Source organism: Apodemus sylvaticus, chromosome 2 (genome assembly GCF_947179515.1).
Source record: "Apodemus sylvaticus chromosome 2, mApoSyl1.1, whole genome shotgun sequence".
In the NCBI taxonomy this organism is placed as follows: domain Eukaryota; kingdom Metazoa; phylum Chordata; class Mammalia; order Rodentia; family Muridae; genus Apodemus; species Apodemus sylvaticus.
Genome location: NC_067473.1, coordinates 151,920,610 through 152,201,630, shown reverse-complemented (window position 1 = coordinate 152,201,630; position 281,021 = coordinate 151,920,610). Strand labels below are relative to the sequence as shown.

The 281,021-nt window shown below is 46.7% G+C and overlaps 3 protein-coding genes, 1 long non-coding RNA gene and 1 pseudogene across 14 annotated transcripts; 2 read left to right on the top strand and 3 right to left on the bottom strand.

Annotated features, from left to right (window-relative positions):
• The first annotated feature begins 1,379 nt into the window (after nucleotides 1-1,379).
• Ccdc77 (coiled-coil domain containing 77) lies at nucleotides 1,380-26,812 on the top strand. 7 transcript variants are annotated; one of them, XM_052174737.1, is made up of 13 exons: nucleotides 1,380-1,483; nucleotides 3,335-3,447; nucleotides 4,357-4,410; nucleotides 6,054-6,291; nucleotides 7,722-7,864; nucleotides 12,075-12,171; nucleotides 13,257-13,320; nucleotides 14,151-14,242; nucleotides 17,447-17,595; nucleotides 21,314-21,533; nucleotides 24,486-24,611; nucleotides 24,702-24,854; nucleotides 26,351-26,812. In XM_052174737.1, the coding sequence occupies exons 3-13, from the start codon at nucleotides 4,373-4,375 to the stop codon at nucleotides 26,495-26,497; spliced, it is 1,467 nt and encodes a 488-aa protein (XP_052030697.1). In that variant the 5' UTR covers nucleotides 1,380-1,483; nucleotides 3,335-3,447; nucleotides 4,357-4,372; the 3' UTR covers nucleotides 26,498-26,812. The 7 variants fall into 7 exon arrangements, with proteins under 7 accessions (XP_052030697.1, XP_052030698.1, XP_052030695.1 ...); XM_052174738.1 differs by having other exon boundaries at nucleotides 3,335-3,499; nucleotides 6,108-6,291; XM_052174735.1 differs by having other exon boundaries at nucleotides 3,335-3,499.
• A 36,596-nt stretch (nucleotides 26,813-63,408) lies between these two features.
• B4galnt3 (beta-1,4-N-acetyl-galactosaminyltransferase 3) lies at nucleotides 63,409-165,650 on the top strand. Of its 2 annotated transcripts, none has more exons than XM_052174732.1 (20): nucleotides 63,409-63,799; nucleotides 130,477-130,580; nucleotides 131,713-131,790; nucleotides 140,938-141,033; nucleotides 141,476-141,566; nucleotides 141,972-142,072; nucleotides 142,477-142,544; nucleotides 143,826-143,904; nucleotides 144,064-144,130; nucleotides 147,724-147,867; nucleotides 148,963-149,072; nucleotides 149,939-150,039; nucleotides 150,259-150,320; nucleotides 151,116-151,899; nucleotides 155,553-155,869; nucleotides 156,560-156,713; nucleotides 156,929-157,001; nucleotides 158,817-158,970; nucleotides 159,483-159,609; nucleotides 162,141-165,650. In XM_052174732.1, the coding sequence occupies exons 1-20, from the start codon at nucleotides 63,631-63,633 to the stop codon at nucleotides 162,247-162,249; spliced, it is 2,988 nt and encodes a 995-aa protein (XP_052030692.1). In that variant the 5' UTR covers nucleotides 63,409-63,630; the 3' UTR covers nucleotides 162,250-165,650. The 2 variants fall into 2 exon arrangements, with proteins under 2 accessions (XP_052030692.1, XP_052030691.1); XM_052174731.1 differs by having other exon boundaries at nucleotides 151,113-151,899.
• On the bottom strand, nucleotides 100,512-101,002 carry LOC127679125 (40S ribosomal protein S10-like; annotated as a pseudogene).
• Ninj2 (ninjurin 2) lies at nucleotides 165,647-265,289 on the bottom strand. The gene is made up of 4 exons (XM_052174734.1): nucleotides 264,991-265,289; nucleotides 167,786-168,017; nucleotides 167,108-167,292; nucleotides 165,647-165,977 (listed from the first exon to the last, which is right to left on the bottom strand). Exons 1-3 carry the CDS (start codon nucleotides 265,240-265,242, stop codon nucleotides 167,126-167,128), a joined length of 651 nt encoding a protein of 216 aa, XP_052030694.1. The 5' UTR covers nucleotides 265,243-265,289; the 3' UTR covers nucleotides 165,647-165,977; nucleotides 167,108-167,125.
• A 4,006-nt stretch (nucleotides 265,290-269,295) lies between these two features.
• LOC127679122 (uncharacterized) lies at nucleotides 269,296-278,613 on the bottom strand. 4 transcript variants are annotated; one of them, XR_007976685.1, is made up of 4 exons: nucleotides 278,464-278,613; nucleotides 273,134-273,249; nucleotides 272,646-272,762; nucleotides 269,296-271,121 (listed from the first exon to the last, which is right to left on the bottom strand). It is a non-coding gene; the product is annotated as an uncharacterized LOC127679122 (long non-coding RNA). The 4 variants fall into 4 exon arrangements; XR_007976683.1 differs by lacking the exon at nucleotides 269,296-271,121 and adding an exon at nucleotides 271,130-271,411 and having other exon boundaries at nucleotides 272,620-272,762; XR_007976684.1 differs by lacking the exon at nucleotides 269,296-271,121 and adding an exon at nucleotides 271,130-271,411.
• Between the last annotated feature and the right edge of the window lie 2,408 nt (nucleotides 278,614-281,021).

The following is a 281,021-nucleotide window of genomic DNA, read 5'->3' as shown; positions in this document are numbered from 1 at the left end:
TTTCATTCAGGCTCTTATTGTACTGGATGCAAATGATCTTCCTGTCTCAGCCTTCCCAGTATCTGGAACTGCAAGTCTATACCACTCCTAAAGTAAGTTATTTGTTTGTTTGTTTGTTTGTTTGTTTGTTTTTTCAAGACAGGGTTTCTCTGTGTAGCCCTGATTGTCCTGGAACTCACTTTGTAGCCCAGGCTGGCCCTGAACCGAGAAATCCTCCTGCCTCTGCCTTCCAAGTGCTGAGATTATAGGCATGTGCCACCACTGCCCCACTCTAAATTTATTTTTAATATTATTAGAGTAACAGGAGTGGGTGCATCTAGTTGAGTGAGAAAGGTTAAAAAATACAGAATTGGGCCAGGCAGTGGTGGTGCACGCCTGTAATCCTAGCACTCTGGGAGGCAGAGGCAGGCGGATTTCTGAGTCCGAGGCTAGCCTGGTCTACAGAGTGAGTTCCAGGACAGCCAAGGCTATACAGAGAAACCCTGTCTCCAAGAAACCAAAAAAAAAAAAAAAAAGAACTCTCTCTCTCTCTCTCTCTCTCTCTCTCACACACACACACACACACACACACACACACACACACACACACACACACAAACACACACACAGGGCAGAAAGATGGTTCAAGACATAAAAGCATTTGTTGCTCTTGCAGAGAGCCCTGATTGGTTCCTGGCATCCATATGGTGGCTCACAACCATCCCTAACTCTCTAACCTCTAACTACATCTAAACTAAGTCATAGAAGTCTCTCCCCTCCCCTTCCTCACCCTCCCCTCCCTCCCCTCCCTTTCCACACCCTCCCTCCCCGTCCCCTCCCCTCCTCCTCCTCCTCCCTCCCTCCCCCCCCCCCCCTCTCGCTCTCTCTGCCTTCCTCCTGTTTTTTCTCTTTTGAGTCAGGACCTTCGGTAACCCAGGGTTCTAAATTGCTATTTGATGACCTTAAACTCCTGATCCTTTTTACTTCCCTTCCCAGGTATTGGGATCACAGGCTTGTACAACTCTATAGGATTTGTGTAACTTTTCTTAGGCTCACTTGAAACAAACTAAAGGCATCGCTTGAAACAAATGATAATGTGTACAAGACACTCTGAGGCGTTCCTGTTATCTGCTTGTGATTATGTATGTCATTTATGCGACAGATTTCATTAAAGGAAAATAGTTAAGTGAGTTTAGACTGAGTTGTCAAAACGGATGGGTTCTAACAGCCAAGGGATACTTACCCCGCCCCTCCACCTCTACCCACCCCCACCCCATTCAGTCTTTGCGCAATGTTGTGTACAGAAGAGAAACTACACTTCCCAGGAACCTCTGCCGGTAAGGCGCAAGGCAAGATGGGAAGTACTGCTGGGTGAACAACCGTCCTATTGGTGTGCAACCTAAAAGGCCTCCTGAGCTCGTGAGCGATTGGTAGGATTTTGTAGACGCTCGCTGATTTGAGTTGTTTTTTCGGTTGCGTTGTGAACTCCCGGGGTTAGTGCTTGGTGAGTGTGGATTTCAGGGGAAGGGTGAAAGGGTTTTAGGACAGAGGTTGGAAATAAATCTGGTGGGATAAAAGCCTTCTTAATCAGTGCGGAAGGGAGCTACAGGAGACTAAACCTGGCTCTTGGGTGATTTGGGGCCAGTCAAGGAAAGATTGCAAAAAGAAGTTTCCGGGACGCGGCGAGCTGTAAGAATGACTGAGCTAGCGGGGCGACGGTGGTGCACGCCTGTAATCCCAGCACTCTGGGAGGCAGAGACAGGCGGATTTCTGAGTTCGAGGCCAGTCTGGTCTACAGAGTGAGTTCCAGGACAGCCAGGGCTACACAGAGAAACCCTGTCTCAAAAAAGCCAAAAAAAAAAAAAAAAAAAGAATGACTGAGCTAAGATCTAGTCAAGAACTGATCCAGACGTCTCCGTCTTCCTCCTGCTTGCCTAAGCTTCGGTTTCCTCGTTTGTAAAATAAGGGATAACAAAAATACTTCAGGAAGTGGCTATGCTGGTAAATACGACTTTTTAGGGACGGGGTTGTAGCCAATATTTAGTGTTTGCTTAGTATGCCGGCGCCCTCAATTCGATCTCTTACATCTACAAAACAGAAACCCAGTACCTTTTATATAAACAGAGGCATTCCTGCCTTGGAAGGTAGTATTAAGATGGCTTCTGTCTGCCTGGAAGATAAGTTATCATAGTAAAACTGCAAATACAGTCACTTTCCAGTGAGAATATATATATATTTTTTAATTTTAATTATTCGTTTTTGCTTTTTAAGTCGGGAATCTTACTCTGCAGCTCAGTTGGGTTTGCAGTTCATTATATGTACCAAACTGGTCTCAAACTCTTGGCAGTATACTCCTGTCTCAGTCTTCCAAGTGCTGGGAGTACAAGTGCACAATCACTTTATGTTTTTTTTTGTTGTTGTTATTGTTGTTTATTTGAGGAAAGAGATAAGAATAAGTCAGGAGAGAGAGAGTTCTGAATTCTAGGCTTTATTTAATATTTTTGTAAGTAGTCAGTGATCAATTTATAATTTTTTTGTTTTGTTTTTTATTTGTTTTGTTTTGTTCTTTTGGAACAAGGTATCTATCACTATATAATTCTGGTTGTCCTGGAACTCAGGATGGATAGGAGACTCAAGAAAAGGAGTGGCCTAATCTTTCTCTTAAAAAATCACTAGACAGGGGTTGGAGAGATGGTTCAGTGCTTAAAAGCACTGGCAGCTCTTCCTAGGGACCTGGGTTTGATTCCCAGCACTCACATGGCAGCTCACAACAGGCATACACATAGTACACAGACACACATGCAGGGAAAACACCCAAACACATAATATAATATTTTTAAAAATTATTAGAGCCAATTGTAAAAACAGTATAAGATAGCTCAGCAGGTTAAAGTGTTGCCAGACCTGAGAACTTGAGTTAAGTTCTCCAGGGAGTAAGGAGAGAAAGGTGGTCTTTAGGTGGTCCTCCCGCCTCTACATGTGCGCGCGCGCGCGCGCGCACACACACACACACACTCTTTCTTAAAATAAAAAACCAAAATGATCTTTCCTCTGCAGTTAGATGTTGTCAGTTGAGATGGAAATTATCATATAGAATTTTTTCTTCTGCTATTTAAGTAAGGTATATATTTTTTAATTTTTGTTTTGTTTTCCTGGTGCTAGAGGATTAGAATCCAGGGCCTCACATATCCTGGTTAATCTTTGTCAAAGATAAAAAGAGTAGAAAAAGCGAGTCAAATAAAATATTTTTGGCTCTCTGTTCATTCTAAATATGGCATGGCAGTCTACCTTAATTTCATAGACTATATTGCTTATTTTTAAAAGTATTTTTAAACTTATCACTGTGTTTGTGTAGGAGTCAGAGGACAGCCTTGTGTGGGTCCCGGGGATTGCACTCGTGTTGCCAAGCTTGCTAAGCTGTCTCTGCAGCCCTGGTTTGCTGATTAGAGTCTGGCTGGACACAGTGGTGTAAGTCTGTAGTCCTGGTGCAGGCCGGCTGAGTGAGACTGGCCAGTCCCAGGTGAGCCTAGACGACATAGCAAGGCCTTGTGACAGGACCAGCTTGAGCGAGCGTGAGTGGACCAGGGGTGGGGCTAGCACACACCTCTGCACCTTTGAATTTGGAGGCAGAAAGATCAGAAGTTCAGTGCCAGTTTAAGCAACTTAGTGAGTTTGAAACCGGCCTGGACTACATGAGATCCTGTTAGGGTATGCGTAGTTGTCTGCTCGGTACACACAAAACACTGAAGTTGATCTGAAGAACTACATAAAGTATGTATGGTGACAATGCATTCTGGAGCTGGAGGCAGAAGGATCACAAGTTCAAAATCATTGTCAGATACATAGGGAGTTTAAGGCCATAAGTTACTTGTAGCCTTGTCAAAAACAAACAAACAGTTAGGATGTGGTGGTTCGAGGCCAGCCTGGTTAACAGAGTTAGTTCCAGGACAGTCAAGGCTACACAAAGAAACCCAGTCTCAGAAAAACACAAAAACAAGATAAATCCCCCCCAATTTTTTTCTGTACTACAAGTTGAATAAGCATGAAAACACCCAGTGGGGCTGGAGATATGGCTCAGCGGTAAGAGTACTGATTACTCTTCTGAAAGTCCTGAGTTCAAATCCCAGCAACTACATGGTGGCTCACAACCATCTGTAATGAGATCTTCTGGTGTGTCTGAAGACAGCATCAGTGAACTTACATATAATAATAAATAAATCTTTAAAAAAAATAAGAAAAAGAAAGAAAAAACGCCCAGTGTTGGTTGGCTTCAACAATCAAGTATGGTAATGGAGGGGGAACTATGCTGTGTGGCCTATATTTATTTACTTGTGTTAACTCTTTCTGGCCCTCATTGTTATTTTGTGTATTTGATAGGTGTGAATAAGACAGAATGAACTTTACTCCGACACATACACCCATCTGCAGAAAGTAAGATATTTGCATATTCATGAGTTACTAATTAATCAATACTTATATAGGTTTTACCCAGTTGGTATAGGAGGTAAGGGGACAGTGTACTTTCTAAATCTCAATTCTCTGTTTTTATTCAGAACCTAGTTTTTTGCGACAGTGGTGTGTGTGTGTGTATGTGTGTGTAGAACTTGTTCATTGAGCAGGTTAGCGTCTGGGCTATACCTTTGGGTTATACCTGCCACTGCCTTGGTCTCACTGTTTGTTTTCTCGCTCTTACTGTGTTAGCTTAAGTCTCTCTTGATTATTATTTTATTATTTTTTACTGGCGTACTATTGGAGTACACCTGCGTGACAGAAGAAGGCATCAGATTCTACTACAGATGATTGTGAGCCACCATGTGGTTGGTGGGAATTGAACTCGGGACCTCTGGTAGAGCAGAGGTCTTACTGCTGAGCCATCTCTCCAGCCCCCAAGTCTCTTGACTATTAAGAACAAAGAAACTAACCTTAACATTTCCAGTCATTATTTATTTATTTATTTATTTATTTATTTATTTATTTATTTTTGGTGTTTTTCAAGATAGGGTTTCTCTGTGTAGCCCTGGCTGTCCTGGAACTCTAGGTAGGCAAGGATGATCTTGATTTTTGAATCTTCTTCCTTCACCTACTGGGTACTGGGATACTTTTACCATTTATGCCATCTTGTCCTAATATTTGCAGTTCAGTTTCAGAAGCTAGAGTTTACCTAGCTTCTAGAGAGGTGTGGTTCCCGCTGCTTATATCTATCTTATACTAAATTTTCTAATGGGTACTATGTTCTTTTTTGTTTGTTTGTTTTTGTTTTTTTTTTTTTAAACAAAATCTCAATCATTTGATTTTACCAATGAAAGCTCAGGAACCAGATGCTGGGATGAAAGTCTGCTAGCTCAGAGAGGCAGAAAAAGCACCCAACTGACGTCCCAGAAGCAATGTCCTCTCTTACTACATTTCAGAAAGCTCCTTCAAACTGAATTTCCTGTGTGTCTCTCCATCCTCCTGACTCCCTTTTAGTTTCTGGATTTTTCTTAATAATCCTAAATTCCTTCCTGTCTCCTGGCTGCTTGCTGTGCCTCTTGAAGACCTATGGTTGACTTTATTTAATCCTGTTTACAATATTTAAGCAAAAAGCTCTTGGATTAAAGGTATGCTAAGGCTGAGCTATACCACAGCTAAAAACAGGTTTTCCAGTAAATAGCATAGTCTCAGGGTTCACCATGTGATCACAGATCCTGCAACAGTACTATGTAGTATCCATTTTTATTGTTTTTTAAATGTTTTTGTTAATCTCTGGTGTTTATTTTAGATATAGTTTTAAGTCATTGAAACTTGGAAAACAGTTCATAAACATTTTCACTAACCAGTTGACTCAGATTTTCAGTGCAGAGCACTGAACACCTCTAAGTGTGGTGATTGATGTCTGTAATCCCAGCACTTGGAAGATAGATGCAGGTCCATCTTTGTGAGTTCAAAGCCAGTCTGGTCTACACATGAAAGTCTAGACCAGCCAGGGCTACATAGAAAGACCCTGTATCAAAACACCCATAAAACCCCTTTTATTTAAAAAATTATGTTTTACAAATGTTCAGAGGATTTAATATATGCTGTCTAATTTCACATAGAATATCATTTGCCTCCAAACGTGGTGCTGGCTCTGGCTTTGGTGATACCAACAGGTGGAAGAAAATGGCAGACTCAGTGGAGTCAACTCCCCTGCCGTCCGTTGAGGATCGTCTGGCTGTCCTTTGCCCGTCTCAGGAGCTTCTGGATTATTATCAGAAGAAGATGGCTAACTGCGAGGCAGAGACTGAAGACCTGCTGAAGAAGCTGGAGCTCTACAGAGAAGCTTGTGAAGAACAGGTGAGGGAGGGGAAGAGGGAGAGAGGGAGAGAGAGAGGGGGGGAGAGGGAGAGGGAGAGGGAGAGAGAGAGAGATCCATGGGTCCTGGAGCTCACTGACCAAGCCTTGATGAACTGCTGATGCTGAGCTCTCAGTTTAAGGAGGGACCCTGTCTCAGACAAGAAGTCAGAGAAGCAATGGAGGAGGAGACCCAGCATCAACTTCTGAGTCATGCGAGCACGCGCGCGCGCGCACACACACACACACACACACACACACACAAAGAATAGGGGAGGCATGCGTATGGCATTCTCGATGCTGATGCTATTGAGAGGAAACTTAAGGGCTTGGTCATTAATGTTGGAAATTCCCAATCACACGAGTGCTGTGGCTTGTCCTTTCATTTTGCCCTCCTTCCCTTCCTCCTTCCCTTCCTCCTTCCTTTCTTTAGTGGTAGATACGAACCCAGGACGAAGCCTGCTCACCTGATGCCCCATCACTGGGCTACACCCCCATCGCATCCTTTTGCTTTGTAACATAAATGTTAAAAAGCACAACCTAATACTGTCACTTGAATTCTCTATTGGTGAAATTATCAATTAGGTATATTCCTACATGAACCTGTAAAAGTATCTTCTTTTCTCCTGTATTAATTGTTGTCTTGGAGGCTTACTTCTTCCTTCTGCTAACCTAGGCCTAGTCCTGGGAGCTAGCCTCTGTATGATCTTATCTAGGCCTAGAATGTTTTCAGCCTCTGAGACTTGCTGCTGAATAAGCTCACCCTTTCTAGTTCTTTCTGATCGCCAGCTGGCTAGTTCAACTCAGCTGTTCTATCTCACACTCCTCTCCAAGCTGACTGATTCAATCTGGCTTCTCTCTCTCTGCCTCTCCTTAATTGGTCTGCTTGGCCTCAAACTAACTCAGGCAATCTGTTCTAATTTTCTAGTTCCTTCTCATTCATTCCCTGGCTCTTTCTGTCTTAATCTGTGTCTACCTTGTTATCTCAGCAACCTGTCTCTGTAAAATTCTCCAGTAACACTGCTTCCTCTCCTTTTCTTCACTGCCCCTTAAATGGCTTCCCTTTCCCCTCTCCTCATGAGAGTTGAGCACACCCTATTCTGTCACATATTTCTCTGATTCGTCTCTGATCTGTCACTGTCTATTCAATCAGACATCACTTTCAAACACATGCTTCCTTCTACAGACTAACTTTACCTTCATTGTTTGAGATTAAAGGTATGTGGTAAGGGCTGAGCCACACCACAACTAGAAACAGTTGTAGTTTTATTTTTGTTTTTGTTATCAGTAAATAACAAAATCTTGGGGTTCACAGTATGATCAAATATTCTGCAGCAGGAACCGACTCCTCCATAGCCACTAAGAGGTTTCCTTTGAGACCTAATATGTTTTCAACTACTCTGTTTTTGTTTTTGTTTTTGTTTTTTTCCCAGCATAAACTTGAATGGAACTTGCAGCAGAGGGAGGAAGAGATCGCGGAATTGCAGAAAGCCCTAAGTGATATGCAGGTCTGCCTCTTCCAGGAGAGGGAACATGTTTTACGACTCTACTCAGAAAATGACCGACTAAGAATCAGGTACTGGTCCAGTGGTTAAGAGTGAGTACTACTCTTGCAAGGAAACCAAGTTCAATTCCCAGCACCCATGTTGGGCAGCTCACACCCACCTTTAACTCCAGGGGATCCAATGTCATGCTCTAGTCTCTGAGGACATTGTAAATACACAGAGTAACACATGTATACAAAGAATTGAGAAAAAAATTTTAAAAGAAGAGTCAGGTACTGAATAGATGGGAAATGTTAGAATGAAAACTCTTGAGTTACCCTTAAATGATGAAACTTACCTACAGTCATTCTCTTTAGTTGTGTCCTCAGGAAACAAACTTTGATAGAGATTTACCTGGAGGGCAGTTTCTGGGAAAGTTCTTAGGAAAAAAAAAATACCTCTGAGCAGATGTTTTTAGCAAATATTACCACCAAGACTGTTAGAACTATGATAGGCTAGTTAGAGGGCCAGCCTCACAGCAAGCTCTAGGATTAGAGTGGCCTTTCCTTTTTGTGTTTTGTTCCTTTTTTTGTTTTGTTTTGTTTTTTTTCTGGGGGGGGGTTGTTTTTTGGGGTTTTTTTTGAGACAGGGTTTCTCTGTATAGCCCTGGCTGTCCTGGAACTCACTCTGTAGACCAGGCTGGCCTCGAACTCAGAAATCCGCCTGCCTCTGCCTCCCAAGTGCTGGGATTACAGGTGTGCACCACCACTGCCCAGAATTTCCTGAAAAGAATAGATATTTGAGTGAGACATACTTCTAGAGGAGAGAGACATTTTACTATTTTAACCTTTTGGTTTATTTGGTTGGATTTATTTGGTGGGTGTTATGTGTTTTGTTTTAATGTTCAGAATTGATCCTGAGGCATCATGCATCTAGACAAGTTCTCTACTGCGAAACTATATCCATAGATTTTTTTTTTTTTTAATTTTGGGCCAAGGCCTCACCAAGTTGTACAGAATGTCTTTGAACTCTTTATAACACATGTACACACGTACACACACATAGACACACAGCAGAAGTCAGAAGAGGGCGTTGGGTCCCCTGGATCTAGAGTTACAGGTGGTTGTGAGCTTCTGGATGGGTGCTGAGAATCAAACCTGGGTGTCTGCAGGAACAGTCAATGCTCTGAACCACTGAGCCATTTCTCCAGCCCCTCTTGCTTTTGAGGCAGGGTTTCTCACTGAGCCTGAAGCACTTCCGATCTGCTAAACAAGCTGTCCAGCGTCCTTCCTGCCTCTCAGCACTGCCACGGTCACTTTTTCTTTTCCTGCTGAGGCATTTTCTGGTGTTTTTTTTTTTTTGTTGTTGTTGTTTTGTTTTTGTTTTGTTTGCTTGTTTGTTTGTTCTGTTGTTGGAGGCAGGGTTTAGCCAAGGCTGCTCAACAATTCTTTATCCTCCTTTCTCAGTTTCCCAAGTGCTGGGACTACAAGTGTGCCATTATGTCTGGTTGTCTTGTGCTTTGGAGAGAATATCCTAGCATGCCCTAAAATCGATCCTGTGTTCTGTCCATGTGAAACAATTGAATATATGGTGGATAGCAAATTTATCACGTACTGCTCAAAAGTTAAAGAATTACCACGACCTAGGGCAGGACTTGGAAGCATGCTCATGTCTACCTGGAGCGCACATGAACTGCTCTCTTCTTCAGGGGATGGAAACTGAGGCTTTTGCCTCATTAGTCCAGTACCTGAGACCAATTCATCTGCTCTAGCAAAGACTCATCTGGCATTGAAACCTCCTTTGGAGTTGTCCAGAATCCATTTGCTTTTGTATAGGTCATGGTAATGAATGAAGGAAAGAATTTGTGTGCACTTCCTCTAGGATCTCTTATCCTTTGTCTTCTTGACCAAGGAGGGAAATTTGAGAATTTTCCCATTGGTTTAACTCTGAAGAAAAACAAAACAAAAATCAAAACAAAACAAAAAATCCCCAATTCCCTAATCTCAAAGTTGCACCAACTACCAAGTGTGTATCTCCTAATTAGACACTGGAAACTGGGGAAATGAGTCAGAAAATCTAGTAGACTCACTCTGAACTAGATCTGAGCCAAAATTTGATTACTAGGATGGTCCCCATCCACCTGGTGCCATGACAGTGCTTCAAGTTACCAGGTAACTGCATCTCCGGAGGCCCTGTACCCAGCAGGCCTTGAAATACCTGTGTCTTGTATTTTCCCAAGGGTGACTACTAGAAGAAATGGCTGTAGACCCCTTAGTGAGGCACTGTGGAAACACGGTCTTGTCCTGGGAGATAAGGCTCTTCAGCTTATCATCATCTGGAGAATTGGATAGTGGGTATAGTTTGTTTGTTTGTTTGTTTGTTTGTTATGTAGACCTGACTGCTTAAAGCTTATAATGTAGACCAGGTGGACCTCCAACTACAGAGAGCCTCCCAAGTACTGGATTAAAGCCATGTGCTACCATACCCAGGGTGATTTTTTAAATTTTAATTGTTTATTATTGGTGTGTGCATGTATGTATGTACCTATGTATGTATGTACGTATGTACGTATGTGTGTATGAAAGAGTAAGAGCATGCAAGCAGGGGCATGTGTGCCATGGTGTATGTGTGAAGTCAGAAGACAACTTTTAAGGATCAATTCTTTTCTTCTACCATGGGTTTCAGGGAATGAACTGGTGCCAAGGTTGTACAGTGAGCACATTAATTCACTGAGTCCTCTTGCTGGACACAAATTGTGGGCTGTCTTTATGGTTTTTGTTTGTTTGTTTGTTTTGGAGGAGGGTGGCCACCTCTTTTCCTTCTTGGTTATTTAGCCGAAACCCATCAATTCCTCCCCCGCTCTGCTCTCAGGAACAGGATATTCTGTATGTCATCTGTGTCCTTAGAACTCCCTGTTCAGCCAGGCAGTGGTAGCGCATGCCTTTAATCCCAGTACTTGGGAGGCAGAGGCAGGCGGATTTCTGAGTTCGAGGCCAGCCTGGTCTACAAAGTGAGTTCCAGGACAGCCAGGGCTACACAGAGAAACCCTGTCTCTAAAAAAATTTTTTAAAAAACTTTTTTTAATTAAAAAAAAAAAAAAAAAAAGAACTCCTTGTTCAGAGTTGGCTTCCTTGGACAGCTCCTGATGTTAGCTGTGTTAGGTCGGGTGCCTTGGGAAACAAACTGCACTGTGGGATTTTCTTCGGGGATGTTTGCTGGGAGTACCCTAGCACGAGAGTAACAATAGAGGAGATCCGCCTCTGAGGAAACAGGGAGAGTCTGGCTGGGCAGGTGGAGAACATTGACTGGGATTTGGTTACAGCATGTCCCAGTCAGTACCACGGGGGCTCTGGAGCTGAGCTGTCTGAAGGGAGGCAAAGAGAATGGATTTTAATCCCCTCCCAGCCTCACGGAGAAGGCACCAAAGGCAGGTGGTCCCTGAAGAATAGAGGCATAAGCAGGGATGCAGTTCTGAAGGGACAGTGGACTGTGAGCCACGTGCAGGCTCTAGTCCTTACCCGTGCTGAAGAGGAAGACCAGCTACCATACTCTCCAGAAACAGCTATGAAGTCAGGCGGAGGTGGTGCATGCCTTTAATCCCAGCACTTGGGAGGCAGAGGCAGGAGGATCTCTAAGTTCGAGGCCAGCCTGGTCTACAGAGTGAGTTCCAAGTCAGCCAGGGCTATACAGAGAAACCCTGTCTCAAAAAAGCCAAAAAAAAAAAAAAAAAAAGAAAAAAAGAAAAAGAAAAAGAAAAGAGCTATGAAATCATTCCCTAACCTCTTCTTTGAATTCCTGAATTGAAATACTTAATTTTCCAATAGCTGGAACTGAGGTATAGATCTTTTTCATTTTTAACTTGTGGGTATAGTCATTTTTAAAACATCAGAAGGTGGGAATATAACTCAGTTGTAGAATGTTTGCATTGCATGCACAAAGTTCTTGGTTTGTCCCTAAACTGGGTGGCATAGGCCTGTTATCTCAAAGGCAGACACCAGGATCAAGGATTGGAGTTATCCTGGGTTCTACAGCTCAAGTGAGGCCTGGGATGTGTGAGACGATCTCAGAATATTTTAAAATCAAAAAATCTGGAATGCTATTCTGTTGTTTTGTTTTGTTTTGTTTTAGACTACTATGTAGTCTTGGCTGCTTTAGAACCCACTGTGTTGACCAGGCTGGCCTCTGCCTCCCAAGTACTGACACTAAAGGTCTGTTCTACCACAACTGGCCAGAGGGGAAATCTTTTAAATAGAAACGGTTACTTACTTGGGGTGTATAACTTTCTTTTTATGATAATTGCAGAGAATTGGAAGACAAGAAAAAGATTCAGAATCTGTTAGCTCTTGTAGGACCAGACACCGGTGAAGTGACCTATTTTTATAAGGAGCCTCTCCACAAAGTAAGTAATTTGTAGTGTGGCCTGATGAATGTGACCTTTGCAAGACACAGGAGAGGGTCCATGGTCAGGACGTCTCTACCGGCCAGAGGTGTCTCATGGAGAGCAGTGAGCCAGCCAGTGTCTGGGGGAGGTTTAAAGCTCTTCTCTGCAAAAACCTTTTGAAGATTTTTTTTCAATATTAAGAAACTGACAGGGACTGGAGAAATGCCTTAGCAGTTAAGAACGCATACTGCTCTTCAGAGGAGCTGGGTTTGAGTCTAAGCACCCACATGGCAGCTCACAACCATCTGTAACTCCAGTTCCAGGGAATCAGATACACTCTTGGACATGTACACAGGTAAAACACCTATACACATAAAATTAAAAAAAAAATCTCTGAATGATCTCTCAAGGTATAACACATTTTCAGTGTGAAGTAAATCTGTGTGGTAAATCCTGACCTTTCTGGAACTCTGTAGACTGGGCTGGCCTCAGACTCAGAGAGATCCACCTGCCTCATCCTCCTAAGTACTGAGATTAAAGATGTGGGCCTGGGGGCCTGGAGAGATGGGCCAGTGGTTAAAAGCACCGTATTGTTGCAGAGGGCCTGGGTTAAGTTCCCAGCACCCACGTGGTGGCTCACAGCCATCTCTATATAGCTCCAGTTCCAGCCAATCAGACGACGCCAGGCATGAACATGGTACGTGTACATGTATGAATGCAAAACACAGATAAAATCAAGATTTGGGTCAAATTTTTACCTTGTGTGTTAAACAAAAACAACTCACACACACGCACAAAAAAACCAAACCCCAAGGTCTAAACATAACCTGACCAGTGGTAACCCAGTCTGCCTCACGCTTGTAATATATTTTGTTAAGTTGCAATGTGAATTTACTTATTGTTAATTAGTTTGTATTAACATTGGATTTTAGCAAAAAAAACAAAAAATAGTTACTTTGCCTATGCCGTCTCTCATATGCATGCGAGTGTTCACATGATTGCATATCAGTTTTGCCCTGTTTAACTCACAAATGTTAGATCTGTAAAGCTAAGGCTAAAAGCTGCAGTCTCACACACTCTGCACCCGTTCCTTTGTTCCTTAGGTCAGCATTCTCCAGAAGACTATCCAGGCAGCAGATGTGTGTGAGTCTTCAGCTTCCAGAGCAGGTAACCACCGTACTAGAAGTTTTCTCTGATGTTGAGTTGAAAATTTCACTGCAAACAATTAGAAAAGTATCCCTACTAGACAGAGAGGGGCTGGCATTCGTAACAATATCTCTGGCAGTCTATCTCCATATACTTCTGCAACTGTGGAAGGAGTGAACTGTTGTTTAATGCAAGGGATTTTGTTGTTTTGTGTGTGTGCGCGCTCATATGGAAGCATGTGTGTATGTGTGTACATTTGTGTCAATGCCAGAGGTCTATGTCTGGTGTCTTCACCTTGTTGAGACAAGAGACATTGTGATAGTGACAGAGTAACTGGTAGATAGCCATCACCTTGTGTAAGCACTGTGTAGCCTTGTCTGCTGCTAGCTATTTTCACATAGTCAGTTGTTGTCAGCCATAGTTACGCTACTGTGCTAGAAACCATTAGACATTATTCCACTAGTTAGCTGCAGCCCTGCACCATCAGCCATCCTCCCCACTGCTCCTCTCCAGACTCTAGCGAACTCACTCCAGTTTTGTTGCTTGTTACCGTTCCTTTTGAAAATTGTGTAGCATGTCAAAACCAAAGTGTTTACATCTGAGTTTTTACTGAGGAAATATTCCCAACTCCAGAGGAACATTCGGCCAAATGATGGATATGAAATACTGCAGAATTCCCATAAGAGATGTCTGTCTGGGAATCAAGCACTGTAGGACTCTAGTGTGTTCTTTTCCTTCTCTTGTGGGTAAAGGAAACTGAACTCCTGCAGGGTCAGTACTGGTACTTGAGTAGCAGGAGCAGAAAGGAGAGCTGAGCAGAGTTTTTGATGAACTTATGTTTTCTATTTTAGATCCTGGAGTAAGCAAAAGACGAGTAAGAATAAAGGACAAGGAAGACATTTCTGAGCGTTACCAGAGGGACATAGAGACACTCCTCCTGCAGGTGACATGCTAACCTTGACAGAGCATTTGGTTTCTCTCCATGCACTGAGCGGTGTGTAATGTATTCTTGCTATTATGTGGAACCAGCTCTGCACCTGGATTACATTCAGGCATCACAGAGCCAAGAAAATTGAGATTATTCTTAATATTTAAGCACTTTTTTTCTAGTAAAGTTAGAGATGTTTTTTGTTGTTTTTGTTTTGAATTTGGCTTAGTTTTGTTTTGAGACAAAGTCTCTCTACACAGCCCTGGCTTGCTGACCCAGAGCTCACTGTGTAGACCAGGCTGGCCTCAAACTCTGAGCTCCACCTGCCTCTGGGATTAAAGACATGTGCCACCACACCTTGTTTAGAGATAGTTTTTTTGTTGTTGGGGATTTTTTGTTGTTGTTGTTGTTTTTCCAAGACAGGATCTCTCTGTGTAGCCCTGGTTGTCCTGGAACTCACTCTGTAGACCAGGCTGGCCTCCGAACTCAGAAATCCGCCTGCCTCTGCCTCCCAAGTGCTGGGATTGAAGGCATGCACCACCACAGCCCGGCTTTAGATGTAGTTTTAATACAGATTTAAATACGAACTTTAACGTAGGAGAGAAAGTCCTACATCATGGCACACTCCCGTAGTCCCAGCACTTAGGAGCCTGAGGCAGGAAGACAATTAGAGGTCTGCTGGGCTGTATGTAGGGAACAGCAGACCAAGTATGGCTACCTAGCAAAAAACGCTATCTCTATATATCTTCTCCCCTCTAAGAGATATGAGATGGGAGTGAAGGGTAGTGAAGAGAAAGACTCCCAAGATGACTGACTAAGTCATATGGAAGCCTTATTCACGGCTTCTGATTTGTTGGAGTTGTTAAAGGCAATCGTGCATGTGCACAGAGAGGCAGCGTGGGTGTGAGCATCCTGTTTACAGAAGAGAGGCAGTAGGTAGGCCGTCAGGCCACTCTCATGGCCTTCAGGTCATAGACACAGTGTACAGAAGTTATGGCTGGTCTAGAGACAGTTCACACTAGGAATTTATGGTGAGGTTATGGCTGGTCTAGAGACAGTTCACACTAGGAATTTATGATGGGGTTATGGTTGATCTGAGTGAGCAGACCAGTTTTCCCAAGATGGTTTTTTGTTTGTTTGTTTTTTGTTGTTTTTTGGGGGGGTTTTGGTTTTTTTGGTTTTTGGGGGGTTTTTTTGGTTTTTTGGATTTGTTTTTTTTCCAGACAGGGTTTCTCTGTGTAGCCCTGGCTGTCCTGGAACTCACTCAGTAGACTAGGCTGGCCTCGAACTCAGAAATCTGCCTGCCTCTGCCTCCCAGAGTGCTGGGATTACAGGCATGCGCCACCACCGCCCGGCCCCAAGATGGTTTTATTACTTATTCTTAGGAATATCTTCACAAGATGGTGTAACTATAGTTTAGTAGCCCATTAATTACACTGCTGCAGGTAGCCCATTACTATACAGATCTGGAACTATACAGGGAATGAAATTTTATTTAGTGCAGGGTTTTGTTGTTGTTGTTATTGTGTGGTGTGTGTGTGTGACCGATTGTATGGGTGCATTGTATATTTGGAAGTGGCAAGGGGAGGACAGTAATGCATGGCCTGGACTAGATGTGGGTTTCTCAAGAGAGAATAAATAACCTCATAGCACTTATACTTTAAAATCATTGTTTTCTTTCTTTCTTTCTTTCTTCCTTTCTTTCTTTCCTTCCTTCCTTCCTTCCTTCCTTCCTTCCTTCCTTCCTTCCTTTTTTTGATTTATTTAATTATATGTAAGTACATTGTAGCTGTCTTCACAATCCAGAAGAGGGCATCAGACTTCATTACGGTTGGTTGTGAGCCGCCATGTGGTTGCTGGGATTTGAACTCAGGACCTTCAGAAGAGCAGTCAGTGCTCTTAACCGATGAGCCATCTCTCCAGCCCCAAATCATTATTTTCTATTTGGACATTCTAGAATGCTTCTGGCAACCTTTTTAGTTCATATGCTAAGTCCTATCTAACAAAAGCATTCTAAAGTAAGAATTCCCATTTGTTTTGTTTTGCAACAAGATCTCATCACGTAGCCCTGGCTGGTCAGGAACTTGCTTTGTAGACCAGGCTGCTCTGAAACTCACAGAGACCCTCCCACTTCTGCCTCCTGAGTGCTGAGGCCACCGTGCCTGGCTAGAATGTACTTTGTAGTCGGCCTGTGGGCTATAGAAAGGGCAGCACAGGGACATTTGTTTGGTATCAGCACCGGGGTTATGTTCATTTGTTTAGGGCATGTGTTCTAAAATCTAGGAAAATAATAAACCATTATCTTACTACTAGGTCATGTATGTCATTAGGAAAGTTCCTATGCTTGTTGGGGGAGCAGTCCATTGACTTAAAAATTGTTTCTGCCTTTGGCCAATTTTCAAAAGTCAAAACAGCCAGACCCCAAGAAGGAATTACATCACACCCAGTTTGTCACCGTGTCTCTGTTTAACTAGGGCGTCTTGTCTTGTCTTTGAGACAGGGCTTCTCTGTGTGGCCCTGGCTGTTCTGGAACTCACTCTGTAAACCCAGGCTGACCTCAAACTCACAAAGATCCACCTGCCTCTGCCTCCCAAGTGTGCCACCACTGCCTGGCTTACTAGGGCATCTTAAAAGGAAGATGATCCTTTAAGATCAGAAGCAGACAATGAAGTAACAATAATGGAGTGGGGAGAAGAGGCTCCAGCTTTTACTGTGTGTGAGGTAGGTGAGCGGCTGGGTGTAACAAACTGTTGGTGTTTGTACCGCCCTATACCATGTGTAAGGCATTAAATAAAGGGAACTGGAGTTAGTGAGATGCCTCGGCTGCTGAAGTGCATGTCAGGAAACATGAGGGCCTGAGCCCGATCCCTGCACCCACAGCAGAAAGCTGAGGTGGGGACTGCAGCAGTTAGGAACACTGGCTGCTCTTACGCAAGACCAGCCTCAGTTCTCAGCACCCACATGACAACTGACAACCGACAACCTCCAGTAACTCTGAGGCCCTCTTCTGCTCTCTGACCTCCATGGCAAGCACCAGGTGCACACGAGGCAAATGTATGTGTAGGCGAAACACACACACACATACACACACACAGAGATCAGAACTTGAGATTAGTCTTTTTTTGGTGCCTCCCTTCCTTTGTTTCTAGGAAGGGCTCTCCTCCTGAGGCCCGATGTCCTAGAAGCAGGAGTGGTAACCCAGTCCTTTCGCCCGTGTAGGTGGAAGCCCTCCAGGCACAGCTGGGAGAGCAGACGAAGCTTTCCAGAGAGCAGGTGGAAGGGCTCATGGAGGACAGGCGGATCCGAGTGGAGGAAATCCAAGTTCAGCACCAGAGAAATCAGGAGAAAATCAAGGAGCTGACCAAGAGGTGGAGACTCAAATACTGTGCTAAGGGCAGGCTGGTGGGAGGGCGGCCTCTGTTTGTGAATAGCAGTTTAGGAGATGGCTCAACTGTTAGGAGCACTCACTCCTCCTAAAGAGGACCGGAGTTCAGTCCCCAGCATGCCCATCAGGTGCTCACACCGTCTGTAACTCCAGTCCCTGGAGGATCGGGCACCCCTGACCACCAGAGGTGTTCAGCAAGTACATTATGCAGATAAACTCACTCAGGTACACATTTTTAAAAAACCTTAGCCAGGTGATGGTGGCGCACGCCTTTAATTCCAACATTTGGGAGGCAGAGGCTGGTGGATTTCTGAGTTCAGTGCCAACCTGGCCTTCAGAGTGAGTGCAGTAGCAGTGGCCTAACCTGGTGTGTATCGAGCCCTGGGTTCACCGGGAATAGAAAATAGAGTAATGGTTATGGGGATGGAGGTGGCTCAGGGGTAGGAGCACTCACTGCTTTTGTGCAAGAACCCAGTTCAAGTCTTGACACCTACAGCCACAGCCTCAGCCTCTCCCGTGTGGCTTCAGTTCAGTTTGTGCTTCGGTGAGAGTAGTAATTTAAGAAACAGTTATTTTTAGCAAGGTCATCACTCGGCACAGCAAGCCTTGGGCTTTAGACCAAGTCCACATTTCCGTAATGTCTTTATGAAGTCGTTATGATGGCCCTCCCACCATGTGACTTTCCGTCGCCTTTGTTCCCTAGCTGTTTTCTGTTTAGCCTCAGTCCTGCCCTGTGTGTGTAGGGCAGCCACAAGACATAGTTTGGGGTTTGTTTGTTTTTTGTTTTTTTGAGATAGTTTCTCCCTGCAGCCTTGACTGTCCTGGAATTAGCTCTGTAGACCATGGTCTAGAACTCAGAGAACTGCCTGCCTCTGCCTCCCTCAAAGACAGGCATTTGCCATCATCACCTGGCTTGATGGTTCTTTTTTTTTTTTTTTTAAAGATTTATTTATTGTTATATGTGAGTACACTGTAGCTGTCTTCAGACACACCAGAAGAGGGCATCAGATCTCATTACTGATGGTTGTGAGCCACCATGTGGTTGCTGGGATTTGAACTCAGGACCTTCGGAAGAGCAATCAGGGCTCTTAACCGCTGAGCCATCTCTCCAGCCCCTGGCTTGATGGTTCTTGTAGGTTGTACCTAACCATCTTTTTCCCCATTAAACATGCTTAATTCACTTTTATTTTATTTTTACTTTTCAGACAGGTTCTCACTGTGTTCTCTGCCTGGCCTAGAATTCTCTGTCTAATTGAAGTTGGCCTTGAAAACACAGGGATCCTCCTGCTTCTGCCTTCCCAAGTACTGGGATTGAGGGCACCCATCACCATGCTCCCCTCCCGTTCAATACATGGGTGTGCGTATGAATGTGTAGGGATATATGTGCGTGCTGTATGGAGGCCAGAGGTTGCCCTGGGTGCTGTTTCTTGTTTTTCCAGACTGGGCATCTCATTGACGTGGGTCACATGATCACACTCAGCGGCTGGCAGGAACCCCCGCTGCTTGTCTTCATCTCCCGTGTTGACATTATTAGGTTTTTTACTTGGGTTCTGGAGGGAACGTCAGGTCTTCGTGCTTACACAGCAAGCACTGTATGTACGCATGTTTGTCTGTAGACCTCTTTCCGTGCCTGCTGCCTGGTGCCTGAGGAAGCCAGAAGGGAATGCCGGAGTTACAGACGGCCGTGGGCTTCCATGTGCGTGCTGGGAATTGAACCTGGCTCCTCTAGAAGAACAGCCAATGTCTTTAACCATTGAGCCATCTCTCCATCCCAGATTTATTTATTTTTGAGACAGGATCTCTAGCCAGGCTCGGCTCAGAATGCCTGTATAACCAAGGAGTCCGTTGAACAACTTAAAGACTCGTGTCTCCCTCCTAAGTGTGAGGTGTGCAGAAATATTCCTCTTATAGCCGGTTTATGAAGGGCTGAGGATTGAACTCAGGACTTTGTATATGCTGGGCAAACAGTGTATCGATAGTTAGCATTTCTAGCTCTAAGTTTATTCATTTTTATCTTTGGGGTAATTTTGAGGCAGGGCCTCACTGTTTAGCTTTGGATGTCTTTGAATTCTGCCTCCCGGGTGCTGGGATTAAAGACACACACCAGCAGGCCGGGCAGTTTGTTTAGTTTTGGGAGCGTTGGGTATTACTTGGGGCCTCACACATGCGAAGCAAGCACTGCACCACAAAGCTATGCTCTCGGCTCATAATATAGGATTTAAAAATAAACAAAAACACTATTTTAGGTTTTAATTCTATGCATATCTATGAATGCAGTTGCCTGTCGCATCCACAAGAGGCCAGAGCAGTATGCACTCTCAGTCCCTGAGCCCTCTCTCCAGCCCCAAGTTTTATATTTTATATTAGTTTTCCAGTATGTAAATAACCATCTTTTTAACCTGAATTCTCAAACTTACACTCAGGAAAGTTTCTATAAAGACGATTCTAACCCAGTAAGCATGATAGATAGTGATAGTGAGCATGATAGTTCACCTGATAAAGCCTGCCAGGCTGTCAGTGATCAGACTGTGTGTGTTTTAAAAACTGCTAATGTTTCAAAATTCATATTGTACATGCCTTTAATCCCAGCACTTGGGAGGCAGAGGCAGGCAGATCTCTGAATCTGAGCTCAGACTGGTCTACAGAGCTAGTTCCTGGATATTCAGGGCTACACAGAGAAACCCTGTCTCAAAGAAACAAAAAAAGAGTGCAATATTAAAGAACCTGTAATCCCCTTGGAATGGGCCTGCGATGAACCGTGCCGTGAGCGCCCCTGCTCACAGCAGTTCTCTCTCTGTCTCCATCACCGTGATGCCGTGCCCTGAGCACCCCTGCTCACAGCAGTTCTCTGTCTCCATCACCGTGATGCCGTGCCCTGAGCACCCCTGCTCACAGCAGTTCTCTGTCTCCATCACCGTGATGCCGTGCCCTGAGCACCCCTGCTCACAGCAGTTCTCTGTCTCCATCACCGTGATGCCGTGCCCTGAGCACCCCTGCTCACAGCAGTTCTCTGTCTCCATCACCGTGATGCCGTGCCCTGAGCACCCCTGCTCACAGCTGTTCTCTCTCTGTCTCCATCACCGTGATGCCATGCCCTGAGCACCCCTGCTCACAGCTGTTCTCTCTCAGTCTCCATCACCGTGATGCCGTGCTGTAAGCGCCCCTGCTCACAGCTGTTCTCTCTGTCTCCATCACCGTGATGCCGTGCCCTGAGCACCCCTGCTCACAGCTGTTCTCTCTGTCTCCATCACCGTGATGCCGTGCTGTGAGCGCCCCTGCTCACAGCTATTCTCTCTCTGTCTCCATCACCGTGATGCCGTGCTGTAAGCGCCCCTGCTCACAGCTGTTCTCTCTCTGTCTCCATCACCGTGATGCCGTGCCGTGAGCACCTCTGCTCACAGCTGTTCTCTCTGTCTCCATCACCGTGATGCCATGCCCTGAGCACCCCTGCTCACAGCTGTTCTCTCTGTCTCCATCACCGTGATGCCGTGCCCTGAGCACCCCTGCTCACAGCTGTTCTCTCTCTGTCTCCATCACCGTGATGCCGTGCCGTGAGCACCTCTGCTCACAGCTGTTCTCTCTGTCTCCATCACCGTGATGCCGTGCCGTGAGCACCTCTGCTCACAGCTGTTCTCTCTGTCTCCATCACCGTGATGCCGTGCTGTGAGCGCCCCTGCTCACAGCTGTTCTCTCTCTCACAGTCTCCATCATACCCAAGAACTGCTCTATGAGAGCACCAAGGACTTTCTACAACTAAAATTTGAAAACCAAAATAAAGAGAAGGTATGGATGCTTGAGAAAGATCACCTGCTGTCAAAGATTACACAGTACAGAGCTCAGTGTAAGAAGAAAGAGGATAAACTTGGAACCGTCGTTCCCATTTTACATGAGAGTCATCACACTCAAAATGAATATATTAAGGTAATGTCCTTCTTTTCCTGAAGCAGTAGAGAAACTCAGAATTGCTTGGGGTTAAGTTGAAGTTCCGTTGATAGAATGCTTGCATGGCATAGTGAGGCCCTGGATTTGATCCTCGGCACTGCGTAAAACCAGGTGTGGTGGCTCATGTCTATAATCCCAGCATTTGAGACATGTGATCAAAAATTCAAGCTCTTTCTGGGCTGCATGTTGAGTTTGAGAGCCTGTCAGAGACTTGGAGAATTTCAGAGAGCCTATAAATTGTTACATAAGCGTCATTCGTGGAGCTATAGTAATGATGTCATGAAGTACATAACCAAGAGTAGCTGATCATGATGGTAATTGAGAATTTGAAATACTAAGCTAGACAGAATTCAAGACCAGACTGGTGTAAGACTCTGTCTCAAAAAGAAGACAAAAATATCACACGTCACTCATTCATTCGTTCATTCCCTCATTCAACATATAGACTAGACTCTGGGTATAGCACTGTGTAAATTAGACAGTCTTTTTCTTTTTTCATTGTATTTATATTTTAATGAACAAGGAAAATCATGTAATTTTATGTTAATTGGAGATTTTGTAAGGATTGTATTACTTATTGGGACTTCTGCTTCAGAAAGGGACCTGGGGACATCCCCTTAAGTCTGGTGTTTCTGCTGAGGCCTGTAATATAGATTAGGGGAAGGGCATTCCTGGCAGAGGGAGAAAGAATTCCCTTGAACACATTTGAGGGAGAAGAAGGATGCTGGCATGGCTGGAAAATAACAAGGAGGAACTGGGGGCTGGCAGTGTAGCTCATTGGTAGAGATCGAGGAACACAAGGCCCTAGATTTAATCCTTGGTTCCACAAGAGAAGAAAACAAGGAGGAATTGACATGCTAGCCCTGGGGAAGCTGGCAGAAGCCAGCTATAGATGGCCTGCGGGCACTCTGAGGAATATAAACGGCTTTAAGGATTATGCCTTGGAAAGGTTGTATAAGGAAGTCGCTAATCTGATGTAAAATTAAGACTGGGTTTCAGGTATCCCAGGCTGGCTTCCAACTCACTGTGTAGCTGAGGATGGCATTGTCTTGCTTCTGCCTCCTGGTATTCTAAGCATGTGCTACACCAGCTTGTTATTTTGAAGCAAAAGTCTCAGTGTTTCCTAGGCAGGGCTTAAACCCCTGGATTCCAGTAATCCTCGGTCTGCTTCCAGAGCAGCCGAGTTACAGGAGGTACACTTGTGCATACACATTTTTTATTTTAAAAATTGCATTTGTTTATGTAAAATGGGGGCAGAGCAGGAGGAATGGCCCGTGAACATATGGTGACACAAATGTAGAGGCCAGTGAACTTAGAGGAGCCGGTTCTTTCCTTCACTGTGTGGGCGGGGTGCCAGGCTTCGGGGCAAGTGCCTAATTGCTGAGCCTTCTTGTTGCCCTCCTGGTTTATGGTTTTGTTTTGTTTTGTAGATTAATATTATTTATTTTATGTATGAGCACACTGTAGCTGTCTTCAGACACCCCAGAAGAGGCCATCAGATCCCACTACAGATGGTTGTGAGCCACCATGTAGTTGCTGGGAATTGAACTCAGGACCTCTGGAAGAACAGTCAGTGTTCTTAACTGCTGAGTCATCTCTCCAGCCACTGGTTTGAGACTTTTTGGGGGGGGGGGGGTTCAAGACAGGGTTTCTCTGCGTAGCCCTGGCTGACCTGGAACTCACTCTGTAGACCAGGCTGGCCTCGAACTCAGAAATCCATTTGCTTCTGCTTCCCAAGTGCTGGGATTAAAGGCATACGTCACCACCACCCGGCTTGGTTTAAGATTTTAAAGGATTGCTTTTTTTGTCTCTTTCATAGAACATTTGTCACACATGTTGTTGATGCCTCTTTTTTTTTTTTTTTAATCTTTAAGTTATATATCCTCTCTTTTTATATTACACTCCATATTTTATCCCCTGCCTCCGTCCATCCTTCGACTGTTCCCCATCCCATACCTCCTCCCCAACCCCCTCATCTCCATGAGGATGTACTCACCCTCCATCCCCACCCCCACCTGGCCTCAAAACTCCCTGGGGCCTCCAGTCTCTTAAGGGTTAGGTGCATCATCTCTGATTGAACCCAGACCTGACAGTCCTCTGCTGTTTATGTGTCAGGGGCCTCATATCAGCTGGTGTATGCTGCCTGTTTGGTGGTCCAGTGTTTGAGAGATCTCGGGAGTCCAGATTAAGTGAAACTTCTGGTTCTCCTACAGGGTCGCCCTCCTTCTCAGCTTCTTTCAGCCTTTCCCTAATTCAACTGCAGGGGTCAGCAGCTTCTGCCCTTTGGTTGGGTGCAAATATCTGCATCTGACTCTTTCAGCTGCTGGTTGGTCTTCTGGAATGCAGTCATGCTACGTCCCTTTTTGTGAGTGCTCCACGGCCTCGGTAATAGTGTCAGGCCTTGGGACCTCCCCTCGAGCTGGATCCCACTTTGGGCCTGTCGCTGGACCTTCTTTTCCTCAGGCTCCTCCCAATTTCATCTAGTTCTTTCAGTCAGGAACAATTATGGGTCAGAGTTCTTTTTAAAGAGCTAAAACACACACACACACACACACACACACACAAAAAAAAAAAAGCTAAAACACATGATGTCCTGTTTGACTTCCATCATTGTTAGACTTGGATGTGGACATATAAGCCAAATAAGCCCTTTCCTTCCAAGTTGCTTTGGGCATGGTGTTTCATCACAGTAATAGTAATCCTAATTAGGACACTTGGATTATTTCATCTTAAAGAATATCTACTTAGGTACACTTGAGAAAGGATAGACAGGAAAGTATAGCTGTAGCAGGATTCTGGGGCTCTCCTCACATCTGTTTATACAGATTTGCTCTGAAAATCTTTTCCTCCTTTCTTACCACAGTGCTATTTTGAATTACAAATTTGATTATAGGGCCGAACATTAAACCTTTTCATCCTTTTGGCCTACAGTCTCTTAAGGATAAGCTAATACAAGAAAAAAAGCTGTCCAACATGTACCAAGAACAGTGCATTTCCCTAGAAGAGGAACTTGCTCGAATTCGGGAGGAAGAAGGAGTGAGGAGAGAGATCTTCAAGGTGTGTGGTGTTTCACACTTGGGCTGAATAGAACACACAGGCTGCTGAGGAGAGTCTCCTCTTCATAAACTCTTGGTCATCCATTTTTAGGATCGCTCCAGCAAGATGGGCAAGCGCTTACAGATAATGACAAAACGCTATCAGGCCTTGGAACATCGACGAATCCTGGAAGTAGAAGGCTTCAAGACAGACATTAAGGCTCTCCGACAGAAGCTGAGAGACCTGGAGCAAATGCTCTATAAGGTACTGTTGCTCCTGAGGTAGGAAAGAGAACTTGGGGTGGGATTGTAGAAAGATAGTCAGGGTGGTTCCTCAGAAGGATGGCCAGGGATGTGATGTAGATTTCAGTAGGGTGTGTGTCATGTGTAAGCAGAACAGGGCACTGGCTTGATCTCCAGCATCACAAAACCTGTGCTTTGTCCTCACTTGAAGAACAACAGATTAGTAGGTGTCCTTGAGTCCTCTCTGAACATTATTCAACAGGAACACTTTGTTGGGAAAAACAAAAACAAACATAACTTACAAATCATCACCCTACCCTCACGGTTCAACTAAATTAAAAGAATTAGGTGAGTCCAGGAAATGGGGAACTGGGCAGATGCTCAGTTTGTAAAAGCTGCCAGTTGTGCAAGCATTATGACCTGAGTCTCCAGCGCCCACATGAAAGCCAAGCACAAATGTGCATCTGCAGCCCAGGGCTGAGATGGCGACAAGGTACCCCAGGGACATGCTGGTCATAGTATGACCCTCAGTCCTGTGCTTGGCCGAGTGCACACACACTCTCCACAGAATTGTATGGGTTTATTTGAAAGGATTTATCTCTCTGTGTGTAGGATGTTGTAATGATTTTATTTATTTTTATTTTATTTGTTTGCATGTATGTCTGTGTGAAGATATGAGATCCCCTGAACTGGAGTTACAGACAGCTGTGAGCTGCCATGTGGGTGTTGGGAATTAAGCCCAGGTCCTCTCTTAACCACTGAGCCATCTCTCTAGCCCTAAGAATTGTCTACTTTTAAAGTGGGAAAATGACTGAGTAAAACGAAGTGCTTTCCCAGACATCTTTTAGTATGTGGGCTGCCTTAAGAGCTCTGATAGAGATTTAACAGTCACTCACACAGTCACACAGCACTAAGTGCTGTGATCTGAACAAATAGGAAAAAAACAACACTTTCTGTCATTTTTGGCAAATTTACCAATAATGCTATTATTGGTCTTGTTTTTTAAAAATGTTTGTTAACATTTATTATTTGTGTGTGCAGACACATATGGCATGGTGAATGTGTGCACGTCAGTGTACTCCTTTCAGTCCACCACGTGGCTTCCTGAGGACCCAACTCAGATCCCCAGGCTTGGTGGCAAGCACCTTTACTAACTGCTGAGCGACCTCACCGATGCTGCATTGGTCTTTTTGCCCATTGTTAGTTATTTAATAATCTCTATCCCAAAGTTTCTCTGTCCTTTTGTTTTGAGATGTATGTATATTTGCAATGGTTTCCTGTCAGGCAGGCTGCCTCAAACTGCATAGGTAGCCAAGGATAGCCTGGAACCCTAGGTCTTCTTGCTTTCTCCCAAATGCTTTGACCAATTAAACGTTTTCATTTAAGAATGCATCACTGAAGAATTTTAGTGCCGCATCTATCATATGTAAAATGGAGCCGGCACAACTGCTCTTTGTGACTTGATTTCCCCCTTAGCTAACGCCATAATTCTTTCTCTCTTTTTTCTCAACTCTCTAGGCAACCATAAACACCCATGGGAACCAGGACCTGGCCATGCTGTGTGAAGTCCGTGACAGCAACAGAAGAGCTCATAAGATACAGGGAGAACTGAAAAACCTCAAGTCTAAAGTGTTTGGTCTGGAGAACGCGCTTAGGCTATGCTGATGGCTCCTTTCAGGGTTGGCTTCTGGAAACCTGAGACAAGGTCACCTGTTCCCAGAAAGTGGACATGGACTTGTCCAGAGTAGTGACATCAATTTTACTAAAGATGGTGTTAAGGGCATGATAGCTCACACCTATAATCCCATCCCAGCACTTGAGGATCTGAGGCAGGGGGATTGCCACAAATTCATAATACAGTCAGGTGGATCTCTGTGAGACCTGGCCAGCCTGATCTATAATAGTGACTTCTAGACCATCCAAGGCTACTTAATGAGACCCTGTCTCCAAAAAAAGAAAAAAAAAAAGACAATAATAAAACATCAAAACCAGAAAGGAAAGAAGAAAAGCAGTGGTAATGCTGTCCTGGCAGACTGCCGTCTCACCATCTGTCAGCCTTCTCTTTTATAGATTGACAGGCTTTTCTGTCTTTAAAAGTCAGTGATGGGATGTAGCTTATCTGGTGAGTGCCTGCGGAGCACACAGAAAGCCCTGGTTCTGTCGGCAGCCTTGGGGGCTCACCTGTAGTCAGCACTGGAGAGAGGTGTGTGTAGGAGAATCTGAAGTTCACATTCACCCTTGGCTATCTGGGGAGTTCCAAGGCTAGCCTGGGCTACATAAGACCTTGTCTAAAAATGTAAACAAGAAACAAGAAAACACACACAGAAAAGAGAATAAACACTTCGGAAGAGCCGTTTTGCTGAACTTGCAAGTGTCAGTGGGAGAATGTGCTTCGTGGAGGGCCACAGTCTTTCAAGAAAGTCCTTCACTCAGGAATCACATGCACATGGGCAGATTCACAGACTTAGTTGTGTTCCAGGTGACTGGCCACCAGGGGGCAGCACAGCCCTTGCTCTTGAGTAAATAGGTCATCAAGAAAAGGGGGGCTACTTTACGTACAGTGGGCAGAACCAAAATGATAATTTATGTGAAAAAGTTTGACATTTTATTCATATTTTTAAATTATTCAAATTAAGTATTTTCAATAAAATGTGTGGTTTAAAACATCTCCATGTTCTACAAGGTTTCATGCTTATGCTTTGCATAGCATTTATCTCACTTTCTTTTTGAAAATGTTTTACGTGAGTTTATAGACAAGGGTGGGGTTGGTGAGCGCTACAGCACGTGTGGGGGCCAGAGGAGAACTGGAGGGACCCAGTCCTCTTCCTACCGTGTGGGCTTGGGGACCTCTCAGGCTGTCAGGCCTGGCAGCAAGTGTCCGCTTGCTGGGCCAGGCCACCACTCTCACTTACGTTGCTTTCTTAATTCTTATTTATTTTTCTACTTATTCACTTTACATCTTGCCTACTGCCCCTGTCCTGGTACCACCCTCCCATAATCCTCCCTTGCTCCCCTTCTCTGGACTGGTGGGGACCCTCCCTGGGTATCCCTACACTCCCTGGCATATCAAGTCTCTGCTAAGCTAGGCACTTCCTGTCCCACCGAGGTCAGGCAAGGCAGCCCGGCTGCTAGGACATATCCCACATGCAGGCATCAGCTTTTGGGACAGCCCCGGCTCCAGCTGTTCAGGAATTACACGAGGGGCAAGCTGCACATGTGCTATGGATGAGAGGAGGCCTGGGTCCAGCCCGGGGGAAGGCTCTTTGGCTGGCAGTTCAGACTCTGACTCCAAGGGACCAGGTTAGTTGACTCTGTTGGTCTTCCAATGGAGTTCCTGTCCCCTTAGGGACCCACAATCCTTCCTTTTCCTTAAGAAAGAAGTCCCAAGCTCCATCCACTGTTTGGCTGTAGGCTTATATCATTCATTTTTAACATGTAATTTGTTGCCTGGACTATAGTGGCTGTTCCCATACAGTTAGCCTATGATCTGTGATCTGAGGTTTGGTTTCAGTTGGATTCCTATAACTTAATACCATTCATTCCTTCAAAAGTATATTTAAGCAAAGCATGGTGGCTCACATCTCTAATCCCAGTGCTCAAGAAGCAGAAGCAATGATCACAAGTTAGGGGCCAGTCTGGTCTGTGTAACAGGTTCCAGGCCAGCTGGGCTACGGGTGGCAAGATGGCCTCAGACCCCACATGGAAAGAGAGAAGTAACTCCACAGGTGACCACACATAGTGTGGCATCACACACCCCCAACCCCCAAATACACATGCAATAAAAAAATAATAAAGTTTAAATGAACAACAACACAAATAAGCCACCAGAATGTCATCATCTCAGGCACAGTGGGCCAGAGCTTCTCAGCACTAACCTGAGAGATGAAAACCTCACATCAGAAGTGCAGCAGACACTAAACCTTCAACCCTTCCCATGATAGCTGCGGCGATAGCCGATAGCCGCAGGAAGAGCTGGGGAACCCTCACACAAGGTGCCATTCTCAGATGTCTGTCGTGACAGCCCGAGACCCTCTGTGAACTACACTCACAGGAAACTATACATGAGGAAAACACTTCGTGCTGCACCGAGAAATAGCATACTCCAAACCCTCAAATCCAGTCAGCAGCACAGCATTCAGGAAGCGGCCAACCTGCAGAACTCTCACCCAGACTCCAAGAGCAGGCAGATCATTTGCAGAGGCCCATGGACGAGCCCTGAGGGATTAACAGAGGCTTGAACAGACCTGTGGTCCCTCTTGTGGGGCACTGTCCACAGACTGGACAGCATAGGCAATGCAACCAAAGGAAGACAGTGCTTCCCACCAGCAGCAGGGAAGGAGTGAGAGGCCAGTCAGGTTCTTTTGTTTTGTTTTTTTGCTATTGTCTTTATTTACATTTCAAATGTTATTCCCTTTCCCGGTTCCCCCATCCTGGAAACCCCGCCCCCACACACACTCCTGCCTCTCTGCCCTGGTATTCTCCTACATTGGGGCATCGAGGCTTCACAGGACTAAGAGCCTCTCCTCCCCTTGATGTCCGACAAGGCCATCCTCTGAGACATATGCCGCTGGAGCCATGGGTTCCTCTACTCTTTGGTAGGTGGCTTAGTCCCTGGGAGCTCTGGGGGGCCTGGTTGGTTGATATTGTTGTTCTTACAGAGTTGCAAATCCCCTTCGGCTCCTTCAGTCCTTTCTCTAGCTCCTCCATTGGGGTCCCCCTGCTCAGTCCAATGGTTGGCTGTGTGCATCCACCTCTGAACTTGTCAGGCTCTGGCAGAGCCTCTCAGGAGACAGCTATCTCAGGCTCCTGTCAGCAAGCACTTCTTGGCATCCGCAATAGTGTCTGGGTTTGGCAACTGTATCTGGGATGGATCCCCAGGTGGGGCAGTCTCTGGATGGCCTTCCTTTCAGTCTCTGCTCCACACTTTGTCTCCATATTTGCTCCCTTGAGTATTTTGTTCCCTGTATTCCGGCCCACCTCTCTCCCTTGTTTGATTACTACCCAACACTATTTTAGCAGTCTGGCTTGGCCTTTTGCTTTGTTTTGTTGTTGTTTTTGAGATAGTATCTTAGTCAGGGTTTCTATTCCTGGACAAAACATCATGACCAAGAAGCAAGTTGGGGAGGAAAGGGTTTTATTCAGCTTACATTTCCACATTGCTGTTCATCACTAAAGGAAGTCAGGACTGGAACTCCAGCAGGTCAGGAAGCAGGAGCTGATGCAGAGGCCATGGAGGGATGTTTCTCACTGGCTTGCTTCACCTGGCTTGCTCAACTTGCTCTCTTATAGAACTCAAGAGCACCAGCCCAGGGATGGCACCACCCACAAGGGGCCCTCCCCCCTGGATCACGAATTGAGAAAATGCCCCACAGCTGGATCTCATGGAGGCATTTCCTCAACTGAAGCTCCTTTCTCTGTGATAACTCCAGCCTGTGTCAAGTTGACACACAAAACCAGATCTCTTTGTAGCCCTGGCTGTCCTGGAACTCACTCTATAGACCAGGCTGGCCTGAACCTCACAGAGATATGCCTGTGTGATGAGAGACCCTTTACTTCAGTCTAGCAAAATCCCCTCACCCACCCCCAGCTTCTCTGTGTCCCTGAAGTTTCCCACTTCTATTTATAGTTCCCTCTTCTACTTTCTTTCTTTCTTTCTTTCTTTCTTTCTTTCTTTCTTTCTTTCTTTCTTTCTTTCTTTTTTTGGTTTTTTGGATTTTTGGATTTTTGTTTTTTTCAAGACAGGGTTTCTCTGTATAGCCCTGGCTGTCCTGGAACTCACTCTGTAGACCAGGCTGGCCTCGAACTCAGAAATCTGCCTGCCTCTTACTCCCAGAGTGCTGGGATCACAGGTGTGTGCTACCACCGCCTAGCCCCTCTTCTACTTTCAAAGATCCCAATATTGCTAGTCTTACTTTATTTCTTCTATTTCTTTTCTCTATCCATTCATACCCAATATCCTGGTTAGATTTGTTTGTTTAAGATTACTTAAGGGATTGGTGCAGGCTTTTATTCCTGCACTCCAGAAAGACAGAGGGCCCTCTGAGTTCGAGGCTAGCCTGGTTTTACATAATGAGATCTAGGCCAGCCAAAGATACATAATGAGGTCCTCTTTCTTTCTTTCTTTCTTTCTTTCTTTCTTTCTTTCTTTCTTTTTTTGATTTGGTTTTTTTTTTTTTTCATGACAGGGTTTCTCTGTGTAGCCCTGGCTGTCCTGGAACTCACTCTGTAGACCAGGCTAGCCTCGAACTCAGAAATCCGCCTGCCTCTGCCTCCCAGAGTGCTGGGATTACAGGTGTGCACCACCACCGCCCTGCTGAGGTCCTATTATTTATTTGTGTGTCTGGGGTTGTGTGAGTATATGTGCATGTGTGTATGCATGAATCTATAGTGGCCAGAAGAGGATGTCAGATCTCTTGGAGCTGAAGTTACAGGCATTTGTGAGCTGCATGGCATGACAAGCGGAGATTTGAACTCTGGTCCTCCTGGTTGATCAACAAGCGTTAACAGCTGACTTAGCTCTACAGTCCCTGCCTTGGTTTGCTTTAATTGTTGACCTACATAGCCCAGAGCAGTGGTTCTCAACCTTCCCAATGCTGCATCCCTTTAATAAATGTCGTCATGTTGTGGTGAATCCCCAATGATAAAATGATTCCATTGCTACTTCATAACTGTAAGTTTGGTACTTTTATGAATTGTAAGGTAAATATCTGATATGCAGGATATCTGATATGTAAGCCCTTGTAGGGTTACAATCCACAGGTATAGAACCATTGGCCTAGAGTCTCTTGAGAGGGAAGCCACAAGTGAGGAATTGGCTAGGTCATATTGACCTTTGGGCATGGCTGGTAGGGTGGGGATGGGGTCATCTGGACTCTTAGCTGTGATCCTGAACTATATAAAAAAGTGAGTCCACCTTTGAGCCATCAAGCAATCTCTTCTGTGGTTCTGGCCACACTTCTTTGACTGTTGAATGAATTCCTTGGTTGGAAATAATGCTATATGCAATATGGAATAGCAAGTAGGCCTGCCTTCAAGTTCCTACCTTGACTTCCCTCAGTGAAGAACTGATACCTGGAGTTGTACGTTAAAACAAATCTTTCATCTGCTAGGTTGCTTTTGTTAGTGTTTTATCACAGCAGCAGAAAGGAGCCGAGAATCCTCAGGAGCATGGATGAGTGTTCAGGGCTATCACTGTCTCCGTGCTCCCTGTGATCATCAGTGCCTAAAGGACCATTGCTGCACTAATTCTCTATTTCCACAGGAGCACCACCCTGAATGGTGAGCCATTCTATTGGCAGGGGAGGGCCAAGGATCTATAGAGCTGTTGTCATGAAACCAGTCTATCAGGGGAAAATAGCACTTTAACCCTGCTTTAACATATCCATTCCTGAACATTACAAACACTAACACTGAGAGAAGATGATCTCAAAAATCAACCAGAAAAATTAACTCTTGATGTGTAAATCCATACACAGAAACATAAGTAACATGAAAACCCAGGACGCTCCTCTCTGAAATCTACCAGCCACAGAGAAATGGCCCCCAGTGAGAATAACTGATTGGGAAATTCCAGACAAAGAATTCAGAAGAATGATTATAAATATATTCAAAGAAGCTGAACAGTGGTGGCTCATGTCTTTAGTTCCAGCACTTGGGAGGTAGAGGCAGGTGGATCTCTACAAGTTCAAGGCCAACCCGAGCCACAGAACTCTAGGTCAGAGAAACCGTGTGTGTGTGTGTGTGTGTGTGTGTGTGTGTGTGTGTATGTGTGTGTATGTGTGTGTGTGTGTGTGTGTGTGTTTGTGTGTGTGTGTGTGTGTGTGTGCGCGCGCGCACGCGCATTCTAAGAAATGAGAGTATAAATAAACTCAAATGAATTCCAGAATACATTAGAAAATACAAACCCCTAAACAAAATGAGTCAATGGAGGAATGTACAAATGTGATCAGATAGAGAGCCAGACATACTGAACAAAACCCAAACCACGCTAATGCTAGACACAGAGACTGACTGAGCTGCTGTCAAGAGGGCTCGGCAGGTGGAAGTCCTTGCCGTGGAAGGCTGACAACCCGAGGTCAGTCTCTAGAGGCCATTCCTGAGCAGTTTCATCTGACTCCATGTGTGTTCTGTGGCATGTGCCCACCCCATCATACGCACACAGCAATGATATAAGGGCAGTGAGATGGCGGGTTGGGTGCCCGCTGCCAAGCATGATGGCCTGAATTTATCTTGGGAGCTGCGTGGTAAATAAAGGACAGGACTTACTCCTGCAAGCTGCCCTTCAACTTTTACAGGTATACTTTCTTACATACCATTTTCTTTTTATTTTAATTATTTGTGTGTGTGTGTGTGTGTCTGTCTGTCTGTTTGTCTCTGTGTGTCTATCTGTGTAGGAGGAGGTCAGAGCAGTGTTACAAACCCTGGAGCCAGTTGCCAGTTGCATGATGTGGGTGCTGGGAATCAAATGTGGATGATGTGCAAGAACAGTATGTGCTCCCAACCAGAGTCCTCTCTCTAGCACCCACCCTCCCACACACACACCATGGGAGTGTGGACACATACAAATGCCAAATATGCCAAAGAAAGAAAAACCAATTGTTTTTAAATAAAGTGAACCAGCAGGTTGTTCTTCAGTGACAGGCTCCTGAGAGGAAGGACCAGGAGACCAGAAAAGAAAGAAGACAAGAAACTTTAGGACCAGGTCTTGCTCCAGCTTGCTAAGCAAGTTTGTTAAGTATAGTGGGCTGGAGAGATGGCTCAGCTGTTAAAGGCTAGGCTCGCAACCAAAGATGTAAGAGTTCAGTTCCCAGCACCCATGGCTGTCTCTTCAGCCACCGTTTTTAGCAGGGCAGTGAGTGGTGGTGCATGCCTGTAATCCCAGCACTTGGAAGGCAGAGACAGGCAGATTTCTGAGTTCGAGGCCAGCCTGGTCTATAGAGTGAGTTCCAGGACAGCCAGAGCTACACAGAGAAACCCTGTCTCAAAAAAGCAAAAAAAAAAAAAAAAAAAAAAAAAGAAAAAAAAAAGAAAGAAAGAAAGAGAGAGAGAGAGAGAGAGAGAGAGAGAGAGAAAGAAAAAGAAAGAAGATAAAGAAGTATAGCATCGTATGTATGGCTTGGCTGGAAAGAATGACGGAGTCAGCAGAAAGCTATCCTACAGCAACAATAGGATGACATCAGCAGTAAGCTAATCTAAGCAAAGACACAAAGGGGAAAGCAGCAGCCTGGGCCAGATAACTGCTGTCTCTTCAAGGGAAAGAGCCAGGTTCCTAAGACTTTAAACCTTAGCTCCTTCCGGGCCCGGGTTCCAGCCCCAGACCACCCCTGGTCAAGATGACAAAAATTAACATTAAAAATTAAATTCTCTTTGTCCTTTTATCAGGGCCTGGCTCCCAACAAGTAAAAATTCAACAAGCAAAACAAAAAAATCTCCCTAAAAGTCTCACCAATAGACGCTAGAATGGCTCACTGGAAGGACAGCATGTCAGATCCTCAAGACAAGCTTTCCACAGTGAATCGGTGCATTTAGTCAAGGATGATAATTTTTTAAAAACATAAACATGTAGGGTCTTTAGACACAATGAAAAGAGAAAAATCTATGAACTATGTGCATAGAAGAATTCCATGCTAAAGGCATAGAGAATATTTTCAATACAATTATAGCAAAGAAATTCCAAAATATAGGGGTAAAGAAGCCCATTGAAGTAAAAAGGGCATATATAATACCAAATAGACAGGGAGAAAAAGAAACTCTCCAATCAGGCAGTGGCGGTGCACTCCTTCAGTCCCAGCACTTGGGAAGCAGAAGCAGGTGGAACGCTATGAGTTCAAGGCCAGCCTGATCTACAGAGTGAGTTCCAGAATAGCCAGGGCTACACTGAAAAACCCTGTCTCAAAAAAGAAAGAAAGAAAGAAAGAAAGAAAGAAAGAAAGAAAGAAAGAAAGAAAGAAAGAAAGAAAGAAAGAAAGAAAGAAACAAAGAAAGAAACAAAGAAAGAAACAAAGAAAGAAACAAAGAAAGAAACAAAGAAAGAAACAAAGAGAAAAGAAAAAAGAAAAGAAAAGAAAAAGAAGCACTACACATTGTATTAAAATTATAATTAAAACACCAAGTATACAGAGCAAAGACAAAAACACCAAGTCACATATAAAGATAAACTCATTTCTCAGCAGGAACTTTAAATAAAAGCCAGAACACGGAAAAGATGTATTTTAGGTTAGTTTTTTATATTTTTGTTTTTCAAGACAGGGCTTCTTTGTGTGTCCCTGGCTATCTTAAAACTCACTTTGTAGATCAGGCTGGCCTTGGACTCACAGAGATCCACCTGCCTCTGCCTCCTGAGTGCTGGGATTCATTAAAGGCATGCACCACCATGGCCTGGTTGTATTTTAGGTTTTTTAAAGACAATAATTGCCCACCTATATTAGTATTGTGAGGGAAGGTTCAGTGAAACCCCTACACTGGGCCACTTGATGAGTCCATAGAAAAGCTCATTGAGGGAACAAACTGCTAATCTATCTCCAAGATCAGAGGACAGCAGCTTGACAGGAAAGCAGGCAGATTTTGTACGGTAACAGGGTGGGGGTCCCTGAGCTGACACAGGCTCTTAGGATTAATTAAGGTAGTTGGGGCTGGGTAAGGGAGGCAGTGGTTTTCCTGGTATATACAACGTTTCCTTGCAAGATTCATGAGGAATGCTAAGTTTAGGCTTCTGTTTACCCGGTCAGAGTCCTTCTGTTTAGGACGTTGTCACCAGCACTGCCAACTAGGGACCTGGTTTAAGCTTAAGAAGTCTACCCAGGAAAACTAGCTGTTGTAGTTGATGGAAAAAGGAGATCCTATAATAAAAGCAGAGAGAAGGATTGATGGCCACTAAACTGGATCTGTAGTGGATACCGGAAGGGTTGAACTGGAGTGAATGATTAACACATCTAAGAGGCTTTAGATAACACAATGATAGCTAAACAAACACGAATCTGGAAAACACCAAACACTACACAATTACAGAGAGTAATATATACTCACTCACTTTCAATACTTCTGATTACTAACAGTTTCCAATCATAAGACACCAGCTAACAAACTAGATGTAAAGCAGGATCTGTCCATTTGCTGTTTCCAAGAGACATACACACGTCTCACCAACAAACGCAGATACTGCCTCAGGACAAGACGGAGGCTGGGAAGGGTGTCTCCAGCAAATCAAACTAGGGAACAAGCAGCATCCCTAATCTGCTAGCTGACAAAACCGAACCCAAAAACTGTAAAAGCAAAACCACTTTGGGGAGATAAAAAGTCACAATCTATCAAGAGACATTACAATTGTAATGCACAAAACACACCGTCACCATAAAGACAAAACCTAACCAAGGAAATAAAAGACCTTTTGTTTTGAGTTGAGTTGTTTTTTTCTTCCAGTTCCCACTGATAAGGTGCCCACCTTATAAACAAACTCTCATCTGTGCTTCAGTAGACAACTCAGATGAACTTTACACACACACACACACACACACACACTGTGAAAGCAGAGGGGAAGTGAACTGGAAAGAGGAAGGCATGAGAAGACCCCATCACAAGGGTAACAAAGAGTGAATATGACCAAACTACATCATGTGAATGTGTACAGTGTCTAGTTAATATATGCCAAGGAAACATTTTAGGGCTTTTTTTGGTTTTTTTTAAGATATTTGTTTGTTTGTTTGTTTGTTTGTTTATTTATGTATTACTGTAGCTGTCTTCAGACACACCAGGAGAGGGCGTCAGATCCCATTACAGATGGTTGTGAGCCACCATGTGGTTGCTGGGAATTGAACTCAGGACCTCTGGAAAAGCAGTCAGTGCTCTTAACCTCTGAGCCATCTCCCCAGCCCTTTTGGTTTTTGGCTTTTGGGTTTTGGTTTTTGGTTTTTGGTTTTTGGAGACAAGGGTTTCTCTGTATAGCCCTGGCTGTCCTGGAACTCGCTCTGTAGACCAGGCTGGCCTCAAACTCAGAAATCCGCCTGCCTCTGCCTCCCAAGTGCTGGAATTAAAGGTGTGCACCACCATTGCCTGGCTTTTAGGGTCTTTTTTATTTTTTTTCAATAAAACACTTTAGAAGCCTTAGAAAACCACCAATGTTTTCTATTTATGTTATCATGGGAGGACATACCTGTAGCCTCCCAAATACTTGTGAGACTGAGGCCACATTGTTTGAACCGTGAATTCAAGGTCAGCCTTGGCAACATAGACTGTCGTGAAAAAACAGAATGACTTCTGGGTGAGATAGTGTTTTAGTCACCATTCTGTTGCTGTGGAGAGACACCATAGCCAAGGTGACTCTCACAAAAGAAAGTGCTTAACCAGGGGCTTCTTGCTTAAGGTCTCAGAGTTTAGACCATTATCATCATGGCGGGGAGCACAGCGGCAGGCAGGCATGGTGCTGGAGAAGTAACTGAGAGCTTTGCATCCTGATCTCACCTGGTGGTGAGAGGTGGGGAGGGAAAGGGAGGAAGAGAGAGAGAGTGAGAGAGGGAGGGAAAGAGTGAGAAAGGGAGGGGGAGAGAGAGAGAGGGAGAGAGAGAGAGAGGAAGGGAGGGAGGGAGACTGAGCTTCCTCCAACAAGACCATACCTACTCCAACAAGGCTATATCTGCTAATCCTTCTCAAAGAGTGCCCACTCCCCGATAATGAACCACTCAAATATAGGAACCGATGGGGGCCATTATCATCCAAACTAGCACAGATTGTGGCCTTCTACAAACTTCTTCCATGGGGCCCAGAGAAGGAGAGCTAGTATATTCGAAGAGATAAAGAGGCGTGTATCGCAAAGGTACACAATACCTGAAACGAGCAGAGAAAGGCAGCAGTGTACAGAAAGGAAGGCTCCTGGGTAGGGGAAAAGGGAAGCAAGACTTGCCAAAACATAGGCCGGGGCCCCTGTGCAAACAGACCGTGAGTCCCACCCTCAGGGCGAGCCCACACCCTCAGTAGTCTCAGAACCAACTGTGAGCTTCAGTGAGGCAGATTTCCTTGGTGGATAGGTGGCAGTGAGAAGGAATCTAGCTGTAGCACACACACACACACACACACACACACACACATAATAATAACAACAACAACAACAACAAAATAACAACAACAACAACAATAAAATGTTGATGTACTACTATCAAAGGTTGGGCAGGTCCCCCATTGCTCCCCAAACCTTACAGTATCCCAAGCAAGGTCACTCAATGTATCATAGTTTAGAGGAACTTAAGAAGCCAGAAGCAAAGATGGAGAGACCCTACCTGAAAGTGCCAGATGGCAACATCATCCATCAATTGTTTTTTTGTTGTTGTTTTGTTTTTTGGAGACAGGGTTTCTCTGTGTAGCCCTGGCTGTCCTGGAACTCACTCTGTAGACCAGGCTGGCCTCGAACTCAGAATCTGCCTGCCTCTGCCTCCCAAGTGCTGGGATTACAGGCGTGCACCACCACTGCCCGGCTGTCCATCAATTTAAAGGCTGGGGACACTGGACCACCCACATCTAGAAACATGGAATTGGAGGCAGAGTGTGGGTGGAATAGCCAAGCTATGAAGAAGCTTTTGTGACAAGGAGCCCCATTAGCAGTGACTCCAAAGCCTGCTGGCACAATCTCAACAGGGTGGAGGTTGTACTGGGAAGGTGTGGACTGTCAACAGGTGATAGGATTACAGTCAACACTTGGATATTGGATAAACAGCTAGATTTTTTTTTATTACACATATTATGTGTGTGCTTGTACATCTGGGCACATATGCCATTTTGTTTGCATAGAGGTGAGAGGACAGTTTGCTTTGGTTTGTTTGTTTGGTTTGAGGTATCCAATTTAGGTTATCATGCTCGGTGACACCTGTCTTCATCAACTCGGCCATCTCCTTGGCTGAAAACTGAGATCTTGGACATGCTTTGAATAAAACAGCTCTGTGTCCTTTATGTGACTATTTCATTAGTAGTGATTAGTGTTTCTAAAAGGGAATACTTCCTTCCGGAACACTGTTAACCCAGGCGTGTGTAAATCTGCCCTCCAGGCATTACTAATTGAACCTGCTAAAAGGAAACCAGGAAGCTTGCCCAGGCCTCTGGAAACTGGGTGGTTAGCGCTCTGTGTCTGTAGTGGATGGATGAAGAGGGAAGATATGCTGGAGTTCAGGAGTTTGAGACCAAGAAGGGTTATGTAGTGATCCCCATCTCAGGAAAAAAAGGAGGACAGGAGGGAGACCAGAGTGTGGGAGAGAGGAGTAGGAAGGGGGGAGGGGTGCCAGGAGAAGAAGAGGAGGATGAGCAGGAAGATCCGCAGGAGAAGAACGTTCTGTTGGGCAGCTCTACAAGGAACTTACAGTAGCAACGCCCTTGTGAATGGCTTCTTCGGAGCAACATGGTACTGAGAAAATAACAAAGAAATAAATTCCTGCTTGGGCACTGACTGCTTTTCTGTGAGACATTAATTAAGGCTAACCCATGACTAAAGGACAGGGAATGAACTTAAAATCTAAAATACCCACAGTGTATTATTGCCCAGTTGAGGGAGTGCTTATATAACATGTTTGAAGCCCAGGGTTGGATCTTGAGAATTACATAAATAATAATCCTGGTATTCTGATCAGAGACGAGGCAGGAAGATTAGATATTCAAGATGAGATGACCGTTGACTACATAACAAGGCAGAGATTGGTTTGGACAAAAAAATAATAGTGGCCATATATGTTCTGGTTGGGTTTTTTTTCAACTTGATATAAACTTTGAGGAAGAGAAGCCTCAATTGAGAGGCTTCTCAATACCTCCATCAGGTTGGCCTGTAGGCAAGTCTGTGGGCATTTTCTTTTTTTTTTTTTTAATTTTTTAAAAGATTCATTTATTTTTTATATGTAAGTACACTGTAACTGATTCAGACACCAGAGGAGGGCATCAGATCTCTTTACGGATGGCTGTGAGCCACCATGTGGTTGCTGGGATTTGAACTCAGGACCTTCGGAAGAGTAGTCGGTGCTCTTACCCACTGAGCTATCTCTCCAGCCCCTGTGGGCATTTTCTTGACTAATGGTTCATGTGGTAGGGCTCAGCCCACTGTGGGTGCTGCTACTCCTGGGTAGATAGCTCTGGTTTGTGTGTGTGTGTGTGTGTGTGTGTGTGTGTGTGTGTGTGTGTGTAATATAAAGCAGACTGAGCAAACCACAAGGAGCAAGGCAGTAAGCAGGATCCCTCTACATCTGCTGCCTCACTTCCTGCCTCCAGGTTCCTCTCTTGACTTCTTTTAATGCAAACTGTGATGTCGAAATGCAAACTGAAATAAACTCAAAAGCTGCTCTGGGTCATGGGGTTTTATCTCAGTGATAGAATGTTATGATGGTTTGAATAGGTATGACCCTCCTTGTGAGTTTGAATGCTTGGCCCGTGGGAGAGGTGCTATTAGGAGGTGTGGCCTTGTTGGAGGAAGTGTGTCACTGTGGGGGTGGGGCATCGAGGTCTCCCATGCTCAAGCTCCACCCAGTGTAGAACACAGTCTTCCTCTGCTGCCTGCAGATCAAGATGTAGAACTCTCAGCCCCTTCCCTACTCCATCTCCGCTTGCACGCTGCCATGGTTCCCCGCCATGAGATGATGGACTGAACCTCGGAAACTGTAGGCCAACCCCATGACCCAGAGCAGCTTTTGAGTTTATTTCAGTTTGCATTTCGACATCACAGTTTGCATTAAAAGAAGTCAAGAGAGGAACCTGGAGGCAGGAAGTGAGCCCCAAATTAAAAGTTTTCCTTTGAAAGAGTTGCCTTGGTCATGGTGTCTCTTCACAGCAATGAAACCCAACCTAGGACAAAAGCTAACTAAGACAACTTGGATGCAAGAAATGCCGTATAAGGAGTTGCTATGGCAATATAAAAATGGGCTAAATCTACACAGATCCATCTTATACCTACTCAGACACAAAACACCAGTAAGGACTAGTCAACCTGCCAGCAAAGCAGAAACTGACAGAGCTCCCAGGAGGAAGGCTCTGACCATGGCTGACAAATGGATTACAAAGAACCGATGTCAGTAGCCTTTAGCCTTTACAGGGCTATAAATGGGTTTTGAGAGGAGTAGACACATACTATGGACTGGATTCTGTATATACATCAAGCATCCAAAATACTGTTACAGAATTGCAGCAGGAAACACTGTATCAAGTTAGGTATCAAGTTCAGGTTATTTGGACATCCTAAGCATGAAGGAGTATCAAATGGACCATATTGAATTTCCTTCTCAGGGCTTAGTAAAACACACACACACACACTCACACACACACACACACGCGCGCGCGCGCGCGCGCGCGTAACAGACAAGTGAAACTATTGATATCTTATAAGAAGGAAAGAAACAAGATGAGGAGCTGGCCTTCCCACGAGAGCATCCTCACATTCAACTTCAGAGATGCAGTAAAGCAGTTCTTCCACTCTTCGGAGTTATGTACGGAAAAGGGGTGGGGCATCTCACCAGCCCCACCTCCACTTTCTTTTTTCCTACCTCACAGTTTTCCCTCAATGGCACCTCCACTTTCTTTTGCAAGCCACCATGTGATTGCTGGGATTTGAACTCAGGACCTTCGGAAGAACAGTCAGCACTCTTAACCGCTGAGCCATCTCACCAACCCCATCCTCCACTTTCTTTTTTCCTGCCTCACAAAGTGGTCCCTTGTCTTAGTTAGGGTTATTATTGCTGTGATGAAACGATAATCAAAAACCGATTAGGGAGAAAGGGTGTATCTGGCTCACACGCTCACATCCATAGTCCATCAGTGAAGGAATTCAGGACATGAACTCAAATAGGGCAAGAATCTAGAGGGAGGAGCTGGTGCAGAGGCCATGGAAGATGCTGCTACTGATTGCTCTCCATGGCTTGTTCCGCCTACTTTCTTATGAAACCTAGGAGCCAGCCCAGGGATGGCGCCACCCACAACAGGCAAGGAATCAATCACTAATTGAGAAGATGTAGTTCAGGCTTGCCTACAGCCCAATCTTATGTAGGCCTGTTCCCAGCTGGGGTTCCCTCCTCTCAGATGACTCTAGCCTGTGTCAAGCATGTGCCAGCACACGTTTGGACCAGAGGGATACAAATGCAGGTGATGTAGACAGGCAAAATTCCTAAAGATGATATGGGGCAGTAATGTGGTAGAACATTTGGCTAACATATGGTGAGGTCCTGCCTTTGCTTTTTCAATACGAGAAAAAAAAAATCCCAAAAGTCTAAACAGGTCGATTGTGACTTTATAATGTGTGCAGACGTTGGGGCTAACAGGAAACGCTATTATAGTGCCTACAGGGGTGTGTGTGTGGGGGGGGGGGTAACTTCACTTTCTATGAATGGAATAGGCCGAGGATCTGCAAGGTTGCTAGTACAGCAATGCCAGCGATCCAGACCAGACACTGAACCCAAGGTTCCTTCCAGAAGCAGAGAAGGTTAGGTGTGAATGGAAGAGAAAGGTCAGAAGATAAAAGGGAGGGATTGAGAGGCTGGAGAGATGGCTCAGCAGTGAACAGTACCACCTGCCCTCCCAGAGGACTCAAGTTTGCTCCAGCACCAGCAAGGCGACCCACAACTGCCTGCAACTCTAGCTCCAGGCAACCAGACGCCCTCCTCTGTCCTCCGAGGGTGTGAGGCATTCGCATGGTATGGTGCACATACGTTTATGCAAGCGTCCACTCACACATGCAAAATAAAAATTAATTTTTCAAATGAAGAAATGGATAAATGGATTATGAAGAAAAGGGTCCAGCTCTACAGAGACATCCTGGAAGAGGCTCAAAGCAAGACACAAGTGTGGCTCTTTGCTACACCATACTGGAAACCTCCAAGCATAAAACTGTGTGTTTGCAAGAAAATTACCTCTGCTCTCAGGCCCAGACAAGGGCGATCTGAAGCCTCGCATGGTGGGCCCGTGATACACTGTGTTAGAACTCTGAGGGGGAAAGGGATCCTGGCAATCAGGGGCCAAGGAATCCCACAAAGTCACAGGGCACAAGAACCCTCAGCGGCAGCTACATTGGGAAGGAGGGGCCCAGGAGGGTGGCTGCCTCCCCTGGGGTGGGCGAGAAGCAGCAGAACACAGGTGACAGGGTTTATTCAGGGTTCTTTGAAGAAGGGGACAGAGGCTTTCTAGTGTGGGGTGGGTGGGACTTCAAGTCCTGAGCTTGGGCTTTTTACTCTGTAGAAAGGAACTTGGCTACCTACATCTGGAGGGGCTGGGTATCCTGTGGGCAGACCCTGGGGTTCATACATGGATATATTGTATTTGAGTTATTTTCACACCCCATCCTCCTCTCTTGCTGAACACCCCCTTCTCTCTCTCTCTCTCTCTCCCTTTTCTTCCTTCCTTCCTTCCTTCCTTCCTTCCTTCCTTCTTTCCTTTCTTTCTCTCTCTCTCTTTCTCTCTCTCTCTTTCTTTCTTTCTTCCTTCTTTCCTTCCTTCCTTCCTTTCTTTCTTTCTTTCTTTCTTTCTTTCTTTCTTTCTTTCTTTCTTTCTTTCTTTCTTTCTTTCTTTCTTTCTTTCTTTCTTTCTTTCTATCTGTGTTTTGCAAGACAGGGTTTTCTGTGTAGCCTAGGCTGGCCTGGAACTCACAGAGTTCTGCCTGCCCCTGCCTCCCAAGTGCTGGTATTAAAGGCATGCATCCACCACTGCCTAGCCTTTTAAAATTATTATTATTAGAGTTATTAGTTTTATATCACGTGTGACTGTTTTGCCTGCATTTGTGTCTGAACACAGAATCTCCTGGAACTGGAGTGTTAGGATGGCGACAAACCATTTTATTGGAGCAGGGACTAGAAGCCAGGGCCTCTACAGGAGCAACCAATCTCTTAACCACTGAGCCATCTCTTCATTCCCCCTCCCTTCTTTTCTTTCCAACTAGTCCCCATCCTACTTTGATGTCTTTTTTGTTTGGCTTGGTTTTTTTTTTTTTTTGTTGTTGTTGTTGTTGTTGTTGTTGAGATAGGGTTTCATTATATAACCCAGACTGGCCTCAAGCTCAGAGATAACTGCCCACAGTCTGCCTCCCAAGTATTGGTATTAAAGGTATACACCACTACACCCAACTTTTTCTTTTGGTGACCTATTGAGTTTAATTAGGGTTGTTTGCATGAGCAAAGGTTGGGCTATTTCCTGGAACACGGGTGACTTGACAATGCCTGTAACACTAAAGGAAATGCTCTTCTACCCACAGCAAGCATTAAGCACCAAGCACTTCTCAGGGAGGGATGGGGCCTCCAGCCTCGCCTTGTGCAGGCAACCACGGCTCTTATGAGTCCATGAGTGCAATAGCCCGGTCCTGTCTAGAAGACCGCTGTTCTCGGTGCTTCTCCCCACCCTCTGGCTCTCGAATTTTTTTTCTATCCTGCCTTCTGAGATGTTCTCCAGGGCTCAGAGTGGGTGACATAGATGCCTTACATAAGCAGAGTTGTCAGCAGTCACTTATCCAGTTGTGAGTCTCTGCATTAAGTGTCGTCCTCTGCCTACAGAAGCTTCTCTCAGCCCAGCTGGAGGGCAGAATTAATTTAAGCATAAATGTGTAGGAGACAGTTTAGCTACATATCTATGTAGCAAAACACCAATAGTACAGCTTCCTTTAGAAGCCGGGCCACTGGCTTCTGACCAAGGTTTCAGTAGCAGGCACGTGTTCACTCTTGAGGCGTGGGTCTCAAGTCCGATCAGAATGCACACAGGGATGGCCGCTCTCGGGCCAGTGGGCACACCTTGCCTGGAGCATCAGGAGTTTGGTGTGAAGGACCACAGCAGGGCGAGGCTGTTGTTGGACCCCTCCCTCGGCTCCCTGCACAGCACGCTTTGGCACTGGGAACACTAGCCAGCAGGGGAAGCTTCCAGAGACATTTCAGCTTCATTTCTCTGCGTCCTACAACCACAGGGGGTGGTGTCTTCCGCAATAGGGACTTACAGTTCACTTTTGACAGGTGACCAAGATTAACGGCAGTAGCATATCTTTGACCTCACTAACCAACAACTCACGGGGAGCTATTCCACAGCTGGCACTTTAGGTTTTCCTTTCATAAACCTTTGGTTTCTGGCAAAGTCTCAGCTAAGTAACAATGACTTGAGTAGGGCTCCAGTAACAGGCAGTATCTTATGAGCTGCATACCCCCCTCCTATTTTATCTTCTTTTATATTTTCTATCTTTCATATCAATTTTATTTTTTACTATGCTTGTGTGTGTGTGTGTGTGTGTGTCTGTATACATGCATTGTATGTGTGAGGTGCTCATAGAGGCCACATATCAGATCCCCTGGAGCCGGAGTTACAGGCAATTATGAGGCTCCTGATGTGGGTGCTGAGAATAGAACTCCAGTCCTCTGACTGAGTAGTGAGCACTCTCAAGCACTGGGCTCAGTCTAGTGGTAATCATGCTTATGCAGAGGAGTTCAAAATACCAACCAAAAAGGCATGAGATTGAGATTATAGACAGCTGGACACATAGAGGCTACAGGAAAGCTAATGAAACGCACTCATATGCCAGGAGGCAGTGTGAGCACCCCAAGTCTATGAAGGTGAAGGTCCCACTTGGGACCCTCCCAGCTTTAGGCTGGGGAAGATATAGTCACATTTGTAGGTTGAAATGGAAAGGCCAGAGGAAGGAATTTCAAGATAAAAGAATAAGAACTGTTGATAAGAAAGATAGTGTAGCCCAGTGGTGGTGGCACATGCCTTTGATCCCAGCATTTGGGAGCCAGAGGCAGGCAGATCTGAGTTCGAGGCCAGTCTGGTCTTCAGAGTGAGTTCCAAAACAACCAAGTATACACAAAGATACCCTGTTTTGAGGGGGGAGGGTGGGGAAGGTGCTGGAACAAATATGTTCCAGTGTTGATTGAGAAAGTGAGAGGAGGCAAGTTAAGTGATCTAAAGGGTTCAATCCCTATGCACTGTCTGGTTCTGTGTGTCAACTTGACACAGGGTAGAGTTATCACAGAGAAAGGAATTTCAGTTTGGTGATGGACTTCCTTTGGTGATAAACAGCAGTGTAAAGTGTACGTTGAATAAACCCTTTCCTCCCCAACTTGTTTCTTGGTCATGATGTTTTGTGCAGGAATAGAAACCCTGACTAAGACAAATTAGTACCAGGAGTCGGGTATTCCTGTAACAACCTGATCATGTTTTGGGGAGGACTGTGGAAGGACTTTGGAACTTTGGGCTTAAAGTTTGGTATTAAGAGCTCTGTGGGATGTTGTGTAGGAGCTTAGAAGATAATGTTGAGAACAGTGCAGAAAATGGACGCCTGGCTTGTGAAATTTCAGAGGGAAGATTAAAGACTCTCAGGGCCATTGCTGTTTTGATTGTGAAGATTCTGTGGTTTTGGTTAGCTGGAGCTGAAGAATCAGCTGTGATTAACAAAATACCAGAACTACTAAAAAGAAACTTTTGCGCTCCTGGGACTATTGATGCTGGTTAGCTGGAGCTAAGAAATTAGCGGTGATTAAGAAGAAACCAGTATCATTGAGGTGAAATCGTCTGCGAAGTATTTTCTGAGAGCACATAGGCTGTGTTCCCAAGATAGCCAAGGTTGTACCTTGTGCTGTCGCTGTACTTGGTAATGTGTAAGAGTCACTCAGGTGGTACTAGTTTTGAAGGCATGAAGAGCAGCTGAGTCTCAGCACTGTGAGAGGCCGTGGAAGGCCATTGGTGAAGGTGCAACTTTAGTTGCAACTGATGGCCCAGGCCTGAAGGGGTCATGTGAAGCCTAGTTGCAGTGGAAAAGAGCAGTGTTTTGGAGATGCCAGTACCGTGAGATGACCACCAAGAACAGCAGCAGCAGTGGAGTACAGGCAGCTGAAGCCTAGAAGACAAGCTGTGTGCTACAAAGTGCAGGGCTAGAGAAGTGACCCAAGCTCTTGGAGGAGCCTAGAAGATCGTGAGTTGATCCCAGACATTGGACGGTTGGAGTTTGATTTTGGTTTTGATTGTGACTGTGCCCTGATATTTTTCCCTCTTGAAGGAAGAAAGTATTTTAGTTAAGAGACTTTTAATTGTAAAAAGACTTTAGATTTTTAAAAGAGATTGGATATTTTAAAGGGATTGAAAATTTAAAGAATTTTCAGACTGTGGGGCTTTTAAAGTTATTTAGATCTTGGGGTGTGAATAGGAAAGTAAGGCTTGAGGTTTAGTGGTGGTGGTGGTGGTGGTGGTGGTGGTGGTGGTGGTGGTGTGTGTGTGTGTGTGTGTCAAGTTGACAAGGGGTCAATTGTACTGGCTGATTTTGTGTGTCAACTTGACACAGGCTGGAGTGATTACAGAGAAAGAAGCTTCAGTTGAGGAAATGCCTTCATGAGATCCAGCTATAAGGCATTTTTTCAATTAGTGATCAGGGCGGGAGGGCCCATTGTGGGTGGTGCCATGTCTGGGCTGGTAGTCTTGGGTTCTATAAGAGAGCAAGTTGAACAAGCCAGGGGAAGCAAGCCAGTAATATCCCTCCATGGCCTCTGCATCAGCTCCTGCTTCCTGATCTGCCTGAATTCCAGTTCTGACCTCCTTTAGTGATGAACAGCAGTGTGGAAGTATAAGCTGAATAAACCCTTTTCTCCCTTTTGTGCAGGAATAGAAACCCGGACTAAGACACCCTATAACTAGGAAATATATCAAGGCTGTCTACAGAAAGGGCTTCACCACACCAGGAACAGGATTTACTGAGGTGGATTGGTAGTCAGTAAAGTCTGTCTGTGATTGCAGCAACTTGAAGTTGGCTTTATCTGGCCCACTGACTTCCTTCTTGAGTAGGGAGAGAACAGGGGCAAAAGGGAGTCAGAGGAGGCCAGATGTGGGAGGTGGGGGGCCAGGATAAAGGATAGAACTGGAGGGAGGAGTTGGCTGCCATTTGAAAGGAGGCCCTGCAAAGAAACTGTTTTTAAAAGAGTGTTAAATCTCCATATGAAAGCATTGTTTTATGGACAAAACAGAAATTTCCCGCTTCTTGACTGGGTTGGTGGCTTAGTTTCAAATTAGCCCCATAGACAGCAACTGTGAGTACACTCTGGACTTCAGGAGCCATTACTTAATCACACGATATCTGAGTGACATCATAGCATAGCCATGCCATTGCGGATAGGCTATTCCTCACTTTGGTACACTTGTGCCTTGGGATGATCAGTACATGCAAGAGTGGATGGGGGAGACTGGTCTGAGAAACATAAAGGCCTTGCCTCAGTGGCCTTCAGTGCCTCAGTGGCCTTCAGTGTCTCAGCAGCCTTCAGTGCCTCAGTGGCCTTCAGTGCCTCAGCGGCCTTCAGTGCTTCAGTGGCCTTCAGTGCCTCAGTAGTCTTCAGTGTCTCAGTGGCCTTCAGTGCCTCAGTGGCCTTCAGTGCCTCAGTGGTCTTCAGTGCCTCAGCGGCCTTCAGTGCCTCAGCAGCCTTCAGTGCCTCAGTGGCCTTCAGTGCCTCAGTGGTCTTCAGTGCTTCAGCAGCCTTCAGTGCCTCAGTGGCCTTCAGTGCCTCAGTGGCCTTCAGTGCCTCAGTGGTCTTCAGTGCCTCAGCGGCCTTCAGTGCCTCAGCAGCCTTCAGTGCCTCAGTGGCCTTCAGTGCCTCAGTGGCCTTCAGTGCCTCAGCAGCCTTCAGTGCCTCAGTGGTCTTCAGTGCTTCAGCAGCCTTCAGTGCCTCAGTGGTCTTCAGTGCTTCAGTGGCCTTCAGGGACCTTGATCTTCCAGTGGTATCTATGATTCTCTCCACGTGCTGACTTTCTTGGCATCTTGTCTTCTTTGTATCTGGCTGACATAGTCTCTCTGCTCTCTCTCTCTCCCTCCCTCCCTTTCTCTTAAAGTGTGCCACACACTCCTGTGCATAAGGTCCCGAATTCAATCCCCAGCACCGAAATAATAAGTGCCACTGGGGTTCTGGGGCTGAGGTCTAACTCAGGATACAGCATTTGTTTAGCATCCAAGAGGCTCCAAGCTCATCTCCGGCAACACACACACACACACACACACACACACACACAAGTTGTATTTTATTCACATATTAATAGACCTAATTAAAACTAGAGACAAGGTTATTATGGTGCAGGAATTTCGTGCTGATGACTAAATATGTATTTTTGTCTGGCTAAATATATATTCTATTGTGCTTGATAATTCAGCTCATTTGTCTCTATGTTTTAGGTAATTGTACATTCACTTTTAGTTGTAGTAAACAAGACCGTGGTCCAGTAGACATCTTGCCCAGGATCCTTGCGTCCATGACGTCCTTCTGCTGTGGTTGACTGCACTGATCATGTCCCAGTGTTGTCTTTGTGATATTCTGTTTCACTCTGGGCTCCTCATGGTCACATCCACCAATCACTCAGCATTCGGCAATAGAAGTGCTAATCTTAAATTACCTACAACTTTAATATGACTGTGCTGATTGTCTCAGAGCCTTTTAATTGCCAACCCTGCCTTGACATTTGGAGAGACAATTAAATATTAAATGTGGGACCCAGAATCTGAATGAGCCTGTATGATCACATAAGCATTTTTATAAGATTTCATTTGGCTTCAGGCTCCGTAATCAGTCTAGACTGATCTGTCTGGGGCGCTTTTACTTAGATTAGCGTGTTGGCCCCTCCAGCCCTGCATCTGTTGTCTTACTTCCCAGACCAGCTCCTGATAGTGTCTGTGGGAAAGCGCTTCATTCTCCGTGCTAACAACCACACTCTCTTTCTTAGTTTATGCCAAAGCCATAAACTCCTTCCTTCCCTTGAAAAACAACCGTGTGAAACTCTCCTTTTGCTAGACCGTCTCTTCTTGTTTCCCAAAGCACATTTCATTCTCAACTGTGAAATTCTGTGTTTCAGCCAAAGGCAGCCTGCCCAGTTATCTCTCAGACACCCTGGACATCCTCCACTGCAGGTCTGACTCACCTGGTCCCCAGTCCTCACCTCCCAAGCATCGGCTCCTTAAGACATCTACATCCCTCTAGGTATGGATGTAGATATGGTTATGCCTGCATCCTAGCATCCTAGACCACTCCCTGGCCCCAGCCCAGCATCCCTCGTACCTCCTCACTCCTTGATTCTCCCTCCTTTTCTAGTGTTGATGTCCCTGAGAATTTTTACCTGGGACATTTTTTAAAAAATGTATTCTTATGAGTGTGTTTGCCTGCGAGTGTGTATATTCCCACATACGTCTGATGTCTTCAGAGGTCAGAAGAGAGCTGGAACTAGAGTTATGGATGGTTGTGAGCCACCATGTGGGTGCTGGAAAATGAACATGGGTCCTCTGTAAGAACAGCAAATGTTGGGCTGGAGAGATGGCTCAGAGGTTAAGAGCACTGACTGCTCTTCCAGAGGTTTCTGAGTTCAATTCCCAGCAACCACATGGTGGCTCACAACCATCTGTAATGAGATCTGATGCCATCTTCTGGTGTGTCTGAGAATGGCAAAGGTCTGATGCCCTCTTCTGGTGTGTCTGAGGATGGCAAAGGTGTACTCACATACATAAAATAAATGAAACCTTAAAAAAAAAAAACAGAAAAAAAAGAAGAAAAAAACAAAAGCCGGGCAGTGGTGGCACACGCCTGTAATCCCAGCACTTGGGAGGCAGAGGCAGGTGGATTTCTGAGTTCGAGGCCAGCCTGGTCTACAGAGTGAGTTCCAGGACAGCCAGGACTACACAGAGAAACCCTGTCTTAAAAAACAAACAAACAGCCGGGCGATGGTGGCGCACGCCTGTAATCCCAGCACTCTGGGAGGCAGAGGCAGGTAGATTTCTGAGTTCGAGGCTAGCCTGGTCTACAGAGTGAGTTCCAGGACAGCCAGGGCTACACAGAGAAACCCTGTCTTGAAAAAGCCAAAAAACAAACAAACAAACAAACAAACAAAAAACCCAGTAAATACTGCTAAGCCATCATAACTTTGATTTTAAAACAAATATTCTTATTTTTCTCCTCCTCCCCTCTCTCTGTATGATATATGTGTATGAGAAAGTATAGACACACATGTGCATGTGTTCATGCAGAGAACAAATTTTGGGGTTTGGTTCAATGGACTGTGAATTCTACAGATTAAAATTAACTCCTCAGGCTTCAGAGGCAGGTGTTTCTATCTATCCACTGAACCAACACACACACACACACACACATGCACACACTCCTTGGATCCCCCCCCCCCACACACACACACAAATGAGTTAGTTATCTTTCTGTCGCTATAACAAATGTCTGAAGCAATCAACCTACAAAGAAAAAAGTTTGGTCGGTGGCCCTGTTGTGGTGATTCCAGTTATTGTCAGTCTTACTGCTTGGGATGTGTGGCATCTCTCGTCAGCTGGGCATGATGGCACCTGTAATCCCAGCACTTAGGAGGCAGAGGCAGCAGGGTCAGAGGACAAGTCCAGCCTCAGTTGCATAGTGGGTTTGAAACCATCCGGGGCGATATCCTGAGGGTGCAGAGCAAACAGGCAGGCACCCCATGTGAGAAAGTAATACGGGGCCCATGACCTGCAGTTTCTGAGATCACTTTACATCCTCTGAAGGAGTAGCCAGAAACAGGGGCACACACCTATAATCCCTGTTATGGGAAAGTAGAGGCAGGAGGATTTCTGCAAGTTTGAAGCTAGTGTGGGCTGTACAGTAAGTGTTAAGTGCTAGGCATACATAGAAAGATTCTGATTTGTTTTTTAAAGACACAGGATGATAAAGTACAAGGGCCCAGCATACATATCTTTCATTACCCTGCCCTGACAGCCCTCTGAAAGTAAGACACCAGCAAGAATGGCAGAATCCTCAACAGAATGGTCATGGCTGCTCCAGGCTCTGGAATGGTTCTCAACCTGTGGCTAGTCACCTCCTTGACAAATTCTATCTCCAAACTAGTTGCCTTACAATTTGTAACAGTGGCAAATTGACAGTTATAAAGTAGCAACAAAAATAAATTTGTGGTTGGGGGCTGGGATATCACCCCAACAGGAGGAACTGTATTAAAAGGTCAAAGCACTAGGAGGGTTGAGACATGCTGTTCTGGGGTAATAGGTGTTAGGATGAAGTCTGACCTCCATTTCCTCTGAGGGGTCTGCTTAGCCTCAACACCTACTGTGTGTGCACCCTCCCCAGCCATCAACCCCATGCCCAACACCGCACCACACACACACACACACACACACACACACTGTGTATGTGGCATATGGATGAGGGAATCAAAATGGGAGCAAAAGTCACCTCCTTTCTCCATACTTTAGCTAGATGACAACCTCCTGTTTCAATGGGGGTTTGCAAACTGACTTCACATTGGACTTCTGGGACTGGGGTGTGGCTCAGTGATAGAGCTCTTGCCTATCATGCAGGTGGTCATGAATTCTATCCCTGTACTTCAGAACGACACCACAAACCTTGTCAAACCTGATGGTTTCACTCGGCATCTTACTGTTTCCCTAGGAATGAAAATCGCAGCCTCTGCCTCTGTTGATAGGGTGGGAAATTTTGTCTCGTTATTCTCTTGTCGCTCTTGATAAAGCTTTAGTGGGATTTGCTGCCTGCAGAGGGCGTAGGGAGTCGGAGAGCAAGGTCCTCTAATTTTCCCTCTTCGGGGCCAAACTAAATTCCAGAAAACCACATACAGTGGGGATTTTTGTTTTCTTTCTTCCATCTCCAGTCCTGGACTGGCAGAGCTCAAAGAGCAGTCTGTTCTAGGGAGAAGCCGGAGTCTGTCTCTCTCCCAAAGCAGCCCTGATCAAATCCCAAGCAGCCGGTCCTTAGATAACATGGTTGAGAAACCCTAAACCAGCAACTCTGACTTGCATCAGTGGCCAGCATCGCTGTCTGTAATCGAGAGCCACCGCTGAGATGCCGCAGTGATTGGGTGTTGAGTGGCACGACTGGGCTCTGTTACTGGGTTTACAGCCTGGACCAGTGGACCTAGACAAAGACGGTTTTCAGAAAGTCTGTCCAGGGCTTGAGCGCTGGTGCTGTTTTGTGGCACTCGGCGCATGTACTGGGCTTTAGGATCATTGTTCTTCCCCCTCAAAGCAGAAGGTAGGTTAATGTGGCCTGGAGGGGCCGTTTGTTCAAGGTGCCTACAGTAACCCTGCGGAGTGGGTGCAATTGTGCAGGTCAGTAAAAGAGAAGCAGAAAGGGGGCGTGGCTGTGTTCTTTTCCTTCTTCATTTTCTTTTCGTCCTTTCTGAGGTTTGAGTTCAGAGCTTTGAGCATTAGTTAGGCAAGTGCTCAGTCACCAAGCTACAGTTTCAGTCTGGACCGTTTCTGCTTACAGGGAGAAGACATCCTTAGATGGGTGGGCCGTGGAGGAGACAGGGGCTCATATAATGCAGATTAAGTGTAGTTTCCTTTATTATAGAGTGTTTATTGATGCCAGGCAGAGTTGGCACGGGTCTTTAATCACAGCAGAAGCAGGCATTTCGAGGTGAGGCCAGTCTGATCTATGGAGTGAGTTCCAGAACAGTTAGGGCTGTCTGTCTGGAGAAAAAAAAAATGGCTGGGCAGGGTCGCTCACACCTTTAATTCCAACACTTGGGAGGCAGAGGCAGAGGATTTCTGAGTTCGAGGCCAGTCTGGTCTACAGAGTGAGATCCAGGACACCCAGGGCTATACAGGGAAACCCAAACTGTTTTTAAAATAAATAAATAAATAAATAAATAAATAAATAAATAAATAAATAAATAAAAGATTAAGGGGTTGAATGATTTCTCAGCTGGATGCTACAGAGTCATGCAGATCACAGAAAGTAGAAGACACAGTCAGAAGTCAGCATGGTGGCCTATGCCCATAGCCCCAGCATTTGGAAGGTTGAGACAGGAGGATGAGGAGCACTAAATCCCAGATAGTTTACACAGTAAGTTCCAGATTGGGGCAAAGAGAAAGATCTTGTCTCAAACTAAACCAAACCAGAATAAACAAAAGACGTGCCCAGGTCTAAAATCTTAGATCAGTGACAAACTATTTGCCTAGTATATGCAAGGACCCTTAAAGAGTATTTTTCTTCAAGATAAAAGAAGAAATAGGAGCCATCAGTGGTGGTAAATGCCTGTAATACCAGTGGCACTTGGGAAGCAGAGGCAGGCAGGTCTCTGAGTGTGAGACTGGCCTGGTCTGTAGAGCAAGTTCCAGGGAAGCCAAAGCTACACAAAGAAACCCTGTCTTGGAAAGGAAAGAAAAGGAAAGAAAGAAAGAAAGAAAGAAAGAAAGAAAGAAAGAAAGAAAGAAAGAAAGAAAGAAAGAAAGAAAGAAAGAAAGAAAGAAAGAAAGAAAGAAAGAAAGAAAGAAAGAAAGAAAGAAAGAAAGAGAGGGAGGGAGGGAGGGAGGAAGGAAGGAAGGAAGGAAGAGGAGGGAAGGGGAGAGGAGAGGAAAGGAGAAAAGAGAAGAGAGAAGAGAAGAGAGAAGAGAAGAGAAGGGAAGGGAAGGGAAGGGAAGGGAAGGGAAGAGAAGAGAAAAGAAGGGAAGAGAAGAGAAACAAAACCCTCAAAGAATAGGACAGGGAACACCAGAGGCCCAGCACCCAACAGCCTATTCTGAAAATGCTGGGAACATCCTCAGAGATGCAGAAGGTGGCGCCAGAGAGCTGAAGAGTGCAGAAGAGCTGTTGCTGAGTCCCTGGTCCTTGCAGCTCCAAAATGAACCACACCTGTGAAATACGTCCTTGCAGGACAAGAAGAAAGTGCCGAATCCTCACTGGTGGCCAGCGACTGCGGAGAGGAGTGTGGGACCACAGAGCTGGTAGACATGAACTGGGCACCGGCAAGAGTCTGCTTAGAGTAACAACTTGCCACATCTTAGTTTTTAGCTTCAGGATTCCCACCATTATCTCTAGCATCAGATCGCAGGACACAGGTAGGAGAGTGTCTTTCTGGAGGAAGGTAAGAGAGTGTCTTTCAAGTAGGGTGTAGAACTCCCCCACCTGCCAGCATGCACACATAAACCCAGGGCTTCAAGCATGCTGGGTAAGTGCTCACTTGGGCGTCACCTGCAGCTCCAGGGTGGGGTTTAATGACAGAGAAACAGAAAGAAGCAGAGCTCCAAGGGAAGGGTTTTTGTTCTTTTTTTTTTTTTTTTTTGCTGTTTGCCCTAGGTGATAAGATAAACTTTCAACTGTAGTACAAAAATAAAAATAAAGAGAAATCAAAATGACTTTTCTGGGGGGTTAGAAAGATGGTTCAGTGGTTAAGGGCACTGACTGCTGCTATTCCAGAGGTCCTGAGTTCAATTCCCAGCAACTACATGGTGGCTCACGACCATCTGTAATGGGATCTGATACGCTCTTCTGATGTGTCTGAAGATAGCAACAGTGTGTGTGTGTGTGTGTGTGTGTGTGTACACACATATATGTATATATATATATACACATACACACATATGTATATATGACATATACATGACAAATAAATAAAAATCTTAAAAAAACTTGGCAGACTGGTGATATGGCAACAGTATTATATATATGACAAATAAATAAAATCTTAAAAAAAACTTGGTTTCAATACCATAAAAATGGGGGGAGGGGGAAGGAGAGGACAGGAGGAAGAGGAAGAGTGTGCGTTTTCCTATGGGCTTCCTAGCAACAAAGCAAACTTCAGTGGAGAAAATTAATTGATATTATTCTGTTGAAAAGTCTGAGCACCCTCTGGAGAGATGGCTCAGTGGTTAAGAACACTGACTGCTCTTCTAAAGGTCCTGAGTTCAAATCCCAGCAACCACGTGGTAGCTCACAACCATCCATAAAGAGATCTGATGCCCTTTTCTGGGATGTTTGAAGACAGCTACAGTGTACATATATAAAATTAATAAATAAATCTTTTTAAAAAAGGAAAAGAAAGCTCTGAACAAATAAAACTGTATTTCTCCATCCCCCCCCCCCCCATAAATGTCTGGTGAATTCCTGGGGAATCCCTTACACTGATAGAAGGCAGAAAGAGAGGCTGTAATGATTTGGAGGCAGGAGCTAGGATATGGCTCAGTGGCTACAATGCTCTCCTAGCATGAAGCCCTAGTTTTGATTCCAAGCAGCACATAAACTGGCCATGGTGGCATAATTGAGTCAGACTTGGTCAACTGAATTGAAAATGTGGGCATGTAGCTCAATGGTAAAATACTTGTCATGTGTGAGGCTCTGGGTTTGAGCTGTGGTGCACAAGCGAGCCCTCCAGTGGAGGAGGCAGGGAGATCTTCAGCCAGCCTGTTACATAGAAAGCCCCATTTCAAAACACAAAGCAGAAACTGGGCACGGTGGCACACATCTGTAACCTTGGTACGTAGGAGGTGAAGGCAGGAGGATCAAATGGTCAGGGTCATCCTGGTGCAGAAAGGGAGTTTGGGGACAGTTTAGGCTACATGAAATCCTATCTAAAATAATTATGTGTGTGTAAGGTACAGTCTCACTTTGAACTGAAAGGGGAAGAATGTCCCAGCAATGGATTGCCCAATGAGAACTTCAAAGCACCTACTTCTGCTCTGGGGAGACACACTGACTGTTCCCTGAATACTGTGCCAAAAACTGGGGCAGGGGTTATAAAGCCATGATCTCTTAGTGTGTGAATTTCTGAGGAGTTTCCCTGGCCTATACACTTTATTTTGACCCAAACGTAACATTATCATTCTTTCTCCCTTTCTTTTTTTTTTTTTTTTTTTTTTTTTAGTATTTACTTATATACTTATCAGTTTTTGGTTTGTTGTTGTTTATTGTTTTTTTAAAAAAGATTTATTTATGTCATGTATGTGCTGTCTTCAGACATACCCAGAAGAGGGTATCAAATCCCATTACAGAGGGTTGTGAGCCACCATGTGGTTGCTGGGAATTGAACTCAGAACTTCCGGAAGAGCAGTCAGTACTCTTAACTGCTGAGCCATCTCTCTAGCACCTGTTTGTTTTTCTTTTTTTGTTTTTCTTTTTTTGGTTATTTTTCCAGATAGGGTTTCTCTGTATAGCCCTGGCTGTCCAGGCACTCACTCTGTAGAACAGGCTGGCCTCGAACTCAGAAATCCGCCTGCCTCTGCCTCCCAAGTGCTGGGATTACAGGAGTGTGCCACCACTTCCGGGCCACCTGTTTGTTTTTAAGGCACGGTCTCACTATATAGTCCTGGTTGACTTGGAACTCACTAAGTAGACTAGGTTGGTTTTGAACTCACAGAGTTCTGGCTATCTCTACCTTCAGAGAGCTAAGATTAAAAGCTATCATACTCAAACATCCTTTTGCTCTTTATGACTTAATCTTGAATTGTGGGTCATACATGCTAGGCAAATCTTCTATCTTCAGTACTTTTCTTCATTAAAAAAAAAAAGAGAGAGGGTATTGCTAAGTTTGCTGAGGGTGCTTTTGAACTCAGTCTGTAGGCCAGGCAGGCCTTGAACTCAAGATTCTTCAGTTGTAGCCTCCTTCCTATCTGGTATCACAGGCCTGCACGATTAGACTTGTTAATCTTGCACAGATTCCTCCGTGGAAATGGTAAATAGTCATCACTTTTTGTGCCCAGTATGTCTGTGTAAGGTCGCAGACACGGGGCTTCAACAGAGCTCCTGCAGTTTAGTTCTTCATCCAGGTGGAAGAGCCTGATCATACTGGAAAGGAAGAGAAGTGCAAGGAGGGTTCAGTTCCGGTGCTGTGATGTGATAGTGCCAGCTAGTGGGGAGGCTGGGGGAGGGTATGTGTGGAGGGGGGTGGGGGTGGGGATCGTTCGAGCCCAGCCTGGGTGACACACTGAGACCCTGCTGTAAACAGCAACAACAAGAGCAATCAATCAGTCCAGAAAGGGTTTCTGCCTGTTCCTGGGAACAACCCCAGAGACGCAAACGCTATAGAATTATTCATAGATAAAAGGTTCAGGGAGCCGGGCAGTGGTGGCACGCACCTGTAATCCCAGCACTCTGAGTTCGAGGCTAGCCTGGTCTACAGAGTGAGTTCCAGGACAGCCAGGGCCAGGGCTACACAGAGAAATCCTGTCTCGAAAAAGCCAAAAAAAAAAAAAAAAAAAAAAAGGTTCAGGGAAACAGGGATGGAAATAAAGATGTCCTCACTAAAGAACTGTGAGGCTGTGCTGCAAGAGAGCTCACAGTTTCCAGGGTGAGTTTGTTTCTCCAGGGGAACTTCCAGGAAAGCAGCGTGTGCCAAGGAGGGAAAAGACACTGGCTCTCAGGGGTTGGGATACGGCTCAGTGTAAAGCATTTGCAAAGTCCTGGGCTCTCCCCCCGCCCCCCAATGTGCACAGGACCTGAAGTTAGAGCCCCAGAGTTAGAGTCTCATGTATGATACACACGGAGGAGGGAATGTAGCTCAGTGCCCTGGTTTAACCTCTCTCTAGAACTGGGGAAAAACATCTTGCTTAAGACTCATTGGTTAAAAAAAAATTAAGAAAAGAAAAAAAAAGACTCATGGGTTGACTATACAACATTTAATATTTAATATCTCAGCCCATTTCTTTTATCTGCAAAATGAATCAGTGAAACCTATTGCTTCTGTATAAATGACTTGTATGAGTTGAGAGAACAAAAATAAAGCTTTGCCAAGGCGAATAGCAAAGTCCCTTACTTACTTACTTTATTTACTTATCATTTTGGGTGATGGGGACTTGAGACAGGCTCTTTTATATAGCCCAGGCTGGCTTCAGATTCACTATGTAGCCTGGGATGACTTTAAACTTCCTGTTCTCTTTCCTTGTGCTGGAGGTGCAGGTGAGGTTTGTGTGGTACTGGGGTCTGACCCTAGGGCCTTGTGAATGCTAGGCTAGCATCCTGCCAACAGAGCTACAACTCTAGCCTGCTGCTTAGTGCTTTCTCTATGTAGTAGAATAATAATTGTTCTTCAGGCTGGGGAGATGGCTCTGTGGTTAAGAGTACAGGTTGTTCTTCCAGGGGACCTCAGTTCAGTTCCCAGCATCTACATGGTGGGTAACAACTGTCTGTAATTCCAGGTTGCCCTCTTCTGACCGCTGAGGTACACACAGGGTATATATATACACATAGACAAAACTCTTATAGACATAAAGTAAAATAAGTCTAAAAGACATCTATTTTTTTAAAAGAATTGTTCTGCATAGAGCATTGTTGCTCTGTGTACCTTTTTATTCCTTTTTAAAAGAATTAATGTTTTAGGGCTGGAGAGCTGGCTCAGAGGTTAAGAGCCCTGGCTGCTCTTCCAGAGGTCCTGGGTTCAATTCCCGGCAACCACCTTGTGGCTCAACAACTGTCTGTAATGAGATCTGGTGCTCTCTTCTGGCAAGCAGGCATACTCACAGGCAGACTGCTGTCTGCATAATAAATAAATAGATCTTTAAAAAAAAAGAATTATTCTTTTTTAGAGTTTAGTATGCCAAATGATGGGTTTTCTTACGGTGATTTTACACATGTGTGCATGCGTGCACACACACTGGCACACTTCATTATGCTCTTGTTCAGTCCCCTCCCACACAGGCTTTTCATCACTTCCTGTCCCTCTGTTACTGAGCCCCTTCCTCCCTTAGTTCCTTCTGTTTTCACGTAATGTATATTCTATCACCTTCTTTTTCCTCTTCCTCTTCTCGTAAGGATTTTTTTGGGTGTGTGTGTGAGGAAGAGTCCACATGTGTGTGCACTCACCTGCACTGGGAATCAAATCCAAGTCTTCATGCATGCTAAACCCCCCCCCCCCCCCCCCGACCACTGAGATGTACCCCGGCTCACTCCTCCCTTCTGTGGTTCCTACTCCTAGATTCCTTTTGTCTCTGTGCTGACCTTGGCTGACGTTAAAAAGCTTGCCTTGACCTTTCTTTCAAAGCTTCTATAATCAGAAAGGAAGACCTTTTATGTGGCATGGCTCGCCCTGATGCTAAGATCCTGGCCACGCTAAAACCCAGAGAAAGTTCTTTCCGACTGGCATCACAGGTAACAGGATATAAATTATCGTTCCTCCCGTGCGCAGCCTCTACATTATGACTCTTGGTATGACGGGCTCAGTGTCAGGACGTAAAAGGTCACTGGAAGACATCAGAAGAATTAATGAGCATCCAGTTAAGTTGGCACAACAATGGAAAGAGATGATAAACAATATATTCAACCAGGCTATGGTGGCTCATGTCTTTAATCTCAGCAGAGAATTCTGTGAGTTCAAGTCCAGCCTGGTCTACAGAGTGAGTTTCAGGACAGCTAGGGCTACGTAGAGAAACCCTGTCTCAACAACAACAGCAACAACAACAACAACACAATATATTAGCTTGCATATATGGGTCAACATTAATATTTCAATCCATATGCTTAGCTCTGAAGTTCAGTTGATCAGGAAAGAAATTTGAATGCCAAAATTTGTGATAACACCAGAAGTTAAAAAAGCAATGTAGGGGTTAGGGTGTAAATTAGTGGTAGAGCATTTGCCCAGGCGCATAAGGCCTTGGGTTCAATCTCTAACATGGCAAAAAACAAAACAAAACAATTTTTAAAGGGCAAGCAGGGCATCATGGAGGCATATGCTGGAGGAAAGTAGCCAGAAGACAGGAGTGGGGAACCATGAGAACGTCCTGGCCTCTTCCACTTACACCTCTATCTTTAGCAAGAAATTATAAGAATGGAACATGGGGCTAAAGTGTGGCTCCGTGGTGTGTAGCATGTGTTCACAAGCACAAGACCTAAGACTTGAGCCCAAACCTTAGCAAGGCCGTGCAGAGTGAGACGGGTGGGCGTGAGGCTGGAGGATGCAAGGTGATTCCATTCTTCTGAGTTTCTTGGCAGCTTACTGCTTGACCCAGAAATTTGACCGTTCAAGTGTCTGATTTCTTTTTCTATGAAATATCTTTTCTCCTCAATGAGACGGGCACGCTCCCTGCTTCCTATCTCTCCTGGTTCCCACACACAGGCACTTCAAGCATTTGCTGAATGAAACCATTGCCAGCTTCCAGGAGCAAAGCACAGTAGAAAACTGGCGACTGCCCATTTCCATGACAAAACACGAAGAGGTCCTCAGCCTGACGCTCAACAGTGTTGCTGCCAATAAACAAGACAGACTTTATAGGGCCCCAGTCCCTTCCCTCCAGATTCAGGCCGGCTTGAACATGCAGCCCTCCCGCCTTGGACTTTTGGAAAACAAACAAATAAATATACGGAGCCAAAGCTTCCGTATGTGTGGCTTTAGAATAGCACACAGACACTTCCTGGAGACTTCTGTCAGAGAGCTACCCTCTGCATTCACCTTCTGCTGAAGAGCTAGTGAGGAAAACAGACTGAGTCCTGTTTCCGCATTAGCTCTTAGTATGTTTACAACATTCACATGATGTGTGCTTGAGTTTAATATGTCCAGGAACACACCAGGTCCTTCGACTTTACCTCTTCTTCCTCTTTCATCCTCCCTCCCTCCCTCCCTCCTTCCCTCTCTCCCTCCCTCCCTCCCTCCCTCCCTTCTTCCTTCCTTCCTACCTTCCTTCCTTCCTTCCTACCTTCCTTTCCTTCCTTCCTTCTTTCTTTCTTTCTTTCTTTCTTTCTTTCTTTCTTTCTTTCTTTCTTTCTTTCTTTCTTTCCTTTTTGTGGGAGGGAAGAGTTGCATTTTTATGTGTCTTAGGCTGGCCTCAAATTCAATTATGTAGCTCACTGAAGTTCAGGTCCTCCTTGCTTTCACCCCAGGGTGTCACCCAGTCACCATGCCCAGCTCTCTCCACATTCTTCTGAGAGTGGAAGATTGAACCTCCACCTGCTGGGTGACCTCTGGCAATTCACTCTGCCCTTCTGGGTTTTTAGCTATCTCATTTAAATCAGATAACACTGCTTTCTCTGCCTAAAGTCAGAGCTTTGGAATGTGGAGCGCCCGAAGGACACTTTCAACCCTGGGCAACTTTCTTCTCTCCGGCCTCTCTGTTTTAAAGGTATTTTTTAAACTTTATTTTTAGTGCATCGCTGTTTTGCCTGCATGTATGTATGGGGGGTTTGGATCCTCTAGAATTGGAGTTACAGACAGCTGTGAGCTGCTGTGTGGGTGCTGGGAAATAAACCCAAGTCTTCTGGAAGAGCAGCCACTGCTCTTAGCCATTTCTCCAGCACTTTTAAAAGATCCTTTAATAAAGGCATAAGCATGAGAGCTGGGGAAAAGAAGGGACTCAGAGGAAGTGGTGCCTGTCCAACGGTAGTGCGGGCGGCTTGACGGAGAGGTGCCTCGCCTTTTCATTTATTTTTTTTTATTTTTTTATTTTTTTTATTTTTTTTTTGGTTTTTTGGATTTGGTTTTTTCGAGACAGGGTTTCTCTGTGTAGCCCTGGCTGTCCTGGGACTCACTCTGTAGACCAGGCTGGCCTCGAACTCAGAAATCTGCCTGCCTCTGCCTCCCAGAGTGCTGGGATTACAGGCGTGAGCCACCACCACCAGTTTCATTTTTTTTCTATCTTTTAAAAATATTGTATTTTTCCTGTGTACCTGTGTGCCTCTTTGTGTGTGTATTCCTGGGAGTGGAGGCTATAGCAGAAGCTAGAAGAGAAAGTTGGAATTCCTGGGTTTGGGGAACCCAGCTCAGGTCCTGTACAAGAGCGTCATGCACTCTTTTTCTTTTCTTTTTTTGAGATTTATTTGATTATGAGTACACTATCTTCAGACTCACCAGAAGAGGGCATCAGATACCATCACAGATGGTTGTGAGCCACCATGTGGTTGCTGGGAATTGAACTCAGGACCTCTGAAAGAGGCTTAACTCAGACCATGCACTCTTAATGATTTATTAATTTATTTTTTTATATGTGAGTACACTGTGGCTGTCTTCAGACATCCCACAAGAGGGTGTCAGATCTCATTACAGATGGTTGTGAGCCACCATGTGGTTGCTGGGATTTGAACTCAGGACCTGTGGAAGAGCAGTCAGTGCTCTCAACCTCTGAGTCATCTCTCCAGCCCAGACCATGCACTCTTAACAGATGAGCCATCTCTACAACAGACCTCCTTTTCATTTCCTTAGTTCTTTTATAGTTCTGGGATGGAATCCAGGGTCTCCTGAATGCCAAGCATTTGGTCTACTACTGAGTTGCCCCTCCAATATATATATATTTTTAATTCTCCAACACTCTTTCACCAAAACCACCTAAAACTGGAGAAACTCCTTGTAAAGGCTCCCCAGGTGCCTTTCAGGTGTGGTTACACCAGGAAAGAACGTATTCAAATTTGACTTGGAAGACAGTTAAGACTGAATTTAGTGTCTATTGTGATTGGGGTCGTTCTAGGTAGAGAAAGGCCCTGAGGCCAAAGTCACAGAGGTCACTTCAAAAAAAGTGCCTCAGCCCCAAGGCAAGCTTCGGAAGAGCGCCTTCGAATATCCTGATGATGATTAGGTTTCCTTGGGTCACAGAGTCCATATCTTAACTCGCATCTTCTTTCAGTCCCATATCCCTCATCACACACCCCACATACTATCCCACATAACCCCAAATGGGTGAGTACGTAAGGGACCAGCTCTCTGGCCCCACCTCTCCCCTTCCCACAACCTCTAGGGGGCGGGGCTCACCTGCATCTGGGGGCGGGACCAAAGGCGTGGGCGAGACAGGTAGGGTGTAAGGTAAGGCTCGGAGCTGAGAGAAAGCGCCCGAACTGCAGCTAGCCAGCGCAGGGGCCGGCGGGCTACTAGGAGAGCCTCCTAGGTAGAGTGCAGGAGTGAGAAAGAAGAGAGGGAGGGAGGTGGCGGGCCTGCGACGAGGAGAGGCGTGGAGCGGACACTTGGGGAGGAGGAGCTCGGCTCCGCGGCCGGAGAAAGACCTGTGAGGCACCCGCGCAGCCCAGGATCACCCCAGCGCGCCGAGCATGAGCGGGCGGCTGACTGGAGAGCGACCCGGGGAGACTGGCTGTGCGCCGCGCTGAGCGGCGGAGCCGGGCCGGGGCGACCGGTGGGTAGCCGGTGTGGGGCGGCCGGCCGGGCGAAGCGCCATGGGAAGCCCCCGCGCCGCGTTGCTGATGCTGCTCCTGCGCCCGATCAAGCTGCTGAGGAGGCGCTTCCGGCTACTGCTGCTGCTCGCCGTGGTATCCGTGGGACTCTGGACTCTGTATCTGGAGCTGGTGGCGTCGGCCCAGGCCGGCGGGAACCCCCTGAACCACAGTAAGTAGCGCTGGGGGGCGAGGAGGTGGTGGAGGTGGGCGGGCGCTCCGGGCGGGGACCCGCCTCTCCGAGCCGATTCCAGGTACCGGCGCCGCCCGCGCTTTCCCGGGGACCTGGGCTTGTCGGGCCCGCCATGGGTCGCAGATCTTGGCCTGCCCACCCAGGGCAGAGTGGAGCTGGGACACTCGGGACATCCGGAGCGCTGGTGGAGGATTGGGGTGCCTTACACCGTACGGGAGCCACAGCCTCGCGCACAGAGAAACGCGCTGTTTGCGAGCGCGGGCTCCGGGGCTGCGGCGCACTCGGACTACCCTGCGGTCGGCGCCTCCCCAACTTTGCCCCCCGGCTTGCTGGTGCGGTTGGAGTTTCTTCTCAAATAGTCCCTCCGAGAGAGACGCCTGGCCTTCCCGCCTTGCGTGCACCTCAGTTTCCAAGTGTCCCACCTCCTGAATGCTTCGTTCTCTGCTCGTCCAGACCGCCTCCTCCAGTGCTTTCACACTCCCCGCAATACCCGCGGATCTAACAAACTCCCCAGACCCCGCCCAAGGCGACCCTGCCTTGAGTGAATTCCTACTTGTATTTTTATTTCATCAAAGCACTTAAGTTTTTGCTTAGGAAAAACGGGAGGAAATGGCCTTTTCCCTCTTCATCGGACATGATTATTATCCACAGTGACTTTCAATATACTTTTGATAGACCTAATAAAATTAAAAGTCATCTAGTAGCCAGAAAGGAGTGAAGTTTCCAGAAGGGTCAGGTGCCCTTCTCCAGCCTTGAAGGGGGAGGGGGGCAGTTCTCCTTCACTTTCTCACTGGGTTTCACTTTCCTGTTTTAAGAAACTCAAAGACCCCCTCCTGGTAGATTTTTTTGGTCAACAGTTTTTCTTCTAGCTGGATGTGGTGGTTTGTCTTTCGTGGCCCAGAAGAAGAACTTATTGTCCTAGTCAGTAACTAAGGAGGACCAGTTTGGAGATGTATGCTTCTAGCCCTACCCCTCTGTGGCTGTGAACATAATTCTGACTGTAAACTAGGAGACTGGCAGTCACAAGGGATCAAGCTACAGGCTGCAGCTAGACATCAAGAGGCAAGAGGAATCTGGCCTACATGATCTCCAGGGTCCCTCTCAGTTGGGATATGGAGAGTGTATGGTTTCTGCCACTTGAACATTTCCAACGTGAGAGAGAGAGCCCCTACCTGGGGAAGTCTGAAGACAGTTGCACTCAGCATGTAGTCTTAACAAAGAAGTTTTCCTTGCCCAGACCCCATTCTTTCTCCTTGGGTTTTGTTTAGGTGGCTGAACTTTCTTGGGAGTGTGTAAGGGTGGGAAGTGTGGATTCGTCTCCTCCTTGGAACACCCTTTGCCAGCAGGGTTAGTGAGATAGTCTGCATAAATTAGACAGGCGAGCAGTCACTTTGTGATCCTGCGGTCAGTGGCCTGCCTTTGCTGCTCTTCCTGTCCTCTGCCACAGGTGTGCTTTCTCTTCTGAGACCAGCAGGCAGCCATAAGAGGCTGCCCTCTGGCTCCCAGCCTCTGGGTCCTACTATCTTCTTCATACCAGACTTGTGGACTTTTAAGTTTTTATTTAAAAAATTATTTCTTTTTCCAAACTGACCCTTCTCCAGAAAATATGTTCCCAGCGTCTTATTCCAAATGACTTAGTGTTCCTTGCGGTTTCTGTCTTTCTTTCTGAGACAGCCACTTACTCCGTATCCCAGGCTGCAGCAACTCGCAGGCTGGGCTTGATTTCAAAATCTTCCTTCCTCAGTCTCCTGAGTGCAGGAGAATTATGGGGAATGGCACATAGCCTGTCTTCCTTGTGATGTCTGTCTGTCTGTCTGTCAAGATAGTGTTTTTCTGTGTACCCCTGACTGTCCTGGAACTCACCCTATAAACCATGCTGGCCTTGAACTAAGAGATCCACCTGTCTTTGCCTCTCAAGTGCTGGGATTAAAAGTGTGCACCATGTCCAGTTTTGCTTGTGATTTCTAATAAGAGCCTAAAGATCACTGAAGATCACAGTTTCCTCTTCTTACATTCCTAGGACCTGAGGTCTATCCACTGTGAAATGTGTCCTGATCTTGCCTGATTTCCTTATGGGGTGAGATCTAGAGTGTGGTTGTATTTGTTCCCATTAATTTTTTTCTTTTCTTTTTCTTTCTTTTCTTTTCTTTTTTCTTTTTTTCTTTTTCTTTTCTTTTTGGCTTTTTTTTTTTCAGAACAAGGTTTTTCTGTTTATTTCTGGCTGTCCTGGAACTCTGTAGACAGTCTGGCCATGAGCTCAGAGACCTGCCTGCTTCTGTCTCCCAAGTGCCTGTACCACCACCTCTTACCCATCACCTGGCTTTGTTCTTTTTTGTCCTTAAGAAGCCAGATGTTTTGCATCAAAATTCCCTCTTGTGCTGTGTCAGAGCTAGTCCTCAGGGGAGGGAGGACAGAAGCTGGGCTGGAGAGGTGGGAAGGGGATTGTAGTGCTCCTTGGTCCACACCCTGCATACCAACCGCTGCCAGTGTAGTAAAAGCTACTCCTCCCAGGACTGTTCCCCAGGACCTGACCACAGCAACCAGAACCCCAGGCTGGCCGTTTCCCAATGAGCCACCCTGCCACTTTCTAGCAATCTCTGCCAACTCAGTCCACCACCCGCCTTCCTGTCATCTGTGGGGCTGGCTTCCATTGCCCAGAACCTGTCATTTGCTTGTCCCCATGTGAGGGTATATTGGTTTAGCACTGCAAAAGTGTACAGAGAATGGCAGTGGCAAACTCTAGGGTGGCAAAGTAATGACAGGGCACTACACTTCCTGCTCCATCTTCACGAAATAACCTCGTAGTTTAAGATATGGATGGTGTGCAATTTGGACTCCATATGCAGAAAAAGATATAGCCACAATTGGGATCGCTTTAAAGGAAAACAACTATAATCATTAACAAATAGAAAAGGGTCCCTGGGCTGAAAGAATTACAGCCATTCACTCAGTTGTCTGTTTAATACATAGCTCAAGCAAAGCACTGTGCTAGGTCATTTTATTAATCTATTTATTTATTTATTTTATTTCCAGACAGGGTTTCTCCATGTAGCCCTGGAACTAGCTCTGTAGACCAGGCTGGCCTTGAATTCACTGAGATTCACCTGCCTTTGTCTCTTGAATGTTGGGATTAAAAGTGTGTGCCACCACTGCCTGGCTGTGCTGGGTCATTTAGATATGATGACCAAGATATGGTATCTTAATTACCATTGTTGTGATGAAACATCGTGACTATAAGTAAACTGGGGACGAAAGGGTTTATTTGGCTTAGACTTCTAAGTCAATCACTAATTAAGAAAATGCCGGGGGCTGGAGAGATGGCTCAGCAGGTAAGAGCACCGACTGCTCTTCCAAAGGTCCTAAGTTCGGATCCCAGCACCCACATGGTGGCTCACAACCATCCCTAAAGAGATTTGACGCCCTCTTCTGGGGTCTGAAAACAGCTACAGTGTACTTACATATAATAAACAAATAAATCTTAAAAAAAAAAAAGAAAAGAAAAGAAAATGCCCCTGGAGAGATGGCACACCAGAAGAGGACATCTGATCTCATTACAGATGGTTGTGAGCCACCATGTGGTTGCTGGGAATTGAACTCAGGACCTCTGGAAGAGCAGTCAGTGCTCTTAACCACTGAGCCATCTCTTCTACCCAACATTAAGTTTTCAGAAGTAGAAAGTTAGATGTTGTCAGGCAGTGGTGGCGCATACCTTTAATCCCAGCACTTGGGAGGCAGAGGCAGGCGGATTTCTGAGTTCAAGGCCAGCCTGGTCTACAGAGTGAGTTCCAGGACAGCCAGGGCTATACAGAGAAACCCTGTTTCAAAAAACAAACAAACAAACAAACAAACAAAAAGAAAGTTAGATGTTGCTGTGATATTTCTGGAAATGGGACACAGCTTTCAAGTAATTTCATAGAAGTGGAGACATTTGGGGAGAGGGTGAGGAGTTGGTAAGATTCTGATGACTTGAGGCTGGAGAGAGGGCTCAGTGGTTAAAGGCCCTTGCTGCTCTTGCAGAGGACCTAGGTCTGGTTCCCAGCACCAACATGAGGGCTCATAATGATTTTCGTTTTGGTGCTACAGGATCTAGCACCTCTTTTGGCCTCTACCAGCATGGCACGCACATGGCGTGCTTACCTTGACGCAGACAACATGCACATAGTTAAAAAATGATGGACTGAGGCTGGGGGTGTGGCTCAGTTGGTAGAGTGCTTGCCCAGTGTGCACGAAGCTCTGGGTTTGATCCTCCGGACCATATAAAGCCAGATGTGGTTCATGCCTGTCATCATAGCTATTCATCCAGTGCAGATGGAGGGAGGAGGATCAGAACTTCAAGGGCGATGCTATATACGAACCCTCTTTAAGACCAGCCTATGCTACGTGAGACTCTGCCTTCAGACAGACAAATGGAAGTGGGGGAAGAGGAGGCTCTAATGGAGGGCAGAAAAAAGGCAGCAAAGACCGAGTTGGGGAAAAGTTAGTACTTGGGAATACGGATCAGCTGAGTGGTAAGACAGAGGGTATGTAGGTAAACGAAGGATGAGGATCCTGTGAAACACTGTTGGGCCACTGAGCTACATCCCAGCTCTTGTGCAAGACTCTGAATAACAACTGGAAAAGAAAAAATAGGTATAAGTTTTAGGGTAGGATAACATTGTTGTGTTGGACAGGCAGGGGCCATTGCAAATCTGTTCAATAATACTTTGAGGATGGGAGTGGTGTTGGGACAGGCTCTTGAGAGCTCCCCATACGAATCCTTAAGTTGCTGGATGGCGAAAGCTGCTCTGGGTGGGTCATCATAGTAGTGGTGGTGCTCAGAGGACCCCTGGTGGCATTGCATTCAGACATGCGCTGAAGTATTTCAGGATTCTAATAACCACTGTGTACTGGATGACTAGCAGCCCAGGGAACCCACTGTTAAGGGTTCTCCGGTCAGTTAGGTTTTAGCAAGTTCTATTTATAGTGGAGTTGTGGTGGTACACGCCTTTAATCTCAGCACTCGAGAGGCAGTGGCAGTTGGACAGGTGGATCTCTGAGTTTGAGGCCCGCCTGGTCTACAGAGTAAATTTCAGGACAGCCAGGGCTACATAGAAAAACCCTGTCTTGAAAACAAAACAAAACAAAAACCAACCAATCAAGAAACAAAAACCAAGTTATAGCCATTTATTCATATCGAATCAGGTAAGGCTTTGCCTGAATGCAAAGTTTGTACTAAACTGGTTTCTAGGGTCCTTGTTATATAACGGACTTACAGTTGGGGTCTAGAGTTGAAGCCAAGAGGTGACATTTGGTACAAAGCCAGCACAGAGAGATAGTGTCCATAGTATATAGTGGTCATGTTGCTAACCAAGCACTGGGTTACACTGAACCAGTGTAACACTGAACACTGAACACAGAAGTACTCTCACACCTAGGAAATTGTCTTTGCTGCCTCTTTGACCTGCCCTGTATTTCTAGCTGGCCCTTGTGATTGGCTTGAGGACACTAAGGGGAGCGACACCCAGTGATGTCAAGCAGACCAGATTACCACAGCCATTCTACTTGTAACCGGGGACAGAGCGGTAACCTGAGAAGCACACACACACACACACACACACACACACACACAGCAGAGGTGTGGGCAAAGGAGCAGTGGTATGGCTTGGAGAATTTCACAGCAGAGGAGAGCTCAGTATGGCGCTGCTCCTGCTGTCTGACACCCTGTTCCTTCCCTAGGAAGCACTGCCTCTTTTTCTTGTGCCCTGGTTGCTTCTTTGTACTTTGACATTTGTATGTCGCCTGGCTACTGTGGGTCCCTTTAAATTAGTCCTCAGTTCTGGGCACATATTAGATGCTTGCTTAAACACCTTAGGTAACCAGTTCTGGAGACATGGCTCAGCGGTGAAGAGCACTGACTGCTCTTCCAGAGGACCCAGGTTCAATTCCCAGCACCCACATGGAGGTTCACATTGACTGTAACTCCAGTTCCAGGGGACTGACATCCTCACACAGACATATAGGCAGGCAAAACACCAAATGCACATAAAAAAAAGTAATAAGTTTTTTAAAATACCTCTGGTAACCATTGGGCTGTTCCAGCTTTCAAAGCACCTAGTAATTTCTATTAGCAGGTAGTAATTTATCAATGACCAACTCAAGAATAAAATCCAAGAAATTTTGTTCTGTGTACCATCATTTACATAATCTCTGATGCCTTCAAATATGAATGTCAAAGATAAGAATCTCCAATGCCTTTGAATATGAATGTCAAAGATAAGAAACCCTCTTTGTCATTGGATGTGAATGCCAAAGATAAGAATTAAGCCTTCTGGAGCTGGAGAGAGGGTTGAGTATATAGCCCTTGTTGGGTAACTCACATAATGCCTGTAACTCAGGCCTCTGAGTACATCTGGACTCACTGTGCACATACACATATACACATAATTAAAAACTCTTAAAAAGAATTGTGCTGTTTGTGAGTGTTGGTGTCTGACAGGAGGAGACCGTGCCCTCGTGTCTGCCCTCCATCTGGCCTCTGTTGTGCCTGTTCTGATGGAGCCAGTGGGTATCTTAGCAAGACATCCCTCTGTTCCCCACCCAGGGATTCTTTTGTTTTGTTTTGTTTTTTGGATTTGGTCTTTCGAGACAGGGTTTCTCTGTATAGCACTGGCTGTCCTGGAACTCACTCTGTAGACCAGGCTGGCCTCGAACTCAGAAATCTGCCTGCCTCTGCCTCCCAGAGTGCTGGGATTACAGGCGTGCACCACCACTGCCCAGCTCCACCCAGGGATTCTTAATCTAAGCTTGGTGGCACCAGAGCTGCCGGATGCTCCATCCTCGGAGTTGCTCTGGGTACGATTCTCCTGCTTTCCAGTACAAGGTCTTCAGCACTAACTGCCTCTGTGCTGGTTCGCTTGGGGGCTGGAAGGTGCACTGCAGTAATTTTCCAGGCCACAGAGTCTGGCCTGGCCCTCTAGTGCTGAGCTTTATGGAGCAGAGCAGAGCAGCCGCCGTGGAGTTTGCTTTGGAAGGGGGCCTGGAGGCTGTTCTTGGAGTTGTTGCGCAGTCTAGTGCCTACCCACTTCCACCAGTCTCATACCCCTCCCCCTTAAGAAACTTTCCACTAGTGCTTTTTCTTGTATCCCAAGATGATGAGATCTAAACCAGGCCAGCCATACATCTAAGCCGTGATGCAGTCTTTCCTTTGACCTTTTGCTCTGCCTAATTGATAGATTTATAGATTAACTAATACAAAAGAGTACTGCTGGGGCAGAGAGGCCTGGCTGGGTCTGTAAAGGGTGTCAGACGGAATGAAGAGATTGTGTACTCTGAGCAAAGCATGATGGGGCTTTAATTGATGATACTCATAGGTTTTGCTTTTCTTTCTCTCCTTTTTGACAGGGTTTCCTGTGTCCCAGGCTAGCCTCCAATTCCTGATGTAGCCAATGATAACCTTAAGCCTCTGATGCCTTTGCCTTTACTTCCTGAGTGAATCTGATACCTGGGCTCAGGGACACGCCCTGCCACACCTGGCTCTCTCATGTGGTGTGGAGGATGAGCCAGGGCTTCCCACGTTAGACAGCACTCTGGCTCAGGCTCCTCAAAGGTTGGACGGATTCATTAGATAAACAAAAATGATTATGTTAATTAATTATTTTGGCCATCCTGGAATTTGACTTTGTACCATTATACCTAAATTCATGGTATGCAGAGCAAGTTTCAGGACAGCCAAAACTATACATAGAAATCCTGTCGTAAAAAAAAACAAAGGGCAGTGGTGGCACACACCTGTAATCCCAGCACTCTGGGAGGCAGAGACAGGCTGATTTCTGAGTTCGAGGCCAGCCTGGTCTACAAAGTGAGTTCAGGACAGCCAGGGCTATACAGAGAAACCCTGTCTCGGGGAAAAAAACAAAAAACAAAAACAAAAAAACCAAAGCAAAAATATTCTGCCTGCCCGCCTACCTACCTGCCTATCTCTCTACCTATTTACCTACCTATCATCTATCTATCTATCTATCTATCTATCCATCTATCTATCCATCTATCTATGTATCATCTATTTACTGAGACAGTTTCACTTTGCAGCTTTGGCTGATCTGGAACTCTTTATGTAGACCAGGCTGGCCTTGAACTCACAGAGATTCATCTGCCTCTGCCTCCCAAGTCCTGGGTTAAAGGCACGCACATGTGCCACCATGCCCAGTTTTTCCTTATTATTTTCTCTATGTATGTTTGTGTGTATGTTCCTGGATGCCATGCCCCACTGGAACTGGAGTCACAGGTCCAGGCTAGCTGCCTGGTAGGTAGGTGCTAGGAATCCAGCCTAGATCCTTGGCAAGAGCCGTATACATGCTGTTAACTACGGAGCCATTCTCCAGCTCTTGTTTTTTTTTTTTTTTTTTTAAAAAATCCTTTTGATGTAATGTATAGATACACAGAGACAGACAGGTAGGCACACAGGCATCCACAAACATGGGGAGGTGATGTTCTGTAAGTATATAGCTTGATAAACATGTATCTGGGTAGCCAACCATGATGAAGAAACACTAATTCTATAAGACCCCTTGGGATTCTCTTTGAATCACTGGCACCAGCATGGATAAATTAATCTATGCTGGCCTAAATTAAGATGACTTTTTTATATGTCACAAATGTACTCATACAGTATGTGATTTATTATACTAGTTTTATACACACACACATACACACACACACACAGAGGTTTTCTTGAGTATATACAAACTCACTGTATACCTGAAGTTAACCTTGATTTCCTGATCTTGCCTCTACCTCCCAGGTACTAATATTACTAGAGTGTGCCATAACACTTTGACTTTAACATTCTCCTAATGACTCTAAAAATAATGAATCTTCCTTGTCCTGATGACAGCTTATAGCTGAACCATGTTAGGCTGCAGAGACATAGGCACTCTGGCATAATTGATGTAACAATAGTTTTAGGTTTTATTAGCTGTCCTGGTTTCTCCCTTTGTGTGGGTATTAGAAAGCCTTAGAATTTCATTCTTTCTTCCCATGGAGAAATGTGTAAGGGATTTTCTGATTTGTAGTCTGCCTCCTCCCCTCTCTTCCCCCTCCCTTCCTCCCTTTATTCTTTCCCCCCCTCCCTTCTTTCCTTTGTACCTTCATAGTGTTAGGGATGGAACCCAGAACCTCATGTTTGTTATGCAAGAGTTCTACTCCCGAGCTGTGCTCCCAACTGCAGATCTGCATGTCTCTATTACTTTTATGCCTATACCAATTTCTCTTTTGTGTCCTGCAGCTACTCCTGGTCTATATCATCTTAACAGCCTGTGGTTCTTATAAGCCACTTAACTTAATCAAGGCATAAAAGAAATCAATAAAGGTACTTCAGTATACATAGAAGCACTTTAAAAATTGCCTCTGGTCCGCTACTCTGATTGAGAGACTATTACAAAGAAACTGCAAAATAGGTAAATGAAGTAAAACAGGCTGGCCAGTGTATAGAGAAGATTCTGGATTTAAAAACACAAACATCTAGAAAATTATTTCTGTTTAAAAAAAAAAAAGGCCAATTGGAAATTTGAATGTCATCCAAAAATAAACTCTCACCTTTCTGTCCCAAAAGACTATTAAAAATATAGGATTTACTGGCAGACCTGGGGCCTGAGCCACTGTTGTTGCAAAGTAATATAAACAAGGCAAATTCAGTAAAGCTTGGGGACTTCCCAACACTGCTGGTCACACAGTCCAGCCAGCAAGGCTAGAAAACTCGTTTGTCACATGGGCACCAAAGACCTGAGAGAGTCAGAGCTCGTGGGTGTGGTGTCTACTGCCCAGCCCATGGACATCAGAGGTCCCTCCCCTTTATGAACTGTTGAGGAAATAGATCAGGGAAGAGACTTTGCTCTCCTCTTCCTCCAACTGACATTTTCGTTTTCTTTCTGAGCTGGTCTTTCCACACAGCTCATGCTGGCTTTGAACCTGTCTTCTGCTTCCATCTTCTGAGTGTGGCGATTTTAGGTTTGTGTCATAATATCATTATATCTAGCTTATCCCCCTCCCCCCCTTTAGGGTGCTCACTCTATAGCCCAGGCTTGCCTTGAACCCACAGAGATTGCGCGCCACGATGCTTGGCCTCCATTTCTTTTAAACGGTGTTTTTGTGTCACCTAGCAGAGGGCATGCGGTGTTCTGCTTTATAGCAGGTAAATGGCGCTTTGTAAAATAAGGCCCTTAGAAGAGGCTGTCATGGGAAAGGGGGGAGAAAAGATACCCGCTGTGGTACTGCACTTCCCTGCATGTGGGAGGCTGAGGCCAGTGGATCTCTGCGAGTTCGAGGTCAGCCTGGTCTACATAGCAAGTACCAGGCCAGCCAGGGTCACACAGTGAGACCTCGTCTCAAAAGAGGGGGTGCAGTACGGAGGGATGGCAGTTCAGAGCACTGTCACTCTTCCAGAGGACCTGTGTTCAATTCCCAGCACACACATGACAGTTCATGACGGTCTATCACTCCAGTGGCAGGGCTTCTGACACTTTCCATAGACATGCATGCAGGAAAAACACCAATGCTCATAAAATAAAAATAAAGATGAAAGGAAGGGAAGGGAGAGGGGGAGGGGGAGGGCAGGTATAGAGAAAGGACTTTCAAGAGATTTTCTATATAAGCACCCGGGAAATTGAATAATGTGTTTTTCAGTTCTCAATTTGTAAATCTTGAATAGTAACTGAGATGACTCATTCTAAAACTTAAGGGAAAATGTCTGTGGAACATTTCCTTTTATTTATTTTTTTTATTTTTTTTATTTTTTGTAGAGAGCCGAATGGAATAAAGTCTTGATAGTTCCTGGAAAATGTGGAATTTGAAGGCAAGGCAGGGTTTTTAATCCCAGTTCTGTTACTCACCAATTTAAGACCTCACTTAAGGTAATTCCTTTCCTAGCCTCTGATGCCTCATCTAGGTCAGAGGTCATTCTGTTGCTTGGTGTAGAGCTTTCCGCCTTACAGTGAGGTTAATGAGTCTGTCACATCAGGTGACTAAGCAGCTGACAAGGATTGTTGGGCTCCCCCACCTCTTCCTCTTTGAGGTTTCCAGGCTGGACCAGATGGAGAATGTTTCCAGGCTGGACCAGATGGAGAAAGCCCAGGCAGGCAAGGGGGAATAGGTGTATTCCCCGACTGGCGACTGGCGCTGTGGACAGTGCCCCTTCAGGTTAGCCTGTGCCGACCCCGTGCCTGGCTCCAAGCATTCGCCCTGCCCGCGGCGGCCGCTGCCCGCTCCTGGAAGCACGATCTCCAGCCAGTCTTTTCCTTCATGATGTCAACACCGAGGAGTCTTTCCATCCTTGCCATAGGGGCACATTTGCATCTGCATCGTGTTGGGAGGTAGTCCTGCATTCAGAGACTTGCAGAGTCGGAGGGCGAGCTGTTTGGTTGCAGTAGGACAGGGAGGAGCACTGGTTGGGACACCGCAGCCTGTTATTACACTGCTCTGGACTGCATGCTGAGGACGGAGCGCAGTGAGGGGCAGGAGCTTGCACAATAATCTTAAGTTGTAGCATGGTGACGCATGCCTTTACTGTCACTCAGGCAGAGGTGGGAGGATCCTTCTGAGTTCGAGGTCAGCTTGATCCACCCAAAATGAGATACAGGTCTGGCAAGGTACATAGAGCCTGCCTGAAACAAACAATTAAAGAAAAAAAATAAATCTTAGCTTTAGCTCGCTATGGGTAATAGATTAGATAAAACGAATTTATTTTTAATGATTAAAAAAAGGAAAATAAAAAATTAGAAGGAACAGTATTAATTCTTTTTCTTGTTGCTATGACATAAAGAAAGCTATCAAAGGTAACTTAAGGAAATAAGGTGGCTAACTTTTGGTTGCCAGTGTGACACACCTGAGAGAGGAACCTTTAATTCATGAACTGCTTCTGTTGGCTCTCAGCAGCCATGTCTGTGGGAATTATCTTGCTTGCTGGTTGAAGTGGGAGGCGGGATCATCCGGGTCAGGTGAGCCTGGGCTGTGTCTGAAACCAGAGGGCGCGAGCCGGGTAAGCGGTGCTCCTGCGTGATCTCAGCGTCTCTGCTCCACTTCCGGCCTCCACGGCTTCCTTGCATGAGGGACTGTGACCTGTTGCTTATGGCCCCAGTGTTTATCACAGCAACATGAAGGTAACTAGGCTAGGCAGGAAGGGTTTATTTTGGCTAATAGCTTGGGGTCCAGTCCCTCGTGCCGGAGAAGCCGGGGTGGCAGGGCCACGGAAGTCTGTGTTCCCACTCAGGGAGCTCAGAGAAATGAACGCTGTGCACGCGCTTCCTCGCCTCTGTTCATTTTGGACCAGCGCGTGAAAAGGGGGCCATCTGGGTCTTTTCTCCTCAGTCAGACTCCGGAAACACTTCCATACCATTCACAGGTATAACTGAGTCAATTTGACCATTAAAATGAGGTAATAGATTTTAACTAAAGTCATATAAAAATACAAAGTCATATAAAAAAAATTGAAGGCTTTAGCTTCATCCTGTTTGGAAATAGGTCTGGAACTCTTCTATGTCACTCAGAGCTGAGGACACACACACACACAGGTATAATATTCTGGTTATAGTCTTGAAGACTCAATTGCCTAAACTCTTAGTGGTGGAGTTTTCCCAGGGCCTCTGGCGGAGGTCATCTTTAACATGGTCTCAACACAAGCAGTTGCCAAAGGTCTCTCTCTCTCTCTCTCTCTCTCTCTCTCTCTCTCTCTGAGATCCTCTTACAAAGTACCTTCCTCCTCTCCCTTCTAACTTGTCTGCCAACCGGAGTTCACAGAGCTCTGTGGCCTGCTCACACACCCTCCTCATGTAGCCGCTCATCCGGTGGCTAGGCCACTGCTGGGTCCACGATTAGCAGAGGAGCTTCCTCCAGGACCAGAGACAAAGCCCAGAGCTCCATCTCGGGTCTCTGTAGGAGAAGGGAGACAGGGATGGGAGGACAGCCCAGTGACTGACTTCCAGCAGTAGCAGTGACAATTATAACAGGGAGGAAGACGAGGGAGGACCCAAGCAGGGGACTTTTTCCTCTCTCTCTTTCATTCTAGTGACTTTTTTTCCCCTTGTCTATAAGGTTTTCAGTGTATAAGTTTTATTTGATTCTTCTTCAACAATTTTAGATCCCTTTAAGATACTATATCAATAGCCGGACAGTGGTGGTGCACACCTGTAATCCCAGCACTCTGGGAGACAGAGGCAGGCGGATTTCTGAGTTTGAGGCCAGCCTGGTCTACAGAGTGAGTTCTAGGACAGCCAGGGCTACACAAAGAAACCCTGTCTCAAAACAAAACAAAACAAACAAACAAAAAAAAAAACAAAAAACAAAAAAAACCCAAAAAACCAAAAAAAAAAGATACTATATCAATTATATGCTTTTGACAATTTCAAACAGGTTATAATCTGATATTGTTGATTGCCTCCTGTGTTGGCTTGCTCTGATTGCTACACCTTTTTTTGGGGGGGGGTCCTTATTTTTTTTTATCATTATGAAGGGCTTAGTTGTGTCCATTTTTTTTTAAAAACTAGCAATATTGCAATATTATAATATTGCACGTATATAGTATTGTAAGGATTCTGGTGTATCTTTCCAAAGAAACTGGCTTAAACGTCTTTTTAAGAATTTTTTGTTTGCTTTTATTTTTCAAGAAAAACTCACATAGATAGGGATTCTTTGTATAGCTTGTCTTGGAACTTGCTTTGTAGACCAGGCTGGCCTCAAATTCCCAGATCTACCTGCCTCTGCTTTCTGAGTGCTAGGATTAAAGGTGTGCGCTGTAGCAGCACAAACTCTATTAGGTAAGAGTTGTGAGATATGAAAGTCTCCTTTTAAAAAATCTACTAATTTCTATTTCAATCCTTCAGACATTTATTGAACTTTCGTATGTTCCAGGAACTATGACTGTACATAGATAAAGCAGTTGGAGGTTTATTAGGTGGCTTGTGACAGACACTCTGATCTGGTTATGACAGCACATGTATAATGCCAGCGCTCAGGAAACAGACGGGTTGCTGCAAATCTGAGGCCAGCTTTGCACATGTGGTATGAATTCCCCCTCTTACCCAAGATATCAGTGTGTAACCCTGGCTGTCCTGGAACTCATCACATAGCTTAGGCTGGCCTCAAACTCACAGAAATCTGTCTACTCTGCCTCCACCGTGTCTAACTACAACCTTGTCTTAAAAGAGATAGCCCAGTGTGTGGCATGGGCCCTGTGTTGTAGCCCTCGGTAGGCAGAGGTGTGTGGATCTCTGTGAGTTCCAGGTCAGCTAGGGTGACAAAGTCAGACATTGTCTTAAATGAATGTATGAATGAATGAATGAATGACCTCCTCAAGCCCAGACCGCCTCAAAGGATGACTCCAAGGGTAGATACGGGGTGTCTAGCTTGGCAGGGAGGTGGACAACAGCTGAGTCATCTCAAGAAAAGATGTGAAACTTGTGTAGTAAAGGAGAAACTACGAGGTTATGGGCTTCAGACATGACTCTCTGGCTCCATTCTGTCCTGACCATTTTAATTAAGAGATGCTGTATCAGTCCAGTATCTCAAAAGTGTTCTTGTGAGAAGGAAGTGCTTCATTTCTTCTCGTATCGCTGGGATTTGTGAAGTACCAGGCAATGTCCTCCGCGTTGAGGGCACAGTATGGGTCATGAAATTTAAGAGGGGTTTTTCCCCCCTTTGTAGACCCCGGGTTTCTGGTGAGGAAAGGGCCACAAATAATCATGCCAGCAAACAGGGAAGGATTTTAGATGGTGATACATTCTGGGAGGAGGAATGTGGCAGCAGCCCAAAGTGACTTCCTGGAGGTAAGAGGCTTCCCAAGAGGTGACATTTTGAAAACAGGTGTCTTAGCGGTACAGGATGTGATTAAGCACCCGATGAATGTCAAGATTATAAGGCCTTTAGTGATCCAGAAAGAGAGCCTGGTGGAGATAAAAAGAACAGCGTGGCTGCTGCTTCCCAGCGCCCTTTCTGCCCTTCCTGCTGTCAGTCCTGGAGGTTTTCCCTTTCACCTCCTGGTGGGAGGAGCCAGCGGCTGCCTCTGAGCTCCCACTCAGGGTTATTCTGGACCTGGACAGAGACCCGCAGTAGTATAAACCTGGATCCCCAAACAAGTAAGGCTGGGCTTGGGTTCTTCCTCGCTGCTGAAAGTCTGGCTGGAATTAACCTCTGCTCCCCAGTTCCTCACAAGCAGGTTTTTTTATTCCTCCATTAGAGCACTTATCAAGGTCTGCTTGCATCAGAGTTATTTCTGTCTGGGTTTGTCTTTCCCCAAGAGATTGTGAATTTCTAGAGTGATGGACTTGGGCATTGCCCCCCACATAGCTCTCTGGTACAGAGATTTTTAACACTTTGTGGATTGTGTATACCTCTAAGAATCCCATGGTGAAACTATAGGTCCTTCCTCCAGAAGTTTGTTCACCCCTTAGATAGTTCCCATAATATTTTGGGGACTTATTTAGTCCCCTGACCCCTATCCCGGAATCCTTAAGCAATAATTCCCTGAGTGTTTTCCCCAATGCTCTGAGAAGCTTTCAGGGGCTGATTGATGAGATCTTCCCGCTTAGTTGCAGAGGATGGATGTCAGGTGGAAGCAAAGAAGCCAGAAAGCGCGCCTCTGTGACAGGGAGTGTGTAAACCAGATGCCCCACCCAGCGGCGACCGTTCAGAGAGTGGTCGCTATCAAGCCTTGGGCTAGCCTTCTCTCACAGCGTTGCCACGGCTCACGCTGTTCTGCTATCATCCCCTCTGCTTGCTTTTTAATTTCCGCCCACCCTCTGATCTCTCTCCTCTCTCCTCAGCCTTCTTCATTTCAGAATCAGCCAACCTCATCCTCTTTGGAACTTTGTTGCAGTGAAGTTGTGTGAAGCTTGTCACCTGTGTCTGTCCCCTCAGCTGCCTGAGATGCTCTGTTAGGGCAGTTCATAGCACTGTTCCAGAAACATTGGCCAACTACCTGAAGAGGCAGCCTGTCGCCTTAGATTTAAGTTCACGCTTCCTCCGAGCTTGCCACTGTACCACCCGTGCCACCTGCTACCCGTGCCACCCACCACCCATGCCACCCACCACCCATGCCACCCATTATCCATGCCACTTGCCACCCGTGCCACCCACTACCTATGCCACCCGCCACCCGTGCCACCTGCTACCCGTGCCAACCACCACCCATGCCACCTGCTACCCATGCCACCCATTACCCATGCCACCCATTACCCATGCCACCTGCCACCTGTGCCACCCACCACCCGTGCCACCCATTACCCATGCCACCCATTACCCATGCCACCCGCCACCTGTGCCACCCACCACGCATGCCACCCACCACCCATGCCACCTGCTATTGCTGTGTAAAGCACCCCCCACCTCCCAAAGTGATGTGTACCTCCGGCTGGTCTTTAGGCTCACTACGCAGTTGAGGGTAATCTTAACCTGCCTCTGCCTTCCCAAGGGCTGGGATTTCAAGCATGTTCACAGAGCCGGGCATGCTGGGCAAATCTCTACCAACCAAGCCACATCTGCAGCCTGGTGGTGGGTTCTTAAATCCCTCTGCATCTCGTTGGATTGGTTCCAAGGCACTGTCTCTAACACATCACATGGCTACCTGTCCACCAGCCCCAAATCTTAGGGATTGAAGTTTTTGAGATGACTGATGCCTGCATTTTTTTTTTTTTAATTCTAGACCCATGGCACACAGCCACAGGAGAAATCCTCTGATTGAGTCTGTGCAGTCTGAGACTCGTGCTCAACACGGTCCACCAAGGGATTGCTACAGATTCATCTGAGTTACTCTTTACACTTGAGTCTGCCCAACATCATGACTGTACCAGTGAGGAACTAAGGCCTACAGAACTTTAATTAACTTGTGCAGATGGCAGAACTGGGCTCCAAACTCCTGAGAACCATTTTGCCTGCTCATTTGTTCCCCTTTTATCTGCTAATGCTTTCTTCTCCCTTCTCTTAAGTCCTCGGTTCTCAATCTGCCACTTGCAGTCCCTTTGGCGACTGAACAACCCTTTCACGGTGTGTGTGTGTGTGTGTGTCTGTGTGTGTGTATGTGTGTGTGAGTGAGTGTGTGTCACTAAGAGCATCGGAAAACACAGATAATTGCATTACTATAATCAAAATTATAGTTATCAAATTATCAAATTGCAAACTATAATCAAAATTATAGTTTGATTCATAACTATCAAAATTACAGTTAGGAAGTAGCAATGAAAATAATTTTATGGTTGGGGTCACCACAACATAAGGAACTGTGTTAAAAGGTCGCAGCATTAGGAAGGCTGAGAACCACCGCCTTAGGTGATATTTTATTTTATTTTCTCAGTGCTGTGTATAGGACCCAGTGTATCCTGTATGCTAGGCAGGTACCCTACCATTGAGCAACACCCTCAGCCTGTGTTTATCTTTTCTTACCCATGGGGCAGCTGACGTCATTGCCGCTTAGCTGCGGGTGGATTATGTTCCCAACACAACTGCTGTTAGTGGTAGGCTGTGGCTTTGCTGAAATTTCTCTTTTGACACCTGCTCTTTATTAGTGGTAGAGAGTAGCCTCAAAGATGTTCTTATTGATGTTGAATTCTCACATTGCAAGGGGCAGGTCAAGACTTGACATTCTTCATCCAACAGATTCCTTTGTGTTAGGTTCCCGTCCTGAGAACAGAGCCTGTTTGCTATCAAGCTCCTCCTCTCAAAACTTTTTTTTTTTCTCGAGACAGGGTTTCTCTGTGTAGCCCTGGCTGTCCTGGAACTCACTCTGTAGACCAGGCTGGCCTCGAAATCCACCTGCCTCTGCCTCCCAAGTGCTGGGATTAAAGGCGTGCGCCGCCGCCGCCACCACCACCGCCCTGGCACTGTCCTCAGAGAAATAGTATTAGCCTCAGCTTTCAGTTCCTGAGTTGAATGTGGCCAGAGAGAAATTAGCAAAAAAGAGAGCAGGGAAGATGCCTGGGTTCAAGTCCAGGCTCCTTACAATCCCTCGCTGTGTCAACTTGCTGTACCCAGGTGAGATGGGAGGCTGGGCCGAGATGGCTGCTGCCTCCCTCCTCCTCCATTCCCACTGGAGAAGGAAAGGTTGACCCCGCCTGTGGGGATCTATGGGGAAGGCTTAAGGCTGGATGATTATGTGAGGCACTTCAGCTGAAGAGGTTTAGAAACTTTTAGGGGGCTTTCCCTAAGCCCTGGTCACCGTTGTCTTCCATCTTTAAAGTCCTCCCCTAAACTTCTGAGCTATAGACTGGACTGGACCCTAGGGCCTCACCCTCTTTTCCTCCCGCCTGCTGGGCAGCCACCACATAAACACTGCAGTGTGCTTAGCTCCGGAGCGGGAAGACTTCTGTTCAGGGACTGGCTGAGGAATTGCCCGCTAATTTTGGCAGTTCCTGCCACAAGTTTGACCAGACCATCAGAAGTGAGGGAATTAGAAGGTAGGAGTTAGTGAGTCATGGGCAGAGCCTTGGGGAGGAAGCCCTTGGCATCCAGGGAGCCAGCTTCCCTTGCGGCTGATGGGGAGCAGTGGTTCTGGATTCTTCCCCTCAGGCTCGCCTGCTTAGGTAGCTGCTCTGATGGGCATCCCTGTGGAGGTCTGTTAATGGTCATAATGACCCTGACTGCACACAGGCAGCTTTCAGCAAGCTTGGTTTCAGAGAACCCCGGAGTTCAGGCTAGGGCCGGCTGAGTGAGCGCATCATGGATGCAGGTGTGGGGGAGAGCCACAGGACACAGCTGTCGAAAAGTCCAGGTGTTCTCGGGTTTCTGTAGGGTGTAGCCCGAGGGTGACCAGGGTGGGAGGGTGGGATTGCTTTCTGCGCCTTTTCCTAACCTCTTGTTGTCCTGGGGCAGGGCAGACAGGCTCCCAGTCATTACCTCACCGCAGGGCCCTGTTTGCCAGTGTTGAGAGGAGGAACTGCCTGGGTGGAGAGCTCTGGGCTAATTTTAGACCTGGAGACTCCCAGGCAGCTGGCTGGGACAACTGGGGTCTGTCTCCTTGCAGGGAGCTGTGCATGTGGCTCTACAGATCTGCATGGAGGTAGGGGAGGGAGAGGGGGAGGGGGGTTGGGGGAGGTGGGAGTGAGGTACATTCCTGCCTCAGCCTTTGCTTCAGGGAAAGCCCAGGAGTGAGGTTCCTGTGCACTAAGGGTCCAGGAACTGCTACTTTTTCCAACCTTGTTTTTCCTTGTGTTAAGATATTTCCAGCCTTCATGTGTCCAGGTGGCTTTGGAGACTAGAAACTACTAATATAGCACCCCAAGGTGTGGGTCTTTGAAACTCTGAAAGCAGGCAGGAGGGGATGTGAGAGTGCGTATGCAACCTCCCCCTCAACACCTAGCTAATCATCTAATTTTATATTTTTCAATCTTTTTCCTGTTGGCACATATATAGTAAATGGGAAAAAAAAAAGATTGAGTCACACGTGGGGATAAAGGTGAAAGGTCACTGTTGGATACAGCTAGCTCCTTGCTTCTGTTCCCCCTGGTCCCAGGATTGAGACCATGGTCCTTTCATTACCCATCTGAAGCCCAGCGGTGACCTGGGCACGCGGGTGGTGGTATTTTCTGGCATTACCTCACCAGCTCCCAACCCAGGAAACACTGGAAGGGGAGCCAGAAAGCTGGAGCCTCTCCGGTTTTACAGATGAGAAAGCTGGGGAGAACTTTGTCCAAAGTCAGCTAGTTAAAAAGTCAAAAGGCAGAGGCTAGGGAGATGGTTCCGGGGTTAAAAAGCACAGACTGCTTCTCTGGAGAAGCCTGGTTCAATTCCCAGCACCCACATGACAGCTCCCAACTGTCTAACTTCGGTTTCAGGGGATTCATCCCATCGGGCATGCGTGTTGCAGGCAAAATACCCATACACATAAAAACAAATTTAAAAAGTCCAAAGTCCCGTTCTGAGCCAAGCCTGGAGGTGCTTGCCTCCTGTGATCCCAGCACTCTGGAGGCCAAGGTAAGAAGATTAGGAGTTAGGGGTCAGCGTGGCCTACAGTGGAAATATTTCAGAAGAAAAGAGGGGGAAAGCTGCATTTGGTTCTGGTTCTGCCCTAACAGCTATTCACACCCTCAGTTACCCAACTTTATTAGTTTATTTAAAGGTGTGTGTGGGTCTCAGGATTTTTGCTTGGTGGCTTAAAAGTTCTGGACTTAAGCCAAACTCACGTTTTAGTGACCCAAGTCCTTGGGACTACAGTTCTGCCACACATAGTGTGGTACATGAAGTTTATTACTCTGGATACAAAGATGAAAAATAGATGCTGTGATAGTAGCTCAGGGTCTGGGTGCTGGTCTGGGTGCTGGTCTGGGTGCTGGGTGCTGAGTTGATCTCCAGCACTGCAGACATCAAAAACCCTCCAAAGAGCGGAGTCTTGGGGTGAGGGTCAGAACCTGGGAAGAGAGTTGGGCCAGGCAGTGGTGGCACATGCCTTTAGTCCCAGCACTTGGGAAGAGAAAAAGTTACAAAGGCATTTTGTCTGGGTCATAAGCAGAAGGGTGGATACCCAGATGTCACCTTGCCAGCCATCGCTCTGTTCCTTCTGATGGCTTTACTTGCAAATGTAATTGAAAGTCTGAGGAAGTTTACCGGTTGGAGAGAGTGGTGTGGTTAGGTTAGGAGGAGAAACCTAAGAAGAAAACAGAAGCTGGAGAGGTTGCTCGGCAGTTAACGCTGGCTGCTCTTCCAGAGCGCCCGCCCGGGTTCAGTAACTAACACACACCTGGCAACTCAAAACTGTCTGTCACTCCAGTGTAGGGGATCTGACAGCCCCACCCAGACAAACATTCAGGCAAAACACCGATGCACATAAAATAAAATAAAAAAAATAGAAAATACTTTTTAGAAACAAGTAAATTAGCAGGCAGGGTGCTAAGGGCTAGGCAGAGCTGTAATAAAAGTCCACCTCGTGCTTGATACTTGACCTCAATGGCCCTGTGGGGGGCAGAAACCTTTCTAGTCCCAGTTTACAGAGGGCAAAAAAACCTGAAGTTCCCAGAGGTCCCCCACCTCATTCAAGGTGTCCTGATGAGTCACGTGTGCAGTCAGGTGTGAATGCCAGGGCGAGGAGGGAAGAGATAAGGAGATACAAAGTGGTAGATACAATGTAGCATCTTGGAGCGAGGGAGGAGAACCGGTCCACTCCCTAAGCTTGCTCCTGAACTTATAAAGGAGAGCTACGTTTTATTTGTGAATAAAATTTTAAAAGTTATTCCTGGCATCAGAAATGATACAAGAAAGAAGAGAGAAGGGTGGGGTTCTGTGTCTTGAGAAACATATAAGGCAAAGAAGAAATGTTCTGTCTCAGATAACTGCAAACCGAGGCGCCTCTGCCAGTTTGCCTGCCTTAGAAGTTCTTTAGAGAGAAGAAAGGGATGGGACACAAAGTTGAGGCTATGTAAAGGCAGAGCACTGGAGAAGAAGAGAAAAGCTTTTATTTTTCTTATTTGATTGAACAGATAAATTAGGCACAACAATGTATTTGTACCTCGCATGCACACTTGTAATTCTGCATGATCATACATAAATAAACTGGAGATATTTTGTGAGTATAAAGTATAATTATAGAGTTCAGTATTGTTCAAAAGTAGATATGTACTCACTGTAAATGTGTTTTGCAAATAGCAAAGTAGGAAGGACGTATAAGCCAGGTGTGGTGACACAGGTGTGTGATGCCAGCACTTAGGAGGCAAAGGCAAGCCAGGGCTACTGTAGGTTCAAAGCCAGTCTGGTCCACATAGCAAGATCCTGTATCCGTCACAAAAGGGGTAGAGATATGGCTCTGTCAGTAAAGTGCCCTTTGCAAAAGGACTCGAGTTCTGATCTAAAGCACCTGTGCACGAGCCGGGCAGTGGCCCTTGTGTATAACCCCAGCACCGTGCAGATGGGCATAGGAGAATCCCTGGAGCTCATTAACTAGATAGCCTCGTTGAATCATTTGGTGAGAGACCTCGTCTCAAAAAACAGGGAAGGTGACTGATTCAGCCTCTGGTCTAGAGAGAAAGAAATAATTGAAACTGCTAAGGGGCTGGCCTGGGGCAGTGCACAAGCTTTCAGTTGTAGCTTGAGATAGGAGGCTCATGGGTGTGGGCTAATATTGGTTACCTAGTGAGTTTAAGACTGAGAGGAGGGAGGGAGGGAGAGAGGAGGGGAGGGAGAGAGGGGGGAAGAGAGAGAGGAAGAAGAGAATTATAGTAACAAGAAAAGACCTACGCGGTTATATATAGAATGAAGAAAAATATAGTACACTAATGTTGGCTAAAGCCGCCAAAGTGGCATTAATTTCAGACCGAGTAGACTGCCAGGTAAAGAGACTTATCAAGGGTAAAGAGGAACATTACATAGTAACAAAGCGCCAAGTATTCCTAGAAGATAGAACAATCCTTAAGGTCTATGTGCTTACTGATAGTGTCAAAATACACGGATCAGAAACTGATAAGACTTCAAGGAGAAATGAACGGGACCATTGTTATAGTTGGAAACCTAACCCCTCTTTCAGAAATGCGTCCGTCCGTCTCTCCAGCAGGCAGAAAACCAGGGAAGACAGAGTCTAACTCAGCAGCACTGTCCATCAACTGGATCTGATTGACAGCAGCAGGCTGTATCTATCGTCCAGAGCCAACACAGCACACGTTCCTCTCAGGCTCATGTGGAACATGTATCAGGATAACTCACATTCTGGGCTGTAAAGTACACCGTAAGGATTTATGAGGCTAGACTCATACATAATACCTGCTCAGGCCACAGAGAATTAGACATCGAACGTGTAGGCATGTAAAGAGCGTGTAAAGATCTGGCATTAGTGCTCTGGGCTTCCACTGTCAGAAGCTAGACAGTATAGCACCAGTCAGGTTCCAGGAAAGCAGCGGGAACACTGAAGACTGGAGCAGAAGCCAGGGAAACCGAACACAGGGAATTAAGAGACAAACAACAGCCCCAAAGCTGGTCCTTTGAAAATGTCAATCAAGTAGGTAAGCCTTGAACTCAGGTTCACTAAGAAAAAAGAGAGATGACAGATTCCTAACGTTAGGAATAAGAAGCCGGGCGGCGGTGGTGGTGCACTCCTGTAATCCCAGCACTCTGGGAGGCAGAGGCAGGCGGATTTCTGAGTTCCAGGCCAGCCTGGTCTACAGAGTGAGTTCCAGGACAGCCAGGGCTACACAGAGAAACCCTGTCTCGAAAAAACCAAAATCCCAAAATCCAAAAAACCAAAAAAAAAAAAAAGAAAGAAAGAAAGAAAGAAAGAAAAGAGAAAGAAAGAAAGAAAGAAGAAAGAAAGAAAGAAAGAAAGAAAGAAAGAAAGAAAGAAAGAAAGAAAGAAAGAAAGAAAGAAAGAGAGAGAGGGGGTTGACTATTATAAGCCTAATGGCATGGGGTGGGGGGGCTGAGGTAGGGAGAGTCTGTGGGGCCAGCTAATGGCAAGCTTCAGGTTCAGTGAACAACCCTGTCTCAAATAATGAGATGACTCAGTCATCCGAAGTCCTTACTGCTCTTCCAGAAGACCCAAGTTCAGTTCCCAGCCCCTACATCAAGAGACCAGCAACTCCTGTAACTCCAGCTCTAGGGCATCCAATGCCTCTAATCTCCAAGTGCACTGTACACGTGCATATACCCAGATAGAGAGACACAAATATACATACCTACAGTTTTTTGAGACAAGGTCTCTCTACATAACCCTGGCTGCCCTGGAACTTACTATGCAGTCTAGGCTGGCCTCAGAGATCTATCTGCCTGGCTCCTGAGCGCTGGGACTAAAGGTGTGTACCACCATGCCCAACCACGAAGTAAATCTTTAAAAGAGAATTTGAACAGGTCTATACCCATAATATCTGAAAGACCGAATCTGCCAATACGTGACAAGAACGAGACCATCTGAATAGGCTTCTGTCTCTAGGTTATTGAACCAATAACCTAGGACAAAAAATACCAGCCCAGGGTCTCTCTCTGTGCATCCTGTATCACACTAATCTCTAAACCAAGACGTTACCCAAGAACACAAGTGAAGAGAAAAATCTAAACTTCTACAACTCTATCAAGAGTATACAAACTCTGCAGCCAACGTCACATGTAGCAGTGTGAAGTGCAAAGGTTTCCCGTTAACATCGAGAACTTTGAAGCTTGGAAACCTCCCTCCTTAGCCCTTTGTCCTAGAAGTCACACTTAATGGGATAAGACAAGAAAAGGAAATAACAGGTATAATGATTGTTGGCAAGGAAGAAATAAATGTTCATTGTTCACCAAACCCCTGACAGCTGACATAGGAAGTCCAAAGGAGTCCCGGAAACCGCCAAGGTGAGCGAGGCTCTGTCGATCACATTGTTCTTGAGACAAGGTTTCTTTATGTAGCCTTGGCTGGCCTCGAACTCACAGAACCCTACCCACATCTGCCTCTCAAGTGCTGGGATTAAAAGCATGCGCCACTGTGACAGGCTGCGATTTTCTTATTATTTTACTCAACAATGAGCAAGTGAAATTTGAGATCGGAAACATGCTAAAGTTTATATTATCACTTGTCTAGAATGAAATATCCAAGTATAAATTTGAAGAACACGTGTGAGACCTATATAAGGAAAATGACGGAAGGACGGGAAAGTAAAATGATCTTCCATCTGTAGAGACAATAAGCCAACATCACGCCTTTCCTTGTCCTGTCCAGCCCTAAAAATCTTGCCTGTTTTACCTTCACAACAACCATGTTAATTTGAAATCTCTTTGTCCCCATTCTCTGTCTGTCTGTCTGTCTGTCTGTCTGTCTCTCTTACCTAGGGCCTGGTTCATGCTAGATAAGTGCTCTGCCCCTGGGATATATGCCCACCCCTGTCTCATTTTTATTTTTAGGTAGGGCCTCACTAAATCGCCCAGGTGGTGCCTTGAACTTGTGAATCCTTTTGGCTTACCACACACATAGCTGAGATTATAGACTTATTCCAGCAGGATCTCAATACCTTCCTATCTGAGCCACCATAACTCCTTAAATGTTCTACCTTCCCTTAATGTCCTCTTTCTTTCTTTTTCATCTCTTTTTATTTTATGTTTAAGTGTTTTGCCTGCATGTATGTCTGTGTATGCCTGGTGCCTGTGGAGGTCAGAAGAGGGCGTCAGATGCCCTGGAACTAGAGATTGTTATGAACTATCATTGGGTGCTGAGAATCCAACACAGGTCCCATGGAAGAGAAAGCTGTGCTCTTAACCACGGAGCCATCCCTCAAGCTGCTGCTTGTGTTGCTGAGGTAAAGTTTGACTCTGGCTTCAGAGGCTCTGGTGCAGCAGCTGCTGCTGCTGCTGCAGGTACCCCTACTGGTACAACACCTAAGTACATTGGGTATCATATCCATACACCGGCACATGGGATCCATTGTGGCCAACTCTCTGACGTAACTGTGCCTTGAGAGAATTTTTCTGAGATAGGGTTTTCTCCATGCCAGAGGCTCTGGGTAGTGACACTGGAAAAGGAGGATAGCAGAACCACAGAGCCGCCATTTTGAGACCACCAGCTGTTCTGAGAGGCAAGCTCTAAGAATGTCAGAGTGGAATACAGGACCTCTGAGGACAGCGCCGGGGGAGTCGGTGGATGGGCAGCTGACCCTGCTGTTGGAGCGGTGACGGGTGAGTCTGCTGCACGGTGGAGGCTGTGTGGAAAACTAGGAACTAGGAAATCAGGGGATCCAAAGGGCACCTAGAGTTTTGCTTGGCTTCTGGCTCTGTCATAGCGCATATATCATAGTGAGGAATAACTAGCCTTTGTGGGGTGCCTTTTATGCCTTTATCTGGTAGGTTTTATTTTTCCTTTTATAGGTTAAGTAAACTGAGGCTGAGGAAGGGTAAGTCCCAGGATTCACAGTCACGCTGAGTGTTCTACCTGACTTGAGGTCCTAATTGCTCTGGTGGACTACCTTCCTGAGGTGGCTCGTGTTGGGACTCATCTGGGGAGGTCTTTTCTATTGTTCTTTTGAGGGTTTGTGTTTTCCTTGTGAAACTCTAGTACCTTCCCCTAGTCACCCAGTCACTTGACTTTCTTGTTTTTTTCTTTTGTTCTTTTGAGACAGGGTTTCATGTAGCCCAGGCTGGCTTCCAGTTTGCTATGTAGCTAAGGGTGACCTGATCCTCCCATCTGTATGTTCAGAGTGCCAGAATTAGAGGCGTTGTGTTTGATTCAACAGGTTGTGTTGATTCATTGTGCTGGAGATTCAACTTGAGGGCCCTGTATACCGAGCCAGGAAGCTCTCACCTCTGAGCTACGACCCCAGACTGCCTTTTTGTTGCTTTATATTGTTCTGTGTTTTGAGACAGGATCTCACTCTGTAGCCTAGACTGCTCTGGAACGCTTGCTGTGTCCTGGCCGTTCTCGTGTTTGCAGTAATCCTCCTGCCTTAGCATGCAGAGCCGTGGGATCCCTGGCTCATCCTGACCTTTTGAAGTAAATTTCAGTGTAGCTGACCAATGCCCTGCTCCCCAAATGCACCTGCAGAATTAGGACAGTTAAAGGGCTTACTGTGGGCTTCCACCAGCTAGTAGGTGAGATGTGATACCTGTGAGCTTTCTTCGATTTTCTACACAGGAGGTACCCACTGGGATTCCAGGCCCTTGCTCAGGGCCATGGGGCACAGCTGTGCAAGTTGTATACTCCGCAGGTGTCCCTCTTCCCAGGGGGTGAGTTCAGCGTGAGTTCCACCTGCCAAGCAGCATGGCTGCGCTCCTAGGGTAGGTGGCCTGAGTGTGCTGGAGCCCTCGGGGTGGGGTGGCTCTTGTATAGGATTCCTCTCCTGATTCTTGTCATCTCTGTGGAATAGCAGGGACCTGCCACTGCCTCCCCTTCAGCAAGAAGACAGTTCTCAAGAGGTGACAGGTTGCTGAGCCTGACAACCTGTTTGTTCGCACATGTTGGAAAGAGACGGCTGACTCCCACAAGCTGAGGCCTCTGACCTCCTCACGCGTTGAGAGAGTACATACTCTCTCACTGATAACAAGTGAAAATGTGAAAGGTTAGATGAGTGAGCCTGGATCAGGCACTCCTTGGCCTCGGCCCCTCTTTCATAGTTGGTTATATGCACTTCTTTCTTCTTTGCCCTCCTTCCCCAAGAGCAAGTAGTGATTGGCAGTTTTGTGTCAAGTTGTCCAGGTGTTAAATGTTGCCTCGGCTCCTCTAAAACACCACAAGTTCCAAGGAGCTTTTAGCTCCTAAATTAAGTTTCTGCTCTCTAGCAGGTATATAAACTTTGAGGAGAAACAGTTTTTAAAAAATTATTCTCTAGGGGCTAGAGAAGAGGGCTCTGGGGTAATAAGGTGCATACTGCATGTGGTGGTTTGAATGAGAACACTGGGCTCCAGCTGGTGGTTGTTTCGGAAGGTCTAGGAAGCGCAGCCTTGCTGGAGGAAGTCCCTCACTGGTGGCTGGCTTTGAGGGTGTAAAGCCCTAGCTCATTCCTCCCGCCCATTTTCTCTCTTTTTGGACCGTCATCATCCTGCTCCATCCTGCTGTGCCTGCCTGCTGGACTCTGACCCTCTGGAACTATCATCAGAAGGAAACTCTTCGATGAATTACCTTGGTCACGGTGTTTTATCTGTGTCAAACAAGGACTTAAGTTTGGATCCCTAGCACCTGTGCAAAGAGCTAGACATGGTGGTGCCTGCCTGCAGTCCCGGTGCTGGTGGGAGGTGGGGGACACAGGTGGATCTCAGTCTCAAAAAATGAGGTGGAGACCAAAAGATGAGGACACCCTATAATGGCCTGTAGCCCCCATGTTCAGCTAGGCATACCTACCTCCACAGGCGTAGACCACCCTACATGCGCTCACACTTAGCATTCTCTTGCCAGAGATGCACAAATGCTCCATAAGCAGGCTTACTTACGTGCTTTATGGAAGAAAGCGCATCTAAGATTTTGACGAGGTAAACTGTGCTTGTGCCCCGCGTGGTGCTTCCTCCCATGTCTTTTAGGTGAATCAGGGATGCCTGTAGAAGCTCCAGTGTTGGTGGGAAGGGAATGTATTAATTGGCTAGGACAGAATGACAGTGGTAGGCGTGTATGCTGTCGGTGTGGACATTCAGCGTACATCCCAAAGGGATCACATCATGTTACCCAAGCAATGGATGGTCTGTGGTTGCTTTGAATTTCCTTGCTGCCCATCCCTGCATCCTCAGGCCTTCACACCAACCCAGAGTACTGCCTGCTCATCAGTGGGCCTTGGGACAGTACTGCGCAGTGGGGTAACCTCTGTTTTCAGGGGTCGGTGTCCCTGCTATCTGTGATGCTGAGTAGGTACTTTGAACTAAGTCCTTGATGAAACTGAGCGGCAGCCCTGACTTCCTTAACAAGTCACTTAAGCTAGGAAGCTTAATTTTCTTCATTCTTTTTTTAAAAAATGATTTATCTATTTATGCAAATTTTTTTCTGAATGTAGTTCTGCACACTAGAAGATAGCATCAGATCCAAATGAACTATCATTATAGGTGGTTGTGACCAACCTGGACCCAAGCTGGGATTTGAACTCAGGACCTTTGGAAGAGCAGTCAGTGCTCTTGAGCCAACTCTCCAGCTTCTTTGTCCTTAAAATAGGCTTCAATATTACTAATATTTGAAGGGTAGTTGTGAAGAGGATGTGCAGATATTATTTCCACACTTTAATCAAGAAAGCCTCATCCGGGCTGGAGAGATGGCTTAGTGGTTAAGAGTACTGACTGCTCTTCCAGAGGTCCTGAGTTCAATTCCCAGCAACCACATGGTGGCTCATAACCATCTGTTATGGGATCTGATGGCCTCCTCTGGTGTGTCTGAAGAGAGCAATGGTGTACTCATATGCATAAAATAAATAAATCTTTAAAAAGAAAAAATGCTGGACATGGCCAGGGGGTACCTAGAGACAGAGACAGAAGGAGCACTGAATCATGCTGGCAAAAAAAAAAAAAAAAAAAAAAAAAAAGAAAGGAAGAAAGAAAGGAAGGAAGGAAGGAAGAAGGAAAGAAAGAAAGAAAGAAAGAAAGAAAGCATCATCCACTTGTATATGGGGATTGAACCCAGGGTCTTGTGCATGCCTAGGAAGTATCTCACCGTGACACTATACATCCTAGCTCCTCCTTTCTTACTCTGTCTTTTATGCAAAGGCTTAGAGATGTTTGGATCTGAGAACTATGGGATGGGGGTTGTCCAGTGACATGATTTATTGTTCCCTAAAAGCTGTTGGCTCCCAGTTACCTGCTAGTGAACCACCAAGGGATCCTGAGGACTTCTGATACAGCAGCTCTGTATGGCCCCCCCACCCCCCTGAAATCATTACGGATCACATTTTGGTGATCTTGATTGACAGGTGAACCTGGGAGCTATTCTGTTCTGTCAGAGGCAGAGATGTCCTCTGATGCTACCTCTGCCTTTTCACTTAGAATACCCTGCAGGCAGTATGGTCCTTCCAGCTGGAACTTGGTGTATAGGAGGGACTGGTGAACTAATGATTGCTTCTAAGCCAGCTGGGAAGGCCCCACCCTCTGTAGACCTGTCCCAAGCCCTGTGGGATCCAGGTTCCCTTAAGGCTAAGAGCAAAGGAAACTACCCTTGGGCATCTAGTCGGGCTTCGGTAGACTGGATGGGTGTGGATTGGGTTTTCTGATCAGGAGGGCAAGATCTGGTACAGGTGCAGGCTAGCTTGCCCAGCACATTCCTTAGGATACAGACCCAGTAGTAGCTGGCTGTCACCTGTTGACAGGGTTTTCTGTGTCCTAAGCTGAGTTTCCAGCTCCTCCTGCCCTTTTGGCTGTCAGGTGCTCTAACATGGTGTCCTTTTATCACTGGTGAGCCCTCTTCTGCCGCCTAGTCACGTTCAGCACTTTCTTATTACACACTCAGGGCTGAAGCCAAGTATTCGATTACAGTCATTGGTAATGAACACTCCCGGTATTGCATCCCAAATGACAAGGACATGGATGTTGGGGAGGTAGTGTTGAGAGACATGGGAAGAAGAGCATTGGCGCGCACCTGTATGTAATCCCAGGACTTGGAAGGCTGATGCAGAGGGATCTCCATGAGTTTAACTCCAGCTTGGGCTATAAATCTAGTTTTGGGCCAGTGAGCCCCTGTCTTGAAAGACAGAGGGATAGGAACAAACATGAAAAGAAAGGAAACAGGGAAGAGGAAAAGACTGGGGTGACTAGGCCAAGAAGGGTATGTGAGGCAAGAGGTCAGATTTGGCTGGCCGACCTGGGGCTGTGGCTTAGTAGGAAGCAGATTGTTTGTCTAGCATGGGCAGGGCCCTAGGTGACATCCTTGAGCTGGGTGACATTGAGGAAATGAGTATTCAGATGATCCCTGTCTTTGTTACACCTGCGTTGATGTCCTTGTGACACAGCATCCTTGATCACCCTGTTTGGTTAAACAAGTTCCTGGATAGGAAACCCTACCAAGATGAGATACAGTGTTTCAACAGGCGTAGCAAGGTAGAAAGTTTCCACCTTGCGTTTCCAGCCAAGGCCTCCCAGCAGCGAGATCCCAGGGATTGTAAGGCGTTGTGCACTGTGACTCACCTGACCACAAAGCTTCCCTGGTTTACAGTCCAGAATACCTGTTCCTTCTCACTTACACACCCCTCACCACTTAGCAGCCACACCCTGCAGTCTCCCTGGCCTCTGCTGTCTCCATCACCAAGCATGGGCTTCACTTACTTACACTCTTCCAGCTGGCCCTCTCCTCCCTCCTTGCCGGTGTCTCCTAGGAGCCAGAGTTTTCTGTGATCAGCTGACAGATCCTCTCTGGGCTCTTGCACAAAGCCCGTTTCCTGTCTGTGTCTCAGATTTCTGACCTATAAAGTGAACCTCAGGCTTACTGCTTGCAGCGTGGAGCTGTGAATGAGGTCTTTAGGGAAGTGTTTCTTGCCAGATGAATGATGCCACAGTGAGATCCTTGCACAGTCTCTCTCTCTCTCTCTGTCTCTCTCTCTCTCTCTCTCTCTCTCCCCATTCCTCCCTCCCCCCTGCTCCCCCATCCTCCTGCCCCAAGCCCCGCCTCTCTATCCTTACTAATTACCATACAGATGAGAAGTTGTGTTGGTTGGAACCCTCGGTGACCCCACTTTCCAGACCCACTGACCTAGTACAGGCTTCAGCTCACCCACCCATACCCCATTAGAACCTGCCGAGCACCCCTTTCACCCCTGAAGAAACACACATGTAACACACGCTCAGGGAAAAGAAAACTGAGACTGGGGCATAGTTTAGTGGTAAAGCACTGTCAAAGATGCTCAAGGCCATCTTCTGTCCTGAGCAGCACCGACAGAGAAAAGGAAAACCCAAAGTTCTCTAGACTAGAGTTTGTAAGTCATATGTCAAGTCACTCATCCCTGTATCCTCATGACTCTGTGCTTTTGTGTCTGTTACCTGTTATTTGAGACCAAGGTCTGTGTGTCTCCTCTGTCTTCATTGGCGTGTAACTGCATGACACACAGTAGACAATTCATTAATTACTTATTAAAAGAAGGAATGAGTGCAGGAGTTAACTGTGAAACTTGCAGTAGCTTTTGAGTCTCTGTTCTGCGGAATACTTGGCTGGAGTAAAGAAAAGTTGTCTCTTTTTAAGTTTCTTTACTGTTTTAAAACTGGCCTCTCTGCCTCCGGGTCTTTTCATGTCGGTGAGAAAGTGACGGTAAATGACGTCAGTCAGCAAAGCCATGTCAAGCACCGTGAGACTCCATCAGGGCTTGTTGGATCTGCTTCTAAAGGAACCTCGTCGTCCTTTGCTCTCTGTTATGATTAAATGATCCCACTGCTCACTGACTGTGTGTGTGGGTGTGTGTGTGTTGAGGGCGGGACTAGGCTGCCCTCAGAGAGCTTAGGGTTTGCCTGGGGAGAGGAGTCAAGCTCTACCCAGCTGTACTGAAGTAGAGATACTGAGTGCAGGGACAGGCCCTGGGGACAGGAAGGGAGCCCAGGGGAGGGCGGGCAGTATGAGAGAGTGAATGAATGAATCATGGGCCAGCTTCTCTGGGTTTCCATGGCATCCTTGGCTAGGTGACCTCATCTGCTTGCTCTTCCTCACTGACAGGATTGGGATGCTATTCACCTCAGTGGTTCTCCTTGGCAAGTTTTCCCCTGTTCCTTTCGGTGGTGGCTTGTTGGGCCCAGTTTTCAGCCAGGGACACCTAAGCTCAGAAAGTGGGTGTGCGCCTCCGAAGTGGCCAAGTGCAGAGTCAGAGAAGGTCCCCGTGGTGCCAGTGGCCATTCTGAGTCAGGACTCTTTCTCTGGGGCATCAGTCAACCTCATCAGGCCACTCAGAGACGATCTTAGGTGTGGCCCATTTCGTTGTGCTGCAGAATAGTTTGCCAGGGTGACAACACACACTTGAAGTTGAGCAGGCAGCTTTCAGAGGATGAGATTTTTATGTCACGCCCTACCATATGCAGTTGGTTATATAAGAAAAGTACAGTAAGCTGAGGTAGCCACACACAAGGCCACATTTTTTTTAACACAATAGGCAGAATTAATTTTATTAATATGCAAATCAACTTATTGAATGGATGGCCCTTGCAGTTACAAAAAGTCAAAGATGTCTAAATATTTGATGTTTGCTTGAAAAGATTCTTCAACTGGGGTTTCATATCCCATCTCATCATCTAGGTGGAGATGCTGGGCTAACAGGCTGCTGTCTACACCGAGATATTTTGAGTCATCTGACAAAGGGGATGACGGGAGAGATCATCTTCCATGTAGGGTGAGGCCACCAAGAGTTCCTCTGTGAGGAGGAGGTGGACAGTGTGATGGTGTCAGCAGGGCCTGAACTGATGGAGGTGGTGGTCCTGAGCCTGATACCCTGAGAACACCCAGAGTGGGAAAGGCAAAGACAAATGTAAGAAAAGGTGTGATGCTGCCATGTCATCGGGACACAGTGCAGTGCTCCCATGCCACCGAGACACAGTGCAGTGCTCCCATGCCACGGAGGGAGGGCAAGATAACAATCCTCACACCCCTCCCCTTTCTTGTACCCCTTTAGCCATAAAAGACAAACAGCCACAGGGGAGACAGTTTCCTTTACCCCCATCTCTTTTCACAAAGATCTCCCCACTGTGAAGTTATATAAAATAGGTACCAGATTGAAAGTTTGTGGGAAAGAAAGGGGGAAAAATGTCAATAAAAGTAAGGAAAGAAAGCTGGAGAAAGGATGAGTATGGGAAGGAAAAGAACTCAGGAAAGGTGAGCATGTAGGAGGAAGGGACATCCAGAGAAGGTTGCAGTGGCCTCTGGTCTGGGGCGCCCACAGTCATCCACAGCTGCCAGAAGGCCCCCGCCATGATTACAGGTGTGGAGTGGAGGAGGCAATTAAAGGGGCTGTCCAGTTCCAGTTTAGGAATCACAGGCAGTGGGAAGGGGAAGGAAGGGCTGTTGGCTGCCCTCGCGGTAGACATGCTGTGTGCTGAGATGAGGAAGAGCATGCAGACACTGGGCATTCCCCGCTCTGTGCCAAGTATGTACTGATGGAGCTGCTGCACCTGTGTGTGTGCACCTGTGTGTGTGTGCACCTGTGTGTGTGTGTGCACCTGTGTGTGTGCACCTGTGTGTGTGTGCACCTGTGTGTGTATGCACCTTTGTATGCGCACCTGTGTGTGCACCTGTGTATGTGTGCACCTGTGTGTGTGCACCTGTGTGTGTGTGCACCTGTGTGTATGCACCTTTGTATGCGCACCTGTGTGTGTGCACCTGTGTGTGTATGCACCTTTGTATGTGCACCTGTGTGTGTACACCTGTGTGTGTATGCACCTGTGTGTGCATGCACCTGTGTGTGTATGCACCTTTGTGTGTGCACCTGTGTGTGTGCTCATCTGTGTGAGGACTTGTGTGTGTTTGCACACCTCTGTGTGTGTGTGTACACAGGGTAGAATGGAGCTCAGATCATCCATGTTAAGTCAGTTTTGAGATCCCTGTTTACGGAAACTAACAGGCAGGGCAGGGTTGAAATGGAGCTCCCTCCTCCCCTAATCTCAAATCACACATTATAAAGTATATCATTTTCTTGTTGATTCCTATCATGTCCTAGGAAGGGATGACAGGGACACTAAACAGGAAGCAGATCATCCTACGCCCAGAAAAGATGGCAATAAGGGTGAGCCCAGAAGCAAACTAAGGTCAGGTGTGTAGCCCCATCTGCCTTCAATGCCAGGTCATTGAGAGAGAGGGCCCACCCGGGTGTGTCTACCATCTAGCACCTAAGCAGCTAGAACTCTATTCTCCTCTAATCTCTGCATCTCAAGTGTTTACTCACTAGTTTATACTGCATTTCTTTACATCTAGTGGGCGTAGATGGACCACAGAAGTACTAAATCTACCCAGTTAGCATAGTCATTACTTCATAGGATTGCTGTGTGTGTGTGTGTGTGGTTTAACACTAAACATCCACTCCGGTAGAAAATTTCTTAAGAATATTCTGATATTCTGGACTGGAGTGTACTTTAGTTTGCATTCATGAAACCCTGGGTTTAATTCCCAGAAAAGTGTAAAATGTATGCACGCATGTGCACACACACATAGAGACCTTGTGACTTAGGGTTTCATTGCTGAAGGGACACCATGACCAAGGCAGCTCTTATAAAGGCAAACATTTAATCGGGGCTGGATTACCGTTATCATCATGATGGGAAGCGTGGCAGTGTCCAGGCAGACATGGTGCTGGAGAAGAAGCTGAGAGTTCTATGTCTTGGTCTGAAAGCAGGCAGAAGGTGCTTGCGTACCAGGAGCCCTCAAAGTCCACCTACACAGAGACACACTTCCTCCAACAAGGCCACACCCCCTAATTGTGCCACTTCCCATCGGCCAAACATATTCAAAGCACTACACCACTTATCTTTTTTTCTTCGTTTTTTTCAAGACAGGGTTTCTCTGTGTAGCCCTGGCTGTCTTGGAACTCATCCTGTAGAGGAAGCTGGCCTCAAACTCATAGATAATCTGCCTGCCTCTGCCTCCCAAGTGCTGGCTTTTTAATTCCTTTCTAATGCTCTGCCCTCACACCCTGACTCTCCCTCCTTTCTCTGTGCATCTGCAGTCTTAGAAGGAACTCAGTATTACTGCTATGTAACGTCTGAACTATTTTGCCAGCTTTGAGGCAACTTGAGTTTTAACTTTCTTCCTTGAATGAATTAATATCCAGTGAATAAATAAAAGGGTGGATGGCCGTCAAGCTGAGCTCACCTAAGGAAAGGACTGAAAGTAGGGGATGATAGCATACGCCCTGAACCCTGGCACTCAGGGCAGAGGTCAAGGCCAGCCTGGTCCAGGAGGGAGTTCCCAAAACGAAAGGAAGGAAGGAAGGAAGGAAGGAAGGAAGGAAGGAAGAAAGAAAAAGAAGTGAGGGAGGCAGGAGGGAGGAAGAAAGAGAGAGATAAGAAAGACAGACTCCCATGACACCCCTTTTCTTTAGTCTTCACCCCTGAACTACCCTGTGCCCTGCCCCCCAGCCCTAGATTAGAGAAGTTTTTTTTTTCCTCTCTTTCTTTCTTCTTTTCTAGTTCTCATTTTTTGAGAACTGCTTTGAATAAACCCCAAATCAAGAACCAGCTCTTGTGGAGATCTGCATGGGGTAGAAGTTTGTCCCTTTGCTGGCTTGGCTTCTTCTGTGTGGGGAGCTGTGTTGAGAGCTCCCACCCATGTGAGGTGTTGTCTGCCTTCCGCCCCTCATTGTCACTGCCGGGAGTGTCCCAGAGACCCTTGTTTCTCATTACAGAGGCCTAGGATTTCTATCTTCTGGGAGATAGGGGTCTGAATAGGTCTGCCTCTCAAACTGTCCTCAACCTGGACTGATAGGAAGAACAAAGACCTACAAACAAAGCTGTGTGGGGCCTGTGTGGGGTTTCCAGCTCTCCCATGAAGGGACCCAGATGAGACAAGCGGGAGCTTTGCCACGGGCAGCCTCAGACATCTTCTCTTTTCTTTCATTTGCATAGATTTGAGCCAGTTAAGCCTCAGCCCCATGCTCTTCTTGGAAACCAGACTGTAGCCCTGCTCAGCTCTATTTTTAACCTCTAAAAACGCCACAGGTTGCAGCAGAGTAATCCTAGAGATACAGCCCCGGAAAATCCATGGTTCAGCGTTTAGAGACGGAACTATTTTGATAAATCACCAGGGGTGATTTATGACTATGTGACGTTTCATTTGTGTGTGTTAAGTGTTGGATCACAGAAAGTACTGGGCGTGCACTGCTGTAATTCCAGCTTGGGAGGGCTGAGCAGGAAGATTATGGGATGGATTTGAGGATCGCTTGGGCTATGGAAAAGTTAAAAATAAAAACAAAAACAAACAGTAAATTAAAAAATAGAGCACAGGGCTGGAGAGATGGCTCAGAGGTTAAGAGCACCGACTGCTCTTCCGAAGGTCCTGAGTTCAAATCCCAGCAACCACATGGTGGCTCACAACCATCTGTAATGAGATCAGATGCCCTCTTCTGGTGTGTCTGAAGACAGCTACAGTGTACTTACATATAACAATAAATAAGTTAAAAAAAAACAACTAAAGTTAAAAAAAAATAGAGCGCAGTATTTGCAGTAGTCCCTAAATGTCATCATTTTTCCAGGGAATACAAGAGCAGTCACAAAGCTAGAAGATAAGGAGGCTCCCGCCTCCTGTCCTAGCAGAGTGCTTTCTCAGTCTCGCAATGATGGAACACAGCAGAATTTTCCAATCTTGATTCTCCTGTATTTTTTTTCCATATTTTTTTTGTTTTTGTTTTTGTTCAAAGTTTATTCAATGCAACACAATCTCCAACTTCACTGAGGGGGCTGACCACGTCCAAGACCAAAGCCGCCTCTAAACTGGAATTCAGTTGCTGAGCCAGCCCCAGCCTCAGCGTTCTAGTCAGCCCTAGGGGACACAGCACTCCTTCTGTAGGTGTCTCTGTCTGCCTCACCTCTTGTGAATCTTGCAGGCGGCTCACCCTCTGGCCTGCCAGTCTCGGGGCTGCTGTGGCGCCAGGTGGCGGGCACGATCTCTGGAGGTAGGAGCAGGTAATCTCAGAGCTACTGGATGCCCTCATTCATAAGGTACCAGTAGAAATGCCTCCTGGCAAATTGCTCCTTCATGTAGCCTCGGGACTTGAGAGACTGCATGGCCTTCATCACATGAAGGCTGGGCACATTCTTGTCTGCCAGCTCAGGGTGTTTGAACATGTGGACATCTTTTTTGGCGACCATCACGCCGTCCTTAAAAAGGAGATCATAGATGGCAATCTGATTCTTCTTCAGTATCAACATTGCCACGGCTGCAGGGTCAGAAGCGGAGGCTGGCTATGTTCTTTTTTTTTTTCTTCTACTTAAAAACATTTTTACTGGGAGGTGGTGATGGGTCACACCTTTAATCCCAGTACTTGGGAGGCAGAGGCAGGTGGATCTCTAAGTTTGAGGGTCTATAGAGCCAGTTCTGGGACAGCCAGGGCTACAGAGAAACTGTGTCTCAAAAAAATTTTTTTGAGGCCAGGTATGGTGGCACATACCAGTAGCCTGAAGTACTCAATGGGCAGAAGCAGGAAAATTATAATAAATTCAAGGCCAACCTTAGCTATATAGTAAAACTATGTCTCAAAAAAGCCCCAGAACTAGCCAACAAAACAGCTTAGCAGGATAATGCTTCTGACCTGAGTTTGAGCTCTAAGATCCATGGCTGAAGGAAAGAGCTGACTCCCAAAAGTTGTTCTCTGACCAACACATGCATACCTGTACTCATACATACATGATGATTATAAAACAAAACCCAAACTTCTGGGCACTAAGGTGTAGGTTTGTAACCTCAGCTACTCTGGGTTGAGGCAGGAGGATGACAAGTTCAGTGCCTGCCTAGACAACTTAGTGAGAGTCCATCCCATAATAAGAAAGGACTAAAGAGGAAGCTTAGAGCACTTACCAGGCCTGTATCTCCACTACCAAAATATATTTTAAGCCAACCAAAACAAAACATGGCTCATGTTTTAGCTCAGTGATGAAGAGCATTGGCTGCTCTGCTAGAGGTCCTGAGTTCAGTTCCCAGCACCCATTTGGTAGTTCATAGTCATCTATAACCCGTGGAATCTGATGTCCTCTTCTGGTGTGCATACATGTAGATGACACCTATGTACATACAATACATAAGGAAATACATTGTTTTTAAAAGTTTTGGATGTGGGCATACAAGTTCGTACCTGTAGTACCAGCTACTCAGTAGCATGAGGCAGGGGGATTATGAGTTTGAGAACAGGCCTGGAGTATGGTAAGATATTAGGGTGTGAGCTTAGCATGGTAGTGGTTCTGGATTCCAACCAGGAATATTACATAAACACATACACATGCGCGCACACACACACATACACACACACACACACACACACAGTTTTTATTTAAAAGCATATAATGTAAGAGTAAAAACAAGAACAATTGTCTGTCATGTCAGCACCCAGGCAATTGAAGCAAAAGAATCTCAGATGAAACAAGGTGGGTTACAGAGCAAGACCCACAGACAAGCAAAAAACTCCAAACCATAGAATGCAAGATGGGCGTTTTGGAAGTTTCATATATTTTCTCCTAAATATCCCTTCCTCCCTTTCTTTTTTAAGAATGGGTCTTTCCGTGTCTCCCTGGCTAGCCTGTAGCTCACTGTGTAGACCAGGCTGGCCCTCAGCTTCTAGTGATCATCCTGTTTCTTTTCCTCAGTCCTGGCTTTTAAATTCTCTATGCTTCTATAAGATTTAAATTACAGACATAGGTATATTTTGAAATAAATATGATTTTAGAGTAATTTCATGTTTACAGGACATTACAGAGATCTTACATCCCCCCAGTTTTCATATCATTTTCCATAAGTAGAATGGTGTTTGTTGCAGTTGGTGGTCCAGTACCAGAGAATTGACATTGATATCGGATTAAGGCTATAGCTCAGTTGCTAGAGTGCTAGCTTAGCATGGACTGAGTTCTAGGGTGCATCCCTGGTGGTGTACCCCTGTCCTCTCTACAGTTCAGAGGTGGAGGCAGGAGGATCGGAAGTACATGGTCATCCTCACCTAATTAGGGAGCTGAAGCTAGCTTTGGGATATATGAGGCCCTGGTTTTAAAAAATGAAGGCCACACTTTTTGTTTGTTTTGTTTTGTTTCAGTGATGCTGGCGACTGTGTGCCTGGTTTTATGGGGATAGGTGTTTTGCTTGCATTAATGTCTTGTACCATATTATACCTGGTACCTCAGGAGCCAAAAGAAGGACTGGAGTTACAGACAGTTGTGAACGACCTACGGGTGCTGGGAATTGAACCTAGTTCTTCCACTGATCCAATGAATGCTCTTAACCACTGAGCTGTCTCTCCAGTCCTCCCCATATTTTATTTTGATTTCCTTTCTAATACCAGGGCATTGGATTGGGGATCCAATACCAGGGTCCCCATCCATTAGACCATCAGGTGTCCTTGATGTTTCTCCTGGTTGTGACAGGTTTGTTTGTTTGTTTGTTTGTTTTTCAAGACAGGCTTTTTCTTTGTAATCCTGGCTCTCTGTAGATCAGGCTGACCTTGAACCCACAGAGATCCATCTGCCCATGTTTCCCAAGTGCTGGGATTAAAGGCATGTGCCACCACTGCCCTGCCAGATGTGACAGTTTTAATATTTGCTTAGTGGCATCACTTTGGCTATAAATGGCAATTTCCCCCATATACCTATCTTGAACTCCTTCTGAGTTAATGTATAAGATATATACTTGTGTTGTGTCTCTGTGGGCTTTGTGTGTGTATTAGGAGTTGAGCTCAGCCTTGAGTCTGCTAACAAGGCAAATGCTCTACCCTGAGCCACATACCAGCTCCTTACACACTTTAAATCAACTGCCATGTCATCCCACTGCCCTGGCAATAATAATAATAATAATAATAATAATAATAATAATAATAATACTGCCCCGGCGATAATGATGATGATGATGAGATAACACCTACCTTAAGATAGATAATACCAGGCTAAGTGTTGTCTAGAGAGCGAGATCTTCCTGCCGCCTCTGAGCTCTGCAACACTGTCATAGGCAGGCATAGTTGAGATAGGCAGGGACAGCTGATGTACGTGACTCCACTCTAGCTCAGAGAGAGAGCCAAATGGCCTGAGGCGCTGCAGTTGCTACTCCTCGCCCCACAGAAGGACCTGTTTTTAAGACTGTGTCTGATTGAAACACCCACGAAAACACTGCCAAGTTCTGAAAAAGAAACGAACTTGGTCACTATGTGTCCATTTAACAATGGGACAGAACTGTGGCTTGCAGAACATGTCCTTGTGGTGGCATTGGGATGCTTAAGGACTGCTGCTGAGGGTGTAGCTCAGCACACTTAGCATGCGAGAGGCCCTGGATTCAAACCCTCATACTTTGTCCCCCTAAAAGAAAACCTTACCGGGCAGTGGTGGCGGCCTTTAATCCCAGCACTTGGGAGGCAGAGGCAGGCAGATTTCTGAGTTTGAGGCCAGCCTGGTCTACAGAGTGAGTTCCAGGACAGCCAGGGCTATACAGAGAAACCCTGTCTCGAAAAAAATCAAAAAAAAAAAAAAAGAAAAAGAAAAAAAAAAGAAAAGAAAGGAAGGAAGGAAGGAAGCAAGCAAGCAAGCAAGCAAGCAAGAAAGAAAGAAAACCTCTGGGGCTGGATGTGGTGGTTGGTACTTGACTTTAATCCCAGCAGAACCAGGCAGATAGATCTCTATTGAGTTCCAGAAAAGCCTGGTCTATATGTGAGTTTCAGACCAGCTGAGGCTATGTACTGAGATCCTGTCTAAAAAAAAAAAAGAGAGAGGGGCAGGGAGGAATCTTCGGGTGGTCATCATTTGTAATGAAGGGATCTGGGAAATGACTTGCCCAAGGTCCCATCCCAGGTAGCAGGCTGTTCCCTCTTCTCTGTATCTCTGTGGCAGCATCTGATTCCTATTAGTTAAAGAAGATAAAACTTCTAGATTGGATACATCCCATGTGACCACAGAAGGATCATAATCTATTTTGAAATAACTTCCTTTATAAATTTTATCTTGGGTTCAGGCATCTCTCTGCTCATCCTCCTAGGAAGTAAGTAGTCAGTGCCTCTGACCTAAGCCCTTGGATTAACCCCAGTTTCTCCAAGGCCCTAAGGACCCAAGGCCCAGGCTCACCCTCTCAGTCTTTCTCTTCTTCCCTTTGACCTTTGACTTACACAGGCCCAATAGCACCAGGACTCCTGTCTCCACCTCCTCAACCTCACCCCACCCCCACCCCAGGAGTCAACAGACAATGGATTCCTTTTGGGATTGACTCTCCTAGACTCTAGACTTGAGAGCTAGATAACTCTGCCAACAGAGGAAATCGATTCTCAGAGAAGAGTCAGGAAGCCAAGGTACAGTCATCAGGACTGTTAGTCAGCCGGGCAGGAGAGGCTCAGGCCCCAAGAACCTTGCTGGGCAGTTTGTGCTAAGGGGAGGTAGAGCCTGAGTCAGATAAAGTCTTACCCAACATGTTTTCTGCCATGTCTTGCAGATTTTCTCAGGAATGCTACCCCTCCAGTACTTCAAAGACGATGGTTGGTTTGTCCCGATCCCCCCCCCCCCCATTGCTGTAACTGAGCCTGCCTCCCCTTTAGAACACACACCCTATTTCCAAGGGGCTGGTTAAGTTCATTGAACAAAAGGGCTGACAGCAGAGAAATACTTTGCAAGATGCAAATGCTTAATAATAAATGAGCATTAGAAGCCGGCCTCGGGCCACCGTGTTTTAGGAAACCCATCTGCTGGAGTGGGACAGAGACTATTTTCCGAGCAGGAGAGACTTGAGGCAACACAGAATGTGAATGGAGCAGCCTCCCGGGGAATTTAGATGGTACGGAAACCCAGATACAGAATTAGAGAAGAAACAACAGCTTCGCCCAGGGACTCTTCACTTTCCCAATGTTGATTTCATTGACCTAAATCAATCTGCTCCTATGTGCTGGGGCCTATTTTAAGAGAGTCATAAATATACAAACTTAGAAATGCCTGGTGTGTGTGTGTGGGGGGGGGGGGGTGACAAGAGGATGTGGTTGCACTCCAGGACAGCATCCGGCTCAGGTCACACTCCTGCCCTGGATTCCAGGCCGGCAGGAGGGATAGCACAGAGGTGGTGTTTACAAGGAGGTGTCAGGAACAGAGAAGGGACGTTCTAAACAAAACTTAGAGATATTGCTGCCTAATGTGTGTTTCTGCTTCGTTCCCTGCAAAGCAGGGCAAAGACATGGGCCCTGGGCAGTGCGAGCCAAAAGAAAGAGGGTCTAGGACCCTCTTCTCCATCACATGCCTTCTTGCCGTTGCCATCCGTACTGCCCTGGACTTTCCCACTTGTCTGTAGACAGACCTGCCGCTGCTTCTGGGGATGGAGACCTGTTCAACACACCTGCGGAGTTCCCTGAGTCCAGTCCAGTGTTATTGATCAAAAAATACACTAGCCTTCAGCTTAGAGAAATACTGTAACCCTTTCCTTACTTTTCAGGTAAGGCAAGTGATAGGCCCTGGGTGCCTAGGCTGGCCGTCTACAGCTCCTCTAACTCAAACCAGGTCTCCTCAGGGGTGGAGCACCATGAGAGATCGCTTTGGGTGTTACTGGGTGGGGCTGGGATGTGGCAGGGTTGGGTGGACCAGAGGGCTCCAGTAGCTTCCCAGACTCAGCCGGTCTTGATCCTCAGGGATGGAGCCCTTGTTTAGCGTGTGAGACCCCCGGCTCCTTTGAAGCACCAGGAATTTGATATGACTTTGCTCAGATGCAAATGCCCCGGAAATAAGAAAGCTTTTGTGTCAATTCTTTGAGGACAGAGTGTGGTCTTCCTTGGGGTGACACAGCTCAGGGATGGAAAGGCGACTCCCCCCCCCCATCTCCATATTCCTCCAGTTTCTTCCTACTGTGATCTGAGAAATACTTGGAGAGAGGGTATCACCTGAGCTGAGAGGGACACAGGCCCTTTCAAGAACTAGTCAGTCTCTAGTGAGATGTTTACACCAGCTCATGCCCAAGGGTGCAGTGTGAGTCATTTAATCTAATTGGTTTAATAAGTAAACGATCTGTGCGTAAAGAGGAGGCGGGAGTGTGAGAGGGAGGGGCTCACTATCTACAAATCCTAAGGGGTCAGCTTTGAAGAGAGACCTCCTGCTGGCTTTCTAGGGATCGGTGACAATTCAGCTGGGGGTGGGAATGCTTTGAGAGGGAGGGAGGGAAAGAGGGAGGGAGGGAGGGAGGGAAGGAGAATAGAGACCCAGAAGTCCTACTGGCAAAGAGAGGTAGTTCAGGTTCTCAGTGCTCATCCTAAAAAAGAAAGGAACCATCCATTGAAATATATAGTTCAATAGGAGCAGGGGTGTGGCTCAGTGCTCAGGGTAGACCATACCTCCTCCCCCCCCCCCAAAGAAAAGTACAATTTAGTGCAACCAGTATTTAATTTCAAAACTTTTTTTTTGTCTCTCCAAAAAGGAACCAAGTACACAGTAGCAATCACTCCATCTTCTCTCTCTTCCCCAGTACAGGCAACTATTTCCCTTTCTTTGTTTCTTTCTTTGTTTGTTTCTTTCTTTGTTTTTTCCTTCCTTCCTTCCTTCCTTCTTTCCTTCCTTCCTTCCTTCCTTCCTTCCTTCCTTCCTTCCTTCCTTCCTTCCTTTTTTCAAGACAGGGTTTCTTTGTGTAGCCCTGGCTGTCCTGGAACTCACTGTGTAGACCAGGCTGGCCTTGAACTCAGACATCAACCTGCCTCTGCCTCTGCCTCCCAGGGCTAGGAGTGACAGTGTGAGCTAGTACCCTGGTTTGGTTTTGTTTTTTGAGACAGAGATTCCCTATACAGCTTCAGCTACCTTGGGACTCACTATGTAACCCAGGCTAACCCTGAACCCGTGTTCTGATCTTCCTGTCTCATGTGTCTCCCAAGTGTCTTCATTAATTGCTGATGGGCATTTGGGTATTTACAGTTTAGGGCAATTAGGACTGGTACTGCTATGGCTTTCTTCTTCTTCTTCTTCTTCTTCTTCTTCTTCTTCTTCTTCTTCTTCTTCTTCTTCTTCTTCTTCTTCTTCTTCCTCCTCCTCCTCCTCCTCCTCCTCCTCCTCCTCCTCCTCCTCCTCTATATAACTTCTTATACATTTATAACTCATTGATAGGGGATTGCCCACCTTATTCTGAGTAGGGGCTTCCCTAGGTTGTGGGTTCCAAGGTTCCACAAGAAAACAGGCTGAGAAAGCCACGGGCAGCAACAGTAAGCAGCTCCTCTCTATGGCCTCTGCATCAGCTCCTACTTCCAGGTTCCTACCCTGTGTTTCTGCCTTCCTTCCTTCCTTCCGTGATGAACATGATGTAGGAACATAAACATAAACCAAATTACCTTTTGTTCCCCATGCTGCTTTTGACTTTTGGTCATGGTGTTTCATAACAATAAAAGCTCTAACTAAGAGAAACACACACATACACACACACACACACACACACACACACACACACACACGTATGTTTTGATTTATTGTGAATGTGTATGTATGGGTGTGAGTCATGGCATACATACGGGAGTCAGAGGACCACTTGGGAGATTCAGTTCTCTTCTTCCGCCGTGGGGGTTGAGCTCAGGCCAACAGGTGGTAAGTGCTAGGTGATCATCTGAGAAACCAGCGTAGATGATGATGCATTGTTTCCATGTTTGGGGAAGCTAACATGCTAATGTCTATGCTTCAGTTCTAACACATGTGACCCAACAATCACAACTTGAAGCTCAGTCTCCAGATCACAGCAGTCGCATATGTGTGAAGCATTGATTGGAAACAGTTAAGTGGCCACTGGCTAAGAGGTCATTTACTCAAATGTAACTTTAAACTTTGTTTTCCAGCATTGGGGGTTGAACCTAGGACTTTGCACACACTCAGCAAGTGTACTGCCACCTGTGCTTGGTCACAGGCAATCAAGAGTCTCCCAGAAAGCTCAGCTACTTAAGGACAGAGAAACAGTAGCCCCAACATTCTTTGGGAGCTTACTAGATGTCAGTTCTTAGATCTCCCACAGATCATCAACTGCCCTCACCCCCATCAGTGCCGGACATGGAACTCCCGGCCTCATGCATACTGAGTCAGCATCCTACCTCTGGGACACACTCACAGCCCCAGAGATGCTGGACTCAACCAGTTGCCATTTACTAAGAGGCGCATATTCAGGGGACCTGGGTTTAGAGGCAAATATCAAGAGTTTGGCTTTTCTAAGTTTGAGCTGCCTCAAAGATGTGCATACTGGGTAAATTTAAAGGTACATAGAAGGAAAAGTCAGTGCAAACATATGTCAAGTCATATCTCCAGGACCAGCGAGTAAGGAGGGGAGGGCCCCGGGAAGAACAGTCCTGTACGGGGCCAGCCACACGGGTAAGTTAGTGGGGTTTGAGGCAGGAAGAAAGAGCTTTTAGGAAAGACAGAGGCAGGGTGTGTGAATGCAAAAGGAAAGACGGCAAAGGATTCTGTCTCCTGCCTGGCAGATTTCTGTGCTCTGGGATTCAAAGGAGGTGGTGTTTTCATGCTAATTTTATTTCAGAAAAATACTTTATGGTTCTGACCGGGGAACTGAGTGTAGGTAGGGGTGAGACTCAGAAATGCACCTACCTCAAAATACCTGTTTGGGTCCGCTTCACAATGAAGTCTTGCCTGACTTGCAGGGCCCTTTATGCTTCATTGTGTAACCTGTTGTTATCCAACGACTCATCCTGGGTGCTACACAAAGCACAGTTGGGAGGCAGGGCTGGCTGTGGAAATGCCTTGCCGGGACTTGAGCTGTGACTTCTTCCTGCTGCCCTATCACGGTTTCTGTAGCTCCGTCCTCCACAGATGAGGCACCGGAAGACCAGGGTATATTCTCAGGGGTATATTGAGGATTAACTGAACAGCCTGTGGACATGTTTCAGTCACAGTAGTTTGGATCTCAGTTCAGCCATTTATAGGATCTGGAGCAAAGCCTGTTAATTGTTTAAGCCTCAGTCTTATCATGAAAGTAGTACCTTCCTGCTTCCTGCTGGGAATGAATGAATGAATGAATGAATGAGCAATGCCTGGCAGAGTGTGGGGAATCAGTAAGCCACAGTCTGAGTACCAAATGGAGCTGCCCAGCCTCACATACACTGAACACATATTGGCCGAATTTGTTCAAGCCCCTGAATGATGCGGTTGGAAGAAAAAAATGATAACCGACTTGGCAAGAGGCATAGAGCCAAAAAGTAGTGGGCAGGGACTCAGTCCAGGACTCCCTGACTCTTAACTTGATGTGTTATACCATGCTTGACCATCAGACAAAGCAGCTGTGCCCCACATGGTGCTTGGCAAATCTAGCCTATTGACTGAACGTACCTTTCTTTTCAACTTCTTTTAAAAGCTTTGTCTCTACTCTGAGCTATTCTCTGCAACCATCAGAACTCTTAAGATACTGGTCCAAGAAGCCAACTCAAAATAGGTAACAGACTGTAGTCTCTGTGTGAAAGCTGTATCTGTTTTTGTACGGTGGTGAACTCTGGGGAAACGTAGCCCCGTGCTCCAACCAGCCCAAGGGGATAAATTTGCATCTTACCCAACAAATTGCCTACAACAGAGTCTTTGAAGCATAGAAAAGATATCCCCCTAAGACCTGGGAAGGCTAAACAGTTAATCGCTTCCCAAGAGCTTTATGTATTACTAGGATACAGACAGCAATCAGAGATCATTAAATATCAAAGTTTATGTTCAAGAAGGAAAAAAAAAACTCAAAAATGAAAGGTCCACACTCGCCACCTTAATTGTCTTTACAAGTACTCCAAGTAGGAGAAAGTTCCAGAGCCCGTGTAAATATCAGGTAAAATGAAGAGTGGGTGAGATCCAGCCAGCAATGTAGAAGAGCGGAGCCTGGCTCAGGAGGGAAAGGCCCCCTCTTGCCTTAAATGATCAGTTCCAGCACATTTTATTTCTCTTTCCTTTTGGGGATCGGGACCCGGGGCAGTCTGACCTGTTTCTGAGCAGTTTTTGTCAGCTTATCTGCTTAGATGCCCTTGGTTTTCTCTTTGGTTCCACTAGACCAGGCACCAGAGGTTCATTAAACCAGTCAGACGCTGCCTTCCTGATGAATGCCCGGGTCGCTCAGGGCTAGGCTGAACAGAACCGAGCCTTTCCGGCCGCTTCCTGCAGTGCCTGGGATAGGTAACCCTGAGAGGTTCACTCTGCAAGTGCCTTCTGAAGTACCTGGTCACTCCCTTCCCTGCTCCTTGCATGAGTTTATCTCGCCTCATAATAGCCCCATATTCCTGACTCTTCCCTCCCACGAGGGCCCCCCCTCCCCCCCTTCAGATAAAGGGAAGGGATGGAGAAATTAGTGAGTTGTGGGACTGCACATGGAGCAAAGAGTCTTTGAATGAGCTATTTGTGCTTTTTCAGTCAACACACTTATTGACACAGCTACAGATGGATCAGAGGTATGGAGGTCATCTGAGGGAATTTAGCCACGGTGTGAGGCTGAAGACGGCAGAGAGCTTTTGCAAGTGCTGTTTGTTTGTTATTTGTTTAGTCATTTATTTATCTGTCTACTTATTTGAGACAAGGCCAAAACTGCAAGAGTCTCCCTGGTTTACTATCCTGCATGTGTGTTGGAATTGCTGAAAGCAATAATTGATTATCAAACAATGTGACTCTTTGGTCTGGGTTCCTAACATTGTATTGGCATAGTAAGAACACATTATTATTTAGTTAGTGTACAAAGCAGATCTCGTTACAGCCTTTTCAAGTATACTCTGTACTTGGTTACTTATGCTCCCCAGGGCACTTTGTTTTCATCCCTGGTCATTAGACTCCTCCCTCCCTCCTACACAGTCACCTTCTACTATCATGTCACATGACAAGAACATACACACACACATAGACATAGACATTAAACATATGAGAGAATATACTGTGTTTATCTAACTTACATTGTTTAACATGAGATCTCCAGATCTATCCATTTTTGTGAAAATTACATAACAGTAATTTATGGTTTAATGACACTCAATTGTATGACCACATAATTATCTGTCTGTCTGTTTATCTGTCTGCTCATCTGTTAATGGGCATCTAAGCTGATTACGTATCTTAACTATTATGACTAATTACGCAATGAACGTGGATGTTCAGATACCTCTTTTGAGCAGCCTTGGATTCCTTCTGGAATAATATTACCAAGGAGTAATATGGCTGGACCATATGGTATTATCTATTTATTTAGAAACAGGATCTTTGTAGTCAAGGTTGACTTCAAACTCACTGGAATCCTTCTGCTTTGGCCTCTGAAGTGCTCAGACACCTGTGTTGGCAGTTGTAGTGTTAATTTTTGGGCATCTCTGTAAGTGGTTTTTGTAGTGGCTGCTTTAGTTCATATCCCATCATTATATTCTAGGGTTACCTGTTCCCTGCCTGAATCCTTGCCAACATTTGTCTCGATCATATATCTCGATTAGGGTTCAGAAAATATGGTTCGTAACATATCAAATGTTATATATCATATCAAATTATATATATAAAACCAGCTGACTTAGTGAAATTCTCACTTTTCTTTAAAGCCACAGAGATGAGTTTTGTGTGTGTGTTTATGTGTATGTTTGATTATTATTAGTAGTAGTATCATTTATCATCATCATTATCTGTTTGTTTGTTTGTTTTTATATCCAGAATGCTAGGATTAAAGGTGTGTGCCTTTATGTCTGGCTAGAACTAGTTATACTTTGTCTATAGAAAATATAAAACTATCAATCAGTTTAATCAGCCATCTTGAGTCAAGGTCTCATTGACTTTATAAAGGTCAGCGCAGAGAAGCAGAGGTATTTTATGGAATTACAATCAATGGCATCTGAACCAACCAAACAACCAAAAATAACTACAGCTCAAGGGGCTGATTCTTAAAGTCTTAGAAAATTATATTTACTTATTTGTTTATATTGTATGTGTGCTGAAAGAGAAAGAGAGAGAGAGAGAGAGAGTGTGTGTGTGTGTGTGTCTGTGTGTGTGTGTGTGTATATGTGCATGTAGGTCAGAAGACAATTTGTGGGGGTCAGTTTTCTTCTACTCTGGGGATCCAGCTCAGGTCATCCCCCGCCCCCAGAGGACGGATGCTTACTGTGAAGGTAGAGAACACTGCAGAACTGTCTGTTTTCCTTCTTAACTAAATCCCTTTCTCAAATATACTTGCAGTTGTTTATCTTACTGATTTAAAAAGATTCTAGGGAGAGCCATTGGAAACTCAGCGGGTAGGGATGCTTATATTAAGCCTAGTGACTTGAGTTTCATCCTCAGGACCTGTATGATGGAGGGAGAGAATTGACAGCAGAACGCTGTGTCCACACACAATACACAGGACTGGCAGTGTAGCTCAGTTCATAGAGTTCTTGCTTTGCATATATGAAGTCTTAGATTTCATTGGTAGCAGCCCACATACATACAAAATAAATACTGCCTTTTTGTGATTTACGCATCCCAGGTAAGTGTTTTGCCATGGCTATATATCAGCCTTTATTCATTTATTTTAAAAATTGCTTCTTAACCTAAAGAAAGGATCTTTTTTCCCCCTCTATGTGAAATGTTAGGAGATTAACATGTCAAAGAAGTACTTAGCGTGCTTCTGTGCATGTAAGTTATGGTTTTGAAAATCATGTAGGAGGATAATAAATGGTGTGCCAGTGAAGTCTAATGTCTCTCAGCTTTTACCTTGCAGACTGTGGCCACAGGTCATGCCCAGCCTTGCTCCTAAAGACCTCAGAGCCGTCTTCATGTGGTTAGCAGAGTCAGATTTAGGAGTGATCCAGCCCATCACCAGCAGGTTCTCAGATTCTCAGGGAAATGCGTTCTCCAAGCTGCCTCTGTTGACTGTGACCTTCTTTCCACAAGAAGGCTTGTGTTCTCAGAGCCCAAGCTAGACAGACCCAGCAATATTGGGGACTTGCCACCAGACTCACAGACTAGATGGTCTCACTTGTCCGCAGACAAGGGATGTGCTCTAAGCCAGGACAGAGACCTGGATTTTTGTCATGGGTCTTTCTCTGAACTTGTTTTGTGTCTCAGATAATGACACCTCAGGCTTCTAGCCTTTAGCTTTCTAGTGCAGATGTTATTTAACCTTGTAGCTATGGTCTCTCAGCTTCCCTAGATGCAACAAGCTGGGTTTTTTTTGTTTATTTGGAACAAAGTCTCTGTATGTAGCCCTGGCTGTCCTGGAATACATAGACCAGACTGGCCTCATACTCAGAGTTCTGCTGCCTCTGCCTACTGAGTGCATGCCACACACTTCAGACTACGTTTGAATTTGAAGTTCTGTCTCACTCCAGCTTTTCTGTGTGAGGCAAGAACCATCATGCCCATTGTTTGGAAAGTCTAACTAATGACTGTTTCTCTTGTCTTTTCAAGAAACACATTTAGTTTTTTTAATTTTTTTTTAAAGATTTGTTTATTTATTATATGTGAGTACACTGTAACTGTCTTCAGACACCAGAAGAAAGCATCAGATGTCTTTTCTCTTTTCGGATGGTTGCGAGCCACCATGTGGGTGCTAGGATTTGAACTCATGACCTTTTGGAAGAACAGTCGGTATTCTTACCTACTGAGCCATCTCTCCAGTCCCCAAGAAACACATTTAGAACACTATCTCTTTGTATAACCCAGGAAAAATAATCTAAATAATCAATTCTACCATCTTTCAGATATTTTATAAAGTCTCTAGATAGTGTAATGTTTGTGTCTTTGATACCTCTAATTATATCTACATTTGTGTACTTTAGCCTTAAAAATAGAATGGTTCTCAAAAAATAAAACCCATATTTAAAGATCAAGTCAATTCTGTACAGCTAATGGGTTTTCACAGGTCAGACCCCCATACCCCTAATCCCTTCACTGCCCCCGCCCCCCACACACTGTATTTGAATGGAGTTGCAAGGCTTCCACAGTAGGACTCGGGGTTTGAGATATTAAAGATTTTAGTAACTGCCTGGTTCTTGACCTTTCTGGGGTCTGCTGGTGTGATTCCCTATTTATTTTGTGTTCTTTCCCCCAATTTATCTTAGAGGGGGAGGGGGAGAATGGGAGAGAGAGAGAGAAAAGAAAGGAAGGAAGGAAGGAAGGAAGGAAGGAAGGAAGGAAGGAAGGAAGGAAGGAAAGGAGAGAAAAGAAAGGAAGAAAAATAGAAACAACAAAACAAAACAAAGGCAGGGTCTGTAGTCCTGGCTGGCCAGAAATTCACATATAGACCTGGTGGCCTCAAACTATGATACCCCTTCTTCAACTCCTGAACTTTACATAACCAGCTCCCAAAGTTACCTGTGACTTAAGTTGAGGCAGATAGGCCTGTGACTGTAGCCATATCAAACCACATCAGAGGACTAGTTTTCCGGTCTATGTTTAGCTGCTGAGTTTTCATTGGTTGTACCACATACTACCAGTGTGCATCCGGCATGATATATGTCTTAGCACAGGAGTACAAAGTATCCAGAACTAGGCATGTGGCACATACCTGTATTCTTAGCACTTAGGAGGCTGAGACAAAGATTACAAGTTCCAGACCAGACTGACCCCATTACACACATTCGCACACTCACACACGTAACACACACTCACATACTCATATCATATACACACTCATACATACATATATATACTCACACACAGACTCATACAGACTCATGCATACTCACACACACACTCATACACACACATACACACTCATATATATACACACATATACATACTCTCCACACACATATACAGACACACATACACACACACTCATACACATATACAGTCTCACACACATACACACACCCTCATATACATATACACACTCTCCCACATACATACACACTCATATACACACGCACACACATATATATATACATTCTTACACATACACACACCTAGTAACACACACATATACACATACACTAGTACACACACTCATACATATACACACACTCTCACACACACACACACACGCATATATATATACACTCATACACACACTCATACATATATATACATTCTTACACACACACACCTAGTGACACACACACATATGCTCACACAATACACTAATACACTGATCTACAACATGTTCATTGTGCTGTTCCACTGTCACCCCATGTAGCCACAATGTCAAATTGGACTAAAACAGTTCTAAATGGTTCCTTGGAAATACCTGCTTCATGGAGGATAGGCAACCAACAGACCCCCACTTACTTCCTAAGCTTGCAGATTGTAAGGGGCCAGAAAGTTTTAAGCACTCTTTAAAGCCAAGATGTGTTGAAATTGCTGTTTCCATACTGCCTAGTGTACTAGAACATCAGGATTCCCAGGAAACTCCTCTCAGAACTCACATGACTTCTGCTTCTTTTCTTGTTATGGACTAGGAGTAGTTCAGTCGGATCATACCAATATACCACTCTTTTTCCAAGCCAGGGTACCCCAGACTCTCTGCATCCTTGGTGAAACTCACATTTTATTACCATATTTATTCCACTGATATAGCATCCTGGTCCCTTTGGTCTTCAGTACCTGCTAGATTGATATTTATTTATTTATTTATTTGCCGTTCAGTAGTGTGCCTTTCTGGAAAATGTGAGAGCAGAGTCTCAAAGAGATTCATATACCTATATTAGCTTCTCCTCCTACCTCTCCCCTGCCCCAACATCCTAGTGGTAGAAAGAACCCAGCTTTCCATGATAAATGAATAGATAAAGAAAATCATATATATATATATATATATATATATATATATATATATATATATATATATATGATTTTATACATATTTTACATATGTGTATATATATGAAAATCATATATATGTCTGTGTGTGCATGTATATGTTATGGATATGTATATGTATGTATATGGGTTATATTATTAATATTATAAATATAATATATACCCATATATAATGGAATATTGCTCAGCTTTAAAGGAAGGAAATTTTGACATGCGGTACAATATGGTTGAACTATGAAATAATGTTATAATTATGAAATTAGCTAAATATATAAGAATAAATATTGTATGATTCCATGTATGTAAGATACTTGGTAAATTTATAGAGAGCAAAATTCATAGAGCAAGGTGCACAGTGGTCCCTAGGAGCTGGGAGCAAAAGAAATAGAAGTTGCTTCGCGTTGACAGCGTTCAGAGCAATGACAGCATTGTAGCGAGGACGGTTGGCAGCAGTGTGCCTGTGCTTACTGCCCCTGAATGTGCACTGAAAAATGACTGAAGTGTGAGAGCAGGGCAGTGGTGGCACACGCCTTTGATCTCAGCACTCTGGAGGGAGAGGTAGGTGGATCTCTGTGAGTTCAAGGCCAGCCCAGTGTACAGAGAGAGTCCCAGAACAGCAGAGCTACTCAGAAAAACACCTGCCTTAAAGAATCAGGGAAAAGAAAAGAAAAGAAAAGAAAAAAGAAAAGGGTGGCGTGTTCTGACAGTGTAGCTTATGGAAGGTTACTTGCAGACTTATATAAAAAAACAATAAATTTAGCCTGGTAGTCTGTGGTGCACGCCTTTATTCCAAACACTCAGGAGGCAGAGGGAAGATCTCTGAGTTTGAGACCAGCCTGGTCTATAGAGTTCCAGGACAGACAGGGCTATACAGAGAAACCCTGTCTCAACTCCTCCACCCCCCCCCCAAAAAAAAGAGATAAAATTTTTTACTTATTCTGTTGGCCTTTGCGTTGCTATATTAAACTGCCTGACAGAAATAACTTAGCAGGCGGGGGTGGTGGGGGTGCTGTGCTTCACTCACGGTTTCAGAGGGTTCAGTGCATCCTGACAGGGAATCATGTGGTGGTGCTCAGACCATGAAGAGAAATACAGAGAAGCCCTGAACGTGGCCCCCGGCAGGACATTCCTGCTGGATAGAGACACACCCTCTGAGAAGGCTCCACCTTCCACAGTTCTGCTATTTCCAAGAGTCTATTCAGAATTTCACTTTATCAGTTGATTGAAACAGTTCTTAGGTCAGAGACTTCATGCCAGCCATCTCAGGGAACACCTTAGAGACACAATTTTCATCCAAACTCCTAGGTGCCTCTCACACCTACCGACTTGGTAATCAAGATTAGTCTGTGTTACATGTATTTTCTACACATATACACATGTTGCTACTTTGTTTCCAACCCAATTCCCTGGTAAAAGAAATCTCAACTCAATCAGTAGCAAAAAGCTATAAACCTAGATTGGGCAGATCTCCCACTACACTACTCTATTCCCATCTATATTATCCCATAGAACTTGTGCTTTCTCCAGGCCACGAGCATCACTGTCTGCTGCCTCTCTGTAGATCCATCCCTCCTAGACCCCCTCCTGTTGATCCTCTGTGGCTCCTCCCCCACCTTCCTCCCCCCCCCCAAACTCTCAGCTCCTTCCCCGTCCTCCTGCCCAATCATTGGCTCAAGCCTTTATTTGAAAAGTTAAGGTGGGGAGAAGGTTCACAAGGCAACTCCTCATCTGCAGCCCCTCTGAGGAGTGGAATTAGCATCAAAATACAAGTCCGGGGCTATCCACAACATGCACATCTCAAAGTTATGTTTAGAAAGGAGGCAGAGGCAGGTGGATCTCTGTGAGCTGGGGGCCAGCCTGGTCTACAGGATGAGCTTCAGGCCCATCGGAGCTAGATGGTGACGTGATAGAGGTGAGGAGTGGGGGTAAGAGAGAAAAAGGGAGAAAGGAAATAGTGACCACTCAGAGACCCTTGGGTTGACATCTCTGCCACAGCAAGTGTCCACAGGATGCCATGGCAGCCTGCAGCTGGTTGTCAGGGTCAGCACCTGTCACTTCACCCAGGCCCCAGCCCGGAACTGTGAGGAGACACTGCCTGTGAAGTAACTCTTCAGCCCTTCACACCACCCACTCTCTCTCTCTCACATGCTTCAAGTGCTTGCTCAATGCAATGGGAATCTAATAATGAGAAAGAGAGAGAGAGAGGGACAGGGAGAGGGAGAGGGAGAGAGACGGTTTTCCTTGCATGGGGCTAATTTTCAGGCCTTTCCTAACTGGGCTCCCGTGCAGTTAAGCACTGTGATGGTATCCTGTACCTTGGGCCAAGAATCAAAGACTGACTTCAGATTAGATATTCAGTGAACTTACCTTTAGGTCCCTCTGTCCCTGTTAACCAAGTGGAAAAGGTTCATGGTATTTGGATAAACATAAAACGAGCCAAGAATATTCGGCGGTGACCCAGGGAAGAGGACCTGACCCTTAATCTCAGTGCATACAAACCCCTGAAGTTTCACTTAAATGACCTTTTGTGGAACGAAAGAGAACAAGTCTCAGTTGACAGTAATCTCCCCGTGGCCCTGGGTGGCCTGAACTCCGGGTGGCCTTTGTCTTCCAAGAGTGCTGGGATTAAAGGGGTGTGCCACCACACCTAAGCCCAATAGTCTCATTACTGTCTTGTGTGCCCTCCTGTCCCGTTCCTTCTCCTTCCCAGGAACAGGTTATAGCATCCTCATCGTTTTGGCAAGTCCCTTTCCTCAGACCGTGCAGGCCTAGCAGCTGGCTGGTACCCACAGCAGATTGTTTTCCAGCTAAATGCAGGAAGGAGGCTCAGACTGCTGAGAAGGGAGTACATTGGTGGTAGATTGTTTTCCTGGCTTGCTCGGGCCCTAAGTTGGATCCCCAACACTGCAAACGTGTGTGTGTGTGTGTGTGTGTGTGTGTGTGTGTGTGTACTGTAACAGCAGATATCAAGTGTAATGGGCCGGGGAGGCCAAGGCTCCTGGTTGTTGGTCCAAACCAAAGCCCCGTGGAGCCCAAGAAAATGTCCTTGGCTTTGAGGAGCCTTCTCTTTGTTTCCCTTGGATTCTGTTGCCTTTTTGTACGACAGACAGAAGGTCCTGTGTAAGATACTTCTTAGGAGATCTTTTTGAAGGGCAAGCAGTTTCTCTATGCCATTGTGTGGAGGCTGTGAAGACTTCAGTAGATGGAGAAGTTTGTTAACATCAAGTGATTGCTGTGGAGGTGAAACAAGACTGTGTTAAAAGCCTGTAGTAGAGACGAGTCTGGGCAGATGTCCATTTGTAGCTCTGACAGTTGTCTGTGTGTGAAGCACGTGCCAACCCATTAGTGGGTGGAGTGGGGTGATGCGTGGAAGAGAAGTGTCTGAATAGACCCTCCTAGGTCTGTGTCAGCATTTTACTGTAACCATCCCCAAATCCAGGCTCTTGTCATTTGATAGTTAATTGTTAAATATTTCCTGCTTGTCCTCGCTTGTCTTTTAAAAAATTACTTAAGATGCAGTCTCTCCCTCCTGTGTGTGGCTGTGGTGTGTGGTGCCACTGTGCCCAGTTTCCCTCCTCTTTCCATAGTAACTTGCTTCTCACAGACATACTCCTCCCACCTCCCATCCCCACCCCCATTTCCCTCGTCTCATCTTCCTGGACCTTCAGATGATGATGGTTTGGTTTTATTTGTTTGTTTTTATCCTGGCTCCCACTTTTTTCTGTCTCTCCAGGATCTCCAACAATGGAAACCATTTTCTCTCTCAGAGCTCAAGAGAAAGAGCCTCTGTTTCTGCTTTTTACCTGGGAAGAGGCCAAAGGGAGAGTCTAGGGCTTTAAGACTGTATTTGTTTTTAAAACATTTATTTTTACTTTATGTGCACGAGTGTTTTGCCTGCATATGTGTCTGTGTACCATGTGTGTATGCAGTGCCCACAAAGGCTAGAACAGGGCACCAGAACCCTTGGAACTGGAATTGCACATGGTCGTGAGGTCGTGTTGGGTCCTGGGAGCTGAACCCAGGTCCTCTGCAAGAGCGTCTGGTGCTCTTAGCACCCGAGCCATCTCTCCAGTCCTATTTCTGTTTTTTAAATTATGTGTATCCCTGAGTATAGATGTGGACGTGAGTATAGGTGCTCAAGTATAGGAGGCTCAAGGTATCAGATCTCCTGAAGCTGAAGTTAAAGGTGGTTGTGAGCCATCCAGTATGGGTGCCGGGAACCACGCTGGGTCCTCTGAAAGAACAGGAAGTGCTCTTAATTGATGAGCCCTCTCTCCAGCCCTGGAGCACAGGCTTTGGAGTAACCTCTAAGGCTCTGTCCTACACCCTCCGGTGCCTCTGCAGGCAACATTAACCCTTCGGCTGAGGTCTAGTGAGAGTCTTGCTGAAACTCCTCCACAGCCATTAGACAGAGCCAGTGATTTCCTGTATTGTTGCTTCTCCTAGACTCTTAAACCATAAAGACAAGTTTCCCAATCACAGAGAATTTGTTACTCTTGCCTGACATTTCTGAGTCCTTGAAAATAGAAAATCCTTGAGCAACATCATGTCATCAGCATCCAGCGAGCCCAGCTTGCTAAGACTGCCTTTTTGCATCCTGCAGAACTGGCTAGCACTCGCCCTGCATGTGGACACAAGTGTGCTTCTCGTTGATTGTATTTATTCATTCATAGCTATTTATTCTAAATGTTAGACAGATGCCCAACTACTGCAGCTCTGAACTCCCTATTTGAAAGAACCCCCCCTCCCCGGGAGATAAGAGGTGGCCCCATGTTTTCCTTGAAGATTCTCTTTGTCCCATTTCACAGTAACCCACCTAACCACATTCCACCTAATGGGTTCAGAAAAGCAAGCCCCCCAGAGGGTCTGGGAAGAACCTTGAGGATTTAAGTGCAGGCTGTGAGCCAGTCTGAAGTCCTGGGCTCTTAGCTCTAGGTTTTCCTAGAGGGTCTTAAGTTCACATTCTCCTTACATGGGACTAACTGTTATGGCAGTGACTTGTAAATGGATCCTGAGATGCTATGGTTGTTGAGTTTTTGCAATGATGATAGTGATAATGGTGATATCCTCGAGGTGACCAGGCTGGGCCCTCCCTTCTGGAGTCTATGCTGATCATCACCCAGGCTTAGGGAATGAATGGAAACTTACTGAGCTCAGCTACATACAAGCAGAACCTGTATTCCCAGGGCGGCAGCGGCAAAGAGCAAGGACGTTGGGCTTCTTTCTGTCTTTTCTCCTCATCTGCTCCCTTGGCTTTCTCTTCTATCTGGATGTTTGTGTAAGCAAGAAGCCCTACAGCTGCTGTGGGGCAGGTGCATCCCTGGCACTGGCTCAAATGCCCTCTTTGGGGCCTTTTGGGTCGCACTTGTGAGGGCAGTAGGTGCAGTTCCCAAGTTGCTGGTGGCAAGCCCCAGCTTGCCTGCAGCCAACACCATCCCAGCGGCTCGGTGCTAGCCTGGCAGGAGACTGAATACAACTGACTGCACTCGAGGCCCCTGGGCCGGGCTGTGAGCAGCCTTGGAGGCCTGTCAGGGAGGAGGCTCCTGAGAGCCCTACCCGTGTTCATCTGTTTGAGAGCAGGAGCCAGGGAAACCTTAGGACTCCACCTTTCTACTCTCCAAAGACCTTCCCTCCTCCTGATGAGCTGGGCAGCCACAAGGATCCCCAGGGCCAGTCGTGAACACAAACACAGTATTATTTCTGTTGAGGAAGAGAAGGTGCTGAATGCTCTTGTCTGGTTCTCTGGCTATAGTCGGTGATGCAATTGAACATGTGGGGCTCCATTCTCCTTTTGCATTTCTTTGACTCTTACAGAGAGAAGATAGTTAACTAGTGACTAAATCAGAACGAGAAAGGAAATGGTCTGGTGGTGTGGCTGGTGTGTCTGCTGTGTCTGGTGTGTGTGTGTGTGCGCATGTGCACCTGTGCATATGTACATGTGGTATCAGTAGAAGGTAGTTTAGAGATGGTAGGAGAACAGGATGGTCTGGTGTGTGTGTGATGTGTATGTATGTGGTATGTGTATGTACATGTGTGTGTGGTGTGTGTGCGTGTGGTATGTGTATGTAGTGTGTGTGTACATGTGTGCACATGTGTGGTGTGTGTGTATATGGGGAGTGTGTGTACATGTGTGTGGTGTGTGTGTGCGTGTGGGTGTGTGTGTACCCATGGGTGGTATCAGTAGAAGGTAGGTTGGAGACGGTAGGAGAACAGGGATGGGCTGGTAAATGAATGCTACTGAGCAATAATGATGGAAGTGAAACTCGGGACCTTGAATGGGGAGTGATAGAGTTATGAACACAGCCTTTCATCCTGGGTTCAAATCTCAGCTCAGTCACTTCCTGTCTCTATGACTTTTGGGAAGATCAAACAAACAAAACCAACCAACCAACAACTCTGCGAGCCTTAGTCTCCCGCAGGAGCAATCTGCGCTGTGGTGTAGCTTTCAGAATGCTTGCAGAGCATGCGTGAAGCCCTGGTTCAGTTCTCAGTACTGCATAGCTCAGTATGGCGGTGTTGGCTGTAATGAAGAAAAAAGTCTAAAATAAAAAAAAATACTGTATAACATGTAGTTTAAAAAGGATGAATAACAAGATGTACACAATATGTACATATGTAGGTATGCATTTAAAAAATATGAAAATAAGGTTTCAGTGGGAGAGAGGATAACAGGAAATGAAAGGGGAATGGCCAGCATTTAGTGTGTGTGTGTGTGTGTGTACGCCCATCAAAAAATAAAAGCTATATACATATTAAATATATAACGTGTGTGTGTGTGTGTGTGTGTGTGTGTGTGTGTGTCTGTGTGTACCTGTTAAAGAAAACTCAGGGAAAGAGCTTGTTGAGAGACTATAACAGTATTTTGAAAGACATTTCTGGTTTATAACCCGATTAAGCCTGGTTCTGCTAGGCCCATACCTTTCTCTTACCCAGGGGAGGTCTAAGCCAGTGTTAATCAGCTTTAGCCCATTCTTGCTAAAACTGCAGTTCACTTCATCCTCTATAGTGTTAGATTGTTTTCTTTAAATTGTATTTATTTGTTGTTTGTTTATTCAGATCTATTTATTTTTATTTTATGTATATGAGTATTTTGCCTGTGTATATGTCTGAGAACTACATGTGCACTTGGTGTCCACAGAGGACAGGAGAGGGCATCAGACCCCTGGCGTCACAGGAGGTTGTGAGCCACCGTGCGTGTGGTGCTGGGAATTGCACCTGTGTCCTCTAAAACAGCAGGCAGTGCTCTTAACCACTGAGTCATCTCTCTAGCCCCATCTCATAGATTATTAAGCATTCCAAAAGAGGATTGCTTATATGGCTTACTTGTTTATTTATTAGAAATTACAACTAAATTTTTAAAAAATAAAATAAAAACAGAGTAATCTGTATTTAAATTAATATAAATATAGCAAATCTCTGTACAAATAGACATGTAGATATGTGTATATATATGCATCAGCTCATACATGTTCATTGTTATGGTTATAGTAATAATAATTTTTATTGCATCAAGTTCCCTGGGGCCTCAGCAACTAGAAAAGACTTCATCACACTCTCTGCCATCCGAGCCTTAGGCATGCCCTGAAGACCGTCCCCTAGGTGACAGGTCCTCCGCTTCATCTTTGCCTGTCTGTGACATGCTGCTTCGTTTTCTGATCTAGGCCCTGCTGGCTTCAAGCACACAGTCACTTTGTCCTGCCAAACACCAGCTCCTCAGACTCTCTCCTCAAGTTCTTCCCAGGCACAGAACCTTTATTCTGTGACTCAGGGTGGCTTCTGGCTCTTGTCAATCCATGCCGAGTATCATGGCCTCTTGTCTCCTTGGCAGTCTCTTGTCTTCGACTGGGACAAAGATTCTACCACCTCAGCGCCACCTTTTCTGTTCTGTAGGTAAATTTCTAGATAGACCCCAGGGCTTCTCTGAACTCATTCATCCTGGGTCTTCAGGCCTGTGGTGTCTTGTGTCTTTTCCAGAGTCCTAGGATGATTATTCTCTCAAAACTCCTCCCCTGTAGTTTAGAGAAGGTGAAAATCTCTTCTTCTAGAGACCAGCTCCACGGTGGGTACCGATACTGTAAAGATGTCAGTGTCCACCATGGCTCCCCTGGGCATCCGTGCCCTCACACCGTCCCCTGGCTCCACCTTTCCTGGTAGCAGTCTTGGGTCACCTTCAGTCTCCCTGTTGATCCCCAGAGCTGGCAGGTTTCCAGGGTGGGGATGGGGGGACGGGAGGTGGAGAGGAGACGTGAACTTCATGTTCTACCATTTAGCCCTTAACTGGGGGGGTAAACTTGAATCATCCATTGTGTTGGGTTGCCTACATCCAGTTCTTTCTATAGTCAGGTACAATCTGTTTCCACATGACCAAGAAAATAGAATACGGAGTGGAGAGATGACTCAGGGCTGACACTCTCGGCGATCCCAGGACTGGAACAGGTTCTGTAGGTCTCCACTGGGCTCCCTTGTTGTTCGCCATGATGTCATGGATGTGCAGTGTGCTCCCATCATCTGCCTTTATGTGGTAAAATACAGCTTCAAGCATGGAGTGGGTATACCTTTAATCCCAGCAACTGGGAAGCAGAGGCAGGTGAATCTTTATGAGTTGGTGATCAGCCTGATCTATATACCAAGCTCCGGGCCAGTTACAGCTACATAGAGACCCTGTTTCAAAACCATACCTCCTTAGCTTTGAACATAATAAGCGCTCATTAATGTTGGCTGCAATTAGTATCACTCTCAGAGTTGCTTAGGAGTAAAAGCAATACGAATTAACGCAGAGCTTGTAAGAAGTCCGGTTGGGCGTTGGCAGAGGTTCGAACACATTCTTGTGTAGTGTGCTGGGAGGAGCGTGCATTGTCGTCTTTATTAATAGGCTTTGGGAATTTATACTGACATGGAAATTTACAATCAACTTTTTATTTCCTCAGTTATTTGCTTTTTAAATATATATGCTTATTTATTTTAATTGTATGGGGAATAACACCCAGGGCCTTGTACGACACCCAGCCAGGACGGAGCTCAAGTCTACAGTGCCACTGTGTGGGATCTGGGGTGTCAGCGGCAGCCTCAGCAGTGACAGGTCTTCCCACTCTCCCGTCAGTGGCCCCGATGTCCACATGGGAAGAGTATCAGATGAAGGACAAGGGAAGTGAGGGGACCTCCTGCCTGCAGCGTGAGCATTGCGTGCCGAGAAGACTGTTGTCCGGGCCACGGGATGCGGCCTGTGGATTGTCTTTTCACCACGGTGTGACCTTGGGCTGATCACCACCATACCGTAACTTTAGTTACTTTGTTTTTTTTCTTATTTCTGAGAGAAGGGGTGAGAGGAGGTGATGGAGTTAACATATTGATTAGAGTTTTTGAAAAATGATACCTGAGGGATATATGCGTTCTATAGGGTCGAAGAGAGCCAGGATGGTAATCTTCAGGCCTTTGAAGTCTGTGTTGCCCTCAGCGGGTGCTGGCAATGCTCTGACCGATGGTTAACTTGATAGCCCAGCTCTGTGAGGGCAGAGCATGAGGCCCGCGGTGGTGCTTTGTCTGACACCTGAGACGCCAGTGTCTGTCTCCCGGCATAAATGTGACACCTGCTGTAGGAGGACCAGGCCCTGGCAGCTGGTACTCTGGAAGGAGAGGCCCAGCCAGAAGGAGGAGGAATCACTTAACAGGGGACAAGTGACAAGTGTCAGTCGTTCAATCAGCACATTCTTTAGCTCCAGTTGCTCCCAGGGGGCAAGCAATGGCTGGGTATCCACTGCCAGAATCGATGTGGAGACAGAGATGAGGAGGATCCAAATGCAGTGCCTGTGCCCAGTGCCTGGCACAGATCGTTGCTTAGTGAACACCAGCAGGGCCGCGGGGAGGTGAGAGAGGACCACAGAGTGCGTGGGGCAGAGAGGACATATCCATTGCTATGCCACTACCAAGTCCCCACTGCCTGTCTGCTTATTCTGTGGTCACTAAACAGAGGAGAGTCAGAGCTCCTGGCTCTGTGCAGTTTACACAGTTCTAGAGAAGTGGGGATTCTTTTTTTAAAAAAATAATTCAGTATGCATCTTTTTTTTCCTTAGATATATTCTCCGCCCCCCCCCCCCCCCCAGACAGGGTTTCTCTGTGTAGCCCTGGCTGTCCTGGAACTCACTCTGTAGACCAGGCTGGCCTCGAACTCAGAAATCCGCCTGCCTCTGCCTCCTAGAGTGCTGGGATTACAGGCGTGCGCCACCGCCCGGCAGATATATTCTTTATTTACATTTCAAATGTTATCCACTTTCTGGACTCCCCTCTGAAAACCTCCCCCCACACACCAACCCACCCACTCCCGCTTCCCTGTCCTGGCATTCCCCTACACTGGGGTATCAAGCCTTCACAGGACCAATGGCCTCTCCTCTCATTGATGTCATCAATGCCATCCTCTGCTACATATGCAGCTGGAGCCATGGGTCCCTCCATGTGTACTCTTTGGTTGGGAGTTTAGGCCCTGGGAGGTGTGGGGGTAGTGGTTGGTTCATATTGTTGTTCCTCCTATGTAGCTGCAAACCCCTTCAGCTCCTTGGGTCCTATCTCTAGCTCCTCCACTGGGGACCCCATGATCAGTTCAATGGTTGGCTGTGAGCATCCACCTCTGTATTTGTCAGGCTCTGGCAGAGCCTCTCAGGAGACAGCTATATCAGGCTCCTGTCAGCAAGCACTTGTTGGCATCTACAATAGTGTCTGGGTTTGGTAACTGTATATGGGATGGATCCCCAGGTGGGGCAGTCCCTGGATGGTCTTTCCTTCAGTCTCTGCTCCACACTTTGTCTCTGTATCTCCTCCTGTGGGTATTCTGTTCCCCCTTCTAAGAAGGACCAGAGTATCCACACTTTGGTCTTCCTTCTTCTTGAGCTTCATGTGGTCTGTGAATTGATTCTTATCTCTCAACTCTCAAATCTAAACCCCCAATTCCGGAACTGTTAGGAGGAAGAGACTTGTATCAAGTATTTTGTGAGTCAGACCCAGATAATTCACTGTTCACAGCGGGCCTGGTGGATGGAGGTGATGTTTTTATCCCCACCGTCCAGATGAAAAAGCAAGGTTAAGGAGATGCTGTAGATAGCTCAAGGTGTTACAACCATGTGTGTGTGTGTGTGTGCGTGCGTGTGCAGTTAGATCATCATTCTGAAACCTGAAGACTCATCTGTTGACCATTCGAATCTCATATCTCAGAAACACGTAGACATAACCTGTGACCTGCAGGTGAGGGCCTGGGTGCATTTAACATCACTGAGTTTCTTTTTTTTTTTTTTCTTTTTTTTTTTCCCCGAGACAGGGTTTCTCTGTGTAGCCCTGGCTGTCCTGGAACTCACTTTGTAGACCAGGCTGGCCTCGAACTCAGAAATCCTCCTGCCTCTGCCTCCCAAGTACTGGGATTAAAGGCATGCACCACCACCGCCTGTCGTCACTGAGTGTCTTGTCTTTTTCTCGGTGGAACTACCCTTGGCCACAGAGAGAGCCTTCAGACGTAGAGGAATAGAACTGGTCAATTGAGAGTTCTTCACTTAGTATAGACCTGAGTTCAGTTCTGAGTTCAGCAAGGAAGCCAGGGCTTTACAGCCAATAGGTGGATTTAAGGAAGTCAGTCAATGCTCAGTTACCAAGAAGAGACATCAAAAGCATTCTAGCTAAATTAGCCTATTAGGTTCTTCTAAAAAGGGGAGGGGCGGGGCGGAGGCCGGAAAGATGGCTCAGCAATTTAGAGCAGTTGCTGTGCAGTTGTGAGAACCAGGGTTCAGATCCCAGCACTCATGTAATAAGCTGGGCATCTTACACGTGTGCAGGGGGATGAGACAGGAGCATTGCTAGGGCTTGCTGGCTTTCAGTCTTGCTGAGAAAATATGAACCTCAGGTTCATGGAGAGACCTAGCCTCAAATAGGTATGGAGTGACACTGAGGAGAACACCTGATGCCTTCTGGTCTGCATGTGTGTATTCTCCCTACACACACACACACACACACACACACACACACACACACACATACTGGTGTTTGTTAAGGCTGGTGTTTTTGTTTTTAATTATGTGTCTGTGCATGTATCCCTGGAGGCCAGAAGTTCCCATAACTTAATATGACTGAATATCTGTGTAGTAACCCGCGGCCTATATCCATAGCTAAGGCCTCTGGCTCCAGGACATCTCAAAGCTCTGCTAAAGAGTAGCTGCAGGAGAAAGTGTACGTGATGACTGACATTGGCTTGTGAGGGCTATCTTCTCTAATCTTGGAAGACCAATAGATCTGTGGCTGAGAGCTCCAAGCTCCTCTTTCCGCATCTGTAAGACAAGAATGATCGCACCTGACCTAACTCCAGCATCTGAAAAGGCTCAGATGCCACCATACCTCTGAGATGCTTTCCAAACACATACACCAAAACCACATAAGAAAAGCAGCCTTGCCCTGCCTCAAGCTCCAGTCTGTGACTCCGTGCCCATCCCCCCAAGCGTCAGTGCCTAACACTCCTGCACACTGTGATGTCTACCTTCTGTGTGGTTCACACACTGACTGTACTCTGTCTTGCTATGTAGCCCAGGCTGGCCTTAGATTCAGCAACCCTGCCTCTGTTCCCCTAGATTTTTGGTGTGTTATAAGCATCTGCCGCCATACTTAGCTGTTTATTCTCTGGTTTTGTTTAGTTAGCTGTGTCCTGTTGGTGCTCACACAGGGATCCTGTGACACTTGTGCCTTCTGCCAACTGTTCATTCCCAAGGGTGAATGACTGTCAAACTCCTTTTATGTGATCCCCTGCCCCCTCCAGAGGCGCTTCAGTCTGACTCCTCTTGAGCAGAGCCTATGTTGTACTAGGCATGAACTCCAGAGCTGAGATGTAACCCAGCCCCTCAAGGGCATCTTAATAAAGCAGCCCAGTGGGGCTGGAGAGATGGTTCAGAGGTTAAGAGCACTGACTGACTCTTCCGAAGATCCTAAGTTCAAATCCCAGCAACTACATGGTGGCTCACAACCATCTATAATGAGATCTGACATCCTCTTCTGGTGTGTCTGAAGATAGCTACTGTCTACTTGCATATAATAAATAAATAAATCTTTAAAAAAATAAAAAATAAATAAAGCAGCCCGGTGGAGAGGCCCTGCTCGCCCAGGTTCTCACCGTACCCTTGTTACTCTTTGTTCTGTGACCCCAGATTGGTCATTTCAGCAGCTTTCCTCCCATTTTCCTGGACTGAGGATGGAGTGATCTTAAACACTGGTTTGATGGTTCCCGAGTCTGACTTAAGGCCTACAGTGTTGTAAGTTCGCTTACTGTAAGCCCAACACCCCTGCCCAGCTGTTCTCTCTATAGTCAAGAAGGCACGGGCGTCTAGTGACTCACAGACTGACCACTGGGCTCCGACTCTTCCCACCCTTACCTTGCCTCTCTTTGTGTGGGAATGCTTGCTTGCACATCAACACTTTCCTGCTCCCTCCTTCCCACCAGGGTTCTTTCTGCCTCCTCAGTTGTGTGCAAACTCAGTTCCAGCGCAGAGACAAGTGTATCTCAAATAGCCCCAGATCAGTGCAGAACCAACTTTGTAGGACAAATACAAAGGCCTGGGCTCCCTTTCTCCTGCCTCCCCCAGTTCTGGTTCTATCTATCGATCCTAATATCAGAGAGAAGCACCCCTTCCCCTTCCATCTCCCCTAATCCTCTGCTGCTGCCCTGGAAATGACCTTTGCCTCCATTTCTTGCCTGGGCCTTTGAGAAATCACCCACTGTGAGCAACTAGGTAAGAATCATGTAGTGGGACTCCATGGTACGTGATGATAGCCCGCCTTACCTGGCAGAGTTCCTTCTCTGACTTGGGGACAGCCCAGGTCTTTCCCGCCACCTGCCTCACCCATTTCATGCCTACTTTGTGAGGTGGAACGCGAAAAGAAGCCACTCGCCTCTCTTATCTCTCCCTCTTTAATCTTACAGATTTATGGGCTCCTGAGGTAAGTTGGCCTTGCTCTTTTCTTCTTCCCTTCCACAGGGTACGGCAGCTGGCGAGAACTGGCCAAGGCCCTAGCCAGCAAGAACATCCCTGCTGTTGATCCGAATCTCCAATTTTATCGTCCCCAGCGCCTCAGCCTCAAGGTATGTGGCATGGCCAGTCTGTTTTCTACCCTCCTTGCTCCATGCTGGGTCAGTCAGGGCCGTCAGTTGCCCTCAGTTGATCCACAGCCTTGAGGGAGATCTTCTCTGTGGTATGTGCAGAGGGGAGACTTCTGGTAGAACCCCAGTCTAGCCTTGGAGTTCTAGCTGAGTGCAGATATCTGTCTTGCCTTCCTCAAAGCCCCAGTGGGCCTATTTGTTTAGGCTTTTTTTGCACCATTGTTCACATTATCCAAGTCTGACCTGTTCTAGGCATGTGGCATGTCTCAGACAACACATCCTAAGCTAGGGGTGTGTATGGCTTAGAGGTAGAGCTTTTGCCTAGCTTGTGTGAAGCCTTATATTTCAGCCCCACCTGTACACGTGTGCGCGCGCGCGCACACACACACACACGCACACACACACACACACACACAGCATTCCTGCTTATTATCCAACATATCCTGGAGTCAGGACTACTCCTGATAACAGAACCAGACACAGACACAGACACATGGTACCAGGGGTGCTAAAGTAGACAAATGCCCTTCCCTGCAAACAGCTGGGGTATAGTTTGTCATGAAGCATTTCCCTATAGTGTTTCTCAGGTGGGAGATTAGGGAAACTGAGGGCCATTCCAATTTGGACCCTCCTCCCACCCCTAACCCCTGCAACCATTGACAATAGAGCAGAAATGGATCCTTAAAGCTGGATGAGACCAGAGTAGCTCTGTGGACCCCTATGGTAGGGAGGACCTGGAGTGTCTTTGAGGGGCTCCCATTTGTTGAGACCAGTGATGAACCTGGATACAACTTGGGGACGGGAGTTGGAGGAATAAGAAATCACAGCTCCTGCTCCAAGGGGGTCCAGAGTCCATTTTTTCTTATGGTTGAAAAATTTAGGGAAGTGAACAGAAACAGGCGTGCCTGTGGACAAGCCTGAGATATTCTCCTCAGGGATGTGGTGTAAATAATGAGAGACAGTGTCACTTAAGCTGACTAGCCTCCTTGAAGCAGGGACTATGTCCCATGACCCCCTCCTACTCTACAGACAGCTTCAAGGAGCCCAGGATCCTGTCTTGTCTTCAATTTCTTAATCATATTTTCACCAAGCTCATTCTTTGTTTTTCTGATAGGACCAAGAAATTGCCCGAAGTAGGAATAGGAACAGTAGCTACTTGAAGTGGAACAGGCCTGTCCCCTGGCTCTCAGAGGTAAAGGTCTCTACTGAACCTGGTCTGTGTGTACGGGGTGAAGGTGGTACTCTATCTGCGTGTATGTGTATTTCTTGGTTAGCCCAGAAGAAAGCGTTAGATCCCTTGGAACTGGAATTATAGACAGTTGTAGGTGCTGGGAATTGAACCCTGGTCCTCTGGAAGAGCAGCTAGTGCTCTTAACCACTGAGCCATCTCTCTAGCCCCTGAACCTGGTCTTTAAAGGGACTTAAACAGATGAAATGGGAGCACAAGCATTTGCTGCAGGCCTACTGTGTGCCTATCCATCTCCCATCAGCTGTTTTGACTCTGTAAGGTAGTATCCTGTTGACCGAGCTTTCTGTTACTAGAGCAACCTGACACAACCCACAGGATAAGGGAGAAGGGTAACCTCAGTCATGGTATCAGAGGTTTTAGCTCTCGCTTGGGTAGCTCTGCTGCTTTGGGCCTGTGTAGCACAGCACGTTGAGGTGAGAGCTAGAGGGAGGTTACTCTAACATCAGGGAAGCAAAGAAGAGGGGGGAGGACTGGTCCTAACATCCCTCCAGCAACCAGCCTCTGAGACTTGTTTCCTTAGGCTCCTCCTGTTCCCAGTAGCACTGCAGGCTGGGACTTATGGGCATTTCCGAGACACTGTAGATCCAAACTGTAGTGGCCATTATCCATATTTTATAGGTGGGAAAGCAGTGTCTAGGGAAGTTACATGCCTTTCATGGCTATGCCAATCCCCAGTCTTAAAGATAACAACCTCCCCAAGAGTTCTTCCAGGAAGAAAGGAATCCATTGTTTAAAAAAGATTTAAAAGAACAAAACAAAAACAAATCTTAAAAGCCCACTGTGCAGGGCTACTGTTCTTGGAAATCCACATTAGCATATGAAAGATTCTGAGAAGTCCTGGGGAAATCTGTTTAGCTTGGTTTAGCTCAGCAGGTCCCAAATTTATTTGCCCCTGAATTGCCTTTTCCATAAATGCCTGTTAGAATTCTGAGCCACCGATGTTCTAAAGGAACATGCGTTAGGAATCTGCCCCAGAAAGCAGTTGGTGTGGGTCCAAAACTCACAACCAGGTACAGTGGCACGGCAGGCCAGTCAGTCATTTGAGCCGGCACAGCAAAGCAACAGTCTGTTCCTTAACAAAACCGCAGCCATCCTGAAATCGTTTACTTATGGGCATTGGAATTTTTATTTATCTTTTTAATGAGCTTGTACATGCACAAGATACCTGGAGTCCACGCTTATTCCAGAACTCTGGGAGAGAGCATGGTGCTCTGGGGAGTCGTCTTTTACAGGCTGTTTAGAGCCCAGGATCTTCATCTTGGGGCCTGGGGTAGAGACGCCTTTTCTTGGCTGTGTGGTGTGGGCCTGACTATTGTTGCTCCTGCTACAGATTGATCTTGCAGCTTGGGTGGTTTGATTTCCAACCCACCCACACAAGAGCAAGAGCGAAGGAGACAATGTTAGCCCCTCTACTCGGTGATACTGTCTGTTCTAAAGCCCAGTGGGAGGGGGGATTACAATGCTGGCACAGTCCTTCTAGGTGACATCACCAGGCCACTGGAGGCTGTGAGCTGAGCCATTGCTTTAAAGATCGGTTGCTCTGGGATCTAGCCTTCGCTCTAATAGGGCAGCTCAGATTCTTTCTCTCTTTCTTTCTTCCTTCCTTCCTTCCTTCCTTCCTTCCTTCCTTCCTTCCTTCCTTTCTTTCTTTCTTTTTACTTTTTTCATTGTTTGTTTTTGAGACAGGGTCTCCTAGTACCCAGGCTGGCTGTAGAGTTGTCTCAACTGTGTAGCTGAGAATGAACTTGAACTCCTTTTAATCCTCTGCCTTCATCTCCCGAGGGCTAGGATTACAGGTGTGTGTGTGTGTGTGTGTGTGGTGTGTGTGTGCCAGTGCTAGTGCTTCAGCACCTTCTTGTTCTCTCTTTCTCCGTCTCCCTCTCCCCCCTCCCTTTCCCTCCCCCTTCTCCCTCTCCCTCCCCACCCCCCACCCCCATTTTGGAGACAGGATCTCACTATGTAGCTCAAGCTAGCCTGAAAGTTATGATCCTCCAGCTTTGCCTTCCTGAATACTGGAATTATAGGCACGTGCCACCATTATCTGTTCTAGAATTGACATTCTGTTTTGAGAAAAAGAGGCCTTGGCTGGGCTGGAGCTCACAGAGCCTGCCTCTGCCTATAGAGCACTGAGGTTCAAGGCGTGTGCTACCATACCCAGACAGAATCAACCTTTTTTTTTGTTTTTTGGGTTTCTTTCGTTGGTGGGTTGGTGGGTTGGTGGGTTGGTGGGTTGGTTGGTTGGTTTTGGAGACAGTGTTTTCCCGTGTAGCCCTGGCCGCCCTATTCTGTAGACCAGACTGGCCTCGAACTCACGGAGATCCACCTGCTGCTGCCTCCCATGTACTGTGGTTAAAGGCATATGCCACCACCACCTGGCCAGAATTGACTTTTAAGAGAACTATTTGGTAACCTAGTACATGTATGTGACCTTTCAGTGGTAAATGACCGATTTCCATGGATTTCATTTTTAAACGTCAAAAGATTGAAAATCCTCAATCTTTATAAATTTTAGAGAGTCCCTGATTTCTTAGGACGGGGCGATGAGTAACGGTCACTCCGGCCCAGATTCCTCATCCCTCCCATGATGGGGACTTCTGTGTGCCCAGCTCAGTGGCTTTCGGATTAGGGTGCCCACCCCCTTTGTAGGCAGTGTGTCTGAGAAGCTGAAGTTGGTGGAGAGTCTTCCTCTAAGTGAGCACTTGAGGCTTTTCCTCTCTGCCGAGGCAGCAGTCATAGCTGCCGTCCTCAGTGTGTCAGAGTAGGACTAAGCAGGCGGGACAGCTGGGACTGTGTATGAAATACCTGTCCTTAGGAACTCCCGGTCCACTGGCAAACTCCAATGCCAGCCATCTCATCTGCTGGCCAGTGTGCAGGTCCATTAGAACACTCTGTCCACCCAGGACATTCCTCCAAACAAAAATAATTACAAGGGCCAGGTGGTGATGGTACATATCTTTAATCCCAGCACTTGGGAGGCAGATCTCTGTGAGTTTAAGGCCAGTCTGGTCTGCAGAATGAGTGCATTCTAGAACAGTCAGGGCCACACAGAGAGACGCTGTCTTAAAAAAATAAAATAAAATAAAAATAATAAAATAATTATATAAATAATTATTGTAGTAATTATTTATTACAATATATAATAATATTATTAATATTATATTACAATATATAATAATAATATTAAAATAATAGTAATATTAATTACTATAAGCAGAAACTTGGTGAACACAGCCAACCTAAGCAAGTTACAGATTTACAAGATAAAGTTTCTCACCTGTGAACAGAGGCAGGCCATAGACTCAAGACTTTTGCTTTATTTGTTTCCAGTGCTTAATCCAGAGCTTTACACATTGTTTGGAGTTTTTTAATCTTTTGTTTTTAGGTTCTGTTCGGGTTTGTTCTTGTTTTGCTGTTCCTTTGCTTTGTTTGTTTAGACATGAAGCCTAAAGCTGTTTCAAGCTTACATTAGCTCAGACTATCTTACATTACATTAGCTCAGGTTATCTTAGACCCCTCGGTGATTTCTTGCCTCTGGATCGCAGGCTTGCGTGTCACTGCTTGTGGAGGGGACAGAAGACAACTTTCAGGAATCAGATCCCAGCAGCTCTACTGTGGGATGGCAGGGTCTGTTGTGTGCCGAGGTCTTTGTGGTTGCCCCTGCTCCTCTCCTCTCATGGTGGAACTGCTGGGATTGCAGACTCAGTTCACTGCACCCAGATTTTTACACTGCTGAAGATAGAATTCAGGCTGCTGGCTTGTGGGGCAAGTGCTTTCACCACTGAGACTTTGTTACTGCTTTTTATTTATTTTTTAGTTTGTTTGTTTGTTCGGGACAGGGTTTCTCTGTGGAGCCCTAGCTGTAGACGGGCTGGCCTCAAACTGACAGAGGTCTACCCTACCTAGTGCTGGGATTAAAGTTGTGTGCTTTGTGTGGCTTTGTTGCTGCTTTTTAAAAAAGAATTTTAGAGAGAGGTCTGATGGTATCAACAATCCCAGCACTCAGGAGTCTGAGGCAGGTGGATTCCTCTGGGTTTAGGAGCAGCCTAGGCTACATGTTGAGACCTTATCTTTTTTTTTTTTTTTTTTAAGATTTATTTATTTATTTATTTATTTAGTATTTATTTTAAGTACACTGTAGCTGTCTTCAGACACACCAGAAGAGGGCATCAGATCTCATTACAGATGGCTGTGAGCCACCATGTGGTTGCTGGGATTTGAACTCAGTATCTCTAGAAGAGCAGTCAGTACTCTTAACCACTGAACCATCACTCCAGCCCGAGACCTTATCTTACAAACAAAACAAGAACAAAACAAAACTTTGATTGATCTAGTTCATATCCCTTACAAGTTTCAGTGTGTAACCCCGTAGCTTTTGGTATATTAACAGAGGTGTGCTTCATCTTAGACGTATCTTGCTGGCTCAGCCACTCAGTTGCACAGCATTTGCTTGAAAGAAAGGCTTGAGCCTCAGATACAGTTCACAGGCCGGGGATGTAGCCGGTGGGCCTAGCATGTACCAAACCCCTGAGACCCTCCCCAGCACTGCATATGAACTGCAATGGTGACACAGACTCCTAATCTCAGCATTCAGGAGGTAGAGGCAGGAGGCTCAGAAGTTTACCATCTTCCTTGGCTACATAGCAAGATTGAAGCCAGCCTGTGCTACAGGGGACCTTGTGTCAAAAAAGAAAAAGAAAACCCTGCATCCCCAGCCATCCTCTCTACCACGCTTTGTCCTAGCCCTCAGTGCAATGATGTCTACTTTCTTTATAATTAAAAAGTATCTATTGTATGTGTATGAGTGTTTTTCCAAATGTATGTACCACATGTATTCCTGGCGCCCATGGAGGCCAGAAGATGTCAGATTCCCAGATCTAGAGCTATAGATGGTTGTTAGCCACCATGTGGGTATTGGGAACTGAACCCATATCCTCTGTAAGAGCCAAGTTGTCCACTTCCTGTCCTGGATACTTCATAGAAATGGAATCATGAGCTGGGTGGTGGTGATGCATTGCTTTAATCCCAGCAAAGGCAGGTATCTCTGGGTTCAAGGCCAGCCTGGTGCTATAGAGTAAGTTCCAGGATAGCCAGAGCTACATAGAGAAACTGTGTCTCAACAAAAACAGAAGGAGAGACAGAGACAGAGAGAGGGTTAGAGGGGAAGAGGCGGGAGGGAGAGAGAGGCTCGGAGAGAGAGACAGAAAGACAGAGAAGGGGGGGGTGAGAGGAGTCATGGAATGTGTCCCCGGTCTGGCTCCTTCCACTTGAGAGGATTCCAGTTCATCCGCAAGGTGGTGTGGCATGTTTCCTTCCTCACTGTGGCCGTGTAAGATGGCGTAGCATGGATCAGCCATACTTTAAAACTTACCCAGCTGAGACAGCAGAAGGGATGACTCACTGTGTGTATGTCACGTTTGTAACTGAAAACAGAGTGTGACAGTCCAAAACAACTCTCAGGGACTGTCATGGTCCTATCAAAGTGGCCTTTGGTGATGTAATGGCAGTTACAGATCCACTGCGAGGAACATTCTAGACAGCAGCGCCAGCTCCCTGGCCTGCAGGGCACGGCTGTCCACCCGCGTGACTGCCAGTCTTCTTCCTTGGCTTCAGCCTGCGCATTGCTGCTCCCTCTCTGCGTCTCTCATGGGACAGAAGTTCCTAGGAGGATGCGGAGACAGGAAGAACTGTATTCCACATCCCGTTTATCCCTCCCTTTGGTAGACAGATTGTTGCTCGTCTGGGGTCGTGCTCAAGCTGTGGTGGACACTGGTGTGAGATTTGCTGTGGATGAGGCTTGCCTGGTTTCAGAGCCCACATGGCCGTGGCGCCGGCACACTGGGGTCACACGGTGAGACACCTATAGCAGTCAGTTCCTTATGAGTGGGATGTTCCACCCATTAGGCTCCACAGAACAGCTCTCCAGCCTACCCCCAAGCTTGGGAGCATTTGAAGCCCCTTCATTCCATAGGGGAGCACCCTCAGGTTGAGAGCAGACCAGAAATTAGGAGTCTGGCTCGTTGGTAGTGTTTATCTCGCTGGTATGAGACCCCCAGATTCAATTTCCAGCATTGCTTAAAGAATAAAAGTAGGTCTGGGCGGTGGTGACGCACACCTGTAATCCCAGCACTCTGGGAGGCAGAGGCAGGCGGATTTCTGAGTTCCAGGCCAGCCTGGTCTACAGAGTGAGTTCTAGGACAGCCAGGGCTACACAGAGAAACCCTGTCTCGAAAAAACAAAATCAAAAAAAAAAAAAAAAAAAAAAAAAGAATAAAAGTAGGGAGGAATAGATGGAGTTTTCAGAACTCTGCCCAGGAATCTGGTGTGTAGGAACCAGTGGCACACAGAGGTCAGGAGGCTTCACTGGTCCCAAGCTGAAGCACCCATTAGGTGTGCTGGCTTGTGACAGGGCAGCAGCAGCAGCAGCAGCACGCTACAGCAAGGGTCAGCCAGTGCTCACAGCCGAGGAAACTGATCTCCCCAAGCATAGGTGACACCAACCGGTGTGTACATCTCAAGTCGTAGTCTTTTGAGCTCTATTTACCATCTACCTACCTATCTATCTATCTATCTATCTATCTATCTATCTATCTATCATCTACCTATCTATCATCTACCTATCTCTATTTATTCATATCTATCTACCTACCTACCCACTTATCTATCTCTATCCCGCCTCCTCTCCAGTTAAGTGCTTTATAAATCACTTGAGCTACAGGGCCGTGATGGCGCACGCCTTTAGTTTCAGCGCTTGGGAGACAGAGGCAGACAGATTTCTGAGTTTCAGGCCAGCCTGGTCTACAGAGTGAGTTACAGGATAGCCAGGGCTACACAGAGAAACCCTGTCTCAAAAAACCAAAATAAAATAAAATAAAATAAAATAAAATAAACCCCTGAGCTTGTCCGCCGTCCGTCATCTAACCGCACAGTGAGCGCATTGCTGGTACACAGCAGTCAGGTAGAATGGATTGCTCTGGGTTCAGCTTCTGCAAGCTTTTGTTCATTCACCTACTCCAGTTGTGCCGGGGCACATGGGAAGGAGCTCTTCCCAGGGAAGGCACAGGGGGTCTTAGGCGGATTTGAGAAAACTTTGGCGGGAGAACCAGGAGCCTAATGAGGAACAGCACTTGAACAGCGTGGAAGGTTGAGAGCTGGAGGGTTGGGGGCAAAGGCTGGGAGTGGGATGTGGGTCAGAAGGGCAGGGAGGGGTGCGTGTGGGGGCGGGGAGTGCAGCTCAGTCATGAAGGTTATAGTGAGGTTTTAGTCTGCAGAGTCACTCGCTTCATCAGATCAGTCCATTTGCTTCAGAACAGTCCTGGGGCAGCAGGGACACCCAGGGTAGGGGAGACACCACCGTCTGCCACCTCCTGCTGTTGGCCTGGCAAGCCCCGAGGCCCAGCAGAGGTGGAGCCTTCCCTTCCCTGCATACCCCCTTCTGCTCCCGCCATCTCCACGGAGTAATTGCTGTGAGTTCTCGGGGAGTCACTTCCTGAGCCCCAATATCCTCCCTTCTAAATGAGATAATCCAGTATAGCTAATTGCAAGTTCCAAACCGTTACAACTAAAGCTAAGAGGAAGCCCTCTCCTTCCCTGCCTTCTGCCTATGCCAGGCAGAGGAGAGGAACCACCACTGAGGCTGAAGTGTCAGATGCCACATCTTTGCTAGGTCAGAGTTCCTAAAATGGAACAACACAATACACAAATTCTGACGTAGTTGTCAGTTCAGGTCTGGGGAGGAAGACAGTGTCCAAGGATCCCCAAGATACCCCATAGTCAGTGGTTGCCCACAAAAGTTTGAGGCTCACCCAAATACTGGGTAAAGTCTACCTCAAAGAAAAGGCTAATTCTCTCTTGTACTCTCTGCCTGCCCCAGGCCTTCCCATAGAGTGTCTGGCTCTGGAGGCTGAGTTTGATCTCCTGGGGAGGAGCTGTGATTTCCCCCGCCCTCAGGCCCTCAGGCCAAAGCTGCTTACAGGGCAAACCCCTTCGCCTGCTCTGGGCTTCACACAGCTGAGGGCTCTGCTCTGGTGGCCGTGCTCCCCCTGAGTGCTCTGCTCTTCTGGAACCAGAGCTCCCTGACCTGGAGGTCTCCTGGGGAGGGGAAAAAAAGGCAGACCAATTGGAGAAGACAACCGAATCCTTTAAGCTGGACTTGAGGAATTTCCCCAGAAGCAGCATAATGCCCCCATTCTTTTCCTTCCTTGGAGCCTCAACCGCCCCCCACTTACCAACCCACAGACTTCCTCACCCACCCGAGCCCTGTCCCTGCATTCCTGCGAGTGATGGCTCCTTCCCAAGGTCCCAGGTCAGAGAGTGACAAGCTGGCCTCTGCCAATGCAGTGAGCTGCCGGAGGCCCTGAAGCCGCACAGCCCAGAGGGGGTCCCAGATACCACCAGAGTTTTGCTCAGATGCTTTGCCCAGCTGGTATGAAGACCACCGGGTAGATAAGGTTCCATGACAGGCAGACAGCTATAGAGCCTACCTCTCATGAGAAATGGGAGGCATGGTAGGCAAGCCCTTGGCTGGGGCCTGGCCAAGCTCCTCCCAGCTCCTTCCTCATTTCCATCATTCTGCCATGGTTGTTATGCCCCTTGCCTGTGCCTGCGAAGTGCCTAGAAGGAACGAGGAGTATGTGATGTGTATCTGTAGGCGTGTGTGTGTGTGTGTGTGTGTGTGTGTGTGTGTAACTATCCTTAGAGTCAGGCTGCAGGGCTGATGTTAGCTTTTCCTCAGGACAAGCATTCCTGGGGTGACCAACTCATGAACAAGAAAACATTGTGTAGGCTCAAGGTCTCAGAGGGTTAACCCTCGGCGTGCTTGGCTCTGTTCCTTTGACTTCTGGCCGCTTAGTACATCACGGTGGCAAAGGACTGGTGAGTCAAGAAGGACAGAAAGCATTGGGGATCCCAGTAACCCCTTCAGGGGCGCAGCCCTACCTAACCTTCTCCTGCTAGGTCCTCACCTCCTAAAGGTCCCACATTTCCAGGAGTGCCACGGACTGGGAGCCAAGCCTTCCATAGACTATGCAAGAAGCACCGGGTCCATCCCTCACTCTCCTCCTACTGACTTCCTGCCCTCTCTGCCCCACACAGTTCCGGGGCCATGCCAACCTGCATGTGTTTGAAGACTGGTGTGGCAGCTCCATCCAACAGCTCAGGAACAACCTGCACTTCCCGCTCTACCCCCACGTGAGTGCCCGGACCACCATCTGTGTCCCCTCCGTCTCATCTCCTCCACCTGCCTCCTTCCCTGCTCCTTCTCAGTCCATCGCAGTCTGTCTTACTCCCTCGGACTCTTGGGCCCTCTCGTCCTCTGTTTACAATATCTTTCTCATCTTCTCCTTCCCTGAGACCCGGGCCACCTGCCGCTTGACAGCATGTCAGTCTAGGGTTTCTTGATGTCTATGCAAGGGCAACGTGTGCAGATGCACATTTGTTCATTGGACAAGATCACCTGGACCGGGAAGCGAGTGGGACCTGACATTTATCCGGTCCTCCACACACCACAGCGCACCCCTAGTCTCCCATCTGCTGTTCCCCTCCGCGTCTCCCCACCAGCCTTGAGTAGATCAAACCCCAAGGCCTTAAACGCTCCCTGATTCTGAGTAACAGTTCATCTTTCTTGACGTAGATTCGCACAACCCTGAGGAAGCTGGCTGTGTCCCCCAAGTGGAGCAACTATGGTCTCCGCATTTTTGGTTATCTGCACCCTTTTACCGATGGTGAGGGGGTCCCAAAGCCCCACCTTTCTTACTGCTTCCACCTTCCTCGGGGAGGAGGGTCCAAGAAACATAAGCCTGAGCTAGGAAACACATCTATACTGAGCCCTTGTTCCTCCATCACCAAGGGAGGGGAAACTGAGGCATGGTGAACTCTCATCTAGTACCCTCAGACAGCTGCCCACCCACCCCCCAGCCCCATGCAGCCTGGAACTGGCTGGTCTACATAAGTCTTCTCCATCTTCATACTGTTCCCTCAGAATCTAGAGTCCTCTCCCCCATGCAAAGGTGGGGATGGGGCAAGTCACTGTGAGCGAAGGGAACCAGTGGTCAGGCATGACGTAGCCGTTCGTTCAGCCTCTGTGCCAAGGCCTCTTTGATTCACCTAGACTCTATGCTGTTACCCAGGAAAAATCCAGTTTGCCATTGCTGCTGATGACAACGCCGAATTCTGGCTGAGTCGTGATGACCAGGTCTCAGGCCTTCAGCTGCTGGCCAGTGTGGGCAAGGTAGGATCAGCTCGGCCTGTGACCTCCCGTTGGCCCCTGGAGGTGGACACTGATGTGGTATGAGCACCTTGGGAGCCTCCTTGACCGTTAGTATCACTGACATGAAGAAGGGGCAGAATCCGCACACGCTGCCCCTCAGCTCTCCACTACACAGTGGAGGGCATGGGAGATGTGGACAGAATGGGGGTCCAGCTACATACATTTTAGGGGTCCCATTGTCCCTGAGCCCCTGCTAAGGATTCATGCTGGGTTGGTGGCCTCTGCCTTCCATCAGTGGGGGCAGATGTGCGTGGGCCAGCCACCCTCTTTAACTCTATCTTCCCCACTCTCTTCTTTTCCTTCCCCCCTTCTCCCATCTTCTCTCCTTTCCTCCTTCCTTCTCCCTTCTCTCCCCACACTTCTAGACAGGAAAGGAATGGACAGCCCCTGGAGAATTTGGGAAATTTCAGAGTCAAATTTCCAAGCCGGTGAGGTAAGTAGGGTGGGTTACCGCCCACACTCTTGTGAGCCCCTCTAGTGCCAGGCCTGTCAGCGGGAGACAGCCGGGAGGCCCCTCACCATCTCCACCAGCTCACTGCTCAGGGTTAGCGTGCCTGAGCATCCTCATGATCTGCCTAAACAGAAGCCATCTGCCCTGCCCTTCCTCATTTTATAAATGTTTTTTTAGACTCCTTTTTTTTCCACGAGTGCATTTTGCCTGCATGTGTGTATATAGGTGTGCCGTGTGTAGGCCTGGTGCCCTCAGAGGACAGAAGGATCTTCTGAAACTGGTCTTACAGATGGTTGTAAGCTGCCACGTGGGTGCTGGGAACCAAACCCTGGTCCTCTGCAAGAGCAGCACTCACTTTTAACTTCTAATCTGTCTCTCCTGCACCCCCCAAATCCCCACCCTTATTTTAGAGGAGGCGACTAAGGCCCAGAGCTTTGTGACTGATGGAAAGCCACAGAGATAGTGACGCTCAAGGCTAGAAAACAGGGCTCTTTTCTTCTTCCCATTTTCTCTAGATCTAGAAATGCTTGCACACATAAAGATTGCTTTAGCAGTTGCTCTGGGGCATAAGAGAGGGAGTCCCTACAGGACACTGGCATGACCTTGAAGTGATCCCAGGAAATCAAATGTCTTCCAGACTACAAATGTCTTCTACCCTGGGGGAGCCTAGGAGCATGACATCCAGCTAGAATGGCATTAACAGCTGGCCTATGAATTTAGTCCAGCTGCAGTACGCCACCTAGTGGCTTTCACAGTCACAGGCGAGACCATAGCCTGGCTTCAAGTTTCCTTGAGAGAGACAGACAGACAGAGACAGAGACTCCCTCTCCCCCGTAGTGTGTGTGCCAGCACTATTGTGAGCGCCCTGCGTTTTCTCAGTGGTTTGCGTAGACCCTAAAGGCTGCCTGGTCCAAATTACAACTGCATTGCTCACTTCCTGGGCAACTTTGGGCAAATTACCAAAGATCACCGTGCTAGTAAGCCAAAGAAGAGTATCAGTAAAAGTCCCGGCAGCAGGGACTGCGCACTAAGGCTTAATTAATCGTGGGTGCTATTTCACTGGGTCTCCCAGTGAACTTCTGAACTATTTATATTTGGCCCTTTCAAAAGGAAAGTCGAGGTTAGCTGTCAGGAGTGGGTGGGGGATAGTTAAATAGCAAGCACCTGGTAGGAGAAAGGGGCACCAGGGAGCTGGTGGGTGGGAGTGGACGGCGGAGGTGACAAGCTGAGGAAAAGCCTCTGTTTCCTGTCTCCATCCGCCAGTTTGTCAGCCTCCCTCAGGTACTACTTTGAGGTGCTGCACAAGCAGAATGACGAGGGCACTGACCACGTGGAGGTCGCGGTGAGTGCCTTTATCTCTCCTGATCCCCACGCCCGCCCACCCACTCTCCACCCACCCATCCCCACTCCCAACCCATCCTTCACGTGCCTTTCCCAGCATTCCCTTCCCGTATCCCAAACCCAGCGTCCTCCAACCTCTGCGCCCTTCCTCTAATTCTAGTGGAGACGGAATGAGCCTGGAGCCAAGTTCACCATCATTGACTCCCCCTTCTTATCCCTTTTCACAAGTGAGTAGGCTCTGCCTGCCTGGAAGCACAGGGGCGCCATGGGGGAGAATGTGGCCTGCGGTGGCCGTCAGAGGGGTGGGAATGAAGTTCAGATACACAGAAGGCGCGTTGATGGAGGTCCAGGAAGGATGAGAGCCCGAGGGACCTTACAGTGAGGGAGACTACTCTCCTGGGCCAGAGGTCTGTTTAATGGTGGTGATGGAGGCGTATGCCTTTAATCAGCACTCAGGAAGCAGAGGCAGGCAGATCTCTGTGAGTTCGAGGCCAGCCTGGTCTACAGAGTGAGCTCTGGGACAGCCAGCACTCTGTTTCTCTGAGACAACACAGAGAAACCCTGTCTCAAAAAAATAAGGACAACGTGCTAGACACAGATGTGGTCTCAGGTTTGTTTGTTGTTTAAAGGGGAAAGGCAAGTAGCCAACTCCCTAGGGGTCTTGATGGAGCAAAATTCCTTAAATCTCTCTCTACAGTAATCCCTGTTAGCCTGAGAGATCTACACATGATTCCAGGTCATGGGTCCAAAGTAGGTAGACACACCAAACATTTACTGATAACAGATCATAAGGAAATTCATTTTAAAGTAATGCTTTTTAAAATATGTATTTACTTATTTTATTTCTGTGAGTACATTGTAGTTGTCTTCAGACATCAGAAGAGTGTTATTACAGACGGCTGTGAGCCACCATGTGGTTGCTGGGAATTGAACTGAGGACCTTTGGAAGAGCAGTCAGTGCTCTCAACCACTGAGCCATCTCTCCAGCCCAAAGTAATGCTTTTGATATACCATTTATTAAAGGTGAAGGAAATTTTTTTATTGATACTTTATTTTTATGTGATTAAATCTTGGTGCTGAAGAAATATCTCAATGGTTAAGGACACTTGTTGTTCTGGGAATTGATACAGGTTCTGTTTCCAGACCTTCCATGGCGTTTCACAATCATTTTAAACTCCAGTTTCAAAGGGCTTGATACCTTCTTCTGATCTCCATAGGCACACTGATTTGGGCAAAACACTCATACACGTAAAATAAAATTTAAAAATATAAACTTTTTTTTTTTTTTTGGTTTTTTGAGACAGGGTTTCTCTGTGTAGCCCTGGCTGTCCTGGAATTCACTCTGTAGACCAGGCTGGCCTTGAACTCAGAAATCCACCTGCCTCTGCCTCCCAAGTGCTGGGATTACAGGTGTGCGCCACCACGCCCGGCTAAATATAAACCTTTTAAAAAAGAGTACTTACTGTTCTTCCAGAGACTCTTGAGTTTAGTTCTAGACACACACATCAGCTCACTGTTAACCTGTCATATCCAAGAGATCTGATGGCCTCTTCTGGCCTTCCCAGGCACCAGCACATAAGGCATACACTCACATAGACAGACATACAAACACATAAATAAAAATAAATCTTAGGCCAGGTTGTGGTGCATGCCTTAAATCTCAGTAGTCAGGAGGCAGAAGCAGGCAGATCTCTGTGACTTCCAGGCCAGCCTGGTTTATATTGTGAGCCAAAGAACAGCCAGGGCTACATGGTAGACCCTGCCTCAAAACAAACAAACAAAAATTATTTAAGAAAATTAAACTTTGGCTAAATATTTGATGCTGTAGCATATAGAGCATCTTCTAGTCTTTTCAAATAATAGTGTGTGTGTGTGTGTATGTGTGTATGTGTGTGTGTGTATGTGTGTGTGTGTGTGTGTGCGCGTGTGCGCATCCAGGGCACACATGTGCAGAGGCAGAGAGGACATCGAGGGTCTGATTCATTGCTGTCTCCCTTACCCTGTAAGACAGTACCTCTCATGAAACTGACGCTCACTCCTGTGGCAAGGCCGCCTGCAAGTGAGCTTCAGGGATCTTCCTGTGGTGTTCAACTGGGGCTACAGGCTATGTCCAGCTTGTGTGTGTGTACTGGAGATTCAAACTCATGTTTATAAAGCAGATGCTCATATTCACTGAGCCACATCCTCAGCTCCTTGATCAATATCCTAATTTCATGGTCATTGATGCTGGATGTACTGCTTTGTATCAGTCATTGCTGAGAGCACCTCGTTCAGCATAGATAAGTGGAACAAGATGGAAGGGTCAAAGATGGTGTGTCAACTTCACTTGATAGCTTTCTTAAATGGTCAAGGGTTTGTTTTCTATCATTAATCCGTTATGTTTCTATAAGAGCACAAAACTTCATGTGCATAGTAAAAGTACCATATCATAACACACAGTAGTTTTGAACGGAGCCAAAGTGTTTCAGGGACTGTTCACTGGTCTTGCTTGGTGTGTGGCATGTGTCAGATGTTCTGAACCAAGGCTGATGTTGATTCTGGAACCTTTTTAAAAAAAAAAAAGAAAAAAAAAGCTGGGCGTGGTGGCACACGCCTGTAATCCCAGCACTTGGGAGGCAGAGGCAGGTGGATCTCTGAGTTCAAGGCCAGCCTGGTCTACAGAGTGTGTTCCAGGACATCCAAGGCTACACAGAGACACACTGTCTCGAAAAGAAAAATAATAAAAATAAAAAAATTAAAAAAAATTATTTGCCAGGCAGTAGTGGTACATACCTTTAATCCCAGCACTTGGGATGCAGAGGCAGGCAGATTTCTGAGTTTGAGGCTAGCCTGGTCTACAGAGCGAGTTCCAGGACAACCAGGACTATACACAGAAACCCTGTCTCGAAAAACCAAAAAAAAAAAATTATTTATTTTAATTATATGCATACACTGTAACTGTCTTCAGACACACTGAAGAGGGTATCAGATCCCGTTACAGATGGTTGTGAGCCACCATGTGGTTGCTGGGAATTGAACTCAGGACCTTTGGAAGAGCAGTCAGTGCTCTTAACCACTGAGCCATCTTTCCAGGAACCTTTTAACTATTGAGCTTTTTTTTTTTCATGACCAGGTTTCAGAACCAGAAACCTTTACTACTGATCCATCTCTTTCATGACCCCACCCAGTCACAGCACTCCCTGCGGGCGCTGGATCACCAGCTTACACTGCCGACTAGAGAAGCAAAGAGGTGGTCCAAGCAGGCCCAGGGAATAAAAATGCCAGGGTGTGGTCCCCAGTGTCCCCGTGATAGCGGAAGACTGTAGTGAGTGGGCTGTGCGGACAAAGGGCCGCTGTAGTGCGGTGGACTTGGGAGAGCCTGGCTTGTCATGTTCACATGACATTCACAGAAGCCGCCCGCCCTAGAAGATGGAACTAGGTGGCGTGGGTGGTAGCATCTTTCCCTCTTACCAGAGAAGCCTTAAGTTCGAACCCCAGCACTTCCTGGAATACCCAGGAAGTCCTATATAGGTATAGGATAAATGAAATTAACTAGTATGGCTCAGGATAGGTTTCTGCCAGGTCAACAGTAAAGCATTTTGAGGACGACTTAGCTTTTTCTAGTCTATACAAAAATAGTGATGTGAGCTGGCGCTGGGGCAGAGCAGGCCTAAAGGGAGCTGGCTAAAGCCACAAGTTACAGGGCGTCTGAGGGCCTGGCCTTGGCTTTCCCTGCAGGAATACAGAGGCTGTGCTTGAGCCCCTCCCCCTGCCCTGCAGAGCATGCTGGGTTCTGTGAGGGCCTCCAGCTTCCTCTGTTCTCTCTCTTCCCTGAACACAGATGAGAGCATCTTAAGAATGGATGAGGTAAACCACATCCCACAGACAGCAGCCAGCCACGTGGGCTCCTCCGACACTCCTCCCCGGGATGAGCAGCCCCCAGCTGACATGCTGCGGCCTGACCCTCGGGACACCCTCTACCGAGGTAAGTCCTCGACCGCATGCTGATCACCACATCAAGGCATCAAGGCTCTCAGTGTGGATGGACTCGGGAGACCTGTCTATGCTACGGTAACCTCAAAGTCACAAAATCTTTTCCCCTTTGAAGTGTAAAACAGCATAGCTACCAAAAATATAAGAGCATTTGTGTCCAATTCCATGATTCTACAAACCATGATAGAGTAGACATTTGTCTAACCACCACCCAAGTCCAAAAATGGAATTAGAATCCAGAGCCCCTCACGAATTCCTCCCCCGCCACAGATGTCAGAGTCTCTTTATGAATCTCTTGTTTTTCAAGACAAAGTTTCTCTGTGTAGCCCTGGCTGTCCTAGAACTTTCTCTGTAGACCAGGCTGGCCTCAAACTCACAGAGATGGCGTGTCTCTGCTATAGTGCCGGGATTAAAGGCCAACACCACCTGGCCTTGGGTCTTACCAACTCTTTATGATTCAGTAAAGAGCCTGTTAGCCTCTTGTTTTGATGCCAAGGATCGAGTCTGGGCCGTTATGCTGAGCATGTGCTCTCTCTACCACTGAGCGGAATCCCCAGCTGGTCATGCTTACATTTTAAAAGCTGACAGTGTGCCCCATTTTTTTCCCTTTAAAATAAAAGAAGGTGGCAGCCAGATGTGTCCCCTATCTGCAGTCCACAGTCAGGAGGACGAGGCAGGAAGAGCCTGAGTTTGAGACCATAGCAGATCCTGTCTTGGAAAAACAAAACCCCCAAAAAACCAGTGAAAACTGGTTAGTGGAGAAGTTCTTGAACCAAGGACGGAAACCCATGTAATGGGAGTATAGTGAGGTGGGACCTTGTGCTTCTTGAAGTGTCATCAGATGGCGGTCCATACTGTCCCTGTGTCCCGAGTCCTCTGCCCTCGCCCCTGAAGTGGCAGCTGTTTGCTTGTGGCAGACTCATCTGCCACACACGGACTGGGACCACAGATGTCATCAGTGAATATATGGGAAGCTGCTTGAGGGAAGACATCAGGTCTCTCCCTCAGCCAGGGGCCTCTGTGGCCCTAAGATGTTTGTGCTCAGACTTCTTCACACACGTCAATCTTCTTCCCTTCCTGTTCCCAGTGCCTCTGATCCCCAAGTCCCACCTGCGCCATGTCCTGCCTGATTGTCCCTACAAACCCAGCTACCTGGTGGATGGGCTCCCTCTGCAACGCTACCAGGGCCTCCGCTTTGTAAGTCATGTGCCTAGACCAAGGAGGACTGGGAGAAGGCCTGCTGCCTGTGGTGGGGGTATAGGGGACAGGGGAGGGACTAAAGCTGACTCTGTGTTTCCTGTGACCTTGCTCAGCTGACAGGATGGCCTCTCAGGCCCCTGGGCTGCATTCTTAGATGGGCTCACTAAGGTGGACTGTTCTGGAGAACCTTCAGATACATGTTCTGCCTTGGACTCTACCCCCTCCCATCCCCCACCCTCAATTCTGCAGCCTAGTGACCACCCTAAGGGCCACACAAAACCTATCCTGCTTGCTCAGTCCCAACAACTGGGTAGCCAGTGGCATTTTAAACTTACAGACAAGACAGAGAAATGTGCTAGATGTGAATGGTAGCTTTATCTGTGTGGAGAGTAGGGGAGCAGAAAGAATATGATACACTCGGGTCTAAAGTGGAGACAAGAAGGAAGAGGTCAAGGGTCACGGCCAGGCCAGAGAGTGCGTGGGCTGTAATTGAGGACATTTTTGGTGGTGGTGAGCTCAGCTTCGGTTTAGGGGGCAAAGGAAATGGAATGTAGAATGGGCTCAGTGTCGTGAGATAAAGGCTCAGAGGTGGAAGGAGGGTTAGGTGGCGGAGGGTAAGGTCTTGACGATGGTGAAGGAAGACAGACAGTCCAAGGAGCGTCACCGTGAGCAGTGTGTTCTAGGGAGCCCAGAAGAGCAGGCAGGAGTTAAGTCTGCATAAATGTGACTTTCAGCAGCCCTCCCCTCCCCTCCCCTCCCCTCCCTTCCCCTCCCCTCCCCTCCCCAGGGCTGTGCAGCCCAAGCAGTCAGGTTCCTCCCCAGGATCCCCCTCTGATGTCGGCCCTGATTTTTTTCTGTTTCAGGTTCACCTGTCCTTTGTTTATCCCAATGACTACACCCGCCTGAGCCACATGGAGACCCACAATAAATGTTTCTACCAAGAAAGTGCCTATGATCAGGACAGGTGCGTGGCACTGGGTGGGACAGGCGGAGGGACCTGGGGGCTCTGTCAGGAGAGCCGCCTCGACTGAAGGGACTGCCCTACCCCGAGGAGTCCTGGGCCCTCGTCACACACATGTGCACGTGTGTATAGAACATACAGTCCCAGCCCCTTCTCCACTGCCCTGGTACAACCTGTGAGGAGTCTGGTGCCCACCCGCCCACACGTCCCTTCCCCCGACAGGTCCAGCTTCCGGGAGTATATCAAGATGGACAAGCCAGAGAAGCAGGGCCCGGAGCAGCCAGGTAGAGCGGAGCGAGCTGGCTAAGGCTGCCAGGGCGTGCCTAGGTGCAGGGGGTGCTCTCTTTCCAGGACCCATGCCAACCATACCCTCTTGCACCCGAGGAGCTTAGCATGCGAATCCCCTGACTGATTGATCTCCTCATGACAGTCTGGGAAGCAGAGAGCAGCACCCTCACTTTCCAATTCAGAGCCATGTGGAGGGTAAAGATTCTCATTCCCTGTGGGATGGGGGGTCAGCTGGAGCTGGCGGGTGGCCGTGGAACCCCTGGCTCTGGTACGCTACTGGGAAGCTGCTGTCGAGCAGCCCTGTCTTGCTGTGGTCTTCCTTCATGAGGCACCGGGTACAACTGAGGCCTAAAAGCTGTTTATACCAGTGAGGTATCCTGCTTGCTCAGTCCCAGGCCCACAACCTTCTGAGAGGGGGGATTTTCTTTTAACCTTTTCCTTATTAGCATGTGTGCTTTTGGCTTTTACGACAAGGTCTCATGCTGGCATTAAGGATAGCCTGGGACTTACTATGTAGACCAGGTTAGACTCAAAAAAAATTTGGGATGGTCCTTCTGTCTCTACCTTCCAAGTGCTGTGATTCCAGGCATATACCTCCATGTCGCCTGTCAGTCTTGATGTAAATAACAAAACTGGAGGTAACTGAGGTAAAAGAGCTTGTCCAGGGTCACCCAACAAGTGACCTCCCTGTCCCTCATTCTCCTCTGTATGTCAATGTGTAACTGTCTGCTGTTTATGTTTTTCGGGAAGAGTTGAACACTCCTGAAATGAAGAATGGTTATTCTTAGCAGGTTTGGAGGATGGCCTTCTAGAAGAATCCCAGTATGAGGATACACCCGAGGAAATCCCCACCTCTCAAGATAACTATACTGGGATACAAGGGGAAAAACAAAAGACTCCTTCCACCCCGGGGCTGGGTGCCACTGACTACCGTCTGCGGAAGCTCTTGGCTGGTGCGCAGAGTGGCCCTTCAGCGCCTCTCTCCACACACAACTCTACAGCTGCCTTTCCAACCAGGACAAGCAACATCCCCGTCCAGCGGCCAGAGAAACGGACAGCGAAAACTAGCCCTATGCCCGGCCGAGATTTGTCCCGTTCTGACAAGGGGTCCCGGCGGAACCTGCCTCTCATCCAGAGAGCCAGGCCCACTGGTGACAGCCCTGGGAAGACTCTTGAGCAGTCCCAGTGGCTGAATCAAGTGGAGTCCTTCATTGCTGAGCAGAGAAGGGGAGACAGGATGGAGCCTTCGGCCCCCAGCAGGGGCTGGCGTGCAGAGGAGGAGGAGGAGGAGGAGGGGGTGGTGATAGCACCCGACCAGGAAGGGGCAGTGGAGGAGGAGGAAGAGGGGGAAGACGAGGAAGAAGATATGAGTGAGGTGTTCGAATATGTGCCCATGTTTGACCCAGTAGTGAACTGGGACCAGACCTTCAGTGCTCAGAACCTTGACTTCCAAGCCCTGAGGACCGACAGGATCGACCTGAACTGTAACACGTCGGGCAACCTGCTACTTCCGGAGCAGGAGGCCCTGGAGGTCGCACGGGTCTTCCTGAGAAAGCTCAACCAGAGGACCCGGGGGTAAGGTAAAGGGCATCCTGGGGCTGGGGCTGGGGTACGCCGTTGCCCTCACGACTGCCGTAGAGCAGGGTTTCTGCTGCAGGAGTAGCAGACCTTTGCTGGTGTTCTAGGGTGTAAGAAGGTTGGGGCTGAGAGTAGCAAGACTTGGCAGACTGGCACCTGCCCTCCGAGAAGGAGCTTGGGAAGAGAGAAGCAAGCAAAGCCATCTGACAACATAAGGCCTGGCCTCAGATGGGGCTTAGAAGGCATGACTAGAGCTCCGCCCTCACCCGCCCTCCCTCTAAGGTGTCGTGTTGTGGTCCCCTCCCTCCCATCCCTCGTGCCCACTCCTTTATATGTTCACTTTTTAATCAGTCAAGATCTTTTCAGAGAAAATTTGCTTTCTGTCAATCCCATGTACAGTACAAACGCCCGCATGTACCAAATGCCGATTTTTAAAATACCTTCGCAATGGAGTGCAGCTGCCACTAGTGTCTAATAATTCCAGGGCATTTCTGTTGCCATAAAGCTAGGTCAGGTCCTGTCTACACACCAACCAGGCAGGTTCTGCCCTTCTGAGCTCTTCATCTCCAGCCCTTTTTTCAAGATAGGTCTCAATAACTTATTGAGGCTGCCCTTGAATTACGGGGTGGCCCAGGCCTACAACTTTAGCCTCTTTTGCCCCAGCCTCCAGAGCATCTGGGATTACAGGCCTGCACCTCAAGACCTGAGGAAAAGGAAAGGAGATGAAAAAAAGTCCCCTCTGCTAATTATTTTAAAACAATTTTCCCGCCGTGGTTATTCCAGTGTGCTATAGATCATTAGAGCCATCCTGCCTATCCAATGCACCCCGTACCTGTTAACCGCCCTGCCTCTGGTCCTCCCTCCCATATCTTCTTCCCAGGCTCTGGGAACAATAGCGGCTGATCCACTCTGTGGGATAGCGTTATTGCTTTCACAGATAAATGAGGACACACAGTATTTGTCGTCTTTCCGTGCCTAAATTATTTGTTCTATAATCCTATCTACATTGTGCTGAAAGATTCTGCTTTTTTATGCCTAAATAATATTTCATTCTCCATGTGAACCAATGTTATTTACCCATTCACTGATGGATGAGCATTTTGGTTTAGCATCGTAGCTGCTGGAGCTACAGTGCACACATGGGGGCAGGTGGCTTAAACATTCTGACGTCAGTCCCTTTGGGCAGTGGGATAGCGGGATCACGTGGTCACTAGTTCTAGTTTTTATAGTACTAACTTATCCCACCAACATGTAAGAGAGTCCCTGTTTGCCTGCATCCTCTCTAGGGGCTGCCGCTCTGTCATTTGGACAGCTGTCAGTCTTACCAGGGTGAAATGGCGTGGCTTTGATTTTACCCCAATGATTAGTGATACTGAATTTTTTTTAAGTACTTGTTAGCCATTTTTAAAAGACTTACTTATTTTTTATGTATGAGTATTTTGTCTTTACGTATGTAAGTGCATCATGTATGTGCCTGGTGCCCTCAGAGGCCCGGAGACGATGCTAGAGCCTCTGGAATTGGAGTCACACATGTTTGTGAGCCACCACGTGGGAGCTGGGAACCAAACCTGGGTCCTGGAAGAACAAGTATTATTAACCACAGAACTACTGCTCTACATATTTTGCTTGTTTGTTTGGTGTGTGTGTGTGTGTGTGTGTGTGTGTGTCCCTTCTGTGTCCTCTTCCTAAATGCTAGGATTAGGCAAATGCTACCATGCCTGGCCCTTTGATTTTATATATGGACATGACTGGCCTGGAACTCCTCACTATGAGGGTGAGGCTGGCCTTGGACTCTTAATGCAAAACTCTTGATTTTGCCTCCAAATTTCTAGAATTATTAGCATATACCTGTTTTTTGGGGGGGAGTGGAGAGTTTTGAGACCAAGTCTAGAATGCCTGGAGTATGGATCATGCCTGGCTGTACACTGTGTTTTCTTTCCAAAGGCATCTGTTCTTGGGTAGAGAGGTGCTCAGTGGGTAAGCACTTTAATTGTGGAAACCTTAGGGGCCTGAGTTCAATCCCCACATGAAAGCCTGTCTTGCTGCTGCGCAGACAGAGACTGGCGGCTCCGCTGAGATTCTCTCCACGTGTGTAGAGGCTCTTCGCCCCGATGACTAATCTTCCGTCTTCCTCTATTCTGACCATCTTGTTCATTTTGGCTTTTTCGTTGCCTGTGTGCTTTGAGGCTCATACTTAACTGAGTCTTTGCTCAGAGCAGTGTCCTGAAGCTGTTTGCTTTTGTGGTGCCGTCATTTCTAGTCCTAAATAGAGGTGTTTAAGCCTGGCTGACTCAGAGTTGATTTTTGAGTGGTGAGAAATGTGGGCTTGGTTTTACTCCTCTGCGCGTGCAGTTCCCGGTTCAGAAGAAGCTGTCCCCAGACAGGTTGTACTCTGCTGCCTTTGTTGCAAACGAGTCTGCTGATGTGGTTCCAGGTTCCCTGTCTCTCTCCGCCCATCTATCACTAAGGGTTGTTGTGATGAGTACCCGTTGGCTGAGTGTGTGTAAAACTGTAGTATCCTCTCGGTGGATAGTTCCTTTAATTGGTGTGAAGTGGCCTTTGTCTCTTCTGACTAGTTTTGGGTTGAGGTCTGTTTTTTGATATTACAGCTGCACCTCTTATCTGGTTTGTTTTGTCACCACACCTTTGCCATTCTTTCACTTATTAGGGCATCTTTATTTGATAGAGAGGTATGCTTCTTGGAGGCAGTAAATAGACGAATAGAGTTTGTTGTTTAAGGTTTATTTTGATCCCAGCACTCAGGAGGCAGAGGCAGGTTCAAGGCCCACCTAGCCTATGAAGTGAGTTCTAAGACAGTCTGGGCTACACTGAGAAACTCTGTCTCATAAAAGAAAGAAAACCACATGTTTTACCCTTGTTTTTCTTTTCTGTGTTTGACTCTTTTGTCTTTATGTTTGTCCATGTACCACATGTGTACGGTGCCTGCAGAGTCCAGAAGAAGGTGTTGGGTCCCCCGTGACTGGCGTTACCTGTGTTGTGAGCTGCTGTGTGTGCTAGAAATTCAAATGAGTCCTCTGGAAAAGTACCCAGTACTCTTAACTGCTGGGTCATCTCTCCAGACCCAAGATTTATTCTAAGTTGTATGTCTGTGGATGGTGGGGGTGTGTGGCTCCAGATGCCCTCCATGTCTGGAAAGGCCTGGCAGATCCCTGGGGCTGGATGAGTAAAATTCACCTGGCACGGGTGTGGGGAACCAACTTAGGTCTTCTGAGAGAACAGCAAGCACTTTTAACCACTGAGCCATCTTTCCAGTCCCTGGATCCTGTATTTTCATCTATTCTATTAGCCTGTATTTTTTTTGACTGGGAATTGAGACCATTAATGTTCAGAGTTACTGCAAATGTACTAACCCCTATCATTTTGATGATTTTTCTTAATGTGGGCCGGTTCTCAACCAGTCTATCACCAAGACTGTTTGCACTGCTTTGAAGGCCTTAATGATCCTTGTGCTTCCAGAACTACGTTTTAGATGAAGAAGGCAGCAAGGCCTAGGCAGGTTGCATATCTTGTATGAGCCTCTGCAGCTAACTGATGGTAGAGCAGAGACAAGAAGCAGGATGTCTGACAACTGGGCCTGCAGACTTCTACCCCATGATCTCTGCTCACCCCAGCCACCCTCTGTGCCACAGGAGATACCAGCTGCAGCGCATTGTGAATGTGGAGAAGCGCCAGGACCGGCTGCGCGGGGGGCGCTACCTCCTGGAACTCGAGCTGCTGGATGGCCAGCGCCTGGTGCGGCTCTCAGAGTACGTGTCCACTCGAGGCTGGCGGGGAGGTGACCCCGAGGACAGGGAGGACACAGAAGCTCAGAACCTGCAGGGCCTGGTCTGGAGTCCACGCAGCCGTCACAGACATGTCCTGAATGCCCAGGATCCAGAGCCCAAGCTGTGCTGGCCCCAAGGTTTCTCCTGGAACCATCGAGCTGTGGTCCACTTCATTGTGCCTGGTAAGCCTTAGCAGGGTGGGGTCCCGGTGCCCATCACCAGCACTGGGCCTGTTTTCTTGATTTGATCTCCCAACTGGATTCATGAAAGAAAACAAACAGAACATTGTCGTGTGGTTAGCAGATGGTGGGACTGAGATCTGATGCTGAGTTGAGGCGAGTTAGTACTTTCTGTCCTGCAGGTGCAAGTCTCCGGGTTGGATGTGAGCATCAACTTGGGTTGTTATTGAAGAACTAAGAGTGAGGGTGTTCTACAGAGTGGGATTTATTTTGGTGTGTGTGTGTGTGTGTGTGTGTGTGTGTGTGTGTAATGTGTGATGTGTGTGTGGTATTGGAGATCAAATCCAGAACCTACCATATGCTCAGCAAGGCTTCCCAAGAGTGCTGTTTATAATGAGAAAGGAAAACATAAGACAATGAATGTGTAACAGTGTAACCACGCAGGACAAGAGATGAACAGTGTAAGCTAGGTAGGATGGCTGTGATGAGTCCCACCCAAGATTGTCAGGGAGGTACAGAGGGAGCCCCAGTAGCTGGCGAACCCCGCCCCTCTTAGGGTCTCTGTGCTGCGTGCACGTAGATTCCTGTAGTTACTTCATCCTCTGGTAAAGGCTAATGGGACTCCTGACCTGGGTCAGAGCTGAGCGATGTTTGCCTTTCCTTAACTCCTGCTGTTTCTCCTTGCCTGGACAGTGAAGAACCAGGCCCGCTGGGTGCAGCAGTTCATCAGAGATATGGAGGGCCTGTCCCAAGTCACTGGAGACTCACATTTCAGCATCATTATCACAGACTATAGCAGCGAGGACATGGATGTGGAGATGGCTCTAAAGAGGTCCAGGTTGCGGAGGTAAGGAAGACCTCTGGCTGCAGCCGCTTTTTACGTTCCGGATGTCCCAGGACTGCTGCTCAGAGTGGAACCCGCAGCCGTAGCCAGCTCTCCCGAGTACCAATACCCAGCTCCTGCCCAGGAGTATCCACTGTCCCTCTGTGTGCCTTCCAACTTCCTTCAGGGCCCTATAGCTGAATCCTTACACTCGTCCGGCCTTTCTTCTCTTCCTGCAGCTTCCAGTACCTGAGGCTGAGTGGAAACTTTGAGCGCTCTGCTGGACTCCAGGCTGGCATAGACCTGGTGAAGGTAATGGGGCCTCAGGGGGGCTTGGGTGATCAGGAGACTAGTTAGGAGACAGAGAGACATTTGGAAGGTTGGGATGCAGGACTATGCCTGTCATGTTCCATTACTGTCACAAAATGATCTGAGTGTCCTTCCTTGCTTCCTGCTGCTCTGATAAACACCATGACCAAAAGCAACTTGGGGGGTGGGGGGAAGGGATGATTGGTTCACACATCTGCATCATGGTGGATCACTGAGGGATGTCAGGGCAGGAACTGTGGAGAGAAGGTGCTTATGGGCTTATTCTTCCTAGCTTGCTTGGCTTTAATTATTTAAAAAAAAGATTCCTTTATTTACATATTTTGTGGATATAAGCTTTCTATTTGCATGTATGCCTGCATGCCAGAAGAGAGAATCAGACAGGAGGGCATTGAATCCCATGACAGATGGTGGTTATGAGCCATCTATATCATGTGGTTGCTGGGATTTGAACTCAGGATCTCTGGAAGAGCAGCCAGTGCTCTTAACCGCTAAGCCATCTCTCCAGCCTTTCATCTTGCCCTTTCATACAACTCAGGACCACTGCCCAGGGGTGGCACCACCTACAGCGGTCTGGACCCTCCCACATCATGGATCAGGAAAATGCCCGCAGACTTGCCTACAGTTCATTCTGATGGAGATATTTTCTTCACTGAGTTTCCCTTTTCCTACATACCTTAGCTTGTGTCAACTTAGAAAAGATAAGTAGAACAGTCAGCACACAGAATCAAATGAAGATGAAGTTTGCTGCTCACTGTTTGTCATGCCTGCAACTGTACTCAGCCCTGTGTAGCCTAGGCAAGCGCCCTTCACTGAGCTACAGTCCTAGCCCCAGGAAAGGTTCATCTGGTTCACGGTCACTTCGCCCTGTTGCTTTTGGGCCTGTGGTGCTGTGAACCATGGCAGGGGACACATGGCAGGGCACACACGGCAGGGCACACATGGCAGGGGGCACATGACAGGGAGAGGACACGCAGCAGGGCACACACAGCAGGGCACACATGGCAGGGGGCACACGGCAGGACACACATGGCAGGGCACATACGGCAGGGGACACATGGCAGGGGACTCCCTGCAGGGGACACGTGTCAGGGGACACGTAGCAAAGGACACATGGTGGGGGGGCACAAGACAGGGAGGGGACACATGGCAGGGCACACATAGGAGAGGACAATGATGGGGGACATATAGCAGGGCACACGTGGCAGAGCACATGTGGCAGAGGACACTGCTCACCTCATGACACCAGAAAGTAAAAGGGAAAGGGGCTGGGACCCTGATAGCCTTGGACCTCCCAATGATGTAAATTCTTCCTAAGTCTCACCTCCTACAGGTTCCCATAGCAGCAGAGGCTGAGAGGCAAGCCTTTGTCACACGGCCCTTGGCCTCCAACACATAGCAAGGAGCAGCTTTGGCGCTGCACTGTAGACCCAGCTCTGCAGGGAACTAAGGGAATGACAAAGAAGTATTTTCCTGATTGATAGAATCCAGACTCCATAAAACTTGGGAGAAAAGTTACATACTGTGGTACATGCCTGTACGCCCAGCTCTCTGGAGGCTAGACATGAGGACCATGAGTTAAGGCCAACCTGGACCACACAAATGCCCGATGACTCTTTGCAAGATAGCATGACTCTGTCTCAACAGAAAGAAAAAGTAGGAGAGGAGTCTGAATTCGCCAAGTCCTGCTACAAAAAATTGTGGAAATTGGCCCAGTGTTTAGCTTTGTGGAAGCTGTCAGTCGCTCCAGTCTCCCCGCCCTGGTCCAGGGGTCTGCTGACCTTCCCTTCCCATTCCCAGGATCCACACAGCATCATCTTCCTCTGTGACCTGCACATCCACTTTCCAGCAGGAATCATCGATACCATCCGGAAGCACTGTGTGGAGGGCAAGATGGCCTTTGCCCCCATGGTGATGCGGCTGCACTGTGGGGCCAGCCCACAATGGCCTGAGGGTGAGCCTCGCCCTGGACGAGGGAGGAGGCGATACCCTCTGACCTTGGCGTCTAACACCAAGACCGGAAGAGTTTGTGTCTCAGCATCAGCATCCTTCCCAGCCTGCCTTCCTGTCTTGTCTGAGCTTTGGACAGGCCCTGGGCTTTCCTGACAGCCACGTAGCAGGCAAAGCAGTGGCACTGTCCCCCTCCCCAGTATGCATTCATCTGACATTCGTGAAGTATCTGCTGCGTGCTGGATGCTGTGCCCAGCACGCAGGAAGGTAGAGAGAGGAAGTAGATGAGTAGAGCTTCCGGGGTCACATCCTAATTGCCAGGCTACAGTCAGGTTGTGACATCAGCCATGGCCGCAGCTATATTTGACCCCAAACCTTCCTGGGGGTGCTTCCCCCAGACAGCCTAGGGATTTCCTTAGCTGACAGCTCTCTGCCTCTGCCACCCCAGTCTCTGCCATCAGAGCCTGTGGGAACACAATGTCCGGCTCATCTCAGCCATGTCTTGTTTGTCCACAGGCTACTGGGAAGTAAACGGGTTTGGACTGCTGGGTATCTACAAGTCGGACCTGGACAAGATTGGAGGCATGAACACCAAGGAGTTCAGAGACCGCTGGGGAGGGGAAGACTGGGAGCTGCTGGACAGGTGACACTGGGGGCGGGGACTTTAGGGATCTGCTGGTGCTCCAGTGCCAGGGGTCCCCCAGGGCAGCCAGGCCAGAGCCACAGAACTTTGCTGCAGATTCCCAGGGCAGGAGCTTAGCTTCACGGACGCACAAGTTATGTGTCTAGCAAAAGGGGATGATACCTCCACTGTGTGTCACAGTGTGAGTGGCTGGTTGTGTTGTCAGGGCTAAAACCAGAGCCTGGAACTACAGAATGAAAATGTTGTTCTCAGGACCAGGGGAGCCCCTCAGGCTAAGATGAGCATTCTCCCAGCCCAGGCTAAGATGAGCATTCTCCCAGCCAGAGGTTGTGCTCTTTCCAGCCATGGCTGCTGGAGGAGAGGCCGAAAGCTGTAGAGGATGCTGGAAAACAGGCCAAAGGTCAGGAGTGAGTTGGGGCCAGCAAAATCAGCAAGTATGGATCGTTAAATGGCAATCGATATCCAGGGGTGGATTCCTGGATTCCTGAAGGTGAGGAAGTTTTTGAAGGTTTTGAAAAGAAGTAATAGTCTCAGAGAAGAAGGAGAGGACTGGCTATATAGAGCACTTGCTTAGCATGACTAAGGCTTTAGACTCAATTCTAGGTATTAAATCCAGTACTAAAGAAAAAAATGTATATATACAATATATGCACAGGTGTGTGTGTGTGTGTGTGTGTGTGTGTGTGTGTGTTTGCTACTCTTGTCATCATTGTGACAAAGTACCTGACTGAAGCAACTTGGGAAGATTTGGCTAGCGGGTTCATTGTCAGGGAAGGTGTCTCAGCGTTCCTGCAGATAGGAGCTCCTGACATGTTGGGCAGACTAGGGGGCAGAGAGAAACAGCCTGGAACGAAGACAGACTGAAGTCCTGTGTGTGGTGGCAGATGCTGCTAACACTACCCAACCGGGAAGCTGGAGGCAGGAAGACTGTCATAAGTTTGAGGCCAGCCTGGGCTACACAGCAAGACCCCGCCTCAGTCCTGCATCCCCCTAGAAAAGAAAGGAAAAAAGAGAAATGGGAGGACTCAGGAAGCAATGGATTCAGCAGTGGGCCAGGAAAGTGTTCTTCCGGCCAGAAGTAGGGCTACGGGAGTGGGAGGGGAGGCGGCCCTGAGGATGTGGCGGCCCTGAGGATGTTTCTCCGCATTTGCAAGTGAGTCAGTTATCAATAAGTTCATTCCCAAGAGAAGGGGAAGAGAGAGGTTGCAACCTTGAGATATGACCTGGGGGGGAAGCGAGCCTATTACTGCCAGAAGTGTCCACTGAAGGAAAAAGGAGCGAGATGGGAGGCACCAGGGCCAATGCTGCCTCCTGAGGCAAGGAGCAAGGCACAGCCACCAACCTCTGGGTTGTGATAATAGGCAGGCCTCACTGCCCGAGGCCTCCTAACTCTTCACCAAGCTCCTGTGCTGTGCGGTTGTCTCCATCTCTCAGCGGGGACACCAGCCATAAGGGGCAGTTGGTTCCTTGTCTTCTCTCTCTCTCTCTCTCTCTCTCTCTCTCTCTCTCTCTCTCTCTCTCTCTCTCTCTCCCCCCATGTAAAGCATCAAAGGCCTGAAAACCAGACCTGCTTTGATTTCCCTCTGGAGGGAAGAAAAGGGAACTCGGAAATACTGAGAGTTAGCGGTGGCGTAGGGAGAGTTTCAGAGAGCTCACGTCAAGGGACAGTCGTGGGGAGCTACAGCACAGTAGACCCCGGAGCGGATGGGAGTCCAGTGTGGCGGTTACTGTCGCATACGACCTTTCTGCTGGGCTTTGTGCTTTGATGCAGACCTCCAAAATAGTTCTTAACTCTCCTGCTGTCTGCGACCTGAGGGAAGGGCTGCTTCTCGTTCCCTGTAGCCACAGTCCAGTTTGAAGTAAAGGCCTTCTTGGAAAGAGACCCCACCACTGCTGACTGTGCAGATGAAGGCACTGCCCCCACCCCCAGCACTGTGTGCCACACACCTGTGAGCCCAGTTTTCAGGAGGGCGAGGCAGAAGAAAATCTTGAGTTTGAGACTAGCCTGGGTTACATGATAAGATGATTTCCCACACACAACAAAGAGGAACAGGAAAAAAAAAATCTGTGGGTGGTTTCTCCAGTTCCTGTCTGCTGATAAACACAATTGGTGTGTGCTAGAAACTGTTCTGCATCCTGCAAATGCAAATCCATCTCGTGGGTGTGTGTGTGTGTGTGTGTGTCTGTGTCTGTATGTGTGTGTGTCTGTGTGTCTGTGTGTGTGTGTGTGTATCTGTGTGTGTGTGTGTAATTAGGACAAGTGTGCATATATAGATACACAGAGTTATAAAATTATTGTGTGTGTGTGAGAGAGAGAGAATCATTGATAGACAACTTTCTAAGTCACACAGCTGGGACTGCAACCCAAGCAGGCCGTCTCAGCTGTACCTGGTTCACTTGAGGGAAACCACCAGAGACAGGAAGGCAGGAGCTGACAGACTGTGGAAGGGTGGGTCCCTCAGGGGCCCAGTTGCTCCTGGGTGCGGTTGTGTGCCTACTTCTGCCGGGTCATGCTGCTCTCTCTGCTCCAGGATTCTCCAAGCAGGCCTGGAAGTGGAGCGCCTCTCCCTCAGAAACTTCTTCCATCACTTCCATTCCAAGCGAGGCATGTGGAACCGGCGCCAGATGAAGATGCCATGACCCCCAGGGGTCAGCGGCCTACAACTCCTTGACTTGCAGTTGACCCCAGTGCCCTGCTCGCTGCTGAGGAGGGACTCTGAGGAACCAAAGCCTCAGCACTAATTACCCTCTCCTCAGGAAGCTGTCCCTTCATGTAGGGACAAGCAAGCACCAAGGCTCCTCTGTTGACAGATGGAATGGTTGCCGAGGACGGGCAGTGAAGTCAGGAAGATAACACCGGCTTGAGTAGAATACCATCTTGTCCACTAAGGTGCATTCCCACAGCCCAGCGCTCCTCACAGGGAGTGGTGACTGTGAACCAGAAACTTCAATGGGACAGATTTTATTTGGGGTGGGGGAGCAGTGGGTAATTTTTTTTAACAGAGAATGAAGACTTCTGTCTAGACCTAGCACTGTCTGGGGTGAGGCTGTACGCTGTAGCCCTCAGACCCACCCTGAGGGGATGGTCCCATGCCGAGTACTTCGGCTCCAGGCCCAGCCTGTGCCTTCTAAACCCACACATCTCTCCTGGCGGCTACTGAACAATTGACCTTAACCCAGCTCGGACAGACAGAGGGTTCTCTAGACTGGAAGCCCAACACCTGTGGTATTGTCCTACTGCAGTGGGGGGTTGGGTGGGAATGGGTGGGCAGTGGGCTCATTCTCCCAAGTGTCTGACAGACGGGCTGTGTAGAACCAGCAAGGTCAAGCAAGAAGGGAAAGGCCCCTTCTCCTTTGGCTCTCCTGCCAGGTAAGACCCGGAGAGCATAGGAAGGCGTCACCAGAGGTGACATGAATAGCCTTTCAGTTACTTCAGAGAGACTCAAGCAGCAGAGAGAGTCAAAGAGGGGAAGGAGATGTGTATACTGCAAGCCTGGTGCCCTTGTAGCCTTGCCCTCCTGCAGAGAGAGCCCAACCTCTCTGCCCTGAGGAGATAAGGAGATGAAACTTGGCCCTCAGATAAAGGGCAGGGACAGGTATGGGGAGGCAAGAATAGGGGCGGGAAGAACTAAGTTTCGGGAGCAGCCTGCAGCCCCTTCTGTCCACCTGATGTCACATACTTACCTGTACTAATAATCCCAGTACTCTCTGGCTGGGGACTTTCTCCTGCTGCTGCTGCTGCTGCTGCTGCTTCACCAGTTGGATGCTGGGTATTAAACTCAGTCTGTGAAGGGGGGTGGGGAGGGTCAAGGCACCATCTTTCTGCTGTGAGAAATGGCTTGTGGCTATGCAGCAGGGCCACTGCAGAGCCTGACCACTATGCTGTGAATCAAGAGTGCAGCATTTGGAGCTGCAGGACCCACGTGGTGGGCTCCGAGTGCCAGGAGCAGAGCCTGGTCCATCCAAGGTGGGGCCCTCTGGGAAGCCACTGGGTCTGTCTTTGAAGCAATCAGAAGGGCAGGGCAGTTGTGTTTATGAGCTGCGACTTTTTCTCACCCCTGCTCAGGCCCTTTGCCCTTTGCCCTTTGCCCTTTGGAAAAGGCATATAGCAAGCAGGGCTGCAGTTGAATGGCTGGAGCACCAGGCTTCTCTCTAAAGCCATAAACTTGGCATTGCGCTAGAAGGCCAGAGCCGGAGGCAGCAGCCCTCCTGTTCCGTCCTGGGGACTAGGATGCCCCTGGGCCTCCCCATCCTGCTCGCCTCCTCCCTCCCAGGTCTAGTGCCTTGTGTCTGGTGTCTGTTACCTCCTTACCATCTGCCTTAAGAGAAAGGAAAGTGCCGCGGGTGGGGAGAGGGTGGAGGGTATTAAAGGCAGCGTCTTAGAAAGCAAATGGCTGTCTCTTCTTGCCCAATTGAGGTAGGAAAGGGTAGGGTGGAAGAGCCAGGGCTGTTCCTAAGCCATTCATGTCCCTCGCTGTCTGCTCAAGGGACAAGGACCATCCATCCCCTCCCTACTGCCTTGACTCCTGGTTCGGTGCTTGCCTGCAGAAGGGACATGCTTTCTGTGCCGTGCTTGGGAACGACGCAGTAGTGTCCCATGTCTACTAGTCTCAACAGACCAGGTTGTGATCTCAACTAGAAAGCCCCCTCCCACCTCCTCCCAAGTCCCCCACCTCCTCCCAAGTCCCCCACCTCCCCCAGACCCCCGTTGCCCTAGTGAGGAAGATAAACTAGAACAGTGCAGCTGTAACCCCAGCATTTGGGAAGCTAACACAGGAAAATCGGGAGAACAAGGCCGGCCTAGGCTACTTAGCAAGAAACTGTCAAAGTAAATAGCTAGACATAAGAAAATCTTTTCTGTGTGAATTGAAGATGCCCTACTAAGGCTTTGCAAGTGTGAGTTGGCCTTCCTAGTTATGTTTGACCTAGGCAAATCTTTTCAAGAGTTTATGTGTATGGGTGTTTTGCTTGCATGTTTGTGCACTACCTGTGTGCCTGGTTCCCAAAGAGGCCAGAAGAGGGCGTTAGATTCCCTGGAACTAGAATTACAGGTGGTTGTAGGTTACCAGGTGGGTGCTGGGAATTGAACCCAGAACTTCTGGCAGAGTAGCAGGTGGTCTTAAGGACTCAGCCACCTCTCTACTCTTCCCACCCCTCCATCCCCACCCCCTTTTTTCTTAAATATTTTTAGCTGGGTTTAGTGGTGCATGTCTTTAAGAGGCAGAGACAGGTGAATCTCTATGGGTTTGAATCCAGCCTGGTCTACATAGTGAATTCGAGTGTGTGTGGTGTTTGCATGCCACAGTGCACAGTGGAGGTCAAAGGGCAGCTTTCAGTGGTTGGTTCTCTCTCCACATCATTCAGGGTTCCCCAGGCTTGGCAGCAAGGGCCTTCACTTACCTTCCCACCAGCAGAAAATCTGTATTTTTGTTGTTAAGATTTATGTATTTGGAGCTGGAGAGATGACTCAGTGGCTAAGATCAACGACTCTTCCAGAAAACCTAGGTTCAATCCTCAGTACCCAAGTGGTAACTTACAACTGTCTGTAACTCCACTCCCAGGAGACCTGACACTGTCACACAGGCAAGCAAAACACCAGTGCACATACAATGAAAATAAATTATTAAAAAAAGAATAATGTGTTTCATGTACCTTAAGGCTTTGTCTGCATGTATACATGCATGCCAGAAGAGGGCATTGGGTTTCATTAGAGATGGTTGTAAGTCACCACATGGCTGCTGGGAATTGAGCTCAGGACCTCTGGAAGAGCAGCCAGTGCTCTTAACTGCTGAGCCACCGCTCCAGCCCCAAACATTTGTATTATTAGAGCATACCTAAGAGACATCATTCCTGTGAAAAGTGGTGTATGTTTATAGTAGGTTCTTTAAAAGGCTATGTGTGTATTTCAGCAGTCCAGAACACAGTGACCTCTGTCATCGTACAGATGACAATAAGCCTTTTTGGGGACGGGGATGATGAGGGTATCCACACACCAGCTTGATTTAGAACCCATAGACTGAAGACAGCAAGACTTGACTTGGTGGATTATCAGCTATCTTTAGAGAGAGATTCCATTTTGCAGAAGGGGAACATTGAGGCCTGGGACAGAGGGAAGGAATACAGTGCAACCAGAGTGTGCAGGCTGTGCAGGTGCTGCCTTAGCAGAACGCCATACTGCTGCGGCAAATTCAGGCCTCCAGATCAAGATGCAATGACGTCACCCAGTAAGGGGGCACGCCTTAAACCGGTGCGGTGGGCAAGAGGCGGGGGCATCTTCATTGCCTTTGAAGCGCTCCAGGATGCTGTGGGACATGCTAGTTAGCCTGACAGGTCAGGGACGACAGCTGAAGTGGCTCTAGACCCAGCTCCTGCAGGGAGAACAGAAAAAAGGTAATGCGTGGGTGAGGCTCTGCAGACTGGATTTGCACCCGGTCCACCAGCTGACGAAAGTGAAGAATGGAGCGATTCAGGCGCCCTGAAGTGCAGTTTCCGGCCTGTTCCTGGCGTTGTGGGTGTTGCTGCTGGCTCGCGTGGCCATTGTAGGGGAGCAAGCACCGCCTGACCACAGTGCTGTAAGACAACACCAAATGAAACCACAGCTCCATCTTTTTCTTGCCAACAGGCCACAACAGCCACTAACCACACTGGCCCTCCACGCTGTCCCAAGCTGGGGCTGGGGAGTCTGCCTAAAAACCAGCTGGGTGTGGCACACTTGTCATCTTTGGTGACATAGGAAGCCTAAGTCTAGCTTGGGTTCCAAGCCTGAATGCAAACGGCAAAAGAACTGAAGGATCGTCACCCCTTCAGAGCGAAGGGCTCAGGGCGGGTTTCACTGAGTCCCCCTCACGGTACGTGGACTGACTGTGGGAAGCTCGCACCTATAACCCAGCGCGTAGTGAGGGAGGCTGACACCTGTACCCCTCACGATTTATTTGCTATGGCAGGGCCCATTCCTTCACACCAGCGCTTGTGAATGTACTGCGGGGGGCTCAAGCCTGCACCACATCACGCATGGTGCACGGCCTGCACCAGGCCCACGCTTTCAGCCAACACTCAAGGGGAATGCGCTGCTGGAGGCTGACACCAGCTTACCAGCCCTCGTGGTGCATGTACTTGAGGGTTGGGGAAAGCATGCTTATAGACAAGCACCAATGGTCAAGATTCTGTTGGAGGCCGACACTTGTATCCCAACTCTCAGTGTGCATGCAGTGTGCATGCGTAGGCTTGAGACTACAAGCTAGCACTCACAGTGCAGGTCCATCATGGATATAACACTACATCCATGGTACATGCTTTATGGGAGATTTACACGTGTCCCCCTCCCCCATCGTATGTGTACTGCGGGATGCCCGTCAGCTCTTCAAGGACTCTCTGGCCCACAGGCATACAGACCTTCCCCCTTGGTGTGGGGGAAAGAAAGCCCTCGTACTCCGACCTCCAGAGAAAATCTGTGGTGAGCCCTTGGATCTGAGGTCCTCTGGGCCTCCACCTCACTCACCCGGGACCTAGGTTGGCATCAAATAGGATTGCTGGAAGTCCTGGCAGCCATGGTGCCTGTCTTGTGTGTCCCGAAGGCAGTGATAAAAATGTTGATGACCACAGTTATGAAGACCAAGGTGGTGGCAGCGTTGTTGAGCTGGTTCAAACGCCACTGGTTTCCTACCTCATTCAGGTTCAGCCTGGCTGTGGAGACAAGGAGATCAGGGTGGGTGGTAGTGGATGGTGGGTGGGTAAAGGGTCGATCTAGGGGGGCCAAAGCCTGGAGCTGCCCTCTCCCCACCCATGAATTTGGAGACAAGCTGGCTTTGGAGGCCTACCAGGAAGAAATGAAGTCACTGGACTGAAATGTGTTTGAGTCTTCTAACACATGAAGCATCTACGTGATAATTCATAGAATGGGCATTGGGAGCAAAAATACGGGCCACGAGGGGAGGTGCGCTTCCAATACAACAGACATAAGAAACTGCCACTAGCTAGTAGGGTCAGTCATTTATCAGCTGCCGAGGAGTGCCCACCCATGGGATATGAGGAGGCAGGACATGGGGTGCCCTTAGTGTAGGATCTGTTACTAGACGTAAAGGTGGAACACTTCCGTTAGCAGGTGGTAAGTTAAACATGCGATGCAGGGACCTTTCCTACCACCAGGGGGCGCCAAGGCAAAAGCCTGACTCTTTACCAATGACCACAAGAAGGATGCCAATGACCACTTGCAGGAGCAGAGAGACACTGATGAGGGCGAGGAGGGTGGCGTAGTACTGCGAGAACGGCCCTTGCTCCAGCACTGATTTCAGCCGCGTGGCATTGGACATAAATAGCGCCACGTCCAGCATGCTCTCTGCCACGCTCTTCTTGGTGGCATAATGGTTCAGGTTGATGCGCTGGTTCCCTCCAGGTATGGAGTGCCTGTGCTGTAAGAGAGGAGAATCTGGTAAGGGGACTGTGAGGGCCTGGAAAGGAGACAGGGGTCTTAATACCCTTCCCAAAGGCGATGAAATGTCCTCTTGGGTGACAGTGACGGCCTCCCTGCTCAGCTTATGACCTGGAACCATTGAAGGTTGGGAGGTTGAGGAGGTGAGTAGTGAGACCGTTGGATGAACGGACTGGTAGATGGGACCTCTACAGACTGCTAAGCTCTGAATTAACACAGCATTGCGGTACCTGTTTCACTATTCCGGTACACCTTCGCGGTGTCAGATAAAGACAGACATGGGAAGGAGATCTGAGACTTAGCTGAAATGGAAATGACACATCCTCCAGAATGCCCAGCCCCGCCTTAGCCAGTGACCCGGGTCAGGAGTCCTAGAGCATCCTTCCCACTCCAGCATATACAGGACCATGGGCTGTTAGAAAACACATCTACGCAGCAATGCGTATTAGCTGAAAGCTCTTAACTTTAAAAATTGTTTGAGGAGACTGGAGATGTAGCTTGGTGTGTAGTGCTTCCAATATGCCCTGGGCTATAATTTCAATTCCTGCCATTGCAGAAATAAAATAATTTTTAAAAAGTATTTTAGAATAATTTGGTCTGTTTTTGTTTTTCAAGGCAGAGTTTCTCTCTATAGCCTTGGCTGTCCTGGATCTCCCTTTGTAGATGAGGCTGGCCTTGGACTCAGGGATTCGCCTGCCTCATCCTAACCCAAATGCACCACCACTGCCCTACTAAATAAAATTACTTTTGAGATATAAAATCACGTTCTTGTTCTCACTAATTCTAATATCCCAGAGGGGGATATTGGGACCTCTGTAGTCACTCAAGAGCACTTGGGGGACCAATGCAGTAATGGTGCCTGGGGCAGATGGAGCTAGAAGAGGCCAGAAGCAGGAAGACTCTAAGTGATGTGATCTCACAGGGCATGGTGGTGGCCACCTGCAATCCTAGATAGAAAGGCAGCGGTGAGAGGACCAGGTATTTGAGGCCAGTCTGGCAACATGAGACCCTGTCTCAAAACACCAGGGCCAGGAGGATGGCTCAGTGAGTAAACGTACTTGCCGCAAAGCCTGACCGCCTAAAATCAGTCTCGAGGACGTAGTCTGGGTGGGTGGGCGGGCTGTGGATAGCGAGGTCACCGAGTGGGTGGATGGGGAGACGGTAAGTAAACTGTGTGTGGGTAGGTGTATGGACTGGGATGGATGTGTGGGTGGGTGGGTGGATGAGAGAGACAAGTTTCAGGGAGTTTGGGTGTTTCCTCTACTCAGCATGACTCTAGGAAGTTATTCACATCTCTTCACATTTTCACATTGCTCCGGTAATTAATTATACCTGGGCCTTTTGAGACCCAGAAGTCTGTTTAATCAGAAGCTTTGACCTTTAAAAGAAGCCAGCTGTGGGAGCTCACATCTGAAATCCCAGCACTTGAAAAGCAGAGACAGGCTGGGCAGTGGTGGCGCACGCCTTTAATCCCAGCACTTGGGAGGCAGAGGCAGGAGGATTTCTGAGTTCGAGGACAGCCTGGTCTACAGAGTGAGTTCCAGGACAGCCAGGGCTACACAGAGAAACCCTGTCTCGAAAAACCAAATCTTTAAAAAAAAAAAAAAAAAAAGGCAGAGACAGGACAATTACCATGGTTATAAGGCCAGCCTGGGCTAAATTGTGTCTCAAAAATAAATGGGACTGGCTAGATGGCTCAACAGGTAATCTGGCTGCTCAAAGCCTGAGGACTTGGGCTTGATGCCTGGAACTGGGGTGAGAGGAAGCACCCACTCCTCAAAACTGTCCTGACACCCACACATGCATCATCTCACACACTGTCCACACATGCATCATCTCACACCTGTACACACACATGCATCATCTCACACCTGTACACATGCATCATCTCACACCTGTACACATATGCATCATCTCACACCTGTACACATGCATCATCTCACACCTGTACACATATGCATCATCTCACACCTGTCCACACATGCATCATCCCACACATGCATCATCTCACACCTGTCCACACATGCATCATCTCATACCTGTCCACACATGCATCATCTCACACATGCATCATCTCACACCTGTACACATATGTATCATCTCACACCTGTCCACACATGCATCATCTCACACCTGTCCACACATGCATCATCTCACACCTGTCCACACATGTATCATCTCACACCTGTCCACACATGTATCATCTCACACCTGTACACACATGCATCATTTCACACACTGTCCACACATACATCATCTCACACATGCATCATCTCACACCTGTACACACATGCATCATCTCACACCTGTACACACATGCATCATCTCACACCTGTACACACATGCATCATCTCACACCTGTACACACATGCATCATTTCACACACTGTCCACACATATATCATCTCACACATGCACCATCTCACACCTGTACACACATGCATCATCTCACACCTATACACACATGCATCATCTCACACCTGTACACACATGCATCATCTCATACCTGTACACATATGTATCATCTCACACCTGTACACACATGCATCATCTTACACCTGTCCACACATGCATCATCTCACACCTGTCCACACATGTATCATCTCACACCTGTCCACACATGTATCATCTCACACCTGTACACACATGCATCATTTCACACACTGTCCACACATACATCATCTCACACATGCATCATCTCACACATGCATCATCTCACACATGCATCATCTCACACCTGTACACACATGCATCATCTCACACCTGTACACACATGCATCATCTCACACCTGTACACACATGCATCATTTCACACACTGTCCACACATATATCATCTCACACATGCATCATCTCACACCTGTATACACATGCATCATCTCACACACTGTCCACACATACATCATCTCACACCTGTACACACGCCATGGAATGTGATGGACAGACAATAGTGATAAGTGGAAAGTTTAAAACAGACACTAATAAGTATACCAAGCTACCCTAACAGTCTTTGTGGAGTTGAACATGGTGACTCATGTGTAGGCTCTCTTGAAATTCAAGGCTAGCCTGGACTACATACAAAGTAACCCTCCTTCAACTAAGAAACAAAAAACTGTACACAAAGCCAACCCTCCAATTTTTATTTGTTTTGGGTTTGTTCTGGTTTGGTTGTTTGGTTTGGTTTGGTTTGGTTTGGTTTTTTTTTTTTTTTTTTTTTTTTTTTAGATTTGGTTTTTTTCGAGACAGGGTTTCTCTGTGTAGCCCTGGCTGTCCTGGAACTCACTCTGTAGACCAGGCTGGCCTCGAACTCAGAAATCCGCCTGCCTCTGCCTCCCAGAGTGCTGGGATTACAGGCGTGCGCCACCACTGCCCGGGGTTGGGTTTGTTCTGGTTTGGTGTATATATATATATATGACAGGATCTCATTATTTGTAGCCCAGGCCTGGTTCAAATTCACCATCTTTTGGCTTCAGCCTCTGAGCTGACGTGTGCACTCCGACTTTAGGTAGGGTAGGAGTGCAGAGGAGATGGAGAAATCCGGTGTACACCTTGGCTAGGGGATGAGACTGGAGACTCACAGGGACTCCTTATTCTATGTAGATTTGTCACGCCTGCCAGGAAAAAGTGAGGCTGAGTGAGAACCCCCAAAGTCAGAGGAGCCAGTCACCACCCACTCACCCCCGTTCTTCACCCGCTCTGATACAAGCTGTTCGCATCGGGTCCTGATTACCAGTTATTTTTCATGACCATCAAAATCAGACTGGAGGCTCTGTGGTGTGGCTCGGTTGGTAGAGTGCATCCATAAAGCCCTGGATTTGATCCCCCAGGACAACACAAATGGATGCTGGTGACACACACTTGTAATCCTAGTGATATACAGACGAGGGATCTTGACTGGTTCTGTTTTCCCTGCCAATTAAAGAACTGAAAGGCAGGACAAACCTTGAGCCCAGCAGGGAGCAGCGGAGAAATCTCAACCACCAGCAGACAGAGCAGCAGACAGAATCAGTAGCTGAAGAAAGTCGTTTATTGAAGGTGAAGAAATACACACAAAAAGCAGACACAAGGAGGAACAGCCCCACCCAAAGCAAAAGGGGACCGAAAAGGAAAAGAAAAAAAACCTAGTCTCTTCTTGAGGGCTGCAGGTTTTTAATTCTCTGAAAAGTTTTTCTCCTCTGATTTAGAGTTGGTCAGTTTAAAGAAAGAATGTTGCATTGCCAGCAACTGCTGAGTAGCCTGTGCCAATCTGGTCTTGAACCGGTTGGGTCAGTCCGTCAGCAGGCAGCCTGTCGGAGGAGAAAAGGCCCTAAGAGACTTGGAGTTAGACAAGAGTCCCTGGTAGGCAGACAGACAGACAGACAGGAAGAGGGGCCGTACGTACCAGGGACTCTCTCCTCGCTCCCACTAGCTCTCCAGAGGTGGGGGCAGGAGGATCAAGCTGGAAGGGCTGCAGTAAAGACCTGGGTTCAGACTGTCATGCCAGGCACTAGGGAGCAGAGATGGGCGGATTCCGGAGTCTGCAGCCAGTCGAGTCAGTCTGGGAACACTGGGTTTGGTGAGAGACTGTCTCAAAGTGAAGGGTGATTGTGGAAAACACCCAGCTTTGACCTCTGACCTCCACAAAGATGCACTTTCCCTCTAGCCACACAATTATATATACAATGTTTATATATGTTTTAATTGAACGTTTGGGTAGCCCTAGCTGAAAATAGAACATTTATCCCTTCCCTGAGCTATGTGAGAACAGAGAGAGAGAGACATTGCTTGAAGTTATCACCTAGGGCTTAAAATAGCACCCTACCCACAACTGTTAGAAAATAAGTTAATAAAGTCCTGGGGCGAGGGAGGCCTCTCAGAAGCCCCAAGCTAGAATAGCGACCACCCCACCGGCTTGTATCACTGGGTTCTACTTTCAGGGGATGAGGAGGAAGCCTTTGTTTCTGCCCCACAGCGCCATCCTCTCCCTTCCTGTGCTGTGATCTTCTAGTGACAAGATTAGCTTTGTAGCCCTGGCTGACAACATTGTATCAATAACTAAAACCGCTAGAAACCAACTGGGGAAGGACCAGGGAAACTCCAAGGCTGTAAGGCTGTGCCCAGAGCTGTTTCAAAGTTAGAAGTCCTTGACAAATGGATGTCTTAACTGTAAAGCACTACAGAACGATAAAGTCAATTCAAGCCCCCAGATCTAAAAACTGAAAATGAAAAACAAGCTCCAGAGGTGGAGAAATGCTTATAGCTGTGAAGAGTACTTGCTGTGGTCTTCCATCCATGTATGGTGGACCCCTGCATGCATGTGTGGTGGACCCCTGCATGCATGTTCTGTGCAGAATAAACATTCTTTGCTGTTGCATACTGAAAAAAGGAAACAAAAAACCAAAACAAAAACAAAAACCACTTGCTGCTCTTGCAGAAGACACATGTTTGGTATACAGCCAACACAGGTAGTTCACAGCGCCATCCCTAACTTCAGATCCAGGGGAATCTAGTACCCTCTTCCAGACTCCCTGGGAACCTGCAGCACACGGCACACTTACACACATACATGCAAACAGACAGATCACTCAGTCCATTATATATAACATATAACACACACACACACACACATTTATTTTGGAGACAGGGTCTCACTAACTTGGAACTAGCTACATAGGCCTCAAACTCACAGAAATCAGCCTGGTTCTGCCTCTGGGGTGCTGGGATTGAAGGTATGGGCCACCATGTCCTGCCAATCTTAAAAAAAAAAAAAAAGGAGGGGGGCTGGAAAAATGGCTCTTCCAGAAGTCCTGAGTTCAATTTCCAGCATCCACATGGTGGCTCACAACCATCTGTAATGGGATATGTTGCCCTCTTCTGGTGTGTCTGAAGACAGCAACAGTGTACTCTCATATATAAAATAAATCTTTAAAAAGAAAAATCCTGGAGAGAAAAGAAAAAATTCAAAGTTCCCACTCTGCTATACAAGTTTGAGGCCACTCTGGCTCCTCATGAATCAGGCTACGGGGTTCAGAGCCTAGAGGATGATGGGAAAGAGAGCTATAGACACAGAAGATGTGGGCTATACCTGTCTTTCTATGAGCTTTTCCTCCACTAGATTTTTCTAGGGCCTTTCTTGTAGCTAATGCTGAGGCCGAGGAGGTGGTAACAGAATGTATGTGCTTGTGTGTGTGTGTGTGTGTGTGTGTGTGTGTATGTGTGTGTGTGTACCTGTTAGACCTGGGAAGCCACAACCCTTGCCCACAGCCTTTAGAAATGACTTCCAAGGAAGTCTCTGTGTGTTTGTTAAAAGTGAAGGCTCTCAGGTCTAACCCCACAAAGGCCAATGATTGCATCGGACACGAGGCTGTAGGCTACAGCTCTGGCTCATTTGATTAAGGCCTGTTCTGAGTCACCCTAAGAATACCAACAGGTGACTCACCTGATAACATTTTCCTATGGGCTGTCCCCCCAATCCTCCACTCCCCCAATCCCCAGCCCCCCACCTTTGAGCTGTCTCCCATCCCCTCTCAAGCCCTTCCTTACCATCCTGCAGGGCCTAGATCCTCCTTCCAAAAGCAGCTCACACCTGGTTCAGTTGATAGACTGGAGTGCCTCTAAAAGCTTTCAGGGGGAGAGCCTTAACTCAAACCTCTAGCCAGGTGTTTAAACATTGACTGTGGTGTGGCTGAGAGGATTAAGGAGTCCTGGAAGGGGATTGGGGGAAGCTGGAAACATCGTTCCAAATCTATACAAGAAGGTGCCATAATCTCAACTTTAATCTCTCTCTCTCATGCTTGCCTGAGTGTGTATCTGTGTTTGTGTGTGTGTGTTTGTGTGTTCATGTTTGTGTGTGTGTGTTACCAGGCCTTCACCAAGCACACCATTCCTTCTGGTACTGAGTTCCACCTCCAGCCTCTCTGTCTCTTGTCGCTGTTGCTTTAAGAGCCTGTTTTACAGAGGATGTGGCTTTAGAAGATGTAGGCCTCTCTGAATTCAAGTCTGGCTTTCATTTTGCGTTAAGCTGAACTACTCTCCCAAAGGCCGGTTCTCCAGTGTCCACAGGGTGGCGTGCGAGGTTCAAAGAAACTACTTGGGTACCACGTGTCAGGGTGATGTTTCAGTCCCAAGGAAGCGCCCTGCCACGGCAGGACAGGACAGAATTTCCTGAAGACCTGAACCTGGACACACACAAGTGAATAGCCTAGAACCTACCAGACACAACCGCTAAAGGACAGTTTAAGAAAGCCTATGCTGGGGCCTGGAGAGATGGCTCAGCGGTTCAGAGCTCTGACTGCTCTTCTGAAAGTCCTGAATTCAAATCCCAGCAACCACATGGTGTCTCACAACCATCCGTAAGGAGATCTGACGCCCTCTTTTGGAGTGTCTGAAGACAGCTACAGTGTACTTAGATCTAATAATAAATACATCTTTAAAAAAAAAGAAAAGAAAAGAAAGCCTATGTTAGATGAACCTGGTGGTATTCCTTGGAAATGTCAATATATGGGAAGCTGAGGCAGGAGGCTTTTGAAGGCCATCCTGGGCCACACAGAAAGATACCAGACCAAAACAAAGGAACAGGAAGCTGGGTCAGACAGGGATGATGGAGGGATCCCCAGGTGGGGCCGGGAACACACCTGCAGCCTGGGAGGAAGGCGTGTGTGCGTAGAGGGAGCTGCTGTGAGGCTCTGAGGAAATCGCTTTGAAGAGGGTCCTCTCTTTGGATCTTTGCAAGTGAGGAAAATCTTCCCTCCCCAAACGTCTCTATCTTCCCCACCCCCACCCCCACCCCCTGCTGGGCCTGAGGAGGAGGGCCTGAGGCTGTCCTAAACCAGAGCTTTTCAACCTTCCTAATGCTTTGACCCTTTAATACAAGTTGCTCACATTGTGATGACCCACAACCATAAAACTATTTTCACTGCTACTTACAACTGCAATTTTTGCTATTGTTATGAATCATAATGTAAACATCTGTTTTCCAGCCCAGGGGTCGTGATCCACCGGTTGAGAACCACTCACTGCCCTAAATCCTGCATCACAGCATCCTTCTCCCCAGTCCCAAGCCTACTAGAAATGCCATCAGGGATCGGGCTAAGTGAGGGTCATGGGATGGCGGCAGGGTGGTGCCTCGGAAGATCTGGCCCTTTAAGGCCGGAGCCCCGGCGGGTCAGAACAAAGGCCCGGGAATGTGGGCTGGTTCAGGGAGCAGAGCCATTCAGCGTGAGTCATTCCTGTTTCGTGGAGTCAGAATCCCTGGCTCCTTCTTGCCTTGGCCGCTCCCATGGGCCAAGGGACAGCATCCAGGGCCTGTCTGCAGAGCTTGCACCAGGTGGCTGGAGGCTCCCGCCCAGCTCGAACCCTGCTAGGGCGGAGGCCCATGAGCTTGGCTCCTGGCTTGGGGCTCAGTCCTCCCCAGAGCTTGGGTGCTCAATCTCCTATCTACACGACAGGGAGGAAAAAACCAGGCCTCTGGAGGAGCTGGGCTGTGGGGAGGCGGCAGAGTGAGTCTTCTTCCCTAGAAGTAAAGGCAGAATCCAAGATTTGAGCTCTGTCTCACCACGGTCATCTCTCGAGTCTCACTCGGGGCCTGCTGTCCTTCCTCCTATACATTTACTCAGTAATATAGGGACACTGAGTCCGAGGCTGGTGTCCAGGAGACCCTGTTCAAGTGTAACAGGCCCTGAGAATCCTGCCAGCCAGGCAAGCCTGGGAACCTGAAGGCGGCTGTAGAAGGAAGGGGCAGGGGTTATGCTGAGGGAACCCCAGAGGTCCACACTGGGGCCCAGAGAACCTCCAGGACTAAAGCATGTCGGTTTTGTGGTTGGCGTGGGTAGGTAGGGGTCGAGCACATCAAAGACCTAATTGCCCCTCTCTTGCCTCATCTCCCCCATCCCAGTTTGCAATTCCTTTAGCCCTCTTGCTAGGCCCCACCCAACCCCAAGATTGGGGCTCCTATCCCTTCAAGTCAGCTCCTTAATTCAGCCCTTCATCTTTGTTGTTCTGTAGTTTTACTTCTTTACACAATTTAGGGGAGCAGGAAGGGACTGGTTCTTTTAATAGAAAAGTAAACACATTGTCACATTGTCTATTGACATTCTGGATATCAGGGACTGTGATGTCCACCGGCTCATTCTGTTTTTTCTTAGAAATGAGATTACAGGGATGCTGTCTCATGGTGTGCAAGTGTGTGTGTGTGTGTGTGTGTGTGTGTGATGGAAGTTGGATACAATTGTTCTACCAAGAAGCTACAAAGACCAAGAGCCCAGCTGAAGGTGGAGAACTACCTGGTCCCTTCCCTGATCTGTCAAGCTGGTGTGTGAGTAGGCCAGCTTTCCCAACCCTGTCCTTGTCTGTGCAAGTACAGAGCGGAGTTCTCTTTAGCATCTAAGAATGAGGAGGCTCCCTTCTCTGGGTGGAGAGTCTCAGGCTTGAGAATATCCGCTGAGAGGAATTAAGGCCAGGCAGCTGTGGGGCCAGGCCAGGCTAGAGACAGTGAATCACTTTGCCCCGTGCAGCCCCAGGCGCTGGTGACCTTTGGATGAGTCACTCCTGTCAGTTTTGAGAAAAGCCATGCAGGCAGTCCTTCTGTGTGTCAGCTCAAACCCAGGCTATCCACAGAGTAGGTCAAGTGATGACCTTTCAGTTGGCCTTAGAATAGTAGTCTACCTAGGGATTCAAATTGGTGGTGAGGCCCAGGCTTCCACAGGCTGATTTCCCACCCCAGGAAAGGGTGGGTCCAGCCTAGAGTGGTTGTTTAAATGGTAACCTCAGGAAAATTATTCTACTAATGGGTTTTAAGTAGGTGTTGGGCTGGTCTGCTGCCCTGTCGGAGTCCAGCTTGGGAAGGTGATGGGCCTGTCCCATGGTATTGCACACATGCTGGGGCCCATGTAGGCCCAATATACTGTGTGGCTGTGTAGCTCTAGCATGCTGGAACCGTGTGGTTCATGGTTATGGAGGACATATCTGGCATCTGGCACAGCGTTAAATACAGGACATGAGTCAGCTTAGCCCTGCCAAGATGAGAGCAGCATCACTGTGTAGTGAACAGAATGCAAAGAGCTCAAGCAACTCACCGAAGACACAGCCAAGTGCCCTTGTCTCCGAACCGGAGTCTGTATGTTAACCCCTCCCCTACAATGTCTGAGAAGCTAAAACATGCTTAGGATCTAATGACAAACATGAACAATGCACGGTGGCACATGTCTGTAATCCCAGGAGGCTGAGATAGGAGTAAAGCAAGGACAACCTGGGAAAGAAACAAAACAAAAATCCTAAAGATGAACTGCATGGTAGTAGTGAGATGAAAGAAGGTAGTCAGGGCACACTGCTCAATGGAAGTCTAGTCCTCAGCCCCAAAGAAGCTCACTTGCTTTAGACTTTCTTGAGTCTTCCAGGCCTGTGTCCTCAACCCCTGCACTGCTGTGGGCAGAGAGGACACAGACCTGAATTAGAATCCAAGGCAAACCTTGAATTCAAAATGTTAAAAGGGAGCAGAAGCATCTGGGAGAACTGGTCGACCTCAGCTTCTTCGGCTGTGAGATGGAAGCATCTGTCCTGTTTGCTATGTGCAGCTGGGACTTAAGCTCCCCTGTAGAATGCCTTCCTTGTAGAACTCATGGGGCCTTGGGTTTGATCATCAGCATCAAAAGGGAGGGAGGAAGGAGGGGAAGCAAGCCCTTGAGAAATACCGAACATACATAAGACAAGCAGACAACCCCCCAACTCAGGATTATACTCCCATATGTGATATGTGGCCCTACAGGCATTTTAAATAATTGTTCTGACTCAGGGCCTGCCCCAGCCCAACTTTTGTTGTAGGCACCTTTTAGCTTTTCCACAAGCCCCAGAGACATGTAATACCTCTCTCTAGCCCTTGGGCAGCCTCTGTCCACACCCAAGGCATGCCATACCACACCAGAATCCCAAGAAAGGAAATGTTCACCCAAGCCCCATGACACTGTGTATCCAGAGTCCCTGCGCCTGCCCTTGGCCCGCAGCCTTCTCCCTTCTGGGCTGCTCCTCTCTCCAGCTTGTCGGCTACTCCCCTCCCCACCCTTCCCCATGGGCCGGGCTAACAGCTAACTGAAGGCTCTGCCTGGCCCTAGAGCAGGATGCTGAGAAGCAAAGGCACACTTTCATCACCGTCCCTGAACTTACTCCACCCTTCCTGCCTGCTCTGGAGGTCTGTCTGCCCTATGCCTCTGGGGGAAGTGTCCATCTCTACTAGACCCCTTCCCTGGGTACAGGCTCTGCTCCCGCCTGTGTTGGCCTGTGGTCTTCTTTAAGCCTCTAGATGGCTCTTTCTTCTGCTGTCTTCCCTATTCCTTTGGGACAAGGTCTCACTGCATAGCCCAGCTGGTCTTGAACTTAGGGTGTCCCATCATGCCCAACCACTGCCTCTACTCTTTAGATCCTCTCTTGCATGTTCTTGGGTTGCATGGTTCCCAGGCTCATTGCCTTGCTTGTGTCTGGTGCTAGGATGCTGGAGAAGGAACTTAAGTGTCTCAAATACACAGGAGTATATTTAACTTGCTTTTCCACAAATTTGAAAAGAGCTTTAGGGTGAGGCATCACTTCCGGGACAGGGGAACGGCTTGGGATGGGTGTTGGAAACCTGCTCCACCCCTAAGGACTGTCTTTTCTCTCCTGGACTCCACTCAGCTGTGATCCTCATGAAGGGCTGAGGGCCGGTGCTGTCATTGTCTTCAGGCCAAAACCCACAAAAGGGCAGACACTTGCGGGCTCTCTGTTTGGGGCAGGCCCCAAACCACCACTGTGCCGCCCTTGGCCTTCCATGCCAAGAGCAGCGGTCTTGCCCTTAAAAATCAACAGCCTCTAATCCGCGGTAGGGCGGGGTGCCTTTTGCGTGTTATTCTGGTGATAATCCCTGACTGGCCCTGACAGCTCCTCCAGCCTTGGGTTCAGACTCCCTGGGAGGCTCCAGCTCTTGCCCCAGGCTTGGGCCTGGACGCTGTAACATTAAAGATGAGGGGCGTGGCCTTCGGTGGGGGTGGGGGAGGGCTGCGGGGCTGCGGCACTGCGGTTGTCCAGCAGGGGAGGCCAGGAAACAGCTCAGAGAGGCTCAGGTTAGCTCTGCCCCTCCCTGGCCGGAATCTGAGTCTCCTGAAGCCCAAGAGAGAAGAGCAGGGGCTAAGAGGGTTGGTTCTCCTTTAGAGGAGGCAGAATGTGCAGGGAGGCTGCGAGGGAGGGCCGGCGTGGGAGACCTCCGCGGGGCCTGCTTACTCTTTCTGGGGAGCTTGTCCACCTCCCCTGCAAACAAACTTTGCCAGAGGCCTTTAGGAAAGACTACTCAGAGTGCAGTTAACCGTGGCTTTACCACACACACGCCCAAGGATCTATCTGTTCTCCCCCAGTGCTCACCCCAGACCAGAGCACTTTCTAGGTTAGAACTTTGCTCTGAGGTTTCCAGCCCCATTTGTCATTTAGCTCTAGAGTCCACTTTGGCTTTGGAGTTTCCCCCAAAGCAATATTCTCCAGCCCACCTCTCCTGATCCTGTGTTTAAGAGCCAAGTAAAAGAGTTAACCCGGAAAGAGTCAGAGACAAATCTGGCTGCGGGGCACAGCTCTTATAATGGAATTAGTCTGGAATTTGTAAGTGAAGGAACTGAAGTTCCGAGAAATTAGCCACCCAAGTCCGTCAGATCAGAAGGGCTGTGCGCCCACGTGGAAGTCCGGAAGTCCTGAAGCCTGACCGCTCTCTTGAATAAGTTCTCAACGCGGGTGGATTTGACTTAGAAGCAGAAGCAGCAGGGCGTACACCTTAATGAAGGTGCTGGGCCAGAGGGTGACTTGATGACAGACCACTTCCCTTTCACGTGTAGGCTTGAGCCCCAACAGGGGTGGGGGATGGGAAGGCATGTTCTCTGGTTTCATGGCTGAATCAGACACTCAGAGATGTGCCCAAGCCTTACCAGTGCAAAGTCGAGTATGAGGCCCACTGCCCTATCCGGCTGCCCTGGAAGCCTCTTTCTAAGCACCTGTGCTGGGCAGTTTCATGCTGATTTTGCCGTTTAATTCATTTAATAGCACCTTTTTATTTTTTCTTTCAGAAAACCAAGAAGGGTCAGAACAGTTCGGTAATGTTGCCTAGGATTGCCCAGTTTTTAGGTATTAGAGTTCGTGGGATCGGAAGCCCAGGCAGGCTCAGGGACCCGGGCAGTTAAGCCACTACTACGCCCAGGATTCCCAAGCCTCAAAAGGCTCACCCAGGGTTATGGCTCACACCTTCAATCCCAGCACTTAGGAGGTTGAGGTAAGAGGATTGCTTAAGGCTAGCCTGGGCTACACAGGGTGTTCCAGTTCAACCTGGGCTTCAAGGGTGAGACCTTGCCTCAAAACCTAACCAAATAAATCCTCACAGAACCAGTATAAAGTATTTTAATGTATTTCTAGGTTTTCCCACAGAAAAAAACAATGAACCAAAGCCCAGATTTCATTCTATCCCAGCAGCCAGTACGGGTGGCAGCTTCCCCCCCCACACACACACCCATCATGCGCACCCCACACCTGAGGCCCCTTCTTTTTATCCTCTCAGTCACACCAGAGCTGAGGCATCGTGGGTGCTGGAGAAGGGCTGTCACCTCAGTACATCTGAGCCACTGGATGTCTCCGAGCTGTAATGGAGAGCCTAAACCCAGGGAGAAGTCTAAATGCAGAACAAAAAAATAAGCAAAGAAAGAAGGAAAGAAGGAAAGAAAGGCAGGCCTTTGTCTCCCAACAACAAAACCAGGAGTTGGTTATGAAGCAGAAAGTCAACATTGCACACCACGGTGAGAGTGAGTTTGGTGTCCCCACTAGAGCATCCATTTCAAAAGGTGAGAATTCTTTGCTTGGAGTGTAAGGTAATTAGAACAAGAAGTACTAACAGCCTCTGGCTGGAGTCCAGGTACGAGGGCCCCCATGCAGGCGATGGTATCTGTCAGCTAGCTGGGAAAGGGGGTAGGTGCTGAGTTTCCCTCCCGCCCAGCCCGGAGAGAGCCTGCCAAGATGCCTGCCTGTTCAGTCCAGGTCAACAAACACATCTCCAGCTCCTATCAGACACAGACATCTAGGATGCACTGAAGATCCCTGCCTGCTGCATAGTCCTGCCCTCTTAATCTCCTAAACCGGCAAGGGTTAGCAGGGACTTGAGTGTCTACAGCGGAGTGTCTACAGCGGGGAAGCCGGGAGATAAGATGACCCTTTGTCCCACCCCATGGGTGCTGCCCGGGCTGTGGACTTTGTCTCCCTCAGTGCAGCACCTCACCCGGCCGGGCAAATGAATGGGTGAGTGAACGCTGCATTCATCCATCCATTCATTCATTCATTCATTCATTCGGAAAGGGCCTAACGGACAGAAGGGAGAGGAGGGGTACTCCATGCCCCCTTCAATGGAGCACCCTGCTGGCTCAGCAAGGAATGCACAGTGTCTACTGCAATATCCTTGGTCCTGGCCTTAGATGAAATAGACTGTAGAGGAAATAAACAAGAGAGGATGCTGGGAGCACAGTCCCCAGTTCTGCAGTGACGGTGACGACAGTCCTGAGGGGGCCCCTTTTGACTGGCTTGCCAGCGTGAGGCAGCAGGACTGCGCCCACTTGGGACCTTGACCCTCCACTCCCAGCGGGTGCAGCTGGAGACCTCCCGCGGCCCTTTGCCTCTCTCTTCCTTTCTCAGGATTCCAGAGCCGCTGTGAGATGCGAGGACCCAGTCACTGAGCCCGCCCCACCCTGTGGGCACCTCTGTTGCAAACAAAGCTAAAGAAAGCCGAATGCGGGAATGAGCAAGCCAGCAATGGCAGAGTTCTCTGTGGAGCCAGGTTGGGGGTGGGAGGGTGGGGAAGGGGGTCTGACTTGAGCCCGCCCACTGGGTGGGTTCTCTCTCTGCTGGGTGACCTGGGGGCCCCCCCACGAAGCCTTGTTGCTTCTCTGCTTCTGATGGGTAGAAGGAACTTCCTCTGAAAGATTCCCTTCTCACCAGAAGTCGGGGTAGGCCTGGCTGGATTTAGCAAACCCATAACAAAGTAGCTAAAGTAGCTTCCTAAGGTCAAGGGATCTCACAGGAAACAGCCCAGCATCAGGCTCTGGCAACCTGGTAGATTCTCTTTCTTTCTCCAGTCATGGGGGCCAAGATAAAAACTTGTGCCTAGGAGGAGGTAACCCCTCCCACCCACTGAACTGAGTTACATCCGCAGCCCCTCCCTACAGCGATCCTACACTTGTGGCCTTTAAGTAGCTGAGGATGACCTTGAACTCCTAATCCTCCAGCCTCCACCTTGCAAGTACTGGGTGTATTCACTGCGACTGTTACCTAGGTGGCCTTGCATTCCTGGTTTCAACAAACTTCCTGCCTCCTCCTCCTGGGGAACTGGGATTATAGGCACGTACTTCCGTGCCTGACCAGACCATGACCTCTTTTAATAGATGTATGTGTATGTGTGTGTGTGTGTGTGTGTGTGTGTGTATGTATATGTATAGTTTGCATTCATGTATGTCTATGAACCAAGTGTGTGCTCAGTATCCTCAGAAGCCAGAAGGGGGCATAAGATTCCCTAGAACTGGAGTTTCAGATAGTTATGAATCAATATGTGAGTGCTAGGAAGAGAACCTGAGTTCTCTGGAAGGGGCATTGAATGTGGGTCACATGATTGAACTCAGATCAGCTGGCTCAAGCCGCAAGCACGCTTACCTGCTTATCTGTCTTGCCCCTCTTCAATACCCTTGTTGACTCAATGTTATTTTGCTTGTTTCTTCTTTCTTTCTTTCTTTCTTTCTTTCTTTCTTTCTTTCTTTCTTTCTTTCTTTCTTTCTTTCTTTCTTTCTTTCTTTCTTTCTTTCTTTGTGTTTTGGTTTTTTGAGACAGGGTTTCTCTGTGTAGCCCTGGCTATCCTGGAACTTGCTTTGTAGACCAGGCTGGCCTTGAACACAGAGATTCTCCTGCCTCTGCCTCTCAAGTGCAGGGAGTAAAGTCATGTGCCACCACACCTGGTGCATTATGTTCTTTTCAAATTCTTCACATGCATCTGCCCATTCTGAGGGGAGCTTAGTTTGAGAGATTAGCTTGCCCAAGGTCACACAGCTGAGAGGCCGAAGAGTGGAGACTTGAATCCAGATCTGAGTTCCAACCCTCTAACCTCTGTGCTATTCTGTCTGTCACTCACAGCTCTTGGTCTTTTGCCCTGGTCCTGGAAGGCTGGAGCTCTGGGGGAAGTCAGTCCTCTAGTGCACAGCATATACACCAGGAGTAGATGGGTGGATGGGTGGATGGATGGATGGATGGGTGGATGGGTGGATAGATGGATAGATGGATGGGTGGATGGATGGATGGGTGGATGGATGGATGGGTGGGTGGATGGATGGGTGGATGGATGGGTGGGTGGGTGGATGGATGGGTGGATGGATGGATGGATGGTAACTAGTACATGCTGATCTCCCCCTCACTAACATTGTCTTGGCCACAAGCTTTTCTGAAGCCCAAGGCTGTGCCCCAGGGTGAGGAGTCAGCTGTCAACCCTACTTGCCCTCACCTTCTAAAAATACTAAAGAAGCATGAGGCCTGCTTGTCACCACACAGCTATCCTGTGGCTCCCTGAACGGTCTCTGTCTGCCACCTAGCACCTGCTCCCTCAAGCCTTCTGCTTGACAGCCGCCTCCACCATTGCGTGGCTTTCCAAGGCTGGATTTGCCTGAGAAAACTCTGGAGCACCCGGGCAAGCCCAGATCCTCAGGCTGGACTTTGGGACACCCACACAGGTTTAGGCATGCCTGTGAGAGCCAGCCCTTCTTTAGCCAGGGTTCTGTTTTCATGTGTACGTCCTGCTAGCTTATTTGGAGTTTGGACCCTAACCCATCTGAAGGCCATGGACATTCAGGACACGTGAGTTGGGACTCATCACCTCCCCTTAGTGGCCGTGTGACTTGGGACCTCTGTTAGTTACCTGCTGAAAAGGGGATACTAATATTATAACGAGTGATGGGGTCATCCTACCTATAAACATATATTTACATACATATATAAGTCTGATAGGATATAGACTGAACTGTAACAGTCTTATCTCTAGGCTGTACAAAATAGTTTTGTTTTGTTTTTATTTTATTATTTCATGTATATAAGTGTTTGCCGCAATGGACATCTATGGACCACATGTATATCTGGTGCCTGCAGAGATCAGAAGAGGCATAGGATGCTCTGGTACTTGAGTTTCAGACAGCTGTGGGGCACTCTGTGAGTGCTGGGAACTGAACCCCGGTCATCTGAAAGAGTGGTTAAGAGTTCTTAACCACTGGGCTACCTCTCCAGCCCCCACCAACAGATTCCTTTATTCCTTTTCTTTCTCTGTTCGTTGGTTTGTTTATTGATTGTTATTGAGACTTATACCTAGCGTGTCCTGGACACTATGCTCTCCCATAGTGTATTATATGGTTACTTTTCTCGTTGACCAAATACCTGATAAGGAGCAACTTAAAGGAGGGAGGCTGTGTCCTGGCTAACAGTTTGAGGGCCTGGCCCATCACGGCAGGGAAAACCTGGCATCAGGACGGTGGGACAGCTGGCCGCGTTGTGTCCACACTCAGAAAGGAGATGAACACTGGTACATGGCTTTCATCTGAGACCCAAGTCAGCTGTCAAGTAAGAGGCCCAAGGGAGCAGGTGCTAGGTGGCAGACAGGGACCCCTAGGGATCGAGGGATAGCCGTGTGGTGACAAGCAGGACTCATGCTTCCTCTATATTTTTAGAAGGTGAGGGAACACAGGGTTGACATCTGCCTCCTTACCCTGGGGCACTGCTCTGGGCTGCTGGCACCTGAGGTGGTGCTGCTGGCATTTGCGGTGGGCCTCTTCTACTCTGTTAAACCTTTCCAAGTACGGTAGCGGGTTTCCATGACATTAATTGATTAATTAATTAATTAATTAATTATTCAGACCTGCATGTATGCTGCCTACAGGCCAGAAGAGGGCACCAGATCTGAGTATAGATGGTTATAAGTCACCATGTGGTTGCTGGGAATTGAACTCAGGACCTCTGGAAGTGTACCCAGTGCTCTTAACCTCTGAACCATCTCTCCAGCACCCATGACAATTCTATAGCCAGTCAAGTTGACAGTTAAGATTAACTATTATAGGCTGGAGGGATGGTTCAGTGGTTAAGAACACTGACTATTCTTCCAAAGGTCCTGAGGTCAATTCCCAGCAACCACATGGTGGCTCACAACCACCTGGGAACTGATGCATGCCTCTTTTGATGTGTCTGAAGACAGCTACAGTGAACTTGTCATATACATAAAATAAATAAGTAAAATATTAAAAAAAACTAGCTGTCATATATGCTTTTTCCTTTTTCCTCAGAGTGAGTTATTTATTTACTTATGTATGAATGGGGAAATTAAAAGGCAGCTTTCTAGAGGTGACTTTCTTTTTTCTACCACATGGGTCTCAGGGGTCCCACTCAGGTGATCAGGCTTGACGGTCTATACCTTTACCCAGTGAACCATCTTTCTAGCCAAGTGTTTTGTTTTGTTTTTAAGTGTTTTTTTTTTTTTTAAAGCCAAACATGGAGTCTGGAGAGATGGCTCAGAGGTTAAGAGCTTTGGCTGTTCTACCAAAGGACCCTGGTTCAATTCCCAGTACCCACATGGCAGCTCACAACTGTCCATATCTCAAGTTCCGCGGGATCCAACACCCTCACACGAACATACACGAAAGCAAAACAAAAGGTGCCAGATACGGGGCTGGTCTTATAGCTCTGGGTAGCTCACTTATCTAATGTATTTGAGAGCAGGAAGATAGTACACTCATGGAATACTCTGCCTTAAGAGGATCTTTGTCTTAGGAGGCAGAGACAGGAGGATCATGAGTTTGAGATTAGCCTGGGTTACAACATGAAACCTTGTCTCCAAAATGGGGTTGGGAAGGGCACTAAACCGAGTGTGAGGTCTGTCTGAGGGCTGCCTGCCTGAGCAGGTCCAGTGAAGCCAAGTACAGGAGAGAAAGGTTAGGGGGTCTCTGACAAAGAGGACCACAGGCCCTGGGGAAAGCAGTGTCTACTTTGTTGTTCCTGAACTGGCCTAAAGTTGTTCTCTAAACAGTGAGGTCCCCAGCGTAGTCTAGCTGTTTATTTGGGGGTGAGTGGAGATTCCCTCCTCTCAGCCCATGGTGCCAGCAAGGCTAGAAGGTCTTGGCTCATTTCTCAAGAGCCAGGATCAAGGAGCCTTAAAAAGTACAAATTAAGACACCTTCAGAGGTGGAATCCGGGAGGGGGAATCTCACCTTGAAAGGGCTAACCGCACTTCGGGGCATTCAGTTTCAAACTGTGGGCACTTTCCCACACACTGGGTGCAACGGGGTATGCCTCAAAGCCTGGGTCCAACCCTGTTATTCTATAAACAAGGAAACAGCTACACAGTGAGGAAACCTTCCACCATCACATAGCAGGTGTGCTGAAACCAGAGCTCAGGTTTCCATAGCATCCAGCAAATATCCCTCCCCCACCCCCAGGGCAGGCCTGTAAGGCTTGGCCTGAGACAGCCCTCTGCCGGACTCTTTCACCTCCACGGCTGCGTTCTCAGAAAAGAGTCATTTTTGATGCCCATGAGACGCCATTTCTTGGCTCTCAAGATATGGAGAGGCATTCAGATCTGCACGGAAGGGACCTACCCCGCCTAGCTCCAAGCCCTTACTTACTTTGCATGCAGATGATAGAACTGCCTACGAAGGAAGGGCCCATAGCAAAGGGAAACTGTCATTTTAACCTGTCCCTGGGGGCAGAGCCCTCTCTGGAGACTCTGCGTCAGGGCATAGTGGTAGTGGAATAAGTTCTGGCCTGAATCAAGAACAAAACCAGAATCGGGGAGTGATGGCACACGGCTTTAGTCCCAGCATTTGGGAGGCAGAAGCAGGCAGATTTTTGAGTTCAAGGCCAGCCTGGTCTACAGAGTGAGTTCCAGGACAGCCAGGGCTATACAGAGAAACCCTGTCTCAACACCCCCCCCCCAAAAAAAAAGAAAGAACAAAACCAGAGTGGGTCAGGGGTCAAAGTTGGATAACCAGGTAAGGCTACACACCCTGACATCTGGATTTGTACAGGGTGGGGAGAGCAGGGTGTGTGTCATGTGACAGTGGCTGGTTGCAGAACCACGGAAATGCAGACACACTGAAGCCACTGCAAAGCCCTGAGAGACAGACCAATTCCAGTTAAATTAGCAACAGGAAGCGTATGGAGGGTGTCAAATGTGTGGACTGCTCAGATGAAGGTATTTGCACACGAGTAATCTTACAGACTCACAGTCACCTGGGAACTGGAGCCGGGCTTCGTTTAAGGAGAAGCAAAGCCAGTGGCCTTTGTAGGATGAAGTCATGCTTAGGGCTAACTGACCAGTCATATCTGGAACCAAAAGGAGAAGCCTTTGGGTTTTTCAGCTCTACTATTTTGAGAGCTGGTCTCTTATGGTTGGGTTTTTTTGTTGTTGTTGTTTTTTTGTTTTTGTTTTTGTTTTTTTTTTTTGTCTCCTTATCCTTCCTCTTCCTCTCTGGGGGACCCCAGCCAGCTCCCCAACCTTGGGCCTTTCTAGCTAATGGCTCAACATGTCACAGGCAGGGAATACATATTTGTAGGCTACAGATTGCTGCCCCTTCCCTGTTTGGGGCACCCATTCAATGACTGCCCTTTGGACTACCACCAAGTAGGTGCTTCCTTCCTCAAAGAAGGTCTTCCCCCCATGAAGCTGTTGAAGGCACGTGTCTGTGCCCTGCTCAGCTCCCACTGCAGCTTCCGGTCAGTCAGTGTGTTGCTGCAGTACTGCCTGCCCCTCAGTGGGGGTAAGACCTTATGAGGCACAGGGAAGGACGGCTTGCCCTTCTGGGTTTTGTTGGTTTGGTTGATTTTGTTTCTTTTTGAGAGTTTCAATATGGAACCCAGTCTGGCCCCAAACTCTCCATTCTCCATCTCAGCTTCCTGTGATCACAGGCTTGGAAACTGTTCTGCCAGCTCCCAGACCTGAGACCAAGACTCCGAGGGCCCAGTTCACTCAGAGAGCCTTGAAGATAGCTATTCCTGGGCTTCCACATGATGTGTGTGTAGGCTGGCCTCTCGGGGCCGGGGCTGGCCAGGGCCAGGGCCGGTGTGTGGTGGGGGGTTGGTCCTAGCCTGTGAAAAGTCAAACTTGCATAAAAGATAGTAAAATAGGAAAGGAAGGAAGTCTCCTGTGGTAAAAAGAACCCCAGTGGACCAGGTGCTGATGGTGCACCCCTTTAATGCCAGCACTCAGGAGACAGAGGCAGGCAGATGTCTGTGAGTTTGAGACCAGCCTGGTCTACAGAGCAAGTTCCAGGCCAGCCAGGGAGGACTATTACACAGAGACACCATACCTTAGAAAACAAACAAATAAAAACAAAAACAAAATATGGCTGTTGTGATCAGAACAAGAGAAAGTGGAGTAAGAATATGTTCTGTGGGTGTGTGGGGGAAGGGGCGTGCCCCAGTGGGCCCATGTTGAGGCATCCCTTCCCCCTGAGGGACCAGACACATGGCAGTATAGTATAGAATAGAGTTTATTCAGGGCATGGGGAGGGGAGCTAAGGGGGTGGTAGAGGCAGAGAAAGGCAGAGAGAGGGAGAGAGAAGAGAAGTAGAGGCCGCCATGACCACGTGGAGGTGGGGGTGGGGGGATGGGGAGTGAATGGGGATTGAGGAGAGCCCAAGAGGGCAAGAGGACAAGACAGAGACAAGAGAGTAAGAGGGTGAGAGAGAGAGGAGGGGCAAGCAGCCTGTTTTATAGTGGGCCAGGCCTACCTGGCTGTTGCCAGGTAACTGTGGGGCAGAGCTTAGAATATTAACAATGGCCATTGCCTTATTAATAGTTCTTGTTCTCTTTTAGGTGTTAAGACTCAAAAATCTTCCCCCAACAGAGTCTTCAAAGTAGCAGTGCCCTCTGGGAATTTTTTTTTTAACTCTTAGAATGAAGAAAACTTCATGAAACTCATAAGCCTTAAATGATCTTGTTTGTTTCTTTGTCTGTTTTTGAAACAGGATCATACTGTGTAGCCCAGGTTGGCCTAGAGCTCAGTAAACAGGCCAGGTTAGCCTCAGCTCACTAGGAGGATTACAAGGATGTGCTAACACACTTGCCTTCAACAACAATATTTATTTTTTCTTTTGAAAGGAGGCCTCACTACATCGCTTAGAAGGTTCTTGAATTCCTGGACTCGAATGACCCTCCTGGCTCAGCCTCTTAAGTAGCTTGGGCTACAGGAATGTGTCACTGTACCTGGATAAGACCAATAAGTGTCACTGGAAAAAAATTAAAACTATCTGAACACAGTTGCTGCATGGCAAACCCTGTGTAGACCATGAGCTCATTTTCTTTCATAAGAATCCCATTAGGGCTCCAAGAAGATAGCTGAGTCACAAGAGCTCATGGGGGCTGGGGGCTGGGAGGTGGGCAGAAACGGGCAGATTCCCAGAGTGCACTGGCCAGCCAGAGGGTGAGCTTCCGGTTCATGGGGATACTCTATCCTAAGTCAATAAGGTGGAAAGCCATAATGGAAGACATCTAGCATCCTCTCCTAACCTCTGCACACACACACACACACACACACACACGCCACACATGCACACACGCACACAAGCACGCACGTAAACAGCTACCATGAGGTGTGCATTGCCCTCACTCTCAGTTTGTAGACAAAGGACCTAAATTGGTGATTCCTCTGGCAAGTTATCAAGCAGTTTGCCATCTGATCTGCCCGGGCCGTGCCTCATGCTGCCACCCAGAAGACTGGCTGGAGTGCACCCAGGGCCACAGCACAGCTCAGCTTGTGGGGTGCCGTGGTTCCACACCCAGCAGCCCTCCCCACCCTAAAGTCAGAAGACAATGACAAATGAGAAACAGTACAGCACACAGGTTAAATGTGAGTGTGTGTCAGGCAGAGTCCGGCTGATTTCCCTGCTGTGTATTGAGGTCTTAAAAGAGAGTCTAAGGAAGAAGCAGGGAAAGGGCTGGAGTGACGATGACTCACTGGGAAAGCACTTACTGCTCTTCCAGTGGTCCTGAGTTCTGTTCCCAGCACCTATGTCTGGCAGCTTATAACCACCTGTAACTCCAGCTCCAGGGCATCTGATGCCGCTGGCCTCTCTGTAAGCACCCACGCTCACCTGGACATACCCATATGTGATACACATATGTGCATAATTTAAAAGAATATAAAAATAAATTCTTTTTTTTAAATATGAAGACTATGAAGCAAAAACAAAAAGCGTCATGCATGTCTGCATAAGTGCACACGTGTGGGTCTGTGCGTGTTCTGGTCTGCTCGAAGAGATTTCAAGAGATGGTAATAAGCGTTGGTGAATCTGCGGCTAAACAAAAATCCTTTGCAGGAATGTTCCAAAATCATCACAAGCTTTTTGGGGGCAGACAATTTGACAATGATCTATTAAAATGTGAAAATTTGGGCCAGTGAGAAGGCTCAGCAGGAAGAGGTGTTGGCTACCAAGCCTGATGGCCTGAATTTAATCTGAATTATGAATCTCACGTGGCAGAAGAAGAGAGACAACTCCTAAAAGTTGTCCTCTGACCTTCACAGGTGCACCAGGGCATGTACTCCCCGCAATCCCCTGCAACACACACACACACACACACACACACACAGAGAGAGAGAGAGAGAGAGAGAGAGAGAGAGAGAGAGAGAGAGAGAGAGAGAGAGAGAGAGACAAATTAAATAAACGTTTTCCTGCCTTAGCCTCTTGAGTGCTGGAATTGTGGGTGTGCGTCACCACATCTGGTGAGGACCTGCTTAAAAAGAAGTATAGAAAGACGCCCTAGGAAAGGGGTGTAGATACAGGAAGACTTCAAAAATATATTTAGTTGAAAGAGTCCTACACTGGTAGTCGCTAAGTGACCCAGAGGCCGAGAGAGATGGGTCGGCAGCTGAGAGGACTTGATGCTCTGAGTTCAAGGCCAGCCTGGTCTACAGAGTGAGTTCCAGGACAGCCAGGGCTACACAGAGAAACCATGTCTTGAAACAAACAAACAACAACACAAATAACAATGCTCTTGCATGGGACACTCGCTTGGTTCCCAGCCTTCCAAATCGTTTCTGTAACGGCCTGGCTGAAGCTATGAGTGTGGAACCTGCACATTAAGGAAAGTGAGGATGCACAGCCCGTAACAGACAGACATGGACGACTAAAGCAAGTTAGGTCGTTGCCTGTGGCAAGCTGAGAGAAGCACTCCTTGTGAAGGCATGCTTACAGAGGCTCTGTATTACAGAACTGTGTTTCCAGAGGCACTGTATGTCCCCCAACACCGTGGAGTGAATCTAGAGTCTCTCACACACTCTGCTGCTGAACTGTAGCCTCATTCTCTTATTTTACACACACACACACACACACACACACACACACGCACACACACACGCACACACACGCACACACACACAGTCTTTGTCAGCAATGAGGGCAGCTGTAGGTCATGCAGGGTATGGGGCCCAGCAGTCCTGTACCTGATGTCAGGACTCCCTGCAGCATCTGCCTTACCTCCTGCCTGCTGACAGCCCCTTGACAGGGCAAAAATAGCCCTGTCACCCTCACTCTCCTGCTTCACACACGTCAACAGCCTGCCGTGGCATCGGGTCCATCCTTTTTCTTTGCCATAATAGCGAAGCCCCTACTGTCTGGGCTAAATACAGACTCATCTGTCACCTTGGCCAGAAGGTTGGGAGCAATTCTGACTGGAAGTTTCTGGAAGGGTAAATACTTAGGAGCTCAATAGAGTTGGTCATAAAACCAGAGGCCTTTTGGCCGAGCCCTGGGTGTCTGGAGGGACAGTGTCTGCTGTGGATAGACGTCACTGGGGGCATGTCAGGGCGTCATGGGCCTGGCTTCTCTCCCTCAGCTCAGCTTATCTAACATGTAGCTTTGTGGGAGTGACCCGAGAGGGGTTTCTGTTGTCCTGGCCCCATTCTAATAGGAAACCCTCTGGACAGAGTGAACTGGCTAGTGGCCGGAGGGGTCTGAGAAACGACTGGTCATTTCTGAACAAAGTACCTCCTCTGTTCTTACCAGCTCTTCATTTTCCCCTTGCCTATTCAGCCTTTCAGGACTCTTTAAATCTGAAGACTCAGAGCCTCTAGTACCAGCCAAAATACTACCCCATTTACATTAGTGACGAACTCTGGTTAATCTGTAACCAATGAAAAATGTGGACTTTGGCATTAGAACGGGGTCAGATTCAGCTTTACTATGTATTGGGCAAGTGAAGTTGTCTGAGTAACTGTCAGATTCTCTGTCACTGGGTTGCCCTGACCATACAGATACTGTGTTGTTGTGAAGCCACACTAGTGCCCTGGGTTCCTGGGGGGAGTGTCGCCGGAGCCCCAAGGGATTCATTGCTGATCTGCTTCTCCAGCCCCGAGGATGGAACCCAGGGCTGTGGGCTGTCAGGAAAACGCTCTGCCCCTGAGCTACATACAACCCCAGTGCTGTTTTGGATTTGAGACAGTCATACTGAATTATCCAGGCTAGCTTCAGACTTGCAATCCTTAGCCTCCCTAGTGGCCGGGAATCCATGCTATCCCAACTCACCTCAGGAATATCCAACAAAATGGTCCTGAACAACCCGATCACACATTCCGGTGTCTGGGTCCAGATCCTTAGGGAGACAGCACTTGCTGAACCACAGCGATTCACTCTTGGATTCGTGATCGATTATATCTGCTGTTCTGTTTAAGATGGGATCCATCTCACTGGGTCCCTCAGGCCTGCCTCGCACCCCTGAGCTGGAGGGACCCTCCTGACCCTGTCTCTCCAGCAGCGCAGATTAGAGCCCTGCAGTCAGGTTCTTGGCTTGGAGCGCCCAAAGGAAAATTAATTTTGAGGCAGAGGTAGAGGTGCATGCCCATTGTCCCAGCACTTGGGAGGCTGAGGCAGAAGGATTATGAACTTGACATTAGCCTGTGCTTTACAACAAAACCCTTTCTCAATAAATAAATCAATAGATAAGGGGCTAGAGAGATGGCTCAGCAGTAAAGAGCACTGACTGCTCTTCCGAAGGTCCTGAGTTCAAATCCCAGCAACCACATGGTGGCTCACAACCATCTGTAATGAGATCTGATGCCCTCTTCTGGTGTGTCTGAAGACAGCTACAGTGTACTTACATATAATAAATAAATAAATCTTTAAAAAATCAATCGATAAGTAAGCAAAAGAGACAAGTCATTATAAAAGAGCAAGCCTGGTTTATCTCACTCCCTTCCGCTCTCCCTGTGTGATGCTCTCTCTTTTCTCTCTGTCTTGTGTGCACTCTCACCACATGGTACCGCCTACCGTGAGCCCCTCCCTCATCAGAAGACACGTCAATCCAGGCCTTTACATAGCTACAGATTTGAGTCAAACTCCTTTCTTTCTTTCTTTCTTTCTTTCTTTCTTTCTTTCTTTCTTTCTTTTTTTCTTTCTTTCTTTCTTTCTTTGTTTCTTTGTTTGTTTGTTTGTTTCTTTCTTTCTCCCTTCCTTCCTTCCTTCTTCTCTCTCCCTTTCCCTCTTCCTCTCTCCCTCCTTCCCTCCCTCCCTTCTTCTCTCTCTCTTACTCTTTCTTTCTTTCTTTCTTTCTTTCTTTCTTTCTTTCTTTCTTTCTTTCTTTCTTTCTTTCTTTCCTTTCTTCCCTTTTTTCTTTTCCTTTTTTTCTTTTTCTTTCTTTCATGTAGCTCAGGTAGGCTTTAGACTCACTAAGAAGCCAGGCTGACCTTGAACTCCTGATTCTACTCCGTCTACTGCCAAAGTTCTAGGATTATAGGCATGTGCCGTCATTGTAGGCAACCACTCTTCTTTATAAAGTACCCAGCACAGGGCATGTTATTATAGTCACGCAAAACGGGCCTTGATGTTGTGCTTCTCCACTGCAAAATTACTTTCCTATATCTACATTCTACTTTGGGGGAGTATAAATTCAGCCCACACTAAAGAAGAATAACTCCTAAAAAGGTTCATGACAGTCATCTGATGTGATTGTATGTGAAGTCAGTGTTCTTTCCCATTCACCCACACTACAGTTGGCAACTATGTCTCAATTCCTCCTAGCCTACCTTGCAGTTTATGTGTTACACAAGAGCCACTCATAGCAAGGTATTTAGCCTGCAAGATGACCTCCTGATGGTCACACCCTGTCCTGTCCCTTCCCACACTGAATCTGGCTCATCTGCTCAACCAACAGGAATGCTGTATTTCTGGTGCTGTGCAGTTTCCAGGGCAGTGTCACAGAAGGCATTGTTCCCGTTCTGCTGTCTTTTGAATTCCCTGCTCTGGGAACCAGCTGCCACGTCATCTATCTAGCATCCTATGGAAATGACAAGAGACTGAACCTTGAACAGGAAGCAGTGATTCTTGGCCAACCAGCCAGGTTTGTGCATGTGTCTTCCTTTTCTCTTTTTTTGAGATAGAGTTTAGCTTTGTTGGCCAAGCTGCCTCCAACTCCTGGGAAGCAATCCTCCTGCCTCAGGAGTGATGAGGACTGCAGGTATGTAGCACGGCTCCAAGTTTGAGTGAGCAATCAGGAGAGTGGCCCCTTTATGCTCAGTCAAGCCTTTAGAGGGTCTGGGCCTGGCTGACATCCTGACTGCAATCCTGTGGGCTTCAAAGGTAGAACCACTCCTGAATCTCAACCCAGAGGAGCACACTGCTTCTCAGCTTGCTGTGCTGCCTGCGCCCACTGGCTAGATCTAGATAGGTGTACAGACTCAGGGTTCGCTTTTGGGGAGGAGTTGCTTCACCAGCACATCAGACAGTGACACACTGAACACACAATTCTCCATTACAGGTACTTTCCTCTCAGCATAGTGAAACATTATGGTGTACTGCCAGTCTACACCTTTGTTCTTGGATAGGCACCCCCAGCCCCAGCTCCTTTTGACATCTATTTATAGCTTGCTAGTTTCACCACATTGTGCTTGGGGATGGGTTCCCAGCGCCTCCTTTCCCTTTCTTTGTGTACATGGTATATGGATGTGTTCATGTGGGCCTGCATGGGTGCGGGAAGGTGCACATGCCTTTCTGAGGATGCACATGTAGAGCACAGGGCTCAATGTTGCATGTCTTCCTTAATTGCTCTGTGGGAAACAGGCCACACATCTTCAAAAGGTTTAACATGGGTGACCACTCCTTGGTATCTACTCAAAGAAAACGAAAGCTTGCCTAGGGAGCCACCCAGGTTCACACCTGTAATCCCAGCAACTTGGGAGGCTGAGGCAGGAGGATCACTATGAGTTTGAGAACTTGACTTCATAATGATTTTGAAGAAGACTCTGGAATAGCTTCTTTTTTTTTTTTTTTAAAGAAAAATAAAAGAATCCTTGTCCTTATAGACTTAATCAAGAAAAAGGAAAAGACGGGTCCAGCAAAATGGCTCAGTGGATAAAGGTCGAGTTCATGCCGCCAAATCTGATGGCCTGAGTTTGCTTCCCACAACCTTTATGGTGGAAGGGGAGCAACCACCTAAACTACATGTATCACAAGTACTTCTGACACCCACCAAACAAAATAAATACCCAAATCAATAAATGTAATAATTATTTTCCGATTTAAAAAAAAAAGGAAAGGAAAAGCAGGCCGGGACGTAGCTCCGTTGCTATGGACTTGTCTAGCACACACTAGGTCCTGGCCCAAGCCTCTGCCTTGCATGAGGTGGACATGGTGGCAAAGCCTGTAATTCAGACACTTGGGTGGAAGAAACAGAAGGGTCATAAATCTAAGGTCATCCTCTGCTCTGTAGCCCTTCCAGTGAGCCGTATACCTTAGAGAAAGAACCTAGACACTTCCTGGTGCAATGAGGAGTGAGACAAGATACTTTTCCTGCTTCTCTGAAATGCACTGCTCCTCAGGCTCTGAGGCACGGGCCTTTAACCCACTGTGCTAAGAGAGTCGCTGGACACAGAAGGCCCGAAGTACTGCCCAGAAGAGGAAAAGCTGCAAGACAAGAGACAGGTTAGTAGATGCCTAGTACTAGAAGCAAGAAGAATGTAAGATTTCCTTCCTTCCTTCCTTCCTTCCTTCCTTCCTTCCTTCCTTCCTTCCTTCCTTCCTTCCTTCCTTCTTCCCTCCCTCCCTCCCTCCCTTCCTTCCTTCTTTCTTCCCTCCCTCCCTCCCTCCCTCTTTTCCTTCCTTCCTTTTTCTGCCTTTGGAAACAGCCTAACACTATATAGCCCAAGCCAGCTTGAAACTCACTAAGTAGCCCAGGATAGCTTCAACCTGTGGCAACCTCCTGTCCCTGGCCTTCAATGAGGGCCCTTCCCCTCTGCATGGCGGCCTGCTGATGGGCCTAGTCTTGTGCCAGAACCACAGCTGTAGCGGGTCTGTTGGACGCCCTGCCCAGAAGACCCTGTATCAGAGCACTCTGTCCCAGCTTTTCACACTGGTTTTGTCCCCTTCTCCATGATAGTCTCTGAGGTGACACTTGGAACAGCTTTGAGTCTCTGCACACTGATGCCCAGTGGTGACATGGGCCACAGAAACCATGAGCAAAACCGAATCCTTCCTTAAGTTATTGGCTACCCCTTTCCAGAAGGAATAATTCACATACTGCAGGGAGCAGCAGACTGGGCGGCACCTGTACCACCTGTCCCTTCAGTTATTTCTGTCAGGTATTCCTGTCACTATGATGAAAAGTCTAACACAGTGATCTACATACGATCTTAGCCAAAGGCTGAAAAGTGATTCAAAAGCTTCAATCATAAACAATTTTAAAAATTGCTCTGAATAAAGTGGCATGTGTATCTCTGGCTGTGTGTATTTATGACTTCAGTTTTCCACCTTAGGTAACACCTCACTCTGTAGCTTGGGCTAGCCTGGGACTCACTTGGTAGGCCAGGCTGGCCATGATCTTGTCATGATCCCCTGGCTCCAGCCTCCCCAGTGCTGGGGTTACAGGCAAATGCTTCCTGGCAGGGCTAAGAATCTCAACACTCTGAGATGAATCAAAACCCTTAGACGAAGTAGGTTGGTTTCTAGGATGTTCTAGGTTGTGGGCTCCTGGGTGATGTCCAGTTCTGGCATCTGTGTGACCTTAGGAGAGTCAGTTATCCTGCCTGTGCCTCCATTTCTTGTACATAGAAGGAGAACAATTACACTGTCTTCCTGTGAACGCTGTAGAGAACTGCGTTTGTACAGGGCTTATGGAAAGTACCTGCTGTTATCCTGTCCATCTCATGACTGGGCTGTTGGAGTATCTGATATCTCCCATTACACACCCTACCACTGCACCCAGCTTCCGGTAAAAACTCTTTACTCCATTCAATATTCTGATCCACCTTTACTTACCAGGAAGGTATGGCCTAGAAGCCTGCCATTTTAATTTCATGAAGTAAAAGTTACTTCATCTGTAATTCCAGTGCTTGGGATGATGGTGGGTTCAAGGGCAGTCTACACTGCATACAGTTCGACTTGGTCTTAAACAGCCTGGTGTGTGTGGATGAGGATGGTTGAGACCTTCAATTGCAGGGCAATTGAAGTTTTTTTACTCTTGCTGTTGACCAAAATTCCACAAAGCTAGGCCTCTTAGGTGGTCAAAGAAAATAATATATTTTGGAATTAATCATAGTATTTGGGGTCTTAGAATAGAGTTTCTGTTAACAACTTACACTTCTCTCTTTTTATTTAATTTTTACTTTTGACATAGCTGAGGATGAAACCCAAAGCCTCACAAAGTGATTCTCGTGATTCTCTATGTCGGAGGCACAGTCCAGTCCCAACACTCAGGTGGGGGGATGTAGGCTTTTGCATCTCTGAAGGTGAAGCTAACAAACAACACTAGAGGTATGAGCCAACTTGGCGCCACTGGCGGGTGTGGGGAGGACCACTGAACTGTAGAGGTGAGGAGGTCTAACAGCCCTTGCGGTGGGGAAGCCCTCTAAAGTACTGCTGCCCTTCCCCCGGTGGGGCACCTTTGAGGATCCCAGCGGGATTTATCTTTGGAACTGCTTCATTGGTGTGAGTGGGAGATCCCCTCCTGAGACAAATTAATCTTCCATATATGAAAACATTTCACAGGCATCTGTAGATAAGCTTCCTGTCAAGAAATGAGCTTGTTAATCAATGGGGAGATGAATTCCTGCTCACGGCAGAGCCCGTGTGTGGCTGCAGCGTGCAAGCCTGTAGCTGTCATTCTCTGTGTGTAGATGTGTACAGATAGGGCTTTGCCAGTGACCTGCCTCTAGAGTGCTTAGGTTTCCCTACTTGACTGTAGCTCATGTCTCCTCCTCCTGCACTTCCCTCGGGTCATGGATAAGAGTGCTAGGTCCTCTGTTTGTTAGGAAGCAATGTCTACAGCTATGTACCCCCATTCTTGTTCTTTCTCTAACTCTAGAGAGTCAACTCAAGGGTTGACTCGGCTGGCCAGTGGTACCAGCCTATATGCACAGACAGTAGGAATGGTGTGGACCTAGGCACTGGCCATGTCAAAGAAAGAGTTCATTAGTGACTAGACCTAGACCAGTGAGAAAAAAGGGAGGGAGATGTTCATGTCCCTAAATCTTCCATCCCGTGTCAAAATACCTGATGGAATTTTCTCAAAAGAAGAAAGGTTTGTTTTATCTCATTGTTTTGGAAATGTTAGTCTGTGGTCACGGGCTCTATTCCTTGTGAGCCTGTGGTGAGGCAACGAGAAATAGCAGGGAGCATGGGCACAGCATGGTGGCCAAGACATAGAGAGAGAAAGATGTCGGGGACAAGACACACAAGATACAGTCCCTGAGGACACACTGTTCAATTGTGTCCTAAGTTTCTATTGCCTCCCAAACGCCTATCAGACTAAGGGTTCATCAACAAAGGGGTCCACTCACGGGTCAGACCTGCTTAGTATGGCCGCAACAGAAGCATCTGGGGGATGCTTCTGGTCTACCCCATAACAGCTCCCGAAATACACTCTTCTACTAGATCATCAACTCCGATGATGGACACCACTGCTTTAACAGAAAGTTGAATCATATATAGGTACATCATTTAAAAAATATTTTGGGCAAGAATGTATCCTTTTTATAAGTAGAAAAATGTTCAAATACACAAAATATAAATTTCAAAAGTGTCTCCTCTTCAGTCAATTTATTTTGAAAAGCCTTAACAAAAGCCATACTTTCCAAGCCAGATGTGATGGTTCAAAGCTGTGTACCCAGCACACAGTAACAGAAGGCAGGAAGATTTTGAGTTTGATGCCAGCCTGGGCTATACAAACTCCAGGCCAGAATGCCCTCCCCACCTTAAGAAGTAGCTCCATTGTAAAAATTGATTCTAGGAAAAGAATCAGGGCTGTGTGCAAAGGGACACCTTTAGAAATGCTCGTTATGACAAGTTTACTAGTGTTTGTTTTTGTTTTGAGGAGTTTGCCATAGCTGAAGCTAGCTCAAGCTGACTTTGTGTCTAAGGCTATCCCTGAACTCCTTGTCCTCCTGCCTCCATCTCCCAAGTACTGGATGTACCACCATACCCAGCTCATACGGCATTTTACAATAGTGAAAACTGGTAATAGGGATTATTAGATGAATTAGATTACAGTCATGATGGGCTATTGTTATTGCTTATTTCCATCATATAGATATAGATTAGATATAGATATAATAAGATATAGACATAGATATTGATAATATAGTACTCAGATCTTATGTAAAGTCCAAATATCATTAGAATAATTTCGAATTCTCCCAAATGTGGGACTCTAATGCAGTATATGTGAAATAAAGGTTAAATATGAAAAAGTTAGCTATTGTTATTTCTAAGGAGTCAGATTATAGGTTATTTTGATTTTGTGGGGTTTTTTTCTAAAATTTTCAAAGATCCTGTGATGAACATATACTACTTTGTAGTCATGTTGTAAAATAAATATATTAGGCTTTTAATAAAATCACTTAACAAGAGATGATAATAGGGCTGGAGAGATGGCTCAGGGGTTAAGAGCACTGACTGATCTTCCAGAGGTCCTGAGTTCAATTCCCAGCAACCACATGGTGGCTCACAACCATCTGTAATGGGATCCGATGCCCTCTTCTGATGTGTCTGAAGACAGCTGTAGAGTATTCACATACACAAAATAAATAAATCTTAAAAACAAAAAGAGATGACAATAACACAACTAAGTAGATGTTTGTGGAGTGTCTCAGTACTCCTAACCACCAGTCACTGGCCCTGCATCAAGCTCTGGTAGACTTTATGTGACCTCTGAGCCTGGCAGGGTCTTGTAGGTGGGGCCCACAGCATGATTTACAGATGGCTTCATTGAGATCTGAGTCCTGACCTCAGAGTTAGAAGAACTAGGCCCGTGAGGCCCACTAAGGTGTGAAGAGAGACGGCCCTGCATCCAGCATGCTGCATGGGGTCTCATTTCCCGGTCTTGCTGGCATCGGGGTTTGCACTGCTGTGACTGGCGCATGCTACGGTGCCAATGCTGATGTGCCTCAGGCATCATTCCCACCTCCTTACCCACCTGGCAGGGTGCTAGCATTCTGCCTACGCTGGTTAGTGCCTGAGTCTTGGGGAATGTGCCAGAAGCGAGTTGGCATCCGGGTTTACATTAATGTCTCCTCCAGCCTCCTGAGCAGCTGGGGACCTTTGGCTGCTGTCACTCAGGTCTCAATTCCTCAAAGCAAAACGAGGGAGGTCTTTAGAGGTGGGTCCTTCTGAGAGACTTGTAGTGAAGTGCTCAAGGCTGTTGCAAGAGAAGGCCGTCAGGGTTGTAAAAGAGACATCATGGGGTGGAGACATGATTTGAAATTAGATTAATGGCCAGACAGATAGTAGAACCATAGGCTTGTTTCCTTTTTTCTGTACTAGTTAGGGATGCTCTAATATTTATGTAATTTTATTTTTGAGACAGATTCTACTAGCCCAGGTTAACCCTGAATTTGCTATGTAGCTCAGGCTGGCCTTAAGCCTTCCATTATCCTCCATCCATCTCCCCAATGCTAGGATTTATAGGAATGCCCGGCCCTCATATTTAAGGCATAAAAAATAATCTTGAGTTCTCAAGGGGGAATAAAACATCTCTGAGTACTCTGATAGTTAAAACAGCACCACCCCCCCCCACACTTCTAGCAGGGAGAGCACTGTCTTTTGGAAGACATGGTCATACAAAGCCAAATGCTTGTTCCTAGCTTCCAGAATTGCAGCTGGTTCCCCGGTGCATAGCCGGAGGCTGCATGTGACCAGCATGTTGAAAACAACATTGATGAATGATCTAGGTTTGCAGCCTCACTTTTCTTGAAAATAGGTCTGTGCGGTCTGTATTATTTGCCACCAATAAAAGTAGTTCTTTTTTTTTTTTTTAAAAAGTAACTTTTAGGAAGAAAAGAAATTATTTCCTTTTAAAAGTTATTATGATTTTATTATTTTTATTTATGTATATGAGTCTTTTACCTGCATGTGTATCGTGTGTGCCTGGAGATGAGGAATACAAGAAGAGCTCACTGGCTCCTCTGGAGCAAGAGTGGCTGTGAGCCACCAGGTGGGTGCTGGGACTCAAACCCAGGTCCCCTGGAAGAGCAGCCAGTGCTCTTAACTGCTAATCCATCTTTCCAATCTCAGAAATAATTTAGTTTTTTAAGGTTTTATTTATTCTTTAAATTTGTGTGCATGTTTATACATGTGTACACATCCAAATAAATGCATGCACACTGGCTCCTTTGGGGGTCATTGAGAGTGTTGGGTTCCCCCCAAATGGAGTTCTAGTTGGTTGTGAGTTCGGTTGTGACCTAGGGGCTGAAAACAAATCTCTGGCCCTCTGCAAGAGAATCGAGCGCTCATGACCTCTGCTCCCCCACCCAGCCCATGGGAAAGAACTCACTCACTGTCATGGGAAGAAGAGCACAGAGACAAAGCCAGCTCTTTCATCTGTCGGACTTGATAGCTATCAGAGATGATGCTGACAACCCCTAAGGAAGCCAGTGACAATTCTTCAGATGAACAACCTTCAGTAAAGAATACACATGTCACTCAGATTTATCCTGCTAAAGTGGTGACTGAGAAGTGTCATAGACATGCCAAAGGCTTCCAAGGACAGTGACACTGGGGACCTGCATCTTGGCACAGTGTGCCAGCTCCAGAGACACCTCCGTTGTCATGGCTTTATTGAGATACAACTCACAAACCATGATTCACACATTACAGCATGTAATTTGATGACATTTCATAAGGTCACAGATTTATACAAACATTGCCACAATCAACTATCTGAATATCTCCTATCCACAGCATACCACTCATTCATTCATTCACTCAGCATTCATTCATTCATATATTCTTTCTTTCTGTCTCTGTCACTCTATCTCTCTCACACGACACACTCAGATTTTTCTTTCTCTTTCTTTTTCTTTTGTTTTTGTTTTTGTTTTCATTTATTGGTCTTTTTTGAGAGGTCTGTATAAGATCCCTGGCTGTCTTGGAACTCACTTTGTAGACCAGGCTAGCCTTGAACTCACAGAGATCCATTTGCCTCCTGAATGTTGGGATTAAAGGCATGATCTACCGTACACCCAGCTTTTTTGGAGACAGCATTTCACGATGTACAGTAGGTTGGTTTTAAACTCACTGTGTGGTCCCAGGCTAGCCCCCCAACCCAAGGCAATCCCCTTACCTCTATTCCCAACTGCTGGGATGACAGACACCTGTCAGCATGCTCCGCTAAGATCCAGTAGAATCCAGGTTAGTTTGGAGTCAGCATTCTCATGCCACAATGTAAGATGTGGACAAATCCTGCTCACTCTAACTGTGTGCAAGCTCTTGTCAGATTGGCTCTAGTCAGGTTTGGTGGTGCACATCTGGAATCTCAACACTTAGAAGGTTAAGGCAAGAAGAGTAGGAATTCAAGACCATCCTCAGCTACATAACATGTTCATACTAACTTGGGCCACCTGACACCCTGTCCTAAGCAACCAAGGGGGAAAATGCTGGTCTTTTTTTCCCTGGTGGTTTGAGAAGGGACATGGGACGTGAGACAGGAGCAGTTGTGTGGTAGCTGGGACAGAGTTGGACAGACCTGGCCCAAAGGCTACATTCTGAGCAGTGACCCCCCCCTCCACTATCACTCTAGAAAAACAGATTTTAGGGTTTCTTCCCTACTCCAGTATGGATCCAGACAGGTGCCTGGTCAGAAATATTAGCTAGAACTGGGTCTGGTAGCACACAACCATAATTCTAGCTACTGCGGATGGGGGTGAGACCATGGCAGGAAGATCCCAAGTTCAAGGCCAACCCCAGCTGCACAGTGAGACCCTGTCTTAAAAGAAAACCAAATTTTCACAAGAAGGAAAACAGAGATAAAGACAAGGGAGAATTAGATACAAAGTTTAAGAAAATGAAAGAATCCACTAGAGAGGCTGAAGAGCCCAGTAACAGGAATTCCAGATAAGAAGAACTGAGAAAGAAAAGGGCAAGATAGCTCAGACTTTTAGAAATGACTCAGATGTTTTCCCCGTAGAGCAGAGGACATAAATGTTCAGGTGTAAAGTCCTGGCTAACCATCCATTACGCAGAGTTGGAAAAGATGTGCCCACCCCAAGCTGAGATGTGATGACCTTTCAGAGCTGGAGGGGAGAAGAATGTAAAAGCTTTCAGACATGAAAAGCGCAGACGAGTGGGTCACGGCCTTCCCAATGCCGCGGCCCTTTAATACAGTTCCTCATGTTGTGGGGACACCCAACCACAAAATTATTTTGTTGCTGCTTCATAACTGTAATTTTGCTGCTGTTACAAATTGTAGTGTAAATGACTGATATGCAGGATATCTGATGTGTGACTCTGCAACCCACAAGTAGCAAACCAGTGCAAAGGGCAGAAGACTGGTGTTGGTGTGACTGTGGCTGCGCTAGAAGCTGAGTGTGAGGGTGATTTTATTTACCCCAGCATGCAAACACGGCATTGCTTTTGCTTGCTGCCACAGGGAGTTACTAAAGGGCATCACAGAATCGAGGCAAACCAAGGGAGGGGAAGACATGCAACCTACAGGACACTGGGCAGAATCACCTTGTCACTAAGGAGATCAGAGGGAAAAGAGAAAAGGAGGTGAGGAGAGGCGGGGCATTCCAGGGGCGGGGCATTCCGGGGGCGGGCATTCCGGGGGCGGGGCATTCCAGGGGCGGGCATTCCGGGGGCGGGCATTCCGAGGGCGGGGCGGGGACAAATAGGCATTGAGTTAAGTACATGGGAACTCTGACCAAGAGGATCCTGTGGGTCTAGTAAGGTTGTTCAGCGTGTAAAGGCATTTGCCCTTTAGTCTGATGGCCTGAGTTCAATCTCTGGAACCCCACTCCCAAAAGTTGTCCTCTCACCCACACACACACACACACACACACACACATACACACCACATATTATTTTTTCTTTTTAAGAAAGGTCTGTGGCAATCTGAACTCCTGCTTTCAATTCTTTCTTTTTAAAGGTTTATTTATTATTATATGTAAGTACACCAGAAGAGGGCATCAGATCTCATTACAGATGGTTGTGAGCCACCATGTGGTTGCTGGGATTTGAACTCAGGACCTTTCAGAAGAGCAGTCAGCGCTCTTTACTGCTGAGTCATCTCTCCAGCCGCCTGCTTTCAATTCTTTATGAAGCCCAGTTACACTCTCACCCTTTGGCTTTAGGACACCCCATCTCCCTGTGATAAATTCTTCTGGCTTCACAGTTTCCCAGTGGATTTTAGTCATTGACAATCAAGATTTCTTCAGAAACCTTTTTTATTCAAACAACTCATCAGCAAGCTCAGAATTCCCTGAGCATCATTTATTACAAACACTGCCTTTGGTCCCTCCTAGACCCATCCAACCAGAGTATTTCCCCCTTTTTGTTTCAGTGCTTGGGATGAAACGCAGCCTGGCACAAACTGGATGCGCACTCAGCCATTAAGCTTGATGCGCTTGAGCTCAAGAGCCTGGATTGGCTTTTAGATATATTTATCCTATTTTATGTGCATGGGTGTTTTGCCTGCATGTGGGTCTGTGCACCATATGCATGCCTGATGTCCCTGGAGGTCAGGAGAGGGTATCGGATCCCCTGGAACTGGAGTATTGATGGTTATGAGTCACTCGTGGGTACTGGGAACCAAATCTGGGTCCTCTGAAAGAGTATTAAGTTCTCTTAACCATAGAGCCAACTCCCCAACCCCTAATACTTGCATTATAAAAGGATTTAGGTTCAAAAAAAAAAGAAAACCAGAAAAAAAAGGCCGGGCAGTGGTGGTGCACGCTTGTAATCCCAGCACTCTGGGAGGCAGAAGCAGGTGGATTTCTGAGTTCAAGGCCAGCCTGGTCTACAGAGTGAGTTCCAGGACAGTCAGGGCTATACAGAGAAACCCTGTCTCGAAAAAACCCAATCCAAAAATCAAAACAAACAAACAAACAAAAACAAAAACAAAACAGAAAAGGATTTAGGGTCTAGGACATCTGTACTTCTATTAAAGATTTATTTATTTATTTTATGTATGAGTACACTGTAGCTGTCTTCAGACACACCAGAAAAGGGCATCAGAACCCATTACAGATGGTTGTGAGCCACCATGTGGTTGCTGGGAATTGAACTCAGGACCTCTGGAAGAGCAATCAGTGTTCTTTACTGCAGAGCCATCTCTCCAGCTACCGGTATATCTATCTATTAAAGTCTGAGAAGCAATGTGCTACACCTGCTTTTTAAGGTAGCATCCTGGGCATACTAGAGATAGCTGACCCTAAATACCTGATGGTGCCAGGCATGGTGGTGCAGGCCTGTAATCCCAGGTTTGGGGAGGTAAAGGTAGGGGAATCTAAAGTTCACAGTTATTTCACCTAACACCCCTACCCAACCCCCCACTTAGCCCATCCTGGGGCTACAGGAGAACTGCAGTAGTCAATAGCAGCCCTGAGGCACTAGAGCAAGCACAGGACTAAAAGGGCAGAAAGCACATTGTATCAGCCAGGACTTCAGCTCTGCGCAGGAACCCAGCAGGTTAGTCAGGTCAGGTGACAATGGAAACCATTAAGTAAAATCACCTCTCAAGTGTGGCAATTGGCTGTGAATAAATGACCAATGGCTGTCAACATCCCGCTGACACAGGCTGGGTGCTGGGCTAAGGCTCTCTTCTTGGCAGAGAAAGCCTTCTGCCCCTGTGCTCAGGAAGTTGGCAGGAGGAGACAAACCGAGTTAACTGCTGCTAATCGCCTTTTCAGATAGAAACCTGTGGCCTACAGGACTAGGGGAAAGGAGAAGTGAACAGAAAGGAGGCTGGGGCCCCCTGTGGGGGTGGGATAGGAAATCACATTCCCATTCTTGGCAGGAGCTGGCTGCCTCCCACCACTTTTCCTGGTTGAGGTCCTTTGGCAGTCAGCCACCGTCTTTGTGCTGTGGGAGCCACCCCCTTTCCAACACGAGCACGGTAGAATGGAAGGCAGGGTTGTGAAGATGGCACAGGCAAGAGGAAATGGACTTGTGGACGGCTGAGGTCCCAGCTCAATCCTCCATGTGCTGTGGCTAAGAAGAGGAGGAGGAGGAGGAGGAGGAGGAGGAGGAGAAGACCCTAGAGCACCCAAATTATACATGCGAGAGCCCTTTAAAGTATCATTGGAATCTTACATTATTCAGCAGTAACAAACTCCCCCATTGAATGTCTGTCCTCATGAAGGCTCGGTGTCAACTCTGGAGCCACCAATGTAATCAACAGTCAAACACAAACTTCAAAAAGTACCAAACACTTAACACTGCACTAGGACCGGCCTGTAATCCCATAAACTAACGAAGCTGAAGCAGTAGGACTAAAGGCTCTTGAGTCCAAATGAAAAGTATAAAGAGGACCAAGGGTATGACTCCATAGTGGGGTGCCCGCCTATCCTATGTGAAGTCCAAAATTCAGACCCTAGTACCACACACACACACACACACACACACAGAGAGAGAGAGAAAGAGAGAGAGAGAGAGAAGGAACAATCACTATCTGATTTTTTAAAATTTATTTTTATTTTCTGTGCATTGCTGATTTGCCTACATGCATGTCTGTATGAGAGTATCTGATCTTGAAGTTATAGACAGTTATGAGTTGCCATGTGGGTGCTAGGAATTAATCCTGGGTCACCTGGAAGAATAGTCAGTGATCTTAACTACTGAGCCACCTCTCAAGCCCTGCCAATATGATAGGATATAATATACAGATACACATACATATATTATTTACTTTATGTATGAGAACACTGTCACTGTCTTCAGACACCAGAAGAGGGCATCAGATCCCATTTCAGATGGTCGTGAGCCACCATGTGGTTGCTGGGAATTGAACACAGGACCTCTGGAAGAACAGTCCTTGCTCTCAACCCCTGAGCCATCTCTCCAGCCCCTAAAGTATAAATCCTAATTCACTTAAATTTTAGAACAACTTCTTGGGGGTAAATGCAATTGGTCCCCATTCCACAGAGAAAGCTGAAGTGTCCAAGAGAAGAGATGGTCATGTGCTAATGGCTGTCAGTTTTCATCACCATGACAAATACTGCAAAACCACTCTAGAGGAAGAAAGATTACACTGAGCACATACTTTCTGCGGTTTCAGCCCGTCATGGCTTGGTCTTGTCACATTGGACACATCACTGTGAGGTGCAGGTGTTACAAGGTTGCTCATTTTACGTAGGCCTGGGAGCAAAATGAGAGCAAGGGGTCAGGGTCCCACAGTCCTTTTCAGTGACCAAACCTGTTGTCACAGATTCCTCCGAAATGTTCTGCTATGACAGACTGAGGACTAAGCCTTTGACACAGGCCCTTTGGGGGGCTGTTACAACCCAAAGCACAACCCCTGTAGAACTGGGATTCCAATCCAGATAGTCTGACCCCAGAGTGTTACCCAGCTGCTCAATCCAGGACAGTGTGGTGGGCAAGATGCCAACGGCAGCACGTACTGGTAAACCCCACTCTGGTCTTAATTAGCAGCTTGGTTTCAGCTAAGTAACTCAGAGGCCATATGGACGGGGACAAGAGCAGAGGCGTCATCCAGACCTGGTAGCAAGGCCTGTAATACCAGCTACTTGGGAAACTGAGACAGGAGAGTCACACTTCCAAGGCCTGCCTGAGCAGTTTAGTGAGACAACAGTCTCAAAACAAAAACTGAAAAGGGGCTGGCTATACACTGCAGTAGGGAGCAGCTGCCTGGCAGTACCTTGAAAAGAAAAACCAAAAAGCAGAGGTGGTGGGGAAAAGCTGGGGACCCCCTCCCCATGTGCTGTCACTTAGAAAGGAAGGGCAGTGGAGCAGAGTGGCCCCTGAGAACCTGTCACATCATGGGCGTTTTCTATGTTCTGTCTTCTGGCTATCTTGTGCAATCTTAGGCAAGGTGCTGTTCCTCACTGGGTCTCTGTGCCCTGAGAAGCTAAGAGGACCAGGTGACCCAGGGACTTTGTGTTGCGCTGCAGCTGAGGAGGGGAACTAGAGCCTTGCACGGACTCAGCGAGGGGGAGGCCTTTTCTTCTCCCCGCAGTAATGGGGATTGGACCCAGTGTCTTGCTAAGAAGGATCCCTACCAGTGAGCTACACCCCAGCCTCTTATTTTAAAGAATTGACCTGAACAACACTTACCAAAGAGGTACCATTTGTGCAAAGAAAATCCTAGACTGTGAACCAGAGGCCACAGAGATGCACACGCCTCTGCTTTTGTAAGTCCTCTTTCATTGAGTAAGGCATCCCCCCTCCCTTTCCCCCTCCCTCCTTCCTTCCTTTCCCCCTCCCTCCTTCCTTCCCCCCTCTTCCTTCCCCCCCCCCCCCCACCATCCCTTCTCTTTTATTTTCTTTATAACTTGAGCCCAAGCTGGCCTGGAACTCCTAAGTACTGGGATTGTCAAGCATGTGCCATCACACCCTGATTCCCACAAACTCCCCTTTCTTAATGAAGAAAATGATGGATGAACGTGAATTATACCGTCAGTATCAGTCAGAGTGCGAGCCCAGGTTGACTCCTAGTGCAGGATGCTTTCTGTCCGCATCTCTCTCCCTTCGTCCTGACGTCACTGTGGCTATAGGCTACAGTCCACTTTGACGTCTTTAGCCCTATAGCTGCTGGCACACCTCGTCCTGTGTGTTCATTCTCCCTGTCTGACAAGTGTGGACATACATTGAGAGCTTAATTCCCCAAAACACGGGATCAACACCATCAGGTGACAGCGGCTGCGCCCGTTGAAAGCTCTGCTCTTTTGCCTAAAGCCCCACCTGGCACACAAGCCAAGCCAGCCACCATAGGCATCGTGACTCATCCCCATCTGCTGACTGGGAACTAAAGCTTTTGCCCCACCATGTAATTACCGGAGAAGAGGAAGTCCTTGACTGGAGATAAAATGACTCTTCTTGCTCATAGGAAGGGGTCAGAGCACACAATGTCCTATTTTCTGGTTGTTATTGGTTATCTATCTATCTATCTATCTATCTATCTATCTATCTATCTATCTATCTATGCCAGGGTCTTGCTATACAATCTGGACTGGTCTCAAACATGCAATCTTCCTGCCTCGACCTCCCGAATGCTGGGATTACAGGCCTGTACTACTATGTTACTGCAGCTTCTGTTAGGTGCTCCTTTGACCTCTGTGGGGTCCACACAGCAGGCACTGTGCTGGGAACACAGCTCAGTGGGAGAGCACTTGCCCAGCAAGCACTCAAGCCAGCTTTGCTGGTGGATTCGCTGCCTGAACACCTATCTGTGCTCAGCCCAGCTGCAGGCAGGGTTGCTAGGCAAGGCTACATGTGTGAGTGTGAATGTGGGGAAATGACACAAGTCCTGCTGTTTAGCAGAACTGAGCCGTGACTAGTAGAACCACAGCACAGACAATCTGTTCTTTAAAGAACTCTGCGCTATCAAGTTCACTTCTGTAGTCTGGCCCAAGAACTTCCTTTTTTTCCTCCCCTAAACTCTTAGATGGGGAAGAGGCACCCATCCTTCCTTGCTTCCCCACCTCTTTTTTTAAGACAGGGTCTCATGCATACACGCGTAGCCCTGTTTGTTTTGGACTTACTCTGTAGACCAGGCTGGCCCTGAACTCGCAGAGACCTACCTGCCTCTGCCACCCACGTGCTGGGATTATAAGTAGACAGCGCCAGTCAGAGGCCTTTCTTAAGATGCCTTATATGAGCAAAAGGATGAAACCATTTAGTTTAAGTAACTCTGACCACACTTTCTGAAGTATTTGTCCATATTCTTCCTGTACCCCAAATAGCTCCTCCCAATTAAACAATAACTAGCTTCTGTTTCCAGGAGATGCTAAGTAGGCCCTGTAGAACCAGAGAATTGTGAGTAAAGGGGACCAAAGTACCAGGCAAAGCATACCCAGAAAGGTTAATGACTTGCCCAAAGGCACGTAGTTCAAGTGGCAGACCCTAGACTGGACCCCCCAGGGTCTTTCCTCTCTTCCTGTCCCAGGCTGGTCTGTTTTGGACTATAATCCAAGACATTAAGGATTATCTTCCCCCGATCATGAGCCAACTCCTTGTAACACACATGTCAAACCTGTCATTCCTGTGTCACCTGTGAAGAACATAAACTTACCCTGTTTCTGGAATTTATTATCTAGTTCTAAATTATACATTTAAAAAAAGGGCTTTTTTTTTTCCTACACAAAGAGTGATGTCTGTGCCCTATTCACACTGCAGGCATTGTATGTGGCATTCTTCTGGGTGCTATTAAACCACAAGATCTTTTTTTTTTTTCCAGGGCAAGAATATGAGAAACTCTGGTAAGAGCAGAGCTAGGGAGGAACGCAGGCTGGCCGGGCTGGAGAGCAGATGTGGCCCACAGCACTCTCTTGCCTCCTAAGATCTAGCCTGATCATCCCTGCTTTCTTCTGCTGCCGTCTCCACAGGCACCTACCTGATCAGCAGGGCTTGATCTGAACTGCCAGTGTTGGGGCTGAGACCCAAGGGTTATGGTGGGCAGAGAGGTGATGTGTGAGGGGACACCCATGGGAGGCCCAGCAGGTGGCCCCTTCCTCCCACTGACTCTCGTCAGGCCTGTCCTCTGTTCCCCATTTCCCCTTGCTATGGCCACATCACCTTCTTCCCCTCTCAGAAACCTTGTAGTGCCTGTACTAAGCATCCTTCCAACCCTCAACGAAGATGTCCCGGTCTGTTGCTCCCTCTCTGCGGCCCCTGACCCCACCTGCCACTTTGTCCACAGTTTATTTGTTTTTTTTTTTTAAACTACAGAGAATGAAACAAAGGGCTCTCAGCTCAGGCCTCAGCTGGCCGGGTTTTGAGCTGTGCTTGTACCTGGAGCTGACTGTCTAGCTCAGGTTCCCAGAGGCCCGAGGGCAGGACTGTGTCTCCACACGCTGGGTGGCAGGTAGCGTGCCCTGTCAGCTCTCCATGAAAAAACAAACAACTGTCATGCAAGACAGGGAAGCTGCAAGGCTTAGGGAGGCTCCCAGGAGATTGGAAAATGCTGGCTCTGGCTCTGGACCTCTGCAGACACCGCCTGCAGAGGTCATGTGGGGATGCCCTGATGATGGGCTCTGTGAAGAACCAGGAGCTGGCGGTTGGAGGGAATGGATGGCGACAGGACATGAGGAAGACCACTTCTGACCTCATCGTGAATCCTAAAAATAACCTATAGTGTTTATTCTTCCCCCCAAATGAGTGGTTCTCCGAGGAGAGCTGTAGGCCCCAGTAAGGAAGTGAAATCAGAGCCTCCAGGATCAGATGGGGTGGGGGAGGGTGGGAAATATAAACAAGCGCATGTGACACTCACCAAGTGGAGACAGACTTTTTAAAAAGTATTAAGGCCTCAGGGAGAATTCTCATTATTTTCTCTCCTTAGTCTGTTTAGCTTTCAAAGCCAAGCTCACCTGCCTAGCCTTCCTCAGGCCCCACAGGCTAAATTCACCCTCTTTTTTAGTTTTTGATTCATTCCACCAGGTGGAGAATTCTAGGCCAGCCTAGGCTAATGTGAGACCCCGTGGAAAAGAGAAAGAGAAAGGAAGGGAGTGAGCCAATTGTGGGGTTCTCTGGAAGTTTAAGGATTGTTTGGAAGACATTTAAGGCCAGAAAATGGGGACCATATTGTCATTTCCCACAGCACTAGAGGACTTTACAGCAGAAGTTCCTATAGCAGCAGCCAGGCCCTCGGGGTCAACTGTGGTGAGTTATACAAGTAGCCAGGCTGCATGCCTCTACTCCACAAATCCCTTTGCTCCTGCTTTCTTGGGTCCTGTGGATGAACCATGGACTTTGCCAATGAGTAAATGTAGATATTCAAGGGCTTGGTCTCGGGAGAACAGAATCGGGAGACTGGATCCTTTGGTGGTACTAATACAAAGACTGGACCACTGAGATGGACCAGCGAGTAAAGATTTAACCACCTGAGTTCAGGAAAAAAAGGGAACAGACCTCCAGAGTCATGCTTTGGGACATGTACCACCCCAAAAACAGTAAATAAAAGTAATCATGGTGAGATAATATTGTTTTAAATTCATTTTTACTTTTAGAATGTATTTATTTGGTGTAGACATGGGTGCAAACATCAGGGTATATGTGTGAGGGGCAAAAGACAACTTTTGGGAGTCATTTCTCTCCTTCCGTCATGTGGGTCCCGGGAACTGAACTCAGGTTGTTCGACTTGGCGGCAAGCTCCTTTATCCCCTGAGCCATTTCACTGGCCCTATTGTTTTGTTTTCAAGATTTATTGTATGAGTTTTAGTTATGTGTACGAGTGTTTGCCTACACGTACACACACAAAGGTGTGTGCAAGGGCTCACTGAAGCCAGAGGAGGGTGGCAGATCCTCTAGATCTTGAGTTATAGGCAGTTTTCAGCCCCTGACTTTGAACCTAGAAACAAAACTCAGGTCCACTGGAAGAGCAGGAAGTATTCTTGATGACTGAGCTATTGCTCCAGCCTCTGTTTTGTTTTGTCTTTTTAGAGAAGGCTTACAAGGCTTGGTGGGGGACACACCTTTAATCCCAGGACTCAGGAGGCAGAGGCAGGGCAGATCTCTGAGTTTGAGGCCAGCCTTGCCTACAGAGTGAGTTATAGGATAGGACTACACTGAGAAACCCTCCCCCCTCTCCCATCTCCCCTCCAAAAGTATCTGAGGGGCTGGAGACACGGCTCAGAAGTTAAGAGCACTGGCTGATTTTGCGGAAGACCAAGGCTTGGTTCCCAGCATCCACACGGCAGCTCACAACCAGGAGATCCAATGCCTCCTTCTGGCCTCTGTGGGCACCAGCCATGTGTATGTGGGCAAAGTACCCACACACATAAAGTCAAAATAAACAAAAAATGTAAAAAGTATTACAGGTCATGCACCATCACCTGGAATCTTACCCCAGTGGTGTCTCCAGGCACTATCGGGAGGCAGTGCCGCCCTAAGGAGGACATTAGGTCATTAGGTCATCCTCTTAAAGAGGAGGTTAGGCCCCATCCCTTTCCCTTCTCTCTTTGCTTCCTGCCTGCCTCAGAGTCAAGCAGACTTCTCCCTCACATTCTCCTACTGCACTGCTCTGAGTTGCCACAGGCCCCAAACAGCAAGGCCAAGTCTTTGAAACCATTTGCCCAGAGACTGGAGAGATGGCTCAGCAGTTAGAACCACCAACTGCTCTTGCACAGGACTCCGGTTTAGTTCCCAGCCCCCACACTGGGTGGCTCACAATGGCCTGTAACTCTAACCTCAGGGAACCCAATGTTCTCTTCTCATCTCTGCCAACACCTGCCTTCATAGGCATACACTCCCTTGAAGACACACCCATATCATTTAAAATTTAAAATAAAATAAATCATAAAAAATATGAGCCAGGATAATCCTTTCTTTCTTTTTTTTAAAAATTTTTTTTTTTTTTTTTTTTTTGGATTTGGTTTTTTTGAGACAGGGTTTCTCGGTATAGCCCTGGCTGTCCTGGAACTCACTCTGTAGACCAGGCTGGCCTCGAACTCAGAAATCTGCCTGCCTCTGCCTCCCAAGTGCTGGGATTACAGGCGTGTGCCACCACTGCCCGGCTTCTTTCTTTTTTTAAAGGATTTTTTTTTTTATTTATGACTATGAATGTTTTTTTTTATGTGTGTGTGTGTGTAGGCATGTCTGGTGCCTACAAGGGCCAGAAGAGGTTACTAGACGCCCTGGAACTAGAGTTACAGATGAGTGAGAGCCATAGGAACTGAACCTGGGTCCTCTGGAAGACCAGAAAGTGCTTTTTCTTTCTTTCTTTCTTTTTTTAAGATTTATTTATTTTATTATATATAAGTACACTGTAGCTGTCTTCAGACACCCCAGAAGAGGGCGTCAGATTTCATTACGGATAGTCCTGAGCCACCATGTGGTTGCTGGGATTTGAACTCAGGACCTTCAGTAGAGCAGTCAGTGCTCTTAACCACTGAGCCATCTCTCCAGCCCCCCTCCCCGTTCCCAGAAAGTGCTCTTAATGGCTGAGCCACCTCTCTAGGTCCCATCCTTTCTTTCTTATAAACTGATTAACGTAGCCATTTTATCATAATGACAGAAAGCTGATGAGCATAATTCCCTGGCTTCCCCAGCATGTTGTCCCTGACAGGACTTGCGAGGTCTCTTTCCTTGTACTGAGAACTTGCTTCTGTCAGCTGCTCACCTGTCTATGTCGTGCGGAGCTGCTTGTCCCTGCGCATTTGTCTTTACAGAAGCCAGTGAGCAAGGCGTCCTGGCCAGAGCACAGCTTGTTCTCTTCTTACCTAGGCTTATAATTAGGGCGAGGAGGGAGTTCACAGGCTCCTGGAGATAAAGGCCCCCTGGCCTCCATGCCTTTTCTCATGGCTCACTGGGCATTCGTGGACGATTGTGCACTGCGTCACCCAGCCAAGAGCTCCACAGGCCTCCCCGGGCATCCTTGTGAGCAGCTTCTCTCTGCCTCAGCAGGCTTTCTGTCCCCTCTGCTCTTTCCTCAGGATGTTCTGATTTCCTCACCTTAACCTTCCTCATTTAGTCAGAGAGATTGGGCAAGCAGCACTGGGCAGTGGGGTCATGACCCTGCTTCCCGGGAAAGGGTTCCCCTGCAAGGTCAATCTGAAGTCACTTGGTTTCTGAAGGTCTTGGTGACTCCAAAGGTCCTGTCACTCTGGTTCATATCTATGCCCAACTCCCGTGTGGAGGGGGTGCTGGGTTCTGGCCAGGAGTGCAGGCTCTGAGGTCATCTCCCTAAAAGTGACCACTGGAGCAGCCTTAGGCTAGCCTGTGACCTTGACCTTGAGGCCTTGTAAAATGGAGTTCAGCATGGCTCTTTCTCTCACGGAGATGTGGAGATTGAATGTGATGATTTGTTTAAGTGCCTGGCTTGGTTAAGTGCAGGCAAAGTGAGAGCTGTCACCCTGGGCCTGTCATCGCTCCGTGGATCCAGGGTAGAGAGCCTTCCTTGGGTGCTTCTCGTGCCTCCCACAGAGCCTCAGAGCAGGGGCCTGGAGACAGTATGCGAAGTCACAGAGGTGGTGCCCGACCTCCCTGACTGACCTCTGAAGGCAGAAGCAGGCTGTGGGACAAAGGTCTTGATGAATGACTATGAATGGCTTTACTTTTCTTCCTTCAGTTCCAAGTGACGACAGAGTCTACCTCAGGCACCATTTCCTGTCTTTTCCAGAAGAATCTCACTCTTCTGCTCTAGCAAGGAGCTTCTGCAACAACAGGATGTGACAGTGTGACTGGGAGACCTGAGACTGTGACCCCAGGCTGCGGCCTGCAGGCCACTCCTGTTCTCTCCCAAGGCGAAACACATTTGTATCCTTCCAGTCCCCAAGTTAGGGTCTGGGGCTTTGTGAAGGAAGCTGAGAGCCTTAGTTCTCAGGAGAATGCCTGCATCCTAAGCCTGCCTCCCTGACAACTCTCAGAAAAACTCTCAGAAGTGGGCTGGGTTGAAGGGCAGTGGTAGACTATCAGAAGGAAGAACCAGCCAGCTCGAATCTCCCCCGTCCTCTCCTCCCCTCTTCCCCAGACTGTGCTTGTGGGGAGGAATGTAATGTCACCTTGCAAAGGACCTCTAAACTCTTGTTTCCAAACCTCTAGAGCAGAAATTCTCAACCCCATAGGGGTCACACACCAGACAGTCCGCATATCAGATATTTACAGTACGATTCATAACTGTAACAAAATTACACTTATGAAGTAGCAATGAAATAATTTTATGGTTGGGGGTCACCACACCGTGAGGAACTGTGTTAAAGGGTCTTCGCAGCATTAGGAACCACGATTCAGAACCACTGCCCTAGGGTCACATTTGCATATCATTTGCATACGATCTTCTTTGTAATGCCCATGCAGGGTTTCTGGATGACGCTTTATGAATCCTGGGGAGGATGTGTGTCTGTTTTAAGTCTCTGGGCCGTATTTGGAAAATATACATTCCCTGTCGGCTTCACCATCGGGTGAAGGGACAGCCATGCTGCGTGAGGAGCGAGAACTCCTTCCCACGCCCACAGGGCCGCTGTGGCCTCTGCGGCTGCTCGTCTTTTAATTTCTCTCGGTTGCGTCAACCCCAGTGCCTTGAAATGCCAGGCTACTGCATGGCTACTCACCCCAGCCCGTCGTGAGGAATTGTCTGTCTGTCTGTCTGTTTGTTTGTTTGAGAGAGGATCTCACTATGCAGCCTAGGCTGGCCTCGAGCTTATGATAATCCTCCGGCCTCATCCTTCATTACAGGCCAATCTCATCTCTCACACACACACACACACACACACACAGACACTACACACACACACACACACAGACACCCCACACACACATGCACACATACACACACACACACATACCACCACCACCCCCACAGACACCACACACACACACACACACACATACCACCCCCCCCCCAGACACCACACACACACACACTCACACACACTGGCAATTCATCCTGTCAGTGGGCTTGTCTGGTCCTACAGGACATCCTGGGTGGATGATGCTAGGGGTCAATCCCGACCCACCCTGAGGGCAGGAGTATTGAGAAGGAGGCTTGTTGTTCTGGAACCACGGAGACGCTTGGGTTCTGGGGTGTTAGAGCCAGAAGAGAGTCTGTCCATTTCACTGATGAAGAAACTGAGGCTCTGAGAGGTAACATAGTATCAGACCGCAGTCTGGCACTGCCCAGTCACAGTGGCAAAGTCTGGGGCTTCTGAGAGATCGCACTGTTAGACTGGGAGCTCAAGCATCCCTCACACCAGACTTTCTGTCTCACTTTGCAAAGAAAAAGTGGCCCTTGGCCTCCAGGGAAGCAAAGGGCAAACACTTGGTTCCCAGGAAGCCTTGTGTGGAGAGCAACTGCGCACAGCCTCCTCTGGGGCGTGCCTTTAGCCCACAGTAGGGACCCAGGAGGCTTGAGAAGGCAGAGCTGCCAAGCCTTAAATAGCCTCTCTGCTCCACAAGTGCCTTGCGCAGGTGCAAAAACACTAGTCTGTGCCTTCCAGGCAGGCCCTGTGCCTGCACATGAAGGATCCCTCCAAAGGCCACACTTCCTGATGGGACAGCGAGCCAGATGCCAGCCTCTCAAGGGCCAGGAGCCTCTTGGGAGACTGGGTAGACAGAGTGACCCAAAACAAACAGTCCAGGAAGGACATTTGTCTACAGACCCTGGATTCCTGGCCTGAACTCAGTGAGCATTTATTAGGTGGTAAGTTTGTGTTCAGTCTACATCTGGGGAAGGAACAGAATGCACTTATCACTACACACACACACACACACACACACACACACACTCACACTCACACACACACACACACTCACACACACATTCGCACAGCCCACTTTCAAAGAGCTTGCTGGGGATTTAAGGTTCCCACTAATCAGAGAGGAAAGGCAGGAGCTGTGTTAAAGGCCAAAGAGAACAAGTCACAAAAAGAATTCCAAAACTCAGACTGGCCCCAAAACCGTCTGAAAGACCCGGCTGAGAGCTTAGTAGTTGGGGGTGGGGAAGGAGGGAGGGTCTTCCGGTGGCCAAGAGCTTATTGGGTTACAGCTTTTCGTTCAGAAGGGAAATGTCTTTTTTCTTCTTTTCTTTTCTTTCCTTTTCCTTCCATTCTCTTCCTCTTCCTTCCTTCCTTCCATTCTCTTCTTCTTCCTTCCTTCCTTCCTTCCTTCCTTCCTTCCTTCCTTCCTTCCTTCCTCCCTTCCTTCCTTTTTGAAACTGGTCTCTCCATGTATCCCTGGCTTTCCTAGATTTAGCTGTGTAGACCAGGCTGGCCCTGACTCACGGAGATCCACCTGACTCTGTTCCTTCATATTGAGATTAAAGGTGTGCACTAGCACCCAGCCAGGAGGGAATTTTAAAGACTGCTTCACCCTACAGAGCTGAGTGTACTGCATGTCCTCTTAGTCCTGGGAAATACACCAAAGCTGCCTTTGCACCAGGTAGAGTCTCCTGTGAGACAGACAGCTGAGGTCCAGATGATTCTTGGGCAAAATCATGTAGTGATTAAGGAAAGCCAGGAATGCTGAGTCTGGCATTAGCAGGGCCATTTCAGGGCCTGGGGCTCCTCTCCAGACTCCTTTAATAAGGTGTGACTTTGTTCTTAACCTATGCTTCAATACCCACATCCATAAGGGAAAGTAACAGTAATCCTGAACTTGAAGGCTTAGAGGAAGGACTGGGTGGGGTAGCTGAGCAGTTAACCCCCAGCTTAGCATTCTCTGCTGTAACAGTGACGTCATTGCTTTGTGCTGCCCTTCGTTGCCAAGGCCTGGTGTGGTGTGTGGTTGATTCTCTTGTCCGACTGACCGCTGATCAGATCAGACAAGCCTGAATGAGTCCTTTCTTTCTTCAGGTGCCCTGTGGCCACCTTTCCGCTCAGGGGTAGGGGTAGGGTGAGGAAGGACCCAGATGCCCTTTCTGTAGCTGTTCTCAAAGTCTCTCAGAGGTAGGGAGATAGTCAGGAAGCTGGGCGTCTCTCTGCTTTACCAAGCTTCATAAGCTAAAACACAGTTTCCTTATCAGGGGAGAAAAGCTAGGGACAGCAGCTGTAATCTCAGAACTAGGGGGTAGGCAGGAAGACAGAGATTCAAGGTCATCTTTGGCTACAGACCAACTTTGAGACCAGCCAAGACTATAAGACTCTCAGAAAAGCAAGAAAGTAATAAATAATAAACAAATAGTGAAGATCTTATGAGAACAGTGCTTCTTACTTGGTCGGAAGAGCAAAGGATCCTCCATTTGAGACTTGGGGTGGGGGTGGGGTCTCTGAATTTAGTTGTACACCAAAACTTGCCTACAGACAAATAGTGCTTGGCACACAATAGAGGCTGTGTTCTTTCAAACACTCAGGGACGCTGTTATGCATCGAGTTTTAGATGAATGCACAGTAGCTCTTCACTGGCATGCATTTTTCATGTGTGGATTCTTAGAATGCAATTACAGTTACTTGCAGGAATGTAAGACTGAGTTCGAAATTTTAAGAGGCACTCCAAAGTTTGGCACCTTCTGTGTCACAGGAAGGGCACACATTCCATCTTTCTTGTGCCCTAAATAAGAGAACATTCCTCCCCTTCAGCTCTGTCCTCCTCTTGACACACAGTAGCCACCAGCCTAGGCTCCCTGTGGCCTTGGGAGCAAAATGGAAGGAGGAAGGGTAAGGTTTAAAACTAGTGTTGTCTGAGCAGAGAAGGGCATTCCTATCAGCAGGGTTGGAGTAACTGGGCACGGCACTGTCCCAGTCACAGTTTCCTATTACACATGTTTATTTACAGCCCATAGGAAATAGGGGGAGTAGAAATGTCCACACAGCCCCACCTTCAGCCTCTAAAAACAACATGTTTTTTTTGTTTCGTTTAACTTTTCAGGAAGTCACAGCCCCCTTTCAAACCCCAGTAAAGGGTCTGGACCCGCATACCAACTCCTAGGACACAGCCATACTTATAAGACCATTGATGGCTCTCAACCAGGTCCAGGATCCACCCTCCCTGCAAGCCACGTGGCCTCTGTGGGCATATTTGGAACCTGAGATAGAAATGTTTGCATTTGAGGAAATGCCCTGACTTAGATTTCCATAGATAACTTTATGAGCTCCAAATGTCCCAGGGAACCCAGGAGTGTCTCACTTCCAAATAGCTATGTTGAAACCTCAGATTTTAGAAGCAGCAGGCTGCAGGAGCTAAGGTGGAGCCTTACAGGGGTAAACTGAGCTTCAAGAGGCCAACGGAGCCAAGAGAAGCACAGAGACAGAGTCTATTGGAAAGTCAAGAACCTGTTCTGTCCTTGCAGTTTTGTGTCTGTGACCTGCAGACTTTCAAGCCCTTGAAATGGAAGCCACTCCCACCTCGGGGCAACGCCCTCGGGCTCCCTCTCCTCTGCCCACACCTGCTGACAACCCTTCTTTCACCTCAGATCCCATGTGGAGACACCTTTTCCTAGGCCATCCTCCTGCTGAGCCTTGTCACCAAAGCCTGAGTGTAAAAGCCCAGAGATTTTTTTTACTGACTTGGACCCAAGCTTAGTGGATCCAGGAACATCTACCGTGTACTAAGCTTGTGTCCAGCAGGCGTCCCGGGGTGAGACAGCAACAGGTCTGCAAAGATCAGAGGAAAGCCAACAGGTCCACCCAGGACAGGCAATCCAGGCCAGTGGGCAATTTGTCCCAGGCAAGGGAGGCAAATTCCCCAAATACCAGGATGTTGAGCAATAGTCAAAGAATGAGACTCATTGCTATTCCAGCCCTTCCTCTCCCCACCCTGTACTCTGTGTCCCATCCTTTTCCTCTGCAGAAGCTACTGTGCAAATGACTCACTGTGCCCTGTAGAGTCCCCTGCTGGCTTGAGGTCTACCTCAGCTTCCACACACTTGAAACCTATGGCTGCTGAGATGTCTTCAGAGCTGTGACAGCTATGAAGGTTGTATCTGTTCAAGCCGCTCTGCTTAAGTATTTCATTTTGTTATTTTGGTTTTGTTCTTCACCTCACAGAGCTGGGGACTGACTGAGCTTAGTGTGTTTTCCATGCTAAGAAAGGGCGCTGCCCCTGAATTATACACCCGGCCCTCCATTTTCTCCATCTCAGTTCATTGTTTCTGTTTTGCTATAGTTTCTACTATAGTTCTAGGTCCTAGGGCCTTGCACATGCCATGCAAGAACTCTACTACTTAGCTAATCCAGACCCTCAGTTTTTAAAATTAATATATCTAACAAATCATTATAGAGCTGTAATTAGGTTAGGGTAAAATGAAACAGGGAAAATTAAAATGTACTAAATCCGGGTTTATAGGCAAATATACAAATGAGATTTTGATTCTGGGTTTTTTTTTTGTTTTGTTTTGTTTTGTTTTTTGCTTTTTTTGTGTATGTTTGTTTTTGAGACAGGTTTCTCTGTGTAGTCCTGGCTGTCCTGGAACTCACTCTGTAGACCAGGCTGGCCTCGAACTCAGAAATCCGCCTGCCTCTGCCTCCCAAGTGCTGGGATTAAGATGTGTGCCACCACTGCCTGGCTTTGATTCTGTTTTTTAAGGAGATTGTTGTCTACCAGGGACATACAAAAACCATGGCACATGGTAGAAATTACATACATGTATGTTTGCCCTGTTATTAGCTTAGTAATTCCACCATGCAGCAAGTAATATTCCAGCTGGACTTTAGACAATGGGTAAAAGTTGGAGAGGAAACAAGGAAAAGACCTTCCTGGTAGAAAGAATATCTAAAAAGAGCCACAGAAGGAAGAGAAGTAGAATCACATTCAGAAGAGCAAATAATTTCAGTTGGCAAGAACCTGAGAGACAGGCAGTGATGCACACCTTTAATCCCAGCACTCAAGAGACAGAGGCAGACTGTCCCTGTGCGTTCAAGGGCCAGTCTGGTCTATAGAGTGAGTTCCAGGACAGTCAGGGCTACACAGAGAAACTGAGGAAAAAAAAGAAAGAAAAGGACCCCGAGAGAAGGGGCTAGAGTGATGACTCAGTAGGTAAGAGCACTATCAGGTCTTCCAGAGAACTCAGGTTCGAGTCCTAGCAGCTACACGACAGATCACAGCTGTCTGTAACTCTAATCCCAGGAGTTAACACATATTCTTCTGGCCTCTGCAAGGCATCAGGTATGCATACGTACATAGACATACATGCAGGCAGAATATCCATCTACCTCCACACATACACAAGAACGTGGAGAAAGAGAAAGACAGAGGGTGAAACACCAGGGTAGGGACAGCCAGCAGATGGCTTTGAATGGCAGATTTAAGAGTTATCTGGGGATCTGGAGAGATGCTTTAATCAGTCCAATGTTTGCTATGCCAGCATCAGGACCTGAGTTTTACTCCCAGCACCGACATAAAAAGTCAGGTGCATCCATTGTGCCTATAATACCAGCTTTAGGGAGACACAGACAGGAGGGTCCTGGAGACTTGGTCAATCTAGTCAGACTGGAGAGCTCCATGCTCACTGAGAGACCCTGTCTCCAAGACCAAAGTGAAGGACTGGAGAGATAGTTAAGGGTTAAAAGCCCTTACTGCTCTTCCAGCACCAGAGCTCAGCTCCCAGCAGGAGGCTCACAAGTGCCTGAAACTATAGCTCAAGAGGATCTAATGCCTCTGGCCTCCATGGACACGCACACTCATGTGCGCATAGTCACACTCAGACATACACACAAGTTTGGTTTTTTTTTTAATTTTTTTTTTTTTTGAGACAGGGTCTCTCTGTAGTCCTGGCTATCCTGAAACTCGCTATGTAGATCAGGCTGGTCCTTGAACTCACAGGGACAGTCTGCGTCTGTCTCTTGAGTGCTGGGATTAAAGGCATGCTCCATCATGCCCAGCCAACATACGCATAATTAGGAATACTGAAAATGGAACTGGACCAGAGATGGCTCATCTATTAGAAGCACTAGATGCAGAGGACTTGGGCTCAGCTGCCAGCACCTACATGGCTGCTCACAACTGTCTGTAACTCCAGTTCTGATCCCCTCTTGTGACCTCCATGAACTCTGTATGCACAGAGTGTGCACATGCACATGCAGGCAAACACTCATGCACATAAAATAAAAACAAATTCCATCCTTAAAAAGTAATGAATACAAATTATTAAAAACAAACCGACAAAACAAGACAGAGGGAGACTGAAGAAAGCACCCAGTGTTGACCAGACATCTATGGAGGACCTATGGTCTCCACATATCTATGCCTAGATTCATGTATCTAAACACATTCAAGCATATATACATATATACAACAGAAAGAGGAGGGGGGACACAGGTAGGCCTGAGTCTTTTAGGGAATGACTGAAGGCCCATGGTGTGTTTGAGACTGGCCTTGAACTCAGCATTCTCTTCTCTGTGGCCTGGAATTACAGTCCTGTAGCAACATGCCTGCTTTATCACAGACCTCTGAGTCAAGGTCGTACATGCTGATCATAATGGCTTGATCTTAGAAAGACTGGATCATTCTATGAAGCTGAGATTGGAAAGAAAATAGAAAAGCAACAGGGCTTGGGTGATGGTTGTCGGAAGGGCATTGAAGAGGAGCAGTTGTAAGGGGCCTTTTCCAGGAGGATTCTTCTAGCCAACTAAGCTAAACAGGGCCTTGACCTATGTCGTTAATGGTTCTCACACCTGATTTTCCCAGAGAGCAGGGCAGCATGGCTGTGAGAAACAGATTTTTGAAATCAGACAAACCAAGGATTAAAAGGCAGACAGCACTGATGCAAACTCACTGCCCAGGACCCATCGTATATGAAATGGGACCATCGTATTTTTATATTTTGTTAAGGGTTAAATGATATCAAATATGCTCAGACACTACATAGTGTTCAGGAATGGGTAACTTAAATAGATGGCAAGGTAACAATGACGTCACAGTTCATGCTATAGATCCGTGTAGGTAGAACTAGCATAGGCCAATGTGGCTCAATGGCAGCACACTTGCCTGGCATGTCTGAAGGCCCGAGTTCCATCTCCAACCCTGAAAACAACCTCCGCAGCAACTGTTTCCCTTGTTAGACTGCTGATGGAGTGCATACACACCTTCTCAGTTACACTAGTACCACCGGGGACACTCAGTACCCACTAGGCAATCATAAACACGAAGGAAATGGATGGCAGGGCAGGTGAGTAGTGAAGATTTTCACTAAGCTTAGGCACATCTGTCTGTCCCCAAGAAGAAGGTCTGACGTTTTTCTTGCTCCACGTGTGCCTGCTCCCCAGGATGATCAAAGCTGGCAGACAGGATGAGAAATACCAAGGGATGGATGAGTCTGTCCCAAAAGCAGGACATGGAGCCCAGCTCCAGAAAACATTCTGTGCCCACTGTTCCAGTGTCAATCCAAAGTTGCCAAGGCCTGGTCCTAACTGGACAATGTCCACAGTGCAGCTGTTTTTGCTTAAAGCCTTCCTGATATCTACCCAGCTGCCTTCAGGGTGGCCGTGGTCTAGATCAGTAGCTCTCAACGTCTCTAATGGAGTGACCCTTTAATTAATTAAACAGCTCATGTTGAGATGACCCTCAAGGATAAAATCATTTTTGTTGCCACTTCATAACTGTAATTTTGCTATGCTACTGTTTCGAATCATAATGTAAATATCTGTGTTTTTCTGATGGTCTTAGGTGACCTCTGTGAAAGGGTCACTCAACCCCCCAAAGGAGTCGAGACTCACAGATTGAGAACCATTGTTCCAGATCAAGATCTGGATTTAAGGGCTAGAGAGATGGCTCAGCGGTTAAGAGCACTGGCTGCTCTTCCAGAGGTCCTGAGTTCAAATCCCAGAGGCTCACAACCATCTGTAATGGGATCTGATGCCCTATTCTGGTATGTCTGAAGAGAATGATAATGTACTTACATGTATAAAAAAAGTAAATAAATATTTAAAAAAAAAACCACTAGATTTGTAAGGAGGCAGTGGAGGCTAACAGTTACCAGGCAACAAAATTTGGAACTTGGTCTCCAAGTTCATTCCCTTTCCTTTCCCAAACCCCTCTTCCCCTTAGGATCAGTGCTGGAAGCTGGATCCAACACTTCGACCACCCCAGGCTTTCTTCGCTCTGTTCTTTGCCTGTATGTGAGAATCCATACGTATGGATTCCATAAATATGGGGCATCCATAAATATGAACTGAATTTTCCAGGCCCCAAAGCCACCTGCCTACAAAGGCAGTGACACTGTGCTGTGTGGCTCTTCAGGAAGGACAGACCATGTCTGCCTAGATATAGGTGTCTTTCTTGTTAGATGAAAGGTGACACCCAGGAGGAAGAGAGCCCTGCTGTGGTGGAGGGTGACAGCGGTCAGGCTACTGGCCTAGCTCTGGCTTTCTTACTAACTGACCCTGGGAATCTCTAAGCTCAACCTTTCTGTGATTTAGTTTCCTAATTTCTTAACTGGGAAAAATAATACTATTTATCATATAAGTGTACTATTTGATAGAATCGCTTGTTGCAAGGGCTTCATATAACACAGCACATAGCAAGCACCTGTTAACTATTATTATTGAGTTAAAAAATAACATTCAACTGACAACCAGACCATCCATTTAGACTTTTTCCCTTTTTCTTTTCTTTCTTTCTTTTTCTTTTCTTTTTTTAATTTTTTTAAAAAAATTTTGAGACAAAGTTTCTCTATATAGCCCTGGCTGTCCTAGAACTCAACTCTGTAGGTGAGGCTGGCCTTGAACTCAGACATCCTCCTGCCTCTGAGTGCTGGGTTTAAGGCATTGCTACTCCTGCCTGGCTCCTTTTGTTTTTCTATTAGCATTTTACCATGGTGTGTCTGTCAGTTATATAACACATCATTTATATTATGAAAACATTTCCTCTGTAAATATAAATACCTTGCTTACTAATCCAATAAACGTAGACTCTAAATCCAGCATTACTCCTCTGCGAATGGCACGCTTTTGTATTGACTATTTTATAATGTGCCAAGTATACAAAGCAGTTTAGTGTTGAAAAGAGATGGCCAGCCATTAGCAGGCGGAGGCCCCGGGGTGGAGCCCCTCCTTCAGGATCACCTTTGGACCCTGCCTCCCATCTTTCTGAATAATACCCATGACCTGAAAACTGTTACAATCTAAGCTTTATCTCTGATTCTGGGGGGAGACATAGCAGTGCAATCTTCCCAAAGACTACGGCATTACGAGTTATTCTCCCCTCCTCAGCAGCTATCTTAAGTTGTACTTTCTTTCTTTCTTTCTTTTTCTTTCTTTCTTTCTTTCTTTCTTTCTTTCTTTCTTTCTTTCTTTCTTTCTTTCTTTCTTTCTTCCCTTCCTTCCTTCTTTCCTTCCTTCTTCTTTCTTTCATTCTTTCTTTCTTCCTTCCTTCCTTCCTTTCTGCTCTCTCTCACATCTTCCTGCCTCTCTTCTGTCTCCCCCTTTAGGAGGGTATCAATATATATAGGATCTCATTCTGTAGCCCAGACTGACCTTGAACTGGAAGCAATCCTCCTGTCTCAGAGCCTCAAGTGCTGAGATTATAGACATCCACCGTAACTCCCAACTTTGCTTTTGCATCTGTAAATCTCCCATAATTCCCTTTGTGTGTCCTACAATTAAGTAAGCGTTCTTACCTTTTTTTTTTTTTTGAGATTATAATTAATTCCATCTTTGGTTTCTAAATAAAGGGGGTAGACAACCAGGAGATCCTTGGGTAGGAGGATTCAGATTCCAAAAGCCTAGAACAAGTTACAAGTTCAGGACGGTAGGGCAGCATTACAGGCATAGCACATGTGTACAGGTGGTAGTACCCATAGGTAGAGCCTGGGCCCTGAGAACAGGGCCAGGAGGACAGGGATAGAGGTGGAACCGTAATGCCTGGGATCCACTGTGGCCCCTAGGGCTGGCAGCTCAGTCAGCTGGGTCACCCCATCCGGTCTCTCCTCTTGGCTCCTCTCTCACACCCAGGGAGAGGACTGGCCGCAGCAGACAGGAAGTCCTCAGTTATGACAGTGTGTCCGGGACGTGTGAGCCCCTACAGCCCTCAGGCCACCAGGCTGAGCTGAGAAACTGCTCCAGGTAAAGGGACTACAGGTTTCCAATCCTCTGACAGGCCTCTAGGCCATGGCTTTACTTTAACAAAGGTGATGGGGTCTGGGCCCCCAGTGCAGCATCAAACAACAGCAAAGCACCCTCAAGAGGAAAATGGGGTCGAGAATATTTTTCCTCTTTAAAAAAAGAAAAAAAATCAACATTTTTTGCTGGGCAAGAGGATGCATGCCTGTATTTCTACCATTCCTGAAGTTGGGGCAGGAGAATCAATAGTTCAAGGCTAGCTTCCACTCCTAGGAAGTTTGAAGCTAGCCTTGCTTACGTGAGATGCTGTCTCACAATATTTTACTGGGTTGGCAAGATGGCTTAGTGGGCAAAGCTCTTAAAGAGCCTAACAACCTGTGTTTAATTCTGGGAATGAACATAAATAAAGAAAGAGAGCCCAGCACGTGCACGCCCTTATTCCAACACTTAAGAGGCAGAGCCACGTGGATCTCTGTGAGTTCATGTACTATATAGTGAGTCTATATATAAGCCTAAGCTAGCCAAGGCTACATGGCGAGACACTGTCTCAGAAAAAAAAGAAGCAAGAGAGAACCAATATCCCCAAATTATCCTATGATCTCCACATGTATGTCAGAACATGTAAGCAAGCATGCAAGCGCGCACGTGAGTACCACACACACACACACACACACACACACACAGTAAATATCTTATGCTGTTGTGTCTTCGTTGCTAGGGATAGAACCCAGGGCAAATGCTCCATAACCAATTCCAGCTCCACCCCTTCTCCTTTGTGTCCACCACCCAAGAATGTCTGTGAGGAGTCTGTCTCCTCTCTCAAACGACTTCTTTTCCCTCCGTGTCTTCTCAGAGCTGCGTTTAGAACCAGTAGAGTAGCCGACGCACCTCTCCTTCCGTACAGAGAGGACGTACACTCACGCGATGCTCATCCAGTGAGGACCGGTTTCTGCATCCTGCATGCTAACGTCACTGCCCTCATCCCTGAAGCAATCGTATGGGGCAGGGCTGCGGGCTGTGGCCGATTTTACATGGAAGAAAACAGAGACTAAGGGTTGAGGAACTTGCTGAGCTCACCCCAGCAGTGAGCAGGTCACACTATTAGTCACCTGAGACTGGAACAAAGGAGGGAGGCTTCGTGAAGCTCCTCAGACAGGCCAAGAAGGGTCCAACGGAAGGAGGGCAGAGAGCCAGCCTGGAATCCCATCTTCCAGGACCCCAAGACTGATGGCTTCAGGTTGGGACCAGGACAGAGGGAGTATCCTGAGCCCCCTCCCAGCTCCATGCCCACAGAAGGATGCTCTGGGGACACCCATCTGTAGGCACCCACCCCAGCCCTCTTTCCCTTCTCTCTCCTTTGTATGTCTTCTTTTTCCCTTTCTTTTACTTCCCTCATTCTTCCCTTCCTCACTTTTTGTCCCGTTGCTTCACCATCCCTAGCCCTTTCTAAAGAGAGCAGTGCACACCTGAAACACAGTTGCTGAGCGAGAGTTCCTCAGCTATAACTATAGGCAGAGTGGGTCCCTGCTGGCTCCAGCCTCCGTGTGATCAACCTCCCTCTCTTCCTCCACCCCTGCAGGGCTGGGGTGGCCTTGTAGCTTAGGCTCCCTGGAGAGGCTCTGGCTCAGCCTCACCATGCGCCAGCACTGGGAGCCTGGTCCACTTTGCCGAAGTGTACAGGGGAGGAGGAAGAGACAGACTTTCTGCCTAATGCAGAAGAAAGAGCTTCTGGGAAATGTGTGACAATCTAAGGTATCTATGAAACATTTGAAAATTCAAGCCAGGTGTGATAGCACACACTTGAGAGACTAGACTGGAGGATCCTGAGGTCAAAGCCATCCTAGGCTGCCAATGCTACGAGTCTCAAGACAAAGCAAACAAAAATAGATTACCTTTCATACTGTCTGAGGTAGGAGTCAAGGCCTTGGGCTCTGGAAGGGAAGGGGAGGAACAGCGGGTACAGACTGGAAGGGCTGTGGGGGCGGCCTCGCCACAGGCTGGTCTCAGCCTCTGGACCAGGGCCTACTGGCTCCTGTTCTATTTCTAAACCAGCAATTTGGAGATGACAGTGTGTGTGTGTGTGTGTGTGTGTGTGTGTGTGTGTGTGTGTGTGTGTGTGAGTGGCAGAACAGGATGCTCTCTGGACAAAAGTTTAGAGAAAAAAACAACCAAAACAACAATAAAAACAAACAAAAAACAAAGCAGAAGACTGCCCCATACCTCTGAGGAATGTTCTGGGTATGTGCAGGCACCTAGGAAGTTACAAATGGGAAGTTTAAAAACGTGTGTGTGTGTGTGTGTGTGTGTGTGTGTGTATGACGTGTGTATATGTGAGTGTGTGTGTATGCATGTGTATATGTGAATGTATATGTGTATATGTGTGGATATATTGTATATATGTATAGATGTATGTTTGTATATGTGTGTGGATGTCTGAATAGATGTGAATGTGTGTATATGTATGTGTGTGTATGTGTATATGTATTTGTATGTGTATGTATGAGTGTGTGTATGTGTATGACTGTGTATGACTGGGCATGTGTATATATGTGTGAATGTGTTTGTGTGTAAGTATATGTGTGCAAGTGTGTGTATATGCGTATATGTGTGTATGTGTGAGTATATGTGTATCTGTGTGTATGTATGAGTGTATGTGTGTAGGTGTTGTATGTATATAGGTGTATATATGTGTGTGTGTTTGTGTGTGTGTATGTGTGCGAGCGCGCGTGTGTGCACATGCCTGTTTCAACCATTCTTATTATTTTAATCATTCTGGTTCACACACAAGCCCCCCTTTTTCATCTTTACTCTAGTTTCAGTCATTTGTGGAAAAGAAGGTAAAAGTGACAACAAAATTTAAAAAAAAAAGAAACAGAATGAAAATGAAGCACACACGCTTTCCAGAAACGTTATCTGAAACTCTTGAAAGACTGAAGTGAAGCGTGGACAGGGTGGGGCTCCCTTTGTGCACTATTCCTTTGTGTGCTGAGTTCATGGCACCTTGAAAATTAGAGATTTTTATTTTTCACTGCTTTATAGCTATTCCAGAAAGGCACACAGCTGGGAATATAACTAAGTCCTGAGAAAGAACACGATGTGTAGCAAGGATGATCGAGTTTTAGGGAAGGCCAGCTGAAGTAGCAATTTGTGGGTGGAATATTAGCAGACTGCAGAATTAATCATCAATTAAAGGGACAGGAGGGGAATGAAGACAAGTTTCAAGCTTAGGATATGGAAAAGGATTCAGTACAGACAAACTTCCATGTGCTCAGAGGTTAGTGACCTGTCCAGCTGTAGGTGTCTAAAGCACAGCCAGAAGAAAAGAACAAAAACAGAGATTGTGTTCAACAAAAGAAGACAGCAGAACAAACGCCATGTCAAGGGCCCAGGCTGGGAAGGGAGGGCGGAAGGAAGCCAGGCCCTGACCACAGTGGAAACAGGCATCTGCACTCTGCACCCTGGAATCCTCACTGTGGTCGGCGCAGCACCCCAGATTCTGAGTCAAGCCCACAAGTGACTTTCTGCCTCTTCTCTCTTTCCTGTGACCCAAAAATATTAACTGGTGAGGCCTAGCATTGCTATCTGGGACTGAGTAGCTGATGCCATTGGTGTGACTCACAGGTAATTTCAACTACTGTGGGCAGGACTGAGGAAAGCAGAGCAGCAGAGCAGCAGGCCCTCCAGGGACCTCGCTTGCTGCGTGGGGAGGGGCATAGTGGGGAAGAGACTCCAGGTGGCCTGGACTCAATGCTCAGGCACTGTCACCAGCAGAGGCAAATTCCAGCGGATCTACCAAGAGCTTTCGAAAACTTGACCTTTGCAACAGTGAAGAAACTAAAATTATAGTCCTGCCTGGAGCTTAGAAGCAAGGCATGCTGGGGAAAATGCCAAACCCAAACCAATACCAAGCTTGGAAATGCCATGCCATTAGCACAAAAGGTTAGTAGGTCACTAGGAAGAAGGGTAGGATCTTGGGAATTTTAAATCCATTTTCTTCCCTGACAGTAATAGACTCTAATCAGAGCCCACACTGGTCATAAGGTAAAGATCTGGAACTTTCCTTTCCAGAGAAATCCCTTGAGACCCATTTTCCTGTGTCACAATTAATCCTGTGTTCCCTGCTAGACCATGCTCTGTAGAACAGTACCTCATTAAACAGTCCTTTATTAAACAAAACTGGTCATGACTGGGCAGAGTGGGTAAGTGTCTATAATCTCAGCACTTGGGAGGTAGAGTCAGAGGATCAGGATTCAAAGGCAGCCTCAGCTACATACCAATGTTAGGGCCAGGTAGCAACATGAGAGTTACCTTAAAATAAACAAATAAATTAATCAATTAATCATTTAGGACGTTTTAAGAGTTTGCTACTATCTGCTAAGTCGGCACGCATTCTTTTGACTGATTATTTCTCAATCCTCTGCTTAGCTACACCACGTCTATGCCTGCACACGAGTGCCTCCCCACCCCACCCTTGCGGCGTCAGACCGGCTACTCTGTTCTCAGAGCGCTTACTCACTCTGGCCTTTGCTTTAATGCCTAGCATGCTTCCCTTTCCCCTCTGAATTGAAATTCCATCTCCAAGTAATTACTAACTCATTCCTTCACACATATCCTAAGTAGACAGAAAGTCACCTTGAATTGTGTGATATAATGTTTCACATACATTGTGCTCAATAAAGAGTTAATTTATTGCAATTCTTCTTTTACAAGTCAAAACCTAAGCAAACAATTACTCTCGTTCTTGTCCTATGGATTTCAACACAGGACTTCTGAGTTTAGAAAAAAAGGATTGATTGTACACAAGACAGTGAGAGAATGCATTCCAAATAGAACCAAAGGCTTGCTCAACCTCAATATTTAAATGCCTATCTGGAAACTGGGCACTTGTAAAGTATTGCTCCCTTCACATCATTCATGTTCAGATCTCCACAACACAAAATGTCTTTGTGTTAGCCCTTTTCCTCTCTGGTTACACATGGAAGAATAAGGCGAGGTCCCATCTGTACTTCTCTATATGGTGTGGAGCAGTCATAAAGTCCAGTGACACAGAACAGAAGTCACAAATGCTTATATAGGATGAACTTAGTTTAAAATATAATCTAAAAGATTTATCTTTATTTCATATATATTCATGTGTAGGAAGTGTTGCCTACATATCTGTCTATGTCCCAAGTTCATACCTGTCTGTGGAAGCCAGAAGAGGGTATTTGACACCCTGGAACTGTAGTTACAGATGTTTGTGAGCCACTGTCTAAAAGCTGGGAATCAAACCTGGGTCCTCTGGAAGAGTAGCCAATGTTCCTAACTGCTGAGCTACCTCTCCAGCTCCTGATCAGTTAATTTTGACAAGGATGCTAAGATCATTAAACGGGAACAATCTTTCCAATAAGCAGCACTAGAAAAAAAATTAGCTATCCCTTTACATAAAAGAATGAAAATGAACCTAGGTGTCATATACAAGAGAAAACATACACTAGAGCAAGGAGCAGGCATGCTAGTGCACTGTTGTAACCCCAGCACTCAGGAAGGCTGAGGCAGGAGGATTGCCACGAGTTCAAGAACAGCCTGAGCTACATAATAAGTACCAAGTTAGCTAGGGTCCCCAAGACAACATCTCAGGGACAAATGGTATAAAGACCTACATTTGTGAACTAAAACTATAAGTGGGAGGCTACAGACACAGCTTAGTCGGTCAAGTGCTTGTCTAATGTAAGTCTTAGGTTCCGTCCCAAGCACCATAGGGCAGAAGGTGGTGTCACATGCAAATGGTCCCTGTGTTCAGAAGGTGGAGGCAAAATTTCAAGGTGAAGGAGAGAGAGAGAGAAGAAAGAAAGGAGAAGTAATGGAAAAGAAAGGGGAGAAAACACAATGGGAACCCCTCCATGCTGTTGGCTTTGGCAGTGATTTTTTTTTTAGCAAATATAATTACAAATGGGAAGATAAATTAAATTTCATCAAAATTAATTTTAGCTGAGCAGTTGTGGTTCACATCTTTAATCCCAGTGTTCGAGAGGCAGGCAGAGGCAGATGGTCTCTGAGTTGGAGGCCAGCCTGTTCTACAGGGTTAAGTCCCAGGGCAACTAGGGTTACATAGATAGCTATCATATCTCAAAATAACAAACAAACAAAGAAAAAGTTAAAAAAAATTTGTGTATGCTGTTAGTGTAAGAAAATGAACAGACAACTCATAATTAGAAGAAAATATCTCTAATCAGATATATAATAAAGGATCAGTATTAGAACGGATAATAAAACTTTTGGATTGGCACCTGTCTGAAATTGTAGCATCCAAGATGCTGACACTGGGGGATGGCAAGTTTTGGGCTATCCTGGGTTATGAAGTGATAAAAGAAGGGAGGGAGGAAGAAGGAGGGAAAACGTAGCAATAAAGAAGAAAGAATTCCTGCAACTTAATAAGAGAATAAACTAGAGACCTATTTGAGACTTCTGGGCAAGACGCCTCTGTGATCGCTGAAGGACAAGTGGCAAAATACAAAACCATAGACTCGGGCAGGGCAGTGGTAATGCCCGCTTTTCATCCTAGTACTCAGGAGGCAGAGGCAGGGTGGAGCTCTGAGTTCAAGGCCAGCCTGGTCTATAGAGTGAGTTTTAGGACAGCCAGGGCTACATGGAGAAACTCTGTCTCAAAAAACAAAAACAAAGGAAAGAAAAGACAAAACTGTATTCCAAAGACAGAAAGAGGAGAAGAGCTGTAGAAATGTGTAATAGGAAGGCTAGATCGGCCCCAAAGTGTAGTGAGACGGAAGTGTAGAGCCGGGAAGCAGAAGGAGTCAGACTGAGCGAAGACCTTGTCAGGTGACAGGGGACAAAGGTCTCCCGTGGAAGCAGTGTTTCCCACCGGGTGGAGCTGGGGCCTGAGCCCCCGAGTAGGCTACTCCCTAAGAAGATCCCTAAACAAAACAAGCAAAGATAAGCAAATACACAGAAAAGTTGACATGCCAAGAGGTGCAGAGTCCTCCAGCACTGACCTCAGAGACACCGAAATGAGTAAAATGGTAAACGAAGATTTAAACTGCTGTAGGGAAAAAGATCGGTGACCTTCAAGAGGCTACAAACAAGCAGACGAATAAAGAAACCAGTTCAAGTTTTGGAGGGGAAGCCAGCGCACAGAACAAGCGAGGAGTCAGCAAAAGAAACGAGAAAGTCAGCAGAATGGAAGAGAAAGTCACCAGAGAAATAAAATAGAAATGTAGAAATGAAAAGCCTGAAGAGTCAAATAGTAGACTCAGTGGGAAGCAGATGACTAGGAAGGAAGCACATCAGACATGAAGGATAAAGCTGAGGAACTATTACACATACACCACAAGAAAGAAACAAAATAGCCAGCGCTAGTGGTGCTGGGTGATAATCCCTGCTACTTGGGAGGCTTAGGCTGGAGGGTCACAAGTTCAAGGCCAGCCTGGGCAATTTAATAAGATTCTATTTCAAACTTTAGGGTGAGATAAGAGCTGGGGATATCACTCAATGATAATGTACTTACCTTGCATGGTCAAGAAGGTAGATTCAGTTTCCAATTCCATAAAAATAAACAAACAAAAAACAAACAAAAAGAAAATCTGTATAGGACCAAAACATCCAAGAACTCTAGGATACAACCAAGATCCCCAACTTAAGATGCACAGGGTAGGAAAAGCAGCAGAGATACAAACTAAAGGCATAAAGAACCTATTTAAGGAAACCACAACAGGCTATTTCCCAATGTAGAGACAGAAGCCGACACCCAAACACAAGGAATATTCTGAACCCTAAATAGATATGACCACAGAAGCATCTCTCCACGACAGGACGCCAGCTAAATGTCAAAAACACACAGCCTGGCTCAGCAGGTGAAGTTACTGCCCAAGGCTGACGACTCTTGGGACCCACATACTTACTGGAGCAAATCAGTTCCTACAAATTGTCTTCTGATCTCTATACATGTACTGTATACACACACAGACACACATTATTAAATAAATAAAACATAATAAAAAATAACCCAGACATAAAAGCACATATTGCTGGTGGCTCACAGCAGTAGTCCCAGAATTTGGGACACTAAGGAAGCAGGATCATTGTGAGTTTGAGGCTAGCCCAAACTAGATACCTTAGTTATAGAATGCAACTCTGCCTCAAAAACAAAACGGAAAACAAAAACAAGCAAAACAAAAAAGAACACATAAACTGCTGTATATGCCACCCTGTTTAAAAAAAAAAAACAAAAAACAAAAATCAGATACAAATAACCCAAAGCCAAGACATTAGAAACATCATTAAAAACTGTAAGAAAAAAAAAAAGTCAACTCATCTAGAGAGGAAAGCATACTATAATAATACCAGACTTCTCTCGATCAGCAGCAGTAACAGCCAAGTATGTTATAATGTATCTCAAACCCTGAAAGTAAATAACTGCCTACTGGGATTGCTCTATAGAGTAATACAGAGAAATGAGGGCCTTGCAAGACAAGCCCAGACAGAGGCAGCATGACCACCACGCCTGTTCTACAGCAGATACTTTAAAGGAAACCACACAAACGAGGAAGACAGTCTTGATTCTGAGAGCACGGGAAGAAAAACTTCCCATGAGAGGATTATATGATCAAAGAAGTACCAGGGAGGGCTCCATCATGCTCAGGATGGTACACCAGAAAACCCTGGATAGTGGTTGGGGAAAGTTAAGAACAAACAAGGGCCCAGCCAACCAGCAAAACCAATGAGATCACGGGAATTAGCAAATGCCTCTCAATAAAACCATAACTGTAAATATCTTCAAATCACCGGTAAAAAGATGCAGGCTAACATCTAAAAAGAAGACCCCCAGAAACACACACACACTCACTCACAAAGACCCACAAGCTGAGCAAACAAGATGCAAGTCAGTTTTTCTATTAAGTAAACAGAAGCTAAAAACAAGTCAGCATAGCTAGTCAGATAGTTAATAAAGCAAACTTCAAAATTAATCATAAAAATTTCAGGACCACTATATTTTAATAAAGGGGATTATGCCAAATGTAAATAATATATAACAAATACTGGGGCCTCCAACTAAAAAAAAAAAAAAAAACAACACTACTAAGCATGAAAAGCCACACAGGTACTCATGCAGTAATGGGGAAAGACTTCAGGGCTCCCATCCCTTTTTCAGATGGGGCATCCAAATTAGAAAGCAAAAACAAAAATTTCAGAGTTAAAACCATCATGGTGCTGGCAAGATTTCTCAGCAGGTTTAATGTGTTTCTGACCCGCCAGACAACTAGAGTTTGACTCCTGGGACCCACTTGGCAGAAAGAGAAAATGACTTCTGGGAGTTGTCCTCTGACCTCCACACACATACCCTGTGGTCTAGGAGTATCCCCCTCAAAAACTAAAAGTGTAATCATTTTTTTAAAACTATACCACAACTCTGAGATCTGCATGTCTCTGCCTCCTGAGCACTGGAATTAAAGGTATGCACCATCACTACCTAGCCAAAACATATATTCTTGTGGCAGTGCATAGAATGTTCTCTAAAACAGATCACACTGTAGGACACAAATCAAGTCTTAATAAATGCAATTGTTATAGTTCAATAATTGAAATAATTTCTTGAGCTGGTGAGATGGCTCAGCAGGTAAAAGCCCTTGCTAGCAAGCCTGTCAGCCTGAGTTGTAGGCCTGAAACTCACATGGTAGGAGAGAACTGACTTCTGAAACTGTCCTCTGATCTTCACACATGAGTGCATGTGCCTCTGCCTCCCAAGTGGAGCCTGCCTCTGCCTCCCAAGTGCTGGAATCACAGGCATGCAGCACCACTGCCTGCCTTGAATAATACCTCTTGAACAGTCTTTGAGTCACTGAGGAATCAGTGAAGACATAGAATAATTCCTAGAATCAGATGACGTGAAAGCACAGCTCACCAGAACCTCCTAGACATGGTTGAGTTGGTGCACAGAGGAAGGCTTCTGACTATAAGTGCTTATGAGAGAGAGAGAGAGAGAGAGAGATGGGTGGTGGTGGGACACCCTTTGATCACAGCATTCAGTAGGCAAAGGCAGGTAGTTCTCTGAGTTCGAGGCCAGCCTGGTTTACAGAGTCCCAGGACAGCCAGGGTTACACAGAGAACCACTGTCTCAAAAAAAAAAAACAAAAACAAAAACAAAAACAAAAACAAAAACAAAAACAACAACAAAAAAAAACAAACAAAAAAAAAAACAAAAACAAAAAGAAAAGGGAAAAAAAGAAGAGAGGACAGGCAAGGGTCAGATGCCTGCAATCCCTATACTTGGCAAAAGCAGAAGCATTGTTTGCTGGAGGCTAGCCCAGGCTATATTAAAAGACCTTGTCTCAAACAAACAAAACAAAACTAAAAGTCAGAAGATCAGAAGCAAATAATTAAATGATATACTTCAAGCCAGACCCTAAAGCAGAAGAAGAAAGCAAGGATAATAAAAATTGGAGCTGAAATTCGTGCAAGTGAAAGCTAAAAGGATGATAGAATCCACCCAACAAAGAGCTGGTGCTTTGAAGAAAAAGATTGGCAATCCCTCACCAATCTAAGAAAGAGAGGGGAGACCCGAGATGTTTAAATCAGTGATGAGCGAGGGAATGTTACAAGAGAGCCCAGCAAAGTCCAGGCCACAGGGAATATCTGAAAACCTATGTTGGAATAAAAAAGAAAAGCCTAGAGAGAATGGATACATTCCTGGGCGCACGTGACCTACTAAAATTAGAAGAAAAGGATATAAACAATCCTAAGAGTCCTGTGACAGACCAGTGATACTGAGAGCCGGGACCAAATGACAGAGTTAAGCCAAACCTTAAAGAAAAGCCACCATCAATGTTCCTTAAACTGGTTTGTAAAACAGGAAAGGAAGAACAAGCAGGGTGTGGTGACACGTGTGATCCCAGCAGTGCTCAGAGGCTGAAGCAGGAGGACTGCTGAGAGTTTGAAGTTGTAGTGAGCCCTAGGCAAGCCTGGACTACATAGCAAGATACAGTCTTCAAACAACCAAACTGACGCCAGTGAGAAGGCTCAGCAGGCAAAGGCTTGATAACCTGAGCTCAGCTGCCAAGGATATAAGGTAGGAACCAAGACTCTCCCTGAAAATGCTGAGATTTAAGAAACATCTTCAAAGCCAGGCAATGGTGGTGCACACCTTTAATCCCAGCACTCTGGGAGGCAGAGGCAGGCAGATTTCTGAGTTCAAGGCCAGCCTGGTCTACAGAGTGAGTTCCAGGACAGCCAGGGCTACACAGAGAAACCCTGTCTCAAAAAAACCAAATCAATCAAACAAACAAACAAACAAAAAATCACTGCCAAAGACAACAGCATGGAGGGGTTCCCATTGTGTTTTCTCCCCTTTCTTTTCCATTCCTTCTCCTTTCTTTCCTCTCTTTCTCCTTCACCTTGAAATTTTAAGACACTGAGTTGAGCATTGTTAGTGGTCTGCCTCAATCCCAGCATTCAGGAGGCAAGCAAGGAAGACTGATGTAAGTTTGGCCTTTATAGGGTTCCAAACTAATCAAGCATACATAGCAAGACCCTATTTTAAAACAAAAAATGGAAGAAGACCTAGAAGATGGAATGACTACCTGTGCTTGTGGATTAGATTAATAATGTGAAAAATCCCAAAAATGACTTACATGATTAAGGCAATCATCATCAAAATCCCAATGGTGTTATTATTCTCAGTAATAGAAATAACATTTTAAAAATCCAAATGGAAGCACAGAAGACTCCTCCCCCAAAGCTAAGGCAATCCCTAGCAGAAAGGCTGGAAGTATTATGACGTTTGCTCTGAAATTGTATTACAGAGCCAGAGCAACAAAACAGCGAGATACTGACTCAAAACAGGAGCGATCAAGCAATGAGATAGAGCAGAGGATCAGAAGCCTACCCGCGGAGCTACAGCTGCACAATCTATGACAGAGGGGGGAGGGAGGGAGAGAGAGGGGGGAAGGGAGGGAGGGGGAAGGGAGGGAGGGAGAGAGAGGGGAAAGGGAGGGAGGGAGGGAAAGGGAGGGAGAGGGGGGTAAGTGAGGGAGGGAGAGAGGGGGAAGGGAGGGAGGGAAGGAGGGAGGGAGGAAAGGGGGGAAAGAGGGGGAAGGAAGGGAGGGGGAGGGAGAGGGAGCCCTTTCTACAACGATGGTGTCAAAACTGGATCCCCATATGCAGGCAAACTAGCTCACTCTCACCCCGCACAAAATTACCATTAAAGTGTTTGGTATCACTAATCTATACCCTTAAAGTGATAAAACTGGTTATTGTGATTTGCAGCTTAATTGAGTCTGAGTTAAATGATAAGAGAGAGAAATCACACAAATCCAAATGATTTCCAAAATAACTGACCTTCAGCATTGTCCATGTCAGGTATGATGAGGAGACAGGTGGGTTTCAGATTAACTGAGACCTCGGAGCCAGAATAAGCAAATGCATGCACACACACACACAGACACACACACACACACATACACACACACACATACACACACAAACACACACACGAACACACACACACACTTCTCCTGAGTACTGAGATTATAGGATGTGCTCCTACTTCCAGCTTTATGTGTGCTGGGGATAGAATTCACACGCTAGGTCAGTACCCTAGCACTGAGCTACATCCCCAGCCCTTGTTTCTCTCTTAACCTTAAAAAAAAAAAATGTCAGCTGCGTTGTGGTGACGCACACCTTTAATCCTAGACCTTAGGAGGCAGAGGCAGGTGGCTCTCTGTGAGTTTGAGGCCAGCCTGGTCTACAGAGCAAATTCCAAGACATACACACACACATACACACACACACACACACACACACACACACACACACACGAACACACACACACATACACTTATGAAACCCTGCCCCTTAGAAATCTAAAAAAAGATATTTTCCCAATCTGTAGGCTGCCGTTTTATTCTATTGACAGTGTCCTTTGCCTTACAGCCGCCTCTCAGTTTCATGAGGTCCTGTTCAGGAAATTGTCTCCTGCACCAGTGTGCTCAAGGTTATTTCCCACTTTCTCTTCTATGAGATTTAATGTATCTAGTTTTATGTTGAGGCCTTTGATCCACTTGTACTTGAGTTTTGTGCAGAGTAATAAATAATGGATTTATTTTGCATTCTTTTACATGCAGCTATCCAGTTAGACCAGCACCATTTGCTGAAGATGCTTTCTTTTTTCCATTATATGGTTTTGGCTTCTTTTGTCAAAAATTAAGTGTTCATAGGTGTATGGGTTTATTTCTGGGTCTTCATTTTGACTCCATTGATCAACCTGTCTGTTTCTGTACAGATAGTGTGCATTTTTTTAAAATCACTGTTGCTCTGTAGAACAACTTGAGATCAGGGAGATCAGGTGATTCCTCCAGAAGTTCTTTTATATTGTTCAGGATTGTTTCGTCTATCCTGGGAGCTCTCAGAGACGGAACCACCAACCAACAAACACACAAGGGCTGGAACAAGGCCCCCAGCACATATGTAGCAGATGTGCAGCTCAGTCTCTATGTGGGCCCCCCAACAACTGGAACAGAGGTTCTCCCTAAAGCTTTAGCCTGACTGTAGTATCCGTTCCTCAACAGGGCTGCCTTGTCTGGCCTCAGTAGGAGAGGATGTATCTACTCTGGCAGAGACTTGATGCAGCATGGTGGGGAGATATGGGGTTGAACACCATCTCAAAAGAGAAGGGGGATGGGAGGAGCGTCCCTGTGAGGGGGGACTGGGAGTAGGGCAGTGTTTGGAATGTCACTATGTATACATATGTATATATAAAGAATGCACAAACTTAACAAAACCCTATTCTGCACTAGTAGAAGGGCAAATATAGTATCCACTTCTCAGATGGGTCACCAATATACTATTTATTTATTTAATGCATATGAGTACATTATTGCTTTTAGACACATCAGAAGTGGGAATCAGATCCCATTACAGATGGTTGTGAGCTACCCTATGGTTGCTGGGAATTGAACTCATGACCTCTGAAAGAGAAGCCAGTGCTCTTAACCACTGAGCCATCTCCCCAGCCCCATCAATATATTTTTAAATGCCTTGATTTTATAACCTTTTTTATTCTATTACTATATTTAAAAAAATAATCTTTGTGAAGCGCCTTCCTCATTAAAACATTGTCTTGGGGAGACCTAAATATATGTCCCCATGCCATGGTCTCCAAAATAAACCATGTCTTTTATTCTTCAAAAAAAAAGAAAGAGAGAAAAATCTTAGAGACATGCAACCTCCCCCCCCACCTTTTTTTTTTCAAAAGACCTGAGCACCATAGCAGGCACTTAGTATAATTTGTCCTGTAATTGACTATTAGCTACACCATCAACAAAGAGAAGAGGCCTGTCTTTGAAAGTGTAAGTGGTCAAAGCAGGCGTCCGAGTTTTTCCCTAACTAAGGCCTTAGGACACTGTCAGGTAGGACGTCAAAGACAGACGGCAAGTGTAGATTTTGACTGCAGGGCTTTCTGTGGGCTGTGTATACCACGTCCCTAGGTTGGGGCTGTGGGGTAACCATCCTCACACCCCAAGGAATCGGGCCAAAGCAGGCCCTGACCAACCGTGTTTTCATGGGCTCTGTGCCTCAGAAAACCTGCACCAGTAGTGACTCAAGGACAGCAGTCTAGCTTCTGCCCCGGGGTGGAAGAAGAACTATCTACGGCCCTCTTTGGAGGGCAGGGGCTACCCATGTGCTAAGCAAGCTGCAGGCAACTACGCAGGCCAGGCGGGCTGCATTCCTCCTCTGGCTGATACACCCTGTCTGGCTGTGTTTTGGCTTGTTTTGAGCGGTTTCTCTGTGAGCCTGGATGTCCTAGGGGTAGGTTGTCCTCCAGCCAGGGCTCCTTGGGACCCGGGCTCCTGGGACCCAGGCTTCAATTCCAGCACATGCTCAGTATTTACTTGCTATTAAATTGAGTCTTTCAGTGGCCACAAGTATCACACTAGCATTGAAACTCAGTTTTAGGTTGTCTTTGGTTCTGTTTTGTTTGAGGCAGGCCTCATTTTTGTTGCCCTGGCTAGCCTTGGATTTATTATATAGCTCACGCTAGTCTCAAATTCACAACTCTTCTGTATTAATTCATCCCATTATGAAGAATAGGATTTCGAGTTGTGAGCCATCGCGGGTATTTGTTAGTTTTAAATTCAGTTTAGGATATCACTACATAGCTTCTTGTGTTGGTCCTTGGTCATTTCATGGGTCTCTATGAAGTGAAGTTGTTGGGAGCCATGTTCTATGAGCTTTCACCATCTTTGTTCCCTTCCACATGGAGTATACAGTAACTCTTCAACAGGCAGTCACTAGTAGGGTGTATAAACAGTCCAGGACAGGTCCAGTGAGGTGTTGGAGTGTGCAAACACACTTGCCACTGAGTCCGACACCCTGAGTTTGATCCTTGGACACACACGGTATAACGAAAGCACTGACTTCCAGATATTGTGCTCTGGCCTTCTCACACATGCCCCCAGGCACATGTGCCTATAATCAATACATGCAATTTTAAATATGTGAAGACCAGTTTGGTACATATTCATAGCATGTAATTCTCTACAGTGGGTAGAAATAAGTATTATTGAGCACCAGCTCAGGATATACAAGACCTTAGGTTCAACCTTCATCACTAAAACCACCATTAGCATCTTCTATATAGTCTAGCATGGACATTTCTTTTTTTTTTTTTTTTTTTTTTTTTTTTTTGGTTTTTTTGACAGGGTTTCTCTGTATAGCCCTGGCTGTCCTGGAACTCACTCTGTAGACCAGGCTGGCCTCAAACTCAGAAATCCGCCTGCCTCTGCCTCCCAGAGTACTGGGATTACAGGCGTGCGCCACCACTGCCCGGCGCATGGACGTTTCTAATCCACAGTATTGTGTTAAAAAAAATGGAACTGGAGCTGAGGATGTAGCTCAGTTGCTAGAATGTTTGCCTATCATGGATGAAGTCCTGGGTTCAGTCCTCTGGTACCCACATGAAACCAGGTATGGTGATACCAGAAGGAAGAAGATATCACAAGTTAACAATCTTCCTCAACTACACAGCGAGAGTGAAACCAGCCTGAACTACATGAGATCCTGTCTTTAAAAGGGAAAGGATGAGGAAGAGGAAGAGGAGGAGAAAAACCACACAATTAGGCACAGCACAAAACCTTTTACAAAGAAGGAAATGGACAAAACAAAGGCCTGGTCTTACATCAGTTTTCTCTTCATAGACTCTCAGTCACAGTCATTTGTTGCAAGCTAGTGTAGAATTCAGTAGATTTTTTTTTCCTTTTCAAAAGGCAGCTAGCATAGGACCTGCAACGGCAACCCTCATGCCCTCAGAGTATTTACCCCGGCAGATCTTGCTCCTAGTACCCTAAGAGAACTCATGTAACCAGCAATCTTCTAAGAAAATGAGGCACAGACAGGGTAAATAATTTTCCCTAGAGCAGACAGCCCAGCAAAAAAGTGATGGGTTCAGGATTCAAACCCAGGCAGTTCAGTGCCAGAGCCTTGGCCTTTAACCATACTTCTGAAGGTGATTAGTGACTCTAACCCTTCCCAATCCCCTCCCTGTTTCTACATCATGTATGCACCTCCATGAGGGTAGTCAGAGTACTATGTGAGAATTTTCTGGAAAGATACACAGACACACATCCTCACACAGACACACATACACACACACTCACAGAAACATACACAAACACACACACACTCACACATGTACACAGACCCACTCACACAGCTACACTCACATACAGACACATAAATATACACACACAGCCACACTCACACATGGACACACACACGGAAGCATACACAAACACTCACACACACAGCCACAATCACACAGCCACATACACACATTCACAGTCACATACACACTCACAGCCACACACACACATATACAGTCACACACACAGCCATTTTCACACAGACATACACATAGTCACACAAACATACAGACACACACACACACACACAGAGCTTCACCCCTGGTTCTTTCTATGAGTTTCAAGGTTTGAAGAACCTGTAAGGAGCTATTGATGCATTCTGGAAACTATTCGTGGTTTGTAACTGACAGAACATGGCCATTTATCCAGACTGTAGTCATACAATATACATAGATCCCCAGCCAGTGCCTCCTGAAGGTAGGTTCAGCCTCAGCCCTAAGTCACTAAGAACCACACTGCTTAAGACAAGAGTAACAGTGGCCTGGAGGAGAGAAAGGCATGCTGGGAGCATGAGGTATGAGGTTTCCAGGACCCTGGTTCTCCCTTGGCAAAACCTTTAAGGATCAAGTTTGCAGCTGTCAGAAAGCAAAGTAGGAAACTGCCGTCTGAGATCCAGGAAAGCCGGGTGGAGATGACCCCAGCTCAGCACTGTTTGGGATTAAGTTAGCAGCCCTCAAACTGCCAGATCTATTGTCACAGCGAAAGACGTTTCCAGTCCACAAGCGGAATGTTTGCTCTCTGGCAGCCAAAAGCACTTGGAACAGGCAGTGATGATCTCATAAAGCAGGAAATCTGAGCAGCTAGTCAGATGATTAACGTGTTTTTGAGCTGGGGGAGCGGGGTGTCATTTAATGAAAATATCATTGTAGACGCAGGAGTTTCCAAGCTGGGCGACAGCTTAGAAACTCATCACATCTAAAGTCCTTGCTCTGTTAATATGGAAACTGACTCTTGGTCTGTGTGTTTGTTTGTATTTTTTGAAACAGGATCTCTATGCATCCCTGCCCTGGAACATGCTATATAGACCAGGCTGACCAGGAAGTCTCATCAATCTGCTTGTCTCTGTTCCCTGGGGTGCTGGCTGGGATTACAGGCATACGCACCCATCATGCCCAGCTAAAATGACACTTTAAAAAAAAGTGGGGGGAAACAATCAGAGCTTCTGGCTCAAGAAAAGTATAATTTTTCCACTATAGCCTCCCTTCCTTGCAAGACCTGCAGCCTTGGGTCTCTAGTGCGGTTCTTAATTCATCCTGGGTGCCTGGTGACTCCCTTTTCTTTTTAGCTGTTTCTTTTCTTTCTTTTTTTAAGACTTAACTCCTTTTGAGTATCATGTGCATGCCTGGTGCCTAGATGTATCCATGAGATCCCCTGGAACTAGAGTTACAGATAGTTAAGACCCACTGTGTGGGTGCTGGGCATTGAACCCAGGTCCTCTGCAAGAATAACCAATGCTCTTAACTGCTGAGTTCTGTTCAGTGTTGGGAATAGTGCCTGGGTTCTAACACGTACAGAAACCTGGCTTTACTATTCAGCTGTACCCTCAGCCAGTTTTATTATGCACCCCCCCCCACTTTGGTTTGACTTCCAACTCTAGAATCAAGCACCATTTCAGTTCCTAAAATTCCCATTCTAGTTGTCTTGTTTATGTTAGCACACCAGTCTTCTTCCCCTGTGGTTCCCACACTGGAGTGCTTTCAGCTCTAGTCCCTGAAGGGGCAGCCAGTTAGAAGATGGGGTCAGACCTTCCTCAATCATTTGTACACCCTACCTTAGAGACAGGTCCTACCGGTGGTCTGTAGCCCTTTCTCTTATCTACTTATGTTTATGAGATAAAACCATTTGACGATCTGCTTGTACTGATTTTCAAATAATAAAAACAAACTATTAGCTGGTATCTTAGCAAAACCCAAGTTTTGCCTTGCACAAACAACCAAGCTTTCTGGACCTTCAAACTGCCACCAGCGTCTTCAGGTTGTAGGGCTGTGTAGCAAGGTTCTGGCTGCAGGGGCTCTCAACTGTAGCTTAGTCTTGTATTCTCTATAGCAGGCAGAGAGGGTGGGGAAAGAAAGAAGCCCCAACCCTGGGTGCTTCTCTTGGAAGTCGGGTAAGAATTCCACACACACCTTTGACTCTGCACTTGGTAAATTCTAGCAGAATTCTTAAGTACTGTCCTCGGATGGCTGAGGTAGAAAATGTCCTAACAATATCGTGCTTCAAAATGGCCCTGCATAGGCCTCCCCCAGAGATCTGGCAGCATCTGTGAGCCCTCGCTAACTTGTCTTTGTATTCTCTATATAAGCTCACGTGACCGTAAGCAAACGAACGTCTCCCATCTTTTAAATTTTCTCATCTGTAAATTGGATTTTCTCTGACCAGAAGAAAAACAAAATAAAACATCCCAGCAACAAAACATGGGGCCTTCAGAAAACAGAAAGCAGTAGCTGTCTTTCAGAGGTGACTGTGCTAGCTGTATAAGAAGGGAAGCCTTGGGGGAAACTCAGCAGGAAACCAAGAACTCCTCTTCTGCGAAAAAAGGAACTGAAACAACCCGGCTGGGTCCTGCAAGCAGGGCTGAGCTCCGGGAGTTTGCTGTGCAGGGGCTGGGGGCCTTCAGCCTCGCCCTGGAGGAGAGGAAGAGTCATCGACCTTTGGCAGGCCAGGGAGCGCTTCCCGGGGTGGCTGCAGTCAGCAGACAGTGTGTGCACATTCCCCCTCCCTCCTGCCCCTGAGCTGTCCCACCCCCCACCCCCGCCCCGCCCCACCCCCGCCCCGCCCCCACTCGTCCCCCCTCCCCCCCCTCCCTGCCTGGTTCCAATCGAGGCGGAAAGGAGTGTGACTTTTAGGGACCCTAGAAATGCTTGGTAGTTTCCAAAGTTCACACCTAGATCTGTGCAGCTGCTTGCTGTAAGGCCTTCAGAACTAGGTTCAGCCCTAGACTGTATTCACAAAACGTCCTCCATTAAGCCTCACAAGAACCCTCTGGAGTGTGTACTGTCGTTCTAGGCCTGCAGGAGGACCAAGGCTCTATTGTGACTGGGTTATGGACACCTCAGTAGCAGGGTCCTTACCTAGTAAGCATCCGGATTACAAGGCCTGGGTTTTTCCGCAATAATTCAGCTTCAGACTAGGATGATAAAAAGCACCCATTCAAAAACGCCCACAGGCTTCATTGTTTGCTTGGAGGCCATCATGGAGGGTGAATCAAACTCCCTGAAGCAAAGCTAAAGACTTTCCAGAAGTGGGTGGGAGGCGGCCTTTGGATATGAAGTTCACACTTTAAGTCCCCCATATATTAGTATACATTGAGCCACCTCTTTCCACAAGAAACTCTTTGTTGTTGTTGTTTGTTTTGTTTTGTTTTGTTTGTTTTTTGCTGTCTTTGCTTTGGAGGCTGAAGGTGTGAACACAGGGTCCTTGGAGTAAGTATTCTACCACTGAGCTGCACCCTGAGTCCACAAGCTATTTAATGCCATCAACCAAAGGAGGAGATTCCCCTGCCATATCCCCTCTGGAGCCCCTTCCTCTCAGATAATGGGGACAGTCCCATGTCAGAGACCCTTTTGTCACTCTGGGGATGGCTTTTGAATTACCAACTCATTCCGAAGCTTTATAATGCTTGCTCTTGGCCCAAAGTTTCCTAGAGCATTTCTAGTTCCCCCTTTAGACCCACATTTACTCATTTTTCTATTGGTTGTCCTCTGTGGTGGAGGATGCCACCAGAGTGAGGGGCCGTGTTCCAGTTGGAACCTGGACACTGAATGTCTCCCCTGGCCCAACCAGGGCAGGGCAGAAAGACCCCATCTCAAAAACAAAACTGCATTTATTGAGTATTCCTCACATAAAAGGCAGTTTTCTAAGAAGACAACCACAGCTCCAGCACCTGGAGGAGAGTTTGTTAAAGGCAGGCTGGTGGGGGAAAGCTCCTGCTGTGTCTCTAAATACCTATGAAAGGTAACCTTGCTCCCCTGTGGATCCTTCACAGAGGAAGACCCTGAAAGGTCACTCTTGCCTGTGGCTCATATGTCAAAGGCAAACAGTGGATAGGACCCAGCTGTAGGAGAGAGAACTTTCTAGAGAGAGGAAGCAGTGTTTATAGGAGCTCAGCATGCAGAGGAGGTAGACAGGGGTTACTTACAGGCCGTTCTGCCTGCTAGGCAAATGTGCTCAAGTCTTGAGCTATGAGCTTCCCAAAGTCTACTTGAAACCTGAAAGAAAAACATTGCTGCCTGCATGTTAACGCAGGGCTTTGCACACATTAGGCAAACACTCTGTCACCGAGCTACATCTCCAGACCAGAACTGAACACCGCAATTAATTCCTGAATTCAAATGAGGCATTTTTCAATGTGAGGTGCATGCCTGTAACCTCAGTTTTTGGGATGCTGAGGCAGGAGGATTGCTGAGAGTTTGAAGCCAGCCTGATCTACAGTTGAGAGATTTTATCAAAAATAGAAAGCTAATTAATCTTGGTGTGTGTCGTTTGCATTTATTTGCAATTTTAAAAAATAATACTGTTTAGAAAAATTGAAAAAAAAAACAAAGCAAAAATTATTTAAAGGGGTTTATATACAAATTTTTATTTAGCAAATAATATGGGTGCATTTTAATACATTTGATTTTTTTAAAAAAACAAATAGAACAAGCAGAGCAGCCATGGCGCTGGGGTTGCCATGTACTCCCGAGGGCATGGGGAGGCACCAGCAGAATCAGGGAACATTCTCTGTTACTGCTTTCCACACAGAAGGGAATCTTTCCTCAGAGCCAAGATTAGCATAACATGATAGCATTATACAATCCTATTATTCTTTGATTTCTCCATCTCCGACCTGACTCAGCATTCTAAATTTACTTAAGACCTGGGAGTGTGGGTTTTGCCAAATCTACCCCTGCGCGATTTGAGACAGAGTCTCACTCTACAGCTGAGGCTGACCCTAGGCTCATAGCAATCCTCCTGCCTTAGTCTCCCAAATGCTGAGATCACTGGCCTGAGCCAAGCCCAGTTTTGCTGAATCCTTTCTTATTAAGTCTATTAAAGTTGTATTCCAGGGAAGGACTAGAGCCCACTCGATCCACATAGACGTTCAAACTCTGTTGTTACTTGCCTCGTGACTTTGCACAAATGACCTAACTTTTCTGAACTTCAAAAAGACAGACAGACAGACAGATGGACGGAAGGAAGGAAGGAAAGAAGGAAGGGAAGAAGAGAAGAGAAGAGAAGAGAAGAGAAGAGAAGAGAAATTAAGGGGGAATTAAGGGAGGTAAATTCACATACAGCTCCACCACAGACTATGTATTTAGAAATAAGCTGTAAGCCATTGTCAGCTACACACAGCTGCTCCTGTCCCTCATCAAGTTGTCTGTCTGTAGGACGGAACAGAGGGTAGGGTGGGTACTTTCATAAATTTTTTGAAGTAAAAATTGTCCCCACTTCACAGATGAGGAAACTAAGGCTCCAAGATCAGATAAATGCTCAGTGAGCCACAGATAGACAACTCCTAAAAGATATAGGACTCTTTTTTTGTTTTGTTTTGTTTTTCTTTGGTCTCCTACTGCTTCTGTCCCTTTGGGGCCACCCCATCAGTCATGGCCGGAAATGGGCCTAGTAACCCATGGCACCTGGGTCCCTCTCCTCTGGCCCTCTGGCCTCCATCTACCTTTCCCCCACCCCTCACGACATCCCTACTCCACCCCCACCCCCATTACAGCCTCTGCCTTTCCCTTGTTAAAGAGCTTGTCGGGAGACTCAGAGGGAACGCCTGTCTGGGATGCCTTCCAGAGAGCCTCCCTTCTAAGGGATCAGATAAGTAGGTCACATCAGGATGCTGGGGGCGGAGGGGGGCGGGGGTAGGCTGCTATGGGAGGAGGCAAAAATACTTCAGGTCACATGGAAAATGGGAGACAGAATAACCGGCTTTCTTCCTCCTTCCTGCTTTCTCAGTCTCCCAGGGGCAGCTGCCTGTAGGCCACTGCCTCCAGGAAAGTGTTTCCTGTCCTGGTGACCTCGGAGGTCACCAGCAATGCTGAGCTCAAGGGTACTGTGCAGCAAGCTTGTGTCCCCTTTGCTCTCCTACCCCACCCTGTCCCACATACCTCCCTGCAGACACCCTCACACTGCCCAGCTCCATTTTTCTCCTCATTGGAGAAGAGAAAGCCCAGGATTGTAGAAGGAATATTCCCCCTTGCTGGCCTGACCGCCTGGGGCAGCACCCTGTCCTGTCCAGATCTGGGTCCTGGTTACCAAGAGCATTGTGACAATGCAGTCAAGTCCTGCCTTTGGTCTACAACCAGAGCAGCGGAGGATCCCACAGCCAGGTGGATGGCAGTGGGGAACCCAGGTAGAGGAGGCTTTGCAGGGCAGCAAGACACCCCTCCACCACCACCCTGCCTGTCTCTATACAACTCTCCCCACCCTACAGTAGATCCTTTCCCCTAGCCGAGTTCTGCTGGAGTTATAGTGCTGGGGTCCCACTTCTAAGAAAATGCAACTGTTGGGGAGGTCCCAGCTGTGGAGGGCAGCTGTGTGCTGACCAGGACTGAAAACTGACATTGACCATGTAACAGTGTCCCAATTTTACATTTATGGTTTAAGACAAGGGACAAGAACAAAAGGACAAAAACCTGACCTTCAGCCTGAGGAAACACATCTGCTTCCCCAAGTCCAACTCTACAGGGGTCTACTGACTTCTTTACTGTGTCTAACCTAAGGGCTTTCCCGTCCAGTCTCTGCTGGATGACTTTGTGAGGGGTGTAGCGTTCTCCTACCATGATATCCCTCCCCTGACCACCTCGGCTCTTCTGCTCTGGAGAAGGGAGTATCCCCCATCCCTTGGGTGTCTGTTCCCACATGCCCCGTGGGTGGGAAAGTCCACCCCTGCTTTCAGTCACTCTCACTCTCGCAGAGGAACTGAGAGGCAGTCTGGGTGTCAAGAGAGAGACTTCCATCTACACCTGGGTCTTTCATTATACTTAATCTCCCTAGTGGGGCAAACTTGTCAAACACACCTCATTCCCAGGCTGGAGGAATTCCAGCCATCTCTCATCAGAGTGGGTGTAAATCCCCACAGGTATGCGGTAGGCAGGTAAGTTCAGTGCTCGGATGGGGGTGCCTTGTGCTAAAACAAAACGTTCAGACTTGTAAAATGTATGTCTTTTGTGTTCTCCAGTTCCCTGGAATCTGCCGCTGCACAGGGCGTGGAATGGACCCCTCTCTGTCTGTTGCTAAGTGGGATTGCTTCATCCAGGGCCAGAGTTAGGCTCACTTTAGACAGCTGAGAAGAGAGGCCCGTCTTGAAGTTCCTATACCCCCCACAGTCAATTAGTCATGAACTTAAGCAGAGCTTCTGAAACCTCACTGTGCCTCAGAGTCACCAGGGGGTTGTTAAAACACTGTCACTACTGTCTTATCGTTGTGTTCTGAGACTTCTACTAATACTTGAAACTCTGGCTTCAAGTCCTGTAACTAACTCTCTCTCTCTCTCTCTCTCTCTCTCTCTGTGTGTGTGTGTGTGTGTACTAAACATTTATCTTCTCACTTAAAGGGCACACTTTATGTGGTGTCTTTATCCATTCAGATCACAAGCACCAACCCTATTACACTTTTGCTTGTTGTTTCCTTTTGAAAGAGGATCTCAAGTATGCTGGCTGGCTTCCAACCTGCTCTATGGCAAGGCTGGTCTTGAACTCCTGATCCTCCTGCTTGCCAAGTGCTGGGGTGATAGGTGTGTATGCCTTACTTTTGGTCTTGCATGTGTGGGTGGCTGACTGAGAGAGTCTTGCTTTTTTATATCCCAGGTTGGCCGTGAGCTCTCCATTCTCCCATTAAGTAAAACCTGGGTCCCTTGGGCATAATCGTGACAACACTGCAGTAGCCGGTGTGGTTGGGTAGGATGAGCAGAAGGGGGAACAAAGCGATGACTGACGCTCCAGGCAGCACAGTGGAGGGTTCATTATGATCCTCAGAAGGGGGCACCGTTCAAACCATATGGATTGTTAACTTCTGAAATATTCCATTTAATATTTTCAGTTCATGCTTGATCTTGGTTTATAGAAACCTTAGGAAAGCAAAAATCTCCTTTAGGAGGGTCAAAGCCTAGAACACATTTCCAGGGTTTCTGGTTCTGCATTTCTTCCTCCTCTTCTTCCTTCTTCCTCCTCCTTCTGTTTGTTTGTTTGTTTGTTTGTTTGTGACAGGGTCTTTCTTTCATAGTCCTGCCTGGCCCTGTCTCCTAAGTGTTAGTATTAAAGGAGTGTGGGACTGTGTCTGGCACTTGCTTTGACATTTCTAACAGGCCTTACATGAAAGGATGGTGCTGTCTAGGAACCACGTGTGGCAACAGAAAACTTAGTCTTAAGTCCCAGCCTGCCACTTTGTAACTCTGAGTGCTTGTAACTAGAGCTTACTGAATTTCAGTTCCTTAGCCATGAGGGAGAGTCCCCTGAGAGGAGGGAACCTAAATTGAGAAAAATGCCTCCGTGAGATCGAGCAAGCCTATACTATATTTCCTTCATTTGTAATTGATGCGGAAGGACCCAGCTTACTGTGGATGGTGCCATCCCTGGGCTGGTGGTCCTGAGTTCTGTATGAAAACAGGCCGAGCAAGCCATGAGGAGCAAACAAGTAAGCAGCACCCCTCCATGGCCTCTGCGTCAGCTCCTGCTCCAGGTTCCTGCCCTGCTTGAGTTCTTGCCCTGTCTTTAACGATGAACTTCAATATGGAAGTACAAGTGAAAAAAAAACCAAAACCCTTCCTTCTCCAAATTGCTTTTGGCCATAGTGTTTCATCCTAGCAAAAGAAACCATAATCAAGACAGGGAATTAGACCGCATGTGGATTTGAAAGAGCTTTTCATTGTCCATGGCAAATAGAGCATCTGGACTGCCATGTGGTTCAGATACAGAACAGATACTTCACATACCCAAACCCCTGCATTCAATCTCAAGCACCATAAAAAAATAGCAAACAAGTCACCAAGACATTGTTTATCAAGTTGGTTTGTTTCTTGCATATCAGATACCCTGCCCAGCGCTGTGGCTGATGGGAGACAGATTGTATGTGAGAACTCATGTGGAAGCCCAGTTAAGCATCCTGCCTCTTAGTCAGGTATGGTGGGAACAAGCCTCCAACACTCAGAGGCCTAGTTGGTAGGATTGCATGTGTGAAACCGTACGAGATAGACAGCAAGACCCTGTATCAAAAGACCAAAAGAGCAGGTGGGAAACTGTATTCCTGGAAGGAATGTACAAGGTTCAGGTAGAGGTCCTGAAAGGAATGTAGAAAGAATAAAAGCGACATATGTTCTTCCCAACCTAACCCACTCCCCCTTGTCCAGATTTACACATGACACCCAGAGTGGCACTTAGCCATGACACTAAATTGGCTTTTCAAAGATTGTTTCCAACCAGGTTTTTCATCTGTCTGTCTGTCTGTCTGTCTGTTTTAATTATAGCCAGGTAGTGGTGGTCCCAGCTCTCAGGAGGCAGAAGCAGGCAGATCACTGAGATCAGGGCTAGCCTGGTCTATAGAGGGAGTTCCAGGATAGCCAGAACAGAAATGTCATTTTCTGAAAAAAAAAAAAAAAAAACAAAATAACAACAACACAAGAAAACTGTGTGCGTGCTTGCATGTGAATGTGTGTGCACGTGAGTGTGAGTGCCCGGGGAAACATAGGCTCCCCCATAGTTGGGTTTCCAGGAGTTTGTGAACTGTCTGATGTGGGTGCTGGGAGCCAGAACCTGGGTCCGCTACAAAGTCTGTACATGCTCTCGGCTGCTGAGTCATTTCTCCTGCTCCTCAGCAGACTTTAGGATAATATTCCCACATACCTCTCCTCCACTCACGTACAGCCTACAGCTCTCCACGGAGAGTAGCACTCTCTCCTCCATGGTATGCCTCTTAATTTCCTTCCTCTAGCTTTTGCTCACAGTTCTGACCACAGAACACCCTGACCCTATTCAAAGTCGTGTTCATTCTTCGAAGCGCACACAATAAAAGCTGCCTTTTATAACAATCTATCTCAAATGATTCTATGTCGGGAGAAATCTAATCTTGTCTGTCTTTCTGTCTGTCTGTCTGTCTATGTTGGGTCTTCAAGGATAATCCATTTATCCATTCATCTCTCAGTCAGTCGTCATCCCTGAGTGACTTTTCTTTAGGTGATAGTAAAACACTGTCAAGTATAAGGCTGAGCTAAAATCAAGGTGCCAACCACTCATGCCGTATTGCTCCAGGATTATGTGGCCTCTCTGTAGGTGTGATGTAGAAGAAACTCAATGGTTTGCAGACTTGTGTTGCATACTAAATAAAGTCTATTCATTGAGCCTACTCCTGTGTGTGTGTGTGTGTGTGTGTGTGTGTGTGTGTGTGTGTAAAACAAGAGTTGCCTGCTAGAGGGATGGCTCAGTTAGTAAAATGCCTGAGGACATGACTTCAGGCCCTAGAACCCCTGTTAGAAAGGCTGAGTGCAGCAGTGCATGATTGTAATCCCAGTAGTATAGAGAGAGGCAGGGACCGGAGAAACCCTAAGACTTGCTAGAGAGCCAGTCTGGCCAAAGAGGTAAACTCTGGGCTCAGTGGGAGATCTTGTATCAAAAACTAAGGTAGCAAGTCTCAGAGGAGGTTCAGCAATTAAAATTGTGTGCGTGCTTGTGTGTGAATGTGTGTGCACGTGAGTGTGAGTGCTCGCTGCTCTTCAATTCAGGTCCTGAATTGAATTCAAAAGGACCTGAATTCAATTCCTAGCACCCATGTGAGGCACCTCATAGACACCTGCAGCTCCACCTCCAGAAGATTTGATACCTCTGGCCTCTGTGGGCATTTGCACACACATATACAAGCCCACAAAAGACACACAGACACAGACAGTGCTACATACACAAATAATTTAAAATAAAAATAAGAATTTAAAAGTATAGAAAAAAACTGAAGAAGATATCCAGTGTCATCATCTGGTCTCCACACATATGTGTACTAAAAGAGGCACACACACACACATATACACACGTGTATGCAAAAGTTGTGCCATGTACAACTGTTAAAAAGTGGAAAAGCCATTGAAAAGAAGATGGCTTCTTATCTACAGAATTAGTCAACTGATTATTTTTTATGATAATCAGAGACAGAATAAATATGTACATATAAATATGTAATAAAGTTGTATGTACATGTATGTATATTTACTATGACCCATATTCATGAATCTACTGATTTATATATATGGACACATTTGCTTTTCTAACCCTTTTAATACTAAATCCTTTTATTTTCTGGTCTAGGTAACACTCATGTGTTGGTAGAAAATTTGCAAATGAAATAAAAAGTAAAAAAAAAAAATAAGTAAAATAAAAGAAGAAAATGAGTCACTTGTAAACCCACAGTCCAGAAATAGCCAGGGAACATGTTGGTATGTTTCCGGCCAATGCGAAGACATGCATATTTATTCTTCATGATTTTTTGAAGGCATTCAAGATTAAATGTTTGTCCAGTTCTATGTCCTTATTTTCCTTAATGTACAATTAGCTTTTTGGTATTTGCCATGGGTAATCTTGGTTGTTGACTTGACATATGTACAAAGAGGAAGCGTCAACTGAGAGTTGCCGCCATCAGTTGACCTGTGGGCATTGCGTGCCTGTGAGACATCTTCCTGACTGTTGATGGACGTGGGAGGACTCAGTCCATTATAATCTTGGGTTGGATATGAAAGATAATTGACTATGAGCCTGAAAGCAAGCTAGTAAGTCTAGTCCTTCTGTAGTTTCTGCTTCAAGTTCCTGTCTCAAGTCCCTACTTTGGCCTTCTTCAACCATGGACTGTAGGCTATAAACTAAAACAAAGTCTTCCCTCCCCAAGATCCTTCTGTTCATGGTGTTTATTACAGCAACAGAAACCAAACTACAACAGTATTCATTTAAATACTCTTCACAAATCTTTTTAGATATTTACTCATAGTTGAAACAATCTATATTTAACCATTTATTTACCCCTATAAATCTCAATCAACATCCTTGCATTGCATAGCTGAGCAACTATTATATTCTTAGACTGAACCTAGAAACCTCTCTCTCTCTCTCTCTCTCTCTCTCTCTCTCTCTCTCCCTCCCTCTCTTTCTCTCTCTCTCTTGTTGTTTTTGTTGTTGTTTGTTATTTGTTATTGTTTTTGTGTCTTGAGGCAGGATATCTCTATGTAGCCCTGGCTTTCCTAGAACTCACTTTTGTAGACCAGGCTGCCCTTGAACTCTGAGATCTGCCTCCCAAGTGCTGGGGCCAAAGGTGTGCACACTACCACCCAGCACGTTAGAGTCTCTAAATGAATGCACATTTCAAATTTGTTTTCTGGAGCTCCCACTTGAAAACACTCATAGAGAAGATTCTTGTTTCTAGTTCTTCATATAAGAAACTTGGAAGGCACCACTCTGATGTTGCATCAATAACATATAATAACATACAATAGTTACATGGCTGAAGAGTCTACCTCTCTTCTTGGCTCTGAAAGGAAGGTGAGCAAACATGGCTCAGTAGGTAAAGGCACTTTCTTGCCTCAAAAGTTTAGCCACCAGAATTCAATTCCTGTGGCCCAAGTAAAGGCAAAAGAGAAAGCCAATTCCACAGAGCTGTCCTAAGACCTGCACAAATACACCACGGAGCACGTGCTTATGCACACACATAAAAAATAATAAACTTTAAATGTAATGAGAGTTTCAGAAATAACCAGCAGACTACAGCACATTAGTATAAATAAGCTGAACACCGACACTGAAGCAGAGAGTGAATGATTACAATACAAAGAAAGCTTCAAAAGACTGAGAAACACAAAGTATGATGTCATACTCTTTTGCTGAATGACAAATGAAAAAATTAGAAGTGTAGAAGAATAAACTATACAAGAAAACGAATAAGCTAATTGCATTGTCAAAATATGTGTGCCCCGAGAAACAAGTTAACCATCGGTAACAACCACAACCTGTTGAAGGAATTAGATACAACTAGCTTCCTTCAGGTTAAAACTGGGCAGCCGTGGGGTAGCAAGCTCCTGAGTACCGTAAGAGGCCATGCTGCTGTGGGAGAGGCTTTCCTGGTTGGGAGAGTGTCGTCAAGACCAAGTGACCCAGAAGACAATGCCGAAGAAAGGAACATTAAAAATGCTGGTTTCAAAAGAACCAGGAGACAGCCCACATGGAGAGAGGGAGGGTCAACAGACACAAGAAATCTAAGCTTAGTGAAGAAACTGGACACCCAGACACGGATTTAGAGAACCGCCATGGTGAAATGAGTAAAAGGTTAAAAAATAAAAATAAAAAATGAAAATAAAAACATTTTTTTCTAGAGACTTGAGGAAACTCAGAGTCAAGGCCTGAAACAGAAGGTTCTAGAGAAACCAACCATCAGTATCAGCTGCTTAAGGTAAAGGTCTTCTCCCACAGACCACACCAGCTAAAGATGACACAGGATGGCACCGGAGAGATGGCGCTATGGTTAAGAGCACTTGCTGCATTTGCAGAAAACTGAGGTTCAGTTCCCAGCACCCACAAGGCAGCTCACAGCCATCTGACTGTAACTCCAGTTACAGGGGACCTGATTCCCTCTTCTATTTTTTTTTAAAGATTTATTTATTTATTATATATGTAAGTACATTGTAGTTGACACTCCAGAAGAGGGCATCAGATCTCATTACAGATGGTTGTGAGCCACCATGTGGTTGCTGGGATTTGAACTCAGGACCTTCAGAAGAGCAGTCAGTGCTCTTCACTGCTGAGCCATCTCTCCAGCCCGATTCCCTCTTCTAAACCCTGGACATTAGGCATGCATATGGTATACATAAATGTAGACAAAACCATCATACACATAAAATAAAGAAATAAACCTTTATAAAAAAAAGATTACACAGTATGAGCTTAATTTTAAGACCACCAAACGTGAATATCTAAACTATAAGAAGGAATTTGACTCTAGTCAGTGTCTACAATCTGGTGGACAGGAAACAGAATTTTTGGAAAGCAAGATGAGGGAGAGAGGGAGAACATTCTCTAAATATGCAAATGACAGTAGATCTGAAATGTGTGGTTTGTTAGGACAGGAAAAAGGAATATGCCAGCAAAGGAACAGCATTAGCAGCCTGCAGAAATGCCTTTAAGAACACGGTGGCTGGGCTGGAGGTGTGAATCAGTTGGTAGAGTGCTTGGCTAGCATGCACAAAGCCCCAGGTTCCCCAGCACCACATAAGAGCAGATGTGGTGGTGCTCACCTGTAGTTCTACCCCTCAAGGAGTTGGAGAGGAACAGAAGGTCGAGGTCATCCTACAGAGTGAACTCTAGGCTAGCTTAAGATACTTGAGACCTTGTCTTAAAAAGATTGAAAGGGCCAGGCGGTGGAGGCACATGCCTGTAATCCCAGCACTCTGGGAGGCAGAGGCAGGCAGATTTCTGAGTTCAAGGCCAGCCTGGTCTACAGAGTGAGTTCCAGGACAGCCAGGGCTACACAGAGAAACCCTGTCTCGAAAAAAATCAAATCCAAAAAAACCAAAAAAAAAAAAAAAGATTGAAAGGAAGAAAGAAAGAAAGAAAGAAAGAGAGAGAGAAAGAGAGAAAGAGAGAGAGAGAGAGAGAAAGAAAGAAAGAAAGAAAGAAAGAAAGAAAGAAAGAAAGAAAGAAAGAAAGAAAAAGATCACAGTGGAGAAGGTAAACAGAATACGTAACACCGAAAGCAAGAGTGCGATGCACATTCTCAGCAACACCATGAACAGGAAGGATAATCTTCCGATGAAAGAATTCATAGCAGCTAAGAGTCAAGACGATGATTACCAGTCAATTACTAAAAAGGCAAGGAAGCAGGCTGCAGAGCAATTAATCGTCCTGGGTGTTCCACACAGTGTCAGCAGAAACCAAATTTGAATCAGCTGATGAGTGTGTGTAGAAAGAAATATCTTTTTATTGCCAAACTCGAGACAGTTTACCGCCTGAAGAATATACTGGATTTTACTTCTGAATGCCATCATTTCTGTGATCTCTTTGAAGAATGAGTACACAAGTTTAGTAAAGAGTTTAATATAAAAATGGGTGGAGCTAAGTGGTTCGACTCACTGAGAGAGCACTTGGCTAGCACAGGGAAGGCCTGAGGAAAAGGTGCTGTCTCAGATCTCAGATACACAAAACTGAGAGAGTTTGTTGCATTAGACTTGACTCCAGACAATGTTACAAGTTATTTAGATGGAAAAAAAAATAGGCCAAAAGCTCACATCTATTGAAATTAAGTAGAGGGCTAAAGTGCTCAGACCTACTGTACTTGTGAGATCCTTGGTTTGATTTCAGCATGATGGGAAGAAAAATAAATATATAAGCAAATATAACAATGCCAAAGAAATAAAGGAAGGTAAAATGAAACTTCACTTTTATAATCTTTCAAAAAATTTGGGGTGTGGGGCAGGCTTGAGACAGAGTTTCTCTGTATAGGCCTAACTGTCCTGGAACTCACTCTGTAGACTAGGCTGGCCTCAAACTCAAAGATCCACCTACCTCTGACTCCCAAGTGCTAGGATTAAAGGTGTGTGCCACCACTGCCTGACCTCATTTTTTAAAAACTATTTTTAATATCAATAGTCTAATCTAATAAAAATGTAAAGAATATATCTAATAAAAAGTAGTCTAGTCGGGCGGTGGTGGCACACACCTGTAATCCCAAATCCAAAAATCAAAAAAAAAAAAGTCTAAATGCATCACTTAAAAGACAAAGAGGGCCTGGAAGCAGCTTAGTCAGTAAAGAGCACTTGCTGTGCAAAGATGAAGGCTTGTACTTAATTCCCAGAATCTACTTTGAAAGCTGATGTCGGTGTCACACTGACAGTACAGCACTGGAGAGGAAACAATAGCATATCCTCCTGGCCAACCACCCTAGCCAATGTGGTGAGCCCCAGACCAAGGAGAGACCTTATCTCAAAAAGCAAGGCCTGAGGAGTGACCCCTACTTCATTGTCTGAGTAGACCTAGGCCACCAGGCCCAGTGAGTAGAGCAACCCTTCACATGCATCAAACTATGTGAAGCAAAGCTCACAGACGTGCACAGGGAAGTGGATGGTGCTCATTTTATAGTGGAGATTTGAGAGTCCTCTTTCAGCAATGGGCATATTCAGCAGGGAGCTTGAAACAGGTGGGGGTAGTTAAACCCACCACCAGCAGCAGCTGGATAGGACTGGCATCTACAGATGACTTCATCACAACAGCAGAATTACATTCTCTGCTCAGGGTCCCATGGAGCACTCACCAACACAGGTCACATTCTGAGCTGTAAAGTACATCTTTATAATTATTTGAAAATAGGCCATGGGCCAGGCATAGTGGTACATGTCTTTAGTCTCAGCACTGGGGAGGCAAAAGCAGGTGGATCTCTGTGAGTTCAAGGCCAGCCTGGTCTACAGAGTGAGTTCCAGGCCTGACTGGGCTATGTAGAAAGACCTTGTCACAAAACAAAAACAAAAACAAAAACAAACAAAATCAAAAAACAAAAACAAAAATCATGTGATGTCTGTTACTAGACCAAAGTGAAAACAGACCAGAAATCAGTTACAGAAATTCCAGAAAAGTCCAGAAAGTTAATTAGAAACTAAACAGCACACTTTTGGAAAATGTATTCAAAATGAAGACATTCTACACTTCTACAGAAATGAAGACATTCTTTTTATTTATTTATTTATTTATTTATTCGTTTTTTTATTTTTATTTTTATTTTTTGAGACAGGGTTTCTCTGTGTAGCCCTGGCTGTCCTGGAACTCACTCTGTAGACCAGGCTGGCCTCCAACTCAGAAATACACCTGCCTCCCAAATGCTGGGATTAAAGGTGTGCGCCACCACTGCCCAGCTGAAATGAAGACATTCTACACTTCTACATTAGGAAAGAAAACAAAAGCAAGTGATCCTTAATGACAAACTCCCTTAGGCCGAGACTGTGGGAAGCTAAGACAGGGAGAGAGGGGTTTCAAGGTAATCATGTGAGCTCTCTCTCTCTCTCTCTCTCACACACACACACATACACTCACACTCACACATGTGCACATGCATTAAAACAAAACATTCTGAATTCGGGAACCAGAAAGATCAGAAGCTCAAGCCTTAGCTACACAGTGAGACTGATGACAGCCTGAGCTATATGAGACCCATCTTAACAAAACAAAGCAAAAAGAGAAAACAACAAACTCTCCAATTAAATAAAAAAATAAGAGAATTAAATGAATGTAAGCTGAAAAAAATAATAAAAAACTACAGAGTAGAAGTCAACAAAGCAGAAATCTCTGTCTCTCTGTCTCTTTCTGTGTGTGCAAGGGTGTGTGTGTGTGTGTGTGTGTGTGCGCGCGCGCGCGTGTGCACGCGTGAGCAGTAGCACTTGTGTGGTCAGAAGACACCCTTAGATTTGGGTTTTCACCTTTTACCTTATTTGAAGCTGGATCTCTGTTATCTGGGACTGCACATGGGGTTAGCTAACCCATGGACTTCCAGGGATGAGTTTGTCTCTGTCTCTTGTCTCTCGTCCCACCCTAGAGGCACTAGAATTCTACTATGACTGGCTTTCTGTGGAGTCTGGGGATTTGAACTCAGGTCCTCACACGTGCACAGCAAGCTCTTTACCCATGAAGCCGTTTCTCCTGCTCAGGTTTCCTCTTTCCCTGGCGCTAACTCTTGAACTTAGGGCCTCACACATGCATGGCCACTAAGCTGGACTTTTAGCGTTTGCTTTGTTTTTCAGGCAGGGTGTGTCCTTTGCCCCAGGCTGACCTCAGTTATTTGCTACTGTGTCCAGCTGAGGAAATCAGAATCGACACAGGAAGATGGATTCATTGTTGTAACATGTCAGTTCTTCTCAGTCTGAGCTGCAGATTCACAACAATCCCAATCAAAATACATTTCTGGCTATCAGTAATATGGCTCTACAGTTTATATACAGAGGTAACCGCCCAGGTCTAGAACAGCTAATTATACAACGTTGGAAGAAAACAAGAGAGGGGCTTATATCAAGGAAACTCGAGTCACTACAAATCTATAGAGAGGGAGACAATATACTGTTGGCAAAAGAATAGATCAGTGGGATGTATGGTGCCCACAAATAAATATACGCAATACAGTCAATTATGTTTGGAAAGAGGCTGGGAGCCAGCGTGTGTGTGTGTGTGTGTGTGTGTGTGTGTGTGTGTGTGTATGTGTGTGTGTGTGTGTAGGTACAGAGAGCAATGAGAGTTAGTATGATCAAAACATACTGCATATATATAGCAATCTCACAGTGAAACTCATTATTTTATACAATTAGTGTATGCTGATGAAAATATCTAAAAGTAAATGAATTGTTAGCTATGATGCTCCATGCCTGTCCTCCCAGAACCCAGAAGGCCTATACAGAAGGACTGCCGGAACTTAAGGCCAGCCTGGGCTATGTAAAAAGGAAACAGCTGGGATGGGGGTGATCTGGGGGAGGGGAGGGGAAAGCAACGAATAAAGGACAAGGAAAGAAAAAAGAAAAGGAAAGGAATTAAACCGGTAAATCCAGGCACGGGACTGTTACCCAGTCCTGAAGAGAAATCTGCTAGGGCTTCAGGATGGCTTAGCTGGGAAGGTGCCGGCCTCACGAGCGTGAAGACTCCAGTTCAATCCTCACAACTCACTTCAAAAACAAAAATCAAAACCACACAACAAAGCCTTATCAGGGTGGCATGTGCTTAGAATGCCGGCATTGAGGAGATGGAGACAGGCGCGTCCCAGAGGCTCACTGGTCAGCCAGCCCAGCCAACAAGAGACCCTGTTCCAAAGAAAAAGTAAACAGCACCAGAGAGGTTGACCTCTGCCCTCTATGCGCACTCACATACATGTGCACACATAACCACATACATATGTGAACTTCGCCAGATTCATACACAAACAAATGTGCTGTCAGGACCCGGAGAAATCATAGATTGCTAAGCGAGGGAAGCCGATCTGAAAAGCCTAATTTGTTTAATCTCAACGGTACGACGACGGTCTGGAAGAGGTAAAGCTGGGAAAGAGATGTGACTAGTGATTGTCAGGGCCTGAGAAGGGTAAATGGGTCGGTGGGGGACGTAACTGTGGCACTCTAGGGGTGGAAATGGGTCCCTGCGTTTGTGCTGACTCACACTGTGCGCTTTGATGGATGGACCGTAGGTTCTGGTCGGGGGATGGACTGCTCATGCGCGAGGGCAGGGACTTTACGGGAGTTCCCTAGTCCTTCAAGTGTGCTACGAACCTAAACCAGCTCTAGATGCATTCTGAAAGTAGAGGGGCTGAGGCTGCAGCAGAGTGTACGAGCGAGCGTGTGCTGAGCCCGGGTGCCCCTGGGGGTTCAAAGATGGCCAACTCACGTCTTCCACAAGAGCAGGGGCTGGCCACCTCTCCAGCTCACATCAAGTATATTCTAGTTAGGGAGCTTGTGTTTAGTCTACAGATCATGTTTTAGTAGCCATCATTTTTGGTCTTAAAAGTCCTTTTCTGAGGGCTGGAAAGGCGGCCCAGTAGTTCAGGGCACTTGCTGTTCTTGTAGAGGATCTGGAATCAGTTCCCATCAGTTGCTGGCAACCACAAGGTGGTTCACGACCATCAGTAATTCTAGTTCCTAAAAATCCAACACTGTCCTCTGATGTCCACAGGCACCAGGCATGCACACGGTGCAGATACATACATAGATACAGGCAAAATATTCATAAACACAAAAATAAATCTAAAAAGAAATTTTTTAAAAAGTCCTTTTCTGCCCTTTAATTGTTTGACTCTTGGAAAGTTAGTATGCAACTCATAGCTGATCTACTCTGCCTGATTGGCTTTCTGCCCTTGCTAGAACCTTCCATTTCCTCTAGTGCCTTCCAAGCCTGTAGCATCAAGGGTAGATAGGACACCTGACAGCCTCTCCCTAGTACACGGCTGCCTACCTCATGCTGCCGCTGTCTGAATGAGACACTGTGTGCCCCACACAAGGGAGCCTTAGAGACTCAGGTCTCAAAAAAAGTTTAGGTTTTTCCAACCTATGAAAATACAGAGTTGGCCACCTGCCTCTCTCTCTCTCACACGCACACACCTCAGCTTTACAGTTCCTTGTCTCTGAGAGGACAGACAGCTAGCTGGGCAGCTCTCGTGTCACTGTCCCAAGGTTTTGGGGAAAGCACTGCACCAAATATGAAATCATTTTCTGAAAACACAGATCTTATTAGCTCTTCAGCTAGAGGAAGCAGAGGCCGAGAGGAATCGAAACAATCCACTTTTCACATATCTAATGACCTGTGAGGAACCAGCCCCGGGGAAACCAGCCGGGGCAAAGGCCAGTGGCTCGTCAAAGAAGGGGGTGAGGGAGAGAGAGAGCGTAGAGATGGGGGTGGCTATCAAGTGGCCGGATGCTGCCCTCACAATCGTTCCCAGGATCCCCCCCTCTCTTAACTCCCCCCCACAGAACTTACTTGAAGGTGCATGATTTCCCGGTCTGACTCCATCTTGCTGCCCTGGGACCCCTTGCCGCCCTCCGAGAGGCTGTAGTTTGCGTGGGCTTTGCAGCTGGGCAGTCTGGGCTTACAGCTCTTCTGAGGTGGGAGACAGCGCTGCTGCAAGACAGAACAGCTATTCATCCGCGGATGGATGCGGGGTGCTTGGCTTGGCTTCAGCCCCTGGGGGAAGGCGCACATGTGTGCAAGTGTCTGCCCTGCATGTGGCATATTGATAGGTGGCCTTTTGAGTTGACCCTCTAGTCCCAGCCAGGCCATCTGAGGTGACGGCGCCTGCTTTGAGGCAGTAAGGGTTGCTACTGAAAAAGTAATTCAGCGTGTTTACCAAGGAAATTGGAGAACAGCTCTAACAGGGTTTTCACACAGACACTAGTCGCTCAAAGTAGGGTCTCTGGTCACCAGTCGTGGGATGGCTTCAGCACAATCCCTAGACATGAGTTTCAGAAGTTTCTCCCTTTTTCTCCCTTGTTCTGTTTGTGCCCTCAGTTCCTAAGAGTAGGACGGAGGAGGGAGTAGCTTACCGGTGGGGAGTAGCTTATCCAGTAGGATGCAAAGCTACAAGGTAAGTAATACAAATTGATACCTTTCTAGCCTGATGTGAGAGAGGTTGCAAAACTGAGCTCAGGGGAACCAGAACAGGATGCTGCACCTTCAAATCCTCTTCACCAGGCCAGCTGAGTTCCCCTCACACCAGAAAAAGAGCTACAACAGCCAGACCTTTTTTTTTTTTTTTTTTTTTTTTGGAAACTGATCATTTTTCCTGTTTACCTTAGAACCTAAAAACACTTCTGTCTTGTTCCTAGATCTATTTTAGACCCAAACTGCTGTGGTGGGCATCTGTGAGTGTGGCTGCCAGGGAGAATTTCCATTCAGGGTAATGGGAGGTGGGAATGGGGCGGGGCAGAGTCGTGTGTCTATCCTTCTCAGTCTCACATGTGAATGGGAGGGGGGAGAAGGGGGAAAGAGGAGAAGGAGGGGGAGGAATGAGAGAGGGAGGGGGAGGAGGGAGAGGGAGAGAGAGAGGGAAGGGGAGGGGGAGGAGGGAGAGGGAGAGGGGGGAGAAAGAAAGAGATAGATCTAAGTCCTACCCTGCTACCAGGGTATGAACAGCTTAGATGATACATGAGAGTTGTGTCAAGTGAACAAAATTACCCATCATACCCTACCTCCCACAGCTATATATGTGTCAGTCAGCTTTCTGCCACTGTGACAACATTCTTGGGACAATCAATCAACCTTTGGTTCATGGGTTCAGAGATTTCAGTTCATGGTTGGCAGGTCCTGCTCTTTGGAGTCTGTAGAAGCAGTCCAAAATCATGTAAGAATGTTATAAAGGAAGTCTGTACACCTCCTGGCAGCAGGGAGTAAATGGAGAAAGGGAGAGGGAGGGAAGGGTTCTAATACTCCTTCAAGGGCAGGCCCCCAATAACCTAGCTTCCTCCCTCTGGCTCCCACCCCACTGCTTCCCAATAGCACCGTGATGACCAAACCTTCAATATACGGACTGTGGGGAGCATTGCAGGACTCCGTCTGATAAGCATTATCCCCAATGCTTACTTTTTGTAATCATTCTGGAAATTCGTTTCCATTCTTACCACTGTTTTATAGCAGAAGAAACAGAAGCACAGGAGGCCAAGATCGACCAAAGATTAGAACCCCGGAAATCTGGATCGAGATAAGGCACACATTTAGTTTAAAGAGGAGAGCCATCCGCACTTCTGGCGCTTGGCATCTGCTCTCCCTGACGTCTGCTTTCCCTCATAATTTAGGATGACAAAGGGAAGCCCAGCTCTTTTGTCTTTGCCTCATCATCTTCTGTGGAATTCTAGGATAATAACTCAAAGGGAGAGATAGAGAGACTTGGAAATCCTCTTTAGCAATAAAACCTATAAAAATATTGTCTTGGGCCTGGCACGCCTTTAATCCCAGCACTTGGGAGGCAGAGGCAGGCGGATTTCTGAGTTCAAGACCAGCCTGGTTTACAGAATAAATTCTAGGCTAACCAGGGCCTTCACAGAGAAACCCTGTCTCGAAAAACAAAACAAAAAAATATTGTCTTGGAACAGTATAGTGCATGCGTCAGAGGATACAGGATTCTATAATCAAGCATGACAACCCACCTTAGACCCCTGATAGACAGTCACAGAGTAGAGAAGAGAAGCAGTTCCAAGTTGTGGTGAGTGTGTGTGTGTGTGTGTGTGCACAGAAAAAAAAATAAAAGTTTTAATTATAGAATAAATAACAATGTTTAAGAAACTTGTCTTACTAGAACTTTTTAATTTAGCAGATGGGTATTCTTGCTTATTATAGAATTTTAAAAGCTAGAACTTTTTATTTGTGGGGATCAGAAACAAAATATTAACCATTTCCTCACCCTTTGCCTTCCTGTTGTGACAATTCCCATTATCTTTTAACTCCATAGATGCATCTGGCTGCGTAGAGGGGAAACCAGAAGAAAATACAAAAGAGAAAAGCACTGAATATATTTCCAAAGAAATTTCCTTAGTAATGAGTCCATTGGCTTTAAGAGGAAACAGCTGTGATTGGTTAGGACCTGGTCAGGTTGCCAAGCTCACCCTGGATTTGAACCGTACCCTATCTCATAAGCGTCATGTGGACACAAACAAGAAACAGGATTTGGAAAGTGTTTTATCTCTTTGTCACACGGTGACCCTGTGCCAGAGGTCATCACACTTTTTCTGTGGCCAGAAAGTAAATATTTTTTTGGCCTTTGTAGAGCATATGGCTTTTGTCACACCTACCCAGCCCTTCTGTTGTTGTATAAAAGCAGCCATAGGCAGTGTGTAAGTGAATGACAGGGGTAGCATTCCAATAAAATTTTATTAACAAAAACACTAGCCGGGCAGTGGTGGTGCATGCCTGTAATCCCAGCACTCTGGGAGGCAGAGGCAGGCAGATTTCTGAGTTCGAGGCCAGCCTGGTCTACAGAGTGAGTTCCAGGACAGCCAGGGCTATACAGAGAAACCCTGTCTCGAAAAAACCAAAATCCAAAAAACACCACCACCACCAAAAACAACAACAAAACAAAAACAAAAACAAAACAAAAACAAAACAGTTGGTCACAGAGTATAGAACCAAGACCAGGTATGTCCCCACAAATTGTAGTCTGCTGAACCCTGTACCAAAACCTTAAATAGAAACGTCTTTCAAGTCTAATTTTCATGGGTGTGATTACTGATATCTTTCATGAGTTGATACTGTGTTAAACTCTCTGGGGACATTTACCTTGTAAAGGACGGTCCTGAGACTTGTAGTGAATGAGACTTCTGACATTTGGCTGTAGGGACTGAACCTGTCACACATGGGAAAAGTTTCATCTTTTGTTACTGTGTGGGTGATTTTTGTAGGGTGAAGTTCAAAAAGATTTTTAGGGAAACTCTCTTGGGGAAGGTTTTTGTTTGAACACACTTGAATTTACCCTCACACCAACTCAAAACAATGATGGGGTGGAAGCCTTAAATTTGGTTGTAAAGAGGCAGAATTACAATAAGAGTGTCCCTTTGCACGGCATGCTGGTACCCACCTCTAGAAACCCTGTCTCAAAAAAAAAATAGAAGAAAAAGATGAAGAAGAAGAAGAAGAAGAAGAAGAAGAAGAAGAAGAAGAAGAAGAAGAAGAGGAGGAGGAGGAGGAGGAGGAGGAGGAGGAAGAGGAAGAAGAAGAAGAGGAAGAGGAGGAGGAGGAGGAGAAAATGAGAAGAGAAAGAAAAATATGTATATAAGTAGATTGGAATAGAAAAAAGAAAATTTAAATAGAAAATTCATTAGCTTTACTTTCACCAACCAAATTGCCTCTAATAGAATATCTATGTATTAGAGAAACCTTAGGGGACATGGCCTCTGTCTGGCACCTTTGCTAGTGGAGACCTATGTCTAACAAGATGCAGATGTGATAATAAAAGCAAACTTTGGGACATGCTTACAGACTCATTTCCAAATTCATTATTAGGAAATCTGGGTCCAGAATGGATATCAAAAGAATGATCTGGTGGCCCATGGTAGGAGCTGATGGGGCAGAGACTGTTGTGAGGCCCAGACAGCTCAAATAGATGAACAATAATTGAATTCAGTGACCTTTGTGTGTTTAATAAAACTTTTCATAGTGACCAAAGTAACAGGACGTCTTCATTTTCACTGTTCAGGAGAGCAACCTCTAGCCATATGTAGGTACTAAGCAAACAAAATGTGATTGGTGTGGCTGAGTATTTTAATTTTAATTTATTTTAATAATAAAAAAGCCAGATATGGTGGCATACATCTTTAATCTCAGTACTCAGGAGGTGAAGGCAGGTGAATGGGTCTCTGAGAGTTCAAGGACACCAAGGTCTACATAGTGAGTTCTAGACTAGCCGGGGCTACATAGCAAGATCTTGTTTCAATAAATAAATGAAATAACAAATTAATATAGGGGGCTAGAAAGATACCTTAGTGGTTAGGAGCACATACTGCTTTTTTTTTGAGGGATCCAATTTCAGTTCCAAGCATCCACATTGGGAGATTTACAACCACCTTTAACTCCATCCAGCTCCAGGAGCTCCAATATCCTCATCTGGCCTCCAAGGGCACCCAAAAGCACATAATATAAACACACACAAATGTGTAATTACAAAAACATAAATAAACTGACATTTAGATAGCTCTGTGTGTGTGTGTGTGTGTGTGCATTGATTACAACCAAACTGGACTCCTGAATACTAAGTAATTGCTCTATTACTGAATCACGTGGTGAGCCCTAATTAGTTACATTTGTTTATTGTTTATTATTTATTTTTTATCTGTTTATTATTTATTTATCTAATTCTGAGGAGTTTTCCTGGGTAGCCCAGGTTGTCCCTAAACTTGCAATGCCAAAGCCTCAGCCTCCAGCATACCACCATATCCATTAAATAGTTTTATTGATTTATTCAATCATTCATTTTGTATGTGTGCATTTTAAGTAAAAGTTTTGTTGTATAGTCCAGGCTGGTCTTGAAATGCCTCCTGAGTGTAAATGCAAAATGACCCTCCTGCCTCAGCCTCCCAAGTGCTGGGATTACAGTGTGACCCACTAGGTCTAGAAAACAGTTACATTTAAATAGCTAGTAGCTAATATAATGGCCAGTGAGGTTCTTCTGTCTAAAGTCTGATTTGACATTAATAGGAACTCAGGCACTCAGCTCTCTGGAGTGCCCCGTGAGACCCTGGGGTGTTCTTTATTGCTACAAAATTTCCCGTCTTTCAAATTGAGAACAGGGGATTTTAGCTGTGACTCACTCTAGAGTTGATGGTTAGTGACAGAGCCTTCCTGAGACTGATGTGGAATGCTTCTCACCTTTCACCTCTGTGACAGAGTTAAGACGTGTGGCACACGCCTTTAGTCCCAGCATTTACACTCAGGAGGCAGAGAGAAACCCATCTCTATGAGTTCAAGGCCAGCCTGACCTACATAGTGAGTTCCAAGACAGGCAGGACTATGAAGAGAGACCCTGTCTTACAAAAGTGGGATGACGGAGCTCTGGTGGTATTCTGGCATTCAGGGGGAGCACTCCAATCTCTGCAGTAGAAGGGAGTCTGTGGTTTTCAATGACTGTAAGCCGGGGCAAACCCTTTAGTAACTGGGCTCTTGGGTGGAAGTTAATGAAAAGAACCAAGAGAAGCTGCTAGAATCTCCCTCAATTGCTCCTCATTATCTTTTCGAGCCATCTTTTAAGGCACCTCTTGGGAACCAGTAGAATTCTTGGCCTTGGCATGGTTTATCTCTCCAAGGGAGGTCTTTGATTGTGTTAAACTGGGAATCACACGTTCTGTGCAGTTTTCAAGTGACATGGATATATGTGAAGATGAGGATTTAAACACCACAATTCAGTCGTGGCCCTTTATGCAGTTGCAGGAGGGACACTGGGCACTGTCCCACAGTGGATCCTATTGATTCCTCAGAGAGAGGGCAACTTAATGTCACTGTTGCACTGTTTCCCCAAGGGCGCCGATGCTCAGGTCTGGGTGTGGGAGGGTGAAAGCCAGGGGGTGGTGGTGCAGCTGAGGCCTTTAAACACGAGTCTCTGGGGATTCGGTGAGGACAGTAGTGGAATTCTGAAAAGAGTATAGAAACCAGAGATTGGAGACCAAACAAAAAAACAAAACTCCTCAAAGAGTCCTGTCCAACCATCTTGCAATTGACAGCAGTTTATTGGTGATGGTAGAATTGTCCGTTCCCAAGCATAGTTTGCCGGTTGCACTTTGAATCATTTGGATGTATTGTCTGTACATGTAGGTAATCATGCCTGTAACAACTCCTCTTCGAATAGTCCCTGAGGACTTTGCATGTACTTGGTTTCCTTTGGCTTTCGCAATAATCCAGCCAAAATTCACAATTGAGGAATCTAAATGCAGAGAGAAAGCAGTCCAAGATCCTCACTGATGAGACCAGAATTCACCTGAGACTTCTTCCCTCCAGTTCTCTTCCCACCAAATGTTCCTCCTTATCCTCCACATTTTAACTCCAACACACACACTGGGGCAGGCACACATACACAGTCGACACAGCTATGGTGGTGTTTAACAGGCTATTGATAGTCATAACTCACAGTCATGCAAGGAAGCAAGTCTACTTTTAACTCCTGGGTCCTTCTGCCTGTTGGTGTGATTGTGGGGTGTGGAGGGAAGGGGAGTGGTGAGGATTTCTTTGTTTGCTATTCGTGTTTGCCAGTGCTGTGGATAAAACCGAAGGCTTTGCAACCGTTGGACATATTCCTAGTTTCGACTGTTGTTCTAAAGACTTTGTTTTCTAGAGCAGAAAATTCAGAGTTCTCATGTAGCCCTCCTTCCGGTCTGACACACCCATCTACTTCCCTGCCCTTCATAGTTTCCAGGTCCTGGAAACCTGGCCTAGGTGGATGACAGAAGGCAGGACAGACACACAGACGGATACAGAGAAGCTGGCATGGGAGGGACTGTACTTGCTTAGTGGAGTGAACCCACTACTCAACAGTAGGAAATTCATCGCTTTTACTGTGTACAGCACAGGAAGACTGGAGTTTCAGTAGGATTATATAGTCATCTTGGAAGGTGGAAGCTATCAGTTTTTAGTTCTTGTACATGTTATCAATCTTTAGTAAACTCGTGTACATGGATGGGAGAAAGGCTTTGCTATGTCTCTGAGCCTGACCAGAGGAAAGTGTTGCCACTCCCAGGGGTTTGAGGGATTGGGGCCCTTTACTCAGCAGTGCCCATTCTGGCTTTCCTCTGCTCCCTACACTCAGCTATCAGCATCCAGGACCAGCAATGGACTGTTTGTTTGTTTTGTTTGTTTGTTTGTTTGTTTGTTTTTACTGGAGTCATTACCACCTCAAATCTATAGCAGACATGAGGGTTCACTCTTGGGATTGTTCTTGCTGTGAGGTTTTGTATTGCTTTGTTTGGGTTTGGGTTTTTCTGCTAGAGATCAAGCCTGGGACCTTGCATACATTCGTGCATTGTTAACCACATGCTCTCACACCAGTTTATACCCCAGACTCCTTCCTGTGGGTTCTGATTAGCTGAGGATCAAACCCTGGACCTTGGGCAGCTTCCATGGAGCCCCCCTCCAGACCTTAGGTGTGTTTTTAAGCAAGTTACTTTCCTCGGGCTCCTCAAAGCCCTGATGCACTGTGAAATGCAGTCTACCAACTGCAGAGCAGTCCCAAGGTTCCTCTTCCTCTCCACTCTGCCTCTGGACACTTTACCAGGGGATAGCTGGGTGGAAATAAAGGGGCAGAGAATTTTTTTTTTAATTTGTGAACAACTCCAGGACAAAGATTTTGTGCCTCGTGTTCCTCTGACAACCAGTCCCTCTCCTGCCCCCACCACAGTTCTCAAATTTAGAGTCGGGCACTGAGACATAGATGCACTGGCCTACATGGAACACTAAGAACTTACTGGAAGCCTCCTTTGTAGCAGGGCTTTGATTTTGGAAGCTCCCCTAGTAGTCAGCCTCAACTGAAAAGTATACATAACTGACCCCAGGCTCTGGAAGAAAACTCCCTTCCTTATAGAACAGTTCAGAGTTCCCAGACAAAACCGATGCTCAGAAGATTCATGTTATAAAAACTACTGGTAAGGCAGACCTAAGTGATCAGGGTACGAAATGGAAGTGTGGTTTCCTGAGCTCCGTCACAAAGCCACTGAGAGTCACATGATCTTCCGTGAGTCATTTCCTAGCTGCTACCTTGGTTTCATTCATCTGCAAAATATGGAGAAAATTTTGTAAATGTACATGTATTCACTTTTTTTCTGATCAGAAAAGTAATACAAGGTCATTATTTAAAAAACAACAACAGCACCACAAACAGAATATAAGCACGGCAGTGGTGGCACACACCTTTAATCCCAGCACTTGGGAGGCAGAGGCAGGAGGATTTTTGAGTTTGAGGCCAGCCTGGTCTACAGAGTGAGTTCCAGGACAGACAGGGCTACACAGAGAAACCCTGTCTTGAAAAACCAAAAGAATAAAGCAAAACAAAACAAAAAAGAAATACATGTCTTTTAAGTCTATTTCTATAAGATAAGTATAATTCTTCAACTCTCCTGCCTTACAGTCACAACTGGAGATAAGAAACTTAACTCTGAGTTTGTTTCAGAAGCTCTCAATGTGGTGACACACCTTGGTCCTTCTGACTGCAAGTTTGTAGTTTTTACAGTGGAGAGCACTAACTACCCAACACTAGGAAATTCCTCTCTTTCACTGTGTACAGCACAGGAAGACGGGAGTTTCAGAGCGATTGTAGTCATCTTGGAAGGCGGAAGCGGCCAGTTGTTAGTTTTATAACACATTCCTCACCACCTGCACCTTGATTTTAGTTTTGTTTGTTGTGTGACTGCAGCCTAGGCTGGCTTCAAACTCCATCTGTCGTGGAGAACGGCCTTGATACTGAGAGTAAGGCATCATTGCCAGACTTAGCTTTCTCACTGGCTCACACAACTCACTAAGACGTTTTTTTTGTAGAACAGTCTTTTCCATTTCATACCATGTGTGTCCTTTGTTCTTCCCTATGTCATTTAATACAAGAGGAAAATGGCGGCTACACATACAACAGGGTAGTCATAAGATGAAAACACATCGAAACTAATCCTTGTGTGAGATTATATTAAACACAACACACAGATAAACCAAGGCAGGAATGGATGGCTATGCACATCTTGGAAGAGCTCGCCTGGCGTATGTAACCACGTCCTATGCTGACAGGCAGAACGTAAGCACCTCACACAAGCTGCTCTCTCGGCTGAACCAACACTTCACTCCATAGCATCCCTCCTTCGCTCTTGTGATGATGCACTTCTCAACCTCCATTCTTGGCCACTTCCTCTGCCATCCTGCGGAAGCCTGCAGTTCCCTAGGCCTATGAACTTGACTTTGAAAAGCACACAGTGGAGGAAGACCCTTCTGCTTGTGTGTGCTTGGTTTCTTCCCCCACCTGAGCTGAGTGTCGCTTCTTGAGAAACTCTGCGTCCTTATCATTTCAGTGGCTTACATTTAGTTTGGAGTTTCAATGTGATTTTGGATTATTAATATAGCATTGCATAGGTCTAATATAGAATATTGGGAGAACGAGGAAGGAAGATATCACAAATAACTTTGTGATATCCCACTGTGTGATAGCCCACACTTTCTCTAATTTTCTAAATTATTTTTATACTTTCATATGTGTCTGTGCACTATGTACATGCCTGGTACCCTTGGAGGCCAAAAGAGGGCATCGGATCCCCTGGAACCTGAGTGACAGATGGTTGTGAGGTACCGTGGAGGTGCTGGGGGCTGAACCTAGGTCCTCTGGAAGGGCAGCAAGTGATCGTCACTGTTTTCTCTGAGGCCCCTTTAGTTGATGTTTAAAGAAAACTTTGAGCCCACTCACTCCTATAATTACTGCATTTATTGTTTTTACATTCACTTATTTATAGTGTGTGTGTGTGTGTGTGTGTGTGTGTGTGTGTGTGTGTGGTGTGTGTGTGTGTGTGTGTGTGTGTGTGTGTGTGTGTGTGGTGTGTGACCATGTGTTGTGTCCCTCATCAGGAAAACCCTGTCATATAACAATTGTGCAAGGCGCCTCGGACCTGTGTGGGGCTGGAGGACAACTTTTGCTCCTTGTTTTGTTCTGCACCTGGGCGTGGAATTCAGGTCGGCAGGCTTGGCGGCAAGTATTCTGACTCATAGTCCCATACTGCCTTGTTTTTTTTTCACTTAGGACGTCTTTTAAGCTAATGACCCTTTGCAGGCAGGACTGCCGGTTCATGGGTACAGGTACCATTGACTCTCAATCTCAGTGTGTTAGATGGTGTCCACAAGCCAAGTCTTCTTTAAAGGAACAGCCAGCCAGTGTGAAACAGTCCTGTCACTCACTGGATGGAAGTCCTCCAGGACGGCGGGATCCTCTGGTCTCTACAGGTGCACCGTGGGGAACATGCCCACACAGACATCACAAATATGATAATAATAAATAAGGGATTTTTTTTGCCTTTGGGATTTTCAAGATAGGGTTTCTCTATATAGTGCTGGCTGTCCTGGAACTCACTCTGTAAACCAGGCTGGAACTCAGAGATCCACCAGCCTCTGCCTCCTGAATGCTAGAACCAAAGGTATTCACTGCCACCACCACTCAGCTTTAAATGAGTTTAAATTAAATAAAAATATATAAGCCAGGCGTGGTGGCACACACCTGTAATCCCAGCATGTGGGAGGCAGAGGCAGGCAGATTTCTGAGTTTGAGGCCGGCCTGGTCTAAAGACTGAGTTCCAGTACAGCCAGGGCTACAGAGAGAAACCCTGTCTATATATATATGTATATATATATATATATATATATATATATATACACACACACACACACACACACACAAGAGCCATACCTGGAGCAAGTATTAAGCTAGAAGATCCATTTTGAAGAGTCATTGACAATATTTAGAAAAGCGGAAAATGTCCCACAGTTAAGATCTTGCAATCTTCTTCTAGGTTACAGTCTCGGGGATGTTTTAACAGATTCCCTTCTGAGCTACAGAGCACGGGGATACAGCTGGACGATTCTTTCCACGGATGGTTCATGTTTAGTATCATTTTAGAAGTATGGTAGAGAGGTTCACTTACCATACAGTGGTCCTATTGCTACTTTAGGGTGTGTCTTATTAGACCCAACATTAACAAAGAAATGCAATGAGGTCACAAGGTTGGGGGTGGGGCAGGGCCAATAAGCATAATGGGAAATAAAAATAGTAGAAACAGATTTGTTGTTGTTTATACCAAGAAAGCATGGGGACCATTTGCAGAGCCCTGCCCTGCAAAGCAAAGAAAGCAAAGGGCCTGGGTCAGGGGAGGACTGGGTTGTTCTATTGATCAAACTGGCCTCAAAGTTGTCATCCTCCTGTTTCAGCCTCCCACGTGCTGGGACTTCAGGCATAATCACACCCATGCATCCCTTATTTTCCCGTTTCAAGTCTTATAATGCAGTGGTTTGCAGCCATCTTAATGCCAGAGCCCTTTAGTACAGTTCCTAAGGATATGTTGAACCCCAACCATAAAATTATTTTGGTTGCTACTTCATAAACTGTAATTTTGCCATTGTAATGGGTCATAATGTGAATATCTGTGTTTCTTAGGCAATCTCATGGCTATAATTGTTACTGTTTGTTTAGCTTGAATGGGGAGTACACTGATGTTATACTAGTCGCATATATTTTTTTCAATTTTCTGTAGTCCTTTTAAAATTAAAAACTTCATGTGCCAAGGTTTCACAACAGTCACCCAAGGAGCAGAGATAATGTGGGAAGAGTGTGTGCTCTGAAATAGTTTCCCAGATTAATTTCTTAGGTTCTGATATTTCTTCCTTTATGAAAAATAAATCTATTTGTTTATTTTTAACTTTGGGACTTCTGCAGAGATGGTTCAGTGGTTAAGAACAGTGACTGCTTCCACAGGAACCAGATTCAGTTATCAGCACTTACATGACAGCTTACAGCTAGCTGTCTGTAACTCTGAATCCAGAGGATCTGGCACCCTGACACAAACACACAGACAGTCAAAACATCAATGCACTTTGGATCCCCTTAGACTACGGTTGTAGACCATTGTGAGCCACCGTGTGAGTGACGGAAATTTAATTCAGGATTTTTGGAAGAGCAGCCAATGCTCTTATATCTGCTGAGCCATCTCTCCAGTCCCACCCCTTTTTAAGATAGGATCTCACTATGTATTCTTGGCTGCCCTGGAGTTCACTATGTAGACCAGGTTAGCCTTGAACTCACAGAGATCAGACTGTATGCACCAACACTCCTGGCACTTAAAAAGAGGCTCCCTTTTATTATTTTACTCTTCATCAGAGAATAATCTAGCTAGAGGCAGGAGAATGACAGTTGAAGGCCAACCTGGGTTGCATGGTGAGTCCTTGTCTCAATTAACTCAACAAAACCTTCAAACAATCTAGCATACGGTCACACACCTTGCTAGAGTTACCTTGAATCTAATCCAAATTCGGTGTATGTAACAGTCTTGTAAAATTTTTCAGTATTTATTGTGTAATTATTGTCTGGGGATATTGTCTATTACAATGTAGAGCAGCCCCTAAAATAAGAGCCTTTGTGCGAAAGAAAAAGAGATTTAATTTGGAAAAATCTTTCTGTTGTTGCTGCAGTCCTGGGTCACTGACAGGCACCCATTGCTCTCTATAGCCCCTCCCCCTTTTTACATGGTTACTCTTGGGGTCCAGGGGTCACTCCACAAACCACAGACAGGGATAATTTATTGAGCATTTGCCCCAGGACTGATTGATCAGGGTCATAGACCAGACTTGGGAGTTGATTGTGACAATGAGCCAGGATCCTACAGAGAACCTTTAAGCCTGGAGTCCACAAACATCTATGTCAAGTTATTTCACTAAGCAGGATTCAGGGATGGCAGATTTCCTTAGGAACATGTCTTCTTTGCTGTACATTTATCCTGCTCCCATTGGTTGGGGTATTCAACTGCGGCAGGGGACTTGCGTTGCCTAACATTGACGTCTTAACTTGCCAACCTGGATGTCAGTTATCCAGGGAGGTCTTGGGAATTTAAAACTTCAGTCAACCCCTACTCACACTGGAAGTTTTCTCCCTTGTGTTGCCGTCCATCCCAGTGGTGGCTTATAGGTGCAGGAAGTGCTGTGGGGCAGTTGGTTCGGGTCTGAGCTCATTGTAGCCACTATACACAGCAGTTCTAACTGAGCTCTATTGTGGTTGGTTTCCAAGAACACCAAAGCACAGAACATAACAGATCTGCAATCAACTCAGGCATGAGAAAGTTTCCTAGTAACAGCACCTGAGAAAACTTCCTTGTAACAGTCGTAACAGCATAAAATGGCTGGCTAGTCAGGCAGCAGTTACCCAGGGCTTCACAGTGACCGAGACTCCGAGATAAACACACACTTAATGCCAACCTTTCTGGTTTGCTTCTGTCTTACTTCAGTGTTGTCATCAGCAGTACAGCATGGCTGCCCTTTCATTTGTCAGCTACCTCAAAGCTTTCCACAGAACCAGTGAATGACACAGGAGTCTTCCTCTCAGATCGTTCCCATTGACTTTGTTTCATTTCTGCTATAGCATATGAAAACGTCACTTGAAAGGGAGACCTGCTTATCAATCCTTACCAGACAGCAGCTTGGCATCAACAGCTGGGCGTGTAACTAGGACTGCGTCTCATCTGACCCTCTCACATTCAATGAGTTCTGTCTGCAATATGTAGTCAGGGCTATTATTTCCAAAGCAGATGCCTCCATCAAGGCCACATCCTTTCTCTTCCCAAAACTTCCAATCTGAGTGCATCTGAGAAGAAACAGGATAATCCCAGGGCTCTTGGAACATCACTCCAGCACATTAAAACAGTGAGGGCTGAGGCAGCTCAGAGCCTGCCTGGCCTGTGTGAAATCCTGGCTTCTACTCCCAGCAACAGAATTCTAAACCACCACCAGCAGCAGCAGACATACAGAAGAAACACTTTAATACTGAAAAATCACTTGCTCTAAGGAGCAGGAGGCTTTTATTTCATTGTGAGAAAACTTGTCACTTAGTGGCTTGACTTCAGTTCTGGATAAGTAAATATTTCTTATAAATCTAATTTTCTATCAAGAGCTTACTTTTTCTTGTTTGTTTAAGACAAGATCTCATGTAGCCCAGGATGGCTTGAAGCTTTCTGTGTAGTTGGGGATGACTTTCAACTCCTGATCGTTCTGCCTTCATTTGCCGAGTGATGAGACTAGAGGCATGTATCATAATAGTCTGGCTTCGATAATCTGCTTTTTTGTTTGTTTTTTTGTTTGTTTTGTTTTTTTGAGATAGGGTTTCTCTGTGTGGACCTGACTGTCCTCGAACTCACTCTGTAGACCAGGCTGGCCTCGAACTCAGAAATTAGCCTGCTTCTGCCTCACAAATGCTGGGATTAAAGGCATGTGCCACCACTGCCCAGCGATAATCTACTTTTACAAAAATTAGAGATGATTATTTTCTACTATTAAGTTCCCAAAGTAAAAAAAAAATTCCCAAATGAATCTAAGCCAGGCAGTAGTACACGTCTTTAAACCCAGCACTCAGAAGACAGAGGCAGGAGGACCTCTGAGTTTGAGGCCAGCCTGGTCTCCAGAGTGAGTGCCAGGATGGCCAGGGCTACACAGAGAAACCTTGTCTCAAAAATAAAAATAACAAATCAACAAAAAAGAAAGAAAGAAAGAAAGAAAGAAAGAAAGAAAGAAAGAAAGAAAGAAAGAAAGAAAGAAAGAAAGAAAACAAAACCAAAAGAACCTAAGAACCAAAAAAGACATGGATATATCATACTTCAGCAAACATGTGACTAAAGACAGATGTAGGAAACCAATTCCTCAGGCAAGCTGCCGTGAGCCACACAGGAGTGAATCTTAGTTTTCTTTTCTTTTTTTTTTTCTTTTCTTTTCTTTCTTGGTTTTTTGAGACAGGGGTTCTCTGTGTAGCCCTGGCTGTCCTGGAACTCACACTGTAGACCAGGCTGGCCTTGAACTCAAAAATTCACCTGCTTCTGCCTCACAAGTGCTGGGATTAAAGGCATGTGCCACCTCTGCCCAGCTGAATATTAGTTTTCAGGATGGGCCTAAGGTAATGTGAGAACAGAATTATTTCAGATATGGGATTTTTTTTTTGTTCTGTTCTTATAGTTACAAATATAAGTAGTTTGTATTTATAATAGAAGAAAATTAGAAAAAAGGAGTATAAATCATGTTGGCATGATTTTATATAAAAATTTGTATTATAGATTATATATATGGTCCTAGATGATACACAATATATATGTGTGCATGTATATATGTATATATATATATGGTTCTGTTTCCCAAACTAGTCCTCTAAAGAACATGGTATGAAGAACACAAGCCAGGCACGGTAGTACATGCTCTGATCCCAGCGCTAGGGAGGCAGAGGCCAGAGACTTGACGAAAATTCAAAGTCAGCCTGGGCTACACAGTGGGTTCCAGGACAGCTGTAGCTATAGACCGAGACGATATCTTAAAAGATATAAAAGTGGAAAATGAGAAACAAAGTCAAAAAAAGAATTTCTTAATAGTTATACATAATGGCCGAAGTTGAAAACTGGTATATGCTCTCTTGCTCTTTATCAGGAAGTAAAGTGGACATTATTTATTAAATATTGAGAAGTCCTCAAAAAAGAAAGCTGCTTTGACTCTTTATAATTCAGAGTTTATGAATTGATTTGTGCACAGAACACCTTCTTGCTTATCTCTATTGACCTTTTGCAGGTCAGCATGAGGGGCATCTTCCACAGCAGCAGTGTCTTGTCCTGACTCTTCTGTGGCTGATGTTGGGTGTTGCTGGGCATTCTGGTCTGATCCATAAGAGTCCTGATGCCCAAACCTTAAAGTGTGGCAATAATGCTGGGCACTGGTGGCCCATGCCTTTGACCCCAGCACTCAGGAAGCAGAGGTAGGCAGATCTCTGTGAGCTGGAGGCCAGC

Excerpts from the sequence above, each read along its gene's own strand:
- Ccdc77 (XM_052174736.1), top strand. The coding sequence starts at position 4,373 with ATGAACTTTACTCCGACACATACACCCATCTGCAGAAA. Across the intron at positions 4,411-6,053 it reads CATACACCCATCTGCAGAAA|AATATCATTTGCCTCCAAAC; the intron begins GTAAGATATTTG and ends AATTTCACATAG. Across the intron at positions 21,534-24,485 it reads CTCAAAATGAATATATTAAG|TCTCTTAAGGATAAGCTAAT; the intron begins GTAATGTCCTTC and ends TTTGGCCTACAG.
- B4galnt3 (XM_052174731.1), top strand. The coding sequence starts at position 63,631 with ATGGGAAGCCCCCGCGCCGCGTTGCTGATGCTGCTCCTGCGCCCGATC. Across the intron at positions 158,971-159,482 it reads CAGCCCACAATGGCCTGAGG|GCTACTGGGAAGTAAACGGG; the intron begins GTGAGCCTCGCC and ends GTTTGTCCACAG. Across the intron at positions 159,610-162,140 it reads GACTGGGAGCTGCTGGACAG|GATTCTCCAAGCAGGCCTGG; the intron begins GTGACACTGGGG and ends TCTCTGCTCCAG.
- Ninj2 (XM_052174734.1), bottom strand. The coding sequence starts at position 265,242 with ATGCCACATGCAGGGCAGACACTTGCACACATGTGCGCCTTCCCCCAG. Across the intron at positions 168,018-264,990 it reads GGGAAATCATGCACCTTCAA|CACAGGCACTCCATACCTGG; the intron begins GTAAGTTCTGTG and ends CCTCTCTTACAG. Across the intron at positions 167,293-167,785 it reads CATCCTTCTTGTGGTCATTG|CCAGGCTGAACCTGAATGAG; the intron begins GTAAAGAGTCAG and ends TTGTCTCCACAG.